This window comes from Sebastes fasciatus, chromosome 7, assembly GCF_043250625.1.
Source record: "Sebastes fasciatus isolate fSebFas1 chromosome 7, fSebFas1.pri, whole genome shotgun sequence".
NCBI classification, from domain to species: Eukaryota; Metazoa; Chordata; class Actinopteri; order Perciformes; family Sebastidae; genus Sebastes; species Sebastes fasciatus.
In genome coordinates, this window is record NC_133801.1 from 19,573,246 (window position 1) to 19,861,603 (window position 288,358).

Below are 288,358 nucleotides of genomic sequence, written 5' to 3' on the forward strand. Positions count from 1 at the left end.
CAGCCAGGAACCGAGGAGAGTGCTGCGATGTGCTATAATGCTGTTATGTGTGTAAGGATGTGAGGCTTTTGTACTAATAAAGTGTGCGTAACCTTGATGTATTTATGTTTGTTTGACATCACTGCTGCCACCTGGACCACCAGGAATCTGAATTATTTTGCAAATCAACACAAATAAATAAATAAAATAAATAAAATAAATAAAATAAATAAAATAAATAAAATAAGTAATAAAACAAATAAATAAATAAATAAATAAGCTTAGTATGCCCTCTTTCTGTAGTATCTGTAATATTAAAGATAACACCTGACATTTTTTTCCCTCTAATATTCAAGATTAAAGAGAGCTTAATATGATTTTGCATATAGGACTTATTTGATTTGTTATCCAAAATGTGAAAATATTCATGTAAAAAAAAATCAGTAAAATACTAATTACAAAAAAAAGATGAAAGAGAGCTTTATTTTGTAATTTTCTCTGAAAACAAAATCACAGTTGCACCTCCAATCAGATGACAAGTCATTTAGAGATATAAAAATAACAATATAAAGCATAAAATACAAAATAAAAAGACAACAAAAATACCAAAATATATATTATAAAATAACAAGAAGTATATAAAAGTACCAAAATATACAATACAAAATAATATAAAAGTGCTCAATGAACAATAACAAATTTGACAAGAGAAACAGCCCATTGAATTAAAAGTTAAGAGGTAAAAGGAAATACGTTCAGGTAGATATCACAATAGAAATACCCAAATGCTGTTGTGGAACCACGTGATCATGCTTCCAGTACAAAAGATACAAAAGAAGTGCTCCTACCAGGAGCATAATGTTCCTTCCAGGAGCATAATGTTCCTTCCAGGAGCATAATGTTCATACCAGGTGCATAATGCTCCACCTTAATGAGACTTTACATAATGTTTCCTCCCTCCTTTTGTTCTCTTTGACTAAGTGCACTACCTCGTGTTTGAGTTGCTGTAATGAGGCTACTGCACCCATTTCCATTTAACACACTTAGTTTGCATGTTAGTCATGTTCCCGTCTCTTTTGCAGAGCTATTGGATATCAAAAATATCCACCAATAAATCTTAGAAAATAAAACATAACAAAAAATAAATGAATAATATACAGTACAGGATGAGGCAAAAAAAACAAAACACTGGGCTTATCTGAAGCCTCCACCTATAGAGACAAGATTAATATAAAGAAATAATATGACTACATAATAGTGGTAATTAGGACAAGATATATACAATAACAATAACAATACAGTAAATATATAAAAAAAGACAAGTGTGTGTGTTGCGTGGAAGTGTATGGTTAGTGTTTGTGAGGATGATATTGATTTAAATATCTATAAAGACTTCTGGGTAACCAAACAACATTGTGAGCCAATAAAAAAACATAAAAACAGATACAAGGACAACATGGGGAAAAATAAATTACCAAACAGCAATTAAATGACCCTTTAAGCGACTTTTGAAACATTTGACAGATGAATAGTTTATTGATAGATGTGAAAAGCTACTCCATAATTTGGTTCCCCTAAATCCTATCGAAAATGTACCTCTACTAGTGAGGGATTTTGGTACTTGTGGTAACCAAAATGACCACAAGATGACGCCATAAGACCAGCGACATCACAAGAAGAAGAAGAAGAAGAAGAAGCACACCTTCACCTCCACAGGCCGAGAAGAAGAAGAAAGCTGCAGCCTGTCTCTAAACACTGTGGGGAAAGAACAAATAGGTAAAACAATGTTGATATAATAAAATGTTTACTGGCTATAAATGACACACTAGTCTGATAAATGTTAGATAACATCAGAGATAACATAAACAAACAAACTGTAGCACTGAAAATAGGCCAGTCCCTGAATATGAGATGTGCAGCAGCAGCAGGCCACCATAAAGAAGCAATACAAGTTGCATTTAACTGTTTTAGTTGCATGAATGTATTTCCACCGCTGCAGCACAGATAACAAAGAGCATTAATCATAACAGACAGAAAAACTGCGCCTGATTAATTATCCCTGAATAAATAAGTCGTTACAGGCAGAGACAGGAGCTGTCAACTGGGTGAGTCCCAAGGACCCCCTGCTTTCTCTCTCTAACTCTCTCTCCCCCTCTCTCTCTCTTCTTTTTCCACTCAGATAGCTGAATTTGTGGGGAAGAAGAGCTGTAAAAGTTAACACAGCCTACTCTCCAGCAGTTTTAAACCGGTTGGATCCCTCCAGGGCTCAGGTCATCTGCTTTCCATGAGGGCTTCTTCAGTTGAGGTAAGCATGAGAAGCCATGTATCACACAGTTCACTAGAGCTGATAGCATCAGTAGAACAACACACACAATGTTGGACAGGTGTGAGAGGGCTGAGCTGTTACTGTTCCCATCAGCATTTAGGGATGCTATCTGCTGAGACTGAGGGAAACAAACAGGTGGATGAAATGTGTTGTGCCTTGCATGGATGGAACATTTTTTGAAGGGCAAGATGTTGATAAAGTGTAACCTACATACTTCTCAAACCTCGTGGCTGCTGCTCTTCCAGTTGGTGCAGTGTGTTTAGTTTTATTGGGCCTGTCCCTTCACAAATTTTAATTATACACCTGTAGTTTGGCGTGGCAATGATCGCTGCAATTCTATTAAGTCATCTCATGTTGTGAGAGTCAAAGTGCAGATGACCAGGCCTGTGTCAAAGCTGACAAAATGCTGCTAAGTGGCCTTCAACCAAATTTGACCAATTGTTCATTATTTACATTATTTTGTACTTCTCATTTGGCTAAATCTCTGAAGGCTTACTGTAGGTTTCAGTTAATGGATGGTTGGCGATATCCTACACCTTAACTCGATTTTATATATTATCTATTTACATCTGTATTTTTTAGAAACAAATTAATCGATTGTTTGTCAACTATTAAATTAATCGCCGTCTATTTTGATAATTTAATTTGATCGGTTTGACTAATTTTTTAAAGAAAAAAAAGTCAAAATTCTCTGATTCCAGCTGCTTAAATGTGAATATATTCGGTTTTCTTTACTCCTCTATGACAGTAAACTGAATATATTTGAGTTGTGGGCAAAACAAGACATTTGAGGACGTCATCTTGGGCTTTCGGAAACACTGATCGACATTTTTCACCATACTCTGACATTTTATATTTACTTACATTTTTACCAAACAACTAATCAATTAATCGAGAATCGACAGATTAATCGGCAATGAAAATAATCGTTAGTTGCGGCCCTAATAACTTTTGTTTTTAACAAATCTCATGAAAGTCTTCAACCTCATCAAAAACCAACTGATCTTTAGTGCCTCTCTCAATGCTTTTCAACTCCCCGAAACTGTCAGTCCAAAGCAGATTGGTTCCTCCTGAAGCCGTAAATCTTCAGGTCAGGAACGTATAGTACAGTAGTTTTAACAAACACTACTCAAACAGGAGTTTATTGTGTATTTGTTGTGGACTATCTTCAGCCCAGGGCTCACCTGGATTGACTTGAGTCGTAGGAGGAATCTATTCAAACTGCAGTGTTCATGTTCATGGTAATGTAGGAACATATCGCCAAGTTCAACACCGTGGCTCACTGATGTGTTTTGAATAGTTTTGGCACAGAGGAAGCTACAGTATCAGGCTTTGCACAGGTACAGTAGTACTTGTTAGGAGGAACAGTTCGTCGTTGATTTTTGTCTTTTTAATGTGATTTGTAAAGAATAAGAAAGATATAGGATTGTCCTTCAAATGAATGTCGGTGTGGTCCCTTCTTAGCTGGCCTTGGTCACTACATGGTTTAACCAATCAGTTGTCACCAGTCAGTCAAATCACAGTTTCTAAAAGATAAACTATGATGCATGTTTTAAGTTCAGTTTGATATTCTTCTAGTCGTAGAAACTGAAGAATATAAGGCGGCTTAAATAAGCTTTTTTTCTGTAACGCAGCAACCGCAACATTTTGATGTTCATGTCCGTTCGTTTTGTTGTTGTGAGTGTGTTTTGTGTGTGTGTGTGTGTGTCTGTGTGTGTGTGTGTGTGTGTGTGAGAGCTTATGCATGTCTGTGTGGAACAGGTTAAGCAGTAAGACAGAGGTACAGGAGTGTTAAAGCGTGGGAAAGTGATAAGATCAAAGCACAGAGGGTCAAGATGGAAAGTCTGCCTTCAGCTAAGCTCTACAACGTCCTCTCACACATGCCAACTCTCTTTCTGTCTCTCTCTCTCTTACACGTCAGTTTATTGTTGACTTAATGTGATGTAACAGACCAGAACTGTAAAGATTTGAGTGTCAACAGTAGTTTATTTCTGTTTGTTCATCCCTTATTTATACATGTTGCTCTTCTAACTGCCCTGGAGCAGGTGGATGTATGACAGTTTACATGCACAATAATACTCAGTTACTTTGAATGACTATATAGACACTTTCAGTAACCCACTTTATTGTTGCCTTTCCTGTGTGTGTCGATGCTGTGGTACATATAAGGTAGTTGCATGAAGAGGTGATAACCCAATTAATGTAGTTAGGCGTATGGCATTAATCTAGCTATAACATGTTTTTTTGTGCAACGGCAGAGAACCATGGCTGGATTAACCTGTTAGAGGTGCCCAGGGCAAAACGGTTGTCGTTGGGTCCCCATTGACCCCCCGCTCCGTACCTAGAGTATGTACCCTGTTTCTTTGAAGTTTTCATTACTTACAGTGCACACAGCAGACTACACATGACTTCATTATTTGCCAAGAAACCATGTTTAGTTTGTGGTAATTTAACCACCTCACATGACTTTTTTGAGGAGCGTATGAGCATCATAAAGAAAAACACAGGATTAGGTCATAATGCTGCAGGACCCTCCTTAGTTCATATTGTACTTTAGTGGTGCAGATTCCCTTACACATATACAATTGGTCACGTTATACCAAAACCAACTGAAAAGCAGTGAGCAGCAGTGTTTTGGGGCCTTGAGGCAGTCGCCCACTTGTCTGCCTTGTCAAGAACTGATTATTTAGAAATGAATCAAGTTAAAGATTATTTATTGTTTACTGTGACAGTGAGTTAAAGTAAAGAGGGTCGCAGGTTCAAACCCGGTTTGGGGCTCCCTTCTGTGTTGAGTTTGCATGTTCTCCCCCGTGTTAGCGTGGGTTTTCTCCAGGTTCTCCGGCTTCCTCTCACAGTCCAAAGACGTGTGGGTTAGGTTAATTGTTGACTCTAAATTGCCCGTAGGTGTCAATGTGAGCGTGAATGGTTGTCTGTCTCTATGTGTCAGCCCTGTGATAGTCTGGCGACCTGTCCAGGGTGTACCCCGCCTTCGCCCAATGTCAGCTGGGATCGACTCCAGCCCCCCCGCGACCCTGAATAGGATAAGCGGTTACAGATAATGGATGGATAGATGGATTAAAGTATGCCCGATATGGGGCAGTTTTGTCAGACAAATATTTTTTTAGTTTTTTAAATTTAACAAATATTTAAGTAACACACTTCAGTGTTTCAAACTCTTTGGAGAACCACATTTCTTGAGAGAAAGAGAGAATTGATCAGCAGGCCAGACTTTTGGCGTTATTAATCTATGGACCTTGAATTGGAGTCACCAATTGGAAAATGTAAAAGATCAGCCTATGTGAGGAATTCACATAGTGCATGATCTTCTGCTGATAACATCTTTACTTGTGACCACTGGGTGTCACTAGATATCTCTGATCAATATCTCTGTAGCAGCCACAACCATCTGACTCAGTCTTATAATATATTCAAATTCAAATGATAAATGTTAATCCTTTACCGAGCCGTTCGAATCTCATCCTCCTCGTTATGCTTGAGGAACGCATGCCGAAGTCAGAAAGTGTGTTTGTGTGTCACCCACTACGGAGCGAGAGCAAACGGGTCTCTGGGTTGGTCCCACAGAGGACGCCTCCAGCGGCAGCCATCTTGGAAGTGGTGGTATCGCCCTGGCACGGTATGTTTTTTGTCTGCGGGCGTTCTGTCTGCCTCAGAATCGCGCCGTTTCCTCCATCTCTAATTTTTTTCTTTCCTCTTTTTTCAATCTCGTCGTCTCCCTTGTCTCCCTCCTTCTCAGCCATGCAAATAGTCTCATTTGCAAATGTGGAAAAAAAACAAGTGGGGAGGAAGAAAAAAGGAGAGAAACGGAGAGATGAACCTCCAGCCGAAGAAGGTGCCCCCCTACACACACACAAGCCACCTCCGCCCCTCACCCCATCCTCTCGTTATCCTCCCCAGCTCATTTGAATAAATTAACACCCCTTGATGTCTCGTGTGCACGCGCACGTACGCTCATGCAAACACACACATACGCAAACACGCACTCCCAAATACATGCATGCACGCCCCGCGACTGTAGGGTAGGAGAGCAGCCAGAAATATACGTCCTGTGCTTTGCCGCCATGCAGACGCATGCTCACACACACACACACACACACACGTCCTCTGATGTGCTGATACACTCTCGCACATCTGCCACAACAATCACGCATGCTTGGTTTAAAGGCAAACACACTCCATTGGTTGGCGCCTTCCTGTTAATGCACTGCGGCACGGTGGTGTGTGATTCATATTAGCCTAATGCAGTGGCTCGTTCATACACAGCGGCATGCGGAGCTAGCTAGGCGGCCCCACTGAGGGGGAAAAAGGAGTTCTGCAGCACGTTGACTGGCACTTCACACAAACTGCAGTTTTTTGTGTGTTTTTAAAGTCCGTTTTCACTGCCGTGATGCGGTTTTAAAGGAACATAACTCCTCCATTTGACTCATCATCGAGTGATTTGCCTCTTTCAGCTCCTCCAACCACCATCGCCCCTATTCCTGCAGCTCTCTCCCCGTTCTCGTTTCGATCCCTGTGACCTTGCACAGAGCGAAGCGGTAGTACCGTGTATCCTCTTTCTCTCCTAATTCTGACTTTGCTATGGTTGCACTAGGCTGCAGGGCTGCGCATTAATACTGGATACATTAGCGCTAATATGATCCTAGCATGTAGTCGGGGGGCCTGAGGGGGAGCTTTGATTGTCTGAGCATTAACATTAACATCCACATGAACTTATCCGCCTCATCACTCTCTGTGTTTGCCCCTCACCCCCCTTCGCTCTGCTTTCTGTTTCTCTGCTGCTGCCCCCCGCTCACCCGTCTTCCTCCTCAGTCAACAAACTCTCCCCTCATTTCCCATCTCCTTCCCTATCTCCAGGCAACGAGTGATGGGTAGAGTGATGGAGATGAGTCACATGGCGCTGTGATTTTTTTCTTTTTTTATCGCTGGTGGTGGTGGCAGCCCGTCCTGGGTCCTATCCTCAGTGACAGTCGCTCGAGCTGTCTGGAAGCTGCTCGCCTTTTCTCCGGCCCGGCTGGCCCCAGCTCAGCCTGTCAGCCTCCATGATGATCACTTGCTGACATTACAGTACAACCTGCTTGGTGCTGTCAGGCCGACTCACGTCAGCCCCTTAACCAGCTTGCCACGCTGCCTTTTGAGGTCCTGACGGGAGTCCTTCATGTGTTACCATACGGGGCTGCATGGTTGGACCTCTGTGTGCGAGTGTCAAGGCGTTGGGTGCTGTTATGTGACCAGTTTGTCATTGGGAGAGGATGCTGAGACAGATTATATTCCCTGAGGGTTTCTAGACACTAGTTTCACTCACCATACCCTACAGGCTGCACTTTTAAACCTGGTTAGTGGCTGGGGGAGGTGATTTGAAACTGAAAATGTGTTCACCTATAAAACTAATTTTAGAGCACACATCTGGATGTACAGAATAACGGAAGTGCTTCCGTGTACGCTTTATATGTGTCCCTGTCGTCGTGTGCATGTTTGCGCGTGGACGTTTGTGGGTCTGTTCGAAAGAGAGCGAGACATGGAGGGTGCGTGGGTGTGTGTGTGTGTGTGTTTCCACCTGTTACATAATAAGAGAGTGGAGGCACAGTGTGCCTGCCTTGCCTGCCACACTACAGCGGCTCTTCAGTGGGAGTGAGAGAGGCCACAGCTTGCCTCAGCTCCATTCCACAACCAGGACACTCACAAAAAACGCAACACTATTTTACTGAGAGAGACACGGAAAGAGTGGTGGTTGAGGTTATGTCAAGTAGAAAGTGTTTGTTGTCTGATAAGTAGCGTGACTGAGTGGACAACGAGTAGATTCTCTGCAGTTGGTCTGAAATGGATGAACAACAATCAGCTGTGCTTTGGTGTTTATTTGATTGTGTGTTGATTATTCAGGAGTTGAAACTGAATGACAGTAAAGAGGAGACGATTGAATGAGACAGCTTTGAACCCATGCAGTGTTGAAATCTCCGTGGCCATGCGGGTCAGTTTTTCTTTAATAATTGATTTAGAGTGAAATGTGATGGCCAAAATTTGTGTGGGAGGACAATTTATTTTATAGAAAAGTCTGTAGATCAGTCCGTGATACTGACTCTCCACTCCCACTGGGGCTGCTGATGCTAATGAGTATAGATCCAGATTAAGATGAGCTATTTTGAATATTTAAAACATTGACACTTAAACCCGACTACTGAAGTGAGATGTTTAGATTGGGTCCTGGTCAGGTGCTAAGCTGCAATGTAAACACATGTAAAACAGGCTGGTGTGACTACAGAATTTGCAGGTTGTTTGGGAAAATCCTTCCTTGTTGAAAGTAGTTTGCAGCTAGTCTGTTTAACTCACAGTGTTCTTAAAGATTTTCTTTCTATTTGTTTGGTCATGTGAATGTTTTTGGTTACACTCTTAAAGCGGGGGTAGGCAGGATATTTTTGGCACAAATTCCATTATAACCTTCCAGCATATTGTAATTCAAGTGTTCTGAGTGAAAACTAGACTTCTGCAACTTCTCATGGCTCTGTTTTCAGGCTTTAAAAAATCAATTTTTTGGCCAATCACGTTATTTCAAAGAGAGAGCGTTCCTATTGAGTGTTCCTATTGGCTGTACTCCGGCTGGTGGGCGGTGTTTGGTATTTCCTCAACTGATCTCAACATGACTGCCAGGTCACAAACGTTCTCATTTTACAGCTGAACAGTACACTACAAGATGTTTCTGAAAACATTTGAGTTAAGCAATAGGCATTAGAGTAACAGAATATTGATTCATATTTGATCAGCGCTGCCTAGTTTGACTGTTCAGTCAGAGTTCGTGAGTGACAGCTGCTCAGAGACGGCAAGACTCCAGCTTGGATTTTTTTTTCAGATTACCTGTCTCATGCACTACTGTCAGGATATATAGTGACCGTTTTATAAAAAACACTTTTTTTAAATCATATTTGCTCTATTTCTACCCACTGCAGCTTTAATACATCTAAATGGGCAGTTTTGTTCTTAAAACGATGATTCTCAAGTCAGTAACCAACAAAGGTGACTCTGGATCAGTGCGTCCATGAGCGCACACTTTCTGTACCCTTAGGTGTGTGAGAGAGATGGTGAATCAAAGGGCGAGATTCACAGATCAGATTTAATGAATGTATTGACCATATCAATCACAGTATACACACCTTTTAAACGAGGCTGATTGTAGATAATTCCTTAGTGCTATATGCTGCGTTTATAATACCAAAACTATTCAGTCTGTTGTAAAGGAAAGTGACTCGCTGGTGCTCAGAGCACATTCCCACTTTCCCCTTGAATGAAACGGAGGCTGCAGCTTTTCTGCACTCCTTCTCCTTTGCACTCCTATACTGTTCTTTTCTTCTTTTTTTCACAAATATGTTTATTGGGTTTTCTTATTTTCACAAACACAATAAGAATAAAAAAACAACAAGAACAACAAACACTGGTACAGCTCCGATAAAAAAAATGTATATAGGAGGTCATAGGAAATAGTCCATAGTGCAGGGAAGTCACAGGATGTATATGAATTCATGTTCAAGAGACTCCTTGTGAGATAATGAAAGAGAGTTAAGGTCCAATATAATTCAGATGGGGCTGCCAAAATATTGTGGAACTGATCTACTTTGGCATGTTGAATATTTGTGAGATATTCCAAAGGGACCATCTCAAATATGACTTTCGCCAGCCTTGATACTGTTCTTTTCTAACTTTACAATGGCACATTCTGTTGGTTTTACTCTCTCTCTCTCTCCCTCTGTGCGCACCACAGCTAAAGACAATGGCAACTGATTTATGGAAATCCTTGAGTTGATTTGCATGGGAAATAACGCACAGAACATTTCCCTTCCAACGGCTGCTTTATTAGCAACTTCCTCCCATATGATCCCTTACATGTTTTAAATGGGGAATATCAACTTCTGCCCTCCAAGAGGCGATTCAGAGTCCCTACATTTAACCTGCATCAGGCTTAAGAACGCTTTTGTCCATCAGTCCATCTTGTTGCTAAATAATAATTAATGTGCTGCTAAAGACATGTAATTGTGGTGTTTTTTTTTGTTTTTTTTGCCTGATGGGTCTTACTTGTCTGTCTGTCTATGGTAACAGTATGTCTATTGTATGTGTACTTTTTCTCAAACTGAGCTGCCTATGGATGCAAAATGACTTTCAGTGCAAACTGACAATAAAGTTGTATCGTATCGTATCGTATCGTATCGTATCGTACATATAAAACATTTAAATGACTTTGTATGACCCCAGAATACATATTGGATCTCTTAACACCCTATACGCCTGTACGTGGTCTGAGATCATCTGATCAGCTACTTCTTGCTGTTCCCAGGTCCAATTTTGTGACGAGAGGCGACCAGGCTTTTGCTGTCAGAGCTCCCAAACACTAGAATGCAACTTCCTATAGAGATACGATCACCTAACTCTGTATCCACTTTTAAAAAACTTTTGAAAACACGTCTTTTTAGGATAGTATTCCTTTAAGTCGAAGGGTATAAATATATGTATGTACACATCCGTTTCTGGACGCATGTGTACATTTATACACATTTATGTATATATACTGTATATTTGTTTTATGAACTTGTCCTACCATTTTACCACTTCTATTATTATTGATCTGTGATGTTCTGATATACCATACTATGACTTTCTTATGTTTTTTATGACATACTATACTATTACTTTTTTATTATTTTTGTGACATACCATACTATGACTTTTAAGTTTTTTATGACATACTATACTATGACTTTTATTATTTTTGTGACATACAACACTATGACTTTGTGAACACTGTTTTGTGAAGCACTTTGTAACATCTGTTTTGAGAAGTGCTATATAAATAAATTTATTATTATTATGACGGCTGCGTTTTGAACTTTGGTACTCCATCAAGAGCATACATCCATGGTGCGCGTAAATCCAGAGGTGCCCAGTGGTTTCCGTTCAGCTCACCTCTCCATCACGGCGCATCATTAGGATACCGGAGGAGGAGCGACGGCAGCCCGTCCCGGTAAAGGGGAGGAGAGAACAGAGGTAGCAGAAGGCGGTACTTTCTCCCGCGGCTCGTTTCTCGGCGCCGGAGAGTGTGGGACCAGGGCTGGAGACTGGAGACACCACCGCCGGGGAGCTTCAGCAGAGAACCAGTCCAGAGTCCATCAGAGCACGGAGGAGCCTCACCTCGCCTGGTGCACTCTTCTCTGGGGAGGCTGCACAACATTCCTGTGAAATATAACTGCTTTTAATGGCATGTGGCTTGTAACTTTACTTCTGCTGTATTCTTTGCAAGAAGGTAGGTTTGGATAATGTCTCTCTTGTGAAGTGTTGCTTTATATCTGCATGCATGTCTGTCTTCCTCTCCAGTGCAAGTTGTTGCTGTGCGTGTTTTATGAGCTTATCAGGTTGATGTTGGATTCATAAAGGTCGAATCAAACTCTAAAGCACCTTTTGGAAAGAGGACTGGTAACTTTTTCTTAATGTTTTTGAAATTACATTTTTCCCAGATAAGCGTTCATTTTCCCTCCTTGCTCGGGTTTTTCTCATGCATTCTCAATGTCTCATAATGATGATCAGCTGATGATGATGTGATTAAAAAAAAAAGCTGATGAGCATATAAAATCAATATGCACTTCATTTGGACGAATAAGTGAGAAAAACACACATGTATGTCCAAAAGTGCACACTGTTCGTGAAGATGGGAAAAAAAGACAACGGCATTTGCATTTTTTTTTGCATGATGAATATGTGGAGGTGTCGTGAATATGGAGGCTGTTGAATAGAGAGAGGAGGAGAGGCTGATAAGGATCTGCAGGCGCGCGCGCGCACGGGTAGACCTCGAGCGCTGCTGCTGCTGCTGCTGGCCACAGCTGGCCACATCTGGCCACATCTGGAGGCTGTTTACTCGCTATAAAGTCCAAGGGGGGCAGAGTAGTTTAATGGATCCGCTGACTTTTTTCTGCCCTGTCCCAACACAAATATGATGCTAGTGTGTATGTGTGTGCGCGCAGGGAGGCAGAGAGAGAGAGAGAGAGAGAGAGAGAGGGGGGTCCCTAGGGGTTAAAAGCCTTAAAGCATCCTTTTTATCATATTTTTGGGGGGAAGGAGCACTAAAATAGTGCGTAAACATCAATTTGTGTGTGTGCGTGGCAACAAGGGTCAATAGATTTTTCTGAGAGACGTGTGAACTGATGGGGGGTATTGAGCGCCTGGCCTTTAATTTGTAGATAATGTGCCCCAGTTGGATATTTAAAAAAGACTAAGAGGAGGCCGTATATTATACAGTTAGTTTTCTCTTCTGATAAGATGGCAGGAGGAGTGCCAGTGTGCATGCATGCTCAGACTCAGTTGTTGTTATCATCCCTCTGCTCTAATTATTCATCCACCATTTTCTGTGGCACCATGATTCCACTGATTGGCTTCGCTCTAAAATGCTGCAGATGGAAGAGAATGATTTGCCTTTTTTTTTTTTTTTTTAAATATACACGATATGTTCCTTTTTGTTATTTGTGAATTTACATCACTTTATAACAAGGCACATAATGGAGAGGGAAAAAAAAAAATTTTCACTACACTTTTATGCGTTTTTCCTTTTTTACGCACTGGTACTGTAACTGAAGATGGCTGATTACATACCTAATTAAATTAGAAATGAATCAGAAGTATTTATTTATAATTGTGTGCAGTATACGTGTGTGTTTCATGGTCCTGGTTCTCATTGGCCTTGGCAGTGCCCTCTGCCAGGCTGCAGCTGCATGCGGAGAGGACTTGTGTGTGCTGTTTTTTGTTGTATGTAATTGGATTACAGGGTCTATTTCGATTATACACACTGTACATCGCCCTGTCCCGTGACTGAACGAGATGTGCTCTGTGTGTGTGAGCCTCTGTGTGTGTGCGTGTGTGTGTGTGTGTGTGTGTGGAGCAGCCACTGGAGCGGAAAGAGTGCTTGAGATGGGAGAGATGTAGATAACGCAGTGGGAAAACAAAACTTCCATTTTCTGTTGTTTTTCAACGCCATGTTCAGCTCGTTTTGCACGAATTTTGCAGTTTATTGTCTCGTGCTGCTGCTGTGTATTTTTAGATGTGTGTAATTTTTAATAAACTTTATTCTAAGGGTGAAAAGGTAGGTCTATTATCATACATGCATATGCATTAGTACTGCGTATTTTCCTGGCTCGGCCGCGCCTCCTAGAATGGCACACAAAGTCTCTGCTTTTTTTTTTTGTACACCAGTGTGAAAATATATTATTTCAGAGCACACCACTACATCATTTTTAAGAGATTTTTTTTCTTTATATATTTTTTTTTTCTGTCATTAATTCCGGCATTCATTATGTTATTACTGACCGTTTTGTTGCTTTGGTTTGGCTGCATATCAGCACACCTGCACCCATATGAGCGCAGAGAGGAGGAGGAGGAGAGAGGGATGGATAGATGGAGAGATAGAGGAAGAGGAGGGGTGGAGGATGCACTCATTCTTCTTTGTCATGATTTGGGAGGTTGCTTGTCATTTTATGGAAATAAAATTGAGACAAACTCAGCTGAGGTGCTGTGTGGGAATCTACTTTCAGAGGCCTGATGCATGGGCCATAACAGGGCCTGAGAAATTGGGGGGGGAAATAATTATTACAATTAATATATTTCTGTATCAGTCATAAAAAGGACAGTCGCTTGGAATTTGAGGAGATTCAATCAGGAATTGTGCAAATTTCAAGGAAAAAAATGCCATGGGTAGATCGAGATGGAGTTAGAGCTCTTTGCTATAATTATTTCATCAATTAATGTGATTCCGGTTTTATCCAGTTTCGGTCGACAGGCCTCCTGCAACACACACTCCACATTAAACTGAATATGCACTACAGTGTTCCTGCAGAGATGTATAACACTTTTGGCTCCTATATTGTGGCTTTTTTTATTTGTGCATTTGATGGATTAAACATTATTTTTCCATGTATTTACTCCCCCTATGTCTATCTGATAAGATGAAATGCCACTTATGCCATTTAATGTCAGTGCATTTCTTTTCTTGATTGCAGTAAATAACACGAAATGTCACGACCATTTCAAAAGTGTGAAGAGTTTATGCATCTGATCTGCTGTCAGATCACCTGTATTTACTCACACCTTTACAAGCTGACTCCTGTGTATCCTTGAGAATGTCCTGAGCTGCTGATCTGCAGACCTCTGGGCTGCTGTGTGTTAAATTTGGAATCAAAACAGATAGCGACTATAGAGGAGAAGCCCAGTAATTGCGGTATGAGTCAGACTCTGGTGGCTCCTCGGCTACACCCGCACGATGCACTCACAGATGTTGCGTCTGGATTGGACAACTGAGGCTTCATAGTGGCTAATGGAAGTATAGTGTAACAACTTCTCTACTGTCTGTTTCTCCAAATATCAGGGTGTAAAAAAATATGTTTTTGGGAAAGGGCATCAAATAACAGTAACAGTTTTTTGTCTATTTTTCTGACCTTTAATGAAAAACTAGGTGGCAACATCTGTGGTTTGTTTCATTTTACTGTGACCTCAGAAGGTCATGAGTAAAAAAAAAAGTAAAAACAGAAACACTGCTGAAATCTGCTTTTGCAGAGCAACAAAAAGTTAATTTCAGTGGAACTGTCCTTTTAAATTCTCTCTCTCTCTCTCTCTCTCTCTCTCTCTCTCTCTCTCTCTCTCTCTCTCTCTCTCTCTCTTCTGTACTTTTAACACCAAAGGGGCACTTTTGGTTTCACATATTTAGATGAATATCCAGAACAAAAGTAAATTTAACTTACCGAAAAAGAGAAAAGCTTATGATTTCTTGGTGAGACATCAGCGTATCTCATGGCCCCTCTCTGCCTCCATATTGCCTGTATTTGGCGACTGGGTAGGCATCCTGCTGTGTGACATATAGTTCAATATTCACTATTTTTGGTCTATTAGATGGAAAGAAAACTGATCATTTGTACAGATGAATGTGCAGAACTTGTCCATCATGACGCATGTGTTCCAATAACGCATGGACGTTTCCAAACAGTGACATTAGATCAAAACATGAAAAAGGGGGCCCCATCTATGTGTGTCTCATTTCTCCGGCTCTGAGTCCCGCTGTGCCGGCACCACCTGCCACTTTTCTTGGAGAGAGACAGCTCTAGAGTATAATAGCTCCATGTCACTCTCAGGTTCACTCGCCTGCCTCGTTGTGCTACGGCGAGCAAAGCCTGTTTTCATTGTCAAGTGTTGGTGCGCTCTGCGCTTGGCAAGTTGACCCGAGCAGCGCAAACAAGACGTCACTCGCTCTCATATATTTAATCTGAGCATTCTCGTTTGTCTTGAACACCTAGGCCAGTAGATGTGAGGAGCATTAAAGGGGACATATCATGCTCATTTTCAGGTTAATGTTTGTATTTTGGGTTTCCACTAGAACATGTTTACAGGCTTTATTGTTAAAAAAAACACATTTTTCTCATACTGTCTGTCTGAATATACCTGTATTCATGCTCTGTCAGAAACGCTCCGTTTTAGCGCATATCAACGGAATGGCAACGAAATTGCTGCTAGGAAGGTCCATGTTTACATCCTGTCAGCTGATGTCATTCACATACACTGCAACAGGAAATAAACTGGGGCACATTTAGAATGTTTACGTTTAAAACTGTGTAATTGTCTAAATATTGTAGATTTGTGACATCACAAATCGACAGAAATTCTGACGACTTGTTTCAAACGCACAGTTTCTGAATGCGGGCTGTGTGTATTTATCTGTGGATTGAGTGTTTTGATACTTTCACAGTATTTATATATCACTTAAACCTGCTTTATAATATAAAAGACATGAAAATCTCACTTTTTACAATATGAGACCTTTAAGGCACTTTTTTTCAGAACAGGAAATTCTCCTAACAAATTGATTTGATGATTTCTTTTCTTTTATAAGCGGACAATAGGGCATGAAAGGACTTGGTAAGAGGGATAATCTTGCTTTTAGCCTATTTCGTTGTCACGCACCACTCATAAAAAAAAAAATATGACTGTTTAATAACGCAGCTGTAGATCTTAAAGGTCCCATATTATAAAAAAGTGAGATTTTCATGTTTTTTTTATTATAAAGCAGGCTTAAGTCCTATATAAATACTGTGTCAGTATCGAAACACTCAATCCAAAGGGAAATACACACAGCCCGTATTCAGAAACTCTGCATTTGAAACAAGCTGTCAGGATTGCTGCCCATTCGTGATGTCACGAATATACAATATTTAGACCCTTGACATCATTTTAAACGTAAACATTCAAAATGTGTCCCAGTTTATTCCTGGTTGCAGTGTATGTGAATAACATCAGCTGACAGGAAGTACACATGGACCCAAGCTGTTGCCTAGCAACGCAATTCTGTTGCAATTCCGTCAAAATGCGCTAAAACGGAGCGTTTCAGACAGAGGGTAAATACAGGCATATTCAGGCAGACAGTATGAGGAATATAAAGTTTTTTTTTAACATTACAGCATGTAAACATGTTCTAGTAGAAACACAAAATACAAGTATGAACTTGAAAATGAGCACGATATGGGACCTTTAACATCGTTATTACATTAAGCTGTCACTCACACAGTGACGTGACGTGGATTTTGCACCGCTCACTCAACAGGTTTTACGCACACCAGTAGTGTCCGGTAGCGCTGTGCCCTCTCCATTACGCATGGAGATAAGATTGATTGGTCATGTCTTAGAATGACAAAAATAATCCCAACAATCTCACTTTAACATCTCACAATCGACTCTATCTTTCACCCTCTCCTGTTCTGCTTACTATCAAACAATTCATGGCCCTGTCTCTGAGGGAGAATAGGAAGAAAAAAACACATCTCTAGAAATCTGACACACACTTCAACAACGGAAATCATCCTTTTTGAAGTGGGAGATGTGAATTTCCAAATGCTGAAATGGCTGCCTAATATTTTACTGATACTGCATAAACTGTGTATAGGGGTTGTTTACCACCCCTCATCCCCCTCCTCCATGTGTGTGTGCATGCATAGCGTATTCACATCTCCTAAAATCATGCCATGCAGTTTTTCTTTCTTGACTACAGTGAAATGACACCATGTTAGCAATGATTTCCTTTCTGACTGCACACAAAAGCAGAGAGACACATTGTCATGCAACCCTAATGCATATCTCAATCTGGAGTCATTGTATAGTAAATGAGCAGCACCCTCCTATCAAATATGATCATATCTTTTCCCCTTTTATGTTTTTCTGTAGCATCACTGCAAAGACTGTATTGCCACTGACTTCATCTGTTATTTGGCCTGAATGTGTTTTGTGTGCCGTTATCTGTAGTGCTACACGGTTCACCACATAGAACATCTACTCGCTATTATGAACGTATATATATGCAATCTGAAATGTATTTATGTGACTTTGTGTGTGTGTGTGTGTTTGAAGGAGAGGGAGTGAGAGCGGGAGGCAGGAGTGGGATTTATAGCCCTGTTTTTCTATGCACGTGATGGTATGAATCTCAGTGTGTGTATGTGTGTGTGTGTGTGTGTCTGAATGAATGTAGATGAGACAGAAAAAGCTGCATTATGCATAGCGGTTCACCATAGGCAATATCCTCGCTTCTCCAGCATACATATTCATACTCCATTTTCATATCCACTGCAAAAACAGGAGGAGAAAAAAAAGTGCAAATGTGTTTGAGTGTACAGCAAAGAAAGATTTGAGTCAAAAGGAAACAAAAAGAAAAAGTGAAGGTTAAAAAAAGGAACAAATATAGAAAAAGATTGCGAGGGGTTCATCCGACAGGAAAGATGTTTCCGGGGGTTTCACCCTAAATCACTTTGACCTTCTTTATTGTAATCAACGCATCCAGGCTTGAAGAAGGAAATCAAAATACAGTTTATGATCGGATGAGTGCTGCTCCTTTTGCTCCTTCTATCTCTGCTGGGGAAAGGGTGGAAAGGGAGCCTGGGGCTATGAGAGGACTCTGATAACCATCTGAGGTTAGATGTTGCCCAAATAAAGAAGAAAAACTGGGTTATTATGCTCCATGTTATTTGCATGAGATGTTTTCAGTTGATTTGAGTGATGCCATTGTTTCTTTAGTTTCCCTGTGGTCATCTATACAGTTTATTCCACTTTGATGGAAGATTCTTGGTTGGATAATGTGTGTATGTCCTTAATTGCACAACTTAATTGCTGTCCTATTTGCACACCTCAATTGTCAGATACCCTAGAGGTCAAGGCTCCGGGGAAGACATGAAAATAAGAGCTCCACTATTGTCCAACAACAAATTCCAGCTCTCCCATGTCTATATCATATCACACATGATCCAACAGCTGCATCCTGGGAAGCCCTTATGTCAAGTGACAAAATATGGATAGTTTTTAGGCAGATGCTTCACTTCTTTCACACTCTCATCCGTCATCTTTCCATTTTGATGTTTTGACATCAAACTCTAAACCATTACTGCGATAAGAACATTTGTTTGGCGTTGTCGTCATGATGGTCTTTTCCGCCAGAGGCCGTAATCCGTGCAGTTCAGTCCGGGGCTCACTTCGGTGTGGTTGTACACATGTGTCTTTGCGTGCATGATTGTGTGTATGTGAACTCAGTGACCTGAATTCATACCGTAGGACAAAGCGATTAGCCATCGCATCATAAGCTGCTGCTTTTGAGAGGTTTTCCCTCTGAGTTTGAGTTGTTGCATCCAAGCTGTTTTGAATTAGTTTGAGGCCATTTTTGGTAATATCACATGATGGTTTAAGGTTTATTTATTTTTGAGCAGATTATCCAGTTTTAGAGCATATTGGGAATAAGCAGTGGTTTCCAAACCAGGGATCAGGACATCTACAAGGGATGGAATAACAGATCTGAGGAGTTGGAGAAAAGGCATATTTCTGCTACACAAAATTATGTTTATTTATTCAGACTTTCCTCTAATATTTGAATTACTGGATAACTTTACCTCTTCAGGCCTTTAGAAACTATTCAGATAAAACAAAGAAAAAGCATCTCTTTTGTTAAATTGGTCACGAGCGGTTGAAGAGGGGTAGTAAGTAGACACTGCTTCATTTTAAGAGGGCAAAAGCCAAAAGTTTGGAACCTCTCGTAAAAAGCAGTGATTGCTTACCGGGTGTACTTTTATCCTAGTTGGTACTTCTGCAGTTACCAGGGAGAACCTGGAACGATTGTGGAGTAGCTCAGAGAAACACGGACAAAAACGAATAAAAGAGATTATAATTCGATGAAAGAAATAAACACAAGATATATCCACATCTGATCTGATGCTGATCTTTAACCAGTAATGATCCAGCAACATCAAGCTGACTGCATGACTCAAATTGAGCATAAAAGTCGAACTAGATGGTTGACACCAGGCGGCAACCTCCGGGTCTGAAAAATGACGCCATTGCGGAAGTGCCTTAAACTTGCATTCTTTCTAATAGCCAGCAGGGGGCGACTCCTCTGGTGGCAAAAAGAAGTCTGATTGTATAGAAGTCTATGAGAAAATGACCCAACTTCTCACTTGATTTATTACTTCAGTAACATTGTAAACATGAGTTTATGGTCTCAATCACTAGTTTCAAGTCTTCTTCAATACAGCATGATGTTCATTTAGTAAATTATGGTCCCACTTAGAGTCAAATAGACCATAAAGCAGGGGATGCTTTAGGGCGTAGCTACCACAGTGTTGTCGGGTTTGGGAGTTGTCCGTGTTTTTGTCTTACAACTTTAACCGTTTCACAGTGTTTTCAGTTCATGAAAGTTAATAGTAACATTTTGATCACCTAAAAAAGTCTTATTCAGCATTCAGTTGTGCTTAGCTCCACCCTCTCGTGTCACTTCTGGTTCCAAAATACCAAAATGCCGAACTCGAGGCTTCAAAATCGTAGTTCACAATCCAATGGGTGACGTCACGTTGACTATGTCCACTTGTTATATACAGTCTATAGTTGACTCATTCAGCTGCTGCTATTCCAAGTGGTATGAATGAATGAAAACTTGACCAAACCTACTAAAAACCAAAAGAAAAAGGAGAAAACAGCTTACAATTTCAGGATCATGTGCAGCCATTGGTCCACGACAACCATCGTTTTTTTTTCTTTGTGGTGAAATACTATCAAACAGTTCCATGAAGGCCATCCCATCTATCAAATGTGTATAAAGGGGGTACTTGAGCCCATTTGGTTGGGCTTTTGAGGGTGCATTGGACAAAAAAGGTTGGGAACCACTAGTCTAAAGGATGACAGTTTTCTGAACACAAATTCTTATACAGTGATATAGTTTCTTTCATAAGGGCTTTTACAGCTAGAGTAAATTGTTTTTTGTCATGAAAATATTCTGCTTCTAAAAATAGCATTCGTCATCAGAGAGAAGCAGGTCACTGTCACTGGTATCATCTGCTAATAGCTACCTCCCTATTTGCTCGGTATGGAAACACTTCGGTGTGTTCCTCACCCAGCAGCACGTTGTGGCGCTCTCCGTGGTGCTGAAAGTGCAGATCAGTCAGCCCAGCCGCCTGCGAGAGTGATTGACACGGATTCCAACGGTAGGATGGATTGAACTTGACCTGAATTCAGATTTTTTTGAACACCGAGGATCTGCTCCAATTTTAGCTGGTAGGCAGGAGAACAATGACGCTCTAGCTCCTCAGCATCTCTGCCGTGCCTTGAGCAGCGATCACATCTTTTTCCCTGCACACCTCAGCCTTTGCTGTTGGCTGAGTTTGACATCGAGAACTGAGGCAGTCATTTAACATTAACCTCTCTATCCCTTTGACCTTACCGCACACAGACGCACACACATGCTCGCTCGCTCACTCGGTTGCATCCAAACACCTTTGCACCTGAGCACCTTTCCCCCAGACCAGCCACCCGTGTCCTGTCTACAATATTGCGCTCCTGCCCGGCTCCCCGATCCCTCCTTCCGCTGCACACCCACACACACACATGAGAACCAGGGAAGTCGGACACCGGCCTCCCACGGCAGTGCGATTACAGAGTGCATAGACTGTATGTGTGTGAGTGTTAAATGCAAAAGGAGATTATGTGGGTTTAACTCTCTTGCGTCTGGCATACAAATTCCAATCCCATAACATTGCCTGTCTCTAGTGTGGCAGGAAAAGACGAGAGAAAGTGTCTTCGAAGGGGTAAAGGGTGAAAGACTGATGGCAGATGGGAAACACAAAGAAAAAGACAAGTAACTCAGAAATAAAGATAGAGAGAGGGATGCAGACAGATGTGTCGGACAATGGAGGAGAGAGTGAAAATCACCGTATGTCAGTTTGAGTTTTATCCCTAATCCCTGCATTTTACTTTTGAGCCTTTCCTCATGTGATTCATCCCCATTCATGTCATGTTATTAATGTCATTATGTTATTCCATGTTACTATTCATACGGGACAGAACAGATAATGAAAATGGTCTCTTTGTATCAACCAATCATCCATGTTCTTGCCACGCATAAAGAGCTTAAAAAGACGGCCAGTGGGCTCCCGTCTCTCATTTTATAGTAATGATATCCATTGATGTAGAGGATCTGTAGAAATTAGAGCCTAAATGACATCTGATAGTGTCTTTATATCTCCATTGATGTGTCTTAGCCAACACCCCATTTTCTCCCAGCGCGGAAGGAATTAAAGCGATAGGGCTAATCCAGGCATTGTTGACACAATCCAGGAAAAGGGATTAATTAAGTATCATTGTCTGAGAAGAAACTTCTCTTTCTCTGGCTCGGGGCACAGCGTCTTCCCCTGGCCTCTAGCCAAGCTGAGCTCAGCACTTCTTTACACTCCTTTACACCCCCACTCTCCCCCACCCCCCAGTCACAGCAAACACACACAGAAACACACAGATCTAAAATGATGCCTCGCTACCTCACTCTAAACTGGAAGAGGGCGTTTGAGAGAGAGGATATATGGTGGTCTATCTCCCCTAGGACAACTTATCTGGCTGCAGCTCTTCATCTGTGCCACAATACCATTGTTTTACAACAAACATCTGTGGTATCCAGCTCCTCGGGCTTGTATGGCTACAGATAGAGAGCTACCTACAGTGGATATGACAGCAGGCCTGAGAAGTGCAGCAGTTTGCTATCACGCCAACACTTTATTTTCCTGAATGACGGAGGATATCAACAGAGAGGATGAGGGTGGTGGGGGAGTCGAGTTATGTGACCCATTTTTTCCCCCTCTATTGAGAGGCAGATTTCCAAAGGGCTCATATATTAGATTAGAGATATTAGGATAATGCATATGGGATGAGATGGATGGCTGCGGTTTGGCACACAGGGAGGAAGTTGTTTGGGTTGAGGTGACCTGAATGCCTGTAGATACAGCTTGTATACTTTATGAAGGTGTTTGCGTTAGATCAGGTGGTATCTTCAGGAATATTTCAAAGTGAGTCAAAATTTGAAATTTGTTTTTTCTTTATTTTTCAAATGGTATGGTTTACAATTGTCAAGACATTTTATTTAAAAAATGATTGAATATTTTTTTTCATTTTGATCAAACTTTTAAAATTGGTTTTCTTTAAAGGGGAGTTTGGCCAGGTTCATGTTGTTTGGTGAAAGATTTGCTCTTCTAAAGTCAATATTTCCCTTATTAAAACTTTTTGGCAACTGGTTAGTTGGCATATCTGCAAGAAAAAACAGTTGATATCATGCTTTCATATCTTATAATTTATTACTTCACCAGTCAGTTAGGTCAACATCATTTTAGTCAAGAATAGAGGCAGAAACACTTGCCAAGCACTCCTTTATTTAGGGCTGCATAATTAATCGAAATTCTATCGACATCGCAATATGGCCTACTACAATTTTCAAATCACAGGATTTGAAATACTTGCAATATTTGTTAAAGGCGAAATGTGTGTGAAAATCTCATTTTAAATGAAATATTGTCATGCTGCCGAGATGTCCTGGCCTGCACATCAAATTGTACAGAGTTAAAAAAAACATCTTTGTTTGGTACAGATCCCTGCAAAAATCTCACCATACGTTTTTCAATAAAAATGAGAATAATGGCGTCAAAATATTATACTGTCGTAATCGCAATATCAGTCAAAATAATCACAATTAGATATTTTTTTTAATCGTTCAGCCCTACTTTTAGTAAATAATTACTGCATTTGTGCACACATTGTGTTAATACTTTTTACTTACATTGTGATGTTTCATCCTTGTAAATTGTATTTATAGGCAGGTTATGTGTTAATATGTTGTTACATTATTTTTATTCGGGAAAATAGCTACAGTGTTATTGTGTTTCATTATCAGTTTTAAGTGCACATGCTCCCTCTCTTCATACCTGTCTGATATGTGAATGTCGCCTGCATGTCTGACACTCACCAACTAACTAACTCTGTCTCCCTTCCTCTCATCCCAACAGTCAACAGTGAGGATGTTGTCTCTACGCGGCTGTACTTTGTGAACGCCTCCCTGCAGCGGGTGACCTTCTCCAGCTCGGTGGGGGTGTCCCTGCCCTGCCCTGCGGGCGGCGCCCCCCATGCCGTCCTGCGCTGGTACCTGGCCGCCGGAGACGACATTTACGACGTGCCCCATATCCGCCACGTGCATGCCAACGGCACCCTCCAGCTCTACCCCTTCTCCCCCTCCGCCTACAACAGCATTATCCATGACAACGAGTACTTCTGCACTGCTGAGAACCAAGCGGGCAAGATTCGTAGCCCCAGCATCCACATCAAAGCAGGTGAGGGTCGGACACACTGGATGCAAACTAGTTTTATTCCTGGGGAACTTTACTAATGTTTCTTACTGACTGTACTACATCAACACTCTGCTATGCTATTTTAGGTCTCTACATGCATTTTGAATGGTGACATTACCCTAGTTTAGCTCTATTGTTGGATGTCTCTTGAATCCTTTTGACTTGCTAACATTATTAAAGATCCAGAGTGTAGCATTTCGGGGGATCTATTTGCAGAAATGGAATATAATAATCATAACTATGTTTTCAATAGTGTATAATCACCTGAAACTAAGAATCGTGTTTTCGTTAGCTTAGGATGAGCCCTTCATATCTACATAGGGAGCGGATCCTCTTCATGGAGTCCATGTTGCTCTGCCATGTTTCTACAGTAGCCCAGAACGGACAAACCAAACACTGGCTCTAGAGAGAGCCTTTCACGTTATTACGTTACCTGAAGGCCACCGTAGTTCTCCGACACGCTTGGAAACGGAGGAGTGAGCGGAGATGTACTCAGTTGGTTGCAATCTGCACCCTCACCGCTAGATGCCGCTAAATCCCACACACTGCTCATTTAAGAGTGACATGGTGTTCACAAGTCGGGGGTTGTAAACATTTTGTGCCCACATAAGTCAGACTAATATGAAAACTTTGGTATGACATCCTCAAATGGGGCGGAGTCAGCTTGTAGCAGCAGTTAAATCTTCATTCTAATTTAACTTTCAATCCCCTAAAATGGCATCTACAGTTTTTAATCTGCATAGCTGACAACATTTTTACTATTTTTGTTGATTCTGTGGTTCACAGTTGGCACCACAACAACATTTATACTATTGATAGAATTCTTAATAATGTATAATGCTTAATGTGTTGTATTACATCAGTGTTTTTTCTGGATTCCCCACTTTTTGCTCCAGTTATATTAACTCATTCTTGGACTGGCCCAATCTTTAAAGGTGTACTGCAGCATTTTATCATTGGACCTTCATTAAGAGGGGAGACTCACAAGAGACTGAGACATCTTGACATTTATTCTCTCGTATGGGTCAGTCTTCAAACACAGCTGGATCCTACACTTCCCATAGTGCAACTCAGTATTGTCTTTCATTATTACACAGCTTTGAATACTTGATTCTGATTGGTCAATTACGGCGCTCTCTGGTCTATTATTTCTTTATGGCAGACCTCTGATATGTATAACAGACCGTTGCTATGGAAGCAGTTCTGATCTCGGACTCTGGAGAATCATTTTTGAGTCAAATTATTGATTTCTTAATTAAGTCCAGCATCACCCTGTTCTGGTTTTATTTCACAACAATGACCCGCTTGCTGTACGTTATCCCTTATTCAAAACTCTCTTTCCCAGGTAAACGCCTACTGTATCTCTTTCAAACTTCACATCTTCGGTTTATAAAACAGACTTTCTGTTAAAACGTTAAAGGGGAACACCACCTATGTTATTTTCATGGCTTAGTAAAGTTCAATCAGTATGTGTGAAGCTACTCTCTCTCAAACCGGAGAAGTAAGTCTCAAACTAGTGATGTCATAGGGTATAAATTGTGGAGCTGCTCTATAGACGATGAATGGGAGACTGATTTCGTGGAACCACAGAATGATTGTTTTCTTTTTTATACCCAAATGAGCTTTATTCTATTGTAGTGTTATCAGTTATGAAACAGAAAATGTTCCCATATACTCAGATCACTCCTCTGGGTGCACTCAGTGTCATCTAGAGCATCTCTCCCCATTCATTGTCTATGGAGCAGCTCCACACTTTATACCCTGTGACATCACAAGTTTGAGGTTTAGCACTCTAGCTTTTGGATTTGGGAGAGAGTTGTTCATGTTTACTTATATTTTTGGACTGTTTTAGACCATAGGAATAACATTGAATTTTGAAAATGGGCGTAGTTCCCCTTTAAGTTTCAAGCTCAATCCGAGGTAACCCTGATGATCTTCAGGTGTAAAATTGGAGGTTATACCTAAAAAAAATCTCTTTCTAGTCATTCCCAAATATTTTATATCACATTGCTACATCTTTATAGAAATGTGTCTCTCCCTAGCTGGGAGCAGTTAACTTTAACACACATTTTAATCGTCACAACAGCATCACCCAGCTACGGCCCAGCCTCTGTAAATATGGCCACCCAAACGGTCGTCATATTGGCATCCTAAACCAACAACTCCTCTCAGTGGGGGTGAAGTGTCTCAAAGCGCAGCGTCTTGACCCCTCATATTAAAAATCCTCCAGAAGACAGACACGCAGCCACATAGACAGTTGGTTTGGTGACCTGTCCGCACTCCTTGCCAAGGTCAAAGCTGGGGAGAGGTGCTGAACACACTGAGGGGAGGTGTTACTGCTCTTTCTCACACTCATCACACACACACACACACACACACACATACACAAGCATCATAAACACATGCATATGACCTAATGTGATACGCACTGGATACACGTGTATACAACAGACATGTATGTTCAAATGCACGCACACACTCAGACACACACACACACACACACACACACACTTACATGCACACCAGCCTGTGTGTAGCTCATGCCAGCAAGCCTCCTGTCTCCCAGTCTCTCCATCTGTCCATGGACTGGAAAGTCCCCTAACTACACACACACACACATACACACACACGCACACACAGAGCCATTTTCGTCAAGCTGGCTCTTGGTGTTTAGTTGCCAGCTCTTTGTCAGGGTGTTTGGCAGGAAAGATTTTGGAGAGTCAGCTACAGACACGGAAAGATGTGAACAGAATCGTGAAAAAAGAAGTGGATTTTCAGGTCACGGTAATAGCCAGGCAGACATTTTGACTGCGTTGATCAATCCTGCATGAAGAGACAGTCAGCAGTTCCCTACCCCACACATGCAAACGAACAAAATTATTCTCCAAAATGCTGCCAGATTGTCTCCCGAACCACCACCACCACACACACACACACTCAAAAACACACCCATATGGCCTGCGTGGTCCCTAGAGGAGGACAGTCCCTCCAGCGTGAGAGTGACCTTCTAGCCAGCCTCAGTGTTGGGATGACCTTCCCTCCCAAATAATTACAACAATTAATCAATTAAATGCTGAGGCAACCACAACTCCACAGCTCCATAACCAGGGCTCACGTGCATGCGTGTGCACCTCATTACCTCCAGAGTCCTACTCACACACACACACACATACTCGCTCGCACGCTCACACAACCCTGCAGTTGCCATGGGCGACAGAGGCGTGAGCGCTAGGGTGTGGCATGCCCCGTCTCAGGTGGCGCAGGAGAATGATGGCAGCTGACAGCTCGCAGTGTGACACCCCCCCAAAAAATCTGCCCCACCCCCTCTCCCCCCTCGCCATCCGTCTTGTCCTCCCTCCATCTCTCTCTCTCCCTTCTCTTCACATCTTCACATCTCTCTCTATCCCTCCCCCTCTTTCTCACCCTCTCCCATGCATGCTGATTGTGGGCCAATAATAGCACTAGCACCTGTCTGGATGGCTCTACATTTATGAAAATCACTATGTGGGCTGCTTGTTTTCCTCTATATGTTTTTATTTGGCTCCCTCGTTGCGGCTAATCTAGTTTTCCTGTATTTATTTTTACTCAAGCTTTTTTGAAGGTGTCTTTTTAAATACCAATCTACTGCACAAGTTCATTTTTTGGTTAAAAAATGTTATAAAATTGTTGGATAGATTTTAGAAGGAGCTTTGAGAGACAGCTATTGAATAATAAATACTTTTAGAACAAAACGTATTTACAGAAAAAATCTCCATATAGTGTGTATGCCACTCCAAACATGATCTCTATCCGGGACTAGTTCATTCTCAGACTATAGCTGTGTTTTTGGAGGCTCCTTAACTACAACTCATGTGTACTTCCTGATGATCATTTTCAGATTCATGTTGTAGAATTCCTGATTTTTTGCCTTTATTTGAGAGATGAGAGTGTAGAAATGGGTGAGATAGGTGAGAGAGAGAGATGTGACATGCAACAAAGGTCCTAAGGCCGGAATCGGACCCGGGCGTTGCGGTTAAACTGTATGCTATGCGCTGTAACCACAAGGCCAAGAGGCATCTTTTATTACTTTTCAGTCAGCCATTAGTTTCCATTCATTTCGGTATGGTCTAAAAATCAACTTGCAAACTTTTAAAACTTGCTTAAAGGGACTGTTTGTAAGAATCAGAAATTGCTTGACACCGGAATTTTGGTCGGAGACGATAACGTTTCTCAGCTGCGGAGCCCCGTCACTTCACAAGACACGGGAAACCTCTGTTGGTCTGGAGGAGCTGCAGCATTTATTTCTGCACAAACATCCACTTTACATTCTCTAGATATTCTCAGAGCTACTAACTCTTCTGCAGTGTGTAGTGTGCGTGCATGCACGTGAGAGTGGAGCGAAAGAGCGAGAACGAGCGCGGTGTGTGAGTGAAGGCAGGCAGGCAGGCAGCGGAGCAGAGACATCCGGCCCTGGAGACCAAAGCTACGGTCTCCCCCGCGTCCTCCGACCGCGGCCAACACTGTTTTGCAAGACGGGCTTCACTAAATATAACTTTGCGGTTTAGTGCATCCGTGTAGTTTGTGTTGGAGTCTTGTCTGAACAGCGTAGCCACACTCGAGCCCGCATGGGATACCGACCCGGATTGATTTATACGTGTAAGAAGTTACAAACAGTCCCTGTAAGATTCGATTTTCAAAAAACTACCCATATATTAATGACTTATTGCATATAATAATGAATTGTATGTAATGATAAACAGAATAAATTCTGATAGATGAATTCATTGTTAATTTTACCTATATGTAACTATACTTACTCGTGGAGTCTTCTACCTGTTTCTAGTTTTGAAGGATAAGAATAACAATCGGTTTAGTTTCCCAAAAGATCTGTCAGTTGTCAAACTGAGTATTATCAAAGAAAAGAGCCAGAGAAAGTCAATTACACATCGACAAAAAAAAACCAAAACTGTATTAATCCATTTTTGTGAATTGGATCCAAACCCCTAAAGCAAAGCTCTATGTGTGTGTTTGTGTGTAACATATCAGTTTGGCAGGATCTATAGCCTCAGGAATAAGACCTTACTGTATTTTAATGATCTCTCTCCTCTTCCATCTGAGCATCTCTTCGCAGTGCATTTCTTCACTTTCTCTTCTTAAGGACACACAAATCATTTTCACTTTTGGTAACAACTTAAGGGACCCAATGACAGATGTGTGAGCTTCCTCTAAAAATGAAAGCGCACCTTTCGCACATACAGTTAGTCATTACAGGCATTTGTGCTTGAAAAACATTCTTTCTGAGTCAGAGGATTTCATCATGTTGTGCACCCAAGTCTTCTCGACGCAAACTTGAAAATATGAAATGAGGACACCTGTTCAATGAGCTCACCTCAGCTCCCCTTTGTCCCGACTTAAACACACAAACCTACGTAGGCCCGGGCCAAGACAGCAGGTGTTTAGATCCCTTTCCTCCATCTGCCCTCCTCATCTTTTCTCTGGCTGACATTTCCTTACTAATACAATAAGTAGGGTCTCTGAACCTGATACACAAGGACTGCTTTCCTTATCCATTCAATAATGAAACCTGCGTCCATTCATTTCTCCTGTATGTCATTATTTTCCCCCTTTCTCCTTCTCTGTGTTTTTGCGGCTCGCTTTATGAATAAGTAAATGCAGTATTTGGTTTCCCCGTCGTTAATTATTGAAGCGACAGTGATACAAGACTTGCCTCCCAGTGCGCCCAGTGCACCAGACCCGTGTTTTAGCTCGTTCCTAGGCAACCAGGCTGCATATAGTCAGGCATCAGTAACATCCTAATGATTCTGCTGCGCATGCGATGAGGGGGAGTGCAATTTACACACAAATCAGTTGGGCTACCATTTGCATCCTGTCACAAGGCTTAAGAGAATGAATATGTAATGTTTTTTTTTTCTCCCCCCTCTGTGTCTTTCATATCTCGGAAGAGGAACGTGTGTTAAATGACAATGCTATCACAACAGTTGCCTCTTATTGGAGCCGGTTACATGGTCGTGTTCAAGGGCATGTTGCCATACAGGGCTTATTTGACTGATTTCAATGGGGTGAGGAGTGGTTGAACAATGCTTTCTTAGCTGGGGTCAAAGCACAGGAAGTACAAACCTGAGGTGACCTTGACTGGATTTGAACTCCCACTGAATTGACATGTGATGACTCTCATCATTGCACCAAACACTTACAACCTGTCAAGCTGGTTTTAAACACTCTATGAGAGGCACAGTGGGCATTGGGGATTTTCCCTGCTATTGACGAGCGGCAGCGGGGTCAATCAGAGAGTAAATAAATGATTGAAAGAATTGGCTCGGCCACAATAGGTGAGGCCACTCAGTCGATCCTGGCTATTGATCTGTATGTAGATGGCATCAATGAAAAGCAGGGGCTGTTCGAATGAAGAATTGAAATGAAGACTTGATTGGAATTATTTGTCCTTTAGCTTTGACTCGTTTACAAATGAGGCTTCGGCTCACATTAGCGTCCCGTGTGTCAGCTGGCCATAGTGAGAAGTGATACGCTCTCTGGAGGATATCTTATTGCAACCATTAATTTAGCTGAGGTACAAAGTAGCATCCACAACACCGCAATTGATTCTCTAAAGACCCCACAATCCAATGTTATAAACCTCATCTATATTCGGCTTGGTCATACTGTATACTGTGTGATGCAAGGTTAAATTTCAACAATGCTGAAAGAATAGTCCGCGCTCTACTCTAGTCTAAGCTCCGTCACAAGTCAGGAACGAAGAAAGAAAGGGTCCAAGGTTCAGCCAATTATGAAAAAGTAGAACAGTGTAAAAGCAATGGACAGAATCAGACAAAAAGACTTGGGAGATTAAACCTCGGACTTTAAGGTGAAAGACTCCCCACCATTCGGACAAGGACATCGGCTTTGGTTCCACTGGGTTCCAGTGACAGTGGCGGCTGGCATAAAGCATTATTAATGACCATGGAAACTGGCCTTCAGGCTAGGCGTTAATTATATCACTGGAGAGCTGGGGGAAAGAGCGAAAACATTGGAGGGCGGGGCCACTCCCTCTGTTATGTGTGTGTGTGTGTGTGTGTGTGTGTGTGTTTTACATTGTTAAGCTATTACTGTCCTCATTTCTAAGGGAAGCGTAGTTGAATAGAGGTGATAGATTGTGTTAGATTGTAGAAGCACTCCCCAACATCAGCCTTTCTGGGACCCCATCTCATTTCTGTAATTTTTCTGATCTTACTCATGTCAGATAGTCTCATTTTTGTACCTTATTATGTCAAAGTTACTAGAGAAAAATGTGGCAATGCCCCTTGATACAAAACCGTTCAGAAAGCACAGGGCAGTGTTCATTCAGCCAAGCTAGCATGCCCTTGAACTACCTGTCTCTCCTCCTCACCAAAATAATCCATTAATTTAATTTCACTTTACTTAATTTATTTAATGAAAATGTATGCTCTGATTCAGCATTTCACATTCCTCACTAATCTAAATGTGACGGAGTTAACTGGAGAGATAATTCGGTTAGCTACAGGCTACTGTTTTCATCATTAAGACCGTCTTAATCACCACCATTCTTCCCGTACGCTGGCACAGATTCCCAGCCTAGTGCTCTGCATGCCATGTGCAGGGGGTGTGTTTTTGATGCCCGGCGCCTGCATGTGACAGGTCCGTCGGCCGTGAGCAACCCTCCACTCCTCGCCGTCGCATAGCATCTGTGGCGTTGTTCTTTAAAAGGCCAAGGGCCACTCGCTGTGTATCCCCTTCAACGCAGCTCCGTGTCAACCCTCCTTACAGTCATAGTGTGACTTTGAATCTGGGGCTAAAGAGGGAGATGACGGCTTAATGGGGTTGAACAGGACACCAGACAAGTTTGTTTACAAGACCTGCCCCGGCTTTTTACTACGGGTTTAACGCGACAGAAGGATGTCGGCATGTGTAGCAAAGAGGGGTGAATTGTCACTTTTATACAGTGCTGAAACAATTAGTCTAGAGATTCTAGATAAGTTGTCAACTATTAAATTAGTCGCCAGCTATTTTGATAATCAATTAATTTGAGTAATTTTTTAAGAAAAAAGTCAGAATTCTCTGATTCCAGCTTCTTAATTGTGAATATTTTCTGTTTTTTTTTACTCCTCTATGACATTAAAACTGAATATCTTTGAGTTGTGGATGAAACAAGACATTTGAGGACGTCATCTTGGGCTTTGGGAATCACTGATCGACATTTCTTATAATTTTCTGACATTTTATTGACAAAACAACTAATCGATTAATCGAGAAAATAATCGACAATGAAAATAAATAGTTAGTTGCAGCCCTGAATTTGTCGATTAATTAATTAACTCATTGACGGGAAATGAATCTGCAACAATTTTGACAAATTATTTATTTGCTGGTTGGATGTTGCATGGTAACATCTCACAAACATCCGCCAATGGTTTGGTATCCTAAAGGCCTAAAATGCTACACGTTTGCTGGTTCCAGCTTTGCAAATGTAACCATTTGATGGATTTATTGTGTTTTATATTATTATATATTTAATATCTTTTGGTTTTGATCTGTTGGTCTGAATAAACAAGCAATGTGAAGACATAATCTTGGGCTTTTGGAAATTGTAATGGACTTTTTTAACTGGGATTCTCTGACAAAATGACTGGCAGCCTCGCTTTTATCACAAAACAAACTGAGTTGTTAGTAACTTTCACTTTCACCACTTTGTCATCAGTTAAAACAAAAGGTCAAGGTTCGTTCAGCCTTGTTCTCTCTTTCTGAGACATCCACCATCACCACCAACCAACATCCTTCCATTGACTAACCTCAGCTCTTTTATCCACACCTTAGTGTTCAGGGAGCCCTACACCGTCCGTGTGGCCGACCAGCGCTCCATGCGGGGTAATGTCGCCGTGTTCAAGTGCCTCATCCCCTCAGCCGTCCAGGAGTACGTCAGCGTGGTGTCCTGGGAGAAAGACACCGTCTCCATCGTCCCAGGTAGGAAATTCAGCCACACATCCACCTTGTGTTACTGTCCTCTCTCGCTGAAATATAATGTCCCTGCAAACTCCATTCGTATGTGAGTTATATTTGGCTCAGTGCGTGCTCGCTGTGTTTGATCAGGTGGTGGATAATAATGGAAAGCAAATGATCTAATGTCATCCCAATATGTCAATGGACTCGAGAACATTTGCCCTTAGAGAAATGAGAAATGTCTCCTGTTATTTTTAGAAGGAATAAATCCCTATCCAAAAATACAGAGCTCTGTCAGTATTTGAAAAAAATGGAATTTTCTATATTGTAATGAAGCTTTTTTTCCTCGTTTGCCATGTTTGTGATTGTTGACAGCCCTTAATCAATGTAATTGTGTCACTGGCATCTCCTGTTTCATCAGTGAGAGAAGATGGAGGAAGGTTTTAACAAAATAGTCCAATCATTCAAAAAGGAAGTCTGATGAAATGGCCTTTGCTTGGCACATCTCTGGCTCCTCACTCACTGACTGACACCGCTGTGGTTAATAGCTGTGTTACAGGGATAAATCAGGCATTAGTAGACATGTGCTGTGTGTGTGTGTGAGTGTGTGAGAAGGACAGAGGGGTGTGTGTGGGCTGGGGGGCGGGGGGGGGGGGGAGATCTAATTTGATGAGTGATAGATCTGTTTAGCTGCTCATCACAGTCACCCAAAAGAGAGCAGCCACACCTCCAGGGCTCTGCTGTGTCTGGAGCTCTTCTCTCTGCTTCGTCTGATCCTCTATTCAAATGTGTAAGTGAGGAATAATAATATCAGTTTGAAACTGAGCCTCCTACATGCTGCTGTATGCCGTATCTACGTGTGCTGTGTGTGTGTGTGTGTGTGTGTGTGTGTGTGTGCAGGCTTGCGCGGTGCAGCAGTGTTAACATTTGCTCCGCGGAGCAGTGGCAAATTGCAGGGTGTCAGATGAGACTGTTTAGGTCAGATGATACGTATTGCTCCCTCTGCCCCTTATCTCAGTCTGTGATACCGAGCACCCCTTTCATCTCTCTCTCAATTGTGTGTGAATAGAGGTGTGTGTTTGTGTGCCTCTTTGTATGGCTCTGTCCTTCACACGGGAGCACTCATTGATCCAGCACAGCTGTAGTGTGTGTGTGTGTGAGTGAATGTACGCGCGTGCGTGCGTGTGTGTGTGTGTTTGGTGTGTGTGTGTGGCCTGAGGGGGGTTTCCAGTCTGGATCGATAGAGCTTGCTGTTGGATTCCCCTCTCTCTTGTCACGGATCCCTCAGTGTGAGTGTGGTGAGACCGGGCCGGGCTGTTTGACGGTAAAACATGCACATATGAACAAGCTAGAGCATGTGTGTGAACATGTAACACACACACGCACACACACGCACGCACGCACGCACGCACGCACGCACGCACGCACGCACGCACACACACACACACACACACACACACACACACACACACACACACACATATTCACATGAGCAGCTTTCTGTGACTAAGCTGATTAGGACAAGTCATCCATATGCTTTAATTAAAAAAACTGTAATTTGCCCTATGAACATATGACCACAATACATTACAGTATGTTTACTGTTTATTCTTATCAATAATTCCATGTGAAACATAAGTTTATGCCTCATGACGTCGGATCATGTCCAGATGTTAAAGAGTTGGATAGAATTATTATGTATGTATGTATGATATCTATATACAGTATACAATACAATAGGGCTGCAACCAACAATTATTTTCATTATTGATTAATCTGTCGATTATTTTCTTGATTAATCGATTAGTTGTTTGGTCTATAAAATGGTGAAATCAGTGTTTCCCAAAGCCCAAGATAACATCCTCAAATGTCTTGTTTTGTCCACAACTCAAAGATATTCAGTTTACCGTCATTAGGAGTAAAGAAACCAGAAAATATTCACATTTAAGAAGCTGCAATCAGAGAATTTTGACTTTCTTTTCTTAAAAAATTACTCAAACCGATTAATCGATTATCAAAATAGTTAGCTTTTAATTTAATGGTTGACATCTAATCAATTAATCGTTGCAGCTCTACAATATACTATACTCTTGGGCTGATAAAGAATACGAAACACCATTTTAAAGCTGAATTGATTAGTCGATTAATCAATTATCAACAGAAAAATAATTGGCAACTGTTTTAATGATCAATTTCAGTTATTTTTCAAGCAAAAATGCCAAACACTTGCTTGTTCCAGCTTCTTCAGTGTGTGGATTTGCTGTTTTATATCATTGTAAACTGAATATTTTTGGGTTATGGACTGTTGACCGAGCAAAAACAAGACAAGATCGTCATTTAATAGACAAAATGATTAATCTATTAATCCAGAAAATAATCGTTATTCCGTGTTATTCCGTGTTATTCCAGGTTATTCCATAATGAAAGTAACCATCCTACAGTAAACCATCTGAATTTGCATTTGAAAAAGGTTTGAGAGCTTTTTTTTGTTTTCCATCTCTCTCTCTGTCTCTCTCTTTCTTTCTCTCTCCAGAGCTGATGAATAGGTCTTATTAGTAACACAGTGCTCCTCTTCTTCTTTCCGTCCGTCTTTGGCTCGAAGCCTCCTCTCATCTCTTTCCCTCCCTGGTACAGACTGGTGGCCTGTGTCAGCATCATGGCCACACACACACACACACACACACACACACACACACACACACACACACATATACACAGAGTGCACGTGTGCGCCCCTCCCAGCCCACCACCCCTCATCCATCCATCCATCCATCCACTCTATCAGCTCCTGGTGGCGTGCACAGCTCTCTCTCCTTCGATAGCACTCGAGATGCTCTAGTGCTTTGCCATTTATTAGGGACAGTGTATGCCAAGGTATTGGCTTGACAGGATGACACATGTCACACAGACGGCTGTGTTGGTCAATAAAGCTGAGTTTGAATGGGCTTTGATGAAGAGGCAGGAGGGTGTTTGCTGACAGCTGGCCTCACTGCGAGACGACCCTGCCTGGGTGTCGTGTCAGTATTTGACAGCCAAATCTGTTTGCGTAGAGGCCCGTTCACGGAGCAGTGTGTGGCGGTGTGGGGTGGGGTGGGGGGGGAGTAGACAGATAGATAGACAGGCAGACAGTCAAACACAGGAGGGCTTTGTGTGTTGACTGGCTATCCTGGTTTTTACTCCCCTGTCATACCTCCCCTTCCCCTGCTATCTCTATATCTAGCCATGTCTCTCCCTCTAATTGATGGTTTGCTCGTGTTGCTGTTGGTTAGAAAATTAGCATTTGTTTGCTTGTCAGTTAGGGAACTGAAAGAGGACGCTCTGTTGATGGATGTGTATGAAGGAACTTCATCTGTGTGTGTGTGTGTGTGTCACTTTGTTAGTATCCATCTCCTCCTCCAGTTGGAGCTTAAAACAGTGTGAGTTTTATCTGGTCACCATGGTAACGGGTGCGAACCGGCGGGTGGAATGAGGAAGGTGTGAGGATGCATCGCTGCCTGATTTTTATTAGTGCATCACCACGGCTCAGCCCCTGCACGCACGCACACACACACGCACACGCACACACACACACACACGCACACACGCACACACACACACGCACACACACACACACACACACACGCACGCACGCACGCACGCACACACACACACACACACACACACACACACACACACACACACAGATGACATAGCTGCATATTTATGTACACTTCTGTGACAGGTAGTGTACATGTCATCACTGTCAGGAGAATGAATCTTTTATCTCCAAATGTGGAGATTTCAACACTTTTCTTTCTGTCTGTCTGTATTTCTGGTTTGTGGGTGACACTGTTCACCTGTTTTACCAACCAGTAAATAAACTGGGCCAATGCACTGTATTGGCAAATATCCTCTTATTGCAGATATTTCGATATCTGTGTATATGTCAGCTGATGAGTAACAAGAAATCACATTTCAGACTTGCCAAATTTAAGTATAAAGAGATTTTGTCAGATTGTCACCGTTACTTAGTTTCAAAACAAACTTAATCATGACTATTAGCTGATGTATCGTTGGATTTTTTTAAACTCTCAAATATCAGTAATGGTATCGGCCTCAAGAATCTAGTAATGGTTGGGCTATTATACACATACGTAGCATAATCCTCAGTACTCTGTTGGTCTTTAAGGTATGTTATTCCTCATAGAATATTGCCGTTATCAAAATGATAAAACAGATATTTGTCTGGAAATATTCACATGTTCATGATTTTGTGCTATATGTCGTTAGTTCAGTCTCTTTGGGAGTTAAAGGAAGAGTGTGTAGCATTTCGGGGGATCTATCAGCAGAAATGGAATATAATATTCATAACTATGTTTTCATCATTGTATAATCACCTGAAACTAAGAATCATGTTTTGGTTAGCTCAGAATGAGCCCTTCATATCTACAGTACATAGGGAGTGGGTCCTCTTCAGGGAGTCCGCCCGTGTTGCACCGCCATGTTTCTACAGTAGCCAAGAACAAAGGTCATTGTAGTTCTCCGACACGCTTGTGAAACTGCGGTACCGTGAGCCACAGAGCGCAAAACTGCAGTACCACCAGCCGCCGTCTGACTTCCGTTCCTCCTAAACGGTGTTACGTTATGGATGGCCCCTGATTGAGGTGAACGGCGTTACCCCGGTTTTGCACTCGGCGACTCACGTTACCGCAGTCTTTGAAAGGGAGGAGTGAGCGGAGGGATATTCAGTTGCTTGCAATCTGCAAACTCACCACTAGATGCTGCCAAATCCTACACACTGTACCTTTAAGGAAAATGTGACTTATGACTAACAGTGATAAAAAAAACATACACAGAGTTCATCTTTTTACATGTTTTATTTTATCTTATGTTGGAATGCATGAAGAAATCGGACCAATACTGTACAATTTCACATTTCTTTCTTGAAATCGCAAACTCCATGTTTATGTGAATCACATTACATACTGTGGTTGAATATATTAAACTGAGTAGCTTCGTTAAATGTTTACAGTGTGAGTCATATTAGAGTAATAAATCAGGCTAAGGAAAATATGCCTTTACCAACCTGGTTAAGCGATAAATTACATTCAATCTGCTTCTTTTTAAAAATGCTGTTTCTATTTTAAGAAAAGATTTATATAGAGTATTACAATAATATGAATCATAACTTGTTCAAAAGTTCCTGTGGATTCACAAAGTGTGCCTGAGATTGTACAGTACTCCCACACCTCTGCTGTATTACATGGAGAAGCTTCAGAATGACAGAATGCCACTAGAGAAAGACACAAAGTGATAGATATGTAGATTTATTGATTTAACTTCTAATTGAATCATTGATTGGTTGGTATAGTGGGAGGGAGACAGAGAGAGGGAGAGAATGTGAAGGGTGTGGAAAAGTGTGACGTCTGAGTTTTTTGCATCCATTGATTGAGGTTGTTTAATCCCCCTTCTCTTTCACACACACTGCCTCTCTCTCTCTCTCTCTCTCTCTCTCTCTCTCTCTCTCTCTCTCTCTCTCTCTGTGAAGTGTAGCGTCACCACAGCTGCTGCAGCTTCTGTCCCAGTCTCCATTTTGTGGCCACTCTGCAGAGGCCCTATCCTCTCTCTATCTTACCCCTCTGTCAATCCACTCTTCTCTTAACTTTACCTCTCTCTCTCACGCTTCCTTTCCGGAGGCACTTATTAGGAGATGAAGTGACAAAGCATCGTCTTTTCCTTCCACTCCATCAAACCTTGAAAGTGAACAACAAGATAAACCACCAAAAACAAAAAATGGCAGAATAGGCAGAAAAAGAAAAGACAAAGTGGCACAAAAGCATGACATGCTAAATTATGCAGATGGCAAAGTGGGCATAGGATGGAGGGATGATGGAATGAGGCGGGTAGGTATATGAGGACGTATGAGAGGATGGACAAAGAGAGAGGTGTGCTTGTGTTTTCTTGTTGTCCCCAGCACCCCAGGGAGGAAGAGGAGGCCAGGGGCTCTAAAGCCACTGTGTCCCGCTATTAAAGATGCATCTGACAAGCGCTTAATGCCCCCCCGTACCTACCCTTTCTCCTCCATTTCTCTCTCTGACTTTTTTTTATTCATCCCTGTTCTGACCATTAACCATTACACACATCGAGCGCATCTATGTGTGTTTGTCTTTGCGATGGCAGCAGTTTGTGCCTAGTGTGAGGGGTGGGAGGAAGAGGGCAGGGGGAAATAGGCGGTGTTTACTTATTGATGTGTGTTTATGGGCTGTGTGTGTGTGTGTGTGTGTGTGTGTGTGCGTGTGTGTGTGTGTGCGTGTGAACCTGGCAGTTATTTGTGTTAGGTTGGGTTATTTATTCAGCACTCGTGTTTGGATGTTTTACAGAGAGAACAGGTGCAGAGCGACTCTGAGCGCACTCTGTTTGAGCGGACTCTGTGCGTGTGTGTGTGCGTGTGTGTGCGTGTGTGTGTGCGTGTGCGTGTGTGTGCGTGTGTGTGCGTGTGTGTGTGTGTGTGTGTGTGTGTGTGTGTGTGTGTGTGTGTGTGTGTGTGTGCATTAGTGAGACAGACAGAGAGTAAGAAGACACAGGGGCATTCACTGCTGTCCAGGCACTGATAGGGCCGCAGTGTTGTATTCCGAGTGGTTGACACGATTCGAGTGTTGAAAAGGAAACGCCGATTTGTGGCTTTTGAGACATAAATGTGCAGGTTATTTGTGGACTGACAGACAGACAGACAGACAGACAGTGTACATGCACAGGAACATGGATGTTCTGTGTCGAGATTGAAATGGCGGGAGAGATGGAGGGAGATTGAAGGAGGGAGGGAGGAAGTGAGAGAGAGGGCTGTGCACGAGGAGAATTTCAATGGCACTCCAATCATGCAGGCAGTCTCGTTAGCCCAGGGAACATTTGCATAGCGCTTCGGCGAATTCATTTGGCCTTACTCAGAGAAGATGGCTCCCTTTCCTCTCTGCTAGTTAGTTATTCATTAACCGCACTCAGCCAAAGGTGTGCGCAGGTTCATGCATGTGAATCTGTTTGTTTCTGACCTGCCGGCCGACATGCTTTTAATTTTACACTGTATATATTCTTTGTGCATGAGATGATCGCTGGCTGTGTTTGCAGCACCGCGGTGCGTCTCTGCATCTTTCTGACTGAATGGATACGTGCCTCGTCGGATCCGCCCGCATATATACTTACAATAGTAGTGTAAGTACATGCCAGCAGACAGAATCGCTGTCAGATATTTTGCCAAATGCAGTGCCGACGTCAGAGCATTACTCATCACCCACCACGATCTCCTCGCCAACACCCTCTTCCTCAAACGGTGATGCTGCGCTTCAACTTTGTGTATCGCTGCTGCATTCCCCCCTCCTCCTCCTCCTCCTCTTCCTCCTCCCCCAGCCTGAGAACCTAATTAAGGAAACATACATGATGAGGGTTCAGACAATCAGATCTATACTTGAGGCCATCACTAATGGGGATCATGACTTGCCTCAAAAAAAGCATGTGACTTTTAGGGTGGGGTAAAACTGTGTGTGTGTTAGGGGTGGGGGGCGTTGGGGTAGGAGGAGGAGGAGGAGGAGGGTTGTGGCAGTGAGGAAGCACAGCCAGTAAGTGAAGATGACACACATAATGAAGAATACAGTGGATGTGTTATTCTAATTATCCCACTGACACCGCCTTGCAATCTAATGTTGTTTGACAGTGCACAACAACCATGGTGGAGAAGTGTGTGTGTGTGTGTGTGTATTTGTATGCGTGTGCATGGGTGCGTATGTGTATAAATTTGCAAGCAAGCATTTGCTGGAGTCTGACAGTGTTTGTCACATCTGCCTGAGCTCAAATGTGAATTTGTTTTGTGTGACCTTTCCTAAAGATAAGTCGTTTTGTTGGTCAGTTTGAAAAACACCCACATGCCCAACATTATCCAGTGCTCCATGCTTATAACTATTGTTTGATAATAGGTACGTATTGTAGCTTTATCTAAAGAGTAATGGAATTAGATTATATATTAGCTTTAAAGAGAGAGTGCGGGTGTTTTTAAGTGGGGTTGTATGAGGTACTTATCCATAGTAGATGTATTCCCTACGGTAGATGATGGTCGGCATGCACCCAGCTTGGAGAAGCAGACAGGAGTTACTGTAGGGAAGTAAAGCGATGTACTGCTGTGGACAGGGCCAGCAGAAAAACATATTTTAGACACCTAAAAGAAAGGCCCACCTAAAAAAAATCAATCTCAGTTTAAGCGTACGCTAGATTTAGAATATTTTCACCGCTTTACCTTGCTGTCAGACAGCCCTTTCCGATGGGGAACTGAAGACGTTGTATCCATATATGCCATTGCCAAAGCCACCAGACTCCATTGAAAAAAACTGAGATTTTACCTTGCAGAACACCTGGGTTGTCGGTCTACAGCTGAGTCAGTCAGTTAGTTTTGTGTTATTGTGTGACTTTGGTGAATGACTGCCTCATAAAACCCTACTTCAAAACACCCAAACTATCCCTTTAAGTGGCCCATAGTTTAGTCTCTCATTCTTTGGAAAATGTGATTTATGTGAACTTTTTGCAGATAAACATCAGAGTGCTTTGGGTGAATATGTGTTGCTCATATGAAATAGTTCTGAAAATAAACCTGGCTACACCAGCTTTATTGACTTAAAGGTGCCCTGTGGAGTTTCCTTGTAAACAAAAAATAGTTATATTTACATTCAGTGTTACTCACCATATCCTGTTGTGTGTATCTTAAGGCCTCACAAATGTATTCAGTCCATCTCTTTTTAGAATTATTTACATCCATGTTTATTAGCTGGCCGTCTTCTTCTTCATTACCTTTCTTCGCGTATTACCACTAGGCCAAAAAACTTGTCTATCCTTTCACCGTTGTGTGATTGTGTGTTTTATTAAGAGAGATGAATGAGAAACAAAAAGAAAGAAAGCGACTCGAGCATTTCAGACGTGCATGTGTTTGTGTGTACTTGTGTTCAGTAGCGTGGTGGGGGCAGGGCAATATGAGAGATATCCTGTTCCAACACATCCCCTCTGGAGCTGACTTAATGACCCGTGACCTGAAGATGTACATGCTAGGGAAGGAGAAAGGGGTGGGAGGGAGGGTAGCCGTGGAGGGACCGAAGGGGAGGAGGTGGGTTGAGGAGGAACCAGGAACAAAATGGATGAAAACTGCAGCAAATAAAGCAGAATGAGAGATGCAAATGTGTGTTGTGTGACGCATCCGTCTCTCTCTCTCACGCTCTTTCTCTCTCGCTCAGATGTGTCCTGACTTGACCACGGTCGTATCCATCAGCTGGAGGAGCTCCTTCGCTTACCTCTTTCCGGCCGTCTTCGCCGCTTTCACTCACTTTTCCTTCTTCATTTTCTTTCATCGGGCTCATAGATCACCGCTAATCAAAGACGGGATGTAGACAGCCAGCAGAGCTCTGACATGCAGCCCACAATGGACACAGGCAGAGGCAGCGAGAGAAAGATAGAGAGGCTGAAAGTGAAAGGAGGACAGGGAGATAGAGGTAGAATAACTCGGTAGGGGAGTGGGCAGAAGACAGGTGAAATAGATTGGCACAGTTTACCTGCTCTACTCAATTTTTCTTCTTTCCTTTTTGACACTCTCCATTTTCCTGTTGTTTCTTCCACTATTTCCCTGCCCCTGCTCTTTCCCTCCAACCTCACCTAACCTCTGCCATATCTGTTCATTTAAACTGTGTAGCTGCCCGTGTTGTGTGTGTGTGTGTGTGTGTGTGTGTGAGCCCTCGCTGACCTCCCCTGTGAGCAATGGCATCTCTATGCTTTATTAATAGCTAATCAATGGGCTCTCTGGGGTGTATGGGATGCCCTGAGGACTCCCACAAGACATATGCCGGCGTGTTAGCGCACACGCGGACATTTCCCCACACACACGCACACGTCAATAGTTCATAGAAGTCAGTGGGGTAAAACACATGTAAAGGTTATTTAGCCAATAGTGTTTTTAAGGTTTTTATTTAGCCACTGCGACGAAATGATGCAAGTAGCTCTGATCCATTATAGACAGTTTCAGATTTGTCCTTTATGTTCCCTTATTTGGTTTGTTTGCATCATCTCTTTTTCTCACTTGCTCCGTTACCTCCGCCGCCTCCTCCTCGGGTTCTCTTACTGCTTGACTTGACATTTATTCCTCTCAAGCGCTTATCAGGCCCACCTTGACCGCCTCTGGTTTTGCATCATTATTTTCCCTTCCCTTTCTGCTATTTTCAGCGTGCCTGCCCTCTTCCTATTCTTCCCTCACCTACTTATTTTCTCCGCTCCGCTCTCACTTTCTGTACCTTAGCTCTTGGTATTTTGAAAGTGCAGTTTTTCTTTTTTTTGTGTGTGTGTGTGTGTGTCTGTTTTGTTCATGTGCATAGCCATTGTTTTACAATGCCCAGGGCAATGCAAGTTTTCTGTTCCTCTCACTCCGTCTCACTGGAGACATTGTTTGAAAACAGCGATGTGAGTTACAGACGTGTCTTGTGAGGAATCCTCCATGTTTTCTCCCTTTTACCTCCCTCCACTCCTTCTTAGTCAACCCTCACTGAGCTAATGGCTCACTTCTTACACACTTCCTGTACTAAGACATGTTGCATCAATAGCACTCCTTGCCATATAAATTATGGCTAAATTACATGTTTTGTTTGTTATAATGTGTGCATTTCAGCATCCCAAACTGAATTAAAGGATGAGGCTGCTAGCAATCATCAACAAATCCCATTAAAAGAACAAAACCAGTAAACTGTCAGCCAGTCTCTCTCTCTCTCCCAGCCTTTCAATGGCTCTCAACCCAAAGCTCATATGTTCCTACTAAAGACACTAACCTGTTCTCATCCCAACTCGTCACATACTGACGCTTTGTCAGACCCCTCGGCGTCACTTTTCCGTCGCAGTAAACACATCATAACGATATAAATTAAACAAAAACACTTGCTTAGGATTAGGCAACAAAGCCTCGTTAGTTTTAGGAAAAAACAACATGGTTAGGCTTAAAATTACTACGTTTGTAGAGTGTGTCCCTGTGTCTCTTTCGCTCTTTAAACTACGTCACCACAGCACTTTCTCTGAGCGTTTACTGATGCTGCAGATGCTATTACATTGTAGTTAATGGAAAGCCCGGTGCGTCGTGCTTTGTGCGGTTGTATCGAACGGCAACCGCCGTGACAAAGCGCCAGTAATTGATCCCCTGGGAATGAAAACGGGCTGAAGATGCACATCTTTAAAAATTGGTCACAAATGTATACTTTCATGTTTTAAAAAAGGCTAAAATAGCTTGGCACTATAGTTTTTAAGAACCGTGTATTCACTAGTGCATTTGTTTGATGCCCACTGCTTTGGTGCGGTAGCAGGACGGTGTATGTGGGAGTGACTAAAAATGCACTACAGTGTCAGTGTTCATGGTAATGAAGGAACATGTCGTCCGGTGCAATGGTGTGACTCATTGATGTGTTATTAATAGTTTTTGGACAACAATGGAGGTCTGTGGCACAGAGGAATACGCTATATCAGGCTTTGGTCTAAACAGGCAATAGATGTTTGTAAGATCCAGTTACTTCCTGGCGTCTCCGCTGGTTGCCTGGTAACGTCAAGCCTCCAGGACTCCCAAGCAAGAAATAGGCCCGAACATAACCCCATGCAAAACCACAGCATGTCATTTTACGACAGTGAGCTTTAGTGTTGCTGGTGGACGGATTTTGTTGCGATGGACAGAGCCAGGCTAGCCGGCTGCTGGCGGTATCTAAGTAACTTTAAATGGGGTTTCACCTGTTTTTTTACCTACATCCAACTGCCCTTTGGCTAAGACTGTGTGTGTGTGAGTGTGTGAGTGTGAGAGAGAGAGAGAGAGACGGAGAGAGAAGAAAATCTTTTTACATCTGAGCTTAGCTGACTAAGGCTCCCAGAAGACAAAGGAAGGGGGAGAGGGGTGCGGGAAGGGAAAGTAAAGAGGAAAAAGAGAATGTAATTTGAATCTCATATACATTTCAGTTGAAAGTCATTGTAGCCTTGATACATTCTCTCTGGAGTCGGCCTCACACACACGCACACGCACAGGCACGCATGTACACACACGCACACTCGCCCCCCCCCCACCCACTCTTGTGGACAAAGCTCTTGTGTATGAGCACAGATTGACAGTTGAGTGCTCGCACTACAGCTCATTCATCCTTGTTGACTACATCTCTGCTGCCAAGTTGAAAATACAATATATGTCAGTGTGCAGCCTCTCCGCAAAATAAAAATATATTGTAATAGCTACAGTCGCTTGCACACTTAAATACCCCGACGATGACATTAGAAGCTGTAAAATAGAACGAATGGGAGGAAAACAGTAGGCACTAAACTGATTTGTCTTGGCGCTCCTTCTCCCTCCAAACTTATTTTTCTTTTGTCCTGGGAAACCGAATGCTGCACCGCCATCTCATAAGAGGAACACTGCTGTTTTTATACCAAGTTAGGTTTCCATGTCCAATCAGTTGGTCTCAAACAGTCGTACACATGTCGCTTATCAGTTTTAATATGTTTCTTACATGGCTACAAGAAAAATATCTGGACAGTGGCCTTGACTTTGAACTTTTTATGATATGTTTTCATGTCATTTTTTAGATCAAAATAGTGGTGCTATAATTTAGGCATACAGCCATACTGTACAGAGGAAGGGCTACATATCAAGTGCTTCTCAAAGTGTCAAGAATATACACACATGTGTTTTTTGGAATTGTGTCCCTCTTTACTCACCCCCACTCGCCAACAGCACCCATCTCCAGATTTGTGTGTGTGCATCTGTGTGTGTGTCTCTCTTTTGCTCTGCATAAACAGTGTGCCCTTCTCTCGCAGGCTGACAAGTGAACGCCTTGTTTATTTCTGTTGAGGGGAAAACAGACGGGTATTTATTCCATCGCTCCCCAACCCCCAATTCTTTCTCCTACTCTCATCCCCCTTCTTCTTTCTGACATCTTCAGACAAACACAGAGCTATAGCAGAGCAGCGAACAGTAATGAGCTAATATTTCATCCAGGTGAGGTTGTTTGAGTAAGGAGAAGACGAGGATGAATGACCTTCAGAGGGCTAACTTAATGTTGTGACAGTTTATTTAGATTATACAGTATATTGGCATATGACATTATGGACTAGGAAAAACATGCATTGTTCCAATATGGTGGATTCAATGATCCCTGTGTCTCATCACTCTCTCCAAACCTTTTTGTTACTTTGTACATCTGTCTTCCTCCGCAGTGATTTACTTATTACTTATTGTCTTATTAAGTCTTTGTCTTAAGATTTCTGACTCATTTGGCATCCTAGAGGGCTGAGGGCAGAATTGAATTTCATACCGTGTATGTATGAGAGGCTGTTATTATTGAGCTTAACCATGCATTTAAATGGATTGTTGTCCAGCAAACAGAATGCCTTTAATGGTACCAGACAGTTAACTACATTCACGTTACACTTATTGTGTTATTACACTTTTGTTTTAGTATCATTTGTCTGTCTTGCTTTTCCTCTTTTGTTTGTGACTGGTGTTGTTGTGAGTTATATATATTGATATGCCATCTGTAACATTTGATATTCCAAACATAATCCAATCTGATCTGTAAACAAAAACACTGTATCACTGCTGTGCCAAAGTCTGACACTCCAGCATTGGGTTAGCATCTGTTGCTATGGAAACAGCACAAACTATCATAGAACTTTTTAGCTCCCACCGCCTCAAGCTGCTTCTTCATACTTTTAAAGCAGTTTAATTAAGCTTATTTCCAGTTAATATCATCTAAAGGTGTCTGCATCAGCATTTCCTCAGATTCAAAGGTCCCACACTGTAGAAAGAGAGAATTCCATGTCTTTTTGTGCATCAAAATGCTCAATCCACAGAGAAATACAAACAGACCGTATTCAGAAACTGCGCCTTTAAACGAGCCGTCAGGATTTCCGTAAGGTTGTGATGTCACAACTATACAGCCACCGAGGTATACACCTTGTAGTTGACCAGTGAGTCCCTGGCTACAGTGATGCTGCGAAGAAAGCAACAGCGCAGATGCGGAAGACCGAAAAATGCTGACCAATCAGAGCTTTTTCGGAAGGAGGGCTTAAAGGGACAGGCGCTAAAATGGAGCGTTTCAGACAGAGGGTGAATACAGGTATATTCAGACAGACAGTACGAGAAAAATAATGTGTTTTTTGAACATTAAAGCATGTAAACATGTTCAAGGAGAAACCCAAAAAACAGGTATGGACCTGAAAATTAGCACAATATGTCCCCTTTAAAATCTGAATTTACAATAAGGGATGTACTTACAGGCCCTGCGGTGCTTTACTGCTCAGCTTCAGACAAGCCAATGAGTGAGCTATCACAGAGGAGTGCAGCTAACCAATTTAGGGCTACAAATAACGATTATCTTCATTGTCGATTAATCTGTCGATTATTTTCTCGATTAGTTGTTAGGTCTATAAAATGTCAGAAAATGGTGAAAAAACTTTGTCCACAACTCAAAGATATTCAGTTTACTGTCATAGAGGAGTAAAGAAACCAGAAAATATTCACATTTAAGGATCTGGAATCAGAGAATTTTGACTTATTTAAAACAAATAATAATAATAATACTCAAACTATTAACAAAATAGTTGGCGATTAATTTAATAGTTGACAACTAATCGATTAATTGTTGAATCTCAAACCAAGTAACCCCACCAACCAGTAACCGGTCACTCTGGAGTGTAAACTGTCAATAGTGGCACAAAAGCAGCACACACAAGCTCAAGAGGATCGCCAGTCAAGATCGAAACAGAGGAAGTGTATTACCCATCTTTAAAGTCTATTGAGGGTTAGTGTTTGATACTAGCTCAGATAAACTGAGTATCTGCTCTGTATGTTACCCTTGGGTATGTTGCTTGTCAAAACAGCAGAGAGACAAAGTACACAAGTGGCTGATACAGGAAGTTGAGTGGATGAAACCAAAGCTGAAAGGTTTGGTAAATATTACACTTGCATTAGGTGGTCAGAAACTCCAATGGGACGTTCACGTTGCTCCGTGTCTGCTGGATGTGTAAGCAAGCAACTGTTTACACACAGTTTAACCCCGACACATTCTTCTTTACTTCTTCTTCTCCTTCTCCAGTGATGCAACTATTTCTTATGGCTCCCTATGCAGGGCTTAATGCACCTTTGGTTTCCTTTGCTTTCAAAATGCTGCTTTTCTCTTTCACATTCACGGACAGGTTTATCCAGCCAGATTGTGTTTCTAAACTATTTGAAGCAGACTGTCAGAGGATCATGTTCTACTAGTTTCAGCTTTTTGAAGCATTTGATATTTTCATGCAAGCTCCTTTGTTTTCATGCATTCTTTTAGTCTTTTCATCACTTTAAGTCTTAATGATATTGACATATTTTTCGCTTTTTTTAATCTTTTATTTCCTGTAGGTCAGGAAAGCTTGATGCATTACTCCTTCTGTCACACAATGCCTTGCCCTGTGCCCATTGTACTGCTTTTTGTCTCAGTGCATGGTGCAATACCCTGCAGTCTGTCTTCACCCTGAACATAAGAGGGTACAGAGATTTGATGCTTGGATGGTGTATAAAATCAGTTGTGCTTAAAAAAAAAGACCAGGAATAATGGTGGTATGCCATGGTAGTATAGTAGTTAAAACAAGCTGATAAAATCTGTTATAGCTACTACATAGATGAACGTATCTACCAGTAACCACGAGAATCATCCTGAGCTTTTAGTCGTGTCTATTTAAGACCTCACAAGAGTCACTGGGACCTCATTTGCATCTGGAAGCCTCAGTTTCCATTTTTGATCTCCCTCCACCGATAGGAAGTGACCTAATTTTTCAATTACATGAATTTCTTGGGTGTCATTATGATCATTTATAGTTTCATATACAGAAGTCACCTACCTATTACTCACACGGTGCACACACGCTGTGTGAAGGGCCGGGTGCCAGGTGGAGGGGTGGGTAATTGTGGCATCAGTTGATAACCAGTGGACATGACTGTATGTTTTCCTCTTCAGAAGTCAACAGCGCGTAGCAGCGTTCCACTAATAGGGAGAGTGGCTCTGCATATACGCAATGTGTTGCTGTGCAGGAGAGAACCATTCTGCCACTGTCGGTGTCTGTGTGTGTGTGTGTGTGTGTGTGGATGTGTCCTTATACTGTCTGTGTGCATGAGTTTGTACATTTATGTATGCATGGTTGTGCGTCTGCGTACATATGTGCGTTCGTTCATGCATGCTCGCACATTCGGCGTGTACGCATTTGTATGTGTGACAATAATATTGGGGTTTGCTGACAGGTAGAAGATGAGGTTGAGATTGAGAGAAAAATGGAGAGATGGGAGGAAAAGGAAGGGGTAAGATGAAGTGATGAGAGAGAGAGACGCAGCATGAAGAAAAAGAGCCGAGGAGGGAGTGATGGAGAGAGTGAAAGACACAGGAGTACTCTCCAGAGAGATGCACATGGGGACCAAAGACACATTCTGCCACCATAAGCATGTTTAAATTTTGAACAGGCACTTAAGAGGGACAGCACAGAAATGCATATTTCTCAAAGAGGTTTTCGGAGCAGGCACTTGTGGGTAAAGCAGTGATTTTTTTTGTGCGTATGAGAGAGAAAGAGGTGTTTAAAAGAGAGCAGAAAAAGAGGAGAGAAGAGTGGAGGAAGGGAGGGAGCAGAGAGATGCAGGCTTTCTTAATGGAGGTGTTTTTGCTTCACTAATTTTAGGGCCCATTTAACAGAGTGTGCTCCTCTTTCCTCTCCCACTGTCTCTGCCTCCCCCCCACACACACATCCCTCCATCTCACCCTCTCGTCTCTTTCCCTACATCTCCAGTTAATTTAATGAAGGGTTGCCCGATTGCTTTTAGCATTAATATTCCAATACCAAGTGATGTAAATAATGAATGCAACCTCCCTCTATTCTCTCTCTCCCTCTCGCTCTGGATGATGTTGAGCCCCATCTGTCGTCGCCGCGGTGGCACAGAGCACTCCCCAAGGATGAGAGGGAAAAGTAGGATAAGAGGGCAGAGAGAGAAAAGGGGGGAGAGAGAGAGAGAGAGAGAGGGAGAGGAGGGTAAGGGGTGAGGGAAGGTGCGCCTAGAGGGATAACACGAGCATGTCTTCCGTTTAGTGTCAACACTGAGATTTTCTGGTTGTGGATTTGTTTCTGTTTGAATGGGAGATTTAACTTTACACCTTTTTAGATTTAGCATCACAGTAGATTATTACAATAAACACTGTGGATTTTAAGGGTCTCAAACTACCGGGGCGAGATCCACGAGACAATTTCATAGGACCCTTCCACATCTTTTAGAATTTATCTTTTACATCTGACCCACAACTTATTTCTTTACATTTTCCCATTTTGATTCAGCCTTTTATTTTAGAATAATATTTAAGTTTTCTAGCAAGACTGCAAAATTGGACAATACAACAGGATCTTTACTTCAAATGTAACATTCAGCAAGGTGCACCTCACTGTGTAGCTTGTCAACATAAACAATGATTGGTTCTGATTTTATACGAAACGACTCCCAAAATGTCTCTCTCTAAACCTAAAAGAAAAGTTGATCTGGAGCACAGACAGCTTCAAGAGATGTGGACAACTGGTTCTTTTTTGTGGAGCTCAATGCATTTCAACCTATCTCAGTTGCCGTTTTCAAGGAATACAATTTCAAATGGCACTTCTCTTCTAATCATGCAGAGCAGTACAACACGTATATAAAGGGAATGGAGATAAGAGATGCTCAGCTTTTGAGTGTATATAGCTGAAATTCCTTTATGTAAAAAATACACAATTTGTTCTCTTGTCTTTTCGCCTAGTGTTTAAACGGCCTCCCTAATGGTGTGTGGTGCATCATTCCACGAATGTCATCTCTGGACCGTTTTAGCAGTCTGTTCCAGCTGTGCAGGTGTTAGCTGTTAGCTAGCTAGCAACCGACACACCGACCGAGTGTGTTTGTGTTCAGCTCAGCCTCTGACTGATGTCAGAACTCTCCAGGAACTACTATGTTCTGTTATCTCTCTCCTTTTTCCTTATGAAATACAGTATATTCATAATGCCACAGGATAAGCATGAATGTTTGATCAAGTTAAAAACATTTTCAACTTCAGCCCCAGCTCACGCCATCCGGGCAAATTTACATCTATTCGTGCCGACTCGCGTCTTTCCTTTGACTTTGTATGCATTATTGCATGTTCTGTTTGAACACACCTTAAGAAAGAACGACCTGGTCGGTGGCCCCAGGTAAAGTTTTTTGTTAAGGGACAGTGTGTAGGTTTGAGCGTCATCTAGTGGTGTGGTTGCAGATTGCAACCAACTGAGTACCCCTCCGTTCACTCCTCCCTTTCCAAGACTGCGGTAATGTGTGCCGCCGAGTGCAAAACTGTGGTAACGCCGTTCGCCTCGCTCAGAGGCCATCCTTACCATAATAACGCTACTTTAGGAGCAACGGAAGTCGTATCTCCACGGTTTTGCACTCTGTGGCTCACGTTACCGCAGTTTCACAAGCGTGTCGGAGAACTACGGTGGCCTTCAGGTAACGTAAAAGGCTCTCTCTAGAGCCAGTGTTTGGTTTGTCCGTTCTCTACTAGAAACATGGCGGAGCAACATGGCGGACTCCATGAAGAGGACCCGCTCCCTATGTACAGTAGATATGAAGGGCTCATTCTAAGCTAACGAAAACACAATGAGATGTGATTATACACTAATGAAAACATAGTTACGAATATTAAATTCCATTTCTGCCAATAGATCCCCCGAAATGTTTCACACTGTTCCTTTAAGATGGGAGTTTTAACTTTACACCTCTTTAATTTTGTGTCACAGTAGATTATAAGAGTAAACACTGTGGGCTTTCAGGGTCTAAATCTAAAGTTAAGAAGGTTTTTAGTCGTGAAAGAGGGTGAAAGAACAAGTGATTGTAAGAAAGAGAAGTTGGAGAGCTTGTGTCTGGTTTAGACTGCAGGCCTCTTGCAAACTAGTAATGAGTGGAGCTAATTAATTTAGACTCTGCCAACAGATGGCTAAAGCCACATGGCAGCCGCTAAGGGAGGTACTCCTCTTTCCTCTCACTCTCTCTTTCTCTTTCCCTTTAACTGTCTCTGTCCATCTCTCCAGTAGCAGCACTCGCTGTTAGTCGAGTGTGTGTGTGTGTGTGTGTGTGTCTTCGAAGTTGTCACCGGCAGCCAGAGTATTTGATCGATCTTCAGCGAGCAAAGGCCTCTGGGGTAGACATGGGAGCTCTCAGGCTATTAAACAATTACACACTCTCAAGGTGGTCACCTCAACCTTCAACACGCACACACACAGAGAGAGTGTGTGAGGCTGTGTGTGTGTGTGTGTGTGTGTGTGTGTGTGTGTGTGTGTGTGTGTGTGTGTGTGTTTTCCAGGTATGTGTTTGTTCCTGCAGGTAGAGGAGACGGGATGGAAGGATGAGAAAAGGCAGATGGAGAAATGGTGGAAAATGGTTTCGGTATTAATGGCTACATTTGTCTGCGGCTTCGCTCGCTCATGTAAACACCACTCCGACATCATATTGTGACCCCCACCCCACTCACACACATACACAGCCACTAACCACTTAAATCTCCTTCTCTTACAGTACCACCACACACACACAGAAGCCACACTACAACCACTCTGGTGTTTCTGCAACCAAAGCCATTTCTGAGGAGTTTCCTTGAGTACTTGAGCGGGAAAACGCATTAAAGTTTAACTGGAGGAGGAGAGAAAGGAAGTAGGAATGAAAGAAAGGGGACATCAGAGTACTGTCGCACACGCTATTCTACCCCCCTCCCTCCGCCAATACTCTCAATCTCAACGCTGGGCTCTTTTTCTTTCCTTCCTGGCTAAATTGAAAGGTTAAAGGCTGCGAGGGACATGCAAGGCTGATGAAGAGAAAAGGGAAGGAGAAATTGGATTAGTAGAGGAGATGATCAGGTATTGGAAAGAATATTGATATTCAGTAATAAGTCCATCACACTACTGATGAATCATTCTCATGCAGATTTCACACCACTGAGTAGGATGACCAATTGACAACAACTATCAATTTTGACACTGAAAACAGCCTATACTGTACAGCACTGAATACATGCAAGTAGTAAAAATGACATGTCTTTATTCCACCAATCTTTCCCCCTTCTGTAGTGGATTTCCCCTTTCCTGCCAAATAGTGAATGTCAAAGGGTGAAGAAACAAAAACAGATAAAAATGGAGAGAGAAAAAGGGGGAGAGAGTAGGGGGACAGATGGGGGAGCTGGCAAGCACGTGGCACACTTTGCATGGGAGTGTGCGTATGTGTGTGACACACAATAGTGGTAATTATCTTAGCCGTTGAGTGCACAGAGGGCTTGGCAGTATAGGGTATGATGGGGGGGACGGAGGGAGGAGGGGACAGGCAGTCAAACAGTAATATAATCATAGTCCTTTGTGTGAGCGAGAGCAGAGGGCAGCTCAGTGTCAGCTGTTATTGAGTGCTTATCCCCTAACGGCCTCCCCTACACACAAACACACATACACACACACACACACACACAACGTATAGCCATGTCCATAAAATTGTGCCATTCATATATTCATGCTCAGCCACTTTCACACGTCAGTTCCTCGCAAATCCATCAGTCACAGCCGAACAATGTGCAGTATTTAAACCAAACATTATGCCTAATCTGACATGCAGTGAAGGGTTCCTAGTGGTTGCGACAGGTGACAATTTGAGCCGCTAATTATACAAAGCCTAATCGCTATAGTAACTAGTGTTAATGTTAGAGTTGTCTTAACTACAAGCGAATACAAGCTTTGTTCATTCATCAGCTGTTCTTCTGTTACCTACTGTACATGCAATCTAAAATCCTTATTGTTTGTGAAGAAACCAACATCCATGAAAGCAACCTGATCTTGTGGGAAGGCGTATAAATAGCACGACATTACAAGGACATTCCGCATGTCATGAGAACGCATTTTAGCCTTTTCACGTGTCATTTTGTACGCAATGCAACAAAACTATGGTAACAGTTTAGGAAAAACATCATGGTTGGTCTGAAAATAAGTAAAATATGTACAGAAACCACATAACAGAAGTATGGAAAACACGTCACAAACGTCACTAACATAACTTAAAACAACACTTTGGGACACAAACACCGGTTTACTAGTTGAAAGTCGTGTGTTTCTTTGACCCATCCACCTCAATAAGCAGTCTCTCTCACTTTTTATTACACGGCTTTATTGAATAGTCTATTCTGATTGGTCAATCACAGCATTCTACGGTCTGTTATTTCTTTATAGCAGGCCGTTGCTATGGGCGCAGTTCTGATGTCGGACTCTGGCAGACCGTTTTTGTGTCAAATTATTGATTTCTTAAGTAAGTAGCCATGGAATAAGCGTGATAATGTACAGCTAGCAGGTCATTGTTGTGAAATAATAATGCACGGCTCACTGTACATTATCCCTTACTTATTCAATGTCATTAGCTCTGAGCGTAGCATATTTACGCAGATGCATTTACATTGCAGTCAGTACAGACTATGTGGCGTACAAATGACACCCCTAAAGCAAGAACAGCGTTCTTATTGCACGCAAAATGACTTGCGAATTACCGTGTCATTCATATGCCATTTAGTGCAACCGTGCTGCTGAAGTGCATGTGTACTGTATGTAGGTCTACTTGTATTGATTTAATTTTGGGGACATATACTGTATCACACAGTTACATTATGGGGACTCACCTCCCATTTGTGGACACAGAGCTGGTTCCTATAAAGTAGTGTTTTTTGGTTAAGGTTAGGATTGTCTTTAGACATGTAGTGGTTGTGTTGTTTAAGGTTAGTTTAAAGCCTCTGGTAATCAATTTGTCCTCCTAAATGGCAAAGATAAGTTTGTGATTATGAGTGTCTCTATATACGGTATGTGTGGTTTATAGTGTATTTTAAACAGTAAGTCGATAGATCTACTAGTCATTTGAAAGAAAGCTTATTTAGAGAAGATATTAAATGTTAATATTATGCATCAAGCAAAAAAAAATGCTAATAATTTGCAGTCTCTTTCTTCTCAAATGTAAACATGAATTCAGATTCCTCACCTAGCCAATTTTCTGTTATTTGAATTTGAGCACTGGATTGCTTTTGAATTTCTCGTTTATTAGGACTGCACAGCCAATGTACTGACTGTTCAGACATTAGCTGTAGCTAGCCAGCAGTCTCAGGGCCCAACAGCTATCGGTCTGTCGACGGATAAGCCTCTGGAGGGCAAGGGGCGACATTTGGGGGTTTTGGTGTAGCCAGCGGATATCTGGGCCACGACTTCCTCTTCTGTGCGCTGGTCATTGTTTACAGTCAGTATAGCAACTTGAGACTAGTGTTGGAGTTGAGAAACGACGTGTACGACCGGATTGTTTCACAAGTAGCCAGTTTACAAGTTCATTTTAAACCAATAAAAAGCTGAATTATCGTCAGATGATAGCCGGTGGATTGCAAAATTGCATTTTGGCCAATGAGTTCCACCTCTTTTGCCCTCCACATGGACTGTTTACCTGCATTCAAACAAAGCCTGCTCAAACGTGATTGGTCAATACTACTCGGATTACAAACGGAAACCAGAATGCTTCTGAATCTTGTCCCGTTTTCAACAGATTCTACATGTGGATGCAGAATCTGTTTATATAGATTAGTTAACTAGCAATATAATCACTCATCATGTGTGTGGAGTGTGGCTGTGAGTGTTAATGCGTTAGTTAATGTGATAGTTCACTCTTAGAACTCCCCATCAACTCCTTTCTTTCTATAATTTTCCCCCGGGTTCTCTCCATTTCCCCCTTGTCCCTATATATATTTATTTTTAAGCACAAAAATCATTTCACATTTTTACTTCAATTTACACTGCATGCGTAGAGGGAATTAAAGTCTGTTCACGCCAAGTTGTCTTTCCATTGCTTGCAATCAAGCTACTTCTAAAATCGCTCAGTTTTAACACATCTTTAGGACTTTTATCTTAATTAACATAATTGTTAATGAAATATCTTTGCTTTTTGTATTGTTGTTTTAACAAAACAAGCTATTCAAAGTTGTCACCTTGTGCTCTTTGAGATTTAATAGATTAAATGTCAAATCAAATAATAGAGAAATATAATTAACCTATAAAAAACCTTCCTGTATCCCTTTTTTATTTCCAAAATCTAGACAGAGGGCAAAGACATAGACAGACGGGAATAGTGTGTGACTAGAGTCAAGGGATGGACTTGAGCCTGCAACATCAAAGTTTGTGTAGTGAGGAGTTAAGCACACAGTGTGGTATGGAAGCCTGTTTAGGACTCATAAATAATTCTCTGGCCTGGTCTTGATCCTTCAGCCCTGAGGAAATCCCACAGCTGACCAGAGAAAATACACAGGGCACATCTTAGACTTGACCTTCTACTGTATCCCCCCATATAAAACACACTCAAGCCTCCGTAGACATCTCTCTTTCAACATGGCCTCTTTATGTCTCTTGACCCTTACTCTCTCTCTCTCTCTCTCTCTCTCTCTCAGCTCTGCAGGGATCGGCTCGACTTCTACACATCCTCGATGATAAATAAATGTTTCGCTTTGTCTCCTCATCAATAATGCAGACATACTTTAAGTGCTGCTATGAGGGCTTACATTCTTTGTCTTTTTCTCCCTGTTGTTCCCTCTCTCAATTTTTTCCTCACCTCAATCCATTCATCTGATAGAGGAGAAGAGGCAGAGAGGGGAAACATAGAAAAGCACTCAGAATCTCGTCCCGTCTTTCAGAGTCTACCTGTGGCTTTGTGAGAGAGTAGCATGGGTTTACCTGAGCAACAGGAGACAACAAAGAAGAAGTAGAAAAGACAGGAGATTAAAACAGATTTTTAAACTGGATCATAAACCTATATTAAAGATGGGAAAAAAACATAATTTAGATGGCATTACCTATAACTTTATTACTTGTATTTACACACAAAAATCTCTCTGGATCTTTTTCTCTCACAAATCATAATTTTCTGCAGCCTGCAAGTCTAGCTCTCTCGCCTTGGTCTCACCATCGCAGCAGATAATAATTTATAGACTCAAGACACCAGCAAGTACAAACTTGTCTATACATGGAGCATGCTGACATTGGCCTTAAGGATCCCCCTGACTGTCTGGACTGCAGGGCGCTTACAGTGATTCTTCTTGAGACATTGACAGACTGTCCTTTATGTCCACCAATGTCTTCAAGATCTCATGTACGTTGGCGATGCTACAGCACCCCAGTGATGAAAGAACCTCCCATTTCAGTCAAGCAGCTGAGTTGCCCTGGCAACAAAATTATTATATGAACTACCTCACATCCCCATCTCCCTTCTTTCATTTATAACTTATAACTTAATTTATGCTACATATTTATACTACATATTTCCATCACGTTTTCTCTGATTGCTCTATGATCACAGGAGTACTGTTAAAGCTGCTTTTTCCTCGTACTGAGCTAGGTATTGAAGTTTATTCAATTGTTGTACTCGGTGTAAGTCATTCTGTGTAAGAGCATTAGCTACATGTCTAAAGAGTGATTGCTCTTTGTTAAATTTCCATGCAAGATGGTAATTAGACTGTTGGACTAAAGGCAGTAGTCAAAAGAAAAGAAGGAGCAGAGGAACTGAAGGCTTTTGCAGCATAAAGGAATCACCTTGATACTGCAATGATACTGCAATGACACATCTGTATAATGTGCCTCATTGAATGCGTGTGGGTATAAACGCTTGTGTGCATGTGCAAATGTATTATGTGCTTGTGTGTTCATATGTGTGAGTCTTGTACACTTGTATCTTTTGAAATACAAAGTTTCTCACTCGGCATTACACTGTTCAGTACAAGTTTTTTTTGAAAGCCAGAGCAAGATTAAAATGATTATTATAGTTTATTGAGCAAATCAGAAGGCCAAATTTTATTTCCCAGTTTTGAATGACCAATTCCCACTGCAGCCTTTGTTGCTGCTAATTCCTACTCTAGGTTCAAGGACGGAGTAGAGACGGTACTGTGTAGATAGAACAAACTGAATGAATTGCTATTGATGAAACAAGGATTTGATCCCTCAACAGCTTCCCACCTATAAAACACTGCCAATTGTATTCAGCAAGGCCAAGCAAGAAACATTTCTGCTGGGAAGTGAACCCTGATAAGTGTTTTCTCCTGTCCCACCCAGGCCAGAAAAGGTATGGAAGTGCTCTAATTTAGGCATATTATATGCCTGTTATGGTATATCTATGAAAAAATATAATTCTATTTGAGATTAGGGTTGGGGTTTGACAGTATTTCATCAAATCTAAATCCAGTAAAATCCAATAATAAGAGGGAGGAGAGAAAAAAGTTTCAATCATTTATGCCACTGGTTCCCAACTGGGGGGTCACCAAAGGTTCATTGGGGGTCGCAAGGCCGTCTTAATTTTAAGGGGTAGAAGCCGACTTTAAAAAAAAATATACAGTTGGCCTATATCTCAGCATTTCATTAATTTATGTGAATCAGACTAAATTAAATTGTTATTTTTAAAGTTTGGATTGTTATTTAAAAATGTTAAAAGTGCGTAGTTAAAACAACCAAACGGCTAATAGAACAATGACCAGGCGTCAGAGTAATAAATAAATAATAAAAATAAAACGTAATACAAAGAATTGTATTAAAATTTCCTAAAAATAACAGAAAAACTCATGTCTAATGCAATATTCACAAGAAATAATCTGCTCAAAATTCATCCAAATCGCTTGTTTTTACACAATCTTCCTACAGTTATTGAGTTCACTATTTGGGTGTAATTGTACAATTGTTGTTATGCATTGAATATAATATGAAATATCCGTGAAATGTCACTTAGTCAGGGGTCGTCAGTTTACTCAATGGTAGAAAAGAGGTCCCTTAAGGAAAAAGGTTGGGAACCACTGATTTACGCTTAGCGAATTAGGGTATATTGTGAAATGGGAACCCGATCAAAAATGGAAGCGGTAACCAAAACCCAAACCTACTTAGGATGGGATAATATCTTTAATGATGTGTGTATGTAATTTTATATGACAACATTGTATAAATAGAGATATTAAATATTTTATAAAAAGTTAGTAATAATTTGGTATAGATATAAATAACCTGATCAAAATCCTATAAATCCAACCAACTTTTTTCATCGAAGTAGGAAAAGCACAGATGTAAACAATAAAATTAATGATGGCTAAATTCCGTTTAGCTGCTTCAATTTCAAAGTCCTGGTATTGAACATGTTGGCTCACTGTCACACTGTCGTGGCTTACTTGGACACTTGAATAAAGCAGAGTTATCATTAATGTTATTAGTAATATGGCCTAAGGCCCTCCTCACACTGCCTCACAACAGCTTCATACAACCACAGATATCATTCGTTTGGATAAACGATATACTGTACCTGCAGCAAAGCCGCGATCAGTTGACAAATCTTTATAATCCCATTATAGTATATTGTCATTTTGCCCAAAACTACTTCTACTGTATCTCTACTTTTGAGTATTGACCCTAGGTGCATCTATTTTACTGCATGTCCTCTCAGAATACTGCAGGACAATACTTCACATAGATATGTGTGTGACGGTGTATCTGTTAAATGCAACCTGACAGTATAAAATGCCTAGAAGAGTGTGTCAGCATTTGGTAAAGCAAGCGACAGTATCTGTGTGTCATTGTGGTCCACGAGTTTCTGGGTAAGGAGCTGCTGTGTATCTGATGTGATGTGCAGGGTATGCTGCGTGTCACAGCAAAACAGCTGTTCCAGCATAGAGCCGTTGGGCACCTGTGTGTGTGAGTGTGTTTGTGTTTTTGTATGTGAGTGTGTAGATGTGCAAGGGGCAGACTGCCTCGTATCACTGTCACTCACAGAGACAGAGAAAGACACTGATGTTTTTTCACACTGACACTTATCTGACTCCACTGTCCTTAACTCTTACCCTGCTCCAGGCAGATGTATGCGTTCTTGTGTGTCATACAGTCACATCACATCAAACCATGGCACCCAAACTCTGGCCTGAAGCCCATTCCTCTCCTCCACAATCATTTTTCAGCTCCCTCACTCCATTCCTCCTGTTTCTTTTCTTTCTCTCTTTTCCCGAACCCTTCAGCAGTCTGGATACCTCTTTAACGGTGCTAAATTCAATATTCTGAGCATTAATATAGCTGCAAACAACAATTTGCAATGCAAAGATATAGAGGAGTAATGTCTACCTGTGCAGAGAACGAAGTCACTCTCCCTCTATGTGTGTTGTAATCCGAGCTCCTCTGTGCTTTGTTTACGTAGACGGTCCGGCCGTGCGTGCATGTTAGTGCATGTGTGTCTCTTTGTTGTGCCTCACTGGCTAGCTAATGGTCGCTGCTCTGCACTGCTCTCATACGGCGGTTACCGCTGATAACGCCGTCCTGACCCACGCCATCAGCACGGAAAGCATAGCACCCACCATCCTGTTCCCCCTCAGGTTAACACTGTTGGCTCTGTCAGCACTGTTGCCTTCGTTTGCACTGTTCGTGCCGTTAACTGCTAGCTGTTGGCTCAGCAGTCGCCATGTTGAGTGACATGTGGAGGCGATCCCTCAATCATAGATATACTCTGAATTTCGAATTTAGCAACTTTAAAGTTGAAGGATTTATTCCTGTTTGTTGTGTGTCCGATCACATTTTGTGTGGGTCCAAAATTCAAGCTTTCCAAATAAATGACATATTTTCCATTGAGGGCGCTTTCACAAGCCAACATTTAGGCCGTTTTAATGGAACTCTGGTGCGGTTCAACCCCTGGTGCGTTTTGTTTGGGCGGTTGTGAAAGCAGGAATCGTTCTCTGGTGCGGACCAAAACCCACTAGTCCGAGACCGCTTGAGAGAGATGGTCTCGGACCGTTTCCAAGCGAACCAAAACACATACTGCTTGTGTGGACATTTGTTGAGATGGACACAGGTAAATGACAGGTTAACAAACATGAGTGAGAGAGGACAGAGCTGGACTTCTGCAAAAGTCCGATGTTTGCTTGACATCTGGGCCGAAGAGAACAGAAAACACAGAATACGCTAAATAAAGTCCTGAAAAATAGTGTTGTTTATAAAGTCGTTGGAGATAAACTGAAGTAGAACGAATTTGTGCGTACAGTTGATCAGTGCCTAGTGAAAGTGGAAACACTTTGACAGTAATATATCAAAGTCTGCTATTACCTGCGTAGAAATGGCACCTCTCGAGACGAAAAAGAAAAATTTGTTCCATCATACATGCCCCTCAGCTAATTATTTTTTTAAAATTTGGTTTACTTTCATTTGTGCACTGTGAGACCGAACCAGACTAAATAGAAAACAAACCAAAAGCATCAATTTCACTCTGATTCGGACTAGTCAAATGGGCTACGGCTCGTGAAAGCGCCCTTACAGTAGATAAACGAATACTTATATGTTTTGATCGTTGCTCTTTGCTAATTGAAAAAAACAAACGAGTAATATACCAACTTGAATTCTGATCTTAAATGGACACAGCTTTTGGAAACAAACCGTAGTCTGTCCACAGCGCATATTTGGTCCACACAGTTGCTGTGTTCAAGCACACACTTGATATTAGGCTAGATTTGATGGCTGCCATATTGCTGCCACGTTATTGCCATGTTTCTGGCCTTGTAGCAGCACAACACTGTAACCCTAAGCAGAGGTTTGTGGGTCCCAGTCTTGTGTCTAGTTTGCTTTAGCTGTGATATGAATGTGTAATTGTGTTTTTATGGTACCATTAATGCCATGAAAGTGGAGCCAAAGGAACTCTGATCTATTATGAAAGAGACGATTATAAGTAATAATGACTTTGGGCTAAAGAGAGGGGTTAATCGTCTGCCCTCCGAGTCAACCTCCCGGTTGTTATTATGAACTGAGTCACACGGAGAGTTTGATGTTTACCTGGAGTGAGCCGGGCTCTACGGAAATATTCTTTATTTTCTGCTCTAGTTCTGTTGCTAAAATACTGTCTCTGATGTTGTTATGCTCTGAATTCATGGGGTTAGGCCATGGCTCGCACACACACACAAACACACACACAGTCAGCCAGTCATGTTCTGCCAGTACTCCTTGTAATCCCTCAGACAAATTACAACGTCTTCTCCTCCTCCTCTTTTCTCCTCCTCCACCTCCCTCACTCTACTCTCTCCTTCCAGCTGCAATTGGATTTGGATAAAGATGGCTTTTCCTTTTCTTCTCTATTCTTCCCTGCTTTGGCTAAAGAGGGATTTGCCCGGGGAGATTACACACACAGACACACGTACGTGCACGCTCGCAGACTGCGGCGCGGAGACATTGCATTTGAGGAAAAACATCTTTACTAACAAACAGCCCCCCTCACCCACCACCACTCCTCTCTCCCCCCTGCCTGCACTATAGCGACAAGCTCCATATAGCCAGAGGTCAACAACTTCCCTTGCCTTCACTGTCTTTCACTGCTTTGCTTCTTCTTCTTCTTCTTCTTCTTCTTCTTCTCTCCTACAAACTTGGCCTCCTCTTTGCACTTCCTTCTCATCACCTCCCCTCCCACCCCCCATCTCATTATTGTCCTCTGTGCTCTTGTTCAGGTCAGAGGATTCGGCCTTAACACAGTGCGATGTTAACTCCGAGCCCCCCGCAGATTACTGCTTTCTCAGAGAGCAGGGGTTGACCTCCTGCCACTCCACAGCGAGCAGCTAAACTCGTAATGGACAGTGTGTATTTGTGCTCCATCTGTGTGTGTGTGTGTGTGTGTGTGTGTGTGTGTGTGTGTGTTGTCATGAAGGAACATGAGGAAGGAGACTCCATCAGAGTGACGGATAACTCAGCCATTTTGCATTGTACAGTGTAGTATGCATAGTATTAGGCTATTACGACACACTGAATAAGGAAATATGCCCCCAGGGGCTAATTTGTGTGTGTATGTGTGTGTGTGTGTGTGTGTGTGTGTGTGTGTGTGTGTGTTGGGGTTGAGAGGGTGTGGTGGTGGTGTGACTGAATAATTGAAGGGTGGAGGCAGCAGATGGTCTTTAACCCTGAACCCCAGACAACAATCAATATTTAAGCAGAGAGGGAATGATACACTACACGTGCATACAAACAAACAGAAAGAGAGAGAGAGAGAGAGACACATGCGTACAGTATATAAACTCAGTTACACCTTCTTATGAGAGACAGTACATGGCTGTCATTGTGGATGATGTATGGGGTGTGTTTTTCTGCACACCGAGGGAATTCGTACTGTGTGTGCAGCAGGAGTTTGGAGCAAATGTATGTTTGTGTGGTATACAGTATGTGTGTTTTTGCAAGTTTTAGATTGTCATACATTTTTTTGTGGCCAGCATGCAAAAATGTATGAAAATTGTTTTGTGCAGGCACCGTTTCTATGCAAATATGTCATAATATATGTGCACAGAAGGGGGGTACGCACATCATGTGTTTTGAATTGTACAGACAGTTTGGTAAGAACCACAGTGTCTTCCATTTCTCCCCCCCTTATTCTCTCTCTCTCTTCTTCGCTGGGCCACCAGTAGTGGTAATGGGGAGGGACCTGTCAGCTCACTTAATGCAGCTAATGTTTGCCTGCGCCTGGGGACACGAGCACAGAGACACACACAGTCCTGACACACACAGCGCTCCGCTCTCTCCCTCTGTCACCACTCTGTCACATTCCCTCTCCTCTGCCTCCCCTCCTCCTCCTCCTCCTTCCCTCCTTCCCTTGCTCTCCCACTCTCCTTCCCTCTCCCTGCATCCCTCATCCTCTCCCAGCTTCTTCTCCCACACTGCACTGCACCCAGTCTCTTAATATTCTTCAGCTTTGTTTCTCCTCACAGCTTGAAGCTTTTTAGACCATGGCTATTATAACCACCTTCACCTTCCATATTACTCATGTGCTCTTATTTCAAATGACCACTTCACTTCAACGGCAGTGAAGTGGCTTTTTTTCTTTTTCAAATGAAATAGTGTAATTTTACATTAAAGAATAAGACTGGCATTATTCTCCATCTCTGAATACTTTCTGATTTCTCTGCCCCATACATTACTAGCACACGTTACTCACACAGGAGTAAATGTGCATTTATTGGGAACAATTGGATTGGATTCAGTCTTTTCATGGGATTTGCTGACATCAAGAAAATATATAATTTAAAGGTGCTATTGACAACATTGATAACATTCAGTAGGGCTGTATGATTATGGCCAAAATGATAATCACGATTATTTTGATCAATATGGAGATCACAATTATTTATCATGATTATTTATAGATTAGGGATAATAAATTATTAGTAAATAAATGATTGTATTTGTATTTAAATATTTGCTTTGATCAAAATACATCTTGGCATCAGTAGTTTTGATGATATATTATAAGCTGCTTAGAGCTAGCGTTAGGAAGTTAAACATGTCATAATTCTCTCTCTAATATGTGAAAAAATCTCCTTCAAACAACTGGATTTATTCAAGTTTCCCGCCAAAAACTACATTACACAAGATTACATTTGAACGCATCAAGATAGCGTTATAATTTACCATCACCCAAAACTCATTTGTACTGAGCAGAGCTTGAACGCATCATAATGTATCTCAATGGAACCTCGGATAATGGAGGTCTTTAGCTCTCTACTGAAAACCGGCCGGTGTCGATCGGCTGCTGATTGACGGTGCATCTCTAGATGTTAGTTTAGGAAGTGTTTGATTTATGCAGGAGAATTTTCAATGAGTGGAGCACGCATTTTAAATGTCAATATCTCACTGTCATCATGTTCATTTAATTGTGCGAAGCCAAAATCGTGATCGTGATTAATATTCTATTAATTATGGAGCCCTAACATTCAGCCACTAGATGCTGCATTCTCCCTCCCCCGCTCCATTGCAATCACTTCACAATAAGTCGTTGCCAGTCGCTTACTGTCAATCTCAGCCATTTCACTGTTTTTTCCACACTAACTGACGACCCAGAGATACCATGCGATACCAACATAACGTCAGATATCTTCCACAGAGATAAACAAAACATTCATTTTGGACCTGCCAACGTTTTGTAAATGATTAATTCAAAATATTCTTTTTTATAAGAAATATACTTTATTCCATACTTTCTAAAGTCTGGATAGGTGTATTATTTAAACAAATATTAATCAACATAAAAATGTTATCAATAAGACCTTTAAGGCCAATTCAAACTAAATTTAAATAAAAGTGTAGAATTCAGGTAGGGTAAATTCTGCATCCTCTCCCTTTTCTTCGCTGTAGTCAAACCATAAGACATAAAAATAAAATCTAGACATTTTGAATGCAACGCTTTGCTTTATGCTTGTAAATACCGCTATAGGCATGCCCCTGTAACCGAACATAAACAAATACAAGCCAGTGGAGAGCACGGGGAAACAGCTACAAGGACAGGCAGGGAAGCTTAATAAAAACAAATGGCTTATAGAAACAAAAAAATACTTCTGCTTTTTCTTCCTCTCTTTTCCCTCCTCCTCTCTTGCTGCTGCCTCCCTCCGTCTATTCCTCCCCTACGCTCTGTCGCTCTGATGAATATCACCCAAGCAAATCAGAGATGCAGAGGAATCTCTCTCATTTCTCACCCCTCTTTCCCCTCTCCTTATCGCTCCCTTTCTCTCCACCCCCCTCTGTTTCTTTGACTCCCCCGTCTTCTCTCTCTCTCTCTCTCTCTCTCTCTCTCTCTCTCTCTCTCTCTCTCTCTCTCTATACCCGATTTCCTTATCTACCTTCCCTTCCTCCCCCTTGCGTATGTGGATCTCATTCTCTCTCATTATGATGATTTGAGGTTCAGCTTCAGTTGCTGGCCCATTAAAACCAAGCAGCAGCAGCAGCAACAGCAGCACGCCTTGCCTTTTCTTCCACTGCAGGCAGACAGCTAGGCAGCCTCATAAGATGGCCTCTACTCTGCATACTGCATTATAAACTGAAACACAGAAATGGTCTGCGCTGATCTTGTATCCAAATATAATATGTTGGAATTGTATCATGAAGCAGAGATGGTGGCACCCACACTATAGACATGCTGAAAGACCTTGGCTTGTGCCACCTTTAGCCAAACTGCCATATCTCAGTGCCAGCCCTTGATGAGACCTCCTACTCTTGATGTTGAGGACCGTACAGGGATTGGACAGTGGATGGAGAGGGAGGGCTGTTGTAAAACCTAGATGTGTGTAAGAGTCGTGGGGGCACGGGGCCAGGAGATTGCCAAGGTTCTTTCACGCTACCCTGCCCCGTTCTACATGGTTGGATCCATATGTATCTGCACCCAGAGAGTTCATCCACTGGTGCGTTTGGACCATCATTAACCGGAGACATCCCCAGACAAACCAACAATCCCTCAACATGCAAAATACAATTATAATGTGATTAAGATAATAATGCAAGAAAGGAAATGTTCACACCACATTGTGAGTGTATTTTGCGTCATGATGCTCTCTCTTCTCGCATTGAGAAGAAGTTCAGAAACAAGAGAACTTCAGCTATGATGAATGTTGTGCTGATGTGGGTGAATTTCAAGACATGAGAGCTCCTCCTAAAGTATCTCCAGTGACATTAGTGGGTCTGTCGATAGGTGCGAGGTGAAGCGGGGTAAAGAAAAATGACAAGGTTGAACTGCAGTTGTTCTGAGCTGGAAGAGATTGATGTATGTGAGCATGGGACAGGATGGAGTGGCCAGATTTAAGGAGCTGAGGATGACAGGAAGATGGGAGAGACAGATGCAGTAAAGACACGGGGATGGGGGGATGAAGTATGCAGAGAAGAATATAACTCTTTCGCACAATTTACAAATGCAATTATAGCATCAGTTAGATGTTGATTGTTCTGGCATCAAGTAATATATTTTGCTGCTGTGCTGTAGTCCCCTGCTCTTGCACTTAATGTAAGTCAGGGAAGACACACACAAGTGTAGTTTTATTTTCACCTTTTGGTGTTGACCCTATATATTAAATCAGTTTATAGGGTGTAACCCTATAAACTGATTTCATTTAGGTGAAAAGCCTTTTCAGTTCAGAGCTCTTGCCTGGAAAATCTTCATAAGGGGGCATTCTCTTCAATTACAGATAGAGGATAAGGTGGTTTAAATGTCCTTCAGCCAGGGTCAGAGTTCATCTCGTAATAACTGAGAGGAGGAGACTTGGTGGGATGAGGAAGTTAGAATGATGTCAGTCTTCCTGCTTGAACTTTTGAAAGCATAATTGTGGCTTTAAAAAAAGACATTTTGGGGTGTCTGAAAGTTTCATTAGTATGGCGAGTTTGCAGTTGTCAGAGTGGCCTTTTGAAGTTTGGATGGATGGACATTAGATACACATTACTCAGACGTTGAATGGATCCATGTGTTTAGGATGGACTTTTGTGAAGTGTAGATTATTAGATCGGTATCCCCGTTTCATGATGTGAGCACAACCTCTTTTGGTAGCCGTGTTGGGTTTTTGTTTGACCACGCTGTACTCAATGAGTCTGTATTCAGTCAGCAATTCAAGCTACACTTCAAGCTGTACTCTCTCCTAGTGCACGATGCAATGATTTTATTGTCCTATTAGGTCATGGTTAAAGGAATACTTCATCCTTACAATGACCATTTATTAATTACTCACCGTGTGTTACCTTGAATTCTTGAAGTAGTGAGCATTTTGACTGGATAAACAAGACTGGAATTATACTGCACGAGTTGTGTGGCCTCCATTTACCTTAATTCGTCAAGAATTTACTCCATTTTCATCCGTTTTCGGATTCTCAGTTCACCGTGGAGGCTGTTTTTCAAATCTTACCAGAATGTAATCACACGTTCCTACATTCAATGGCCATGTACAGAATCACTTCAAAACTCATCAAGGTGTCAGGATGTTTGTCCTTCTTGCTAAATTCTCTTATTTAAATATGTGCCAAACACTCAATTGCCATGAAGAGCAATTCATTTAATTTCTGATTAAATCATTCAGAGGTAAATTATTTTCAGAGGTCAATTCATTTAATATGTCTTGCATGTTCTTTCTTTCGGTTCATTTGCTCCTCTTTTCCTGATTTGTTATTTTTTTGGGACTTAAATAGATCACATTTTTGCAGAGTACATCCAGAACTTCATCCAGGGTCACGAATGTCTCTGTGCTTTAAGACCAATGTTGTTCTCACATGTTCTCAAGGTTGCTCATAACATGAATTTATCACAGCTGTATTTGATCAAATTTTGTCTTGCTCACTGGCAAGTAGCAGCAAATACGTCCTCGGCTTACAGTACACCGTACGCCATCTGATTCACACGACCTTTGAGTAAATCCAAAGCTAAGATACTTGTTTGTAAGCAGGTAGGTTTAACTTCTGTCATACATAGATAGATAGATGGATGGATGGATGGATGGATGGATGGATGGATGGATGGATGGATGGATGGATGGATGGATGGATGGATGGATGGAATGGATGGATGGATGGATGGATGGATGGATGGATGGATGGATGGACGGACGGACTTTATTGATCCCCGAAGGGAAATTGAGGGCAAAAATGAGAGAGCTACAGTACATTGATTGTGACAAATCCATTACACTCCGTAACCCCCAAACACAATGAAAAAAATCTGTCTCTATCTCTGACAAAACTGTCAGTAGTTGAATTGCATTGTGGGTAATGTAGGCGGCAGTTTTTGACAAGGAAGAAGAATGCATGGCATAAAAAAAAACAATATCTCTCTTTTTTTTTTAAAGTGTCCATCATGAGTTTGACAATGTTATAGGAGTGTAATGCTAAATTAAACAATTTTTATCATGACTACTTGCTATAGCGTACAGGCCAGTACTAAATTGTGTGTGCCCAGTGCAAGTCCCCAGGAAGAGCGCCGGTCGTTGATCCCAATTTTCGTAGTGGCCAAACGGCGGTACTACAACTTCCGTGTCCGTCACGTGATGCCATTGGGCCCAACAAGACTTTTTCCCATAAACTTATATTGGGAAAGAGATGTCTGTTACTCAGCGAATAATTTTTTAATAGCCCTTATTTACTAATAGCACTAATAGCCGAATCCAGAGTTATTTCCCTTCCTCCGTTCATGTGAATGAGACCCAGACCAAGGCTGGAGTGAGGACTGGGAGGCGGAGTTAGCATCCATGACGACGGCATGACCGCTGTGACCCTGTGACCGAGCCATGTGACCGAGCAGACGCTACTGCGCTTGCTCCATGGGCCCAATGGATGCGGAAGATCGACGGAAGTTCCGGGTACTTTTCCAGTCGGAAGTAGAGCCATTTTGGCATCATGCGCCACTGAGCAACTTTCATAGGAATGAACGGGGCTGCGCGTCCAAAGCTGTACACACTTCTCTTTATACATCCATGGTCCAGTGGGCTACAGCTATCTGTAACGGTAAATGGCTTGTATAGGACAGTTAATGAATTCAACAGTATCCAAGCCCAGCAAAGTAGAAAGAAACATGGTGTTTATTGAACCGTTTGGGTTGTTGTACTGTTAAGCATGTTATCTCCAAGAATCACACATCACCATGCCATGGGACGCTGGATCAGCTGACAAGACCACAAAGCACGGCTGACTGGCCACTCCGTGTGTGTACACAGGCGTGCCTGCACATACAGTACATGTATTTGCAATGGGGACTTTGTGCTTGACTGCTTGTGTAACTCTACATATGCTGAGTGCGGTATGTTTGTGTGACAAGGAGACAAAAGAATTCCCAGACACGGGATTGTGAGAGAGGAAGAGAGAGAGAGATAAAATCTGGATACATGAAAGCATGAAATGGCACCTTAGCTGGACTCCCTATGCTCCCCTCCAGCATCAGTGTCCTCATCATCATCATCAGCCTCTCTGGGATCTTTCTTTTTCTTCAAGTCCTCAATCTGTCTTTCCTCCTTTAGTTCCTCTTTGCTTTCCTTCTTTTTCTCTCCTCTTTCTGTCTTTTTTTTTATGTCCCCTCCCCCTTGCTCTGGCAGTGACATTGGGCTAAAGTGGGACAGAGTGTAGGGGGGCAGTGAGGCAGAAGAGACAGAGAGACAGCCAGGCAGGGAGGTAGGGAGAGCTGCTGCTGCTTTGGTTCCCCCTTCCCTCCCCCCTCCTCCAAGCACGTACCTCGGGCACTCCTGGCCCCTCAGGCCTCCCCGCAACGTCTGGGGGACCCGCTTTTAGCGTGTCACCACTACTCCACTCCAATCTGAAACATCTGTCTCTGCAGCTCTTTTGCTTCCCATCATCCCTCATTGCTTTTAACTCCTCCTCCTTCTCCTCCTCTTCATCCTCTTTTGGGTCTCTGTCGCCAAGATGCCCAGCAACAGCGGCAAGGGTGCATCATCACGACGGTGGCGCAGGCGAACGAGCGAGAGGGGAGCCGGGGAAGGAATGCGTAGGAGAATCGCAGGCCTTCACCCTCCACCTTCCCACCCCCCCCCTCTTCTTCCTTCCTTCCCTCGCTCCTCACATCCGCCTGCCATGCAAGGTGCACTCAGCCGCACACGGGCCTCGCTCGCCGGTGACCCCCCTGCTCCCTGAGATTCAGTATGTGTCACCGTGGTGCTGCTTACATGCTGTGGCACTGTAGTACTCCCACTGAGGACAACATGGCTTTACAAAGGGCAAGGCTTTATTGATTTGTGTGAGAGTTTATCACACGTGTGCCGTCTCTCTCTCTCTCTCTCTCTCTCTCTCTCTCTCTCTCTCTCTCTCTCTCTCTGTCATGCACACCAACAGCAGCATTGTGTGTGTGTGCAGCTACCTGCGTTTACACAGTATCATTAACTCGCCACAGTAAGACGGTGGAATCAGGTTCAACAGCTAAACAGAAAGCCAACACGCTGCTTTCAGAAGATGGGTCTTTTTTCCCCGTTCGCCGTGTCTTCCTCTACATAATGGATGACAATAACACAAAACCGACCTGTGTGTGAAATTAGACTGCTCACACACCGTTGTTTTTGTGTTTTCCACAGCAGAAATAAGGTCACGCTTTGGTAGACTTAACTCTGTGTATGTGCGGTGTGTGTGTTTGTGTATAATGTATTAAATATGTCCCGTTAGCCTTCTCATGACTCGCGAGCATGTCTCTATCTATTATCTATGAGTCTAAATAATTAAAGACAAAAGCGACACAATGCACCGCATGTTGACAAGTCTGGGGTACGTGTTGTTTGTATATGTGTGTCATTGTCAGTGACCAAATGGAATTGCATTTTGGTAGTGTGTTTGTGTGCGCACTCTGAAATACAGAACATAATTTTAATAGAGAAACGGTACTTCTACTTAAGTTGGAAGCACTCTTTTTCTACCCCTGAAAATGAACTTAATGTGTTAAAAAAAACACAGTGAAAACCTTAAATCTTACTGTAATGAAGACCTTACTCTATTAATATTTTCTCCTCAGTTTTAAAATGTCAGAGTATAATTTTGTCCGCGTTTTTCAGTTGAACAGAAAAGAAAAACATGAAAACAATGTGGGGACAACGGGGTGCTTTTGTGTCACTTCGCTGCTCTTATTTTAGTATCTTTCCACTTTTCTATCCATTTTCTCTCCATCCACCCCTGCCTCCATCTTGCTGCTTGAATATTTATGGCCATTCCAATTAAGGCTGCTTAAGTATGGCAGAGGCCTTTAACCATTACAGAGGGAGCGACCGAGATGAAGAAGAAGACATGGGGAGTGGGCTGATGATGAAAACAGACAGATTATCAGATTTCTCCTTCTTTTCTATTTCTTTTGGTTTGGATGAGTGCATTTTTCCATTTCCTTTATTTGTTTTTCTTCTTCCTCTCTCTCTCTAGTCTCAAGCATGAGTTGCTCGGAGAGGGTGAGGGGTGTGTGGGTGTACGGGGTGTCACCTTCTAACAACAGATATAGAAAGAGAAACAGAGAGACAGCAGCAGGAAGAGAGACGGAGGTAGAGAACAGAGAAACCAAGGAAACAGATATTGAGATAGGGAAAGACAAAGAAAACAGGAGACGTGATGGTGGTGGTGGTGGTGGTGGTGGTGGTGGTGGTGGTGGTGGTGTTGGGGAGGGCGGCAGCTGGCATTTGACGGTGAAGCATGCCTTTTTAATGAGTGCATTAGTCCTCTGCATACCTATCCTCAGATCACTGCATCATATTGAACCTGGTAAACAGACGGAACAAGGCAGGAGAGGAGGATGAGAAGGTCAAGGGTTGGGGCTGAAAAACTGAAACACTTGTAGAGAGATAAGAATAGGCCGAGTGTGTATCTGCGTTTCCTCTTCAATTATTCTGCCTCTGGTAACTGTGTGTGTCCTGCCCTCATAGAGAGACACTGAAACGCTCCTTTATTAACCTTCTCCTGTTGTTTTGACATAACCTCTTCCTAGTCCTTAAGCAAGCTTTTGTTTCTGGTTGAGTCAAAGAAAGTGGCAGTAATATAACGTTCCTGTGGCTCTTTCTATGTCTGGCTTGTTCTCAGTAGCACTTAACTATTATAGACTACTTTGAATGTGAATAGAGAGGAGCAAGCGTCATTCATTTCATACTAGAGAGAGAGAGAGAGAGAGAGAGAGAGCGGGGCTCAGATTGGGAGAGAGCCTATTGTCGCTAGGTGTAGATTTCCCTTTGTCAAACACATGTCAATTCTTCAGACCCAACAGAGGAGAGGAGAATAGGAAAATTATAGCAGCAGAGAAAAGGATGAGGGGAGAGAGGGCGGGTTGGGAGGCGGGAGAGGAACCGAGGAGGAGGGGAGCGGTATTGATTTGACACTCGGGGAATCACACCACAGCTCTGTTCATTTTCATTCATCTGCCCTTGTAATGGGGGTGTTAATATGGCAGGTAGGGGGGAGAGGGCAGGAGCGGAATTTAGGAGGATGAGAGCATTTTATTAGAATCCAATCTTTATTATCCTTCACCCCTGCCCACCTTCCAGCCCCCTACACACACAGACATGCATGTATGCACTGGTGAACATGCATGTGCGCACATGCTTTAGACACACACACAACCATGTCATGCCTCTAGATGTGAGTGAAGGTGGGGTGAGGGTGTTAATTACATGTTGGAAGCTGAATGGACTCACAGTTGAACAAGTCATGTTTTATATAGTGTGTGTGCGTGCGTGTGTGTGTGTGTGTGTGTGTGTGTGTGTATGACGCAAGGAGGGCGCTTAGATACAGTACGAGCAGCTCAAATGAAATAGCTTTTAGTAGGCCTTCCCAGTGCCTCCTTGAATCAGCCATAATGGGCCCTTGGTAATTATCAAATGAATTAGCCAGGGGAGGAGTGGAGGAGCAGGAGGAATCAGGAGGAATCAGGAGTGACTCCTTTCATTCTTTCTCACTCGTTACCTGTTCACTATTGAAGGAACCCATGTGATTTTTTTTGAATATCATTTTTGCATACAGGCGTTTTGGCGTGACCACATGCCGTTGTTATGCAAATCAGCATTGATTTTACTGCATGTTTTATGATGTACCTCGCTGTAAAATGGTGCTCATCAGCTGAGGCAGAGTTGATGAATTTGGGACTGGCAAAGCCTGAATGAAGGTTACGGTTAAAACAAACCACTGGTTTCCAGTCCTCGTGTCCTCAGGCTCATACAAGCTATTATCGTTGGGGAGAATACAAAGATCATAATAGTTTCAAACTGCATAGGCTTAATTATTAGAATTATTAGTATTTCAGTGGATGGTTGTAGTAAGGAACTGGTAACTCTCGTAAGACAGTTTAGTCCAGTGAACGCATAACATAAAAACATAAAAATCTAAGAAGTGATAGGTGGTAAAAATGTCTCTTTTATCCATGACATGCAATGTTTGTCCTTGAAGGCGATGAGGTGGGAAAAAAATGAGCAAAACATTTCTAAAACATTCTGTTAAAAATTGTACTGTACATACTAGGGTTGGGCGATATGATGAGATTATCGTTCAACATGATATTGGTTGGCTGCAATAACAGAACAATATTCGAATATGCAACACTGTGCTATATTCAGTCTCTTTTTCTCTTGCTTTCTCCATGCTGCGCCGCATTGTTGTATTGTATCAAAAAAATTATAACATGCAAGCATACATCGACGCTGTACGTAATTACCCATGTAGCCCTAACTCCAGCAGAAAAGAATGCAAATAAGCCTATTTAGCGATTCTGTGGTTTTAAACCAAACGAAAAAGGAGAGCCAGAGAATGTGAGTGAAGTGACTTATAAGCTGTGCGATAAACAACTCGGGACTAAAGATGGAAACACCACAAATCTCACCGCTCACATCTTAAAACTTACCATCCAACCGAATACCCAAATCTGCCACAAACTCCATCCACAAAGAGCAAGCGGACCAAAACCTCTACCACAGTGAGCAATCAACCCTCAATCATCAGGGCTTTTGCAAAGGCAACAAAATATAAACGTTATCGTCAATGCTGGCGAGACTGTACGAGGGAAGGTTTTTGGATGATAATATCGTATATCGTTTTAGTATTTCTTAAAGCGATATTGTTAGTACAGGATTTTCAATATCGCCCAACTCTAGCACATACCACATGTACGTATACATCTTTCTCTTTGTTATTTTTGACTGGATGTCTGACATGTAGAGGAATGCCAACATACAATAGATGCAGTTTATTTGTACTGGAACTTCATATGCATGCATCTTGAAGCATCAAAATATGCGGGAACAACTGTCCGCCACAGAATCAATGTTGTGATCATAGTTTACCAACGATAGTTAGTTTGTTTTACACACTTGATATGTCGGGACTACCTAAGAAACTTGTCCCCAACCTGGCCCAACGTCGTGTTACATTATACTAGCTACACTGCCGGATGACTGTTTTGGATTAAAACAAAAAGAAGTCACTGTTTGTGCTCTCTTGCTGTAGCTTTGTGCACTTCACTGATCTTTTGTATGTTTGGCTGCTTGCAAGGTTTCTCCAGCCTGTGATTGTTTGCTGCTTAACCATTTGATTGACATTTATGCCCTTTTGTTATATGGTGTATCTGTCACACCGTATTTTCCCATCACATATACATCCACCTTGTTTACCACTGTTAGGTGCTCTGTTACTGAATGTCTCTTTCAGGGAGTTGAGTGACTGCTGGTAGGCTGTGCTGTAGCACTGGGCCATATGCCACATTACTATTTTATTACTCTGCCACAGTATCCACTATACTTAATTGTGCCGACCTTTGTACCATTGAGACCCGTATGACGAGAAGAAGGTTTTCCTATTCTGGGCTGAAGCAGCAGAGCTGTCCGTGGTGCTATTCCTCCTTCAGTATTCCTGAACATTTGAAGCTGTAGCTGTCTGCGGTGCTGATCTGCTGTAGACCTTGAACATTCCTCCTATCTGCACCACTTCTCATGAGCATGGGTTATATGTACTGTATTTCTGTAGGTTTTCATAATGGCTTGTTTTCTAGCTTGTTACAAGATCCTTAGCTGTACACGCAGCTCTGTTTGCTGACTAGGCGGTGCATAAATAATTGATGAATAAAGTTAAGGTAGATGCATCTTGCTTAACTCTATTGATGTACAATAACTCTAATGGTATCAGCCCCTAATCCATCATTTAAACATCCTTCGACATCCTTCAACTCTATTCCATTGTAGCACTAATATTGTTTGTGGTGATTCATAGCTTGCTGGGAACTGGTAGATCACCAGGCAGCGGCGAAGCATGGCTCGCCGCAATTATTACATTGGTCTGCAGACGGGAGGCTTATTCTTGTGTTTCAGTTCTGGAAGAAATTATTTGTAATCTAGATCAACATGTAACAGGAGTCATAGGATGTGTTTACTGATTGGCTGCAGGTACTCTCTGGCCGCGCTTTGCCGCTAAAAGTTCAACTTTTCCCAACTTTTGTTTGGCCGCACTTCGCTGCAGAATCAAACGGCCGCAGCTGGCTGAGCTTGGGAGCTGCCGCCGAGGCTTTTCACAGTCATGGCATGGCAGCTCGCTGCAGGCTGCACTTCGCCGCTGCTCTGGTGTGAATTCAACGTTACACTGCCATTTAAAGACATTTAGTTCAGTATGTTTGCTTGAAGATGATAAAATTATGAGTTTGTGGTGTGTGTGTGTGTATATATCCAACTTGTTCTTCAGTAGATTTCAGCAACCTTTGTGAATAAACGGCAGCAAAAAAAAAAAATTCACCCTTAATGGGTCTTTCACATCTAAGCACAGGGGCCTAGCGGTGATTTCACTGAGGTCTCGCCCTTTTTTTGTGATATTTCTCTCAGCACAGTGATGCTGAGTTGTTGTCTGTTACAAAATTGTCGGAAACGACAGAGGAATTTGTTGCACTTTGTCCCTACAGCTTATATACTGTAGAGTTTTAAAACACTGAAAAACAGAAATCCCTAATTCATTATCTATTTGATTCTAAATCATCCTGAAACACACACTCAAACGCCCTAAATGCCTCACACATGCTCAGATGTGGACTCACATCTTTCATTTCCACTGCAGAATGTGGGACACGTTATGTGTGTGTGAGAGAGAGAGAGAGAGAGACAGAGCTAGTAAAATTAGCCATGTAACGATAAGGGGATAGATAGAGACACAGTGGCAGGAAAGGAGAAGAAAAGCAGAAATGAAAAGTTGAATCAAGAGGAGGAGAATAAATAAGGAATGTGTAGGTGTACTCCACTGTCTGCTCATCGCTGTGGCATCCTGTAGAGAGGATGCTCTGCACAAACACATACTCACAATTTGTTGAGTGCACTCTGCGAACGTGGATTGTGAGACAGTGGGAGGAAGAATGTGTAGATGGTGAGACAGATTGTGAGTGTGATATGTGTGTGCATGCATTTGTGAGAGAAGTCTGTATTGTACCGAGCCCGTGGTCCGTTTAACCTTAAAATCTGAAAGGCAAACCTTGACAATAATGGTCGTGACAGTCTTCAGCGTGTGTTTTTTTGTGAAAAATAAAGTGACATGATGCTCGGAGAGATGTGCGGAGCTCCTCTGTGGCCTATAGTCCGGGCCTGTGAACCAGTTACAGATCCATTCAGCAGTTTCCTCTCCTCTCCTCTGATCTCCATTGCCATCATTTAAATGGCTGATTCCGTTTTTTTTACCTCTAATGAAGGGTACTCTGTCGCACACACGCACGCAAAGCACACATGAAACGCACACTTGCACATGTCGCTGTGTGCCACCGCAGCGCCCCCTACCCAGCTGTTGTCACGTGAGTGCACGGGCCCTAGCAACAGCGAGCGAGAGAGCGAACGAAAAACGAGAGATCCTGGCTAGAGCAGGGGAGAGAGGAATGGGTAAAGAGAGGGAGAGAGAAAGAGATGGGAGGGAGGTGGTGGGGGGGGGGGGGGAGAGCCGTAGAGCATTAATAAGTGATGAGTCCAACAGTGTGAATTGCTGTTAGTTAGCATTGCTGCAGCGCCGCCTTCATTTGCATGGCAGCACCAAGAACAAACCCCCTTTACTTACGCCATTTCCTCTCTCGCTCTGTTTCTCTTTCCGATATCACTCTTTCTCGCTTTCCCTCACTGTTTTATCTATTTCTGTCTCTTTCTCTTCTCTAGCCAGCATCTCAAAATATGTATATCTTTTCTTAGTTTTTTTTTTTTTATCTTTCTTTCCTGTCTGATCTGATCCTCCTCTCCTCCCAGCCTCCCTGGTGCCTACAGCATTCCCACATTAACATTATCATCTTCTCATTGTTTTGCTCTTTATGTTGCTATTCTTTTTCCTCCCCTCCCTGTTTGATGATGATTTGTTGAAGATGGCAGCCATATACTATAATGGGATATATTTAGCTGCGCCTTTCCTGCATCCCTTCATCTTCTGCCTCCATCTTTTTTTTTTTTACCTCCTCCTCCATCTCACCTGCCCTTCCCCTCTTCTGACTCCCCCGCCTATCTCTAAGAAGAGGGGTGTCCTCTCTCTGGGGGAACTTTGGGGGAAGACAAGCGATGCTCCAGGGCTCCCTAATCCTTTTTTTTTTTTTTCATTGTGTCCGTCTCTCTCCCCCTTCCTGTCTCGTTATTTGCATGTCTGTCTGTGGAATTTCTGGCATACGTGCACACACACATACAGAGAGATCCAGCAGCAGCAGCTTCACTCTGCACTTGGCTTGACTTCCTGCCTCAGGCTGATCAGCTGAACTGATTCCATTACTTACAGACCCCCCTGAAAGAGGAGGAAGAGGAGACTAGAAGGGAAAAAGACAGAGACAGAAAGAGGTAGAGGGCAGAGGGGAGGCTGGAGGACGGGGAATGGTGAATAGATGTCACGCAGATTGAAAAAAAGAGCAAAAGAAGGGGAAGGGGAGGAAAGGGCTGGGAGTTAAGGAGGAAGTGAGGGTATTTTGCGCCTCCCCTGGGTGTGGGATAGACCTCAAAAAAACTCATCCTGCCTCCCACAGCAAAAAAAAAAAAAAAAGCAGACACAGAAGCGCATACATACATACATACACACACTCAACAACAACAAACTCCTGGAGGCGTAGGCAGACTAGACGAGAATTGATCTTCTCTCCCACAAGGAGAGGCTTGCGAGGGGAGAAAGAGAGAGGGAGAGAAAGGGAGATGGAGAGAGACGTAGAGGAATTGTTTTTACCCATGTGTGGCTCTCAGGCCTGCAGGCCCCTCATCCCTCTCACTCTCACCCCCTCCTCTGTCACTCCCAACGGCATGTTTCTCTTTATCTCCCTATCTCTCCCTCCATCAATCTCCATCTGCCGTCCTCCTCCCTGTAGGGTCAGCCCCTTCCTCTGCCTCCCTCCATCGCCGCCTGCACCCTCTCCGCTGTTTTAGGTGTGTCACATCTCCACAGACAGCAGGAGAGCAGGCGGTGACTAGAAATTAGATATCAGGTAGAAAGAGCAGCAGTGAGTAGAGGAGGGAGGAAGTGACGAGTAGTAGGCCGATCTCAGAGCAGTCAAGGGAAGATGGAGACGTGAATCACTTCATTTGCCACTCTTGATAAGCACTCTAGTGCTGAAATGATTAATTGATCCAAAAATAAATCAACTTCTCTGATAATTGATCTTTTGACCATTGTCTGCTTTTGCTCGGTCGTAACTCCGTTTATTTACTTTCTGTCACTACATGCTGTAGCTGGACATATACCTTTATATTTTTATCAGATATGCATCTTTTGGCATGTTTTTTATTGCAATTTATGATATTTTTTGTTGATTTTAAACACACAGCGAATATATATTAATGGATAAATGGAAACCATGTTGATGGAACATTTTATGCTTGAATATTGCCAAAAATGTATTGATGGTGTAAGAAAAGCTTAGTCTACATTGAATCCTGCATCTTTCTTTTTCTTATCTTCATTTGGGATATTTTGAGTAAGGGTTGGCCAAAATCTTCTATCACGATATACTGTAGGTAATTTCATATTTCGATAACGATATATATCACGATATAGCATGTTTTGTGGTAAGTCAATAGATAAATAGTCTCTATGAAATAACCACATGGTAAAGCCTATTTTTGTGTGAATTAAATACCTGACAAACAAAAAGTATTGAGTATTTCCTCATTTTAAGAACTCGAGAGCAAAATAAACATAATAGTTTTTAAGTGAAATTATAGAGAAACAAAGAAATAAATATAGGCCTAGCCTATACTGCGATGGAAATAGAAAAATATATACAATAGACATTTTTATATAGTTTTGACGATATATATCGTCATATTTCCCAGCCCTTTTGAGTTGCAGTAGCCTACTACACTTACCATCATGCTTTGTATAATGCTAAACATTGGAAGATGTCATCTTAGACTCTGGGAAACTGTGATGCACACTACACACACTTTTCTGACATTTTATGGACTTAACAATGAATTGATTATTCAGAAGAAATAAGAATATAAAATAGGGTTTCCTTTAAAACCAGCATTGATAAGCTTAATGTCCCCAGCACCACTCTCTTTTCTCTCCATTCTTAACCATCTCTGAATTTCTCTCTCTGCCCCCCACTCTCTCCCCTCTCCACCCCCTTCTGGTCCGTCTTCCTCTCTCCAGGCATGTTGTGACAGGGTGTAGCAGTGTGTTATACAGGGTTCTACTCGCCAAGTGCATATTATCCTGTAAGGCTTAATACGCAGGTTGGAACAAAAGGGCAGGCTCGGAAATTACAGCTTACGTCGCTTAGCGCTCAGCACAACAGTCTGACTCACATGAAAACACATGTGTGTGAACTTTCACATACAGTACGCATGCAGTTGCATAGGCCGACAGTTATAAGTGTGTATATATATATATTCAGAAATCTGACAGCCCACTTACACACACGCGCACACACACACACACACACACACACACACACACACACACACACACACACACACACACACACACACACACACACACACGCACACAGATATTCTAGTCTTTTATTTGAGTCTTTTATAGACTTCTTTTTTTTACGATTTTGAAATTGATTTTGAAATGCCAGAATCTATATATTTGCTTCTTTTGAGTCTATATGGAGGTAGAAGGAAGTTACCGCTATCCGTTCCATATCCGTCACCAAAACAAAACTCAGCCGGCCGCAGTGAGCCGAATCAACAAAGCAGAAAACGGCGGAGGGTCTGCGTGGATACGACCTGCACCCTCATATGTTAAATCTAACGTGGTAAACACTACACTTACAGTAAAGTATGGAAACACTTTGGCTTTTCATTGCCAGGAAAAGCAGAGCTAGACATAACGGCTAAAGCTGCACACTAACTCTGTCATGGACAGGACACGTTATTGTATCGTAATGTGCAGTCAAGCCAGCCGTCACTCTCATCTCTGTGGTCAAATCAGCCGACGCTACAACTGTAGAGCACCCATATACTGACATTTATGTTAAATGCATTCAAACGGCTCCGATGGAGCTGACCATGGATGTATAAAGAGAACGGAGATGATGGGGAAAGCTAGCAATGGCCTTGGCGAAGTTAGCGTATGAGCATACACATGTGACTATGTCCGGTTTTCAAAATAAGGTGTTAACAAAAGGAACAGTATATACAAAATACATTGATGATTATATTCACAAGTACTTGAAAATATTACATGTCATGTAAAATAAAAATACCACTGATTTGTGAGGGAAATGTATTAATGAATAATGCCTGACAATGACTGATAAATTTGACTTCAAGACATCTCTGACTACATACATGCTGAAAATCAAACATTTTTACTGTATTCATTTAGATATTTTACAAAATAAAAGTCCCTAGAAGTGTATTATTTTTCCCAGGGTCTAGTGTTTAAAAAAGTTAACAAAAATCGCAATAAATCGTAATATCGAATCGCAATATTGTACAATCACAATACATATCGAGTCGGCACCCAAGTATCGTGAAAGTATCAAATCGGGAGATGGGTGTATCGTCTCATCCTTATAGAATAGTATGAAAAATATGCAACAGATTAATGGATGATAAATGAATGAAAAGCCCTCCTGTAATTTGGAATAATGCACATTTTGTTTAGTCAGTCAAATACTTGTCAGCTTTGACACAAGAAGTAACGCCTTCGGTCTTCTTCACATTTCAGTCTTGTTAGAGTGATAGAGCCTGTGTGCGTGTGCTTGTGTGTGTGTGTGTGTGTGTGTGTGTGTGTGTGTGTGTGTGTGTGGCAGGGAGCCAGGCCAGTCCTCTCTGTTTTAATAAATCTCTTTTGGATGGAGTTGTGCAGCTATAAAATGCATCGATTGTTGTTGCTCACATTGTGGCAGGACACACACACACACACACACACACACACACACACACACACACACACACACACACACACACACACACACACACACACACACACACAATCACACACACACACACACACACAATCACACACACACACACATACACATACACAAGCTTGGTTACTGACACTTACACATTCAGATCTACACATGTTCATTGATACTCAGACACGCTGCATTGACATTTTTACATGCATACATGCAGAAACGCGTACATATCCAACAATAAACATGCATTTTGTCAATCAAAACACAGGACCAAGAACTGGGAAAATCTGATTATTAACTACCGGTATTGACTGAAAAATGTTAATTTAAGAACAAAATGAAAACCAACCAAAACTGTAGCTCAAATACTGAAGTTTTCACACTACAGCAGCCTCTTTTCATCAACAATTAAACACATCTAACAGCTAGCACCCTAAGTGTTTCAGAATAAATTTGCTGTGACTCGGTGCTGACCTATTACTCGGAGGTGTGTGTGAGTGTTTGTGTGTGCGGTGCATATTTCCCGTATTCAACTATTCAATGCACCTGTGTTTTACTCAAGTCCTCTCTTGTCAACATTGCAAAGAGACACTGAAACATCATGTACAGCAAACAACAGCCAGAATGTTCACACATACACACAAACTGCAATAGCATTCGCATAACCAAACAATCTGCAATCTACTACAAACTCTGAAGTGCACGCTGTCTAAAATAACCCTTTGGGGGAACAGAATACAAAAAGAGTCAGAGAAGCGGAAAGAATCAAACAGCGAAATACACTCTCCTCGTCTCTTCTCCCTCCATCTCTTCTTCTTCTCTCTCACATACACACATGCTGTCTCTATTGACATGCAGATAAATCAGAGGCAGACCAAGCAGTCACTGATGTGAAATGAAAATGACACTAATCTGCTGTTACCATAACACACAGAGACGCATCAATTATTAACACCTACAATAACTCCCCTCTCTCTTCTCTCTTTCTCTTCCCCCTCATCGGTCTTTTTTCCATTGTGTATATCTCACTAGATGGATGGGACAGAGTAAGTTAAAAGCTCCCATGTGTTCACCAAAGTGCTGTGGTTGTGCCTTTTGAAGACATGTATATAGTCCTGCTTTTTCTTTCTTCTGAAATGAAGCGATTTCTCTAAAAAAAAAAAAATGTGCTCAAGGTTTGTCAAGAGGGCCTCATGATGGAGAGGTTGGCATCTCATCTACTTCAAAAGCAGCACACATCTAACACGACCTTTCCCTCACCCAACAGCAGTTTTTCTTTGCTTTGCTTGCTCTTATTCGGCAATTGCAAACATATAGAAATGAAAAATGATGAATAAATTGAATTCAGAAGATCTTGAGGATCAAGAGCGGTCTAAATGTGTCAAAAATAGTGAATAAAACTCAAAAAGACATGCGAGCATCTACTATTTGTGTAGACTTGTGTATTTGTGTTAGGGGTGTAAGAAAAATATTACGCATAATGCGGCCAAAATGCAAAACACAATGCTTCAAAGCGACAGTCCACTCCCAATGGGTGACCTCAAGGTGACTATGTTCACTTCTTAAATGCAGTTTATGGTAAGAAGCCTTAACTTTTTAGACATAGGCCGATATTATAGAAAACATAGAGAAGACCAGAAAGTGAACAAAGCCCCATAGTGGACAACAAAAAATTAGATAATCCATCATTACAAAATCACAATCCTCCAAATGACTTTACAATCTGTACAGCATACGACACCCTCTATCCTTAAACCCTCGCAATGCTTTACATGCAAATCATTTTGTGTGCCTTCGTTATAATTTGCTATTCAAATGTGCTGACTAACGTATCTTTCTCCCCTCTCCTACCTGTTCCCTCTCTGCTGTCCTTTCCACAGGTAACCGTTTCTTCCTGACCTCAACTGGCGCTCTGTATATCTCAGAAGTGCAGAAGGAAGATGCTCTGTCCACCTACCGCTGCATCACAAAGCACAAGTACAGCGGAGAAACTCGCCAGAGCAATGGAGCCAGGCTCTCTGTTATGGGTACGCAACATAAAGTTACCATTTCCACTCATAGTAGAGATTTAGGTTTAAGTTTTTCAGGAATAGCTCAAGATTTTTTCGGAAAAACGCTCATTTGATTTCTTGCCAAGAGTTAGATGAGAAGATCGATACCACTCTGTACGGTAAATATCAAGCTGGAGCCAGGAGATTGTTAGCTTAGCTTAGCATAAAGACTGTCCTACCAGCACATCTAAAGCTCACAACATAGCGGCTGGCTTCCATACAGCCATGTACCATACAGACATGAGAATGCTATCAATCTTCTCATCTAACTCTCAGCAAGAAAGCAAATAAGTGTATTTCCCAAAATGTCAAAATATTCCTTTAAGGATCTAAAAATTGGTACTGATGATTCCAATGAATATAAATCCCTGTGATGTGCTTCACCTACAGACCCTACGGAGTCCACCCCGTCAGTGCTGGACAGTTTTCAGTCCGGTGAGGTGCAGGTGGGGCAGAGCGTGGAACTGCCCTGCGTCGCATCCGGATACCCAAACCCTACCATCCGATGGCTGAAGGATGGTCGGCCATTGCCTGCAGACTCCCGCTGGACGCGGCGCATCACTGGCCTCACCGTCTCCGACTTGAGGCTCGAGGACAGTGGCAACTACATCTGCGAGGTCACCAACAGCTTTGGCTCCAAAGAGGTGACGGGTCACCTCAACGTCATAGGTGGGTAAAGGACCGAAGGGAGTATAGTAGAATATTCAGCACACAAGACAGTGTCACTGATCACTTCATGTACCTCTCCTGACCTCCATTGTTCTACACTGACAAGTACAGTTGGAGCAAAAGAGTGAGATGGACAGAAGTAATGAATGTGATGTCAGGTGCGATGGAGACATCATTTAAGCTCCGTTGGCTTTGCCCTGGCCCCGTGCGTCCTACACGCCGCCACCCCCCTTACAACCCTCCCTCGTCTGGGCCGAGCGTGAGCTTGATCTCCAAGGACGGCTCATTCCCCCGCTGTGCTCTCAAACCCCGGCGAGGCGTCGCTACGGCGACAGAGCAGAACAGTGGTCGTGCCGGCCTGTCGCTCTGTTTACCGAGGAAGTGAGAGAGGGAGGGAAAGACGGAGAGAATTTCATAATGTTGTGTGTATGAATGAAAGGAGGTGACGCTGGTAGAGGAGACGGCACACTTGTGGCGAGAGTATAAGGTGGAGGCGGTGGAGAGAGGAGATGTGGTTGGGAAAAGGGTGAAGTTAGTGGACACTGGGCAGACTGGCCACAGGGCACATCACTGCACAACCCACAAACCTCCTATGACAGGGCATAGAAGGTGGTGCACACACACACACATTTGGACACACACTTACAGTACATGCACTTATTGCCCGTGAAGAAAGTCTTGCACATGCACTGTCGCTCCCTCACACACACGCTCACACACATTCAGCAGCCTCCAGCACTTAACACCAGCTGCTTTATTGCTCACTGACATTTTCTCCCCTTTCTGTCTCTCTCTCGGTTTTCCTCGCTGCTTAGCACACACACTCACTCACACACAAAGGCAATGGCAGAAATCTTGACACACAATCACACCAAAATATGATTTGTGTCGCCTGGCCTGTCTCAATTCAAATAGCTTTCGTTCAGCAATGCAAGTGAAACCACCAAGTGTCTTCAATGTTTAGGTAGTGACTTGTGAATGAGAAGGTATGACTGACATTTCTCTCTATCATCTCCAGAGCCGCTGCGGGTCACCTTGTCTCCTAAGAACCTGAAGACCGGGATCAGCAGCACCGTCATCCTATCCTGTGCCGTCCAGGGTTCCCCGCACTTTATGGTGTCCTGGTACCGCAACACAGAATCCGTCCTGCCTGATCAGCACTTTTCCATCCAGGGGGCTCACAATGAGACATTGTTCATTTCCGCTGCACAAAAGAGACACTCGGGAGCTTACCAGTGCTTCGCCACGCGCAAGGGCCAGACCGCCCAGGACTTCTCCATCATACTGCTGGAAGGTGAGCACAGAAAGGGATTCACCATGTCGGTGTACAATCATGAATGTATGTGTAACGAGAGCTGTCCAGGTTTATTATACTGCTGTCAGAGTAAGAATGATTGTTTCTTTTTATGCTTAAAGCTGGGGAAGGCAGTTTATTTTTGGTGTTATTGGGCAAAAATTCCATAATAACTTTTCAGCATATTGTAATTCAGGTGGTAAATTACAGCCCTCCTCTCTCCCCTCTCTGTCCTAAGCCCCTGCCACCAGACGAGTGGGGGCATGTGCACGCGTTTCATACAGTAACCTGTACGAGTACTAGGCATTCATTTCAAACATCATCCAGATCGTGATTGTGATTGTGATGCCTTTAAATAGCGCCAATTCTATGAGAACAACCGTTCTGTTTTCTTTGCAAAGTTGTTGGTCTGTAAAGCCTTCTGCTAACCGTAGCCATCATGGCCGCGTTGCAGCTCTGAGCTCCGTTCTCTTTATACATCCATGGTGAGCTCACGCAGAAGTCGGAGAGAAAATGATTCTTTCCCTTTCCCAACATTTTCTCTCCATCTCTGAAACGCTTTGCCAATATTGTCAGACTCTCTTTTTGATAAGTTCGTCTTCCTTTTTTTAGTTGCTTTGCTGCAGTGTAGGCAGTTATGGAATAGTAACTTTTTCCTGCAGGATATTCCGCACATCTGTATTTCTAGAACAGCCAATAGGAAGGTCCTCTCTCTGAAATGACCTCTGATTGGCCAAAGTCTCCTGTCACAGGCTAGATTTTCTTAAGCCTGAAAACAGAGCCATGATGAGGTGCAGAAGTCCAGTTTTTTCTCACAACACTTGAATTACTATATGCTGAAAGGTTATTATGGAATTTTTGCCCCAATGATGAAAGATGCCTACCCCAGCTTTAATGAGACAATAATTACACATCCCTACATATTTCCATCCACCAAGAATTCTGGAGAGCAAGTCATGTTATGCCTCTACTCTATGTGTGCAGCTGTGTGTCTGTTACAGGGATATATGTTTGCAGTTTTGTCTGTATTTCCACAAAATATCGTGGAGAGGATGTTAACGGGGCAAGGCAGAACTGATTGGTTTCCATTCATTTACTGAGTACATGAGTTTAATTGACATAAAACTGACACATTGAGAATTGCACCGCATTTCTGTTATGTTTCATCTAGTGTAACCTCCCCAATGATTTACAGTTCATTTTCATTTTAACATACACATATGCACACATATGTATCTGCATATGGTTATGGTAATTTTAGCACACAGACAGATTGGCTTTATTATGTTACACTTCATGCAGCTCCATTCTTGTTACTGATATGAAGTGTTACTTTTTCATTCGATGCCTTGCAGTAAAAAAAAACAAAGAAGTTCATATGCTTTCCACTTTGCAGAGTATACTGATTTAGTCTCTTTTCATTTTTTCCACCATAATGCTGATTTAAATCTGGTATAAACGCACTGTTACCATTCGTTTCTAAAGTCACACCTCTTGTCTTGTGATCGTTTCTCAGATGGTACACCCCGTATTGTCGCCTCCTTCAGCGAGAGGGTGGTGGTCCCGGGTGAACCGTTCTCCCTGATGTGTGCCGCCAAAGGAGCGCCCCCTCCCACCATCACCTGGACGCTGGACGACGAGCCCGTGGCCCGGGACCTGTCGCGCGTCAGAGCCAGCCAGTACACGCTCTCGGACGGCAGCACCGTGAGCCACGTCAACGTCAGCAGCCCGCAGATTCGCGACGGAGGAGTGTATCGGTGCGCCGCACGAAACTCGGCCGGTAGTGCCGAGTACCAAGCGCGCATAAACGTAAGAGGTGCCTGTCTACTTTTCAATATCAGTCATACAGAGGCTTCTCATAGCCTGACCCCTACCCCTACCCTGACCCATATCCTATCCTGTACCCTTCTATATCTCTACCTCTATCTCTATATGTGTGCTTTGCTCTATTGTGTATTTCTTATTTTTTTCTCTTTCTTTCTTTTTTGTTCTGTCTGTCAATCTTTACGCTTATATGTTAATTATCTGCAGCAGTCAGTGTTTTGTCTGTCTCATTCTGTCTTTCTTTCTTGCAGTCTGCTACTGTCCTGTTGTCTCGCTTGCTGTAGCTCCACACATGTGCCTGTGTGAAGGCACACATACATATGAACGCATGAAGAAAACAAATACTCATCCAGCTACCTGTATGCACACGCACATAGACATGTTTGCAGGCAGACAAAATGTTAAAATGGAGAGAATCGTAGCTTAACCTATGGAGAGAAAGAGTGGCGAAATGAGAGGAAGCGAGGTTTAGGGAATGTGAGACAAATGGTTGAAGAAACTTTAGAAGAGAAAGAAACAGATGGTCAGAGACTGAGGGAAGAGAGGGAATAGATGAAATGAGAGACGAGGATTGAAGTGGGGAGTGCCAGTGTCTGCTGGGTGGAGTGATGGTGAACTCTGGTGACAGGACTGGTGATGTCACTGTCGTCGGAGATGACAAGGATGAGGAGTGACACCGATGGACAGGGCTGTATCGTGGTCTCTCTCTCTCTGTCTCACTCTTTTCTGTGTGCTTTGGTGAGATGTGTAGTTGTGACATGTGGGTCTGCTCAAAGGAGAGATGCCAGAATGATCATTGGAGTGAGAACGAACTTCAGCCCTACGTGCAACACACATACAACCAATACACACACGCATAACCACACACGAAAAAGCTGCAACACACCAGCATGCTTACCCACTCACTGAAATGTGATACACTCAACTTATCCCATTCAGCGAGAGGCCAAAGGCAAAGATACTGAGCCACGCAGACATAGCTGAACACACATGCACGTGTATACTGTATATGTGTGTGTCGGCGTGTGTGTCTGTGCGACGGTGCTACTGAATAATACATCTTTCACTCGTCAGAGCTGTGACTTCAAAGCTCAGCGCACGCTGAGAAAGGGATGAGATAGAAAGAGAGAGAGAGAAGTGGGGGTAGGAGGGCTCGAAGGAGAGACAAAAAACAAAGATACAAGACGAACAATGGTGAGAAGGTCACAGAAGAAGTGACAGATGATTGAGTGATAGCTCCCAGTGTCTTCCAGTAATGCTAAACACATTTAGTGTCCGTCTGACTGTCTGTCTGCCTGCCGGCCCACAGCCTTCAGTCTCTGTCTTTTGGCAATGATGACCGACATATTGAGGCAGTCGAGCTCCATTTTCGTCATGTATTTTTTAGGACATCAGTCACATGAATTGTGTTCCTGTTAGTCTACTGTATCAATTACCTGTTGTGGTATATTGCCACTCAGAATACTACAGTATAGCTGATGTAGCATGACCTTCATAGAGTTCACAGAGCACAAATGTTGACAGAGCACACGTTCATTAGTTATAACACATAGAAAACAATTCATGTTACACTATGCAACCATGGGAAATGCACAGCACTTTGTCCACGCCCCACAGGGAATAAAAAGTGCATTGCACACATACAGTATGCATGCAAACAAACTATGATAAGGTTGTTAAAGCCGATGAGCTGTGTGTTGGAGGGCTGCAACAGAACTAGGATCCTGCAGGTCCTGCAGCACCCAACACAAATGTGGCTGGTGCAGGATACGGTAAAACAGTCAGGAGCGGTTGACCCACATGAATGAAAATTCATATATGAAAATATGACAAAATAAAGTTAAGTGTCAGTTTAGTTTTTCTCATCTGTGTCACACACTCATCTTCCTTCTCTCTGTTACTCTCTTTTTAGACTAGTCATGTAGTCAGTTACATTAAATGTTGGTTCGTTTAAATGTCAGTAATATTAAATTAAATTGTCATCGCTAATCCAATCTGACCTGTAAACAATAACACAATCGCTGCTGCTCTCAAGTCTGGCATTCCTGTATTTGGTTTGTGTCGGATACTCGTGGAAACAACGTTAACTATCGGAGAAACAGGGCTTGATCCATAACATTTTCACTCACTTTTTGTCCCCCCCCTAGCCTAAAGCTGAAACGTTCTCACTTTTAAAGGTCCCATATTGTAGAAAGTGAGATTGCCATGTCTTTTTTTGATTATAAAGCAGGGCTAGGTGCTATATAAATACTGTGAAAGTATCCAAACGCTCAATACACAGAGAAATGCACAAAGCCCGTATTCAGAAACTGTGCCTTTCAAACAAGCCGTCAGGACTTCCGTAAGGTTGTGATGTCACAACTATACACTCACCGACCGAAGTGGCGCTAAACTCTGTGGAGTTGATGCACACAGTGAGTTCCCAGCTGCAATGACGCTGTGAACAGCAACAGCGCAGATGCGGAAGACCGGAAAACGCTGACCAATCAGAGCAGCCTGGGCTTTTTCGGGAGGGGGGCTAAAAGAGACAAGCGCTAAAATGGAGCGTTTCAGACAGAGGGTGAATACAGGCATATTCAGACAGACAGTACGAGAAAAATAATGTGTTTTTTGAACGTTAAAGCATGTAAACACTAGTAGAAACCCCAAATACAATACTGAAAATGAGCATATGTCCCCTTTAAAGGCATTTAATCAGGCTAAATGTAGTTCACAGCTTAATAAACATAACTTTCTCTAGACTTAAACATCCTACATGTGTCTTGGAAGGACTAAACGCATCTTCAACAAAAAACAGTTGATCAGAAATTGTGCTGGAGTGTGAGGGTGCTCCACCAGAAAAACTCAAGAATTGAATTGATGCTTTTTACCATTAAGGCAAGACACTCTAACTTCTCTCTCTTCCTACACCCCTACATGCTTTTTTCCTCTTCTCTCTTCCCTACTCCCCAACTCCCTTCCCTACCACCCCTCCCCTTTATTCCTAAAATTCCACAACCTGCTTCTGACACCATCAACTAATAATCTTCTTTTTCCCCTCTCTCTTCTTCCTCTGGTCAACCATCTCTTTTTCTTTCCCTTCATCTCTATCCTTCCCTCTCTCTCTGTCTCTCTGTCTCTCTCTCTTTCTCTCTCTCTCTCTCTCCCCATCAGGTCCACCGAGGATCCGGCCTATGAAGAACATCACTGCAGTGGCAGGAAGAAACTCTTTCATAAACTGCCGTGTGATTGGGTACCCTTATTACTCAATCAACTGGTACAAGGAGGGGCTTCTGCTGCCTGACAATCATCGCCAGGTGGATTTCACTTTTTCTGCTCAATGACGATAGAATATATATGAGAACTTATTTTCCATACAGCACTGTAGTTACATAAATCTTATCCTGTATATAGAGTGTTGTTTAAAGGTCATTAAGTTCCTCTTTGACCATATAAATTTCTATTTTGCAACTGATCATCTGGGCCTTTTTTTATATACAGTGTTATGTACAAATATTGTCTAAATATGTATTAAAATAATATAAGAATAATTGTTAGCCTGTGTCCTAAAAGACCTGCGCTTTTCTTCTGAATTGAACCTGAAAACTGACAAACAGAAACAAATGAAAGCAACAAAGCAAATCAGGGGGACTTATTATTGCATCAGCGTCGGCCTTGTTTCCATCTTAGCATCTGTTTACATGTATGAATAAGAAGACCACGCATGCATCATTTGAGTGTTACACTGCTGACGTCTGTTCAGGTGGTGTATGAGAACGGGACTCTGAAGCTCAGCGATGTTCAGAAAGGGATGGACGAGGGGGCCTACGTCTGCAGCGTGCTCATTCAACCACAGCTGTTCATCACGCAGACCGTCTACATCACCGTCAAAGGTCAGTCAGGGTTGATAGTTTTGAAAGTGATAACTTTGTCAAAGAGTTTCACAGTTTGTTTGTTTTTTACTTCTGGCTAAGATGGACAGTCACACAGATATCTCTAAAAACATACATAGCACAGTAGCACACATATTCTTGTTTGTCGTGTGGTGTAAATGATACATATACATCTTGGGGGTTTGCCCAGTGAAGTGAATATGTAAGTAAGATGATTTATAGAACTGTAATTTATATGTCTCTAGCTGTGTTTTACCGGCCCATAACATTGAAAAAGCAGTGGGGAAAAAATGTGAATGTAAAAGAGGGCGAATGTAAGAGGGATGCAGCAGCGTGAGTAAGACTGGTTTGGAACAGGAGGAAACAGAGGGAGAGGAAAGAAGAAAGCTGTATGCATTGCCTCTAATAACCCCTGATTAAGGGGCGGAGTGGCCTAGTGCGCTCTCTCAACCACTCAGCAATTACATAGAGCAGGAGTGCCATTGTATAAGATTTGTGTGTGTGTGTGTGTGTGTGTGTGTATGCATGCCATACGCATGCATATATGTGTGTGAATGACGTATGTGTGTGTGCTGTATTTATTCTGCATGTCACCTTGTATGTTATTTCACACTACTCTCCGCGGCTATAGCATGATATGTTTGTTTTAGGAAGTTGCGAGTGTGAGTTGTGTGTGTTTCGACTTGACGTTAGCAGAAATTTGTGGTGCTCAGGTGTCTTCGTAGTGTTTTTCATGCACATGCATGTACACGAGTGGGCTTGCATGGACATGCGCGCGTGTGTGTGTGTGTGTGTGTGTGTGTGTGTGTGCACACTGGCTGCGTGTGGGTGTAGGTACGTGCTCGTATGAATGTGTGCTCGTCATGTCTCTGATTTAATTAGATGAATTTTAACGAGGCCCAGATTAAATCCCCCAGATGTCTCAGCTGTAACCCCCCCCCACCACCACCACCACCACCACCACCACCACCGCCACCCTCCCCTCCTCCCCCACTCCAAACCACCGCCATCACCTCCGCCGCTCTCCATAGCAACACCGTTCTTCCCCCTGCGGATGTTGCTCTAATTAGAGCAGCTATTATGAGCTGGCTTTAGCAGGGCAGGGTGGTGGTGGAGTGCAGGGATTGGTAGGGGGCACAGGCGGCTGCAGAGTGGGTGTAGTGGGCTAGTAGGCCAGGCTGCGGTGTTTTGGAGGCTTTGGGGGTCCAGGCTTAGATGAGAGACTCAAGAAATCAGACTGAGACAGACCACTAGTCTACCAATTAGCCTGTCAGGTGAAAATGAAAGATCCTGAACCATGTCCTCTAAAAGAAACCTCACTCTGTCTTTATGTCTCTTCTGTATCTTTCTCCCTTTACATCACTCACTCTCCCACCCCATGTCCTCTCGATGCCCCCAAATCTTCGAATCTGTGTGTCTATCCATATTCTCCTTGAGTCTTTACATCTGACTCTCTCTCTTTTCTCTATCCTTAACTTATTCATATCTGCCTCAAATCTGTGTCTTCACCTTTTACTCACCCCGCTCATTTAAACAACCCTCTAACTGTTTTCATTCATCTTTTTTTCTTTATTTCCATTCCCTCTTTGCCTTACTCTGTCTTCTCTCTATCTACCCTTTATTTCACCCCATTGCCTGTCCTTGCCTTTTTCTCTCACCCACTCTCCTTTTCATCCTACATTTCCTTGACTCTTCTATCTTTTGACTTATCTTCTTTTATCTCATTTCCCCTCATTTACTTTGTCTCTTCTACATTTCTATTTACTCTCCGTCCCTCTCTACACATCTCACACCCCATCACTCTCCTTCCTTCACCTCTCTTGCTCCCTCTTTCATCCTCCCCTCCTCTACCTCTCCCTCAGTTCCTCCACTGATCCAGCCATTTGACTTTCCGCCGACTTCCATCGGTAAATTGATGTACATCGCCTGCGTGGTGTCGTCTGGAGACATGCCCATACGCATCACGTGGCGCAAGGACGGGCAGGAGATCGTGCCCTCCTCGGGCATCACCATCGACACAAAGGAGTTCATGAGCTCCCTCCAGATATCCAAGGTGTCGCTCAAACACAACGGCAACTACACCTGCATCGCCAGCAACGACGCTGCCACGGTCAGCACGGAGAGGCAGCTCACAGTAACAGGTAAGAGAGGAAAGAGTGAGAGAAGATAGAGAATGTGAAAGGGATATTTAGAAAGGGTTGAAGGGGAAAGGGAGGATGCTATTTTAAAATAGCACTGCAGTATTGCTCTTCAATAAAGTTGGGTGACTTAGAAGATTTCAAAAAAGTATGGTCAAAATTGAAGCAGCAAAGGCTGGTATATCCTGGCTTTTGGTCCTTGTTATGGGTTACACCAGATCCTTGACTTCCCATAATGCAACTCAGTAGCAGCTTTCATTACATCTTTGCCTAGGAAAAACCACATCTTTCAAATTTCATGACCTCTAGTTCAAAAACTTTCTGTGAAGCTGAGTGAGTAATTTTCTCAGACCTGTCAGAGCTTTCCACAGAAGTGACTATACAACTGGCTGTGGAGTACTTTGACATGTAAAATCAGCAGTGGTGGAAAGTAACTAAGTACATTTACTCAAGTACTGTACCTAGGAACACTTTTCAGGTGTGTTTCAATTATATGGTACTTTATACGTACTTGTACTCCACCAACTTTTACTCCACTACATTTATTTGACAGCTATAGTTACATTGCAGATTGAGATTTTACATAAAAAATGTAGTACGTTCATGTAATACAATGCATTGTTTAAGATTAAAGCAGTGGTTCCCAACCGTTTTGGCTTGTCACCCCTTCTAAAAAAAATACAGTGTCTCTTTGGGACCCCTTGTCACGTATGAAATGATTTCGTAGAAGTTACACTAAAGAAACATTTCCCCTCGGAACTTCTCAGATAGTTTAATTTAAATAATTGTTTGAGGCCCAAAGAGTTATAATTATCCAATATTTTACAAAAAAGACAAAGATTATTCTAAGTTAATATAAAGTAGTTAAAACTAGCGACACAGCCACATTATTATATATACATATTTTTAAGATAATACCATAACCGTGATAATCACGATAACAATATTATCGCAATATCTATAGAAAATTAAAAGAAAAAATCGTATCAGTCAAATTTTTCTTTAACTCTGTGTGTTTTGTTTTTTTGGCAAATAAATTACACTCAAAATACGAGTGTAGGGTGGTGGAGAGAGAGTCTGTAACCATAATTGTATATATCAAATTATTTAATAGGGGCTGGATTATTTACATGATATTATCGTATGTATTTTATTAACATGATATCAATATTTGATTTTTAAATATCACAGTTATCGTCAACACCGGTATATCGTGACACTCCTAGTCACACAGGCCATTTTTCTGCTGGACCAGCTTTTTCATTTTTGATACTTTGATGTATGATGATGTTGATTTTTACATTGTTGTACTGATACTTTTACTAAAGTAAATGATCTGAATACTTCTTCCACCATTGGAAATCAGTGGAATGCCCCTTTAACTGGATCCTACATTTATTCCATTTCATCATAATGAACACAGCAGATGAAAAGTTTGATTGAATGTTACGGCAGTATTGTTGTTGATGTTCTGACTGAAATACTGTTTATTGGCCCGGCAGGAAACATTAAAGAAAGAACCCAAACTTAAGTTTTAGTCTTTTTATTCACTTCTCCTCTCCTTCTTCCTCCAGTGCCTCCTCGGTTTGTGGTTCAGCCCAACAATCAGGATGGGATCTATGGGAAGGCTGGGATCCTGAACTGTTCAGTAGATGGATACCCTCCTCCTAAGGTCATGTGGAAGCATGCCAAAGGTGCACTAGGTACAGGTTTATCTATGTACTTTTCTCGGCCCATTCTCATACTGATAGGTTCCTACTGCTCATAGTAAATTGGATTAAAATGTAGGGATCCTCCGTTACTTTCATAATCTTCTCTTTCTCTTTCTGTCCAGCGGGTATTGGGAATCCGCAGCAGTACCACCCTGTGCCTCTGACGGGCCGTATCCAGATCATGAATAACGGCTCTCTACTCATCAGACACGTCCTGGAAGAAGATCGCGGCTTCTACCTCTGTCAGGCCTCCAACGGCGTGGGCTCAGACATCAGCAAGAGCATGGTCCTCACCGTTAAGAGTGAGTATACGAACTCGCACGGGCTAATGTAGCAGAGTACGAGTTTTTCACGGCATAAGATGACTGCGGTGAGGCCATCTGGGACGCTCCAGTGGTCCGGCTTTATCAGTCTACACGCACACACGCTCGCTCACTGTGTCAAACCAATGAGCCAGCTCGCACTACTGTCCCTGTGCTCTGTGGGCATGAACATACACACATGCATGCACGCTGATATATTGGTGATGCAAAGGTGACCATGGACGTAAGAGCAAAACAATAAAGAACAGTGAGAGAGAGAGAGAGGAGGGTGTGTGTGCGTGATAAGCAGTGAGGAGGCGAGCAACTGAGCGATTGATCTTTTGACTCCTGGGATCTGTCTGCAGACAATCAAAAACACTTTGAGCTTAATCATTATCCGCAATCAATCTCTCTCATCCTGCCCTTGCTGTCAGTAACAACCTATGTAATGCAATGTGAACATGCATGCACATACACACACGCAGACTGTCCACATCAAGCAGAGCATTATAAGACGGCAACACACTTTGTAGTATGCACTACCATGACCTTACAGAACAGCCATATCCACAAAAGAGATGTTAATATCTGGCTGCTTTTGACATTTGCACACACAGACACGTATAACCAGGTACACATAAATACAACCACTAGTTTGTGCTATCACCGGATCGCCCCCCCCTCCCCTCTCTCTCTCTCTTCCTCTCCTGCTGGTGTTAGTGTTATTGATTGAACCGTTCCTCTCCTCTGCCTTCCTCAATTCTGTCTGTTTCGCTCAGCGGAGAGGGAGGAAAAGAGGGAGGGCGGGATGAATAAGTGATGAAAACAAAACAGCAGAACCCTCCTCAGATCGGTATTGTGTGTGTGTGTGTGTGTGTGCCAGAGAAGATTGTGAGTGATTTTGTGTATAGAGTGCACACGAAAGGTGGAGTGTATCGTCTTTGCCTCTTCATTCACCTAGACCCCAGTGTTAACTATTGGAGAGTGAGAGAGGAGGTTTATTGACTTTACCTCATTGACCATAGCTCTTCATTACTCTACTGCAATGGAACTTGGCTACTGTGAACTCCACCTTTTTAACTCTCCAACCCTCCTCCTCTTTCTCCCTTACTTGCTTATTATCCACTTACACCTTCTTTTACTTCCCCCCTCCCTCTTTTATCGGCCTCCGTCATATAACATCCCCCCTCATCAATCTGTTTACTGTCACCATTTCCTCTCATTTGTCCTCACCTTCTCGTCGTCTCACACTCCATTTCCCTTCTCCTCCTAGTTCCGGCGATGATCACCAGTCACCCCAACACTACCATGGCCAAGAAGGGTCACTTGAAGGAGCTGAACTGCACAGCCAGAGGAGAATGGCCCATCATCATCCGCTGGGAGAGAGGCGACACGGTCATTGACCCCGACCGCAACCCCCGATACTCCATTACCACCAGTCCCAATGAGAAGACAGACGAGGTGTTGTCTACACTCAAGGTGAGAAGCTGTTATATATGGCAGAGCATCTAATTGATGAAAGCAGACAGCAATGTTTTTATGACTCTTACTCAGTTGACAAATAGAGAGCTTTCCCTTTTCTCTTTTGTCTGTTAGAGCTCTGTTTTTATGAGGACGTGCAAAGCATATTCTTATGTGCTGTGTGCTGCAGGGCTGTAGTCAAGACCAACTTATCGAGTCCAAGTCCAAGAACAAGACCAGGTCCAGTCTAGTCCGTGTAAAGACAAAGTCCAAAGGCAGTCGAGACCAAGTCAAGTCCGAGTCCAGAGCAAATCGAGTCCTGTTCAAGACCATAATAGGCATTATTACACGGCTTTGTTGAATACTGAATTCTGATCGGCCAATCACAGCGCTCTACGGTCTGTTATTTCTTTATAGCAGAGCGTTGCTATGTATAACAGACTGTTGCTATGGACACAGTTCTGATTTCGGACTCTGGCGGACCATTTTTGTGTCACTTTATTGATTTCTTAAGTAAGTAGCCGTGTAATAAACGGGATAATGAACAGCTAGCTGGTCATTGTTGTGAAATAAACCCCGACAGGGCGATGCGGCACGGAGCAGAGGGGTGGACCCCGACTGCGACCGGCTCACTGTACATTATCCCTTACATAGTGTCTTTCCAATGCTAATATAGTGATTAATGAGTTAGTTAGATCTATCTATAAACAATATTGAGCTATCTTCTAACATCAAACTAATCAATGCATAGAATTTAGGTTTTAAGACCATTGCAGGTTTCTGCAGATAACAATCTGTACAACTGATCCTGAATCTGCAGCCAGGAACAATTATACCAGTTTTCAATAGCCGAGCAAAGACTATTCCGAGTCCAACAAGGCCCGAGACCAAGAGAAATGCAAGACTTCAAATAAGTGGCATCGAGACCAGACTGAAGACCGAGACCGGACTTGAGTACTACAGCCCATATGTGCTGTAAGCTCACTGTTATTGTGTGTGAAATAACGGTGAAACTAGACAGCGTCCATTATCATATCTGTCAGCGTGTTAAAGGTTGTTAACAGTCATGGCCTAACTTATTGTTTAACATCAGTGCGACGTATCATAGTTTGGTATTGGAGTCCAGACCAGCATCTCCTGAATGTTTATCTGTGGGACATCCAGAGTTGCAGCAGACTAACATATGACACCAACAGAGAATGATGTCTCTTTTTAAATTGAACTCACTTGTCAAGATTGTGCTCTACCACACCATGTTGGTCATGGCAGCCACACGTCTACCTTTACTCTCATTTAAAAATGAGATGCTTCCGGTGATACTTATCATAGGAAAGACGGAGCTGATGCACGCAGCTGCTGCAGCCTGGTGATGCAGTGTTTTAGGATGATGATGATACTAAGAGAGGGTCACCCTGTAACAAGTGGTACTGAAGGAGCTCGGTGATTTAAAGAGGAGCTGAATCATCTGTGTGTCCAGCGAGTTCTGAGGAAGTCACCGTCTCCCCAGCTGGTTTGATGTGTACGAGAGCGTAGAAGCTTGTGTGTGTGTTTTGATCAAGATTTAATCAAGGTTAGTCCAGTGGATTTTGTGTCCGTAAAACAGTGGTTTGACAATATGATGGAACACATACTTATCGCCTTCAAATGACTGTGTAGGTAGTTAATCATCTGAAAGGGAAGCAGCTAAATTGACAAAAATAGCACAGAGGGTGGGTCATTTGACGTTTTTCAAGCAGGTGGTTGGTAAAAAAAAAATGTGAATCTTGACACCAAACATACAGTGTACCACTAGATTGGTGACACGTCCCCTATTGCAATATACGGTGAGTCACCTAAATACCAGACATACACGGTAGAGGAAAAACTCTCACCAGGCCGCTTCTCCATCACAAAGCTGCGCTTTACACACAAAGATAGAGTTGTTTGTCTCTCTGACATTTCTCTTTCTAACTTTCTCCCTACAGCTAAAGCCAGCAGAGCGCGAGGATTCAGTCTTCTTCTCCTGTCACGCCATCAACTCTTATGGAGAAGGACGAGGCCTTATCCAGCTCACCGTGCAAGGTAACCATTCCTGCACAAATGCACATACCATATCCTCTTTATATTGATAAAAGCTACACAAACCTGCTCTTCCCTGTTTCCAACCCAAATTGTCTCTCTTTTGGTGCTACCCTCTCCTCCTTTATCTTGCCCTCCTCCCTTTGTTCACTGCCTCTCGTTTAAATCCTCAGAGCCCCCCGACCCTCCTGAGTTGGAGGTGCGAGAAGTGAAAGATCGCAGCATGAATCTCCGGTGGACACAGAGATTTGATGGAAACAGCGTCATTACCTCCTACGATATTGAGTATAAGAACAAGACAGGTAATTGAAAAGAGTGTATTCATCATTTTACAGAAAATGAAGATAGAAAAGTGAATCTAACAGTGGAATAATATGCCGAATTGTTGATGCTTCTTTTCTTTATTTAAAACAGTACAGAACTTGTCTGTCAAGAATTTTACATGACTTTTCTGCAGGAAGATTATAGGGAAAAATGAGACTTGTGTTCAAAATTGCATACTAACTTTGCGTACTACATACTGCATACTGACTACTAAATTAATGATTAAGTATGCCATTACCAGCATACTGTACACACTGAAGTAAACTCAAGCAATATGTCTTCTCTGCATCACATGACTGCATCGATCATGACGTCACCGGTCTGAGCTACCGTTGAATGACATTTTTTTTATCACAAATATAAATCAACATTAGCTCCTCCTCTCAATTTAATATTTATCAGTATTATTTTAAGGCGAATTCAAATTATTAAACATGTTTTCTACAGTACATTATATATGTGAGCTCCTGCGTTTTTCCTCTTAACTCTACCTTAGTGTCACTCGCTATTATTCGTAATTATCCAACCGTTAATTATTTAAACCGTCCTGCCTCGCAGTCCGCCATTGGACAGTCTGAAGAGACACAATGCATTTTTTTACTTCATACTGTGTATGAGTAGTATGTTAGTATGCGATTTCGAACACAGCCTTAAAAAGAATCAAGTTTTTTTCGATGATGTAAATTGTGTAACTCTAAATTCTCTTCTTTTTGTTTGTCAGATACCTGGGAGCTAAAGCACGCCACTCGAAACATCTCCCCCACCAACAATCAGGCCAACATAGTGGACCTTCACCCTGCCTCTGTTTACAGCATCCGCATGTACTCCTACAACGCGATAGGCAAGAGCGAGGCCAGCAAGGAACTCACCATCAGCACAGAGGAAGCACGTAAGTATCTTGACAGCACTGCAGTAATGGGAATGTGAGCAAATATTTCACTTATGCTTGTTGTATTAGCTCTTAGTCACTGCATCAATGTTGACACTAGCATCTGTCCTTGAATGTTTGTATTGAAATTCCATCTCAATGAAACTGAGAAAAACACCTTTGAAAGCTGTAGATCAGAATATTTTAAGGCAACATGAAAGCCACAGAATGTTTGTTCGACAGTAGTGAAATGCCTCCGCCTCAACCCCTCTGACTCTCTCTCTCTCTCTCTCTCTCTCTCTCTCTCTCTGCAGAGCCTGATGGTCCTCCCATGGAGGTGATCCTGCAGCCGGTGACCTCTCAGAGTATCAGGGTCACCTGGAAGGTAAAGTATTTGAATCATCTGCCTTCTAACAGCTATGTACTTCCTCAGAGATTACACTTAAAGGGGCTCTATGTAAGAATCAGAAATTGCTTGCTAACAGTGACACCTGTGGCTGTTAAGTCAAAGACAGTCAGTGTCCTGTTGCTCGCGCTTGTGCTCGCTCTACGTAGACGCGAGCGAGCATCGGTCAAAACAGTGTGGCGACACACACGAGACTGAACGTGATTAACAGCTAAAACCACAATATCACTATATACACCGATCAGCCATAACATTAGGTCAGCATGGGCACCCTGACCGGTCTGCAGCTACGCAGCCCCATACGCAACAAACTGCGATGCACTGTGTGTTCTGACGCATTTCTATCGGAACCAGCATTAACTTTTTCAGCAAATTGAGCTGCAGTAGCTCTTCTATTGGATCGGACAACACGGGCCAGCCTTCGCTCCCAACGTGCATCAATGAGCCTTGGGTCTGACCCTGTCGCCGTTTCACTGGTTTTCCTTCCTTGGACCACTTTTGGTAGGTCCTGACCACTGCAGACCAGTAATACCCCACAAGAGCTGCAGTTTCTCAGTGGTCTTAATGTTATGGCTGATCGGTGTATGTCACATGCTTGGCAGTAATGTTAGCTTACCTGTCCAATAGGAATTTTGCCAGCTCGGGGTCCGTTTTGACACACAAAACGAAACTCAGGAGGTCGCGAAAGTTCTCATTTTTTTGTTTTGGTTAAAACCTGTTTACACATAAAAACGATTTTTAAAAGTCTATACATGTAAAAACTTACATACAGTCCCTTAAATCACGTTTTTGCTCCTTCCAAAGTAACCTAATGTTTGTTGTCCTGATTCGTTTTCAGTGTATTTAGCTTGTGGAGCATGGCTAAATAATCATGCACAATATGAATATTTCTGTTTTCCATCCTCCAGGCTCCCAGGAAGGAGCTGCAGAACGGGGTGATCCGGGGTTACCAGATCGGTTACAGAGAAAACGGCCCGGGCAGTAACGGCCAGTACAGCATTGTGGAAATGAAGGCCACGGGAGACAGTGAGGTCTACACCCTGGACAACCTGAAGAAGTTTGCCCAGTATGGTGTGGTCGTCCAGGCCTTCAACAGAGCCGGCACGGGGCCCTCGAGTTCAGAGATCAATGCTACAACACTGGAAGATGGTTAGGATCACAATAAACAGCACACATACAACATATCTCAGCACGTATGAATGAAAAGGGATTTATTACCTCTTGGTTGGTTTATGAGTGTAAATGTGGGCTAGTGACCAGCAGCAATACGGGAACAAAGTTAAACAGCATGGTGCATTAAATACAGTGGAGGAACAAACTGTCAGACCTATGAAGTATCACCCTCTGTCTGCTTTGGCTTTGATTCACAGTTAGTGCACTTTTTCTGTTGCCATTGTTCTTTTGGCTGTCTCAATGTCTGATTTATGTCAAATCATGCCATGCTTTGTAACCTAAAATTACTACATCCTCTCTCTTCTCTCAACAAGAGTGAATTTTGGCTGCTGGCATCCGAATGCTTTTTACAAATACCAAGGACACACATAGTCTCAGTCACACAGTGCACTATCAGCAGCGCCGCAGAGAGGATTGAGTGATCCCTGTACAGTGAGACATGCAGAGATACTGCATTGAGTGAATGGATGAATGAATGAATGAATGAATGAATGAATGAATGAATGAATGAATGAATGAATGAATGAATGAACTACAAAAGCACTCAGGGAGCAGAAAACTCTTCCTAAGCTGCACAATCCTGAACAATGTTTAGACATTTTGTAAACTGCTACTGACTGTGAGTATGCAAGAAAATACACATAATGATTCAGGTAAGTGTAGTAGTAGCAAAATAGAAAAAAAAATTCAACAATTCCCAGTCTTGCAATCTTAAGAAATCTTTTGAAAGAAATAATTTTTATCGGATTACACATCTCTATCCAGATCTGAACCAAAAACAAATCTCTTGCTTTTTCCAAACTACCTTCTTCCAAATTCAAAGGAAATCTGCAAACACATTATGAGATATCTTCTTAAATAAATTATAAAGAAATGGGGCTTGGTGGAAGTATTGAAAGGAGTCACTTTCCAGATCCATATTTTGTATCGCTAGAAAGAAATGTTGACTTTTTTTTTTAAACATAAGTGATCACCAGTGTTCTCGAGACCGGTCTCAAGACAATGTTTTTGAAAGTCTCGGTCTCATCTCGGAATAGACTGCCTTTTTACTTGGTCTTGTCTCGGTCTCGGACAAAGAGTACTCAGAATTTTATTTCAAGACCACAACTGCGGGGATATCATTAAATTGTCTGTGCATTGTCTGATTTATTTGGTAATCATTACTGTGATTGGATATAAAACTTCCTGCTTCAAATGCAAGCAATACCTTGACTCTAATTTAAAATTTTCGTAACCGTTAATGGCTGTCACCTCTCCCCGTCCCCCTTCACACGCAGAGCAGCGGATGAGCGGCTCTCGTTCTTTGGAGGCAGACCATTAAATAGCAAAATATAATGACAAACATTGCCCGAAAAAGCCGATATATTCTACCAATGACCCAACCCTATTCTCAAGTCAAGTCAATTTTATTTTTACAGCCCAATACCAGTGGGCTTTATAATCTGTACAGGATACGACACCCTCTCTCCTTTACAGTTCGACCCTCTCATCGGATGAGGAAAAACTCCCCAAAAAAAAACTTTTAACAGGGAAAAAAAAGGAAGAAACCTCAGAAAAGGCAACAGAGGATGGATCCGTCTCCCAGGACGGACAGATGTGCAATAGATGTCATGTGTACAGAGTAAAAACATTATGAAAATACAACATATGACAAAATAAAAATGATACATATAATGTGAAACATATATGAAGAGATGGATCCAAGAGATGTCGAGCAGCTTCCAGGTGTCGCCAAACAGATAGAGCATGAGCAACATGACCTCCTCACCACCATGGAACTGGAGGACGGCGGTTCTCAATCCCTTAAAGTCTTGGTCTTGTCTCAGTCTTGATACATTCTAGTCTTGGTCATGACTTGGTCTTGGTTTAAGTTGTCTTGACTACAACAATGGTGATCACAAATCTAGTAGTTCCTCAAAAATATGAAAAGGGAAACATGTATGTGAGGTTTTAAGGAAGGGGCTGGTGTAAAGCATAAAAGCATGGGAGGTTCACTTGGACTTCATTTAGTTTGTGGATCGGAATTCCAAAGGCTATAATTTACCCGCCAATGCCCCCTTTTCCTTTTATGCATTTCTTGTAAAGCCATATTTTCTCCAGCGTTAATTGACTTTTGGCCACTAAGGAGCTGAATAAATCCAAAACATGCTGACATATGTTAACAAGATGCTGATTAATGCATCTTTAAAAGAAAAAAAAGCCCTCAACTCTTAAGTCATGATCATCATATTCTCTCAAGAAGACTTTGAAATATTCTCTTTATTCTTTAGTGTTGAGCTGCGCTTAATTCAATTAATTTGTACATGAAACAGACATTTTTTTTTTCAACTAATGCCGCCTCTCTAAATCTCTCATACGTCATCCACATTTGTTTTTTCTCCCCATACAAACACACACACACACACACACACACGTCACATACATACTTGTCCACCCAGTGAACAGTTGGCTGAGCGCCATTGGTCCAGAGCAGACAGAGCCCTCCAGTTCTTCCCTATGGCTGTCACCGTGGCGACAGTGATATTGATGGCCATTATGATAATAGTGATAACAACAAGCATACTAAAAATAATTATAATTAGCTTGTCTCTCTGTCTGTCTCTCTCTCTCTCGTTCCCTCCGCTGCTTCCTGCTGTAATTATCCACAGCTGAGCGCATTGTCTCTCTGCTCCCTCTTTTCATCTTTTTCTGCCCTTCACTTGCTCCCCTTGCTTTTAACTCTCTTCCTCCCTTCCTCCCTTCTTCCTCTGCCCCTCATCCCCCTCACCCTCATCTCCTCCTCCCTGTAGCCCCAGTCCAAAACTGCCTTTCATTGTGTTCCTGTATTCTCCCTCCTTTTTTAGTCTAAACTTAAGCACTTACAAGGTTATTTTATGCATCAGCAACCTTAGCACTGATTTGTTATACTCTTTTCTTTACCTCTCATTTATCTGTTTAACCCTACGTACGCCGTAATGCTGGCAATTTGGAGGCACATGGAGCCAGCTCACCTTTTTGTTCACATCCTCTTTCTATCCTTATATCTCTTCTCGTAAAGGTTTGACGGTGAAGAATCTGTTTTTTGCCTTCTAATTTATTAGCCTAAAGGTTTATTCATGCAAAACCCTGTTTTCAGTGTTCTAATCCTCCTTTCTCCTCTCCCTCCCTTCCTCCGTCCTCCTCCACCACCTCCTCTCTCTTCACCAGCTGCAGAGAAATTCCCTGGTGGACTTGGCCCAATCTCTCTCTTTCATTGCTCTCTGTCTTTCACCCGGCTCTCTTCCTCTCTTCCTGCCCCTCCTTCCCTCACAAGTTGACTTCTGTTCATCTTCAACAGTGTGCGTTATTCAAAGCCTGAAAGACTAATGGTCAGCGGTAGCCAATAGAAGAGACACCTGGACCGGTGGGGACAGAAGGAGGCTTGTACAGAGAGAGAGAGATGGTGGTTGTAGAGATGGTCCTATACATCAGGCTGGACGCATGTTGTGAGCTTTTTATCTATCGCTGGCCTGTTTACTCGCTTCAGGTTTGATATGGAAATTTGGGGTCTCAGAGAGGGTGTATTTATTTATTTATCAGCTAGCCAATGCAGTCCTAATTTTGAGGAGACAATGGCAGCCTTTGCTTTAAAAGTAATCTACATCTTCCCAATTATTAATCTCTTAAACCCCACTGACCATGTGAGCGACCAGTCATTACCAGCGGCGACAGAGATGCTGGTATTGTTTTCACCTCTGTGTGTGTGTCATCATGGCAAAATGTGGTCCTGGAGACACCTACTGTAGCAGAAACTACCGCAGAAGCGCTTTTGATTACTTTGCCAGTTGTTTATATGTCTGTGTGGACAGATTTTGTCACCGTAAGTGACAAAATCAGTGTGTCAGTGTCGTAACCGTGCAAGATGCAGTCACAAAACTTTACTGGTGTATAGTTGAGATTGAAATGAAGGTTGAGTTTGAAGATGGGTGTGGTCCAAGTAAGGTTAACAGAAGTAGAGGGGTAGGAAGTGGAGAAGGGGCCATTAGCCCCCCCACTTCACGCCCCTGGCCTGATTTGGCGTCGCGGCTGGAAATCCCACAGAGCTTTGTTTTAAACGGTAGTGGAAATCCAAAAATATTCATAGATCCCAAATATGCCAGGCAACATCTTGGATGCAGAAGACATTGAAATGATGATTTTTTTTTCCAACCTTAAAGCTACTTAAAGGGGAAAGTAAGTTTAAGTTTATGAAAAATAAATATAAACTCTTGAGAAATGTGTAAGAAAATTGTGCACAAGACATCTAGGATATTGTGTTTTTAATATTTCACTCAGCTTAAACATCATAGAGCTTCAATGAAGAGCTTGAACAAGCTGATAGAGAATATATGTGGAGTATAATCACAGTGTGGAATAAGATCATTTTCAAACCTTGACAGGATTAAAGAATTCCTTTATTTTCTCTGTTTTATCCACGTTTAGCTCAGTCATCAAACAGTGTGATTGTTTTTCACCCTTCAATGAACAGACCGTTCTTATTGAATTAAACTGTGAATTACATAAGGTTAGACATAAACTGAAGATAGATTGTTTAGTTAACTTGTATTAACTTTTCTCTTTTCTCTCCCTCTTTGCCATCAGTGCCCAGCCAGCCTCCTCAGAATGTGCGAGCCATTTCTGTAACCTCAGATGAGGCAGTGATCACGTGGGCTGAACCTCCCAGGATGACGCTGCATGGCGTGTTGAAGGGATACCGTGTCATCTTCTGGGCCGTCTTCCCTGATGGAGGTGTGTTGAGCGTGTCTGTCATCTCACTTTTAGACACCGTGACAAGTAACGGCTTCAGCCCTCGGTCTGAACATCTCTGTGACCTCTTTCAGAATGGGGTGAAATGCAAAACATCACAACCACCAAGGAGCAGGTGGAGCTCAGAGGTCTGGAGAAGTTCACCAACTACAGCATCCAGGTTCTGGCCTACACCCAGGCTGGAGACGGGGTCCGTAGCAACGTCCTGTATATCCAAACCCGCGAAGACTGTGAGTGCACATTTTAGTAGATCTTTCCTCACAGATAAACCAAATAATGAACTGACCTATGTGTCATTTGCTTCGACCACACCTTAGGTGCAGGTCTAAGGGTTTTTGTTCTTGGTTTAGGCTGCGGTGTGGGAGGCAGAGAGCCAGAGGGGGCAGAGGGGCTCTTTGTAAGGCTGAGGTTGCTGATTAAAACCTCTTTGTGCTCTGATGTGCCATTACCAGTGCTAATGAGAATTAAGAAGCCAAAAAGTGTGTGTGGTTAAGGAGCCTAAGGGTGTGGGTCTGTGCATGTGAATATGCGGAAGTGTTGGGGGGGGGGTGTTAAGTGTGTGTGTTTGCATGTGTACAGTGTCTTAGCGTCGGTGTGGGTGTGTGTACACGCGCTATTGTTTGTGTGCAAGTCTAGCTCAGCACCCAGCACAAGGAGAGGGATTAATTCTTTGTGGCTTAGAGAGAATTAATTTTGTGCTTACACTGGCGGGCTGTGGATTACATCCGTATCCGCCTCTCCTCTCCCTCCCTGGGGCCAGGCAGAGGAGGAGGCAGGCGTCTGGAGATGGAGAAAATGAGGGGAAAGAGGGAGCGCATGACGGAGAGAGAGAGAGATAGAGGAGGGGGGGCAGAGACTCTAAGAAGTGTCATTTCAGAAAAGGCCTTTATTCTCTCTTCCTCACTATATCTCCATTTTATGAGCCAGCCTCGCTGCAATAGCTCTTCAAATATGTGTGCCGTGTTAGTCTTTGAGTGTGTGTGCTTATCAGGGGCAAGCTGAGTGTCTCTTTTGCCCTGATGCGGGTTGACACTGTGTCCAGGGGCAACCTCTTCACATACGTTCACCGCTCTCTGCCTCTCTCGGTCTCTCTGCCTTCCCTTTGGCCTCCGTTGTGTCTGCAGCATATGGAAAAGTGTTTGAAGTGAAATTGTGCAAACAGACAATTCTCAGCCTGCCTTTCTCTGCGTCTGTCTCTGAGACACAAAGACAGCAGACATAAAGCATAGGAGCAAAGAAGACAGAGATTCATCATTAGTTTATTTTCCATGCTCTCCAAGGCCCCCCCCCCCACACACACACACACCCTGGGGGCCACATTTGGTTAGCAATTTGTTAATTTAATGTTTATCACCGTATGTTTAGGCTACTTTAAATTACTGCATGTTATCTAATTCTCTCAGAATGTTCTAACCTTTAGTTCATTGGTTCCCAACATGGGGGTCCAGACCCCCACTAGGGGTCGCCCAAAGCCTCACAGGGGGTCACAAGGCCTTCTTCATTTTAAGGGGTGTAAAATATACAGTATATCTCAGCATTTCATTCATTTATGTGAAGAAAACTAAATTAAATTGTTATTTTTTTTAAAGATTGGATTATTAGTTAAGATATAAACGAGATAAGAGCACAGTGTAAGACCTGAACACAAGCTATATTCACAGAGCCTTCCCTCTCTGCTAAACAGCCTCGTCCTGCATTAGAAAAGTACGCAGTTAAAACAACCAAAGAGCTAATAGAACAATGGCCAAGCTTCAGGGAGGAGAAAACACTGATATTGTCAGAAAAGAAGCCTATTAGGTATGAATGATTGTTAAACCACAGTACAGAGAATTGTATTAAAAGTCTCTAAAAATAACGGGAAAACTCATCTTTGATGTAATATTCACAGGAAATAATCTGCTCAAAATTCATCCAAAATCACTCGTTTTGAACAAACTTCCTGCAGTTATTGCGTTCACTATTTGGGTTAATTATACAGTTTATCAGTTGTTCTGTAATGTTATTGTTGTGCGTTGAATATAATATGAAATATCCATAAAATGTGTCACTTCGTCAGGGATCGTTTGTTAACTAAATGATAGAAAAGGGGTCCTTTAAGGAAAAAGGTTGGGAACCACTGCCCTAGTTCATAATCATCACTGCTACACCAAGAAACAAACACTACATGTTTGACTCTTTTTGTTGATCTTTAAGTAGTGATCATCTTACCCCCCGATGAGAACAAATACATCAAAGTCCCTCATAGATCACCTACTGTAATATGCCACGATAACACTTAAGCATATACTAGAGTTTCCTTATTTTCATTAGCCTGATATTAAGATAAAAAGTAAATGTTTTTTATACAAACAAGTTGCTGGTCAAGTAAGCAATAATGCACATTGAGTTGTCCATATGGCAACATAATACATTAGAGGAGAAGGTTGCTAGGTTGGGTACAGGTGCAGGACAAAAGCAGCAAACTAAGGAAAAATGAGGCAGTGCGCATTAATTAATCTGCCAATCATCTTCTCAATTAATTGTTTTGGTGTGAAATATGCCCTTTACAATCGCCCAAACCCAAAATCGACCTTATCAAATTGCTTGTTTTGTCAAACCAACAGTCCAAAACCCAAATATAGTCAGTTTACTGTCACAGAAATTAGGAATACCAGCCCAAAGAAACAAAATTTGAGGAGCTGGAACCAGTCAATGTTTGGCATTTTTGTTTAACAATTAGGATTGATAATTAGAAGAAATTGAAGATTAATTTTCTCCTTTTAATAATTCCAGGCTAGTCCGCATGCACAATAAATATTGCAAGATAAAGTGGCATTATCACTGTTATACCATCATCATGGAAACAAGATGATATAAGAAAGCTTTATTGTAGCTATATTGTAGACTGAAGTATGGATTACCAACAACTTAGTGAACTGAAGTGGGGACACATGGATGTTTTAGGTGCTTGCATTTTAATAATTAATTAATAATTTAACAGGCAACAACAACAAATCTCCCCAAAAGTCAGGGTACACCTTTAAAGCTATTAATTCTGTTTTCTGTACATGCAGAGAAATATAACTGGTTCAGGCTTTACTCCCATTTATGATTCAGACCCCGGACCCCCAGCTGGCATCAAAACTGTGCCCTCCTCCGCCAGCAGCGTCGTGGTGTCCTGGTTACCCCCTCACAAGCCGAATGGAATCATCCGCAAGTACACCATCTACTGCTCCAGCCCCGGGTCTGGCCAACCGGTGAGTTACAAGAGGGGTGCAGAGAGTTTCAGGATTGGAGAAGTGAATGAAAGAGGTGAAAAGGGGTGGGGGGGGAAGAGGAGCATCCAAACATGGCTGGTGATGAAGGGGAAATGAGCCTTTATTAATGCAGAATACAGCTTCTGTTATACATTTCATATGATGCTAAGATAAAGGAAAATTGATTTAATTATAACGTTCTGCATGTGTGTTTGTGGATGTGTGTATGTGTGTGTCTCTCAGTGTATGTGTGTGTGTGTGTGTGTGTGTGGTCTAGTGCTGCAGTCTCAGCGAGATGTGTGTGTGAAATGAGCTCTCCTCATACCGCAGTGTGTGTGCGTGCAAGCTCACCCTCCAGCCTCATTTGCATATCTGCGTCTCATCACGTTGCCAGGACAACCTCATCTGTTCATCAACGAGGGCAGAAAACAAGCCGACAGCAAACACACACTTGGACTTACGCACAGACACACACACACACACACACAAACACACACTCATAAAAGTATCACACCATGCGTATAGAGGTCCATATATATATGCAACTCGTGTTTTATGAGTGTGAATTCAAAAGCAAGAAATACATCCTGCTTGCACACACACTCTAATGCACCATATAAATGTACCTATCTAGAATATACATGCACTTTCTTCTTAGTCTCCCTCATTCACAAATCACTCTATCACTCTATCTATCTATCCATCTATCTATCTATCTATCTATCTATCTATCTATCTATCTATCTATCTATCTATCTATCTATCTATCTATCTATCCATCCATCCATCCATCCATCCATCCTCTTTCTCTCTCTGAAGCCCCCATGCAGAGTTCGGGATGATTACTATGTAAATGAGTGCGACTGGAGAGAAGGAAGGAGGGATGGGGGGGTCAGACACACCGCGCGGGGAGTACTTTTGTTCCTCTTTTCATTATCTCTCTCTATCGTTCCCCGGATCACCGCTATCTCCACGCCGGAGGAATATTTTAATATCCGTTACAGCAACACACACTCTGTCACTCCTCCCTCCCTCCCTTCCTCCCAACATCTACCCACCCATTCATCCATCCATCCCTCCATCCATCCATACCACTGCCTGCAGTGGAGACTATAGAGACAAATGTACAGAGAGGAGAAGAAGAAGACATTGATATACGTTGAGAGAAATGCAGAGAGGATGTAAAACAGAGGAGGGGGGGGAGGTACTGGTGGATAGATGGAGGGAAAAGCAAGGCCCACACATGACAGGGAAATGTGGAGAGGGGCAGGGAAACGGAGAGAGGGATGAAGAGTGATGGCAGGAGGCGAAGGGAAGGATGGCGCAGTGGGGTAAAGGATAGGCAGAGAGGAAAACACAGAAAAGGACGGAGACAAGAGGAGTGGATGATGAACAGGGAACACAGGGAAGCAATAAAAAGCCCAGTGGATTCCTCCATGACGGCCTGCTCATAAATGTGAAAAACAACATGAATACCGGAATCTATTTGCCCAGAATAAACCGTTCTGCAGACAACAACCCAGCAGGCTAGGACAGAGCTCAGCAACACTGCAGTGTCTGTGCAGGTTTCACGGGTCTTCTGCATTTTACTGACTCTTGAAAACCATTTGACACTCGTATCGCAGTCTTCATTTCACCTGTGCACGAGCGCCTGTCAGTCAGAACTGTAAGTCGGCGTCAAACTGTAGTAAAACATGTGATTTAGAGGGCGGCAGTGAGTGTTAGGTGCCACCTTGCAGTGTGAGTGTGTTTTATTTTTTTTCCCGTATTCTTCTATTCATAGCTGAGACCAGCAGAAAAGTAACAGACAGAGCTGTGTGTGTGTGTGTGTGTGTGTGTGTGTGTGTGTGTGTGTGTGTGTGTGTGTGTGTGTGTGTGTGTACCTGGGTGTTGGGATACCTGAGGAGTAGATGAAGAGTAGGAGTTGAGGGAATAAGGGTATAATTGGTGGGTAGGTGAATAGTGACTGGCAGGCAGTAAAAAAAAGACACTTTGTGTGTGTGTGTGTTGAAGGGACAGTGATGCATATATGTCTAGACAGCAGACACATGGCTGGGTTAAACACACTGCAATTACACATCCACCTCCAGGTCATGTATGCCACTGTATGTGTGTGTCAGTTATGTATTTGTGCTTGCTTGTGTGTCTCCTTTCCTCTTCTCTCCTCTCCTCTCCTCTCCTCTCCTCTCCTCTCCTCTCCTCTCCTCTCCTCTCCTCTCCTCTCCTCTCCTCTCCTCTCCGTCATTACTGATGCCTGCAGTAGATAGGCCTCATTAGTGTATGACTGTTCGTGATATCTCTGACTGACTCATTTGTCTGTCCCCCATTGTCTTCCTCTGTCTCGTATCTCTGTTTGCCCTCCCTGAGGAGAACTGAGGAGGAGAGGGAGTGGGCTTCACTCCCCCCAATCCAACCCTCTCGCCTCTCTCCTCCAGCTCTTTTGGCCTTATCGTAATATAACATGCCCCCAGACCCCTCTGTACCTTCATGCCCATCCTCCTCTCTCTTCCCGTAGTACTGACTCGAGGAGAAAACACGGGGCTTGGTTCACATTAGAGTGATGTTCACTAGGTCCTTCACATTACGTCCGCCTCTCCAGTAAAGTGACAAAATGATCTCGTCTTTGGCACCCCCCAGATTTTACTTTGTGCTCCTCAGCACATATGATACAATGCCTATTTTGGGATATGACGGAGAGATAAATGTTACCATAACTCAAAAAGTATATTGTATTTTAGCTTACTAGCAGATGTGTTGATTGATTTGAAATAAAATGTTCCTATAACATTTAAGGCTTTATATAATATCGTGTGACATGTTAAGATGTTTGGAGTGTGCTCAGCTCTGTAGTATAAAACCGAGATTAAACCTTTCCTTTACGCTCTCCCCAGATGCCCAGCGAGTATGAAGCCAATCCAGAGCTGCTGTTCTACAGAATCACCCACCTCAACCACCGGCAGCAGTACCTGATCTGGGCTGCAGCCGTCACCACTGCGGGCCGGGGGAACTTCAGCGACAAGGTCACTGTGGAGCCAGCGTCCAAGGGTGAGTCCCTCAATATAAGTTGAGAAGTTGGATGCCCAGGAAACATGGTTTTGGTCATTTGCAGGTCAAAAGACGTCTAGGAGTGTGCAAAATTTGCCATCTAGGTAACATTTAACCATTGCTTCAACAGTATCTAAAGGGGAAGTGTGCATATTGAACACATCAAAGTCTGTTCACAGGTCTTTGGGAGTGCTATTGTGAAAAAGTTGTATAAAACCCTTTGTGTCTCTAGAGGGAGTTGTGTGAAATTACCTCATGTGATGTCACTTGAGTCAGCATCAATTGGGTCTGAAGACAACAAGTTTGAAACTGGAAAAAAAAATCTGGGTGTGTGGAATTAGAAAGAAGTGAGCTTACCAGACCTCTAAAGTCTGCTCATCATCTCTGCTTGAGGACACATTAGCCTCTATTAGCATAACACATTTGGATCTCTGACCGAACAGTCGGCAGCCAAATTGCAATGTGGGTAATGTAGGCGGCAGGTTTTGACAGCGAGGAGGAATGCGTGGAATAAAAAAGGACGATATTTCTTGTTCTGTTGCATCAATTTAGAATTTTCTTTTAACTGTCCATCATGAGTCGACAATGTTATAGAAGTGCAATGATAAATCGATACTGTACTCCTTTAATTGCCTGTATTGAACCCGATATCACGGCAAAACGTGTAATTGACCCGCCTGTCCACCAAAGGATAGCCCGTCAGTTTCACGGTCTGCCTCGCCGAGGCGTGAATATTACACGCCTGTATGAAAGGTGCAGTAGCCTACCAGCAGGGGGCTACAAAACCACTTAGTTAGGTTTAGGAAATAACGTCATTGTTGGCCTTAAATTAAATACGTAAACTATGTACAATACGTACGGAAACAATGTAACATAAGTACGGAAAACACATCACAAACGTCACTAATAACGTCTCGAACACCGGTGTCCTGGTTGGAAGTCCTGTGTTTGATGGACCCATCCACCTCCTCTCCCACATGCCATAAGCAGTCTTTTTCTAAATTTGTATTCTATGTCACTAATTCTGAGCTAGAACGGCGTTTTTATTACATGCTTTTGCCTTACACATTTTCATGTCATTCAGACATCTTTGACGCCTTGAAACAAGATTTTCCAAACAAATTTAGCCAAATATTAACCTGGAAAGCTGAAAGGCTTTTTACCTGCAAATCTCCACATCAGTGGTTGTTGGGTGGATGACACCCACACACGGTGTCCTTGTTTTTCCTGACTTTTCTGGTGCTTGTTCTGTCTCTCTCGCTCTCTCACTCTCTCGCTCTCTCTCTCTCTTAGGAACTGTTACAACACTGATACTGTTAGAGGAGTATTCCTCTTCAAGCCTCTTACTGACAATGCCATGAACTAAAAATACAGTTTTTTAAAAGGATGTTTTGCTCTACATCCCTCATGGTTCTGTGAATCATGTGAATAATCTCCCTCTTACTCTGTCACTTGCTCTGTATAACTCCTCTGCATATTTTTCAACCTCTCCTCCCGTTTATGTGTTTATGAGCGTGTGCTATTGATTTCAGAGTTCAGAGGGCACCAGATAAACTGGCCTGAATCAGGGAAATGATAAGAGGGGGAGGCAGGTCGAGAGGAAAAAAAAGAGGAGAGAAAATGACACGACAGGAGCAGAGCTAACTAATACACAAGACAATAGAGAGGCAGAGTGTTTAAGAAAATGAAGAGGGCAGTTAAATCAATAGGCTTTGGATTAAAAGACAGGAAGAATAAGGGAGTACGAATGAATAGAGTGCACTTCCCACCATGTTATCCTTTCCTCTGTCTATTCGTTCCTTTGACTCCTGGGTGCAAAGGTTTGCGAGTGTATGTGTGTGTGTTCCTATGGGTGGGTGCGTCAGCTGATCGGCAGCTGTAAAAGACAGTGTCCTCCAGGCTTGCCCACTCAATACTTCATTCAACCTTAACATAAGTGCACTAGAGCACTTGCATTAAGACGCCAAGCTTGAGAAAGAAAAGGAGACAGAGAGAGCGGGTGGGGGGAATGAGAGAATAAGAGGGTTATGTGCCTGAATGGATGGATTTTCTTTATATATATATATATCCTCTCTGCTCAATCTTTGTCCTGTCTTATTCATTCTCTGCTGGACAATGTCACATTTAACACAGATTTTCTTTCCCACCAAGTGTGAATCACAGTAAATGCATTGCACCCTCTCTACTAGTAAATCCTGTTTATTGAAAGAATCCCAAATGGAAAACAAATCAATTGCATATCAGCCATCACATTCCTGTATTGATTCAACACATTCTGAAAGCCCTCCAGCATTTGTTTATCGGGTTTGAAAATGGTTTATTTGACAATGGCAAGATTAACCGCTATTGCCTTTCTTGTGTGTTAATGCCAATAACTCTAATAGTCTCCATATACCTTTAGTTTTTACATTCCTCTCTTCATCCTCCACCAGCCCCGGCTAAGATCCTGTCATTTGGGGGCACAGTGACCACTCCCTGGATGAAGGAGGTGCGACTGCCCTGTAGCTCAGTAGGAGAACCTACACCTACTATAAAATGGACCAAAGACAGGTGAGAATATTCCCTAGAAATGTTATGTAAAGCTGAGTTTATGGTGCTGCTGTGATACCTGAAGAGTGAATTAGTATTTAAGTATCTTAGCAAAAAATGCTGTACAGCTCTCTAACACAAATGCAGATCCTGCTGACCTCGTGCTTTTAGACAATTTTGCAGCCTCCTGTTAAGTAACGCTAGAAACAAATTATTTCTTTCTCTCTCTTCTAGTGAGGACACAGCCATCCCAGTGTCTCTAGATGGACAGCGTCTCATTCTGGCCAATGGGACGCTGGTGCTGCGCTCTGTCAAAGCTGAAGATTCTGGTTACTACACCTGCACGGCCACCAACACGCTGGGCTTTGACACCATCATTGTCAACCTTTTAGTACAAGGTAGGAAAATGGCATTAATATCTGTTTACCATTCAGGCTATTTTATTTAGTCCACTCAAGTGGCCTCCCTCCACTGGCTTCCTGTGCATTTCAGGATTGGGTTTAAGATTTTATTGCTGTTTTTTAAGGTTTTAAATGGGCTGGCAACTCCTTATCTAGCAGAACTATTGCATCTTCATACTCCAGTTAGCACACTGAGGATGACCAATCAATGCTCCCGGATGTCCCCAGAACTAGACACAAAAACAGTGGCGATCGAGCCTTTGCGCCCCTAAACTGCTCAGACTACAGAAACATTGAAGTCGGTGCTGAAGACCCACCTCCTCTCGTTGACGTTTGATTAAGTTGAGCTTGACACCTTGACTTAATCTTCTTTTATTGCTATTATGTGCACATTATGTCTATTGTTCTCCTTTGTTCTTATTGTTGAATGCTTTGTATTCATTTGTATTTTGTGCCTGTTCAGCACTTTGGTCAACCGTGGTTGTTTTTAAATGTGCTATACAAATAAAGTTTGACATGACTTGACTTTTGACTTGAACTGTGGTTGCACCTTACCTAATATCTAATATTTTAGTACTATTGAGCTGTTAACTCTTTGTGTCTCTTCTTCCTCAGTCCCCCCAGACCAGCCTCGTCTGACCGTCTCCACCACCTCCACATCCTCCATCACTCTGGCCTGGATACCAGGAGACAACGGAGGCAGCTCAATCAGAGGTACGCGGCCAAAGCTGTGTTTCTGTATACTCGCATCTCGTTCTTCTTGTCTATTGCCAATGTGTCTAAAGGTTAGCAGAGTTTCGCTTGAGGTCATCAAGTTTATACATAAAGTGTGAATGTAGAAAAAGATTTCCCTTTGACCTCTGATCTTAGTTTACCCTCTGTCTGTCTTTTCTTTCTCTTTCATCTGGCACATTGTTAGTGTGCATACTACTGATCTATTAGTTTATTGATTGGCTTTCTGGTTTTATGTTTCCCTGTTATCTATGTGTCTGTTTGATTATCTGATTGTTGGTGATTCCTGTGTGAAGATGGGCATGGTGTGTGTGATGCAAATGTGGTTTCAAGCCTTTTTTTCTTTGTCCATGCTGTTTGTCAGTATGAGGGTGTTCCAGGGTCATCTGTCTGACTCCTTGTTGTTCTTTATACCTATATGAAACTGTAAAGCAAGTGGCTTAAGAAAGACTTGGTGTCCGACATGTCGTTACTGAAGAAATGGCTGTAAAAACTGTTTTTGAACCATTAGGTCAAGTATATTTTAAAGCCGCCAAAAGCCGTAACAATATAATATTTTTGTGTTATTCATATGGATTAGCATACTGCCACGAGGACCCAGAAAAAGCATGCATTACAAGCATGCAAGTAGGAAGTAATGTAATGTGTTGGGTGTGCAGTTTTGTAGTCAAATAATGATGGTCCACCAAGCAGTATTGGCATACATCAACCAGTGTCTCATACATCAGTGACGCCTATCTGTATATCTTGTAAGTATACCAGAAAATGCCTCGTCTGTCTGTGAAGCCATCTGCACAGTGTCAGCAATCCCCATCATGCATCTATTTTGCATCACTGCTGCAGTGTCTTCTGCAGATTATTCCTTTATAGAACAAAACATGTATGCATGTTTTCATAAAAAAAAATTCCAGCTGGTTATGAGGCCTTTTTGCAGCTTGTGTAAAAAAGAAAAGAAGTGCAGTGAGAACTGAAGTTATGTTCTAATCTGTTCTACAATAGCTTGTTATTGTGCTGTTCTTGATTGTTCTCTCTGCTATGTTCAGTGACAGACAGAGGGTGACTATAAAACTTCAGAACAAACACTGCAGGATCTGCACATGTTAACCCTTCTAATGTTTTGGACTTTATCGCACCATCTGTTAGAGAGAGACGGAGCAAAAAAACAATGGTACAAAGAGTACAAAGAACCACAGAGAGGGAGACATTTACAGTACATATACATAATTATATACGGACAGAAGGAAAGACGGACGGAGATGGAGGATTAGATGTAAAGTGTCTCAGAGCAGCAGGGAGTTGGCTCTCCAAGGCAGCTGATTATAAAAACAGTCACCACATTGCATACCCTCATTTGCATAGATGCTCAGTCAGCGCCATCCCAGTGTTGGGGTTTGTAGGTAACTAATGGCGGCGTAGACAGAGAACAGCTAAACCTTCCTCCAATCAGGGCCGATCTGGGCAAGAGAAGTGCAGTGTGACACTGCCATCTAGTGAACAGTAGAGGTACCAAATGTCAAAAGTTTAGTAGGGTTGGTGCAAAATTAGTTCTTCATCTTAACTGTTAAAAAATAAAAAGAGAGTTATGTAATAAAGAAAGAAAATAATAATGATTTTGTGTGTGTGCAGGTTTTGTGCTGCAGTACTCTGTAGACAACACAGAGGAATGGAAAGATGTTTTCATCAGCTCCAGTGAGCGCTCCTTTAAACTGGACAACCTGCGCTGTGGCACCTGGTATAAAGTGAAGCTGGCTGCAAAGAACAGCGTTGGAGCCGGACGCATCAGTGAGATCATCGAGGCAAAGACCCACGGGCGAGGTGAGGAGCCTGGAATGGAGGATGAAGGAAATTAGTGTGGGTAGATAAAGGTGAAAAGTATATACTGTGTAAAATAACACATTTTCACAAAGGAGAAGCAGATATCACCATTGTATGGCGGAACAGGTGTTGAGCAATAACGTACAGTAAGAATGGCAAGTTGAACTAAAAATAGGCCACATGTGAGATGTCTCTGTGCTGCAGTCAACGATGAAGCTTAAAATAGCATTCTTCCAACAATATTAAGAACATTATAACCCATAAAAACTTATACTGTAAAATCCTTCATCCTTGACCCTTCATATCAACACAGAACAGACTTTTGAAATTGTAGATACAAAATCTTTCTTGTCTTTACCTAAAAGATCAAACTCTTTTTTTTTTTGTGCATCATGCTTTATACTCAGTAGTGGATAAAGGATTTTTTTTACAGTTAGTGTTTAGCTCTGGGACTTTGCACATGTTTCACTTTGATAAAACTTACTTAAAGGATCGGTGTGTAGCATTTCGGGGGATATATTAGCAGAAATGGAATATAATATTCATAACTATGTTTTCATTAGTTCATAATCACCTGAAACTAAGAATCTTTGTGTTTTCGTTAGCTTAGAATGAGCCCTTCATATCTATATAGGGAGCGAGTCCTCTTCACGGAGTCCACCATGTTGCTCCACCATGTTTCTACAGTAGCCCAGAACGGACAAACCAAACACTGGCTCTAGAGAGAGCCTTTCACGTTTTTACTTTACCTGAAGTCCACCGTAGTTCTCCGACACGCTTGTGATACTGTGGTAACGTGATCAGATGTCTGACTTCTGATGCACCTAAAGTAGTGTTATTATGGTAAGGATGTCCTCTGAGCAAGGAAGCTCACGTTACCACAGTCTTGGAAAGGGAGAAGTGAACAGAGGTGTACACAGTGTGGTCGCAATCTGCAATCTGCAACCACACTGCTAGGTGTTGCCAAATCCTACATACTGTCCCTTTAAGTATAGTCATTCACATTTACCTTATCAACAATCTCAACATTTGAATGACCAAAAACTAATCATAAAAACAGCATGTCTCATATTACAGGTGATTATTATTTTGTTTTACTAGTGACTGGGTGAATTATTTGTATATTGATGAATATAATTAAATGATATTTAATAAACACCTACTCTAGCAGCTACACATGCACATTGATAAGTTACCAAGAAAGACATTGGTATTGTTGAATCACATAGGTCTGCTTATGATGTCTTATGTTCAACAAATTGCTTGTTACATGGCACAATATATATCATGATTTTGCTTCTTTTACAGAACCCATGTTCAACAAGGACCAGCCGGTCTTCACCCACATTAACTCCAGTCACGCCCGCCTCAACCTGCAGGGCTGGGCCAGCGGAGGCTGTCCAATCAGCGCCGTCACACTAGAGTTTAGACCAAAACGTGAGTCACTGCTTTTTCAATTTGCAGTAGCATTTCAATAGAAGGTACAACAACTCAAAAAGGAAAAGTTTACATGTGAAACAAAGAAATGTAGTGTTAGTATTGAGGTAACTTTTCCATCTTTTAATGGAAACCAATAAGGAAAGAACTCAACATTGGTACTGTATGTGTACCAGGGTTATTAGAGTAAAATAAAACTGAATCTAAAATGAAAATAAACGGTAAAAAATATTTTTAGTAAACTGAAATTGAATTTAAAAAACTATATCCTTTAAGAAAAACTAAAACTAAATTGAAACAATATTGCCAGGTTAAAAAACAAATGAAAATAAAATAAAAGTTAACGTAAATTCATTTAAGTTTTTTTGCTATAATATATCACTCCCAAAAAAAGGAGACAGCATGAATTTCCATCAACTCTCAAGACATTGAACAAACTTGACATTCCAGGAGATGGTGCTATGCTGCAATTGCTTCACGTCGGACACTAAAGTAGCATGACGATTAAACATTAAATATTATAGCTATTCCTACACAGTCCTCCAACCATGTATTTTGTATGTATATGTAGCTAAATACTTCTGAGACATTATATTTGGCCCTAACAAAAACAAACTAAAACGACTGTAAAACTAAAATTAAATATATAAAACTAAACCTTTCTAAAAAACTGAAACTAAACTAAAACTAGCAAACACACCCTGAAGACTACCTAAAACTAAACTAAAATTAAATCATAAAGTCAAAACTAAAATAAAATAAATAATAATTGAGAATTCAAAACTATTGTAACCTTTACGTGTACTTGATGCAGTTACATGGGCGTGGCAGAATGTACGTACCAACGCCACCACAGATGTGTTCCTGGCAGAGCTGCGTGAGGCCACCTGGTATGAGTTGAAGATGAAAGCTTGTAACAGCGCTGGCTGTGGCAACCAGAGCTCCGAGTTTGCAACACTGGACTATGATGGCAGTGAGTAGAAGACTCTCTTCGTTTGGCCATTTGGATAAATGATATTGTCTGCTACTTTATTAAGGAAGTCACTACACTGGATACCTTAAAATATTGTCGTGAAAGGGCAGTAACTAATCTCCGCTCTTCCTGTGTGCAGGCACAATTCCACCAATCAAATCCCCCCTGGAAAAGAACGACGATGTCAAGAAGCTGTTTTCGATTGGCTGTCCCGTGATCTTGGTCACGCTGGGTGTTGCGCTGCTCTTCATCATTCGCAAGAAACGCAAAGAAAAGAGGCTGAAGAGACTAAGAGGTGAGAGGAGTGGTAGGAAGGAATTGGCAAAAACAACAAAGCCGACTTCACAGAGAATCTTTGAATGAAGTCTCCAGAGTTGCATTTATTTTAAAAGATTGATTTGTGTGTCAGGAATAAATAATTTCTTATGTTCTCTGCTCTCTCTAGATGCCAAAAGCCTGGCAGAGATGCTGATCAGGTAACACCGCTATTTCCGAGTCCCTTCACAAAATCAGAAATATAATTTAGTGCAACTCAAAATTCATTTTACAATTTTTTTTTCCAACCCGCAAATGTTTGTGTGTGTGCTCGTCTTGTATCTCTGAATTAGTAAAAACAACCGCAGCTTTGACACCCCAGTGAAGGGACCTCCTCAGGGCCCACGGTTACACATCGACATCCCCAGAGTGCAGCTGTTAATCGAGGACAAAGAAGGCATCAAGCAAATCGGTGAGAGGAAGAGAGGGCGACAGAGGGAGTTGTGTGTGTGTTCACGTGTCTGAGCATGAACGTTGAATCAAATGATCTTTATGTCAAATGTATCATACAAATATGGAGGCGTTGGATTTACAGTTGACAGTTTTTTTTTTATCTGCAATATCCGCTTTTCTGAAATATTCATTCTGTCTCTCTTATAGGTGAAGACAAAGCCACCATCCCTGTGACAGACACGGAGTTCAACCAAACTGGAAACCCTCAGAGCTTCTGCACAGGTGTGTCCGTCCATCACCCGGCCCTCATCCAGAACACCGGCCCTTTGATTGACATGTCAGACATCAGACCAGGAACCAGTAAGTGCTTTCGTTCCTCACTGTCCATTTTATCAGTTAAAGCTTAAAGTAGAGCTGCAACTTATGATTATTTTCATTGATGATTAAAGCTGCAGTGGGTAGAAAGCAAATATGGAGCAAATATTATTAAAAAAAGTTATTTTACAAAACGGTCACCATATCCTGACAGCAGTGAGACAGGTAATCTGAATATAATCATGTGCATCTGTGTCCTCCGGTGTCCTCCGGTGTCCTCCGGTGTTCCTAATGGCATCTGCAGGATTTCACAGACCGGAGGAAAACAACCAATCAGAGCTGAGCTGGAGCCTTACCGTCCAGCTTCCCTCTATGAGAGCCACGAGTCAATCACTCATGAACTCCGATCAAACGGTCAAACTAGGCAGCGCTAATCAAATATGAATCAATATTCTGTTACTGTAATTCCTATTTCTCCCTAAAAATGTTTTCAGAATCATCTTGTAGTGTACTGTTTAGCTGTAAAATAAGGAAATACAAAGCACCGCCCACCAGCCGGAGCACAGCCAATAGGAACGCTCACTCTCTGAAATTACCTGTGATTGGTCAAAGTCTCCTGTCACACACTAGATTTTTCAAAGCCTGAAAGCAGAGCCATGAGGAGGTGCAGAAGTGTAGTTATCTCCCAGAACACTTGAATTACAATATGCTGAAAGGTTATGATAGAATTTTTGCCCAATGATGCCAAAAAAATTTGCCTACTGGAGCTTTAATCCGTCGATTATTTTCTCGATTAATCGATTAGTTGTTTGGTTTATGAAATGTCAGAAAATGGTGAAAAATATCGATAAGTGTTTCCCAAAGCCCAATATGACGTCCTCAAATGTCTTGTTTTGTCCACAACTCAAAGATATTCAGTTTACTGTCACAGAGGAGTAAATAAACCAGAAAATATTCACATTTAAGAAGCTTGAATCAGAGAATTTTGACTTTTTTTTTCTTAAAAAAAATACTCAAACCGATTAATTGATTATCAAAATAGTTGGCAATTAATTTAATATTTGACAACTCATCGATTAATCGTTGCAGCTCTAGCTCTGTAGCGTAGAATGTGAAGAGAAGATGTTTGTTTTGCAAATGCATATTCATTTTCCCGGCCTTAAACAGCCTCTGTGCATATACACATCCGTCTTATTGCCTCATCTATTTCCCACCAGACCCAGTGTCGAGGAAGAGTGTTAAGTCGGCCCACAGCATCAGGAACCGCTACTCCAGTCAGTGGACTCTGACCAAGTGCCAGGCCTCTACGCCAGCCCGCACTCTCACCTCAGACTGGCGCACAGTTGGCTCCCAGCATGGCATCACTGTCACAGAGAGTGACAGCTATAGTGCCAGCCTCTCACAGGACACAGGTTGGCACATTGGTGAAATGACACTTACAGCCATTAGCATGCACATATGAAGAAGGCTATTTTTCTAATGTGGAGGAGAATGTGGTTTTGCAGTGCTGCTACACCTCAAAAAGCATTTGCTAAAAACTGTGTCTAACTTTATTTCCTTTCTCTTTCCTAGATAAGGGTCGCAACAGCATGGTGTCGACGGAGAGCGCCTCCTCAACCTACGAGGAGTTGGCAAGAGCGTATGAGCATGCCAAGCTAGAGGAGCACCTGCAGCATGCCAAGTTTGAGATTACTGAGTGCTTTATCTCTGACAGCTCATCTGACCAGATGACCACAGGTACCAATGACAATGCAGACAGCATGACGTCCATGAGCACACCCTCAGAGCCCGGTATCTGCCGTTTCACTGCCTCGCCACCCAAACCCCAGGACTATGATCGTGGCAAGAATGTAGCTGTGCCCATTCCACACCGCGCCAAGAGTGAGTGGTTGTTGCAATGCATGACATTTTTTTTTTTTTAAGAATTTTCACATGACATTTAAAATTTAAATTGGCTTTAAATATAAAAAAGTAAATGTGTACTATGAATTTGATTTGGTGTCAGAACAGCAAAATGACAAAATAACACAGCAATAAAATAGAAAAACAACTAGAGAGCTGAAGAACAGAGATTACAAAAAGTGTAGTAAAACAACTGTAGATACAATTTTACATTATACAACAATATAAAAAATACCCATAATATATACAACTAGGTTTAGAGGGGAAGTAAGGTTCTGTTTGGTGGATCATGTGTTCATATAGTGCAAAAATACCTGTAATGTTGCCAAATAAGTCCAGCGCAATCAGCTTTTTAGATAAATGCATAGTTTCATAGCATGCAACACTGATTATTATCAATAGCCGTTGACTTTTGCTGGTTTTAGCACATTAAATGTAACTTTTCCCCTCCAGGTGACTACTGCAACTTACCCCTCTACATGAAGTCAGATCCCTTCTTCCGAAAGCAGTCGGAGCATCACGACCCATGTCCAGTGGTTCCACCACGTGAAGCCTCTATTCGTGGCCTGGCTCAGCGGGCGTACCACACCCAGGGCCGTCATGTGACTATGGACTCTGCAAAGCAGCAGGCCCTATCCATGGGCCACTCTGGCCTGTCCAACCTCACTTCCTCTGGAGGAGCGACAGGAGGCTGTGGCGGAGGTAGTGGTGGGGCGTCTGCTAGCTCTAGCAGCTCCACGCTTCCCCAGAGGACTCTCACCATGCCAGGCTCCTCTGCCTCAGTGGCCCAGAGTGCAGCGGCAGCCGCGGCCGCTACCGCTGCAGCCGCCGCAGCATCATCCTCCGGTGCCACAGGAGGGACTGCCGGAGGTGCCTCCTCATCCTCCTCCAAGATGGGAGGATCCAGAGACTCTCTCCTGGAGAGCAGCTCCTCGGGCTTAGGCAGACTGCAGAAGCAGAGGGATGGAGGGGCGGGGGCCTACTCCAAGTCGTACACACTGGTGTAGCCTGCCATCACCGCGGCCTGTCACTGTAACTCTTACTAGAATGCTGGTGAAGCCAGCGCTTGCCTGGAGCCTCTATGGAAAAGTGGGGTGAGGAACATACACATGCACAGCTGACCCGTCAGTGCCTGCGCTGTGCCAGGCTGCAGGGGGCTGGTTGGGTTCCCATTGACACTACTGTATGAAGGGGTCAGAGTTGGGTCTCCACAGCACAGGGGTTTGCCTTTCTTTCTGCCTGATTGCTTTCTATTATTCTTGTGTCATCTTTCTCTATCCCTAATTTCATCACCCTGGAAATCACTTGCCAAAACATTAATGATTTATCTGTTCACCTCATATTTTCATTTTTCTGGTAAGGACACAGTACTTATGCACAAAATGCTTTCCACGTGCACTGTCTTTGTTTTCTGGATCAAGACAGTCGTAGAATGAACCAGGTTGCTTGAGTTTTTGAGGTTTTTAGGTTTTTAAAATATGTTACTTTTCTGTTCTCTGATGGAAGAAGAGCTCATATCACAGCATTGTGCCATGGCAGGATGCGCTTACTGTATGCATAAACCACCAGCCTTGGTGTTACACTGGCTCTGAGAGGTTACTCCATCATGGATTCACACATTAGAGGCAGTGGAAAGGACTGTCGTCTCAATACCAGTTTTTGAGATGCGGAGAATTTTCTTATACATGCAATGGATGACGCAGCATAGCGGTCTTAATTGATGCTTTTATAAACAGACTCAAAGCAGAGGAGGTAAAAAAAATAAAAAGTCAAGCATCAAGTGAAATGAATCCAAACCTTTTTTTTTTTTCCCCCTCCATCAGTTTTCTGTTTATTTTCTGATGATGAAAATATAATCTCATGTGCACTAAGAAAAAGTCAGAATGGATCCAAGTAACAGAAACCTTCACAAGCCTGCGTGTGTGTGCGTGTGGGTGTATATGTGTAAATATATATATGTATACCTGTGGCAGGCACACACCAACAGTGGACCTTTTTAAAAATCAATCTGTATGCTGACCTCTCGGGCAGACGTCTGTGTCAAAACTGAAACCCCCCCCACCCACTGTTCATTTTGTACCTGTGAAAGGGGATCCGGGGACAGTAACGATGATGATGCTGACACTATGATCCTAATTTGGTCCAGCGTTTTGTTAAGAGTGATTGGCAGCATTGCTTAGGAAATGATACTGAAGAGGAAGTGGGTTCAAAAGAGAGCAATTACAGATTCTCTCTTTCTCTTCCTCAGAACAAAGAAGGAAGAAACCCTTTTATGATTCATCATGACATTTTACTTTAACTCATTTTACCTGTATCCACTTTCTCCCTTTTCCGTCCTTCCCCACCTTCATTCCTACCCACCCAGTCCCCCATCATATCCATACAGTGTCACTGTGACCTACTGCTAGCATACCGGCTGGTTAACAAGACAGACAGACTGAGAGAAGAGGTCTAATATGCACAGACAGGCAGCAATGCTATTTGACGTTCAATGACAACTTGAATGGAGAGACAAGTTGCAAACATACAGCAAAATTTATCGAGATGTATACAAAAAAAATCATATGTAATGAAGTGATCTTGAATTTATGAACAGACGACGACTGAGATTATAGACAGAGAGATCAAGTGTTGATAGAATTTGTGGTTGTGTTAGGGAAACGGGGAGAGGGGGGTTACATAGCAGAGAGAAATAAGTGGTCTTCAAAACTTAAAGATGTGTTTTCAAGTCCCTCCACCTCACTGAAACTTATTTTAGCTTTATGCATGGTACTGTATCTGCTAACTTTAAGTTTATTTTTTCCCATTTCTTCTCCCAAAGCTTAAATCCCATAACAAAGATCGTTCCAAAAAAAGAGTTGCTCCAAATGTTTTGCAAATGGTAAAACGTAACATCAGGGCTCTCGCAATAGAAAAAAGATATGATATATGTTTGTTTTCAAAAGTATGTACATATATATTTCTATTCAAATATATAGCAAATATATGAATATTGAAAAAAAGCAGAGAAATATAAAAAAGCCGTTCTAATTGAAAATATATATAAAAGATCACAAGACAATCGCTCAGAGTGAAAAACTGCAAGAAGGAAAGGAAGGAAGAAAAAGACGCGGGAGGCTTAAACGGGTAGCACAACCATGGACGGGAGATCTTGGAGAGAAAGGAAGTGGTGTGAAAGAAAGTTAAATGGTGAAACTGAGGTTTGAGGAATGATACAATGACCCCCTTGTGATTTTGTAAATGTTCCAGCTGCAGCGCCTAGCTGTGCAGCAGGTAGCAAGCTGAGAGGACAAGCACAGTAAAGTCAAATTATAGTGTGAGATTGTGTCGCTGGTTAACTGTGGTCTATGGCTCAGTGCAGAAAGTGTGGTGTTGAAAAAGAAAATAAGGACAGCCTATACAGTAAGTGAGCCTATTGTAATATGTTGTATTGTACCTTCCAAAGGTGTGTTCACAAACTCAAATGCCATTACCTGACTTTAATTAATGAAGACGAACAGACCGAAAAAGTATTTCTGTTTCTTATCTGTGTCATAGTGAGTCCTCCCCGAACTCCAGGACTGCAGGCCAATAAACATACCACACAGTAACATTAATAACTGCTCATATATGTATTAATGCTCCCTTTAATTTTAAAACTAGACAGGAGAGAAATTAATTTAGCTTTTATGCCTTTCATTTTGGCCTTTATGTTTCAAGTTGTGCAAATACTCGTTTCCAGTGAAACAAGAGTTTGGGAATGGGGCAGGCCTGTTTTAGCAACCAAAACCAGAAGCTTCCTTACTCCAGTTGTATGGATATTGGATGGAGTGGTGAAACAAACTCCCGTCCAACCTGTTTTCCCCCCCAATTCTTCAGTGAAGTTGCCTCCACTGTAAAACACTGATCTACTGTCAGTTTGCTCAAAGTATGTGTGTTGTATACCGTTACGGAAAAATTACACTCTCTGATACTTTTACACTGTTACTGAGAATGTCAGCAATCTCTACAGATGTTAAAAAACAATAGTACATTATGGGAAATAGGCTTATTGGCTCTGAGTTAGATAAAACAAATATTACATACTGTACAAAAACCAAAGTGTAAAAATGACAAAACCTCTGTAAAACCACAACTTCTCGGCCGTGAGAAGTCAGGTAACAAGCCCAGACTTGACATTTTTACACTTTTTTGTATGGATTAAACAAACGAGATATAAGGTGCTAATTAGTGAGCGTTTGTGGTGCTAGTAGGTGGATCTTGTTACCTTTTAACAGAGCCAGGCTAGCTGTTTCAATTTTCAATATTTCCCAAAATGTCAATCTATACCTTTAATGTGTTACAGGAGTAATATATATTTTCTTGTATTCAATTTCACACAGCCTGACTTATGTGAAGTACATAGTACTATAGCAGTATTTCGGTGAGCAATCTTGATTCTGGACTTTTTTGTCCTCCTATGAGTATGAAATAGTTTTTAGGCCCAAATAAATAATTCCAGATGTTGACCCTTTTTTGGTTTAGTGTTAAAAAAAAAAGTGCTGCTGAAATGACGGCTTGTTATTGTATTAAAAACTAAAGTTGGCAGCACCCCGTCTTATATTTGGCCAGATATCTGCAATGTTTCAATGACTAATGAGTGATTTAGGTTGGATTTTTCCTTAAAATACAACAACATACTTTTCAAACTGACTGAATCTGTGTTCATGAGGCCAACTTCAATGTGCTACTTCCCCAACCTTTTCCCACATCTGCTCAACCAATCAGATCTTCCCCTCTCACTGTACCCCTTGCCCACCTATACAACATTATTTCTACTCCATAATAGAAGACTTGTGTACATAGGAAAGTGTTTTGTATAAATGAGTACTATTTTCGACATCTTCACTAGAAACCAGGGCACAATGTAAACTTTGAACTGAAGTTATTGTAATGAAACAGAAGAGGACTTAATGAAAAACTATAGAATTATACAGACACTGCTTTATCTTGATTTATGGACCAGTTGAAACATGTCAGAGTGGACCATGCATAGTTAACAATATTTATTTCTTCTTTTACAGGACATTTGGTTGCATTGTCTCCTTTTGTTATTTTTATTTTTTTTAAATGTTTTTGTTTCTGATTTTCTTTTTACTTTGTCACAGGTCGCTTGATTTAGAGTTTGCTTTTTTTTTCAATTCCACATTTTTGGGGGAGGACAGCAGCATTGCATGTTCTGAAAATTTTGCTGGTTATTAAAAGAAAAAGGGAAACGGTGAATTGAACAATTTAAAAAGGGGGGTTAATTAAAACATTTTAAAAATGCAGAGGTTGTTCCTTAAACTTTTATGGGGAAACGTTGCTTCAATTTGCAATTGCTTGTGTTTAACTCTACATTTTCTTTTCTATGAAAACAAACAAAAACAGAAAAAGAGTACTCAACACCTTGTGCAATAAAGCTATCTTTTTATGAACTGCGTTTATATTATTCATTCTTTTACAACCGTGTAGCATTTGAGGTAAAGTGCTTTCTCTATTATCCAATTTTTACTCTAATCGAAACAGACTAGGGGGCTTGTTTGGCGTTTGACTCATTTGTCTCTTTGGCACCCAACTGATAAGATCCACAGACCTCACTGTGAACAGATTTTATTGGGACTGTTTCTTCAGGCAGAAAGCAGTTCAAATGAAAAATGTTTACAGTGATGTCTGAATTTCAGAGTAATGGGACACTGATTCTCCATCAATCCATCCATTTACTTCCGCTTATCTGCGGTCGGGTTGTGAGGGCAGTAGGCTGAGCAGGGAATTCAAGACGTTCTTCTCCCCAGCAATGTTTTCAAGCTCTTCCTGGGGGACCCAGAAGCGTTCCCAAGCCAGATGAGCTATATAATCTCTCCAGAGTGTTCTGGGTCTACCCCGGGGCCTCTAACCAGTTAGACATGCCCGGAGAACCTCTAAAGGGAGGCATCCCTGATCAGATGCTCAAACCATGTCAGCTGGCCCCTTTCGATGTGAAGGAGCAGCGGCTCTACTCGGAGCTTCCTCTGGATGTCTGAGCTCCTCACCCGCCCAGCCACCCTACGAAGAAAGCTCATTTCAGCCACTTGTATCCGTGTCTCATTGTTTTGCTCATGACAATAGGTGAGGGTTGGAACGTAGATGGACCGGTAAATCGAGAGTTTTGCCTTCCTGCTCAGCTCCCTCTTCACCACAGCGGTCCAGTACAACGCCTGCATATCTGCCGACACCGCACCGAAACACATGTCCATCTCCCGTTCCATTTTACCCTCACTCATGAATAAGACCCCGAGACCCCTGAACTCCCTCGTTTGGGGCAAAGACCCCGAGGGCGCAATCCACCGTTTTCAGGCTGAGCACCACGGCCTCAGACTTGGAGGTACTGACTCTCACCCCAACCGCTTCACACTCTTCTGCAAACCGCCCCAATGCGTGCTGAAGGTCACGGTCTGATGGAGCCAAAAGAACCACATCATCTGCGATTCGGATGTCCCCAAACCAGACTCTCTCCTCCATCAGCTGCGCCTTGAGATCCTATCCAAGAAAACCACATACTGGATTGGTGACAGGGGACAACCCTGGCGGCGGCCAACACCCATCAGAAACGTGTTTGACTTAGTGCAGAGTATACGGTCAACAACCCTGGTATCCCATATTCCCGCAGTACCCCCCACAGGACTCCTGAGAGACAAGTCCACAAAACACATGTAGACTGGATGGGCAAACTTCCATGACCCCTCCAACAGCCCTGTGAGGGTAAAGAGCGGCCGGGACGGAATGAACAGCTGAACAGCTGCAGTCCTTCTGGCCAACCAGTACCCGTCTGCTGTTTCCGGAGACCCCGGTGCCAACCAAGCCCGAAAGGCCTCCTTCTTCAGCTTGACGGTCTTAGGTTGCCGCCATGACCGGCACCGACGACCTTCTGACCACAACTCTTAGCAGCCGCTTCCACAATGGAGGCTTTGAAAATGGCCCTCTCGGATTCCATGTCCCCAGCCTCCCCCGGGAAGCGTGAAAAATTCTTCCGGAGGTAGGGAGTTGAAGACCTCGCAGACAGGGGCCTCAGCCAGACGTTCCAAGTTCACCCTAACTACACGTTTGGGTTTTCCAGGTCTTTCCGGCAGCCTCCCTCGCCATCTGATCCAACTCACTACCAGGTGGTGATCAGTTGACAGGTCTGCTCCTCTATTCGCCCGAGTGTCCAAGAAATACGGCCACAGATCTGATGATACGACCACAAAGTCGATCATCGATCTTTGGCCTAGGGTGTTCTGGTACCAAGTACACTCATGAAGCGCCCAATGCTCGAACATGGTGTTTGTTATGGCCAATCCATGACTAGCACAGAAGTTCAATAACAAAGCACCACTTGGTTTCAGATCAGGCAGGCCGTTCCTCCCAATCACCCCCCTCCAGGTTTCTCCATCGTTGCCCATGTGAGCGTTGAAGTCCCCCAGCAGAACTATAGAGTACCCAGTCGGCGCCACCCACAGACTCCAAGAAGGCTGGGTAATCCGAGCTGCTGTTTGGTGCATAAGCACAAACAACAGTCAGACTTCCTCTCAGTGACTCGCAGCCGCATGGAGGCAACCCGAGAGAACTCTAACACAGCGGTGCTCAGCCAGGAGCTCATGAGTATCCCCATACCCGCCCGGCGCCTCTCACCCTGGGCAACTCCGGATAAGGAAAGTCCAGCCCCTCTCCAGGTGTTTGGTGTATGCGTGGAGGTGAGCCCAACTATATCTAGTTGATACCGGTCCACCTCCCGGACCAGCTCCAGTTCCTACCCTGCCAGAGAGGTGACGTTCCACGACCCTAGAGCCAGTCTGCGATGCCGGGGGGTCAGCAATGCCTAGATCCCCGCCGTTACTTGCAGCCCGGCTCACATTGCACCCAACATCAAAGCCTATCTCAATTTTTCGGGCTGTGGCCAGCCGGGCCCCATGTGCCAAGGCCCGGTCACCAGACACTCGCCGGTGAGCTCTCCTCGCAGGTCTGGCTCCAGAAGAGGTATCTCAAAACCTGGGCAAATAAAACAAAAACCATCTGCATGCGATAGAGGTAAGTGAGATTTGAGTGAACCAACTCTTGTTTAATCACATGTCAAATCATTGAATCCTGCACATAAAACCGTTTAGCCCTTCATGGTGCCTGTTTGAAAAAATCCAACAAAATGCAACAATTTCAGTTAGCTACTTGTGGACAAAAAACTTTTTAATGCATGTAAAAAATCTGTCAATTGTCTTACCTTCAAGTCACTAAAATCAAACAAATACACAAGACATTAAATAAATAATGACATGAATGGATATCAGACAAATCATAACCAAAATTGTAAAATAATCCAAAACATTTTTAAAACTTACATTTTAATATTTAGATCAATTCATAATTTTATTTATTTATGTGGTTATTTTATTTAATGTCTTATCTGCATGTGGGCTTTTAAGGCTGCTGTTGCATTATGATGAGCCATAACATGATTCAAAACCTGATTGAAACACTAGAGGGCACCATGCTGCAATGAAACACAGCAGAGGTTTACAGAGGACTTTATTGAAATGGTAAAATGTTAACATGTTTGTTTTTGAGAGATCCACAATGTTGACAAATTATTTGATTATTATTTTGTCCATATTTATATACTCAAAACACTTGTTATATATATATATATTTACAGCATATTCACAGTCTCTCACACACTCACAGTCACTCTGTCATCACAGCACATCAAAACTAACATTCATTCAGACGCAGTGTATTATAATATAAATAAAATATTATTCACATAAACAACCTGTTTGAGATGTAAGCTATTACTTTTATATTATTGTTTAGACTCTGTCACTAATCCAGTTTTAATGTATGTACATTTGAATATGAGTGAACATAATTGTGCATTTCTGTCATCACAGAGTTCATCCATCGTTTGGTGAATCCACGTGCGTCCCACCTGCTTCCTGTTGTCTTCCCGGTACCACCATGCATCCCTCTTTTGTCCGTCTACTTGCCGTTCTTGTGCTTCTTCTGTTGGAACTTCCTGAAGTGGGTCTGGATGGTGGCGGCGGCCTTCTCAACTTCTTCAACAGGGCTGAGCGGGGGAACAGGGCTGAGGGGGGGAACGGGGAGCATGATGCACGTCCCATTGCTGGCGTTGGAGTCTGAGCACGACAGGACACAGGGGATAGCCAGAGAGACTGAGGCAATAGCAGCGGAGGCATAGTCTGTAGCAATGATTAAGGTCAAACACATGGTTTTCATATTACTTCATATTCCTTGGTACCAGTGGGCTACTTTTTTTTCTGGTTAAACTTTGAGTCAGTCGGATTTGACACCTGATTTGAATCAAGTAACTTTGAGATTAATTAATATGGCAGGTAAAATACCCTGCATTTACTTACTCTTTCTATAGACACCTATGCTGTTCCTCCTGAAGCCATCAAACTGTGAATGAAACAGAACAGCTGTGTGTTAGAAGACACACTCACTGATGCACAGAGAGAAAAAAGAGGACAAGATGCATGAGATACCGGTCAGGTATGACAATTATCAACATTACAATCTTATCTGGACCTTGGTTGAAACATTGTTCACATACCACTGACAGACATGCAAACAGATAGTCACACAGATGCTTTTGCTAAACTCTTCAACTCAACTGTACAAACTGCACCTGTTTGTGTGTCCTTTCTAACTACAGTTGGAGTATAATGACCTCAAACACAAATCCCCTTGATTGGGATTACAGCTCAAGCAGAGCAGCGGCAGGGAAGCTAAAGACTGGACTCGCTTTTAGCCTGCTTACCCGTCAGTTTGGCTGTGTGCCCCGTTCAGGCCCACACCGACTCTACTCTCTCCTTTTACCAGACGTTAAGGTAAATGTAAACTGGGGCCAGTCTATGACACAAAACATCTTTCTTCGCCTCTGCCTCTGTTTTTTTTTTTTATCTCCCTGCTTGCTTTATGCACCTTTTTGTGTTCTTTCACCTTCTCATGTCAAGCACATGTGCCCTCGGTTAACCACCAGAGTTCCTCTTCCTGCTGCAGTCTAGCACTTTGCCTCTGTCTTTTTATGTGCCACCTTCAGCTTTATAAAAAAAGTCTACGCCAGAAGTAACCTTCTAACCAGTTACCTCAAAATAAGAAAAAGGCACAAAAAAATCCACAAGCAGGTGAACTACAGTTTTTTAAATGCGTAGGACATCAGAGGTGAGCAGTTTGGACTGAAATGTGCGTCTTGATTCAGAATCCATAATGAAAGCCCGAGGTAAAGCCAAATAACAGAAGTTCTGGACAGTGATGATCTATGTACAAAGACTTATTGATTCACTGATATTGATTCACAGCGGGCCAAAAGGTCATTGTTTAACTGAGTCTGATGCACTCAACTTCATTTGGCTGAAGAGTGCAGAGGCACCAAAAGTCATCTCTATCTTGTACATCATATTCCTTTCCTTTGTAATCCTCTGACACACTGTAAGCAAACAGAGAACATGTGACCAAGCTCACATGCTCACATGCTGAGTCAAGCTTGACTGCTGAACTTTCCACCTGCTCTGTCTCACCATTAGATAACAGAAGATTAAAATAACTAATTTATGAGTAAAATTCCAGCTACACTGGCAGGGTAAATCCAAATTGAAAGAAAACTACCTTTTTTTTCTTGCGAAAAAGGGTAACCCTGATAAACCTCCAGTGGAGAGGATGTGGTTATAGTGGATGACTCAGTCAAGTGCAGAATGAATGTCGTATTAGCTGTAAGGAATCAATCGCCTTGGTGCGTCAGCATGCCGATGCGTGTGACAACAGCAATACTGAGATCTCATTACAACTAACCTCATCTGCTTTGCTGCTCCTCCGACTGTGTGACACTGAGTGAATCTGCCAAGGCAAAGGCTGGGACACCATGTAAGGCAAAAGCTCCTCTTGTTGTGCGAACCGCGCCCCTATCTGAAAGAGAAAAAGGCGTTTGGGGTTAGAGGCGCCACTGTGTGAGTCAAACTGTGAAACATAAGCAACCTCATCACTCAACTTATCTCACACTATCTTATCAAATGCACGTAAAAAACATGATTTTCTCGGTACAGTTTGGCCTACTGACGTTTATTGGTGGTACTTGACTTTTCACTGCTGACCTGGTAAATATTCTTTTCAGAAAAATTTGAATTTACATAATAAGCAGAGAGAAATTCTGCACATTAAACATCTGGTTCAACATCACATTAATTATATTTGCTGTCGATATAAGCCTGGTTTTTATTTGACACTGCCTGTTTTAACATCACCCTAATCACATTTTGATTCTCTCTATATAAACCTGATTTCTATTGAACACCGACGTCCTGCTGGGTGAGAAAACCAGTGTCATCTGCAGCAAAAACACACAGCACTTTACCCACTCGTGTGTTTCTTCTATTGAAATATTCTTTATATCAGTCAATACAAATATAAATAATATTTTAATATTAGAAACATTTTAATATTGAATATATACAGAATAACATAAAATATTTAAGGTAAACAGACTATTAGCTTAACACACATGATAAAATGGTTAAATCAGATTTTCCAAAATGATAATCAACTGAGTTTCTATTTTTATTCTATTCTATTCCCATCTATCACTACAGTCATCTTACCGATTCTACGACTTTGACCACCATATACATGGCTGTTAGCATGGTGATCAACATCTTGACCACTATTCCTTTGGTGTCTTTAATAATCCGTAATGTTCTTCTCCTCTGTTTTAGATAACTTTCCTCAGTCCTGCTGATGAAGGAACAGATCCGAGCAATCAGGAATGAAACGCAGGGCTGCCCAGCCAGGGGATGGACAATTGAACACACAGTGTTGAGTATTTCCACACTCACACAACTTTCTCAGGTATTCACACACACTCACACATACATAAACATGCGCACACACAGGGTAAGACCGCTAAAGAGCTTTGCAGGACAGAAATAGAGAAGCAGTAATCTTTTTTCCTTTGCACAACACTTATCCCTCAGATGTACTTTCACCTCTCTGACAGAAGAGGCAGATCAGGTTTTATCAGTATTCATTAAAACAAGACAAGAAACCTTACTGATAATTATCAGATAATTCATATAATTTGACTTTCCTTCTAGTTCAAATGTCTTGCATGCTGATTTTACAAGCCCATGTACTACACTGGTGTGAATCAGGGAGAAGTTGACACTTTGACATATAGGAACCACTTTCTAATAAGGCAAACCTTCCTGAAGTGTTTATAAATTGTAACGAATACATTTAATAATAATAATTAATAAATAATTTACTCATGCTTTATAGAGCAGTTAAAAGTCAATAGCAAGAACACATTTGTGGTGGTCTGGTTGTGAAAAATCACTTTGCCTGGTATTTATCCTTTTTATTTTGGTTATAAATGTTGCTCATCCATTAATAAATGCTTAATAAATTGTTAATAAATGGATTTTGGTCCAGATCCTGTGCAGCCCTTTTCCAAAAGATAAGTGGTCATATGATCCAATCAATCATAGGGATTTTTCACAACCTGGCAACCTAAAGGTGGCTTTCATTAATGGGTTTTTAGCTTTAGTAAGTCCTTTATTAACCATTAATAAAGCTATTAGTTGCAACTTATAAAACTGTTATGAATTGTACCTTATTGGTACCAACAAACAAATAAATGATGCCTGCTTTCTTTCGATAAGATTCAAGATCAAGTTGGCTGATTACGGTAGCTTTTAGATGCAAAAGGTATTAATGTGAATGCATTAAACTCAGAATAATTATTAAAATACCCAAATTGCTAATCTCCTCTGCCATCTTGTAATTATGATAATGCAGTCTATATTCGAAATATTTTTGGTAGTCCCTTCTAACTGATATTGGAAAGATTTGCTCCGTATAAGGAGGGAAGAAAGGTGAAGGACTGCATCACGTTTGAATCTACCTGGATTTACAAATTGAAAAACAGCATATCTGCAACGAAGGTGACTCAGTTAAATCTTAAGTCTTTCTTTTTACTCCAAATATATATAAGGATATGCATGTTGTGCATATAAAGCCAGTTTTCTGCATGTTAAATGTTAAATTCTATAAAACATTTTATTATTTTACATTGCTTGTGTCTTTGATATTGCAGTTCTTTATTGTAATCAGTATATTCCCATACTTTATCTCTGTGCGTGTGTGTTTAACGGTTGGCTGCCAACCACACTTCTTCTGGAAGTTTAAGGGGTGTCTAAGAAAATAACTCAAAGGTCAGGCTGGAGGCAGCAGGTTATAGCAAGGAGAATAAGCTTTTTTTATGAATAAAAGGGAGTGTCAGTATGCCAGCTACTTATTAGTAGTAATCAGATAGATCTGAGAGACCACACATGACTAAGGGTTTGTGTGCGTCATTGTCTGGAGCCTCGCTTCTGACCCATGCAGACCAATGATAATACTTTGGGGCAGGTGGCTCTGAAAGACAGACACCGCCTGCTGCTATCTGACTATCAAGCCTGTCATATAAAGAAGTTTTACATAAGGACTAATGTCACATGTTTACTCTTGTCTACGTGTGCCTCGATGAGTACTGTGTGCGTGTGACTGATGTTCATTTTGTTCTTATGGGATTAGAATGAAGTGCAGGAATGTGCCTTATCACTGAACAGACAGGTATAAGAGCTCTCCTCACTGACTGACACAACCACAGCGGAGGTGACTGATAAAATGTGAAGGATACTTCTTATACCAAGCAGTCGTATGAGGAGAAATAGGTAAGAGCGTAATATATTGAATTTACTGCATTAATAGCATTATCACTATATTTAGGACCCAGATAGAAGATTCAGTGAGGCAAATAGGAGAGCGTATTATCGTATTCTCAAACAGATTAAAGCTCCTGAAATTGACCTGACTGAACAGGCAATATTCTTCTTAAATAAGGAGCACAAAAAGCAAACTTGTTACACAGAAGGAGTTAATCAGAAACAAATTAAGCTTTAAGCTGTGAAGTGTTAAAACTAAGCGGTAGTCACCTCAATGTTGAGCTATCAGTGATGTGTTTTATCTTTCTGACAGTCTCCAGATCTGAGGAGAGGCCACTATGGCAGCATATCATGTTCAGTCTGTCACGGTTCAGGTTTTATTAGAATGAAAAGAAAAACGAAGCTGGGAGGACAGTCTTGCTTCAGTGAAGCATTTCAGGAGGTTAAAATTCCTGACAAACCAGCCTCCTCTGTACTTTCCACAATGTGACAGCAGGCTATAACATACTCTCATCTATTGTAAGTAGGCCAACAGAGGTTTTCACATTTACATGAGGCATTAATGGTATTAGGCCAAAGAAGCTTGCAGGTACTTTTGACTGTGTTGTGCTGCCTTTTGTATGCCAGTAACATTTGTTATGAATTTTCATCACAGGTTTCCAGTCAACACTCCACGTTGTTAGTGATGCGGCTGACCACAGAACAAAAACTAATCTAAAACGGAGCGGAGAGTCACTCAGCTGGATTTATCATGTCAGTCAAGCTTCCTAAGAGGCTGAGCAGCAAAAAGAAAAGTAAGTTTCCTTTTTTGTTTTTCAGGGGTTGTGGTATCATAGAAAGGTGTTTTATTTTGAAAGGACTTTTTTGACGTACCTAATATGCTGTGGATTAATTAATTAAGATTATTGATAAAAAAAAACTACCTAACAATGTGCAAGGGAGCCTACATGCAGAAATACATAGCAAAAATAATGACTTTCTCATCCTTTGTCTTGTGGCTTTTGTGTCGAACAAAAGAATAACTACACAGGTGACAATTGACAGCTCTGTTTTTTTGCCCTATTTTGATAATCAGGTGTGCAGTGCTCTAGATAAATCAGTGGCACCTTGTAGATATGCTGCTGCAGCAACCCACGCCTACACAGCCTGTATTTCCCCTAAACCTCAGCTAATCCACATACAGTATGTTTACATTCTACTGAAGGAAGGAAGGAAGTTCATTTGAAGCTGATCACTACAGCTTCCTCCTGTAACTGCTCTGGCTTTGGAAACAAAATGAGATAAAACCTGCAGTCCAGGAGGGATGTGCTTGGATAAAAGCACACCATAGCTGAATGCTTTAATGTGTTTACCCATTAATGATAATTGAGTTGGCGGCAGAAAGTGTAAATTTGGATGTTAATGGCACCACTGGATGGTGTGTTTAAGGGGAACACTGCTGTTTTGTTTGCAGGTGTAGCTAAAACTCTGAGCTAAAATGTAATGACTAGTTAGCTACAACGATAATGTGCCTTTTCTGTTTATAAAATGTTAAAAACAAAAACTGTTAATGCTCTCTGTTATATATATAACAGTTAACAGTTAATATGTAACATTAACAAAATGAATATGAAAAGTATTGTTAATTTGATCATTCTTTAAAAATCTAAGTCTTTTGTTACTCTTAACATTAAAATTGGTCGGAGTCAACAGCTGAAAACTAGTGCACAAATTAAGGACTGATAAGAACTCAGTAAAAGTTTATATTCAGAGACATGCATCACACAATCTACATGTAATGCAAGTCAAATTTAAAATGTTCATTTTTTTTCCCACATTTTTAACAAAAACAAAAGAAACTTTGATTTGTATATTGTTTGTACTTAAACTTTACTTTTTCCAAAGTATAACTAGAACATTACCATTTTTTATTTTTTTTCCAAATTAAAGAAATTATTTCTTTCCCCAATCATGCAATTTATTTCTACATGTAAGTGCATAAAACCATATTACCATGTAAAATCTACAAATGTAGCTTATCCACAGGCTAAATGTTTAATTCTTTTTCAAACCAGAACCTCCAAAAGACAATGCCCAGGCAGAGGTCCTAAATAAGCTGGGTCTGGAGGCCTTCTGGACTACACCACTGGACCCAGCATCTATGTTGGACATCAGCACTTGGACTCTGGAGAACCAAGCCCCTATAGAGCCCAAGGATCTACCAAATGCTTTCCTGCAACGCCTTTGGCTGCTTAGCCCAGAAGCCCGGAGTCCTTGCTGCAAACCTCTGCATGATGTTCTGAACAATGCCAACAAATCACCCGAAGAGATGGTCAATGGTTTTGGAGGAGAAAGCCAGTGTGCCGTCAACCCTCTTGATCTAGTTACAGCTGTCTTTATGTCTGCCAACACTTTCCTTCAGCAGGAGATGACTGGGCACATGTTGCAATGCCAGTTTGCTGTGCCCCTGGTCCTTCCAAACATAGATCCACAAGAACCCAGTCGCTTCCTTCTTTGGCCTTTGAGAGGCGCTGTGAGCCAATGGAGGTCTCACTTTCCGGATAATAACAGGAAGGTCCAGGAGGGGGATTTGGCAAGTACATACATGCCAGTGGTTTCTTGTGTGAAGCTTGGTGACAGTTGTGTCTCTAAGTCACAGGTGCTAAACAATATTATAAGTGGACTCAGAGCTCCGTGTGACACATTTCTCCACAGGGGGATGGATGGAGGACGGCTGCCCCGAAGACTCTCCAATGGCCTGGTCGAGATTGGATGGTATCTACCCACTGGAGACAGTGCCAGTGATATTTTCCCTGTCCCCCTGGTCATCTCTAACCTCCGTGGTGATGCCAGTACACATGAGAAATGCCTCAGCCTTCTATGTCAAGCGTCTTCAGCTGTGGTTGTTTTTTGTGGGAATCTTAGGGAGAAAGATAAACAACTTCTTGCCTCCTGCAAAAGTATGGCAAGCAAGCTCATATTGATTGACGTATCAGAGGCTGAGAAGAATGAGAACAGAGTTGTGGGGTTTGTTGGTCCAACCGTTGAAGAATACATGGCGCTTCCCAGAGGATCGGTGCTGCAAGGGAAAGACTTGAGTGAGGAGGAACTGGCTAATAGGTTGTGTGACACCCTGAAAGATCTGTTACCAGATGGATTGAAACTTGTTACACTTGAAGCAGCAACGAAATTAGCAGAGGAGCTAGGCCTTAATGTAGATGAAGGGGCGGTCTGTAAAAAGGCAATGGCCACAGTGGAGGAAGCATTGAAAGGTTTAGATGAGGGATCTGCTCAATTTAGGGAGAAACAGCTTCCCTTGCAGGGGCATTTGTGGAGCAAACTTGCTGAAATAGAAAAGGAGGAGAGTAAACAGAGAAAAGAAGGAAAAGAAATCGATCCCCAACTGCAAAAAGAAAAGAAAGACATCTTGGTAGACTTGAGCAGCTACAAAATGACTCCAGCAATGAAGATTTTCACTGATGCGCTTTTCTCAAGAGATAAAGTGGAGAGGACTTATTTCCTCAGTTGGATGAAGCTGAAGCTTCGACTGAAGCAAATCGAAAAAGGAAACCGTCCACAAAATCTATTCACAAACTTGCAGACAGAAAGGAAAGATGGCATGCCAGAACATTATGATAAGCTCCAAAATGGAGCCAATGGCTACCTAGGGGACAGTGATAGTTTCAGCACAGATTCAACATTTGAAGAGGAAAACACTGAAGAGCAGCCTGAAAAGGCTGAACTGCAGCTTTCTGAACAGTTTGAGATAGGCCAAGAGTTAGAGCATCTTGAGTCCACACACGATCCAGTCAGAGAGCAGCAGTTATATGTGACGTCAAACGAAAACGAGATTCAAGGAATTCAACAAATTTCAGATCCAGTCTTTGAGGACCAAAATCGTGATTTGGAGTTTAGAGAAAATGGAACCTTGAGCTGCCAATGGAAACAAGTAAATGAACCAGAGTTGACACAGCTAGATGAACTGGAGCTGACACAACTAGATGAACCAGAGTTGACACAGCTAGATGAACTGGAGCTGACACAGGTAGATGAACCAGAGCAGACACAGGTAGATGAACCAGAGCAGACACATCTAGATGAACCAGAGCGGACACAACTAGATGAACCAGAGCGGATACAGCTAGATGAACCAGATCTGACACAGGTAGATGAACCAGAGCAGACACATCTAGATGAACCAGAGCGGACACAACTAGATGAACCAGAGCGGACACAACTAGATGAACCAGAGCGGACACAGCTAGATGAACCAGATCTGACACACCTAGATGAACCAGATCTGACACACCTAGATGAACCAGAGCGGACACAGCTAGATGAACCAGATCTGACACACCTCGATGAACCAGAGCGGACACACCTAGATGAACCAGAGATGACACAGCTAGATGAACCAGAGATGAGACTAACTCTGAGAGATTTGACTTCTTCTGCCAATCAACAGATGTGCCTAGATGTTTCCTTTGAACATCCAGTAGCCTCATGTTTACAGTCTTTGGAAACGGAACCATCTTGGCTGGGTCTTGAGCACTTCTTGCGTGAGATGGGCCTGATTTTTGAGCTAACACATACCAGCCCTGGGAGTGGGAGCCACAATGTGTTGCGTCTCCCTAGCTTAGCTACAGACCTTCTTCTCTACGGGATTCCACTTGAACTAATGGATGGAGATGCCTCAAACATCCCCATCCACTGGCTGGGCTGTGTCTTTGCAGAGCTCAAACGCCGCCTGCCTCAAGAACAATGCAGGACCCGAGTGCTGACAAACCTTGGAGCACATCATGGTAGAAACGCAGAGGTACTTTCTGCATTATTTGGGGTGAAATTTCCTGAAGGAAGGCAAAGATCCACCAGAGGGTTGTACATGGTCGCCCTGTGTCTCCCCGATAACCTCAGAAAGGACATGGAGTGTGATTTTCTGTTGTTAATTGATGTAGAAGGTCTCTGCTCAATGTCTCTAGACAACAATAGGAATACACTGATCAAGGACAATGAGATGGCCACTGTTGCAACAGGATTGAGTGATGTTTTAATGCAGAACATCGCTTCACACGCGGGTAGTGAGTTTGAAACTGACTTCACTGTCATAGTCAATGCTCTCCTACGCATCAAAGAATGTGGATCCATGCCCATTTGCCAACTCCTGGCCCAGGATGAAGGAATAAACAGCCTATTACAAGCATTACAGTTAAGACGTGTATCGGATATGCTTCAGACTGAGACTGGGGACAGAGGAACTGATAAACATGATGCAAAGACCACAAGCTGTATCACCTATCTCAAAGGGCCTTGGTACAACATGTCCCTCTCTGAACCAATTGATACGCAGTATAGTAAGGCTGTGTTACAGCTTAAGCAAAACTTGTTTGGGGCATTGAAGAAGTGTGCAGCAGAGTCTGAAGCCACAGGTTTGCCTGAATTTATGAGCTGTTTGTGTGCTGTTTGGGAGGCAGTGAAATCAGAATCATTCTCGATTGGTCTGGAAAATACTGACATAGCTTTAGCCTTCTCTTTATTGTGCACAGAGCTTTCCCAGTGGGAGGATGGTTTTCTGGAACACATGGAAAGCTGGCTTAAGGGGGCAACAAAGAAAATCATTGCCACAAAGGCAAAGGCTTTGGACGCTGTGATCCAAAATGGCCTTCTGAGTGAGCTGAAGGATGAAGCCAAAGAGGAAGTCAAAACAGAGGTGGACAAACTCAGGTCAAAAGTAGAGGCCTATTTGATGAAAGACAAACTTCTAAAAACTAACACAATCAGGCCACTCTTCATGAACAATATGGATGACCTTCAGGACAGAGTAACTGAAGAGACAATACAGAGGTTGGGGACAGTCAACGAGAGCCATTGTTCTTCAACACAGTTGGAAAAATTTGAGACCTTGCTTGAAAAAGAGCAGGAATCCAGGCTACTTGCACTGGTAGAAAACAGCAAGTCAACCAAAGCTCTCCTTCAAGATACAGAACTAGAAGAGGAGTTTGAGGGTGCGTTGAGTAAGACGTTGTCCAACTTTGACTTCAGGCCTTCAGAAACAGATGATATTACTGCAAGAGTGACCGCTATTTTGAAAGAGAATCTAATCAGCTGCGGTCTCCAGAAACACATGAAAAAACTTGAAGTCATCGGCCAAAACCAGACATCTAGCTTCAAAGTTTATGATGAGCACTTTGGATACCGCAGCAGATTAAAGCACATGTTTGACGACAACAACAGACTGCAGAGGTTAGAAGCTCATCAGGTGGCATTCAATATCATTGAAGAATACAAGCAGTTTGTAGCAGACAAATCTAGTTTACCAGCAGATTTCTCTGACAGCTACATTACAAAAATGTTAAAAAATGTTGAAAAAGCTTTGAAAGAAAAACCTATGGAAATCAAAACAGCTTTTGAAGTGGATCTGAAAGTTTATCTCTGTAGCGCTGCGTGCCAAGACTTCCAAAAGCTACATGACCGCTATGCCAAGGATAGCGAGCTTTTGACATCTATTACTGCGACCAAGAGTACGTACTTGGCAGAGTTTATCTACCAGTTCAGGAAGAGAGACCAGTGCCAGAGGATGGCTCAAGCATTCACCTCCATGGTCGTCAAACCTACAATGTTGGACTACATCTATAGACCACTGGGGATGCGTATTGTCAAAGAGATCCAAGGTAAAGCCCAGCAGTATCATTCCCCACGTGCCTTCCATCAAAGCTTGCTGGAAGAGCTGTTAGAGGAGGACCGCTTTGAAAGTTTCCTGGAATACTTGCTTTCCTATGAAGACTTCAGAGTGAGGAAGATCCAGGAGACAGTGGTGGCTCACCTCTCTGAATCAACCAACTTGGATAACTGGAGGCAACAGAGACTTGGAGAAATTGTAGGAAAGATTGCGGCAGCAGTGAGCCAAACGGCAGAAGGTACCAATGGAGTGCTGAGTGATACAAAGCCACTGCTGGAGAGAGTGTGCCTCATTTTGGAGAAAGATGCAGATGTGGATGTCACCAGGGCCTCCCTGGATGGACCATTCTTCAGTATCACCACAGAATGGGATCGCTTTGTCACATGCCTAATGGAGTTACTGGCTGCAATGCGCTTGGTCCTAGCCCAGGAGTTCACCCAAAATGTGGAGATCACCAAACTTCTTCAGTGCCTTCCAGTTCAGCCCGGAGACTCCCTCTTCAACAGAGTGAGAGGCTGTGACCAGCAATGTCCTCTCTGCAGAGCCCCCTGTGAGCTGGAGGAGATGGAACATGAGGTTCACAGGGCTCTGCTCCACAGGCCCAAGGGCATGTTGCCCCATGATCCTTTTTCTCTTAGTTGCCCTGAAAGCATGACCGAAGGCAACCCAGGCATGAGCAAAGACACACACGACATGCCTGTGGCATGGGTGGGCCTCCACTCCCTCTACTCAGACTGGAGCATCTCCGCCGAGGACCCAGACAGCCAGATGCCCGGTGCTTACTGGAGGTACTGTGTGGTTTCTTAAGGCTTAAATATCATAATTGGTTAATTTTTCTTCTACATAATCTGTTTGTTATATACAAGTATATATATATGTTTGTATGCAAATGTACCTGAAAGTAGCTAAATATTCTTTATTTACAGGTATGTGTTGGCGAGGTTCAATGAGAGGTTTGCAAAGGAATACAAGCAGGAGCCAGCAAATATTCCTGAGGAGTGGAAGAAGATCACTAAGGAGGAGGCCTTGTACAGCGTGAAGAAGGCCTTCTTCAATGGACAATGCTGATATTAGGACTACACTGTGCTGATGCTGTGTTTATCACAATACAGGTGACCTTTTACTCATCAAATTCAGATTTTATCTGGCTTTTTTATATCTTTTTATCCTATTATATCTATCAAAGACATTGATGATAATGTTAATAATGGACAGAAAATTGATCAAATGGACTTTTCATTCAAAACACTGATATTGATAACCGATTTGTTTTTATTTGCCTTTTCTGTTTATCATTTCCTTAATAAAAATAGAGTTCTGTAAAATATGCCTTTAAAATATATTCATTCAATATATCCATTAAAATCGAACTAATGACAAAAACCTATGATGTCAAAATAAAACAAGGTTTATCTTTTTAACCTTCATCTTTTAATAAGTAGGGCTGTCAATTGATTAAATATGTAATCACTGTTAATTGCAAGATTGTCCATAGTTAATCGCGATCAATTGCAAATTAATCACATATTTTTGATTTGATCAAAATGTACCTTAAAGGAAGATTTTGTCAAGTATTTAATACTCTATCAATATGGGAGTGGGTAAATATGCTTGCTTTATGCAAATGCATGTATTATTATGTACTATTGGAAATCAATTAACAACACAAAACAATGACAAATATTGTCCAGAAACCCTCACAGGTACTGCATTTAGCATAAAAAAAATGCTCAAATCATAACATGGCAAACTGCAGCCCAACAGGCAACAACAGCTGTCAGTGTGTCAGTGTGCTGACTTGACTATGACTTGCCCCAAACTGCATGTAATTATCATAAAGTGGGCATGTCTGTAAAGGGGATACTTGTTGGTACCCATAGAACCCATTTTCATTCACATATCTTGAGGTCAGAGGTCAAGGGACCCCTTTGAAAAAAGCTTTGCCAGTTTTTTCTAGCCAAGTTTCACCTAAGTTTGGACATTAATTAGCCTCCTTCGTGACAAGATGGTATGACATGTTTGGTACCAATGGATTCCTTAGGTTTTGACCAGTATCTTCACTCTAGCTTTAAAACGGAGCCCGCTACAACCTAAAAATCGCAAGTTGCATTAATGCGTTAAAGAAAGTAGTGGCGTTATAACGAATTTGCGTTAACACGTTACCGCGTTAACTTTGACAGACCTAATCATAAGGAATATGAATATATTGGGATTTAGAGAAGGGAAGAAATGTAAAATACACCAGAATCAATACATCAAATATAAATATCTCATAATTTTCTCACTATATATCCAGCATTGATTTTAAAGTATGCCAATTCCAATGTTTTGAAATGTCCAACTCGAGTGCATCTATAATTAGCCTTTTGTTTTATTCACAGTCATACAGGTTATGACGCCACATTTTAACTACAAAGATGTTACATAATTTAAGTGAAACATAAACAAATAAAAGCTTGGCCAATCAGGACCTTATTATGGAACAAGATGTACGCTGGTAATTGAAGGAGAAAAATGAGTGAAGTAGAGGGAAAAGTCAAATGGTGAAATCCACAAGAGGGCAATGTGGGATGGAGGAATCCCTGACAGTTTAACGTTGAGATGTATGTACAGGGTTCATTGATTTTATATATCTGATTTACCAAACCTGTCCTGCAACAGCTTACTATCTACTGTACCACGCCATTCATCCATCTATTAATCTGTCTATCTATTCTACTTGCACATTCAATCATTGTTAAAGAGTACTAAACAAATTAAACAGTTAATTGATCCGTCACATGTACAACAGCAAAATAAATATACATACATGTATATTATTCCTGATAAAACTGCCCTTTTGGAAGATAGTTACATGCAGTAAAATACACTGACAGTGACAGTGACTTACTGTAACTGGACAGATCTCTTCAGACAGGTCAAAGCCTGACCACAAAGGTCACCTTTGGCCTTTAGCTTGGATTCAGTACAACCACGTGACCCCAATGATCTCAGGCTGTATATGTGAAGGCTTAAAAGCTCATAGGTGCTAGGCTCTGAGCAAGGTGATGAATTTAACCAATCTGCAGCAGTTCTTAAGTCGCCCTAGAGGATCTGCGAGTCCTTCCCTTACTTCCCCTCAGCACTTTTAACACAGGGCACTGTATTTCATGTGAAAGGTCAGAGGATTTCTACATGCCACAATGTCTTTATGCCACACTTGTTCCATATATTTTGGGCTGTACAATACATGTAAAATAATTGTCATTTTTTGAAGTTCCACCTATTTTCTTCCTCCACTTCTTTTATGTCAAAACAGCTCAATCCTTTATGAATTAAATGAATCAAAGGACAATTGTTATCTATTTTTATCATCCCCTTTCTTCCTAAGAGCAAATGACTGGGTCTAGCGAGCGACCGATTGGGTTGAGCGAGCGACCGACTGGTTACCCACAGAGCCAACTCTGAGTGATTAAATAATGTACAGATAAAATCAAGTCTAGTGAACAATGTTTAACATCGGGTTGTTGCTTTTTTCACTTTTCTTTCAGGCAAATTATTTAAAAGACACATTTGAACTTCCATCATGTTTTAAGGTTTATTTTTTACCTCCTCCAGTTGTGTCTGTTTGGATGAATAATTACAGTATGGGCTAATCCTGCCTCCAGCCAGATGGAGAAAACAAAGCTTTACACACAGCAGCATGCCATGAGCAGCAGTTTTACAGACCAACAAAAGGACAAGTATAACATTGTATGTTGCAGATCGATTAAGCCCGCTGCTCTGTATGTTTTCTAGACCAGTGGTTCTCAACCTTTTTGAGTTGCGACCCCCCACTCAGTATAATCAGGTTTGTGTTCGCAACCCCCAAGTTTTGTTTAGTTTGAACAGCTAGCACCTAGGCGTTGTCCAATGTGCTCCAGGCACTGTGGACTTTTGATGCCTTTCCAGACTTTTTCTCTCCACCTGACCCGCTGGAAATCCCTCGTCAGAAACGTATGTGCATGCACACTTTGACTCTCACAAACACACTCGACAAAATCTATTCTAAGGAAAATTATATCACTGGTACAGGCGATGTAATGTAAAAAAACATTCCCCAGTCTAAATTATTATTATCATTCCCATTAGTTATTTTATTTTTTAAATTTTTCTTCTTTTTCTTTTCCCCACAATCATCTGGCGAGCCCTGGAAATGATCTCGCAACCCCCTTGGGGGTCCCGATCCCCAGGTTGAGAACCACTGTTACAGACACACTCTGAAGAAGCCAAAAAAAAAAAAGAATGCTACTGTGATGGAATTTTCCATCAATTCCTCTCTTATTGGTAGAAAGGTCAGAGTGTTTGTCAGAGTGTCCCTCTGTTGACATTCTTGGGTTGGAGTCCTGTCTAGAGGAGCCACCGTTATCTGTACAGCTGTGCCTGTAGTGGAGACCGTAGAGCCAGTCGCTAGGGCAACCAGGGTCAGAGATGCCAGAGGAACGAAGTAAGTCATAACATGATAAGGGGTAAGACACTGAGCACCGGGGAGGAAGGACAGAGTTGTGAGGCCTTCACGCAGAGAGCATCTATTGTGGAGACCTGTCAATTCTCCTTGGCCAAGCTTCAATAAACCTTCTTTTGTAAGACATCATCAGCTCCGGACCTCTTCCTTCCAAAGATAACTTGTATATCAATTATTCCATCACAATTTGGCGTCACGAACAGGATTTCAACATAACAACAGAAGTGGTAAGTGCAAATTATCTGCTTTTGCCTTACCATGTCTGTGTTTGACGAGATCTAAAAGAATCTGAAATTTAAAAAATTTAGCTATAGAGTAACACTCCATCTCAAGGGAGTAAAGTAATAATTTGGCTGAGTAATTTCTGAAATTTGAAATAGAAAATGTAATGGATAAAAGTGGAAATTGAAGTTAACCAGTTCATGGTAAAGAGGTAATATTAAAAAGGGTAATATTACACTTCCAGAAGGGTGGGTGGTGTTCAAGATAAAGTCTGTGGGGTTTAGGTACCACAGTACCACCAACAGGGGTGGTTGGGTTTCCGGGTTAGCTTCGGGCTAGACCCGACCAGGGGGGACTCCCATGAGCTCTGGTCCAAGAGGGAAAGACGTTTCCGGGGAGTTTGAAATAGAACTGCCTCGGCCAGACCAAGATTGACGACTATCCCAACTCTGTGTCCAGTGGGAAACTAGAGGTTCTGGGGGAGACCCCAGGGGCCGAGGGATATCCGTTTTATTGTTTGTGTACACGAGGCGTCGGGCTTTCGGGGCTCCGTCTTGAAAAAATAAATTGAAGCCTCACCCTGCTGGAAGGGGAAAGGAAGAAAAAAAAAAAAAGAGGAGAAGCTGTTGATGCAGAGAGGTGTTGTTGATGTGCATGTGCCCGTTTTGTGTGCCCGTTTTGTGTGTCTATACTGTTGAACTGTGATTGCTGCTTGTTTACTGATGTGCTGGTGCTTTGCGCGCTTACGCTGCTGAATTTTGCTGAATAACTGTGTGAAATTAAGTGCTGAATAAAATAGGTGCCCAAAAGTCCAAAGCAGCAAAGAAACCAGAGAAATTTACACATATGACTGTTTCCAAAACAGCCAAGGTTAAAAAATCTTATCAGTCAAAGAACCGACAGAGTAAAAGAGAAGAGTCAACCTGTCATTGATAAACACCATGCAAACACACACTTTGAGACAATGTATATGCCCTCTGATCCCGCTGGAATAGTGGGCAGACAGGCCGGACGGAAATATGTAGTTCCGTTCACAGTATTGATGTGTGATTGGACGGATGGTGAATTGCCGCATGGAGGCTCGCTTGAGACGGAGAAACTGCGGCTAACTGAGATAAATGGGCATGGAGACAATGGAAATCCAGACTGGGATTTTGCATTTATGAGAAAGTGTGCACTTTGACGGAAGAAAGTCACCGCTCTTCAAATCTGTAGTGAGAGAGTGAGTGAGAATGGCTGTGAATGGGGTTCAGATGAATTAAGAAAAAAAATGGTGGATGAATGCGTACCATTTATTGCAACATGTCACAGGCCATTGTTAAAGAACACATTGCAGACCAAAGCGGCTGAGATAGTGAGAATCAGACAAAGGCAATGATGTATGATAGGATTAAACGCCAAGGTAAAACTCCGTCCCCTCAGTGTTTGTTTGAGTATGTTGACTGCTAAAATACCACTTTTAGAGCAATTGAATTGAATTGAACAAATTCACTGTTTCACTTTACCCCAAGATAACGATAAAGCAAAAGCTTCAGAGGCAGAGTTAGGGAAAATGCAGACACAAGAGTTGATATTTTTGATCACTGCTGCAGTTGAAAGGGAGAGACGGAGAGGAGCAGACATGGCTGCCCTGCAAGGAGGCAGCAGAGCAACTGGCTCAGAATTCATTGATGATCCACCAGAGGGGCGGGGTCAAGAAACACACAGAGACACTGACACAAACACACACACCTACAGGGTGCAGGTTTTGTGTCCAGAGTAAGGGGGAGAGGCTGAAGGAATTCAGCTAACTCATTTATTAATTTTGGTATGCCAATAGATTATTAGGCGAAGGTGAATTATAACATTATCATGAGGTGTTCAAATATAATTTTGTAAAATGTATTTTTGGAGTAGAAACTTGAATAAATCTAGTTGTTTGAAGGAGATGTGTTCACAGCAATATAAAATAGATAATAGAGAGGGCTGGTTAACAGTAGCTCTAAGCAGCTTATAATACATACTTAAAAATACGAAAGCCAAGATTCTGTAGAAAGCAACCAGTGATGGTAATTGTTGCAAGATTGACCATTGCAAGACAGTTTTGACGAATTTTAAATGTTTTCTGTCAGTTTGAAAAAGTGCGTTTATAATGATCAGTGGTTAAAATGACAGTTTCTGTCAATAGTCTGGTGGCTTTGAGGAGAGCATAGTAATTGTATGTTTTTGTATATTTATAAATTATAACAATTGTGTAACTCCCTGTCGATTTTATTTAGTTTTTACCATAACCTGATGTCAAGTCATAGGCCTATTTAATAATATATGTAGCTAAGGGTTGATTTATATAACCTTAACTTGATATAGGCTACAACAAGTTTTTACAACAATTTGCAAATTGGCTAGATTTGTCACAAGATCCCACGTTAGCAATTGAAGTAAATGGTAACAGTTGAAATTTTGAACCAACCACACATTATATCACCACTATGGGTGTTTCCGGTGTTCCTATGGTAGAACCACTATCAAAAAAAAAAATCTAAAACAACAGTTGAAGGCTCAGATGTATTGCATTCATTTTTGATATCTGAAAAGTGTCCCATTAATTTGTTGGGGAGAGATTTGCCTTGCAAACTTCGTGCTTCTATTCATTGTATTCCGGACGGGTTATATTTAACTATCCCGGAAGACAAGGCCGTGCAGGCAATGCAGTTTCTAAAATCAACAATTGATCAATTGTACTGCTGGACTTTGCTAAATTTTCAGAGGATGGACACATTTACTGTCTCCAATATCCAGATAATCGCAAAGATATAACCAAAACTGCGCTATATTGATGTCTGCTATGAGGTCTCACTTAACGTTGTGAATACACTGTGGTTTTTAACCCTTCACAGGAATTAACTCGTTTGGCTGGTACCCATGTAAAAAAAAAAAAAAAAGAGAAATTAGAATGCAAGCAAATTTTGTTTGTAGGTCCAGAGGGGAGCGCTCTTTCAATGCTGTTGACAGAGAGACAAAGTGAATTATTTGATGATAATGATTCTTGGCCTCACATTGCAGTGGCAGTCACACCTGGGCATGAGCCAAGGGAACTTGGTAAAATGGTGGCTCGGTGCCAGAAATTGAGAGCCAGTAACGAGGGCTCTAAAACTCAAAAAGTAACTACATTAGGTTGTGAGTTGTACATGATCAACATGCCAGCACGTATTGAGTTACCGGACAGCACATTTATCACGCAGCAGCCTCCCCTAGTGACAGAATATGGACCTCCGTCAGAACTAGCTGAGGTTCCATCTATTTTGTGGGCCAGACATAAAAATCATGTGGGTTTTGTAAATTCAGCGCCGCCTCACCTAGTGACACTTAAGCCTAATGTTAAGCTACCTATGATACGCCAGTATAACCTCTCCCACAAAGCAATTGCAGGAATTGAAGGAGTGAATTGCTACACAAACAGCCCCTGTAACACACCCATTTTGCCAATTCCTAAGCCTGGTAGACCAGACGAGTGGCGTTTTCTGCAAGATTAGCAAGCAATTAACAACATTGTGGTTCCAATGACTCAATTAGTCCCAGACACCAATTCCATCTTAGCCTCATTACCGTCAAACTCTACGTACTACACAGTCATTGATCTATGTTCAGCTTTCTTTTCCATTCCACTGCATCCAGACAGCCAGTATCTGTTTGCGTTTACTTTTAAAGGTCGACAGCTGACCTGGCGAAGGCTAGTCCAGGGATATTCCCAGTCCCCGAGTGTGTACGCGGCAGCGGTAAAACGTGATCTGGACGATCTCGATCTGCCAGGAGGATCAAGCCTTCTTCAATATGCAGACGACCTCTTGGTGGCGTCCCCAACATTAGACGCGTGTCGCTCTGACTCCATTTTGCTGCTCAAAAGACTGGCGGAGTGTGGCCACAGGGCATCACTCACCAAACTGCAATTCTGCCTGCCTGAGGTCACGTATCTGGGTCATGTGTTGAAGAACGGCCAGCGGCTGTTGTCGCCAGAAAGAGTGAGACTGTTGTTGGATATGCATCCCCCGAGAACTAAGAAAGAAATGCATTCGTTCCTGGGGATGGCTAATTATTGCAGGAACTGGATTTTTGAGTATGCAGCTTTGGACTCTGTGTTGAAGTTATGTTAAAAGCTTTCCAAGACCTGAAACCTGCGTTGTTACAGGCCCCAGCACTGGGCCTGCCGGATTACAACTTGCTGTTCCATCTACACGTGCACGAAAAGGAGGGTTTTGCTACAGGTATCCTGGTACAGAAACATGGTTCGCGTTACCGTCCTGTCGCGTACTATTCGGCTCGATTGGGACCCGTAGTGTTGGGCATGCCAGGTTGTCTGAGAGCTGTGGCCTCAGTTGCGATGATGATTGAAAAATCAGCCCCCATAGTACTGGCTCATGACTGTGTAGTCCACGTTCCGCATGCCGTTTTACACATTTTGAACACCGCACCGACACAACACATGACAGCAGCACGACGCTCAGGTTATGAGGCTATCATTCTGTCCAGTCCACATATTACGGTGAAAACGCTCCGCACCGCTAAATCCAGCCACTCTCCTCCCACTGATCGAGACCGTCAAGGATCATGATTGCGATTACGTGATTGCAACATGTTCCTCTCCAAGGCCAGACCTCCAGCAGACACCAATCCCAAATTCAGATGTAAATTTCTACACTGATGGCTCTGTTAGCAGACCATCTGAGGTTAAATGGTTGGTTGGCTATGCCATACTTAAATATTGATTTACTGAAATATAATGATTATATAATGAAACAACAGAATTTGTTAATATTATGTTTAGCTTGAGTTTCTATCCGTTAATTGTAAAGCCAAGTAGAATAACGAGGGATAGTTTAACATTGATTGATAATATTTTCATTAATGTAATTGTTTGGGAAGTGGAAGTGGACTGTTAGTGACTGATGTGAGTGATAGTTTGCCTGTTTTTACAGTGTTGGAGATTAACAATAAATCAGGATTAAGAACAAAGAAACAGAACAATTTGATTAGAATAAAATCACCGGAGGCAAATATAGCTTTTAAGACAGAGCTCTTGAATTATGACTGCCAAGAAGTTTATGTAGATGATATTAATGAATCATTAAGCTTGTAGAAAGAAAAATAGGCTTTACAGGGAATTTATTAAATATCGAACAAAGGATCTGTTGAAAAATAAGTGTTCGTATATATTGTATTGCTCACTTATAATGCCATATATGTCATATGGTGTTGAGGTTTGGAGAAAAGTATATAAAATAAATATAGACCCGATAATTAAAATCCAGAAAAGAGCTTGTAGAATAATACATAAAGCTTCTTAGCGTGAAACTACATATCCATTATTCATAAAGTCAGTTATCTTCAAATTTTGGGATATTGTGCGTGTAAAGACATTAGAAATACTATTTCGAGTTAGGAATAAAAGCCTTCCGGTTAGTAAAAAAAAACAAACAACAAAAAAAAAAAAAACATTTAAATTAAGAGAAAGACATTTTTATTTAAGAGGGTTGTGTGGGTTTTTTTTTTAAACAGCTTAAGTGAGAACCGTTGTAAAATACAGATGTGTCTCAGTTTTGGGAGTCAAATTATGGAACAGGCTTAGTGATGAGTTGAAATTTTGTAGCTCTCTGTTGAGCTTCAAAAAAGCCTTAAAATGTGAAATAAGTAAGGATTACGATTAGAGTAAATTTTATTTTTTCTTTCCTTTGTAATGCTGATATTCTGGGTTATTTTATGGATTGTATAGGATAGAAAAAAAAAATAAGCCTTGGGGCCATTGGTCATTGATTATATGAACGTTGTTGTGTGAAAGGGATACAGTATTGGTTTATATTCACACAGATTGTAAAGTTTTGTTCTTTTTGATGTATGACCGAAATAAAACTATTCATTCATTCATAGTGAATGACTGAGAAGTGATTAATAAAAACATATTGATATCTGTAAGAAACATAGTTTCTAAGCCACTTAAACACAAACATTACCATAAAGGCCATATCTGTCCTAGTTCTCTCCTACATGTGTTGGCACATGTAGTACATGGGCCTGCACATGTAGGAAAAGGAGGGATGAATGAGGTAATTTGTTCACAATGGTTTGCGCCAGGCATCACACAGGTCTCACAAACACTTGTAGACGGATGCATGACATGCCAACAAACTAGGAGAAAGAACAGTTTGATAAAACATGACCATCTACCGCCACCATCGGGCCCTTTTGTAAATATGCAGATTGATTTTGTACATATGCCAAATTCACAAGGTTTCAAATACTTGTTGGTGATCACCGATCAGTTCTCAAAGTGGACTGAGGCGTTTGCAACAAGGAAAGAGGACGCTAGAACAGTCGTGAAGTGTCATCTAAAAGATGTCATCCCAAGATTTGGGGTGCCAATGAGAATAAATAGTGACCGGGGTCCATGTTTTGTGTCAAAAGTAACACAGGGTCTCGCCGCAGTATTAGGGTTCACATGGCAGTTACATGTTCCCTACCATGCACAGAGCTTAGGTCAAGTTGAGAGAATGAATTCCACTATCAAGGAGAGGTTGACCAAAACAATGATGAAAACAGGTCTGAAGTGGCCTGACGAATTGGGTTGTACTCCATCTGCAGTACACAAAGTGCTACGACAGGGCTAAGCCCACACGAGGTGCTCATAGGAAGAGCAATGTCAACAGGGTCAAGTCCCCCGTTGACACCACATTAAACTTTGCTTCTTTGGACTGAGGAATCCCTGGTTGATTATGTTAAAGCACTAACCAAAGTTTTAAAAAGGTATCACTTACAGGTGGCAGAACGGCTCCCAAAACGCTCGGTGGAGCCAATTCACCCGTTTCAAAGTTGGTGATCAAAATACTAATTAATTCCTTGGACAAGGTGTGCTCTCTGTTTGTCTCCCAGGTGAAAGGCCCATAATAGGTGCTGTTGGTGACCAAAACAGCGTTGAAGGTCGAGGGCAAAGCAGAATGGGTTCATGCTACAAGGTGCAGAGCAGCACCTCGTGCTACGGGAGAGGGCACGCAGGGACGTGGCAAGTGACAGGATGGTCACTCCTTCTCCTCGCACTGCTGAGTGGGTTCGGTCAGGGGACCGAGCAACCTGATTCAAGGAAATCGGAGCATGAGGGCTCTCATGTTCCAGGTGCTGAGCTGAGCCTTGAGCTCGGTAGAACAACGAGCAACCCAGTGCTTGCAACCATGAAAAGAGCCAGAGTAACAGCTCAAGCTCCACCCAGTTTGTTACGACTGGGACGTGAGCTATCAAGATGTCAAAGGTCACGTAGAGGGCTGTGACAACACTGTCCGGATTGAAGAGATGCAACAATATAACTATCTCCTCCCACCAACAACATATTTTGAATCTATTTATACCATACGTGCAAAACTAAATGAAGGAAAAACGCCACTTAAAGACCAGAGACCACTCAAACACGGCCATTCTTCTTCTCCTTCTCCTCTTCACATGTTTAGGGGCAATAATCAGAGCTCTTGTCCAGAAAACTGCTAGCACCGTGTTACAGGCTCCCCAGGTCCGTGTAAGTGTGGGAGGCCTGGCACTCCATCAGGTAGAGACCGGGCCTTTTGGTAATGCGGAGTTTCAAGATTGGGTTCAGAGGTTGGGGTTAGAAGACCTTAGTCTGGAGGAGGAGGAGGAAGAAGAGGAGGGAGAAGAGGAGAGGGAAACATGTGATATGTAATCCCACATTTCTCCAGATGTGATCATTTTTATTTTTCATGTTTGTATTTGATTGAGGTTTGATTTTGCCCGCAAGGAAAACATCCATATCACTGTGCATCGTATGTCTTGAGACCTCTCGACAGTGATGGCTCTGTGGTGCGCAAAGCACCTGAGTTGAAGAAGAAGACTTAATCAGTTATAGATAATCATTTTGAAGATGGGTACTACTCTAATATAATCAATGTTATTCATTATTGATCCCTATGATTCTGTGGGTTAAAATCAAAGCAATATTACATGTAATCACACACACATACTTATATTTCATTACACACACATCACATTAAGCCACACACCTCAGTACACACACTCACATTTTCAATAAAGATACTGCATACACATTACACTCATCACATGGATGACAGAAAACACGGAGAATGAGTTGAATCGGTTACTCTCTCAAGGCTTAATTGTTTAAGGTTTTTCAATTTTAGTTGGTGAATTTTATAAGAATCAATGTATCCTGATATTAAAGGCTGTAGGGATTAATAGTAAAAGTGTATTCTCTGTAAAATGAACTGATATTCTGCATGATTGATTTAGGAAAAATTGAGGAAAAGACTGGAGGATTTGAGGGGGGGTGTCTGAACTGCATTGATGGTGTCCGAAAGGAGGGTGAAATTGCATCCTGCTTCTGGGTACCTCTGTGGGTAAGGATACCTCTATCTCAAAAAGAGAAACAATGATTTATGATTTATGAATTGTAAATTACTTCTTTACTTAAATTTTGTGCCATGTATTTCTAATTCTATTATCTATCCTGTTTCCTTGTATAAGAAGGAAGATTGATTTTATATTAAGTTTAAAATGCAACGTGTGATGTCATTTAATCAAGTGTGTTTGGTTATATTTGAAACATAATCAGGTAAATCACCCTAGCTCACCCTGAAGATGATCGGTTTGTACGGATGTGACAATATGGATTTTCCCTCTTTTGTGATCTGAGGTTTTACCTTTGTCCGTTCCAGATAGAGTAGATAGCGCATCTGGTCTTTTTGCTCCATCTCCTGTGAAACCGAGGCGGAGTTTTTGGCCAGTTGTCAGTAGATGCATGTGACCTGCGACCTCTGTCAAAAGAGCTCTCTAGACCCTTATGGGGTTTGGGAGGTCTGCAGGTAATTTTCCTTAGGAGGCCTTAATTGGCTTGAAGACGGAACTCGTAGGTCATTGCTAGAGGTTAAGGGTGAGTTTTTTAATAATCATGATATGTAACTGTTTTTGGATTTTGACTGTTTAAATTAGTCACTACTGCGTGGGGTGGATCAGCCCTGACTTCTCCCTGGTGCTCAATTGTTAAATTGATATGTCACACTGGGAGGGGTAATTAGTGTTGATCTGTCGATCAAAGAGGAGGGGTTGTGATGGAATTTTCCATCAATTCCTCTCTTATTGGTAGAAAGGTCAGAGTGTTTGTCAGAGTGTCCCTCTGTTGACATTCTTGGGTTGGAGTCCTGTCTAGAGGAGCCACCGTTATCTGTACAGCTGTGCCTGTAGTGGAGACCGTAGAGCCAGTCGCTAGGGCAACCAGGGTCAGAGATGCCAGAGGAACGAAGTAAGTCATAACATGATAAGGGGTAAGACACTGAGCACCGGGGAGGAAGGACAGAGTTGTGAGGCCTTCACGCAGAGAGCATCTATTGTGGAGACCTGTCAATTCTCCTTGGCCAAGCTTCAATAAACCTTCTTTTGTAAGACATCATCAGCTCCGGACCTCTTCCTTCCAAAGATAACTTGTATATCAATTATTCCATCACAGCTACCAAACAACTGCCATAGGTAAATACTGAAGTCCAACCTCCTTGAAATGCAACTATTACAGTCCTGCAACAAATCCTACCCTCATGAAGGTTATAATGTTCAGTTTTTGTTGAAACGGTTTTAGAAATGTGGTGATTCAACTGGTCCTTTTTTTGGTTTCTGGGTAGGCCATGAATAGCTATCTGCATCGCTGCAAAGCAATACAGCAGAAAAACATAGCACACAGTTCTACAGCCACAAGTAGCAACAAAAGTCAAAGCAGCAAAGCTTCGCAGGACAAAGCTGTTTTGTTTTTTTCAATTGAGAGATGGTTATCACTGGGTCGAACATCACAATGACACAGGTACACGCCAGTAAATACTGATGTTTATGCATTACTGGCAGCTCATTTGACTCATTTGATTGTTTTATTGACACAGACACACACACACACACACACACACACACGCACACAAACACACACAGATAATGGAGGTGGCACTGAGTGTACACTAAGCAACTTAACTCTCTCTAATCTGTAATTTGTTTGCAGCCTGACAGCCTGCAGTGAATGAATCACCTCAAGAGTGACGACAAAGGGGGAAAACTGATTTTCATAAATTAACCGTTTGCATGTATGATTTTTATAGGTTTAAAAACACACTAAGCTTTTTACTGAAAGGTTAAATCTCAATTTTTAGATCTTTCCTTTTTCTAATTTTACAATGAGCTATACACGATCAGCCATAACATTAGGACAGCATGGGCACCCTGACCGATCTGCGGCTACTCAGCCCCATACGCAACAAACTGCGATGCGCTGTGTGTTCTGACACCTTTCTATCGGAACCAGCATTAACTTTTTCAGAAATTTGAGCTACAGTAGCTCTTCTATTGGATCACAACACGGGCCAGCCTTCGCTCCCCATGCACATCAATAAGCCTTGGGTCTGACCCTTTCGCCGGTTCACCGGTTTTCCTTCCTTGGACCATTTTTGGTACGTCCTGACCACAGCAGACCGGGAACATCCCACAAGAGATGCAGTTCTGGAGATGCTCTGACCCAGTCGTCTAGCCATCACAATTTGTCCCTTGTCAAAGTCACATCTTCACGCTTGCCCATTTCAGGACTATCAGTGCCACCTCTAGAGCTCTGTTTGTGAAAGATACTGGATCTGTGCTGCCCTATTTGTCTGTACTTCAAACAGTTTTGTAGAACCTCTGAAGTGCATTAGTCTGTCACTCTGATGGCTCAAATTGGTTCAAAAGCGCCGTCAATATCAGGCCCATTTTCTTTTAAAGTGTTAGTAGCTCTGACAGATTTTCACCCCCTGACTCTGTCATTAATAGCGAGCCAACTGTCACCACACGCTGCCTGTGCTTTACCCTTTTTAGTCTAGTGAGTGGGAGTGAACAGGCTGATTACACAACTACTACCAATCTGAGAACAGGCCCTTTTCACAGCAGCCATTTTGACATTGTCATTGCAGGGTAATCACAGGTGTAATTAATAACATTAATTATGGCCCTGTTCCATTTAGGAGGGTTAGGGCCTCATTACAGAAAAATACCTCAACTGCTTGCCCTATCTTAACTTAAGTTTCAAACATAGGAAAAATCCTATATTCCCATTACAGAAGCAATTCCTAAACTCATGTGTCCTATCCTATCTCAGACCTCCTATCTCATCTTAACTTCAGAAATCCTATCTATAACTGTAAATTTGATTCTTCAATTGGCACTCATCCTGTCATGCCTGCATGTGTGATTAGAATGAACCACTCGAGATGGACAAGCCATAATATCAACGGCTCTCGCTTGTCACTGGCTAGCTATCATGGACAAAAAAAGATGTGTTCAATTTTAGCTTCAATCAAATTCAAAATGAATCGTCTTGGCAGTCGATATATACCTATTAATAAATGGTCTGGGGAATCTAAAACATCATCATACGGTTTGAGTAGCCTTTCAGTCATAATTTTTCGGTGTTCATGTTGTTTCCCATCTTTGTTGTCAGTGTCATAAAGACCTAACAACAGTACTGCTGCCATTGTTGGCAATCATTTTGAATTTAGGACAGGGTCTATTGGTGCCTTCAAATGGGATCGTGTTTACCATGTTCAAGAGAAGAGTCCATATGAACGCCCCCCTCTTGTGGTGTTCACAACCTCGTAAGTGGAAAGTTTCTGAAAGCTCTGAGTTCACGAGTTGTGACGTATTTGTTGACGTTGTCAGAAATGGTGGAGGCCATGGATGTTAATTTTTTGGTACATAATAAGTGAATATATTGTAGTCGTATATTGTAATTCTTCGTGTTTTTATAATATGTCTGAGGGAAATGTTGATTTTCCCAAAAGCCTCATCTTTTTCCTCTGTCATTATGCCTTTGCATTTCCAGCATTATGTTACCCGCTTGCTAGCTTGCTAAATTCTTAGCCTCTGTGGCTTCTAGACGCCGACAGTAACGTTAATATTGCCATTGCTTAGCAGCGGTGTTCTCACGACTTAACCACTTGAACGCCAAGCATATTGTGTACACGACTTCCAATGTTGTAGGCATAAGCTCACAAGTTTCATTTGAAGGCACCATACTGTCCTAATTTAGGAATCCTAATTTCTGAAATCTTTAAATTGGGGCATTTCTGTAATAGCTAAATTCCTATCCTAATAAAATATGATTTGTTCCTAAATGTAGCTTGGAAATATGTTTCTTTAATACCAAAATCCTAAATGTCATCCTACACTGAGATAAGATAGGATTTCAGACTTAGAAAGTATCTGTAGTGAGGCCCCTGGTATTGTGCATGCTGGCTCACTAGAGTGGCTGTGACACTAACTAGAACGGGACCATAATTAATGTTATTGATTACAACTGTGTTTACCCTGCTATCACATGTCAAAATGGCTGATGAGAAAAGGGTCTAGAGCACAATATAAGTACCTGGCTGCCAAAACATACAGGAAACACTTGAGTCTGTACATTTCAACATGATATAATGCAATTGTTTAAATAAGAATCTAATCAATAGTTAGTCAAGTTGTGGCAGTGTGAGTCACCCGTCTATGGGGAATACCGGTGAGTGAGTAATTCCACCAAATAGATTTTTAAAAATTACTCCATCCATCTACCTCAGCTGTGATATATACTATGATGTGAAAATGGACCACAATATCTAGCAGCAAAGCATTTTAAAGGTCAGGACATCACTAACTGCGATGTCAGATTATTTTAAATTGAAAAATGACAGAGAGAAACTTGTAGTGCCTGCAATGCCAGTGTTTCACAAGGCAGTAACAGCTCCTTTCAACATGACTGAAATGGCATTACTCTTAGCTGAGGCCATGTGTCCCGTAAATCAGAGGTCTTTCAGCCAGCTGCTGCCATACCAGATGCATTTAAAACCACAGTACCTCTCAAACACAATGCAACTATGCCCTGCTCATTATGTCTGATGGGTCGCCGCTCATTCTGTGCCCAGCTGGCTCAAGCACTGACTTGTTGGACAAAAAATGAGCAGCAGCATCAATTTATAGTCGATAAGCCATCAGTAAATAGACGAGAGATTATCTGTGAAAATCGTCTGACAATTATTCATGTTTATTTTAGTCACAGTCAGGGAAGCGTGCATCATGTAAGTTGGTAACGGAGCATGGAAAAAATGAGTATATAACTTTAAGAGAAAATGTCACAATTAGGGCTGTCAATGGATTAAAATATTTAATCACAATTAACTGTGTGATTGTTAAGCATATTTAATTAAGATTAATCGCAAATTAATCACACTTTTTATCAGTTCAAAATGTACCTTAAAGGGAGATCTGTCAAGTATTTAATACTCTTATCAACATGGGAGTGGGCAAATATGCTTGCTTTATGCAAATGTATGCAGTGTGTCAGTGTGCTGACTTGACTATGACTTGCCCCAAACTGCATGTGATGATCATAAAGTGGGCATGTCTGTAAAGGGGAGACTTGTGGGTACCCATAGAACACATTTTCATTCACATATCTTAAGGTCAGAGGTCAAGGGGACCCCTTTGAAAATGGCCATGCCAGTTTTTCCTCGCCAAAATTTAGCCTAAGTTTGGAGCGTTATTTAACCTCCTTCGCGACAAGCTAATATGACATGGTTGGTATTAATGGATTCCTTAGGTTTTTCTAGTTTCATATAATCCCAGTATCTTCACCCTAGCCTTAAAACGCTACAAGGGTAAAAGTTGCAAGAAATTAGTGGCGTTAAAAATAATTTGCGTTAATGCGTTATTATCATGTTAACTTTGACAGCCCTAGTTACAATTCTGTGAAACCGGCATTGGTGGAAATGCTTGAAATATTTACCAGGATTACACCTACAGAAGTTGCTGGTGTTTGAACCGAGCTTGAAAACTGCAAGCTATTTTACTGAAAGTTGTGTCTGCTATACAATTCATGTTGAATAGCGTTTTTTCCCTCTTTCTTTTCATCTTGATATTGGCATACGTATTATTATGTACTGCTCTGCTACAATATCTGCTGTCGTGCCGCAGGGATTTTAGAGTCACTCTGTAAATGAATCAGCCATTTGGCATCATCTTGTTTTTTTCTGAGGAGAAAATCTATGGACTTTCACATCACTTGGTTGCTATAATGAAGAGAGTGGCTATATTGTAATGCTCACTTGTAACTATAAGTTGAAACACCTTTTAGATATTCTTATCTTCTCTTTCTCTCTCTCTCCCTCATCTTTAAAAACATACACACTCTTTATTGCCTTATTATTTTCTATCAAGTCTCCTGCATACTTATCTTGTCTTATTGTCAATTAAAGTGCTGCATCTTTTTCGGTTCATGCATTTTGCTAAAATCAATAGATTTATCCTTTGTTTCTACGCCACACTAAAAGCAGCACTCATCTGCTTTCATTTCAACCACTAATCCTCATCACGTGGTCACCTCAGTTCTCTCTCCTTCGCCTCCTTCCCCGTCTTCCATCTCTACAGCGTTTCCTTCCTGGAGGGTGGCTCTACATACAGACGGATGGAGGTCAGAGCTAATCTGCTATGACCGTGTGCTACTAAATTGTGTCCTTCAGGGGCATCACATCAAAATGTAGACAGACTGTGACATTTAGCGAGGCAGACTTGCTGTGCTGCTTACACCCTCAAAACATCACAGTTCAGTGGTAATCAAACTCAAACATTCAACGTTCAGTGAAATAACTTGGATTTATAATAATTGTAAAGGTAAAAAGCAGCTTTTGTCTCACAGGTGCAACAGTGGCAATCACACTGACACGCTTCTATTTAATGCCAATTCATACTTCTCCTTTGACACATTTCTTTGTCACATTTCTCCAAAACTTTCAAACACATAAGCTTATATAATACAAGAGTGATTTTTCCTTTAATCTCTTCAGATGGTTTGATTCATAGTAGATAATTGTTCAAAGCCCAAAGAAGTACAATTATCCATTGTTTCACAAACAAACCCAAGCTTAAATAAAAGTCCATGTTTTTCTTCTTTTCAATATTCACTTTCTTTTAGCTCTGTTTTTGGTCTCTACCAACTCCTGAGGGAAATATCATCATCTCCTTAGCTGCTAAATTCTCCACTATGTTCACCAGCTAGTCGCTTACTGTGTCTGTAAATCGTTTGGTGCTGAGCAGATAGTTGCAGCTGTGGCTGAAAACGGTGCTATGAGAGCGGTGAGAGTGAACCAAAACAGTAAAGTTGTGAGCCGGACCGCTAAACAATGAGCTGAAACTCTCTATGAAGCTCTGTAAAGTAGAGAGGAGCTGCAGATTTGAGTGATTATTCTCTTTAAGTTCAATACTTCGAGCGACCCCACGTCACATTGTTTTCACCTTGTCATTTAATACATTGTATCTATAAAATATTGATTATAGGTGCTTCAAATAAAAGATTGAATACTTCCTCCACCACTGTAGGCCTGAGTGAATTTAAAAACAATGATTTTTGGGCTGTCAAACTTAACGCAATAATAACGCGTTAATACAAATTTTTTTTAACGCCACTAATTTCTTTAACGCATTAATGCAATAGATTTTTCTGAGGTTGTCGCGGGCTCAGTTTTAAAGTTATAGTGAAGCTACTGGCATCATATGAAACTAGAATTCCTAAGGAATCTATTGGTATCAACCATGTCATGAATGTCATTTCATTCTAGCGTGTTGCGAAGAATGTTAAATAACTTAAACACTATATTTTGGTGGGGAAAAACTGTCATGGCCATTTTCAAAGGGGTCCCTTGACCTCAAGATATGTGAATGAAAATGAGTTCTATGGGTACCCACGAGTCTCCCCTTTACAGAAATGCCCACTTTATGATAATCACATGCAGTTTGGGGCAAGTCATAGTCAAGTCAGCACACTGACACACTGACAGCTGTTGTTGCCTGTTGAACTGGAGTTTTCCATGTTATGATTTGAGCAAATTTGTTATGCTGAATGCAGTACCTGTGAGGGTTTCTGGACAATATTTGTCATTGTTTTGTGTTGTTAATTGATTTCCAATAATAAATATATACATACATTTGCATAAAACAATCATATTTGCCCACTCCCATGTTGATAAGAGTTTTAAATACTTGACAAATCTCCCCTTAAGGTATATTTTGAACAGATAAAAAAAAAAATTTGCGATTAAATATTTTAATTGATTGACAGCCCTAATGATTTGTGCAACAGTAATTGATAGCTGCTGTGTGTGTGTGTGTGTGTGTGTGTGTGTGTGTGTGTGTGTGTGTGTGTGTGTGTGTTCTCCTGTCTACTTTTATCACAAAACTTTTTTCTACAGAGCTTGAACGTTGCAGACATACATTTTCATAATTAGAAGCGTCAGGATATCCCGTTCCCAAAAGCATTACAAAGATTCTTTAAGGTCACTGTATACAAACGCGCACGGACACTAACCATGCACACACACGCTCAACCAATTATTACACCAAAAAGACACATTCATTTCACGGACAGTCAATCAGTCAATTACACACTGATAGCCGTGGCACACTGCTAACAAGGTTAAATAAATGTCAACTCATTCTGCAGTACTTGAATGCTCACTCATACATACATCAGCAGGAGAACAGAAGCAACCTTAATTATTATTCAGTCCAAGGGTCTGGACAGTTTCTAACATAATGCATAAACACAAGTATCAAACATCTTACATTTAAGGGTTGGCAAAGACAAAAAAGTATAATCGGTTGAAGGATAAAATGTTTGACATTTGATGCTTATTTACTTTTGATGCTATGTCATGCTATGTTTATTTTCACCATTCCAGAAAGTGTTACTTTAAGTCCTGCAGCTGAAAATCTCCTGAATACCTCTGCCTTTTCCGTCCGCCTTTTATGCGCAAGCTTTCCACAGTGGCGAGACAAATCAATTCAACATTTCCTTTCCTTTCAGGCTCCTACAAAAAGTCCTGCCGCGCAGAATCCCTCTGAAATATAGCAATCCATTTCTACTGCTTTCTCCTATCTGTGTCTTTTTACTCTGCGGTTGTTGTTTTTTGTTGCTCAGAGCTCTCGAGTGTTTGGCAGGATAGTGTGTTCTATCGAGTGGTCCATCTTGTATTGAATTAGACCCCCAATTGATGTGGTGTGAAATGTTTCTAGAAGAATGGAGCAGATTTCTGAACATTATGATGCTGCTTCTGTTGTAGCTGCTGCCGATGTGTCAGGGGTTCCTCTGAGAGGTCATTACATTACAAAGGGAAGTAGAAACTCAAATTGGTGGATGAGTGACAGCAGAAGCGCCTGGTGTGTAAATTATTTTAAAACTGTGCTTGTGGATTTTGTATTAAGGACTGCGTGACAATGAGAAGATATCCATCCATCCATCTGCAACCGCTTATCCCGTTAGGGGTCGCGGGGGGGCTGGAGCCGATCCCAGCCGACATTGGGCGAAGGCAGGGTACACCCTGGACAGGTCGCCAGTCCATCGCAGGGCTGACACATAGAGACACGCTCACATTCACACCTACGGGCAATTTTAGAGTCCACAATTAACCTAACCTGCATGTCTTTGGACTGTGGGAGGAAACCGGAGTACCCGGAGAAAACCCACGCTAACACGGGGAGAACATGCAAACTCCACACAGAAGGGTCCCAAGCCGGATTCGAACCTGCAACCCTCTAGCTGTGAGGCGCCAGTGCTAACCACTGCACCACCGTGCAGCCCACAATGAGAAGATAATTAGATCTATTTTTTATCAATTGCAGAAGCATGAACTGATGTCTTCCTCACTCATTTATGGGCAATTTGTTCTTTTTTAGTGTGATAACTGGACATTTTTCCTGCAGACAACACAGTAAATATGATTCTGTCCCTTTTTCACACGCTTGCTCATTTTCTCCCTCATTTCTCTTCAGGTGTGGAACAATCAGCTTGCAATCATACGGCAAATAAAGCAAAAAGAATAGGTTTTGCCCTCTCTCCCGCGAGGGCAAATAATTGTTTGCCGCACAGGTCTTCACAGCATGTTGCGGGGTATGCATGCAAAAGTGTGCATTTTTGTGTGCATGTATACGTGTGAAGTGTGTGGATGGAGGCAAAGTGGAGGAGAATAGGTGGGTGGGGGCACAGCTTATGAGGATTTCAACGAGAGAGGTTATGTGGGTCCCTTTTCTTTCTCCCTCCCTCTGTCACTCTCACTCAGCCGCTGAGTGAGACAACGCCAGCTCCCTGCCTGACTCCTCATATCCCTGTGGGCTTCTATATTAGCTGCAGGAAAGCATTTCTGACCAGACATGTAAGATCTGTAACTAGAAAGAAAAGGAGTGAAGAAAAATAGGCAACAAAGAAAAGAGAGGAAAATTAGCTTGATCTGAGTTGACACCACGCAGGGATATTCTCAGTATCTCCAATTTGAAAACATCTGCACAGGTAAGATATCTCTATCCGCTGATTAATTTGCATGCATTGATATTTACATATGCATCCACACAATAAGGACACACAAACATAGCATCAATATTTTTCCCCAACTGGGTTTTTCCCACAAATGTTTGCTCTATTCATTTGTTTTTATTGCTTAAAATTAAGAGGTGTCATTTAGGCATCATGTTGTGTAATTTGCATAATTTTTTGATTAAAAATGTAATTTGAAAAACAATTACTATTTCAGGTTGCTGATGAAGTATCATCTTATACAAGCAGCATTTAGGGGCTGGACATAATAATGTAACACCTGATGGAAAAGGACCTGAATGGTGAAATAACTTAATTACAAATGCGTCCATAAAAGTGGGCCAAATTAGGATGAATGCCAATTGGCAGCATTTGTAGACTTTGAAGGAGGTCTGACAATCTGCACTTTGATATGTGAGGTTTCAAAAGGAGCATAAGCGGAGCACCAAAAAGGCAGAAGCATCTTTGACCAAACAGCAGCAGCATCAGCTTATCAGTACTGACAACATCTTGCAGGCTGTGGGGTAGTTATGTCATATGTACATATATTGTATGCACATACATTAATTAGAAATATGTGGCACTACTGTATTTTGTAATAATATGGTATAAACATGTGTTCAAGTAGAAAACACGTAAGTGTACATTTTACAACATATAGGATTTTTCTATGAATAATTAATATTAGATATTTTATGGGAAATCTTGGAGTAGGATGCAAAATATAGACAAATTAAACTGACAAATGACAAACAGCAATTACAGAATGAAACTATGTTAGATTAGATTAGATTACATTTCCTTTATTGTCATTGTACAGGTACAACGAAATTGAGTTTGCAATTCCCCATCACATACACGATGCATTAAAAGACATTCTATAAATATAGGGTGCTGTATAAAGACAGCTATGAAGTTGTTGTATGTGCAAACTGTCATAAAGGGCAGTAAAAGTAAGTAGTCAATCTAAAACAATATGAAAGACAATGATTATAATAAATAATTAAATACATAATAAATAGTATAATATAATCAGTTGGCATGTGCAATATCATAAACAAATGCTATGGATGGGACATGCACATACACATGTGCAGAATCTCCCAGATATTGAATATATTCAGGAAGCACAGCCACAAGATGTTCACCCACTCCTCATTTTTTTCTAAGTCTAAGTGTCATGCAGCAATCATTCTGCAAGCTCATTCCTCTTGTGTGTTGAGGATTTTTAAAACGGTAAAAATAGCATTTTGTTGTTGCCTGTAAGTCAATATAATTTCCTCAAGAGAAAATTGTGCCCTGCCAATAGCACAAATATGAGTTATTTAGAATTTTAAAGCATGCTTTTTCATGTCTAATCCCATTTCCTACAAAGGATGTAATTTCAATAGTTAAAATTGACAATTTTTCTAGCTCTCTGTAGCACTAAGCATCTGTGTGCATCCTGCAGGATAAATGAAGAGCAGAAGGGAGGGGTGCACTGCCAGAATAGCAGAGCTGAAAGCTGAACAGCACGACATTTATAAGCTCTGTTGTTACAAAATCATAACCTGAAGACAAACAAGAACACCAACATCAGTAATAGGATAAAACTGCTGAAGCTTCTTGCATTAATAAGGCAACGAAAAATAGTTTGGCAATTAGGGAAGTATTAATTTCTTATCTGTGATGTAACGCATGAATGCACACTCCTACGCTGCAGCATCAACAGAAAAGTTCCTGACCATTTGGAAACACTTTTTTGGGAGCTGATAAATTCTGCTTGCTAGCATTCAACCAAACGCAGCTAACCATAAAACCTTCTGTGTTGACTTTTCTACTCTCTGCACTTGTCCGAATGTGTACGTATGTGTTTGTACATTTTAAATTGTGATGGGTTGTTCCTTGGCAGAGCCAATGCTATTAGAGTGGCTTTGACCTCTCTTAATGAAAGGGTCAGCAGAAGATAATAACATTTTGCCAGGAGTTGATCATTAGCCCTGCAGACTGGAAAAGACATTCTCGCTGCAGTGAGAAATTTTCAGTGTGTACTACTCACCTTAAAACACCTAAAAGCCCCCAGTAGCTGGTGGTTCAGACTTCCATATTACTTCAATTCATACAAAACATCTCAGTTGTGGAGAGTGTACTGTAGACTGACAAAAAAATTTGGTCTTTTCTGTCTGCCAAAGCATCTGCACTAAAACCATCATACAATTTAGTGTGTCAATAATGCAGAGTCAAAAGCAGCCGGTCTCCCACATTTCCAGTGCAAATAATGAGGCACACCATTAAGTCATCTCATCAGAATTGCATATGATGATCTTTGACCTCATTTGAGTTTCATATTTGTCCAGTCTCTGCCCCCACAGAATCTGCCTCAGCAGCCTCAGAGTGATGGAAATGCAAAATGTATATAAAGTGCTCGGGTCAGGAAATGTCAAGGGAGTCAGAGAGAGCAAAATAAGAGCGGATGTAAAGGCAGATGGGAAAAGAGAGCAGACAAAATAGGGTGAGAGAGAGTCGTCAAGAGTCGTCAAGAGTTGTTCCTCCTGTTTTGCATTTTGAGGGCTTTCAATTCTCATCACGCTTCACGAATTAGCTGCAAGGTCTGCATGGTTTCTACAAAGGCCATGGCAACAGCGTTACTAGGCAAGGATGGGTTTCTTCCAAGCTGTCAGATAATCTAAACGGCAGGAGACCAGCTGGGATCAGAAAACATATTCCTGCTGTTGATCATTGACAGGTGCGTGACAAAGTAGAAATCAGAGACACAATGTGGCCTGCCACGGAGAGGCGCTACCTCGAAAGTGGAAAGTGCTGCTGAGCAAGTAATGGTCACTAACAGGTTTTGAATTGGAACATGTAAAATGTCCTTCAAACTTTTACTGAATCACTGGAGTGGATCTATCTGTGAAATATTTGATCAACTATCTGAATCATTTATTCACCCGGTAATGGGGTGGGAAACCTTAGCTGCCCTGTCACCACCTTTCACAACGCCAGACTTTATTATAGGATTGTTTATCGTGATTTAACAACCTCAGCCATAGTTTCAGTTTTAAAAAACTTCTGCAGCAGCTTCTCAGCGGGCTAAAACGCAGTCTAATTGAGATCATAACCCCGCTTTTAGAAAACACAAATCATGCTTTCCTTTAAGCTATGTTAGTGACTTTTTTCTATTCTATTCTCTGATGCGCCACATCTCATACTCATTCAGAAATATGACATGGTAATGGCCTACATTAAAGTATGTCCTCCATGCAGAAGGTCAATTCAACACAACATAAATATGTTTAAGATACACCAGGAAACAATCTGTTGAAGGTTGTTCATGTGCTGGTGGAGAGGTGCAACGTCTGACTTTAATGCAAAACAGCATTGCATTCAGGAGCTTACTTCTGAATAGGAAAGCCACTTTTTAATCTATACGACTTGAGAGCCTTTTGAATCAATATGTACTTTCAAATACATTTCCACACAGACCTTCAAAAGGAAAAAAACAAATCCTTTAAGGAGAGCAAATCTATTCAGCCACCAGAATAAATTCTATATGCTTTATGTGAAACACTGATCTGTCGATAAAGGTCAGGTTTATTATTTTTTTCAAAAGCAAGAGAAGTTGACATTAACAAAAAGATTCAAAGACACCAGAAAATCTTTTGAAGCACAGGCAAGGATTTGCTCAAAGCATGGAGCAGTTGTTTTCAGTATTAACTGCCAAAGTTAAAAGGCCACAGAATGGTGGAGATCAGCTGCTCCAAGCCTCCAAGCCTCCAAGCCTCCAAGCCAACTGCATGAGGACGTGGTTTGCAGGTGGTGGATAGAAAAGACAATCCTGCTCTATAATAGATCCAACAAGCCTCCTGTTTAAGCTATACTCTGTTCCACTAACTTCCCCAACACACTGGGTTTCCTCATATAGGATTTCTGTCATCTGCAGTTCTCAAAATGTGAAACATGATCCTGCGGTGCCAATGAAGCTTTATCTTGGCTTTGTTAAAACGACAAACAGCTCTGATGAGTCTTAGCCGGAGAGCTCAGAACATTAAATGATAAAATTATTATAATGATAATTCAGAATAATTCAGGGAGATTAGTATTGTAAAACTACAACTCTGCATGATGTAGAACAAAATATTATTTTAAATTAAACAAAAACTACTTTGTTGGTATATGATGGTAAAATCTGATATGCTACTGGACTACAACGTATCCTCATACAGCGGTTCGTATGCTTTTTTATAAAAAGTTATTCCTCATTTTTCGTGTGTTTTCCTACTAATGTCGAGCAACACGTGGCGCATGTGTCAATTAACGTTTCAGTCTTTTCAAAATAAAACTACTTTGTTAGGTTTAGGAAAAGATCGACTTGGTTAACAGTAGCAGATGTGCATTTTATTTTGGAAACTAGACCTATGTCACAGCGCATATTTTGGTGAAACTAACTCCATTAAGGATGGTTCTATTCTATTAAGTGTAAGTGTTTTGTTAAGTGTAAGAAAAAAACGTTTTCCTAAACCTAACTAAGTAGTTTTATTTTGAAAAGACTGGTGCAGAAATTGACACGTTTGTTACGTGTTTGCTGGATATTCATAGGAAAACAGAAAAATGAGGAATATCTTTTCGTCAGAATCATACGAACCGTTGTATGAGGATACGCTGCAGTAGCATATCAGATTTTACCAACATATACAAACAAAGTAGTTTTTGTATCATTTAAAATCATATTTTGTTCTGCATCATACAGAATTGTAATAATAATTTTACTATACTTATCTCCCTGAGTTATCCTGAATTATAATTATTATTTTATCATTTAATTTTCTGAGAAAAAGACTGCACTAACATTTTATATTGTTGACAATTCTTCAGTTCAAGTTTAAGAGTTCACTGCAATTTCACCTCTTCATATATTTTGTATGGCTGTGGACTCCTACCTTATATCTACAGGAATAGGATTTGGCAGCTATTTGAAGGAAAATGCACCATGGTGCATGATGGTCTAATGCATGATACATCACATGGCATCGGGGCGCAAAAGTATGTCCATCATCTCTGATGACTCTCTAGACAAGTCTGTAAAAATTCACAACATTTCTCATGAGAAGTCATTTATTCTCAAAAGTATGCCTGGAGGTATAATTCACCTCTTCCCAAAACTTCTACAGAAGCGATTCATCATGAAATAAGACAAAATAAACCAGATCGCTACAGAAGCATCAACATAATGAAATTCTAATGAAGCTGTAGCCGATCAAATATTCCTCCTACACACGGATATTGTCTCATGCCTTTGTGGTATACATTATACATATTTCTTTAAACTGAGGGATTAAATACAGGAGTTCTTGTAAGATCAAAATCAATCACTGTCAGAGCAGTTTTATGAAGAGTTTTGGATCAAAACAGCATATCTTGCTACTAGCATATTCACTCGCTGCAGTGAGCCAAACAACAACTGAAGAGCCCCAGACCAAACTATCTATGCCAGTCATAACTATCTCTGATGTCCATCGCAACGAAATGTCCATAAATCTGCTTAGAAATCATCAGAACTCGAGAACTTGATTGAGAATCATCATATTTTTTCATTTTTCTTCAGTATCAAAGTAATCCAGTGATAGCAGTCTGTTCATCCATGGGTACATTGCGAACATGAACTGCTAATAGCTAATTCGGCATACTTTTAATGGTGCCTATTTACCAAACAAATATTAGCTAAAAACAAATAGGGCTTAAGTTGTAGCCCACCGCCAACTAGACTCCATGACATCATCATATTGTGAAATAGGCGTAGTATACTTCCTGTTTTCATCCCCAAAAGCCCCCGAAATATGGGAGATTTTTGTGGGCGATAGACACTATACTCTTGCCAATGAATTGTTCTTGCCCAAAGTTTGTAGCCATTGCACTTTTACTTTGCTGTCTCCAGAAAAGTCTTTAAAAGGGCCAGTTAATTACCTCTTAGTGACTGGATGGCTAGATAGCCATCCAGTCACTTTTGATGTTATATCAGTCACTGAGATTTCTTTTGTTGCACCATTACAATGGAGGTGAATGTAATTTTTTTTGTGCACAGCATTGAAAATCTGAAATAGTCCCTTTATAAACTCTACCTCTGTCCTCAAAGTGAGAAATAATAAGCCTGTTTCTTTTTTGGTGTAGACTATGGTCTGAAATATATGACGTACAGTCATAAATCAAAGTGTGACATTACTGAAAAACAGTGACACTTTGATTCAATTCAATTCCCTATAGAACATGTGCAGGTGACGCATATGGATTATCCATCCCAAAAGAATCCCAAATGTGAGGTTTATTACTTCCTAGTACTTATTGATTTATTGTTGATTATGCTCTCCATTATTTTAAAGGTTGGCCTCCAGAGACATGGATATCTTCGGGGATGGGGATTTCAGTGAGACAGGTAACACCAGCCAGACAGTAAAAGGCAGCAAAAGCCAAGGACTCAACCACAGTGATCCCCTGGACATGTTTATAGGCATAGAGCTTCTTCTACGTTTCAAACCTCTCTTCCTGCCTCTCTACTCCCTCGTCGTGGTCGTGGCTGGCGTTGGAAACTCCTTCCTGTTGGCTTGCATCTTGTCTGACAAGAAACTCCACAATGCCACCAACTTTTTCCTCAGCAACTTAGCAGCCGGGGACCTGCTGATGTGTTTGAGTTGTGTTCCACTGACTGTGTCTTACGCCTTCGACAGCCGTGGCTGGGCTTTTGGGCGCCCCCTCTGCCACCTGGTCCCCTTGCTGCAATGTGCCACAGTGTTTGCATCGGTGCTTTCACTCACTGCCATTGCTGTGGATCGCTACGTTGTTGTAGGTAAGGGACATAACAGGATTTTATACTTAACACATACACTGCACCAAATTTCACCCGATTATTTTCCTACAAATAAAAAATTATGCCATCAGAATAATTTGAAGATGATATAAAACTATAAAAACAAAAATCGAAACATGGTGGCTTTAATGTGTGGAATATTGTACTGCGTTGGTGCTGTTATTCATGCTTTTTTCCCTTTCTGTCTCAGCTCACCCAGTACGGAGGAGGATCTCTGCGTGGGGTTGTGGTGCAGTGACCCTGGGTGTCTGGCTTTTATCTCTGGCCCTGGCTGCACCCACGTCTCTCTACACCCGCTATATGGACCTGCGACCCAATGGCATCGACCTGGTAGTGTGTGAGGAATTCTGGCCACACAGTGGCAATCTGCGGCTGCTCTACTCCTGCTTCACTCTCATTACCTCCTATATGATCCCGCTGCTGTCGGTCAGCATATCCTACTGTGCCATCACTGTCAGCCTAAAACGCTATTCAGTACCTGGGGAGCCGTCCAACAGCAAGCAGCGCTGGAGCCAAAGGAGGAAGAAGACATTCTCTCTGCTGGTGGCCTCAGTGCTGGCCTTCGCCCTGTGTTGGCTGCCCCTGCAGGTGAGTCTTAGATCCAGACTGTTAGATCCTAAACTAAAACCAAACTGCGAGCCATTCATAGCTCGAATAATCTTCTCTCTTACTCCTACTTATATAACCTGTTCCAATGGAATTTGAAGATCTTGATTTGGGAGTTAAGGTTGGGAGGGAGACCAAGTTTTTCTGTAGTCTCGCAAATCATATTCTGGACAGCAGTGAAGTGATAAAAAAAGTGTTTTAACTGCCCATGAGATGATTAAATCTTACACATCATTAACCACAGAGCCTTATCATCAGGTACATCATGTCCAAAAAAAACAACATTATGTCCACAATGAGCCATGCAATAGTCTAACAGAGTAGGATTTCATCATGATATTAATGGAAGAAGGGGGCAGAGTTTATATTGCAGCAGGACTGCACAGACCCGGGGCTCCATTTCACAAAAGTGTTTTTGCGAATAGCTACTACCTTGCATGCTAATCACAAATGGTGGCGTATCGCACTTCACGGGGTCCGACAGGGCTGCAGGAGTGGCAAATATGGCATTTGTTGTGATTAGTGAAAGGGTTCAAAATGAGAAAGAGGAAGTGTATTTTTAAGAATTCCCTATTGATTCAATGCAATTAAATACAGCCAGGGCCGTGACCAAACTTTTTTCTATGCCACCATATAGGTGCTGAACCTGATGCTGGACCTGGACCCAGACTTCCACATCATAGGGAAGCGTTACATAAATGTCTTACAAGTCTGTTGTCACTTAGTTGCTATGAGCTCTGCATGTTACAACCCCTTCATCTACGCCTCACTGCATAGCAAGGTGCGCATGCACCTGAAAGGCTACCTCTGTCCTTGTCGCAATCGTCAGAGGGGGATGGTAACGAGGGCGACGTCCAGGAGCTGATTCCAGACCATGCCCGGCTATGATACAACTGCTGTAGCAGCTCCTGACACCACATCCCTGTCCTTACCCACAAGTTAACACCTGCGCCCCTAACACCAATGTTAATGTCTGAGGTGTCCAGGAGAAAATAAGGCAACTGCTTAACATCCATTTAAACCAGATTTCTCCATGCTTTTCCAGCATTTTGTGACTTCAAGACATTTGGTCCTCTCTTGTACAGTGTCACCAGAGGCAGTGCTTAATAAGGCCACTTATGACAAACAGACAAAGAAGAAGATCCAGACCAGACTGCAGTTTAGTACGATGATGAAGAAGATTAAGCCATCCACTGAGATCCCTGTTTTTTTCTTGGACGGCCGAGCTGCTTGCATAGACACTAAGCAGATCCTGCAGCTTTAAAAAGACCAGCAGGGGCATAAACACACCCTTAGGCGGAGGGCTTCTGTAGCAGACATGCTGGAGGCTGAGACCAGGGGTGGCTACACTGGTTGCAGGGCCTGGTTATACGTAAACAGCAAACGCTTGACTTCAGGGAGCTGACCGAACAATGAACTCTTCTCACCAGACATGGATTGCAGACCAAGAAGAGGACATGTGCAAAAGACACAATTGTGATTGTTTTATTTTGTCCCTGGTACTGAATGTCAGTGCTTCGAAATCAGTTATGTATCTCTTGTATTGCATGTCACCTTCATTATATTTGATTTGTTATTTCGAAATGCACATCGTTTGCTATTTTTAGTGTCATTATGTGGTAGTTATTCTCTATGGTTTGGCTCCATTGTCTAACTTTGTGTGTCACCTGTGCACATGGATAAGTAAGTTTGTATTTGTGCATGCCTGTGTAGTGTGCACAGATTGTGTGGACCTGGGTGGAAAAGAGTGTACAATGCTGGAAGATTAAAGTGGCAGTAGGCTGAATATTTTTGGCATAATTGGGCAAAAATTCCATAATAAACTTTCAGCAAAATTCAGGTGTCCTGATGGATAACTTGACTTCATGAGCACCTCCTCGTTGCTCTGTTTTCAGGCTTTAAAAAATCTAGCCTGTGACGGGAGACTTTGGCCAATCCCAGGTCATTTCAGAGAGAGAGCGTTCCTATTGGCTGTTCATTTAATGGAGACAGCTGTCAATCACTCGCGAACTCCGTTTGTTCCGGTTGGTGGGCGGTGCGTGATATATCCTAAACTGATCTAAATATGGCTGCTAGGTCACAAACTTTCTCATTTTACAGCTAAACAGTACACTAGAAGATGTTTCTGAAAACATTTGAGGTGAGAAATAGGCATTACAGTGACAGAATATTGATTCATATTTGATTAGCGCTGCCTAGTTTGACCGTTTGATCGGAGTTCGCTAGTGATTGACAGCTGCTCAGAGACGGTAAATTCCATCTTGGTTGTTTTCCTCCGGTCTGGGAAATCTTGCAGATGCCATTACGAGCAATGACACCAGAGGACACAGAGGCCTATGATTTTTTTTTTTAGATTACCTGTCTCATGCACTACTGTCAGGATATAGTGACCGTTTTATAAAAATAATTTTTTTTTAAATCATATTTGCTCCAATTCTACCCACTGCTGCTTTAAATCTGCAGCCTACATGTCACTTTCAAACCTCTGTTGTAAAATGTAATCAATACCACATTTATAAATGTGTTACCCAATGAACAAACTCTCAGCGCTTTGGCTCTGTCTGGAGAAAAAAAAAGTCTGACACAATGATCGATTTAATATTCAGAGCATGAACAATAAAGTCACCCATCAAGTATGATTAATGCTTTCTTAATGCTTTGTTTGTCAATGCACATACCTCCTGTTAAAAGACTCACCAAAGAACTGGCTAATGTGATGTAAATTACATTTAAACAGGATTATTTCTGTTCACTTAGTTATTCTGAGTTCTACAGTTTTCATTATTATTACTGCTTATGATATCAAATATGTTTCTACTGTTAACTGGAAGGGTTGTAACAATGCATTACATACAAAAAAAAGTATCATAATGCAGGGCCGGCCAGATTGTTCATCAGAAAACTCAACCAGCCCACTGATAAATGGCCAAACACCATTTGTTAGCCAACTGGCCGGAACTGAAATACTCAGTGTACATTTAGTGCAAGCTAATCAGCCCGAGCTCCTCGGCCAGTGCTGCTGATGCCAACTGGCACCTTTTAACAAATTTTACTTTGCTATTTGTTGCTCAGTTGCCGTAGCTTTCCTCTCTTAGTTAACCTTGAGTTTATTTTTCTTAAGAAGGGTAATAAAGTTGTTTTAAAGGTGAATTTCACATTCCTCAAATGCCATAATGCGACTCATAATCTCAATCCACAGTTAAAGCCCCTGTAACTTGTTTTGAAATCTTAAGTATTTCCATAAGACATTAAATATTAATGACTAAGCAGCTATTAAAGTTAGAGTTCAGGAAAAAAAAACATTCTTACAACACTCAAAACTCAGGACTTTGGGAGTGCAGATTGTTTCTCACTGGCCCCACCATAAACTTTTCATGAGGATGATGTCATGCAAATACAAATAGCTTTTCTAGGCTCTGGGAAAGTTTTACTAATCTAAAACTTCCATAGATTAAAAATTCATAATACAAACTTTAATAATTTACTATGTTTGCACTTTGAAGTGTCCTGTTAACAGTTTTACAGATATCTCTTTTGGTGTGATCTATGGGTAAGATACTTTTTGTACAGTACCAGTTCTCTAACCTGCTCCCATACAGACACTTTTTACACTACATACACAGATTTCACATCACTGGGTCCTAAATCCTCACGCTATGAAATAAAAGTGATAGGAGTTAGGTTTTTTTGACTGCGAAGCAGGAGTAGAGGTGCACCTCAGCTTCAATTTCATGCAATGAACTGTCTGGCTGAGGAGTTACCAACACCATGGCAACCTTTGATTGCAGCTGAATTAGACACAGCTGATTGAGAAAAGCTAAATACTGATGCTTTAAACAGGCTGTGTTTGGAATCGCATACTAATGTAAGCTACTGCCTACTGGATGTTCCTATTGACTAATTCTATTGACTAAAAGTGGACACGTCTAAAAGTAAATAAAACGTTCAAATTTAGCACAATTTCATGTATAAGGTTAAACATAGTTAAAAAAAAAAAAAAAATTATATTATAAGAGCCATTTGAAATCATTAAATCATTCACATTTTCAAAAACAAAATCATACTGTAAATGCCGCTGTAATCGATATGTCCCCAGTGTCCACTCCAGTTGCCCGGTTCGGGAATACACCTCAAAACCCAGTATGTGGAAAAATATTTGATGATACGCCAGCGAGAACTGTGGTCTAAGAAAGAGGCATGGTTTGGCATCACTTATACCATTAATATCTTAGTGTGAAGGTTTGAGTCATTGAACTAGCTGGCATTAGCCCGCTTCATAGCTTCAATGCTTCATAGGTCGCAAACTGTAGTTTGTAGCTTATCTGCTAGCTGGCTAGTAAGCTAGCAATGACATTTTCATGACAATTTTATGACTTAAATTTTTTCCGACATACTATACTATGACTTTTTATTGACTTTTTTTGACTTACTATACTATGACTTTGTTCAACAAACTATACTATGACTTTTTTTTATATACTTTACTATGACATTTTTATTACTTTTTTCACCATAATATACTATGCCTTTTTTAAACATACTTTCCAATGACTTTTTTGTGAATTTTTCGACATACCATAATAAGACATTTTTACTATGACTAGTTTTGACAGACTATACTATGACTTTAATGACTTTTTCGACATGTTATACTATGACATTAATATCACTTTTTCCACATACTATGGATTTATGATGACTTTTTTCGCTAAACTATACTATGACTTTTTTCAACATAATATAGAATGACTTTTTTGCAACATACAATACTATGATTTTTTTTTTTTCGACATACTATACTATGACTTTTTTTTTTACATACTATACTATGACTTTTTTATAACTTTTTACGACATACCATACAATTACTTTTTTTCCACATAGTATACAATTACTTTTTTTCGACATACCATATTAGACATGCATTTTGGCATTTGCATTTTGGCACTATGGCATTTTCTCGACATACTATAGTATGCCGTTTTTCGACATGCTACAGTATGACCTTTTTTACAACATGCTATTGTTTGACCTTTTTCGACTTTTCTTTTAAAATACTATACAATTACTTTTTTTTTTACATACAATTCTATGACTTTTTTTCGACATGCTACACTATGGCGATTTTTTAACATACTATAGTATGACATTTTTTTTCGACATTATAAACCATGACTTTTTTATGACTTTTTTTGACAAACTATATTATGACCGTTATTCGACTTTTTTTTTTTTACATACTATACCATGACTTTTTTTTCAACATACAATTCTTTGGCTTTTTTTCAACATAATATAGTATGACTTTTTTTCAACATAATATAAAAAGTTTGGAAATTTGTGTTTGGTGGATTATTTCTCTGTTACAAAAAAAAAAAAAAGTTTGCCAAAATGCTCTGCCAATGGTAAACAGTGTATTCTCCTGTTGGTACTGACTCTTGTTTTGAGTTGTTTGGTGGATTGGATGATTGAACTCTCTATCAGTAACAAGGAACAAACAAGACATATTGGCTATTTTACACTTTATTCATTTTAAACACCGTCAGGAGCCTCAGTAGCGGTGGAAGATCCATACGCAGCCACAACAGCCTGGCACCTCCTCCTCATGCTGGTCACCAACCTGGTCCCATCTTGCTGTGGGATGGCGTTCCATTCCTCAACCAGGATTCGTTGCAGGTCAGGACTTTTTCGACATACTACGCTATGATTTATTTTTTTTTTACATACTATACCATGACTTTTTTATGACATTTTTTCGATTAACTATACTATGACACCTCTTTTGACATGCTTCAGTATGACTTTTTTTACAACATACTATTCTACGACTTTTTTTTTTCCGACATACTATAAATGCTTTAGTATGACTTCTTTTTCAACATGCTATAGTATGACTTTTTTCGTCTTTTTTTGACATACTATGAGTTCTTTTTTCAACATACTATAACTTTTTTTTCATCGTACTATACTATGACTTTTTTTCCACATAGTATGGTATGACTTTTTTTTCAACATACTATAGTATGACATTTTTCAAAGTTTTTTTTTACTTACTATATTATGACTTTTTTTCAGCATACTATACTATGACTTTTTTCGACATACTATAGTTTGACTTTTTTTTGACATACTATAATATGACATTTTTTTCCGACAAACTATGGAATGATCTTTATTCAACATACTATACTATTACTTTTTTTTCGACATACTATAGCATGACTTTTTTTGACTTTTTTTGTCGACATACCATGATATGAATTTTTTTAAACATACTATACTATGAATTGTTTTTCGACATACTATAAATGCTATAGTATGACTTTTTTCAACATGCTCATAGTGGTCATAGTCATAGTATGGTATGGCAAAAAAAACATACTATAGCATGGCGAAAAAAGTCATACTTTTTAAGATGCACTTTTTTTCGACATGCTATATTATGACTTTTTTTTGATACTATACTGACTTTTTTTTCAGAAATGCTATACTTTGATTTTTTCAACATACTATACTATGACTTTTTTTCGACATCCTGTACTAAGATTTTTTCGACATGCTGACTTTTTTTTCGAAATGCTATACTCTGACTTTTTTTACAACATACTATACTATGAGTTGTTTATGACTTTCTTTCAGCATATTATAGCATGACTTTTTGCGACATACTATCGTATGACTATTTTCAAAATGCAATACCATGACTTTTTTTTACAAACTACACCATGATTTTTTTTCCGACATGCTTTTTTATGACTTTTCTTTTACATACTATAGTAAGATGTTTTTGCTTTTTTTCGACATGCTTTACTACGACTTTTTTTCTTCGATATGCTATACTATGACTTTTTGACATCCAATACTGACTTATTTTTTGACGAACTATACTATGACTTTTTTCGACATAATATACTATGACTTTTTTTCAACATAATATAGTATGATTTATTTTGACACACTATACTATGACTTTTTTTTCCATATATATGTCGAAAAAAGTCATAATACAGCATGTTGAAAAAAAGTCATAGTATAGTATATTAAAAAAAAGTCATACTATAGCATGTCAAAAAAAAACTCATAGTATTGCATGTTGATAAAAAGTCATACTGTAGTAAATCGGAAAAAAATTCAAAGTATAGCATTTCGAAAATAAAGTCACTATGGTGTGTCGGAAAAAAAAAACATACTATATCATGTCGAAAAAAAGTCATACTTCAGTATGTTGAAAAAAAGTCAGTATAGCATGTCGCAAAAGGTTATAGTATAGTATGTCAAAAACAAAGTTATAGTATGGTATGTTGAAAAAAGTCATACTATAGTATGTCGAAAAAAAGTCATAGTACAGCATGTCGGAAAAAAAGTCATATATAGTATGTCGAAAAAGTCATACTGTAATAAATTAAAAAAAAAGTCAAAGTATAGCATTTCGAAAAAAAGTCACTATGGTATGTTGAAAAAGAAATCCTAGTATTGTACATCGAAAAAAAAACAATACTATTTCATGTCGAAAAAAAGTCATACTACATTATGTTGAAAAAAAGTCAGTATAGCATGTCGCAAAAAGTTATAGTATAGCATATCGAAAACAAAGTTATAGTATGGTATGTTGAAAAAAGTCATAATACAATATATCGAAAACAAACTCATACTATAATATGTCGAAAAAAAGTCATAAAAAAGTCTTAGTATTGCATGTCGAAAATAAGTCATACTAAAGAATGTTGAAAAAAGTCATACTATAGTTTGGCCGGTGGTATCTCTCTTTCAAACACACTGCGGGTGAAGGAGCCTGTCACTGAAAGTCCTATTTAACAACACATATGGGGTAGTGGCGCCTTTTGTGGTCCGTCTTCAGAACATTGTAGTTTCACAACGGCAGACCCACGTCACTAACATCTGCCGCCATTGCGCCATAATTACAGAGCCTAGTGAAATTGCAGTCGGATTCTTCTAACACCGCGGTTGTCTTTTCCTAAATCCTTCTGAATTCTCCTTCTCATCTTTCCTTGACCTCATAACATTTTCCATCAAGGTCAAGGAAAAGTGGTTAGGAAAAGACGTCATTTTTTTTACTTTTTGACCGCAGCCCAAGACTTTAAAACTACAGAAGTGGCCAGATCGTCATCATTTTTGTTTTTAAGGAAGAAAAAATAAACAAATAACGATCATCTTGTGCAGCCAAATGATGCATTGTAGATGTACAAATCCAATTATACAGTAATATTCTTCTGCCTCTCTTAGTCATAAGTAACAAGCAAATGATTCCTTTATATCGAGGTGTCAGATATCTTGCTAATACAATGCTGTCATAAATGCAGAGTGCAAAAGAAAGAAGTACGCCCTATACACCCACAGGATATAGAGATGTTATTTTTGCCCTATTTGGAGCTCTAAATATGAGAGCTCTGCCGATTTTTCTCTGCGACTTCTTGTTTGGATAAGGCTGAGACCTGCACCAGATCATTCGCTAAATATTTAGACAAACAAAGCTCCTTACAGTGAGGATGTAGACTTGCTGATCCGCTGGCACTTTTCCAAGTGAAGTTAAATGGAGTGAAAAGGTATTACATGAAAAAGAAGGATATTCAAAGTATACTGCAATTATTTTGAGTAATCTGAAGACTGGACTGATTTTGCTGTAACTGTAAATCCATAGTGCAGAAGACCACATGTTAATCCTTTCAAACACTGAATCACAAATATGCTTTCTTCTAATTCAAATATAAAAAAAGAAATATTGTTTAGATGGTAAATGGTAAATGGACTTGCATTTATATAGCGCTTTCTATAGCGCTTCCGACCACTCAAAGCTGATAAATGTGAGTGGTTTATGGTAATTGGCTACATAAGTGACTGATATACTGTTTGGTTTTTGTTCACCTGTTTCTTTATGTGTATTTGAGCTCATCTATACCACCATACCACCATCTATAACAGTGTGGTTGCATGCGAATGTGCAACCACACTGGTGCATCAGAGAATGCAAAACCACAAAGGAAGGCAGACTTTATATTTAGGCAGATGTGAAATTGATGTTCTTGTTGGTTTCTGTCTGTGAATTAAAACTGTGGGAAAATGTTTTTGTGTGTTTATTTTGTTATATACATGTGTTGTACTGGACTGCATTATATAGAAATGTGTTTCTAACATTTTACCACCCTCATGTTTGTAAATGGGGCAAAACATAAGAAACACCTCAAATTAAAGTAGTTCAGTTCAACACCAATGAAAAACTACAACCTCAATAAACCTCTCTGACAGTGTCAATCAAAACTGAAGATCATCATCTTTGTAAAGGTAGAATTTAGCATTTTACAAGTGTACCTAATCAAGAGTTTAGTGCTGGTGGTGTGCAGCGTTTATCAGAGGTTTTTTTGCTTTTTTTTTTTTTAGCAGCCTGCTGCTGCGGAAACGAGGTTGAGAGCTTGAGGGACGGAAAACCAAAATGAGTTGTTATTACACTTAGCAATTTGATCCTTTGTTGATATGAAAGTATTGATTTGGATGGATGGATGGATAGATAGATGGATAGAATGAACACAAATGTACACTGTGTAACATTTATGACTAATATTTGAATAAGAGGATTCAATTTGGCCGTCTACATAACTGTAGTTACAGTACATAGTGAAAAATACATTTGTTTTGCTAATGAAATATCAAACCTAATGATAAACCACTTTGGGGTTTTGTTTCAGAAATGCATTAGCACTTGGACAAATTGAGTTTGATCATTAAGACTTGCTGTTTCATTAACACACTTAATTATACAGCGGGCAGCAGGAGTGCAGCCGTTAAATACAAATATTAACCTAATTAGCAGTGACTGCTCAACATGGAACGGCAAATGAAAAATAATTTTAGATTGAGTGCAGTTTTGGATGCGTCACAATACTCAACGCTAAAATAACTTCAGTCTAAGAATAGCTTGTCTGCGTAATGCATTTAGACCAGCCATGCATTATGAGTCAGAACAGCTAATCAAAACCATATTGAACTCACAGGGAGTCTGGCTACAGCCTGTGTTAGCTCATTAAAAGTTGAGTGCACATAAAATCGATCTGTAGGCCACAGGATGATGGATTGCAGTATTTATATTGCTCTTTACAGCTCTCAACATGGCGACAGCTGAGCAGGCGGCTTGTAGCCAACGGTGTCATGTCTAGAAGGTAACCCACGAGTTGGGAAACTCTCACAAGATGGTTAAGGTTATATTAGGCATTGATCTCGAATAGTTAAGGTTAGGCATTGACCTTGAATGGTTAAGGTTAAGCATTGCAAAGTTTGCTCTGGCCGGCGGGCCGGTGTTTGGTATTTCCTCAACTGACTAAACTTCCTCAACCTGGCTGCCGGGTCTCAAACTTTCTAATTTTACAGCTAAACAGTACAATACAAGATGTTTTTGAAAACATTTGAGGCGAGAAATAGGCATTACAGTAACAAAATATTGATTCATATTTGATCAGCGCTGCCTAGTTTGACCGTTTGATCGAAGTTTGCGAGTGATTGACAGTTGCAAGACTCCAGCTCGGCTCTGATTGGTTGATTTCCTCCAGTCTGTGAAATCCTGCAGATGCCATTAGGAGCACCGGAGGACACCGAGGCACATGATTTTGTTTTCAGATTATCTGCTCATGCACTACTGTCAGGATATAGTGACCATTTTAGAAAAAAACATTTTTTTTTAAAAATCATATTTGCTCCATTTCTACCTACTGCAGCTGTTCTGAAACGCATTATGTTAACCAAAATAGCCCATTGCAAATATACTTGCCTGAATGCACCACAATTTAATCATGCATGCCTTATACAACATCAGAGGTAATGTTACAGGCACCTGACATGTATACCTGCATACTGAACATATCTACATTGCATATATATAAAGCAACCTGTTACATTAAATATATGTATACCAGCATATTTGCACTCTGCACCATTGCACAACTGTATTATTGTTTACAAATTACAGAAACAACCAGACACATTGCATGTTGTTCCTTCCTTTTTATATATCTTCTTTCTTTATTCTCGTTGACTTTGTTGACCTTGTTTTAAGCTACATTTCCATTTCCGTGTGTACAATGAGAACAAAATAACCAGAGTCAAATGTGTAGGCACCCTCATACCTGGCCAATCAAGCTGACTCTGATCCAACAAGACAAACATTAACAACATAGCATAGCCTTTGCACTGCAGCCACATATTCACAAACACACACACACAGCTGGAAGAATAAAATCCAATTGTACACAAAACAAAAATGATACCCAATAAAAAATAATATTGATATAGGCCACTAGTCCAAAATGTAAATTAACTTACTTTTGATGATGACAGCAGGAGAGACGAGGCTTGGTGTTGAACACTGAAATGACTTCATTGTAGTCTCTTTCGGAGGAGAGCAGGGACAAACAGTTCAGTCTGATAGGGTCGGACTTTTATGTAACTAGTTGACGTATATAACAAAAACAGAGGAGTACTTTTTTTAAATTATTAAGTAAAATTCAAGGCTTTCTGTTCAATAACTCAATAACTGCCGTCACTACGAGCAATCGGAGGAGAGACACCAGCTGTGCTCTGATTGAAAGAGGAGGGGCTAATCAAAAAAAAATGCCACTCAAAAAATCTGACCTCTCATGTAGCCTAAACAATTAGCAAAAAAAACAAGAATTGTTTTATGGTCGTAGTCAGATAATGTGCCTTTTTCACGGAAGACATTTTGACATGTCACAGGTGTAAATGAAATTAGTAATAACTGGATTCCATTAGCTGCTTTGATTTCTCACTGGAACACTTGAATAGAACAGAGCAATCGTTAGTGTTATTATTAACACCTGTGCTATTTCCTGCTATGACAAGACCAAATGTCTGCTGTGAGAAAAGCCGATGAAACAGATTCTCTAGATGAGCCAGCAAAGAAGGAAGCCCTCTGATTGGGTGGGTCTGGGTGCTAAGTGGTTGGACCCAGGCCCACTTATAGGCCCACAGCTGTAGGCCTATATAAAGGCTGCATACCATCTATCCATCTATCATCTATAACCGCTTTTCCTATTCAGGGTCAGGGGGGAGTTGGAGCCGATCCCAGCTGACGGCGGGGTACACCCTGGACAGGTTGCCAGACTATCACAGGGCTGACACATAGAGACAGACAACCATTCACACTCACATGCACCACGGGCAATTTAGAGTCAACAGTTAACCTAACCTGCATGTCTTTGGACATGCATTCTCCAGAGAACCCAGAGAAAACCCACGCTAACACGGGGAGAACATGCTGACTCCACACAGAAGGGCCCCAAGCCGGGTTTGAACCTGAGACCCTCTTGCTATGAGGCGACAGTCCTATGCTGTGTACCCCGTCACCATATACAGACCGATGACTAAAGGCTTTTGAAGAAAGAGAACATGTTGTACAAACCTTAACAACCTCAGGGATTATTTGCTACTGGTTGTATGCCAAGTGCTCAGTTGGTGATGTATTGATTATGCACTATAGCTCTATTGATGGATGAGAGCCACTGTTAGAATAATAGACAAAATATAGCGAAAGCAATAACAGCCTTTATGTTGTTGATTCACTGTCTCCCTCCTCCTTTCTTTCTTTCTTTCTTTCTTTCTTTCTTTCTTTCTCCACCTGTGGTCTTTACCTTTTCAGACATTGTGGTGAATATAAGACTCTCACACACGCACACACATACACACACAGGTCTCCTGATTGCAGCCTTCGCCCTCTTGACCCCTGTCCAGCACACAGCTGTGCTGTATTTATTACGTGTGAAGCCCACTTGAATGGACTTATCATTTCCTACAGCCTTCCCTCCCTGTGGAAATATATAAAATGCCAACTGCAAATTGATCATCACACGTTTTCTACATAAAGAACCTAAAGGCCGAGCACCTGTTCAAACCACTGGTTTATTTGGATTTTACATTCAACATGTTCCACTGAGGGTTAGACGATAAAGCAGGCACACGGTCATGCTAATACATGTTTGATTTTTTGGCATGCTTTAGACTTAATGCACTTCTAGCTATACCAGGGGTCACATAATCACAATCACAACATCCTTGTATAAGGTTGGAAGGAAAACATAAGTGCTCTTCAACTCCAGCAGCATCCAGCCACAAACCAGAAGTGGCTGCCGCTGAAGAACTCTTGGGAGAGCAGAACCTGGGAATACAATCTAATTACAGAGCTCTGAGATGCATATTAGTCAACATGTGCAGGAGGAAAAAAACAGAAAAAGCACCAATGTGGTTCTCTCAAAGGATGTCTGATTGTCTGTGCACCAAGGGTTGATTATGGGATGTAAATATTCCTGCTACTTACAACTCTGAAAATGAAGATATGGGTTTAAACAGCCATAGTATTATGCATAATCACCTATATCTATGGTCATGCACACACACATTATGCATACAAATGCACAGGTGCATTTATCCACCCTGATATATTTTACTTTTCATATTAAGTTAGTATTAGTCTTTCCTCTTTCGTATGCAGTTAGAGCACACTCCCCTGTCTGTGTCCTTCTACGCCTTCTCCAGCACAGTTTCACCTCCTCCTGGACTCCGTTACTGACCAACACATACAGCACAGGGTCCACCACGCAGTTCAGACTGGACAGTGCCAGCATGCATGAGAATGGAAAGTGCATTTTTTGTTCAAACTGGCAGTAACTTCCTTGAGCTAGTACGTTATCACTGTTGTAGAAGACTAGCGAGCGTATGAGCAGGAGGATGTGATATGGAGCGAAGCAAAATGAGAAGATGCCAATCACCCCAAAGGACAGCAGGCGGACCTTCCTCTTAGCCTGGACAGTCAGGCCGGGACTCTGGCCCACAGTGGCCAGCACCTTCCAGTAGCTCACCGCCAAAACCAGCAGAGGCAGCAGGAAGCTGATGCCCACTCGGACCAGGTTGAACAAGGCCACAGGCGGCTGCATGGGGTAAGTCTCATAACAACGGTCATTGTTGTTCACCTCATCGTGGGCGTCAGCCAGATTGTCATTGACCAGCACCATGATGTGCAGCGCTACCACCACCACATAAACAGTGGCACACTGTGCCCAGGCGTAGCGTGATGTACGGTGGGTCTTGGAGCGGAGCGGGTAGGTGACCACCATGCAGCGGTCCACGGAGATACAGCAGAGCAGGTAGATGCTGATGTACATGTTGGAGTAGTAGAAGAAGCCAGCTACATTGCAGGAAAAAACACCCAGCTTCCAGTGGGTGATCCTCCCGGTAATAATTGATCCACAGGGGCATAGTGAAGAGGAAAAGCAGGTCGGAGATGGACAGGTTGAGTAGGAAGATGCCCAGAACGTTTTGCCGCCGCACTTGTTGCCAAATGGGGCCAAGGGTCAGCACATTGAAGATCAAACCAAAGATAAAAGCCAGGATGTAAATAGACATCAGGACGTCACTGATGGCGCTCTTCCCAATATCAACACATAGAGTTGAGTTTGCGGTCGTCGTTTGCGGTGGTATTTCTGTGAAGTTCATTGTTCCTGTTGTTTTCTTTCACTTTCCTGGTTAGAAATTCACCTGTAAAAAAAAAAAAAAGAGTTTGTCTGAGTAAAAGTAGCACAGGCAACATGGATCCCTACGATACCATAAAATTCAGAGTACAGCTTGGACATTTTGTATCCTCCATCCTATTTCGTGGTTCAAGGAGCTAAAGAGATGAAATCATTTGGTTGTCCTCTGATGTTTCTGAATATGAGGTAGTTTGGATATGGTGCTTGGGCAGAGAGTTGAAGTTCCCCCTCTAGGGGAGATACAAGCTTAGTCATGCTCCCTGACGATAACAGTTTGCACCCACGGTACAAATAGAAACTGAGATTGCCAAATCCCCTCCTTATTGCTTCAACTGCTGCATAGAGAAAACATGTCATGCATTTCTTGTAATATTTTTTTAACGGAAACTGAGAACTAACTGGGAACTAATCCTTTCTATCAGATGAATTGAAACCTCTGCTCCCAATCCCACCTTAGCGATCACATCCTTTTGTATTAAAGCAGCAGTAGGTAGAAATGGAGCAAATACGATTAAAAAAAGTTATTTTATAAAACAGTCACTATATCCTGACAGTAGTGCTTGAGACAGGTAATCTGAAAAAAATGATGTGCTCTGCGTTCTCTGGTGCTCCAAATGATATCTGCAAGATTTCACAGACCGTAGGAAAACAACCAATCGGAGCCGAACTGGAGCCTGCCGTCTCTGAGCAGCTGCCAATCACTCGTGAACTCTGATCAAACGGTCAAACTTGGCAGCGCTGATCAAATATGAACCAATATTCTGTTACTGTAATGCCTATTTCACATTCACAAAGTTTGTCACCCGGCAGCCGTGTTGAGATAAGTTGAAGAAATACCGAGCACCGCCCACCAGCCGGAGCAAACTTTCTCATTTTACAGCTAAACAGTACACTACAAGATGTTTCTGAAAACATTTGAAGGGAGAAATAGGCATTACAGTAACAGAATATTGATTCATTTTTGATCAGCGCTGCCTAGTTTGAACATTTGATCGGAGTTCGCGAGTGATTGACAGCTGCCTCCGTTGAATGAACAGCCAATAGGAACGCTCTCTCTCTGAAATGACCTGTGATTGGCCCAAGTCTCCTGCCTATATTTTTTAAAACCTAAGAACAGAGTCATGAGGAGGTGCAGAAGTCTAGTTTTCTCTCAGAACACTTGAATCATAATATGCTGAAAGGTTATTAAAGGAATTTTTGCCCAATGATGCCAAAAACTTTCTGACTACAGCAGGTTTAATGCTTGCTTTTATGTTAAACTGTCTATAATTGTTGCACTTATTTCCCTGCATGGTCTAAATCTGAGTGGCAGGCAGGGGCAGCACAGACTGAACTCGCAAAGTGAGCATTTGCATTTTACTTCAATTGGTGCTTAATAAAATTTCAGAGGACAAAATAACCCACAGTCTCAACCAGTTATTGCTAATTTATCTTGTCTAACTGACGGTCCAGTTTAATGTCTGATGTAACATCCGCAGAGCTGGGTTTCTCCCAGACAAGAGGCAGTTAAATGTTTACTCTGGCTTGAATAAGTAATGTGAACTTAAAGACCTATACGAATTATCAATGAATTCCTTCCTTGATTTACACTGTGGATGCACGACGGTCAGACCCAGTTCATCCCAGAGCTGTGGGTGTGATTCCCGTCTGTTAGGCAGACACATCCTAGATATCAGTCTGTGTTGCTTCCTGTTGAAAATGATGTGGTGCTGAAAGGCCAAAAAAACGACTGGCCGCACAGCTAAATGTCATCAGAAAATGAGTAATAAGAAACTCACCAGTCTCTCCTTAATGTGGATACCTTGAATCATTTCCTACAAAGACAACATGTGGTTGCTATTTTTTATGTAAAACAGCCCTCGATATTTTTTTTCGAAGATTTTAAGTGTAGATTTTATCTGTCAATTTCCGGTCTCTCATTGAGATTTCAGCATTCGGAAATGAAACCTGTGCTCTGTATCTCTGTGCCTATTGTTCAGTATCACAGTGGCATTCTTTGATATTTATTTCCTGTCTATACCTTCTGTTGTATCACTCAGGCCTGGCCCTGGTGTGTTCAGGAAGCATCTAATGCCATTAACGTCTGGGCAGAGATAGGCTGTCCCATCCAAACTCAATAATGGAGAAGCCATTTGGAGTCAGACCATCTTTCGTGAACGGTAATGTGTGGCTGTGCGTGTGTGTGTGTGGGGGGGGGGGGTTTGTTTGTGTGCATGTGGAAATGGTTTTGATGTAATGGATTATTCATGCATATTTTAAATAATGTGGGTTGTGAAACTAGACTGACTGAAGTGGAGGGAAATTTTTCTCATAAAACTGATACCTTTTTTAAAGACATTTTGTGGGCTTCTGTTTCATCATTAGTCTGGCTGCTAACCACAAATATTCCCCTCTCACTAACAATGGGCCTGAAACTGCAAAGTTTGTTCCTTTTTTACAATCAATATGGGTTCTTTTCTTTTTCCTCTAACCTACAGGTTTTCATATAAAGCGTTTTATCTGTTTTATTCTATGACATGTCCTAGTACATGCCTCCTTTACACAGCTGGTCCAAGCTTCAGTTTCTCCTTTCATCCATCTGAGCCAACTATGTGTTTGTTAATATTAGAAAGTGACCTACGCCTGGTTGTTATTACACAGCCTTGTCACCAGTGAGGCTTTAAAGGAGCAAAACTTCAGCCTCTTCTCTCACGAGGGGGAATGTGCCGCGTGCCAAATCTACTTCTCCAAGCAAAATGGAAAAATATGATTTATGTTTTATAGCCTTGACTCCCTAATACCAAAGCTGTTTTTCGAAGGAATCACGGTCCACCTGTGCAGTATATTGCTGTTAATTCCCACTATTTCTCCTTGTCAAGCAGTTCTCTATACTGCACTCTCCAGCCTGGCGAGGTGACCACCGCTGGGAGAGCCGCAGAAAACATTCAACCCTGCAGAGAACCAACATTTCCAGCCTAATTATTTTTGCCACGCTGACTCACACAGCCTCGAGTACGCCGTCTCTCCCATGACAACAGTCCACGGGGGACAAAAATAAAAACTAGAAAAAAGAAAGTGAGGCTTCAAACTAAATTAATACCTTAAACACCCTGCTTGCAAAACATACAATACCTCACATTTTTAACCTTTTCGCTGTGTTTTGTAAGTCCAGCATAAATCTAGAACTGTAATCAATGATGATCTCACCTGCTGTTTTTGCTGTTGTGATGTGTTTCTTGATTTGCAAGTCAAACCTGTCCAGTGGGTGAAGAGTTTTAGACACATTCCAGAGCTGCTTCTACTTTGGCGGAGTTCAGTCCAGGACGAGCTTCAGAAGAGACTCTTCAGAGCTGCTGACATGCAGCCAAGCCACTACAGTCCCACATGGTGCTATCAAATGACTACTACAGTAGATAATGACCAGCCTTGACACTACAGAGTGGTTTCTCTCTGTGTTTACTGTCTGATGACTTGCTGTGCTTGCCTCAGCTGAAATGACAGCAAGGAGTGTGGGGAAGGGATGAGACGAAGTACAAATAGGGGAAGACACGTATGAAGAGGGAGGTTTAGTTCTGCACACGTGTGCAGAGGAAGTACGCTTCAGGGGTGGGGAAAAAACACCAGACTGTGATGGACCAGACATACTCCTGAGAGAGAAAGAAAATAGTTTTCTATTACAGTATACTGTAAGTGCTGTATTTAAGGGAAATTGAAACTCCGTGGGCAGACAGTGACATGTCACATACCTAAACCTCGATTTCCCCATTTTACTTTCAAATCGTTTCGTAGTTTAACCAGTGTAAATATAAATCATAATGGGGATATTTTCAGTACTTTTGAACAGCTTTTCCCTCAGTGTAAACTCCCTTTGACGTAGTGTTAGGCTGATCACCTTCATTTTGACTCAGTGAGGTACTTCTACCGTTTCACTGCTAAATATTAAAAAAACTTGAAGTTAGGAAGTGAGCCGAGTCTGATTTGCACGTCGTGAACTCTGTACCACACTGTGGTATGAGCAGTGTGGTTATGAGATGCAGTCATTTACCCAGAACACCCCTGTGTGAGTGTGATATCCAAGCCTCTATTTTTTTTTATGTTTATGAGAAGGATCTGTGACGGAAGCCTGCGGCCGATCTGTTAACGTGTTGAATAAACATTTACACCAGCTGTGAATGCAGAGTATTTTCCTATGAGCACGAATGCATATCTGAGATAGGGAAAGAGGAAGGTTGGAAAGAGGAAATGCTTGATAATATTTGCCGATGAGTCTAACGGTAAAATATTCTAAAAGGGGCTTTCTAACCTTACCTCCCCTCATCCATCACTTTTTTTTCTGCGTCCACTCCAGAGAGGCCAAGTGTGTTTCACCAATACTGGCTCTGTAATGAAAATGCAGAAGAAGGAGGTTAGTAAATGTGTTTGTGGCATGATATCTGTGTGACAGTTCAGTTTAGCTAATATTATAAGGTGAAAGTAGGGCTTTGGTCACAGCATATCTATCATTTTCAAAGCATTTCTCAAGTCTTCAGTAGCCAGACTCAAAACTACAAAACGTTGTCAAATGGAATGTATTAAATCTACTCCTACTTTCTGGAAACAGAATGAATCATACTGTGGATTTCCCCAGGAACACACTAACAGGTGTTAGGGTGACTAGGTGTCCCACTTTACAAGGAGCTGCGCAGCATTTTTATCCCTTGTCTCACGTCCCACATGTTGAGACGATGTCCCACATTTTCATCGGCTCTGGTTTTCAAAAGTCAAACCACTGCAGGACAGACGCTTTTCTAGAATCTGGCTTTTATCCAATAGCTGTGAAGAAAGCAGGGAGGGCTGTAATCACGGGGCTGTGTTTGCTGTCAAACTGCGCACACGTGGGTCGAGTGCAGGTTAACATTTCACCGTCTTTGCTACGCCATGCCCAACGGAGAAAATTGGGAGTCACCGCAAAATCACAAACTATGCAGATATAGGCGAAATATGATGGAAACTACCACAAAGAAAAGGAAAAGCAGCTACAACAAATACTTTACTTTACCTACTTATAAGTATTTATATTATGGTGGAAGGCGATTCTTAGAGTTTTTTGTGAAATTTGCCAGTTATGATTTACACAGGGGGGAATACAACATGAAGCGACACAGTTCATGTGAGTCTCACAAGAAACGTGTGGCTCAAAAAGAGATGTACTGAACTATGGATGCATTCGGGCAAAGCATAGACATATTACAAGATCAGGGGCAGAATAGAAATGTTTATTATTTAAGTTAAATAGACATTATATAAAAAATGTAGACTACCTCTCAGCCTTGGTGACGTGTCCCACATTGTTCCACACAAACATACTCTTTATCCCACATTTGATTTGTTGGGATCTGGTCACCATAACAGGTGTGCACTAATGCAAACGAGTGTTTCTCTTAACTTTCACTTTGTCCTGTGATTTGTCATCATTTTTTCCAAAGGCAATTCAATACATTAGCTTTAAAGGACATGGCCACATTATTTAGTATATTTCAAAACATTATTCACATGCTATATGTACACTGAAAGAGTTATCAGTTGCTGCAATCCTGCAGCCTACATACTGCCAATGAAGAGGCCCCTTCCTTACGCGTCTCTAGTGCAAGAAATGGAAGACAAAGCCCATTGTCCTCTTTTCATGCAAAAATGCTGAATTTCAGCTGAAGTATGAGGCCTCAGCAGTCTGTATTGGTCAAATAATGTGGGCAGTGGCAGGGGAGGCAACAGCCCCCCCTTGGTGCACCCATGTTCGAACAAACTGCAGCAAAAGTGTCCTCTAGGGTGGCGTTAAAATTGAGAAAACATGATGTAGGGCCATATACAGTAGGCTGCCGTACTAGAAAACTCTCTGCCCGCCAGTGCTCCATCCTGTGCAGTTGGTGCCCTTTTTATTTTTTTCGTCCCTACCCCTCAGACAGCCTGAGTTTGCCACTGCATGTGAGCATTTTACAGAGCCTTTTTTGTACGAAAAACAGTGTTTCCCCTGCTGAGCTGTGGCAGGGGATTATAAAAGAAGGAAACATTTTGTACTAAAAAAGACTATAACTTTTGAAGATAACCACTTCTTTTGTCTGATTCAGACTGCTGAAGCAATTTAGCTTGAGCTGAACCTTGGAACATTTTCTGGCACAGAAGGAGGACTCTGGATTTTGTCCTCCATCACTTACACTGAAATTGCACGAGGAAGGGAGCAGGCAATAGCGAGAGGAAGAAATATTACAGCAACTAATAACTCTTAAAGTGTATGTATGGTGAGTATCGTTGTAGGACTTGAACAAATGTGAATCTATTCTTTAAATGTAGGTAGCTTACTGTCATGTTTTACCTTCATTATTGCAAATAAACTGTAATGTTATATTGTGTAGCTTTGATGCTCAAATTTGCTGTACTGCACATGACTCTCTAATAAACAAACAACAATATAACTTCAGGAAGCAGGAGCCTGTTAGGATGATGGATATACAGTGCAGACACTATACTGTTTGTAATAAAGTGCTGCATATCTGTTATTCTAAAGTGCTCCTGCTTCCTTTGCAACTCATTATGCTTGTTATGTCGTGCACAATAATACATTACAAACCTTTGTATTACCATTTCCAGCAACAACAACAGCATATTGACATAAAACACCACCTAGTAATTTTGTATGTTTGCTGATTTGATATTACATTTGTCTAAATTTCTGACTACATCGCTTTTGAAGGTAACACAGTGATTTTATAGCAAGACAGCAGTCACGTCCCGGCAGGTCAGTCACCTCACTGTGCCGCGTCTTCCTCTTCAAAGGAAAGCTTTCACATGAAAGGGGTTGACATTTACAAAGGACAACTTGAGGATAGAAATTTTGTGATATGTCTAAGTTCAAGAGTTGTGAAGTGTGCTGGCATTTTAAAGATGGCAGGGCCTGTGACAGTTACCTTTGTTATTGTCTCTTTTTTCATTCCTAAGTATGAAGTTGACATGTAGAACATGAAGTGTCTTCACCAGTAAAACAACACAACAAACGCACCGGTTGTTGTTCAAACACTTACGTTTTTCTGACAAGTGACCTTTTGCAGTCTTGACATTGACTGAGGCCGAGTGAGAGGGAGAGGCGAGTAAAATAATAATGAACAGAACAGAGCTGAATTTTAAAATAGCAAAATTTCAATGCTAATGTAGTTTTACAAATGCATTTATAAATTAAGAAAAGTCTTCATTGCTCAAAGGACAAATGGAACTGTTAATTAACACATTTAATTAAATTGATTTTTAAGTACCTGCTTGGTCTATTTCTTTATTTTTGTAAATTTATAGGGGAAAGGACATTGCATAATGGACCACAAAAGTGTCTTTTTATCCTATAATAAACCATATTCTGAGAATAAGATATTATAAACTTAAAATTTTGTGTGTAAGTATGTGGATAAGTATTCAATAGAGTTTAATTTTTGCAAAGACAGACTGATTTTGCATCTGTCTGACAACCGGAAATGCTCTGCAATTGTTTGTAATTTTGCAAATTGTTTTACACTGTTGAGTTATTCCTTTTCAAAATGCATTATGCCTGAGTGCCAGCAGCTGGCCTTTTACCATACTTAATGGCCAAACTGCAGGTCAATTGTTCTGCAGGCCGATGATCGGAAAGTGCAATCAGAATTTGAGATCATGTTACACAATAACAGAAAAGCATTTCCAGAGCTAACAAGGTTTTTGTTTTGTGCGTTTGCTGACAGTGTTTGATAGTTCTCTCAGGGAGCAGGACTACTGAGCTGAGCAGACTTGATAATGGCAACAAGTAAAAACCCTGAAACATTTTTACTTCAGTCAAAATTCTAAATTTGGGAGGATTTTCAACACTAAATTGATCTGTATTTCCTGCATTTTCCCCTGAAACAGAGCAAAATGTTACACAAAACAGAGGAATTTAGTGAGTAGTATAGATCACCTGTTGAATTATTTAATTTCAAGATTTCAGTTTATTAATGATGACACATTTTCCTCAGAGGTTTAGATGACAAAACACTGTCAAACAAGTATAATAGCTCTTTCTGTTTGGAAGCCAAGCAAATTAAATAACACTTAAGAGTTAATGCTTCAATTTGTGTATTTGTTTTTTGTCTCAAAAGATAATTGTGGTGAAATTCTATATATTTTTCTTATAGTCAACCAAAACCAGTAGTTATCTGCGAGGCCAAAGCCTGAAATAGCTTATTCCTCTATGCCTTAGAGCTCCATTGTTGTCCAATTAAACAATTAAAAACACATCAATGAGTGCTAAGTGACATGTTCCTTCATTATGATGAACATGACCACCTTTTGAGTTAGTCCTACATACACCTTTCTGCTCACTAAAGTACAGTGTGTATTAATCCGCTGCTGAAAATAGTCCCCAACAAATGTGCTCCTTATTCCTGTCTGAGTAACATTTGCTAAAAACTACAGTGCCCAGCTGTTTTAGGAAACTACTCACCCCGGGGTGGCTGTGGGTCGTCCTATAACCACAAGGTTGGCGGCTTGATGCTCCTCCTGTTTGCATGTTGAAGTGTCCTTGAGCCCACTGCTCCTAATGCTTAGAATGGGTTAAATGCAGAGGCCAAAGTTCATGTATGTACCTGTATGTATATGACGACTGAAATAGAGTTTTACGTTTAAAATTAAACTGTATATTTTGTAAACCGTTTTAAAGAAGCCTTCAGTGTCGCAACCGATGTGCTGAGAGCAATTAGGATAGGGAAGTATCCTATTGTATTGTTGATTATGTTCTTTTCATGGGATTTATTGACAATAACAGACATATAATTTTACCAACTGTACTCTGCGTCTCTGTATATTTCAGTTGAACCAACCTGGTTTTAGACGTAATCGACACCCACACCTCAGACGGGTTCAGCAATTCAAATACAAAGAAAGGTTGAAAGGAAATGGCAATTCAGTCTGATTATCAAACTCAGGTTGAACAAAACGGCTCTAATTTGAGTGTACACTTTCTTGTCTGAATAAACATTCTTAATGTTTACTTATATCAAAATATATACCTGTATATATATACTGTATGTATATAAAAAGTCATCCACGAAACCTGTTGCCATGGCAGCTGAAAGCATAGGTACTCCAGAAGCAACTGAAGTTCATCGCTTGGACCAGACTTTCAGAGGGAAACTCCAATTTCTTAACTTATCCTCTTTTTTTGACAAATTAGATGAAATTGCTTTTTTGTAGAATTAGATGAAGCTAAATCGAGACTTAACTGCTGGTGCCAGGTACTGTCTCTCTGAGGTTTGGATCTTTTTTGCTTACTAAGTGGAGGGTCTCCACTGACTCTTTCCAGTGCAAAGACAGTAGCCTGGATACGTGTAGCCGATGGGATAGACAAACCTACCATCACACTTGAAAGAAATTAAAGGAGACAGACGAGAGAGAAAGAGTGTATCATTTGGCATCGTTTGGCAATGATGATGGATGTAGTGTAGGAGGAAACAAGGGTGTACTTTCACCAGAGTAGCTGGCTGAAGTGCGCTCATCACAGAATGGAAAACAATTCACTCCCTTCGCCTCTATAGCTGCAGGGTCCTCTTGAATGCCACTCAGTCTGTGAGGTGTAATATGTGTAACAAAGGTCAGGTCTTTCTCCTCTGAGTGATGTTTTGTGTGTGTTCTCAAATTCATACATAAATTTGAAGTCCATGTAGCAAGCATCCCTGTAAATCTGCATGGCGCTAATGCCAGTATATTTAAATGTAAATTACAGTTGGCACATCCGTTATAATCTGCTCTTCTTCAGAGAGGGACGAAATAACAGTCTGCCAGACTGTGAGTAGAAAAGTATTTTATTTCTGCATAGTAAGTGGTCCTTATTCGTTTGTCTCGTATTATCCAAAGCACATCTTCCGCCATAGAAAACCCAGAGTGACAGTAATGGTCCTTGCATCTTAGTAGTGAATGATAATCACATATCCATAACTGCTCAGTTTTGTCTATTTTTTTTTATCGCAAAAGCTGAAAATTACGATTTCTAGATGACAGTTATGTACGGATGAATAAATAAAACATCCCAGACAAAAAAAGAATATTGTTCAATGTTTGTATTATCTGTTACCAAGGCTAGGATTATCTTTCAAACATGATATACACAGTCTACGCATATTTGACAACTACATAAACTTCAGGTTACACATGTGTATAATCATAACTACAGTATGTTTTATATTGTATCTAGATAATTCTACTACTTCACAGAAACATGCAACATATTGACATGACAAGTAGTCAATAATCAAACTACATACACTCTCTAGTTTATTAACCCAAGCTGTCTTGTCTACATCATAGGGAGAGGTCTGCTCTTCTTAACAGTAAACCAGGAGCTGTGTCGTTTAAAAGAGGTGTCCATTTACCTGGTCAGGTGTAAAAATTCTGCCTTCATTGGCAATATTTGAATCTTATGTACACGCAACTGCGAGGGTATATCATTCACCATTTAAATACACAACTTCAGAGATGGGTGAGAGAGGGCAGGTAATGATCAGCCCAGTGCTCGAGTTCATTTAAACCCGCAATGACATCTTTAATCACATGTATATCCTGAGAGTCTATTGTGGCTCACATCACATCTCTAGTGGTAATTACTGGAGGATTTGCTGTCACCAGATCGATACCTCCAGTTTTCACTACAGGACACGCAATTATGGGAATGCATTTGTGAATGTAGATGGGTTTGACTCCATGCCTGCGCATTAGTAATTACCAGCACAGAGGAAGTCCTTTGTCACTGTAAAGCACTGAAAAGAGATTGAACCGGTCTTTACCGGAGACATAAAAGGGACTGTAATTCCAGTCAGTCCAATTAAAAGGAACAGTGTGTAGCATTTCGGGGGAGCTTTTAGCAGAAATGGAATATAATATTCATAACTATGTTTTCATGGGTGTATAATCACCTGACACAAATTGTGTTTTCTTTAGCTTAGAATGAGCCCTTCATATCTACATAGGGTCCTCTTCACGGAGTCCGACATGTTGCTCCGCTGTTTCAACAGTAGCCCGAAATGGACAAACAAAACACTGAACACTACATTACCTGAAGGTAGGGATGTCACGGTGAGGAAAGTTTCCCACCGGTTAATAAACTTGTGACAACACCGGTGTTACCTGATTACACTGGATATTCTACTAGAAAAGACGGCACTCAATATATGTAGAGTGCTTACTTTGATCTTTGCCGTTGGATGGCTGCGTGTGTCTGGCCTCTCTGGTCCAGCTTTCGCTGCAGGTTTCCACCTGGAGCCGCTGTGCCGTGCACACCAGCTGTGACCGCTCCGTCCTCCGCACGACGATTGAATCATTAACGTTGTGGTTCGTCCAGTGTGTGTGAAATCTCACTCCTGCTACTGTGCTGACACTCTGTACGGAGCAGACACATTCACTGTCAAATTGTAGTGTCCGACTATGTATTGATAACACGCCGCTGAGACGCTAAAATGAACTAAATGGGTTTTATTTCTATAAAAAAAAAAAAAACGATGGTGGGGCGAGTAATGTAATCGGTGTGTGCTCAACCACCGTGTAACACCGGTAACACAGACTACCGCGGCAAGCCTACCCGAAGGCCACCGTAGTTTCCGACACGCCTTAGCGAAACTGCGGTAACGTGAGCCACAGAGTGCAAAACCGTGATACCGCCAACTGCTGACTGACTTCCGTTGCTCTTAAAGTAGTGTCATTATGGTAAGGATGGCCTCTGAGCGAGGTGAATGTCGTTACCACGGTTTTATACTCGGTGGCTAACGTTACCGCAGTCTTGAAAAGGGAGGAATGAGCGGAGGGGTACTCACTTGGTTGCAATCTGCAACCACACCGCTAGATGCCGGCAAATCCTACAAACTGTACCTTTAAATGACACCAAAAACAAATGTTACTTCTCTTTTAATGGGAGGCAGTTTCATTTTTTTAATATTCACTCCTATTTGTTTAGGAAAAACTGTTCAATAAAAACACACCTACACCAAATTCTTTGTTTTATCGTTTGTTGTGAAGTGGCATTTCCTGCTTCACGTAGTTTGAAGCATTTTGCAGTGGGAGGAAAAGAACATGCTGCTCTAATTTTATCCGTAAAGACTGCCCAGGTCAGCCGCACAGAGGATATGAAATAGAGCCGAGCAGCCTTCATCATGAAAAGAGAGATGAAAAAGATGAAAGAGGACCAATAACAGCAGAGGTGAATGATCTGGAGGAAGTTTCTGATGACCTCAGGCTGGAGGACATTGGATTTATTGCTGTAAAATTGAGTGCTGGTAAAGAGATGTTGTGCTTTGAAAGTCTAAACAGCTGGACGCTTTCTTAGTTGAAGCATACAACTTGTCTCTTTCAGGCTCCAGGTCGACCGTCCCAATCCTCCCTGCCTCTCCCTACTTCTTTCCTCCTTCCTAAAATGAGCTTGAGTCTCTCTCTGGTCAGAGGATGCTCACTCTCTCGGTGAGGCCTTGCACATCTGCATCCTCCCCGCCCTCGTCGTCAGAGGCCAACGCAGGAGGCACAAGGTGAGCGGGGTAAGGCAGAGTATGTTCACGGGCAAACATTTGCCAGCGGCCGTCGTCACTCTCGTGGGTGAGATAACGCCCGCCAAGTTTAGTCTCCAGCTCCCGCAGGTCCAACCACGTCTGATAGTCCTGAGATATGAGACGGGAAAAAGCAGAGGGATGAAGTTTCAGTTTCAGGAACCTTGAAATTAGATTAAAGTTAAATGGATTTTTATGTGTTTATAGCACATCATCCAGTAATCACTTTAGACCGCGTATGCATCTTTATGTGTGCGAGTAAGAACTGGAATGACTCCAGACAGGTCTGACTGCTTCTGAGAAAATTATAAAAGACACTTTCATCCGAGTTATAGCCGCCGTGACACTGAGGTTTAAGCAATGCATGCACGTCTTGCAACAAAAACAACAACACCAACAACAACAGTGGACTGGTTTAAACCGACTGGCCTGTTTTTCCAGTGCTAAACATTTCGTTTTGAAGGAGACATTTAAGAACTGAGCAGTCGAAGAAAACATCACTTTTGAAGCTAATCTGTCCTCAATAAAGTTAAAAAATATCAGCCTTGAGTTTCCGTCTCACCGCTTGATTGTGAGTGCAGACTCCTGTTTTTTTATATTTGCTATTTTCTGTAATAGCGACAGATTATATTGAGGGGTTTACAGAAGTCAAAAAAAGGTGAAGTTCTTGTGAGGTACCGCTCTGCAAGTTATTGGCAGGCAACATATCTGGAAAAAGTGCAGCTTTCTGTACTTTGGGGATTATGTTTGTACTGGAAGTGTGATAAATAAGTGTCAGACAGACTTTAAATGATGTATTAAACAGTGTGTGTGTGTGTTTCTGTGTGTGTGTGCATACGAGGGGTTTCTATATGCTACCTGTAAGTATGCGTGGCTGAGACTCTTGTCCACGCTGTAGCGTTTCCTCATCTTAACTTGCAGCAGGTTGTTGATCAAGTCGGTTGCTGGAAAACACAAAAGTATACAGATCGGTCTATATGATTAAACTAGTTACAGTAAAAAGAAGAAGAAGTCACTACAGATACAGTATCATGTCTTGGTATGCCAGCTGCATCTGAACGATTCTATCTCTGCATGTTGTTGTTGTAGAAATACAATGCAATAAACAGGAACCATGTATCATCTTGATGTAGCAGGAAACCCAGTTTCTGTAGAAAGTGGCTTATCCCTGGTATCGGCAATATTGCTAAATTTATTGTGAAATATAAACATTTTAATTTCGTTATGGCTTATCCTGCTTTGACAGTTCCTGTTCCTCATATTCACTCAGAGAGAGGTGTTCGTTCAACTTTATGATCATTTTGGAGGATGTAGTTTGTGGTACTGTTGAACCGTATTGAACTATAAAGAGAGGGGTTTCTATTATTTAGCCTTCCCTTATTGATAGAAATGGGGTGGACAAAATAATAGAAATTCAAACAGCACCACAAACTTACAACATACATCCTCTAATATGACCACACAATTGAATCAACATCTCTCGAAAACAGCATCAACAAAAACTGGACATTATAACTAGGGCTGTCAAAGTTATGCGCGATAATAACGCTTTAATTCAAATTCATTTTAACGCGACTAATTTCTTTAACGCATTAACGCAATCGATCTTTGGGAGGTTGTAGTGGGCTCAGTTTTAAAGCTAGAGTAAAGATACTGGTATCATATGATACCATGTCATGCCAGCTTGACGGGAAATAAGCTAAATAATGCTATGGAGGATGTTCAATTTTGGCGAGGAAAAACTGTCATGGGCCTTTTTCAAAGGGGTCCCTTGACCTCTGACCTCAAGATATGTGAATGAAAATGGGTTCATGGGTACCCACGAGTCTCCCCTTTACAGACATGCCCACTTTGTGATAATCACATGCAGTTTGGGGCAAGTCATAGTCAAGTCAGCACACTGACACACTGACAGCTGTTGTTGCCTGTTGGGCTGCAGTTTGCCATGTTATGATCTGAGCATATTTTTTATGCTAAATAAACCTGTGAGGTTTCTGGACAATGTTTGTCATTGTTTTGTGTTATTAATGATTTCCAATAATATATATATATATATATATACACACACACACATTTCTATAAAGCAATCACATTTTCCCACTCCCATGTTGATTAGAGTATTAAATACTTGACAAATCTCCCTTTTAAGGTACATTTTGAGCAGATAAAAATGCGCAATTAATTTGCGATTAATCGGGATTAATCATGGACAATCATGCGATTAATCACAATTAAATATTCTATTTGATTGACAGCCCTAATTATAACCTTCATGAAGGATTTATTGCTGGACTGCTGTACTGCACTGCATTAGTTTTAGCTGGGTGTACCTAAAAAATTGGCAAATGAGTGCATCTCCAGATGTGTCTAACAATTAAACTCTCCCTGTGTTTACCATCACTGGAGATCTGTTTCCAGGGGTTGGGTGGGTACATGAAGGCTGCATTGTGGATCTGGTCGTTGATTTCTTCGTCCTCGTTAAAGGGGAATGTCCCACTCAGGCTGACATACATGATGACGCCGACCGACCACATGTCCAGTGAGCGGTTGTAGCCCTGGTTCAGCAGAACCTCCGGGGCCAGGTAGGCCGGGGTGCCGACCACCGAGCGACGGAAAGACTTCTCACCGATGATACGGGCGAAACCAAAGTCACACAGCTTCACCTGAGAGAAGGAAACGTTGAGGAAGAGTAGGCAAGGAGTCAGGTTGTCATTCGGTTGGTAGTATGAACAAATAGAGAGGTGAAAGTGGTGAAATGACAGAGAGGCATTTGAGAGTAGTAATTAGATGAGAGGGAAACACATGTGACTGACCGCACAACAAGTGCTTTGACGTAGTCATTGCAGAGTGTGAAAACCATAATGAGAATGTTTTTTAGTGGGTGTATTTGTGTGTGTGTGTTTGTGTGTGTGTTTACCTGTGGGAAAGGATCAGCAGACGCAAGCAGCACATTCTCAGGTTTCAGATCACAGTGAACGATGTTCTTAAAGTGCAGATGCCTCAGAGCTGCAAGAATCTGCACATGCATACCCAAAACCACAAAAACAGGATATGTATTAGTTTGACGTAACAACAGAGCACAATATAAAAAACACACTTTCAAAGTTATGATGCATTAAATATGCATAAGGAGGCCAGATCCCTGCAGCAGACCACAACAAAGCATGCAGCAAGATACTATCATGTGAAGAAGTTGTTGACAATAAGTGGCACACGTGATCTTGCTGCATGCACAACAACCGCACCACTTTCCATCTCATAGTATATATCTACCGACACACACAACAAATCCCTTCTTTGCCGGGGCGCATACACACCTGTGTGATGAGGAACTTGGTGAGCCTCTCAGGCAATCTGCCTTTCTCACTGGAGAGGATCATCTCCAGCATGTCGCCGTGCAGCTTCTCCATCACCACAAACACTTTCTCTGGAGTCTCAAACATACACTCCAGGTTCACAATGCCCAGGTGACGTAAACTCTGAGAGAGGGACCAGAAGAAAGGAGGATATAGGATGATGTGGAAATTTGGGATTTGTTTGAAGAAGAGGGGGGAGGATGAAATAGTAAGCAAAAGAGTAGATAGTGTGAGAGACAGGAAGAGCATGTTTGAGGTGAACAGGAGAAGGAAAAGAGACAGAGACAAACAGAGTCAGCAAAAGACGGTAAACCACACGATGTGAAACACAGCAGGGTGAACATTAAATTGATACATAGTTATGCTCCTAGAAGGCCATAAAATGTTCTCCAGAAGGCATATTTATATGATTCAGAGGGGCATCATTTTGAAGCCGTATTTCACTTGAAAGCTGGTGAATGTCATTTTAGTCTGAGTGAGTAACGGCCAAGTGAGTAACTGCCTTTTAGTGACAGCAAATAGACGGACTAATGCACCTCCTGTCTGTCTCCTGTCTCCATCTGCTGGTGAACATTGAGCTGCACATTTAGGTATGAGCCTAAATCAGAGAAACCAGGCAGTTCAAGGAAGTGGAAATGATTTGTTTTCTAAATTATTACTTCCAGCTGCTAGTCACTGACTCAGCCATCACCATGTTGAGAGCCGTGTGGAGGTAATAGATGTGCTCTGGATTTCGCTTTTAGCACCTTTAAACAACTTTTTCTCTTATGGCAATTTATTTTTAACTTTATACATCATTTGTAATTCTCTAAATTTCAGATCCTAACTTAATAAACAGTACGTTTGCTGGTTCTTGACAAGTATTTTGTTTACAATTCTCCAGGCTTTTGAAGTATGTAAGTTCAATTTGGATTCTCTCATTTCTCTACAATACAAAAAAGATAGATTATTCAAAGTACTGCAACTGATTGAGAAATTGTGTTCCCAAAAGGCAACTGAATTATCACTCTGTTTTAAGTTTATTGCAAATATTATACACAAAATAAGTATAACAAATGACTGTGGACAATATAAAATAACTTCTTAGAATAATTTTACATAATGATGATTCATCACTGGGATGAACTTTAACTGTAGAAGGCAGCTATCAGATAACTCTGACCTTTACAATTTGACCTTTATAATCTTTATAGATAATGTTAAACCACACAGCCCAGGATGATGTTTCCCAACCTGATTATCTCAGCGCTTTGATACTATTGTCCTGTCAGAACACACAAGAACTAACGAGTGTGGGGTTTTACTTCCCTTTCAAAAAAAGTCCACAAACCATCGATTGGTTTGGTCAGACACTGACTCATCTGTTCCTAAGAACTAAACACAGAAAAATACTTTTATGCACTTCCTTTTAGAAATAGTTTGTAATATGATTCATGTGGGGATATTTGGCATATTGAGTCATTACAAACCTCATCAATGTCTCGATGAATGAACACGAGTATTGGAATGACTGTCAGAACTTTTCATGCATGTGCCAATAAAACTAACAACACCAATATCCAATATCCAGCAAAGCACCTGTTACTGTGTCAGCATTAGTGTGTATGTAGGATACCCGTGTACAGCTGCAGCGTGTTTACCTGCAGTATGGCCACCTCGTTCCTCAGCTGGCTCTCCTGCTTGGTGGGGAAGCGAAGCTTGTCGATGACTTTGACAGCTACGTCTCTCCCCGTCTTCCTGTGCTTTCCTGATGGAGAAATGGAGTGTTAGTAACAGATGTGGACATATTGAGACACAGAGTTTGTGAAGTACTTAAAATAACACTCCATTGATTTAACATTGTCCGACTTGGACTGTGTGAAATTGCTGGATTTCCCCTTTGAAGACACACAAATCTACACAAATGCATCAGTATAGTCCGTGTTTTGAGGGGTTTGTAATGTATTGTCTTGTAGGATAAGAGAAGATAAAACTGTATTCATCCAGAGGGAAATTGCAGCATTGTGCAGCAGTTGCAATACTAAGTGGGAACTGTGCAACTAAGTCTAAGATAACAATAACAATAAGGTGCAAATCCAAAATATATACAATATATACCATGCCAAAATCAGGTTAACAGTATGGATCATAAAAACATAAACAGGTCAACGGTAAGGATCAGTCTAGGTATATATTAGGGCTGCACAATTTTGAGAAAATATCTAATTGTGATTATTTTGACTGATATTGCAATTGTGATATGATTTGCGATATTAGAGGGAACGATCATTTTTACATCATTATTCTCATTTTCACTGAAAAACATATTCAATTTTTTTTTTTTATTATTTTTGCAGGGATCTGTACCAAACAACAGATGTTTTCTTAAGTCTGTAGAATATGATGTGTAGGCCTGGACATCACTGCAGCACGACAATAATTAGTTTACAATGGTATTTTGACACACACTTCATCTTTAAAAAATATTGCGCCTCTTTGAAAATTGCAGTTGGCCATATTGATCAAATATGGATTAATTGTGCAGCCCTAGTATATACTGTATTAGGGGTGTAAGAAAATATTGAATGTCGCGATATTACGTTGTGTGATACTGTATAGCTTCTCGAAGACACTGTATCGATTTTAATTAATAGTTTACATGCAAAGATGAACTCAGTCAATACTTTATTTTAAAGACACACCTTCTCAGTGTGCCCTGTCAAAGTAGTGCTATGATACTGTATGTTACAGGGAGTGTGATAAATGCAGATCCCACTGTTCTGATTACATAAAAAAAGTACGAAGTTACTCAGATTTGATGCATTTGGTGGGGTGTTCTTTACACGACTGTTTTCCTAAAATTAGATAAAGAAATTGCAATATATCGCCTTGCTTACAGTATTGCAATATATTGCTATATATTGAATCGTAACCCCTGTATCATGATACGTATTGTATCGCCAGATTCCGATACACAGCCCTAGTATATATTGTGTCTTGTTAGCTGACTTTAGACACCATTGTTTCCTATACAGCACTTTAACATATTCATTTTGACCTTTAAAAAATCCAGAGCTCAATCAGCATCACTGGACATAGATCTACATACCTCCATACACGACTCCAAATTGCCCCGATCCCAGCACTTCATCGGCAAAAATCTGGTACACCATACCAATATCCTGTAGGAAAGCAATATTTTACACATTAATCATCATCCTCAATGTATAATTCATTTAAAGATTGAAGGAAATTGCTAAAACAATTGACAAAAGAACATACCACGTTCTCTTGGATTTGACTGTTGGACACAGATATGCTGATAGAAGCTTGTCCTGAAAACACAAAACAATGTAAAGGTTATACAGTATTGTGAGTATCAACTACTAATATCTCACGTGTATTGTATAATATTTTCTCAAGAACTAAAAAAGGAGAACTTTGCTCAACTTCAGCTCGACATACTAAACTTGTGAAAGAGCAATTTACTGGAAGAGTCAGCTCTTTATTTGAACATTTGACCTTTATTTGGCACATGGCCTTCATCACCGAGGTGTTTTTGATAGAGTTAAATAAAAAACAGACTCTTCCAGTGAGTCAGCTAGAGTTGGCAAGTTGTTTTTCCACATTAGCTCCACTGTTTCTTGAGCACCCCGTTGGCTCGTGACGTAGCAACAGCACACACATTTTTGGGCATATTAAAACTGACATGCCCATCCATAAATCTCAAGCTGCAATGTGCCAATTAGTAAATATAATAAACCAAAAACACCTGCTCTCAACTTACTGTGAGTTGTGTTTCCCTCAGCTGGTGGTGCGTCCTGAAAGATGACCGGCATGAGGGCCTGGCGAATGGCGCTCTCCCACGCCTTGGCCACCTCGCGCCCGATGCCGCTGTTGGGAGCTACTTGGCTGGGGGAGGGAGGGGTTGGGGGGAGAGCCTGGGGGTTGCTGGGGGACAAAGGGGGAAGGGTGTTGGGGTCTTCCCCTACAAAGTAGCACATGGCGCCTGTGATGAGCTCAAAGCAGTGAGGATGTGTGCCTGGGGGGACGAGGGTGAAGTTGCCGGCGGGACGCACCTCCAGGATCTCGGACAGAGGGATCTCCTGCGAGAGGACGGACCAGTGAGGATGCACACTTCAAATAAACGACTTGAGATCACAGCTTTTCATGGAGTGAATTATATTTACCTTGTAGTATTTGTTGGTGGTGTTGTTCTGGAAAAGGATGATGCACTTACAGTCCAGACGCCAGTAGTGCCTCTTTCTCTGTTGGGGGTCGGAGTAGGGTGGGATGGGGTGGGGGCAAGGAAGGTAAGGGATGGAGAGAGGGTGAGGGATGGGGTATGGAATCGGGGCAAAGTTCAGGGATCAATACATGAATGCATTTCAAGTTCGGCGGTGACGTCCAGAGGAAGAGAAGAGCGGCCAGATGAGAAGAAGCAGGAGCACAAGCTGCGAGACGAGGAGGTGGAAACAAAGAGAAAGGAGACAAAAGTGAAGGAAAGAAAAGGAAGATGTTAATGAAGCTGGAGAGGAAAAACAAGCAAGAACAAGACTTAAGAGAGGCAGCGAAGGTTTGTTTGAGGTCAAATATAGAGAATATGTTAGGAGAAAGAAAGGGCAGAAAATGGGCTTTTAGCTTGAATTTACCACACATCTGCTGAGTGCTGTTATGTTTTCAGGGAGACTCATCAAGCTATTTTTTCTTCCATATACACACACATGCTCGCTCAGATGCACGCACACATATAAAAGAAAAGGGAAGTAATATAGTGCATAAAGACAAATGATCAAGGCCGAAACTGTTGAGAGTGGAGCTGGTGGACAGAGAAAATGTCTCTGATTGAGTGGAAAGTAAACAAAGCAAACTTGCTGCAGTAAATCATAGAAAAGAAAGTGCATCTAGACTAAATTGACTACAATCTGTGTGTTCAGCCTCGACAACAACGACAAAGATACTTTTCAGGAGAACTGGTTTTAGATATCAAGAGAGAGGATGGCATGGGAATTATGGTTAATGTTTTTACCAGTGTGTCCTTATTGCTGTAGTGAACCACCCATCCTTCCTTGATAGCCGTACTGGACCGACGGGTTGTCTGTCTCACCGACTGCACCACCCTCATTAACGGGATGTAAACACTAGAAGAAGAAGGACAGGACTCAGTAGGTAAAATGTGTGTCTCAGTTTCTTATTTTGGTATTCCTAAAACATTCCTTTAGTTTTTTCTCCTCATACCTCTGGTCTCCGCTGGCTCCATCCTGGTTGTTGTCTGGAGAAAAGGACCCGGGGATGCTGCAGGCCTCGTCCGAGTCGTCTATTGAAGACTTGTCTGAGGCGTCGTACTCGCTGCTGTAGTCCATGGGCACCTCGGGGTCGGTGCTGGGACTCAACAAGTCTGGGGCAAAGGAAGAACCAGAGAAGGGGGTTGAGTGCAACTTGATTTAAAGTGACTTTAGAGTTTAGGGTTTAAAATGCTGTGGATAAATACTACTACTTGCTATGACTTCAAGAGAAGAAGACTACAGCTGTACATGCATCAATGCAGAGTACCGGTAACACTTACCGCAGTTACTTCTGTTATCTGAGAAGATAAAAACATCAGTGCGAGTGAGTTTCAGTCTTGTTAGATAATGTATCATGTATGGTTATTAAAGTAAACCTAGTTCTGACAATGGAAACATGCAGATGAGAAATCAATACTTTCATCAAATCCATGCAGGGTTATCGGAGTCATAAAAACATTAGAAAGGTGATAGATTTATACACTCCCTCACCTCCAATGGTTTCCCCGAGGCAGTCATTAGGAACCTTGTACACACAGCGTTTATGGCAGTTAAACTTGCAGTCTGGGAGGAATAAAACACATTCTTATCAGATTACATGTAATTTGATTAGATTAAGCTAATACTCTGCATCACCCTGGACTAACATTAATGAGTCTCTCTCTTTGTCTGTACTCACCTTTGCACTGTAGGCCCTGCCTGAACAGCCCTCGGAGAAGCCTCTTGCAGTACTGGCACACCGTCGGCCGCGTGTACGAGTGGACGGCGAACGTGTGCGGCACCTTCACCTTGCTCATCAGGATCTTGTCCAAATGAACCGGTCGGCCCGTGTAGAAGCGCCGGGCTTCACTAGGGGTCCGTGGCTGGAAGAATAGAGAGGAAACAAAGATCATCAGTTACATTTCGTGTAGGTAAATAAAATAGTAAGACCGTGATTATCTACTTTTGGCAACAAGGTAAATAACTACTTAACTAAATTACTGAAGCATTAATTTATAAAAGAAAAGTCCTATCCATAAAGGGGAACTACGCCCATTTTCAAAATTCATACATTTTATTCTTATAGTCTAAGACAGTCCTAAAGATATTAGTAAACATGAGCTACTGTCTCCCAAATCCAAAAACTAGAGACTAAAATGCTAACACTCAAATTTGTGATGTCATAGGGTATAAAGTCTGGATATTTTTAGGATTGTCTTATACCATAGGAATACCATGTATGAATTTTGAACATGGGCATAGTTCCCCTTTAAACCTGCAATTACTGTTTTCTGGCCACTTGGGGGCAGCGGAAACAAGTTATGAACACACCATTGACATATCATCACCTATGGCAAACTACTATTATTCATTTAGAGTCATGTTTCTGTCCGCCTGACGATTGTAAGTCTTATATTTCTCTCTCTTTTTGTTCTGATTTTGGTCTCTACCAACACAACAATTTCTGATGGTAATATCTGACTCTTTATAGCTGCTAAATGCTCCACTATGTTCACCAGTTAGAGGCTAACTGTTTGTCTGCTGTTTGGTGCTGAGCAGGGAGTGTACAGTGGGTTTTTAGAGCTTGCTCACTAAAAACAGCTGCCTGCTGCAGCTTAAGACGACACTATGAAAGCCTTGAGAGTGAACCAGGAGCTGAAACTCTCTATAAAGCTTCCTAAAGCCGAGGAGAGCTGCAGATTAGGGTGATTCTCTCTGTAGGTTCATCACTACGAGCGAGCCCTTTCACATTGTAATTTCAAGCTTATGTTTCCTCTCCAACTAAACGGTTTCCGTTCTCTTCTAGGGGAAATAAATCAGCAATAATGTTTTTTGCCTTGATTGAGCTGATCAGTTTACTTTAAAGAGATACTTTGCAGATTTTCAACCAGCTTTGTATCACAACAATGTGGGTAGTAGATGCAAATGAACAATTTTGAACTTCCCTCCATGCAGCCAGCACCCAAAAGCCCCGCTAATTTACCAGCAAACATCTGCAACCCGGTTGCAACGAGCACAGTGTATTCTGGGTATTGTAGGTTTTCTACCTTTAAAGCAGAAGGGAATACCACAGCCCTTTTTTCTCTTTTTTTCTCTGGTCATGTAGCACCAATTTCAAAAATATTTGTGCCTTTCTACTGCATAGACAGCCTAGTTTCATGAAAAGATCATCTTTTCAGGGGTGAAATACATCTTTAAGTGTTAAAATGGCTACAGGCAGGCAGTTTTGGTTTTGATTTTGCAGAGATATCCATCTCAACACCTCATATGCCTTTGGTGGAAAGAAGTTACAAGGAAAATTGTGCGGGAAGGAAAGTAACCAGGACGTTGTTTCTGTGAAGTTGGTAGAGGTTTCACTGCCATCACAAATGTTTCCATCACATATTTGGTTTCAGTCTCAACCTAAAAACCTTCTAAATCACTGACTAAACTGAGTTAAAGTGGGTTTAACGAAATTGTGACACCAACTTAAAACAAAGCTGTTTGATGTGGTCAAATAAATGTTAAAAACTTTAAACCTGACCAGAGCATTGTGTGAGCATGAACGCACCAGTACCATTTGTGTGTGTGAGCGGATGAGGCTGGCTTCCTCTGTGCAGGTGGAGGCCGTCCCTACACTGTACACCGACTCAGTGGTGGAGAGACGCAGGGACTGGCTGCTGCTCAGAGAGGTGGTGGACAGACGCCGCTTGCGGGCTCCACTGCAGTTGTTCGGGATGCTGAATGCACAGCGCTTGTGGTAGTTTAGTCCACATCCTGCAGGGGGCGGCATGGATCAACAAACCAGGGAGCAGGAGATCAACAGAGCAAGAGAGTGGAGGAGACGGAGCAGAATTTGGTGAGTGTTACAATTAATTTCTCAGAGAAGTTTGTGGATTGCATCATCTTTTCTTGTTCACACTTCATCTCCCTATTTTCCTCACCGTCACACTTGAGCCCCTGTCTGACCAGTCCGAACAGCATCTCTCCACAGTGATCACAGAAGGCCGGGGCCCGGTACGAGTGCACGTTGAGCGCGTGGGGCCGAATCTGGAAATCTTCAAACGTGGCCGCCGCTAAAAGAGATAACAGCCGTAGATCGTGGTCACAGTGGGTGTCAAGATACAATCATACTACTAACTAGGCAGAATAAAGAATGATTAGATGGATGAGATGGAAACAGGATGGAAAAATAGATGGGTGTTCTTCCTGACAGGGGAGCATTAGAGTTTGAAACAATGAAAGAGCAGATTAGGCCAGTGTAAAATAAGCAGATAAGGACTGATTTAAGGAGTTGTGATGCAGAGTAACAACAGTAATGAAAGGGAGATAGCAGAGGAAAGGAGAAGGAAGTAATTTAGATTTTAATATGGCCCTGTTGCACACTACTGGCACAAGATAGTCACATGAAAAGAGGAGAGATGTGGTTACTTACCAGAGAGCACCACCTCCACCAGATCTCCCTCCTGAATGTCACTGGTGCCTTTAACCAGTTGCAGGATGTTGTTGGTGGTCGTGTCGTGCTTGAACAGCAAAATCTTGTCATATATGCCGTAGAAGCCGCACTCTGGGAACTGGAGAAGAGAAAGCAGAATGGAGATGTAGGTTAGGAGGATCAACTGTAGAGAAGGACAGACTTTTGATTAATGTTGTGATTTCAATCCCAGATAGGCTATTTGTTGAAAGGCTGGTAGTTGCATTTCATTGAATTCAATAAAGGGCTTTATATCAGATATCAAACTGCAAGTGTGTTGCAGATGTTCAAGTCAAATCAACAGATCACTAAGCGAGTGAATACACAGTCAGAACCAACGTGTAACGTGCATGTACATGACTAGAGATTTATTTTTTTCAATTTAAACATAATTCAAAAGGTCACAATTCCAAGAGACCTTGTCTTTGGTAACTGTGCCACACATAGAGCACCTACTATATAAACTCAACAGTCCTTTATATTCAAGCCAGGAGAAAGTACCTATTACAGGTCTTTTACAAGTTCAATAAGGCATGCATATTTACTCCATGCTATACTCAAAACTACACCAAACATCCGAGACACGTCACGGCTCTGCTGTTTTCATTAACAATAACCACATCTGCCATAACATCTGGAAACATCACATTCAGTACTGTGAACATAGTGCATGTGCACAACACAGGAAAAAGCATACGTTACTGTATGTCCTCAACTAATTATATCATATCCTCCTATGTAAAGCGTCTGGAATAAGCTATATAGCAGCAAACACACACTCACACCTACACACTCACACTTACACAAGTGTAACCACTGATATACAAGAACCACTGGCTGAACTCCACAAATTAAGCAACTTGGTCAACGTGAAAAGCAAGACAAAAGGAGAAACTCCATCCTATCTTCCTATTAGTCATATTCAATTACACACACACAAAAACACACACACACACGCACACACACACACACACTGAGGCGTTTCCATGAAGCTCCTCCAAAGATATGAGAGATGAGAGTGTCAGTCAGAAGTCAGCAGAGCAAAGGAGGCTGTCATAGGGAAACCCTGCTCTCCTGAATAGTTAATATTGTCTGGTTCACTTCACTGGCCACACCACACAGGACACCACAGCTACACGCACACACAAAGGAAACAGAGAGAGAGAGAGAGAGAGAGGGAAAGACATTCATTGAGCTTTAAAATATGTCTTTTAGTAAGAAAACACTGGACACACTGAATGACCAGGAGGAGAAAGAAAATGCTTTACACACACAACCATCCCCGTCTCTGGCTTGTTGTTGTTCTTCCCATAGTGGAGTAAAGATTCACCATCTAGCCACTAACAGCTTACAGGAAGGGGAACCCTGGTCTCCACCTTGGAACGACACAATGACACACATACACCTCCTCCTTACTTACCAACAGACACACCCTCCTTACAAACAGAAACTCACACCCGCTCTCTTCCCCCCGCCCCATTTCCCTTCTTTTCTCCTAAATACACACACACACACAGCCTCCCTCTCAGTTTCCCCACCAGGCACTCCACATCACCACATCTGAAATCCAGGCCTGGCTTGTGCCGCTGCCAAGCTACACAGTGAGTCCACCACGCCCCAGCGGCCAGCGGGCTACTGCTACTGACCTCGCAGTCAACTACAAGTCACGAAAAGCACAACATCTGCGGAAGATCCTTGACCTATTAAACAAATATTATATAATATTATATATGTATAACATCCATAAAATAAATCGCAGACACGAGGTCAAAATGGCAAAAAAGAAAAAAACACTAGGACTGTCAATCGATTAAAATATTGAGCTGTGATTAATCGCAAATCTGTTCAAAATGTACCTTAAAGAGAGATTTGTCAAGTATTTAATACTCTTATCAACATGGGAGTGGGCAAATATGCTTGCTTTATACAAATGTATGTATATATTTAGTATTGGAAATCAATTAACAACACACATAACATATGCTCAAATCATAACATGGCAAACTGCAGCCCAACAGGCAACAACAGCTGTCAGTGTGTCAGTGTGCTGACTTGACTGTGACTTGCCCCAAACTGCATGTGATGATCATAAAGTGGGCATGTCTGTAAAGGGGAGACTCGTGGGTACCCATAGAACCCATTTTCATTCACATATCTTGAGGTCAGAGGTCAAGTGACCCCTTTGAAAATGGCCATGACAGTTTTTCCTCGCCAAAATTTAGCGTAAGTTTGGAGCGCTATTTAACCTCCTTCTTGACAAGCTAGTGTGACATGGTCTTCGCTAGCTTTAAAACTGAGCCCGCTACAACCTCCGAAAGATCGATTGCATTTACGCGTCAAAGACATTAGTGGCATAAAAACAAATTTGCGCCATAAAACACACACTAACAAGGAAGTGGAATACAAACCATGGCCGTGGTAAAGAGGAGTGAAAGCAAATCAATGTAGTGCAACCATTTAAATAATACTGCTGTTTGTTTAGCACATATATTACGCAAAGTTGATTTACAAACATGGCAAAGGAAAACCAAGAAGCATGATTACACACAGTAGAGGTAAATAAAAAAAAAAAAAAGCTAAATCATTTTAAGTGTAGTCCTACACTACAATTTGGTCCAACACATATTTTTGATCCAACCCACAACTGTGGACACACACTAGACGTTGTGTTTACACTTGGTTTGGTCTCTCCATTTGAGATCTCACTGCCTCTGACGCAACTGTGGGGACAAGAGCCTTGACTGAGAGTAACCACATGGGTCGTCGGGGTGACGAGGCGCCCGATCCTTCAGAGGGAGCAGAGCCCCATGGTCGCCCTGACCTAGAGCGTAGAGTCTGACCATGGCTTGGTTGAAAGGAATTTCATTTCAGCCGGCCAACTCGCGTGGAATAGATTGCATGTGACGGTGGATATGTGAAGCATTTAATGTCTGACGTCTAGGCTCTGACCTCGTCTCTCTCCCTACGAGGAAGCACCAAGTTCGGCTCAGCAGGCAGCGGGCGAGTGATAACAACTTCTCACCTCGTGGAACATAGACTTAGGGCCTTCAGTCGGATGCTGGCGGTGGATTTGGGACTTTTGTAACACTATAAGAACAGCAGAAGCGGTGGTGGCAGTTGCAAGCTACGCAGACACGGAGCACTGATGGCTTTAACCTCCTTGATTAAAAGGGCATGTTGGATATACTGTATGTTCGAGTGAGAAGAGTGACATGTGAGTGAAGTGGCGACTCAAGTTGGGCTGCCTGACTACACACTATAATAATAACCTATAAAACACACAATTTTTATAGGGACTATTTCCTTGTTGGTAGTAGTTCCAATGAAAACAATTCAGTGAGGCCTGCAGATTATCCGGAGTAACAGGGACACTGTTTCTATTTCAGCGCTGTGAGCAACACAAATTTCAATCATGTCTATTGTACCGGGGGGTATAGGCAGAGATGGCCAGATCATAAAACCAAAACTATCTGCATGTCTAGATACCACTAGCGGTAAAATAGAAAATATGTAATTTTTTTTGGTGAACAGACCCTTTAAAAAAAGGTTCAGTGTGTAACACCTGGAGGCATCTAGCAGTGAGGTTGCAACCCCTCCCTTGTGCCAAGCGTGTAGGACGACTACGGTAGCCTTCGCGAAAATGCAAATGGCCCTATCTAGAGCTGTTGTAAGAGTAGCGTAGATCATTTGGAGAATAGAAGAGATGAGTGGTGAAGCGAGTGAGAGAGAGAGCGGCGGTGAATGTCGAATTAAGTTGTAGTTTGTGCAGAAATAAAATGCTGCAGCTCCTCAAGATCAACAGAGGTTTCCCGTGTCTTGTTTCCCGGCGGAGTGGAGTGACGGTGCACTCCGGCCCAAGCAGGAAAAGTTAACACAGTGGTTTGTCCGTTCTGGGCTACTGTAGAAACATGGCTCCATGAAAAGGACCCGCTCCCTATATAGATATAAACGGCTCCTTCTAACGTAACAAAAACACAAAGATTCTTATTTTCGTGTGATTATACACTAAAGAAAACACACTTATTAATATTATATTCCATTTCTGCCAATAGATCCCCCTAATTGTTACACACTGGGCCTTTAACCCCAACAGACGTCTACATAAATGTTTCTGGTCAATTAGGCGATTCAGATACTAATAAGAAGAGGCTCCAAACTTCACCAAGACCAGACTTTAAAAACCCACAAACTCTCTAACGGGAGTGAATCATGTAATAACGGCATGCATCAGTACCTGGGATGGCCACAAATAAGACCGACTGCTGCCACTTGTAATTACAAAACAGCCACAGAGCCCAGATCAGAGGAGACTCCCAGCTCTGCTCAAATCCACAGACAACCCTCAGCCTAAGTCTTTTGTAAGCCCCGCGCCGCTGTTTGATGCCAGACTCTCTGCCATTAACCCCACGCTGTTACTGTTACTGCTCACTTCTGTCCCGAGCAAACTCAAGAAACAAGGCAAGTCATATTATACTGCGCCTCCTGTCCAAAACATACACAGTGTACCGACCGCGAGTGCAGTTGCCACGTCTGTGCCGACCACAAGTCTTTACAGCTCCACTGAAAAGCACAATATCCCAACTCCCCAAAACCACAGTTACCTCAGAGAAAATGACCATTTTTCTTCTTTTCTTCTCTCCCTGTCCCAGTTCTCAGCGAGAGTACAGGGTGGGAAGAGCACAAAAGCCGCACATTACTTCTGTCTGTATGTCAGCATGGTGAAAAATCACATTATTTGTCTTGTAATTACATAATCACCTCTATATGATTGTGTGTGTACACTGTATATCTGGCACAGATGAGATTTTGTATATGTGTGTGTGTGTAAAGTCTGCAGACAAAGAGCCGGCTGTATTATCATACATACTGTAGTATAGTGTGGTTTGCCTGGAGACAGGGCTGTGTCTCTAGCCGGTTTCTTTGGGTTACCAGGGATCAGGTTGCCCTGCGTTGCCGGCACTATTCCTGCAGCTCTTCGGGCCAATGAAGCCATTATGAGTGAAATGAATTATGGACTAGGTTTTCTTTACCCCAACCCCTCCTTCTTTTTTTCTCCCATCACTCTTAATTTCCTCCTCATGCAGTGCCTCCTTGTTTATCAACCTCTCCTTACTTTCCTTCTGGGTTGTCCAGCTTTACTTATCACATATCAGTCTGTTATTTTTTACCAATACATGTTTTATGAGCCCCTCTGAAAAGGAAGAACATACAAAAAGGAGAAAAGCATTCAGACATTTTTTTCTGAGCTTTACTAACGTTGCCCTCAAAGTGGTCCACTCCCTCTCTCTCTCGCAAGCTGATGTAATAATGTTAAGGTCGGCCAGCGTTGCTTGTTTTCGCCAATGACTCAACTGATCTTTCTTCAAAGGTTCGATGCCGTGTTCTGTTCGGGACACGATGAAATGATTTTTTCCGTAGCAGTAGACTGAGCGTGGAGCAAAGGAAGCTAGAAATCTACGCAGTAAAACGAGAGACAGATGATTAAAAAAATGTTGCCCTACTGAACTATTTCAGTCCCAAGCCGTAAACTGTGTTTTTGTTCTACTTCCATTTACTGCATGTACCTTTTAAAATCTGTTATCTAACTGCAAAGCAAGGAAATCACTGTTTGTCTGTCCTTCTGTGTGTTATCAACGTATCTCGAGAACCGCTCATCCGATCTACTTCACACTGGGTGGGTGTATTGATGGGGATCCCGTGGAGTGCAGTGTCGAATGTGGTGCAATTTGGCCAGATGGTGGCGCTATAACAATGAACTTTACATTTTGGCCTGTAACTTTTCAACCGTTAGTGTCACATTTTTTGTTACTCCTCCTACAAAGTTTTAGCAATCATCACCAAATTTGGTACAGAACATCTCTGGACCAAGCTGGAAAAAGTTACTTTGTTGGATTGTTGATGTTTCTGTACAGTTTTGACATAGCTAGCCTTCAAAGTTAGCTCAAATGCTGTAGGCAGGGCTTTACTGTGTATTACAAAAAAATGTATATCTCCTGAATATTTTGTGCTATTGTGACCACATTTGGTGGACATGTGTAGATATGATGCCTGAGGAATCCATGCCATTTTCAAAGAGGTGACCTCTGACCTCAAGATATGGGAATGAAAATGGGCTCTATGGTCTATAATGGGTTGTTTTGCGTTGTTAATTGATTTCCAATAATAAATATATACAAACATTTTGCATAAAGCAGCATATTTGCCCACTCCCATGTTGATAAGAGTATTAAATACTTGACAAATCTCTCTTTAAGGTACATTTTGAACAGATAAAAAATGTGCAGCCCTACTTATTACAGAACAATAATCTAACCAATCATTGAAATATGGTTTTTGGTGCACTTTGGTTTTACAACATTCGTAACCAATAAATAACATGTGTAACGATTTACATACTCTTCCCCCATTAAGGAGAATGGCACACAAACAAACTTTGATGCTCACATGTTGCTTGTATCGTGATACTAACATGCAATGAGCCATCACAAGACGTAACAGATTATTTTGATTGAAAGAACCAGAGCTAATGATATCTTGACTGATTGTTAGACAATCGGTTTGTGTGCAAACCTCATTTAAGCAGTAGGCGATACACTGGGACTGATGGAGTTAACAGGAACTTGTCGAAACTGGAATGCAAAAATTAACAACCAACTAGAAAATCACAGCTGATGCGTCTCTCATCACCATCACTCTATATAATGACAACTGTCACCTGCTGTTGCTGTGGGTCTCTGTGTGCTGTTGCCACCGTCAATAACGTCAATAAGGACAAACATTTATCCAGATTACTCAATCGGTCATTATTAAAAACACACATTCACACAAAAGGATCCAAACACTCGAAAAACAGGCAAAACAAGTGACATCACCCAGTGTGTACACTACACACACAAAAACATCTTCCGCATCATCATATCCGCATGATGTCATGGAACGGGGCTTTTGTGACAGAAATTTGAGCTCCAAAAACATTGTATTCAAAACACGCAGACACACACATGATGCCACAGCGATGTCTCCTCTGTGCTGGTGTTTACTACCTCGTCGCCCACCTCTTGTCATATGATGCAGGTCACAAGTAGCGATTGAGAACTTTTTGCCTGGAGTGCATCAAGTGCAGACAAACTGGAACCACGAAACGATGACCTAATGCCTCCTTCCTCTTCCACTTAACTTTACGATTGCGCCGCTACACGAACATTAGATTAACTTCTTGCGATGATGAAGTGCTCTGAGAAGTGGATGACGGTTTTATTTATTCAAAATTAATCAAAACAAAATATAAGAAATTTAACAAGGTAATGCAAGAAAAGGAACAGCAGCAAGGGCGTGCAGAGTTTTTCTCAACACTTCAGCAACAGGTTAGCGTCACCTCACGCAAGCACTGACAACACAAGCACCGTGTAGCACCCATGTCCAGTTGAGTCGGTTTCACTTCGACCCTGAGGGCTTGCAGAGCTCCTAAATATAGACCCTCTTTATATAAAGACGCTGCATGTGTGAAGAACACAAAGACTTTTATGTCCTGCTGAGAAAGCTGCTTGCTTCTGCTTTTCATCCTCCCCATCGCTTCCCCTGCAGCAGCTCAGCAATGAGCCACCTTCGACCACCAAGCCGCATGAAAACACGCAAGCATGCACGCTCACACTCAGGCCCACATAATCAGATTGATGCCATCTAACCAAAGCTCTGCAATCTATAGACATGCAGCAAATGTACTAGAGTTGTTGATGAGTAACTATAGTTACTCATTCATGGCTCAAATGAAAGCAACGTTGTGAATTCACACAGGGAGCACGATACTTGGGATGTAACTTATACCCTACTAACTGCTCTGTCAGCTATTGGGGGGTTTCTTCAACATCAACACATAAAGGGAAACTCCACAAGGTCCACGAACTAACAAAGAAAGGACGTTTCTGGCTGCCTTGGGTCTCTACACTGCTATATTGTTCGAGTTCTGTATCATCTAAACACCATAATAAACCATTATTACTTAGTGTAGTAGTGTGAAGTAGTGGCAGGAACATTAGTAGCAGCTATTTTTGTAGTGTTGTGATTCGTACTAGCAACCTTACAAGTATTAATGTTATCTGTTGCCTCCACAACACAGGAAACGGCAACCTTGAGAATGTGGTTTATAGCTCTTCAAAAGGTGTAAAGTAACATACCTATAAACTCACAATGTGGGTCTGAAGAGGAAGAGTAACGGCATGTTAAATATACGGCAGTTACCACAGTCACAGAAAACACACACTGTGATGAGAATATAAAGAAGAAGAAAAAAAAAACTGCAACATCAGCTATTTATCAAGTGAATGTGGGTTATTTCAACGTTTAAGAGCCATCCAACCAGTTCATCAAGACTTCCCATGACATGGTCAGCATTGAATTTTCAGATCAGTGTATAATATAAATTACTGAAGTTATCACATCTTGATGCAATAACATAATGATATAATTTCAAAATGGCATTCAAAGTGTTGCTGAACTGCCACATTTTTTTCAGGTTTCAGGTTTTATTTTCCTGGGGAAAGTAATTAAAGAGCACCTATTATGCTTTTGTGCTTTTTCCCTTTCCTTTGTGTTATATAGTTTTTTATGTGCATGTAAAAGGTCTGCAAAGTTACAAAGCACAAAGTCCAAACGCTAAAGGGAGTTACTCTCCCCCACAGAAACACTGCTCCTGAACTGCCTGAAACGCCTTGATTGAAGTCCCGCTTTTTCTTCCGTAACGTGGTGATGTCACAAAGTAAAACATTTGCATAATACCTGCCTAGCGGCTCGCTTGGCATGCCTTCAAACAAAACTAGTTAGAGCGGAGCTGGAGCGGAGTCTGAAGGGTTTGGTTCGGTTGACCGATCAGAGCAGACTGGGCTTTTCGAGAGGTGGGAGCTCAAAGAGAGCGTTTCAGACAGGGGGTGAAAAGGGCTGTGTCTAGAAGGTAACCCGCAAATTGTGAAATCTGTACTGAAATCTGCAAAAACTCTTGCTGCACGACGAGCTATCCTAACCTTAACTATTCAAGGTCAATGCCTAACCGTAACTATTCAAGGTCAATGCCTAACCTTAACTATTCAAGGTCAATGCCTAATCTTAACCATCTTGCGAGAGTTTCCTAACCCGCGGGTTACCTTCTAGACACGACCGCCGAAAAGAGGTGCTGCAGCACAGCCGGTATGAGAAAGATAAAGCGTTTTTGAACACTAAAGCATGTAAACATGGTTCTAGTAGAAAACCAAAATACAAGTATGAACCTGAAAATGAGCATAATAGGTCCTCTTTAAAACTGAAATGGAATAAATTTGATCCACTTTAAACTGTTCTTTGCAGTTGTTGCTTTGTTTTTTTAATAGTGCAGTGAAGAATGACTGGTGGCCTGAGATGATACAGAAGGGCAGGAGCTGGATTTGTGTTTACGCAGTGCACTACGTTACAGAAACACGGCACCTCTGCAGAATCAAACAGGCCAAAGTCAACGATGACAACACAATGATGAACAACCGAGAATCTGCATGGATAAAATGCAAAACGTGCTGTGTGTGTGACACACTGCACGCTCAGCTCTGTAAACAGTGTGACCTCTATAGCCCTATATGGTCGTCCACGCTGATGTGTCTCTGCACAGAGAAGCTGGTTATCACAACAGGAACCTGATCCAGCCATTTTATAGTCAAGAGGAAACACGCTGCATCCCTTCAAACAACAGACATTGTTTAAACATCCACGTCTTACTGTGTAACAAATAATACAGCCTCCTGCACACGTGTGTGCGCCTACACACTCACATTCTCCAGGATCATACCGGAGGGTGGTGATGCACTTTACTGTGTAAGTGTGTGTAAGTGTGTGTGTGTGTGTGTGTGTGTGTGTTTGTGTGTGTGTATTTATGCATCTCTATTTGCATCCTTCTCCTTAAGACACAAACCCTAATTGTTGGAGCATAACTCCTTCCTCTATCCTTGTTTAACATGTCAGGCACGGGACTCAGAAAGAACCGCCGCACCTTTCTGAAGGCGATGAAGTGTTTAATGAGGGGTTGCCGTGGTAACGGGCATGTAAAGACGTCAACGATCTGCCCTCATTAGCTCCTGACAACAAGTTGGCGCAACGCAGGAATTTTTACTTTTGTGTTAGCGATGGAACAAACGTGTTGCTGTTTTCTATTTTTAACCCCAGTGAGGTCACACGCTGACGGAGAGACGGAGCAGGACGACAAAAAATGACAGCAATCCCTGTCCTCCCTGTGCCCTCAGCCACCTGCAGAGTCATCGCTGGGTTTAAGAAAACTGTTTTCTTTATAACGACGCATTAAATCACAGCACTGAGTGACAGCTCTGTGCCAGGAGGACAAGGAGTTGGGTAATGCCCGTGACGTCAGCTGAGCGCTGGGCTTGGCAGACACAAAGAAGGAAAGCACAATGAGGATGAATCAACACAAAGTGTGTACACAAGAAGGGAGAACTGAAAAGCTGTATGACGCGGTGCAGTTCAACATGCTGCTGATGTCACAAACCATAACTTGATAGTCTTGATTATCTTACTTTTTCTAATTAACTCCGCGCTGCAACACAAAGACGCCTGTCATCACCAGAGATGTGGATGTTCAGAGTTTTCTCTTTTCTTTTCTGTCTGTTTATCAACTCTCCTCACATAGACACAAACACACTCATGCACAGAAATAACCACACAGGAGAGAAAGTGCCTGTGTGACTGCATACATACGTGGCTAGAGGTTCAAAGCTATGCAGCAGGATATAGTAGAGATAAGATAAGTAGAAATAATGAGAATCCATTCATTGTGATCGTGATCTTTGCAACATGCAAACACTTCTTTCTTCCTGGATTTAATGCGTTTCCTGTTTAAACCTGATACTGGGGGAGAAAATGAGACACGAAAGGGACGGTTTAAAAGCGTAAACCAACGGGACATCCTTTGGGGAGATAAAGGCAGTTTTATTTATTGGATGAGGCTAAAAATTGGGCGTTCTCAAAAAGAGTCTGCATGGTCAAAGCCCAACGACTTTCCTCATATACAAGCATTGCAAAGATATAACGTAAAGTGTTTTTGCATTGGTTGGTGTGTAAAGGTATAGTTCCTCATGTTCTTAATAACGAGCACGACTGCTGTGCTGCACTGTACTGTATACTTTGCCTTTACATTTTCCCCTGACTCATGTTTTCTGTGTGCGTGTGTGTGTGCGCAGATACATAATCAGGTTTACATACCTGACCTGCCAGTTTCCACATACCTGAGATGACTGTATAAACCTGTGGGACTGGAGGAGGGAGTGTAAATCCTGGCCTGACACACAAACATACACACAAAATCCAATAGAGCACATGACCCACAAACACACAAACAACCATGGCTGATTACTCACAACGCAACACGCAACAGTGACAATGTAAATGTAAATGCGCATGCGGAAATGGAATCCTACACACAACACACAAACATGCATACCTAATAGGGATGGGAGAAAAGAAATCAATTCACCTATGTATCCAGATTTATTTTACAATTTTGTAATAGATTTTTTAAAATGGCAGAGGTTCCACGTGGATACGACCGGCACTCTCACACGTTAAATCCAACGTGGTAAACACTACACATACAGTAACGTTTGGAAACACTTTGGGTTTCACACATCGCCAGAAAAAGCAGAGCTAGACATCATGGCTAAAGCTACATGCTAACTCTGTCATGGACAGGAAACGTTATCGTATTGTGGTAACGTGCGGTCAAGATAGGCGTCACTCGCATCTCTGTGGTCAAATCAGCCGACGCTACAACTGTAGAGCACCCATATACTGACATTTATGTTAAATGCATTCAAACGGCCCCGATGGAGCTGATCATGGATGTTTAAAGAAAACGGAGCTGACGGGAGAGCTAGAGACGGACTTGGCGAAGTTAACGGAAGTATACACGTGTGACTACGTCCAGTTTTCAGGTGTTAAAGGGAACTGTATATACAAAATACAAATATGGAAATAAGATTGTTTGGACTATGTTCACCAGAAGTGTAAAACATTACATGTCCCTTATAAATTAAATAGAAAACACCATAAATTTGTGAGGGAAATGCCTTTATACTTTGATTTTGGGTTTGCTGGAACAAATTTAATAAAAAACGCGTAACAATGACTGATATATTTGACTTCAGGACATCTCTGACTACATATAGACACAAAATCAAACATTTTACTGTATTAATTTAGATATTTTCCAAAGTGAAAGTCCCTAGAAGTGTATGATTTAACTTTTTCCCATGGTTTAGTGTTAAAAAAATTAACAAAATTCGCAATAAATCGTAATATCGAATTGCAATACTTGTAGAACGGCAATACTTAAAAATCGCAATACATATCGAATCGGCACCCAAGTATCGTGATAGTATCGAATCAGGAGATAGACGTATCGTCCCAGCACTAATACCTAATAATTTCACAGTGGAAAAAACCATCAAGCGCATGACCCAAAGAAATACAAACAGTCTGGGTTTATACACACAGAAATGCACACACTGTATTAAAACAAACAGGTGCCAAATTTGACACGTTGCCTGCATAACACAAAGAACCTTTGAGTCCAGCATGCATAAAAAAAAAAAAAACGGGTCAAAGGTTCAAGCAAAAAAGAAAAACAAATGGTGGGATGGTGAAAATCCTACACAAACAAAACTGATGTTTAAGAGTAGAAAGCATGTAGATCAAGTTCTGAGTACATGACAGTGAAAAGACGGAGAGAAGTCCAGCATACAGTTGATCGAAATGGACAAAGTTCATAGAAAAGACATACGTAAAGAGCCTCGTACAGTGCGTGCATGTGCAGCCAGTAAGTGGAAGAGGCTTAGTCTCAAGCAGGAGCGCAGGGACAAAGCGTTTCATTCTGCTCCAAGCATCAAGGAGGACGGGGAGGTAACATGAGAGCCGTGACCAGGCATGAGAGAGGGGTCTGAGGATAAAGGAGACACGCACTGCTATTCTGAACCAGCCTTTGTTGGTAGCAGCTCCTGTCTCCATCAGCCCACCCCCCCCCATCCATCCTCCTCCACCCCTCTGTCTTTCCTTGGCTCGCCTCTGAGCAGGTAAGCCGATAGGAACCTTGGATTCGATCCACTCCGTGCAATGAACAAGTCACTGATTCATGACAAGAGGGAGAGACAGAAAACAGGCCTTCATAAGAGGAGAGACGGCAAGTCTGAGTGACGAGAAGAAAATAAGGATGGATGGAAACAAAACGAGCAAAAAAAAAATGAGAACGCTCATGCTGAAACCATTTCATCAGACAGAAGTGTTTTACAGAAACTACACATTATATTCATTTTGTGTCATGACGTTGCTCACTTTTTTGCTGAAATTATGGTTAGATCAAGTGTTACTTTCTAAGGCTTTGTTGCAGTAGCACCATTTCATAATTATTGGTGGGTTTGAGAGGCAGTTTTTGTGTTTTAAGCCAAAAAAGTAAGAGTTGATAGGAAATGACAGGGGGACAGAAATGGGGTGTACCATGCAATGAAGACTCCAAGCCAGACTCGGACATTGCGGTTACATGAACAGTCAGCGCCATAAACCCCTTGGCCACAAGAACACCCCGATTCTAGAAATGACTTGCAAACTAATGCAACGATGCATTAGTGATGCATTAACAATGCTGAATTTCTTCGGTGTTTTAGAGGTGTAGAAGGTTATGTTCTCTCATACAGAGGTGTGCATACTGCGTATATCTGCGCTACAGTCGAGAGACAGATTGAGTGGACATTGTATGCTATTGTTTGGAAGACCAAAGCATGGTTGCTGAAAAACAAAAAGTGGTAAATGCATATTTTCTGAAGAGATATTAGGTATGTTTTGTACAAATATTCAGTCAGTTTCCAAAAAGAAAGGGAAAATCAGTGTTTCCTACTACTACTACTACTACTACTACTACTACTACTACTACTACTACTACTACTACTACTACTACTACTACTACTACTACTACTACTACTACTACTACTACTACTACTACTACTACTACTACTACTACTACTACTACTACTACTACTACGAAGAAGAAGAAGAAGAAGAAGAAGAAGAAGAAGAAGAAGAAGAAGAAGAAGAAGAAGAAGAAGAAGAAGAAGAAGAAGAAGAAGAAGAAGAAGAAGAAGAAGAAGAAGAAGAAGAAGAAGAAGAAGAAGAAGAAGAAGAAGAAGAAGAAGAAGAAGAAGAAGAAGAAGAAGAAGAAGAAGAAGAAGAAGAAGAAGAAGAAGAAGAAGAAGAAGAAGAAGCTTACTGAAGCAAAGAACCTGTCAGAGGAAATTGAAGGTCAGATAAAGTCAGAAGTCCTTGTAACAGGACGATGAACTGGTTAGATCGAATATCCCAGACTAACATGACCAGTTGTTACATGTCATGTACCTTATTTAATATATTGTCTCTGCAGAAAATGACAGAAATGATTGTTTTCATCTGAAGTGATAATCATGTTGAGATACTGTATGAGGAAAGAGGGGCGGCTTGACTTCTCTGCATGACTGCTCCAGTCACAGTTGAAGCATCAGAAAAAGTCCCTATATTGATGGTGTTGCATTCAGATCTAATGGAACAGCAACAACAATAATCAAATGAGTGATAATGATAGAAACCGAGAATGTCAACACAGGTGCTTCAGAGGCCAGCGGTAACATCTTCCCACAGTTACATATTACGACTGTATTCAGATATATTAGAGATACACCAGTTGACACCTCACTGATCCGCTCTTTGCTCTGCACTTCATCCCTTTACTGCAAGGTTAATTATCATCTACCATTTCTTTAATAGATTGGCAAATCTACCTTAAAGAGTTCTCCTGATAAAGAAAAACCACACACATGCTGTGCCATGACGAGCACATTCTCCATGTGCCAAGAGAGTGCCATTGACACACAAACGCTTCAAGCTGCATGTTGAGGGCCACAATAGGCACATTACTACACCCTGAGTCATCCCCTTTTCCTTTATGCCTGACCCCCTCTCCTCTCCACAGGCTCTCCCTCTCCTCTCTTCTATGTGTGGCATGGCTTTAGATCCTAATTGAAAGAAAGGGGGTGGGAAACGCTGCCACCTATACACTGAACTCACATGACAAACATTTGGTTGCATTTGTGGAGCCGAGCTGCTGTCGCTTCAACTCTTACCAAACCCTGCAGGGTTCTCTTGAAAGTTGTAATTGTAAACCCACTAAACCATGGTGTATCTGGTGTTTTGCTCTGCATAAATACTGTACACACACACACACACACACACACAGACACATGCAGAGGAGCCACTATCTTTTTAGTATTCTGCACAACTGCAACCACATCTACATGATTGTGCATTAAAGCAATGACATAGATTTCTACATAATGACGCTGCTACATGTACAGCATATACTGTAAACATCCTTATAGTCAGTGTATTATCGTTACATACAGTAACTTAGATGGTGGTCGGCGCGCTCCCAGTTTGGAGAAGCAGACAGGAGTACCGGCACGGAAGGTAAGCAATGTACTGCTGTGGAGGCCACGTTAGTTCAGATCCGAAAGTCACATATTAACACAAACAAACTAACCGATCGATGCAGCAGTAGACCAGCAACGCCCGTGTTCTGCGAGGTAAAATGACGGCTAGGGTTCCCCGTTGGATAGGGGTGTCTGATGGAAAAGCAGAAATTTAACCTCGCAGAACACGTGAGAATACAAACAACCACACTTCAAAAAATCCGAACTAACCCTTTCAGTTACTTTCCAAACTGCTTTTTGCAACAGCAAGAAAGCAAGAAAGCAAAAAAAACTGTTGCTTTAAGGTATGAAATGGGTGAGATTATAAAAGTTGTGTTTGAATAATCATTCTTATATTATATATAAAGGAATTGTGATGATTGCATAACACAGAATTAACGTAATTATGGTGAATATCCAACCCCATGTTGAGAATTAGAGACGAGGCACATTATTTTCCAGTTGCTTCTTCCACTGACCAGTCTTCAGTGTTGATGTCATGTGTTTATCTACTGAGGTAAGACTGTGATTTTGCCCATTTCCCCTCAATAACTGCGCGTCCCCTGCATGCAGACATACACAGGCACCTCACCATGTGTCTGGGCCACACCAATACACACCGAACCAGTGCCCCGGACTAACCCAATCCACCCTGTTAACCCTCACACTGAGCCCATTGTCTGTGAGCTTCTCAAGAACACGCTCTCACATACACATTTCACACACCTGACATATAGTTTCATGCCCTGTAGCGATGCAGCTCTTCCAGTTTTTCTGAGAGATTGTGCAAGATATCTTACTGTGCTTTAATATCTGCCACACTTCAAATTATTGTCCTCCTCTGCTATCCTCTACACTAAGATCAGGGTACTTTTAACTTCACTAAACAACAAGGAAACACAATGTGTGTTTTCAGCTATTTCAGTCGCAGTCACTAACAAGACGTTTGTGAGTGTTTATCTATCCTTGATCTCCAGTGTTCCCCTCCTCTCAAAGAGCCCTGTGTTGTGCTGTTTCTCTGACATAAAAAGAAATTCTCTCTAACTGGTACAAACTCTCCACAAGCCACCAAATGCCGCTCAGCTCAGCTCCGCGGCTCCCAATTGGATTACGGCACAAAACCGTTTTTACCGATGCTAATCGCCAGATTAGTATCATAAGGTCTCCTTTGCTCGGAACAAGAGAAGGAATGCAGCGGTCAGAGAGGCTGAATGGACCTGATAAACACATGAATGACCAAAACAAAAACAGATGATTGGCCTTAAAAGGACAATTTTGCTTTGTTAGAACTTGGGTCTCATTTTACTAGTTTTGGCCATTATTTCTGTTCTGGCTATGAAAACATTGCACTCTCAAGAATAGTTGTTGGGATCTGGGAGCATGGCGACATCACTACAATGGAATCTGATGGGGGCGAGACACACAAGCTTTCAGGCGATTAGACAGGTTGACTCAAGTGTTGGCTTAGTAACATTTCATTTGTAAATCCGAATAACGTAACCATCCCTCATTGCAGGTCGAAGGTAAAGTAAGTCAAATACATTTTATTTATCTAGCCCAAAGACAGTTTGGGGCCGTCGGTGAGCGTCCATCGACTTGTGTGTCCCACACCATCGGCTCTAGTCTGCCCGTGTTGGAGTTTTTTTTGCCGATTCAGCATGTTGAATCGGCGCCGAAGCTTGTAGGTGAGAGTAATCACTCTGATTGGCTGTTCAGCTTAAACGAATCAGTGCACGAGAAGAGAAACAGACGTGAGGAAAACAAGCAAACAAGTAAAGTCAAGAGGAAAAACACAGAAGGCTCTTCTCAATTTTCATCTTCATCTCATCTGATCATTCCAATACACGGATATTTTCACAACGACATGGCCATCTGGAATGAAGCTAAGTGGTGAGTGAGAGTGGTGTGAAAATGGTCAGCAAACGCGCTTTGTTTCATGTACGTATCATAACAACGGCTTGTATATCCGCCATCCTCGGTCTTCCGGTTTCCGAATACAGACTACCGCGACCTGCTGGTAGGGACTTATTTCATCTCACGCAGACACAGAACGTCCGTGCTAACTGGCCATCGGCTGTAGTGTGGTGTGTTTGAGTTTAACTTGTGGGTGACTCTTACAGTATCTGCTGTCCACAGCTGCTTTATACTGTATGAAAACCTTCTCCTGCACTTCATTAAATCCTTGCAGTCACCTGAAGGCAGCAGGACAGATATGTTGATAAATCTGCAACCTCTGATTGGAGATGTGCCACGCCAGAGCGGCCATCCACTGTGTTTACCTGGATTAAATCACGTGTAAATGACCCCAGGCTGCTACAGAAAAAACCCATACAACAAAATTGAAACACAGATTGATGCGGTCATATAAATGGCTTCATCAACATCATTTATTTATTTCTACCATCAGTGAACAAATAAAAAAACACACCATCTGCCTCTGGCCTCATTTCGTGCCGCTCTGAAACATCCAGACAACAACATGATTTTCCATTTGTTGAGCTGTTGTTGTGACGCGTCACTGTGATTGGCACGGCTGTTTCAGAGCGATGTGACTGGCTGCGAGAGTATTTATTAATCACTACACCCTCTGATCTATATTCCTCTTCAACCAGCCCTTTCACACTTTGCGCTGCTGCACACACATGAACCGAAAAGGCAAGTGCACTTTGCAACGTTTAATGGTGAACAGGAAGTCAGTCTCTAAACTGTGATGTTGACTGTGTACAACGGACAGTTTTAGTAACAATCTTTTTCTCCTCCAAATAAGTTTGACCAAACGAGAGGTTTGTTTAAAACCTATTTTAAAACCTGTATGATAATCGTTTCTTTCTCGACCGTACTTCTTTTTAGAGACGCTGTCGTGGTCCCAGTTTTTAGATTAGTTTGCAGAATGTTACCAGAAGAGATGATGGCCAAGTTGTAAAAAAAACAAAATGATCCTTGGCACATACACGTCCTTGGCACTGGGCTCCAGCCAGCAGTGTGTGTGCTTTGAATAATCAAATGTCCGTGTGCGGACTAAGCTTCCCCTGCAGCTCACCGCTAACAGCCAGGGGACACCAGGCACGGTCAGTCATGCAAAGCTGTTCCGCTACCATGTAAAATAGTAGCAAAGAGAGACACAAACACACACACACTATGAGAGAGAGAGATAAGCAGAACTGATACATGTTGCTGTTGGTCTACCCTTTTTTAAAACAGACACCATTTCCTTTACAGCACTATGGTTTTAGTAGATATAGCCTCTGTGAGATTTGGAGCGTTTGGCTAAAGCTGCTGCATTTGATCAGCGGCTGTGTTATCTTCACTTAATCATTAAATGGCGTGCGGTTCTGATAAAGGCTGGGTTTGTTCTTTCACTTGTATGTCCACCTGCCGGTGTCTTGCTAATTGACTGCCATTTATTCATTGACCTACAAAGGTTTGGGTTGATAAGCAGAGTGTATTTGCGCAGTAGCTCTGACACATGGAGGCTTTTTAATAATCCAAGCAGCAGGACAACCCCCCACCCCATGACTCTAGATCAGCACAGTGGACCAAAGCGTATAGGAGACCAAATTAAAGGAAAACTTACACCTACAAAATGACCATTTGTTTATTAATTACTCACCCTGTGTTACCTTGAATTCCTGAAAGACTGCAAAAATAGTATGCCAACTATTAAACAACTGAAGAACAAACGCTTCCACATAAACAGTCTCTGGCTTACGCAGGTACACTACTCATCTGTGTTGTAAATAATCAACCCTGTCTCCCACAAAATGACGTTCCCATACAACTAAAACGCATTCTCAATTACGTAAACGTATATCCTCCAGGATTACGGCTGCAGTTTGAAACAGTTTTTAAACATGTGGTTGTAAATTGAAACAAAACTAAAAAACGCAACAACACTACTTAGTTAGGTTTAGGTGACAAAACTACAGGGTTAGGTTTAGTAAACACACATCATGGTCTGGCTTAAAATGACTACTCTTCACACGGGACACAAACAGCAGGTCTCATTGGGGAAAGTCTGTTGTGTTTGGTTGACCCATAGCTACACCACCCCTCCTCTCCACCTGTACTGGACTTTCTTGATTGTTATACTCGTTATTACACCACGTAACTTTCAATAACATCATTATTCCACATAACTTTTAACGGTCACTCGATAAACAACGTCACTTGCTCTGTGCGTCGCTCGTTGTACTACGTCACTTGTTGCGGACTTTTCATCTGCAACCAAATACGTTTCCTTCCAAACATTATTGAGATTGCAGTTTAGTTGTAAGGGAGCGTAATGTTTAGAAGACAGGACTGAAATAGTAATGTTTCAGCGAAAATGCATGTGTTTGGGAAGTAGTGAGCATACGACTGGATAAATGACACTTGGATTATACTGCACGAGTTGTGTGAGAGTTTGTTAAGGGATGTTTTGCTGTTGTTAATCGCAGCCCCCCCATTTACTTTTCTCCATTTTTGGATTCTCCGTTCGCCACGGAGGCATGTGAGAATTCAAGGTAACACAGGGCGAGTAATTGATACACAAATGGTCATGCTGTGGGTGAAATATTCCTTTTGAAGTCAGCATCCTCACCTACAGCGGCGCTGAACACGGAACTGTGTTGTTTTCATGCAAGCAATACGACCTTGTCTGTCACACTGTGCCTTTATCTGGAAAATCAGGGCCAACTGTTACGTTACTGTACAATGTGTGTGTGTGTGTGTGTGTGTGTGTAAGTGTGTGTGTGTAGAATACATGTGCAACACAGTGAGGTAAACAGGAGGTGGTGTGTATGATCCCATTCCCAGAGCCAAACTGCTTCTCCAGGGAGAGAGATAAAGGAACAGACCCTTCCAAAACGGAGGTGGAAACAATGGCCAAGGCAGGGGCTCTCCGCCACAGCTGTGCGAGTGTGTGTTTGTGTGCAGTTGCTGATATTTGTTTTGCGTTTTTAACCATCTAACTAGAGAACAAAAGAAACTTCTATCCGCATTTATTTACCACAGTTAAAAGAATCAGAGAGTTTCTTGATACGAGATAAGAAATAAATTAAATTATCGGTGCAAGTTGAAGACTATTCTACAATATAAATGAATTTCTCATCAGTGTGAGCATCCACTGCTGGATTTGACACAGCGCGCTGCCAGTTAAATGCGTCGTAACTCATCGCAGATTAGTCTACAGACATGTTCAACAATCCAGTAATGTGAACACAGCGAACACTGGTTCTCACACGCTGACACACATACGCTGTAACACACCCACTGACGTCAGCACAAGTCGACGCGCATCTCATTGATGATGAAATACAACGAGTGTTGAAAGAACAGAAACTATTAAGCTGACACAACTTTTGGCAAACTAGGCACAGGGGGGATTACAAAGCCAGACCTGACCGTACAGTATGCCGACTGTACTGTTCTGTAGCTCCTTGTGTTGCCTGGCTTAACCTGTCACCAATGTCTGATATTCACCGAAGAACACGAGTCATTGTAGCTTACTACTTGACGAATTGGAGTATTTGACTCATCGCTTCCTAGAAAGTATACGTCATCGAAACCTGTATCGTCCTGCCTCGTACAACCAGGCAAGACTGACTTGATGAAATTCAGGGAAGAAAAAAAAAACTAAAGAAAAAGGTGAGACTGACCAGGATGGCGGTGGCAGTAGGTGGATGAGTGCAAAGAGAGGAAAGTGAATGAAAAGGAGGTGGGATGCGAGGAGGAAGAGAGTGAGAGGAAGTCGACAATAAGGCAGGCAGAGGGGACCGGAGATGAGCGGATAAGGAGAGGAAGTATAGAATCTAAAGGGGAGGTAGAGAGGGAAAGGCACAAGAGGAGGAAGAGGAGGAGGTAGTGCTCCCAAACACGGTAAAAGGAAAAAGATGTCAGTCACTTTTTATCCCAGGAGAAAAAGAGGAGAGGAGGTTCTGTTAGTGGGGAGGGGGGGGGCAAAAAACAATACAGCATAGTATCGCGATATTTTCCGTGCCAATATTATTATTATTATCGGTACACAGACGTCAAGTTTTGGTGAGGAAAAACTGGCATGGCTAAGTGGTTCCTTGACCTCTGTCCTCATGATATGTGAGTGAAAACAAATGTTGATAAAATGCATAATTTTCCGTTGAAAAAAGGTAATAAATTGCAATATACTTTATCTTATCGCAAAATGTTTTAAGTAAGGGATAATGTACAGCGAGCCGGTTATTGTTGTGAAATAAACGCAAAGCGGAGGGGTCTTGCATCGACCTGAAGGGGTTTATTTCACAACAATGACCTACTAGCTGTACATTATCCTTTATTTATTACCTTTTTTCAACTGCAAATTATGCAGTTTCCCGCTTATTACACAGCTACTTACTTAATAAATCAATAATTTGACACAAAAACGGTCCGCCAGTGTCCAACATAGTCTGTTATACATAGCAACGGTCTGCTATAAAGAAATAACAGATCGTAGAACGCCGTGATTGACCAATCAGAATAGAGTATTCAACAAAGCCGTGTAAATTATCACAATAAGATCGTATCTTGAATTAAGTATTGTGATAATATCGTATCGTGGGGACTCTGGTGATTCCCACCCCTGTGTTAGCTACCTGAATTTCTCTTAATTTAGTATTTTTCCAACGTTATTACTTAAAATAATGGAAAATAATCTCTACAGACTATAAGACATTTTCAGGAAACACCTCACAGAATATGAACAATCATTAAGAGAGACTTATTTTTGAGCTATAGAATAACAACACTGTATTTCAGGGGAACAAAAAGGTAAAATGAGGAGAGGAAAAGGGGAAAAGAAGGGGGTCAGTGAGGCCTGTCCAACAAAAGAGCAAATACATCAGAGCTGCACCATGGTTGATTGGAGACAGACCTCTGGTTTCCAGGCCACACTATTACTTCTTGTTCCATCAGGAGGAGGAGGAGGAGGAGGAGGGGGTTGGGGCAGCTGGAGGTGGGCCAGCTAAATGGGATTTTGGCAAGCACTATTGCCAGGTATACAGCCAGCAAGGCTTTAGAAAGGTGTGGGAAGTGTGGGGTCTACATAATGTTTGTGACTTAAGTTGGATTTTGATTTCTGGGCCTGAGAGACTGGGCTCAATGCTCAGATCAGCAGACTATAGACACGAGCTGCAGGATGGCCATTAACTCTGGGTTGGTGTTGGAAGTTGAAGCCGGGGGAGAGCGTGTGCTCCTCCGCAGAGAAGTGGATGGAAAAACGTGTCAATGGAACACAAGGAGGGAGCCTGTGAATAAACAGAACCGGTGACTCACCCTTTCTGGGATGGGAGAGATGACCGTGGGCGGGGGTGTGGGGTACCAAACTGCCTTCAATACCCCTCTCAACACACCAATGTAGGCATTCATGCGTGCACGCACAGTCCAACTCATGTGTCGCACTCAGTTAGCCAGACCAGGACAAGCTGTCTATTGTCCAAATGTCCCACCTAAAGCTGGAGCTCCTAGCAGGGCAGGGATCCTGGATTCAGGGGATTTTGGGGATTGCTGAGTGTGTGTGTGTGGCTGCTCTAGCAAGGCTTGAGAAAGATCAGGCTCTGAGTGTCTTTTTGTTTGTGGGAACGACGGTACTTTTCTAATTTCTCATTTTCAGAAAAAGTGAAAACCCAGGGATGGACAAGGAATAAAAATGTCTCTGGAGACGACCACGTACTCCCTCTGGACCACACTCAACAAAAACACCTCGGACTTGTATACTGCAAAGGATTGCATCAGTTTTAATACAAAAGCGAGACAGAAACACCAGCCGTTACTGTACATCCCTTATGCTTACGTTTTGAACAATATACATTACAGAAACTAGGCATTTACTCACTGAAAATACATGTTATACTTTAATTAATCCCTAGACCCATCATTACCATTTAGGAGCAGTGGACAGCTATCGTTGACAGAGGTCAGAGCCTTGGTCAAAATCGATGGCACCAGTATCCGTTAATAGATAATACCAGGGAGATGCAAATAAGGCAAATAAAAACTTCACCTGTGGGTTCATTTTGATTAAATCAACCTACGGTACGCACATAAAAAAAATCCATTTAAAGGAACAATGTGTAGGATCTGGCGGTATCTAGCGGTGAGGTTGCAGATTACAACTTGTCCCGTGTGCCAAGCGTGTATGGTTGCTACGGTGACGTGAATATGCGCGTCTTTAACTTTTGGTTTCTTTTCATTTTCCCTTTAAGTGTCTTTCAAATTGGGAAAATCTTATTCCACACTGTCGGATAGCATCACATTTATATTCTTCATCATCTTGTTCCAGCTCCTGATTAAAGCTATAACGTTATTATTTTTAAGGCTGCATGTCCGTCAAATTACATATTTTAGATGTCTAGTACATAGCATCCTTGAAACTTCTGCATCTTCTCTTGAATTTAAAATAAAGTTCTGTGAGTTTGGTCAGTATTGAACAGTGTATTGACTGTGCTTTCTCTGGGACAGTGGGACTCAAGATGCTGAAAAGAACCAAACCATAAAAGAAAGCCAATTTCTCTTCTTTTGCTGACAAGCGAGTCTTTTTCTAAATTAGACGTCGTGGAGCCGGAACCACAAACTGGTACCCAATATATATATATATATATATATAAATCTGCAGAGGAATCAACATTCCTTTCTATTTCTAAAAACACAGAAAAAGTTAAGTCCAGATGGGTGTTACCATGTTAGAGGTGCTGTGGGACTGTAGCCATTATACTTCTACTGTTGCCTTGGTTGTTTATTAATTACCCTTAGTGCAACCTTACTGCATGTCAGACTGACTTCTCTACTTCCTGACTTGCATCTGACTCTTTTCCTGACAGCATCATGTCACCGCTGCTAGTGTGGTGTCACCAACAAATCCATGCACGCACGCACACACACACACACACACTCCTGAGCTTCATTATGCATTCATAATCATCCAGCTGACCAATGCCATAATGTGCTATACTTGCAAGCAGGTTAAAAGCAATGAGAGCCTCATCCAAATTGTGCTATCACAGTCCAGTTCAGTTCAGAGGTATGATGAAGTTAACTGATCCACCAACAGAAACGTATTAACAGAAGTCTGAACCTAAATGTTGATGCACCTTAAACCATGCCGGTTAATCATGGTGACCTACAAAAAGCCTTCCAGCAGCAGCAGTGTTTCCTTGTCACATGTCTTTTATTAGCTTTCCAACTGGGTTTTGGTCCCATGTGATTCTAATGTACAACAAAATGTGAATCTATATATGCACTTTACACAGCAAAGAGGGTTTTTAACAAAACTAATTTTACTGTGAAGCAGCTGCAGGTGTTACTGAGTCATAGGGGTAGCGAGTAGGGATGCACCGCTAACGATAACGAATCACATATCGGGCCGATACGGATTCAAATAGCTGGATTGGGTATCCGTGACAATGGGCCAATCTATTCAATTCAATTCTATGTTTTTATACAATATACGTTATATACTGTAATTTTTCATTTTTGATCAATTTGTTGCTGCATTAAAAAGGTTAACAGTTGAATTGTAATTCCGGTTAATTTAGAAAATTGTTACGAAGTTTCAGGTGTACGATTTTATAATTTTAATACAATTTAGTAAATTTATATCTATGTATTTATTTGTTACATTTTGTTTGACAAAGTTAGGAAAGCAATGATTAAGTCCGGCCTGATCCAGCCACTTCCACACAGTGAGGCATGCAGTTTATTGATTAAACACTGGTAACGGATCGGTACTCGGTATCGGACAATACCCAAAGTCCAGGTATCGGCACTGAAAAAGTCGGATCGGTGCATCCCTACTAACGGGCTAATTGATAAAGGTTTGTAAATCTTCATCTGGACATTTTGTGGTGCTTTTTTTAAATGGTAAAATCGGCAAGGAAGGAACTCTGAATTTTACAACAGCTCTGGAAAAGCAAGGCAAAGTAAAATAGAGTCTTACTGAATATGAAAAAGACAAACATAAGTGTCAAAACTCCCAACAACAACCTCTCTTACAGTACACAGAAGAGCTTTGGTTTGTCAGAGAAAACCCCAAAAAGAGGAAGAGAAGAAGATGAAGCCAGAGATATGCAGCTGTTGTTTACGCTTCAATGACGGTAAGCAACTCTTCATCAATGTTCCAACCATATCTGCTCCAATCAAATGGAAACACAGTTGGAAGCCCGCCACACTACTGATCCAGCATCAGATAGTACAGCTGAACTCTCTCACTATATTAAAGTGTAACTACATGACAGAGAACCACTATAAGAGAGGGGGAAACAAAGACTATTGTTCACAAGAAAGGATTAGCAGAGTGTGAAAAATGGCTGGAGACAGCTACCAGTATTTCCTGGAAGATTTGCCATTGTGGGGAGTTTTATAAAGCTGCTCTGAGCAGGTTCAGGTTGTGAAAATCTGCTAATCTAAACTAATCTAAACACCTACCACCCTAACTGGCAGATAAAAACACATGGATTGCTCAGACTATCACACCAATGTAGGATGTTTTCTCCTCTATATGGGGGCAATTTGTTGGCCTATATAGTTGACTTAGTGTTGGTGGTTTTCAAATACTGTAAGACCATAGTTCCCATAACACTCAATGCTTCCTGTTTGCAAAGAGGATGTCACTACTTCTCCCCCCCTCCCCAACCCTGCACATGTTTGTTATGAAGTTTTCGTTTTCAGTTTAATAGAGAAGATACATTTTGAAGTTATTATTCCCAATAGGTCTTTTACTTGTTTTACCTGCAACCTCCTGAGAAACTCACACTAAGGCTCAGCAGTTTGTGCTGGAAAACAAGCGCCCTCCTTGTGTTTTACTGTGAACCTGAAGCTTTTGAGTGTTTCAAACTTAATTGTGATCATTATTTTTAATAAAGTTAAAATGATGAATGCCACATTTTAAATACAGCAAGTGAAAACATTGTGAATGTAGAAGAAAGAAAACTCTTACGTTTTAGAAGACTTAAAATTAGGGCCACGAAACTTGCAATTTATAGGTTGTAGCGGGCTCAGCTTTAAAGCTAGAGTGAAGATACTGGTATCATATGAAACTAGAAAACCATTGGTATCAACCAGGTCATACTAGCTTGTTGTGAAAGAGGCTATATAACGACCCAAACTTATGCTAAATTTTGGCGAGGAAAACCTGGCATGGCTATTTTCAAAGGGGTCCCTTGACCTCTGACCTCAAGATATGTGAATGAAAATGGGTTCTATGGGTACCCACGAGTCTCCCCTTTACAGACTTTATGATAATCACATGCAGTTTGGGGCAAGTCATAGTCAAGTCAGCACACTGACACACTGACAGCTGTTGTTGCCTGTTGGGCTGCAGTTTGCCATGTTATGATTTGAGCATATTTTTTATGCTGAATGCAGTACCTGTGAGGGTTTCTGGACAATATGTGTCATTGTTTTGTGTTGTTAATTGATTTCCAATAATGAATATATACATACATTTGCATAAAGCAAGCATATTTGCCCACTCGCATGTTGATAAGAGTATTAAATACTTGACAAATCTCCCTTTAAGGTACATTTTGAAAAGATTAAAAATGTGCGATTAATTTGCAATTAACCATGGACAATAATGCGATTAATCGTGATTAAATATTTTAATCAATTGACAGCCTTACTTTAAATACTATGCACACTTATGGACAAAAGCAAAAGACAGGCAGTAAAAGTGTGTTCTCGAGAAGGGCTGAAAAACAGTCAATTATTCAAATTGTTTGGACATAATAAGTCCTTATTTATGGCCCTGTCCTTCAGCAAATCCTTTGACATCCTGGGCTATAGAAAGCTATAACTTAAAAGTGATCAGTGAATAGTAAAAAAAAAGAAAGTTCAACTGAAGTGCTCAGCAAAGAGACTAAAGTTAGCCTGCATGAAATGCAAAACATCTGATGTTGCACTTTGAAGAAGTGAAAGAGACTTTGGACCATCACAAAGAGAAAGTCACAAGCATGAAGCACATTGGGATTGTACAGTATAGATCCCACTGGATCTGCTCAGGACTAAACTGTAACTGGCTTCACACTTACAGCCAACTAATGGGAAGTTAAGGAGCTCCTCAACATTTGACTTCCTTTTGTTTAACTGCATGTTGAGACATGCAATAAGAAACATTCATTGTGAGTGGTGCAATTATTTACCTACATTTCCTGTTTTCATGTACGGCACACATGTGTTGGCACATGCATGAACAGCCAGATGAAACTGTCTGAAACAAATCTGGACTTGTGGAACAGTTCACACGGCCACGTACTTCAGAAAGTGAGGTTGGATGACCCACATGTTCTCCAGAAGACTGAGTTGACTCACAAGTACTGTAACGTTTGGTATACACTGTGATAATGTCTTTTCCACATAAAAAAAAAAAAGAAACTGTCTGAAACACTACACATCCCTCTGCCAGCTTGAATGTGGCACAACAAAGCCTAATTGACCACAGTGTTAGTGGGGAGCAAAACTGTGACATTTTGTACATTTTCTCAATAGTCACATCTGTCTTGTTTGTTGGAGACACACAAATGAACTCTGACAAACAAAGTGTGGCATGAGGGCGTCACACATAAACAGCTTTCCACCTGGAGAAAGCAGATTTAACCTCACATGCCACCCTCCCAAGTTTATGAACCCCCAACATGTCCTACCTTGGTGTCAACAATGGAGCAGGCTATCTGCTTCACATAGGCCAGGTCAGCACTCTGGGGCATCAGGACGGACTCTCTGGTAAGGCCAATCTGGATGATGAAGGACACCCCTGCTGGAGTGGGAGGCAGGGAGGGGATCACAACCCCACCAGGACCTGGGGTCAAATCCATCATAGGAAACCCACTCTGGACAGGCATGGAGGGCATGGATATGGGGGTCCCCTGCTGCTGCATCACAGCTGAGCCTGGTGGTGAGGAGCCACCTGGAGGGAAGAAGACCTGGGACATGGCCCCTGAGGACATAATTGGGCTAGCATTCGCCATTCAGAGTCCTGTTTGATAGCTTCTAAACATACACAAACACACAGGTGCTGTCCACAGCTAACTCAGTAACTCATTCAGACTGTCTCAGTGGAGGACAGAGGGGTAACATGGACACACACACTGAGCAGAGAGAGAGTCCCTCTGTGTCCTGTGTCCACCCCCTCCCAGTGGATCAAGGAAGCAATCCAGGAAGTGTTTTTTCTTTCCTTTTTCTGCCACTTCTTTTCTTCACTCTTCTTTAGTTATAGTCCTGGCATGACAAGCAAATGTGTGACAGAGAGAGAGATCCACTTTCCTTTTTCTTCCCCTCCTCCGCCTCCTTCAACAAGTTGCTCTGCAAAGGAGGAGAAAGTCCAAAGTTGATTATGAAACTCCACAGCCCGTGGGGGGGAGAGAGAAACAAACAAAAACAATGCCAAACTTTGTTGTGCCTCCTCTCCTCCAAGGCTGTAACAAAATGGCCTCCTTAAACAGGAAACTGTGAGAATGAAGGAGAGCAAAGAAAGAGACTCTGCAACTCCTTTTTACGAGTCTTGCCCTGTTTCAGTTTCAGCCCCAGTTCAGTCTCTTTTGGTGAAAAAGCACACTGAGGCACAGAGAGAGAGAGAGAGAGAGTGTGTGTGTGTGTGAGGGTACCTCCCTCTCATCGCTGATCTTGCACACAGCCAGGGAGGAAGTGAAATGATTGACACAGCCTGGAGCCAATAGCCTTGCAGAAAGAAAGTCCCTCCCTTTGACTCCACTGCTCCCTGGCTTCCTCCTCCTCCTCTTCCTCCTCCTCCTCTTCCTCCTCCTCCCTTTTCCTCCTTCTCTTGCTTTGGGGTTTTGTTTGCTTCCCTCCTTGTTGAGTCCAGTCCAGTAAAAATCCTCAGCAAACACTCAAAAGCCCTCCCATCTCTTCCTCATCTCCTCCTCTTACTGCATTAACCTCTTTCTGTCCACTATTTCCCGCCTTATTTTTGCCTTTTCTCTTTTTACATGTTTAGTAGACACACTATACTGCCAGACTGTAGAAAAATACCACACCTATTGCAGAGTTCTTTTCATGCAAAGCTTCAGTAAAATAGGGAACTTTCATTGCAAAGTGGTGATGGTACTTTGCACACACCAGGATATACAATATGCTAAGAAATTAGGCTGGCTTTGCCACTGTTACACTGCACCACTAATCCTATTTTACATTAAAAGCATGCAGATGAAAATAAGCCTGAGGGAGGCAGCCCCACACACAAAAGCCCTCCCATCTCTTCCTCATCTCCTCCTCTTACTGCATTAACCTCTTTCTGTCCACTATTTCCTGCCTTATGTTTTCCTATGTAACACCTTTTCCTTTTTTACATTTTTTTAGTAGACACACTAAACTGCCAGACTGTAGAAAAATACCACACCTATTGCAAAGTTTCAGTAAAAATAGGGAACTTTCATTGCAAAGTGGTGATGGTACTTTGCACACACCAGGAGATTATACAATATGCTTAGAAATTAGACTGTTACGCTGCACCACTAATCTTATTTTACATTAAAAGCATGCAGATTCTTGTTTGCTTCCCTCCTTGTTGAGTCCAGTTCAGTAAAAATCCTCTTAAAAAGCCCTCCCATCTCCTCCTCTTACTGCATTAACCTCTTTCTGTCCACTATTTCCTGCCTTATTTTTCCCTATGTAACACCTTTTCTCTTTTTTGTTTTTACATTTTTAGTAGACACAATAAACTGCCAGACTGTAGACAAAATAGAGTAGAGTTGTTTTCATGCAAAGTTGCAGTAAAATAGGGACATTTCATTGCAAAGTGGTGATGGTACTTTCAAGATTCAAGATTCAAGAGTTTTATTTGCCATTTGCACCTAATATAAGTACATTGGAATTCAGAGCAGTTTACACCGAGTCAGCTTTAAGAAAAGAAAAAAAGGTAGAACAGGCACAAGGTAATTACAGTACAAAATAAATAGCACATTCAACTCAACACAATAAATAAATATATTAAAATATAGAACGCCCCCAGTGTAGTCAATAAATAAACTAAACTACCCTCTGCATAGGAACGATACCCCCAGAATACTAATATACAGTAAATATGCTCCATCACCATGTTAAAAGAACTTGTAACTCTCATAAATATTTTAAAAAAGAAATAATTAATATATTTGACACAGTGGCAGGCAGCATATTGCACAGCATTACAGTCCATTCAGTTCAGGTGTATTGTGTGTCAATAATGGTATGGAGGTGAGGTGTGGGGTATTTGTGTCCCACACACCAGGATATACAATATGCTAAGAAGTTAGGCTGGCTTTGCCACTGTGACGTTGCAACGCTAATCTTATTTTATATTAAAAAGCATGAAAAATAATGACTTAAAACCTCCCTAGATAGTAATGGCAAGACTCACTAACACACATTAAGTTCATAATCTTACCTTCCTCCCAGGGAACATCCATCCCATCATGCTTCTCTCTGTTCAGCCATCTCACTATTTCTAATTCATTAAAACTAATTAACTGCTGATGTGACAAGAGACCTCAATAACTCAGCAGCTGTAAATAATTGTTTGCCGTGATTCTACTTTCCACCACAAGAGGGCAATGTTTGGTATAGATGGATATATATGAATAAATTGAAATAAGGCCTTTTGACCTGGAGATTTGGCCTCATATTACAGATGGACATATAACCATGGGTAAAATACACACTCTCCATAAAGGGGTGAAATAAAATATCAACACTCGCCAAATATGTATCAAATATTTCTCTATGTGGCTGAAAGATAAATCAGTATTTAAAATAATAATAATAAAACTTACCAAACTTATCAAAGAAGCTGAAATTATACTCTTTTGAGTGCAGAGTCATCCACAGGGCAGCGTGTTTGAAGCTGGTCGGTTGCTGACGCAGCGCCTGTGCCGAGATGAGGCAAACCAAAGATGGGCTCTCTAAAAACCGAGCCAGAATCTTAAAGAAATTCTTCTTTACCAGTTTCAGTTTTAAAGGTGTTAAATGTGAGATTTGGAGCATTTCTATTGCCTCCGCACGGCTCTCAACATGGCAACGGCTGAGCTGGCGTCTCGTAGATAACGGTGAAAAGTGTTAACCTGGGGGAGAACTGGAGGGTGGGTGCCACGCAGGGAGAGTGACTTCATTCTCTGCTCAGGTAGACATTACTCCCCTATATCTTTACATAGCAAATAGTTGTTTTGTTGCTATATTAATGCTCTGGATATAGAACACCTTTAAATGTGATTGTGGACAGCTGCATTTAAAGGGTTACTCCATCAATTTTACAAGTCAAGATTAGTCTACTCATCATGGGGAGTCCGACTCAGCCTGTGAAAACGGCTGTAGGATGTCGAGTTATCATTCTTGACTTTGGAAACGGTAGATTGAGGGGAAAAAAGTGTTAAAAAGAACAATATTTGCATATTCATATATTTTAAATCTATCAATATGCAAATATTGTTCTTATAATATTGGTTGTATATAAATCTGAAAAACATATCCAACAGAAATTACCACTGAGCGAACTCCTTAAACTAACCAAGACTGTAAGATGCAGTTGAAAGCCACGGGAAAATAACAAGTAAGTGGAACTTGAGTTTGATTTTTTTGCTAACAGATGCATCATGTCTTCTGTTGCCATGGGAAGGACCTTCCATAAGTTTGAGAAAACAATCCTGATGATGCCATCAAGGTTATTTTGGCTTGGGCTTGAGACTGGTTTTGACAGATGTTGACATTTACCAGATATGGAGCGTCTAATGAAAGACGCAATCAAGATGTATTATGGGAAAGCAGCATCCAGCATTTTTAGTGCTTGTTAAATATGAGGACTGAAAGGAAATCCTGTCTCTGATGCACCCATTTTAACTACTCTTTTTTAAACCTGTCTCTTAAATGTCCCTCAACTAAATTGCCGGAGTATCCCTTTCTCAGTAGTATTCCATCAGGGGACTTCTATAGTGTATTTTCAGACATGTAATTGACGATACTTCCGTGTGTCCAGTTGTTTTTGCAAGCTTAGTATCCCTTATTTGAAGGCAAGAAAGACAACACAAACACAACTCTGAATTCACTGTACAAAATCTTCATTTTTTGTTTTTTTCTTCCTTAATGACATACAACAGGGGACCCGTAAACAAAAAGAGAAAGTCATTTGATACAAGCTAGAATGCAGTTCAAAAATATATAATAAAACAAAATTAATAAAAAGCAGGTCTCTTATCCCTTGTAGTTAGAGGAAATAGTTTGAATACAGCTTAATATGATGTACAAAATATCACACAGTGATAAATTGCTAATAAAAAAATAAAAACACAAAGAAATGAGAGTCCTTTACCTTGGCCTCTGACTGGTAACAGATTTCTTTTTTTCTTTTTTTTTTAAACTTGTTTTCTTCATTTTTCATGTTTTTTAATCATTTTGCTTTTTTACAAGTTATACATTGCCATTATCAATCACAAGCAAGTTTCTATGCCTAGCGAGGAAGAATGATTCACTTATGATACTACAGTATTCTTACATTTTAATAATCATAGTCAAAGAAAAGAAATGCAAGAAAGAAAACAAGGAAATGATGGACATTTACAGCACGTGATGGCATCTCTAGTCATCATTTACAACCTCTGTTTCGATTCCTTTTTTTTTCTTTTTTGATGTGTCCTACTGATTTGTCTTTATTCTCAGAGAGGGTGGGCCACCAGTAACTCTCACTATCAGATAACTGGGAGCCACAGCAGCTCCCACCCTTGTAGTATTTACTCCAGATTGTATAAGAAACATTATTTCTGCACCCTGTCTGTAACCACTCCTCACCAGGAGCATCCACGATTAGATGTAGTGCAAAGTGGAGCCAGATAGTAGTTGAATGTGATAACAGGACGTCATGTCCAGCAGCAGTACAATAATGGATTTGCAACCGGAAACTTGTCTAAATTTAGACCCTGTTTCAGGAAGAAAAACTATGAATGCTAGTATCCCCAGTGATTAGGAGAGAAGCGTTCACCTCTAGGCTACTTTGAACCCTTAGATCTTACCTCTGACCCCTAGTGTGACCCTGTAATCTTGAAGAAGTGGAGGATGCCCCTTAAACAACTGATTTAACACCAGATTTTATCAGTCTTCTCGACGTAATAAGGTCAAATTACCAAGTAAGTTGAAGTCAGGTCAGCTGTTAAGGGGCAAACAAACAAACATGTGTCCTGCAGTTATTATCAGTATAAATGCAGGACACAGACAGAGATAGATGTGAGGTGTCTCAAAGGAACAATATTAGGTTCAGAGTCATGATACTAATATCAACCCGCCCATCTTAAATCAATTCTTTCTTCTTTTTTTTCTCTTTTCTGAAATGACAAAAGTGGCTGAATTTAAAATGGACTTTATTCCTTTTTCTTTCTCCGTCCTGGAGCCATTTCTCCCCTTCCTCTTCAGAAAGAGGAGACCAGCTTCACATCATCATCAGCTCTCTGGGTAATGTGCTACTGTGCAACTGATGCACGTCAAAAACAAGACGAGGAAACCTCAACCTCCACACACACACAAGTTTTCTTTTTTGAAAGCCTGAATAAATAACAACGACCCAGAACCGAGCACCGCCGCCTACAAACTGGCACCGACTTCCAAGATGAAATGAAATCTGAACGGCTCTCATCTGAAGAAACCTTTTCAGTCCTCGCCGTAATATAATTACCACCAGCTCTGTACACTCCTCAAGCCTGAAACGATCAATGCCGACATTATTCATGCCCCTCTAATGAGAGACGTCGACGGCGACCGTCGATTCTGAAATGTGACCACGGTTAATGAAATGATTCGACGATGAAATGTCATTTAAAAAGCAGATTCCGCTCTATAGCTCCGATGAGTGAGAAACACAGTCTCTCTTTCTCACGTACACACAAAAACAGGTCCCTGATTCTGACTCAAGAAGGACGAGGTCTTTTCGTAGCACCGTGATTTAAACTAGTGCATATACAAACATGCGCACACTCTTCTGTACAGTAAAAAGCACCAAATGATACGATCCGTGTCATTTGTTGAGAGCATACAGACTGGCCTCACTACCCCTGTAAGTCTAACTGCACTCTCGTGATATCTATCTTTAGCTGGTATGTGGTGTGAGAGAGCATCAGTCTGTGGAAATGGACCATGATTGTGGAAATATGTTCATTTATCTTGTACAGCAGAGTGACATTTTATCTCACACACACAGAATCGTTGGGACGCTACAATACTCAGACATACAATGAGACTTGGCCGTAAAGTTGAAATTAAAGCTATTTGTTCAACACTGGTTAGCAACTGTCTAATGGTTCACACACACACACAACTAAGTTTAACATTCTCCAACCCCCGAATACGACAGCACACACACACACAATCTACCTGGAGTCTTTGGAATGTAATACATTGATTCCCAATGAGGTTAGTCAGGTGTTTTCTACCGCCGACACTGGGAGAGATAACCGTTATTAGTCATGCCTACATACGTGTGTTAGCCACAAGCAAGTTGTTAAAAAAAGAAACATCTCAAATGAAATGCGGTGTTGCATTATCGGTGCATCGTGTGCGCTGTGCAGTGCGAGCGTTTCCTTGGTGGTTTTGTGAGTAGTGTGTCAGCAGTTTACAGTCACACACACATATACACACACACACACGGTGGTTTGCAATAAGTGTTGGTAGAATGAAAAAAAAAGCAGAACAGAGTATTGTAGTGTAGAAAAGTGTTACTCCAAACATGATTATTTGAAAAACGGAGCAGCCGGGATTTGTATAAAAAAGCAGTGTGATTAGTATTACAAGAAGTCACTGAGGCATCAGAGAACAGAGAGGGATTGAGGGGGGAGGTGACGTCCTGTGGCGATGACCCAGCCAGTGGGGTGCAGGACAAGTGTGTGTGTGTGTTACGTGTATGTGTGTGTGTGTAAGCAGGTGAAATTTGTCCACTGTAGTCTTCAGTCTCTTTTGGCCCAGTAGGTTTTGTAGGACTCTAAAAGGCAGAAACAAACAGAGTTAGACCCACAGCAGTAACTGCTCATGACACTGACATGAAAGACAAAAGATATTAGGTCCCATTGCAATTTAAAAACATACCCGATTTTGTAATTTAAAGTTGAAAAAAAATCCAACAAGATATAAGAAGTCACACAACAAAACGAAACAAAAACATCACATTATATTTTGAGGGTAAAAAGTAGGAATTTAAGATTCCTAAATTTGAATTGGAAAGAGAGATAACTTGTTGCTCTGTGTACTGAATCGTAAGGCAAATATGTGTCAGGTGCTCTTGGAGAATGGGGAAAAAATGTGAATAAACAGTAAGGCAATTCAGGCAATCCAAAATATTATTATTAAAATATATTCAACAAATGTTGAATGCCTAGATGAAGACCTACAGTGGTCGAAACATGTTGGCTTTTTTAATGATTTAGCCACTATAATTAAGGATTTGTAATGTTTCCTTCCTCGTTTGCCACTTGTTTTAATATTTTTGGAGCGCCTGGATTGCCTTCCTGTTTATCCTGGACATTTTAATAATCTAAAATTCTGTTAAAGGGGAAATGTCTGCAATCCAACTGAATAGTCTTTCAATAACCCCCCACTGTCTGTTAAACATCCTCCTAACAAACTCCACACCCCCAGTTTGTAAATACAGGCTTTCTGTCTAAAATTTGAAAGAAAATACCCCCCCAATCTCACCAGAATGACGTCAGTGCTGTCAGACAAAGATCTTGGCAAGTGCATCTGCGCCGGCGCTGGCGATGAAGGGCTGCGAGGAGTGGAAGGCCACGTCATGGATGGCCTCGTCGTGCTTCTTCCTGTGAGCCGTGATCTCCTGCACGCACGTCCTGTTGTCCAGCATCCACAGGCGCACCGAGCAGTCGTGGCCTGCAGGGGGCAGAGAGCGGGCGGAAACAAAGACAACAATGTTGTGACTGAGGGGCAAAGATCACTGTGGAGTGGAATGTAAAGAAATCCTTCAAAGGGTTTTACAAGCTACACTTAATGCACAGCTTCTTCTGCAATGCATTACAGTTTAATTTTAGCCAAAACTACAGACTGTACAGAGGCTTTCTGATTGTTTCTGAGTTTGATGGTGTAGAACTGACCTTGTACTTACTTTAAATTACAAAAAACTTTTTTTTTACCATTGACAATCACTTCTTTTTTAAATTGCCATTACCTATAAAATTAATTCCTGAAAAAACCCCCACTTGTGTACAGAATAGACGCATTATTAAAAGAAACTGTCGGCATTAAAAATCTCTCTCCAGGTACGATGATGTTATGACAACAGAGTGAGTAAAGACACAGTAAAGCTGAGCGGTACTCACTGCCAGAGATGAGGTAAGTGCCTTTAGGGTCTGTAGTGAGACAGGTGACCGCATCCAGGTGAGCCACCATCGAGTGGACGACTTTACCTGTACAAACACACAAAGCAAGTTTATTTAGACGCATTCACATTCCAGAAAAAAAGCAAGTCAACAGAGGAAATGACCAGATGACCAGTACAAATAAAAGACCTCCTGCAGATACCTGTCTTATTGTCTAGGAAGCGGATGGTGCGGTTCTCGTGTGCAGTGATGGAGACGGGCTCATTCGGGTGACTGACCACACGGTTGATCAGCTCACTGCCTGCAAACGAAGACAAACAATTTGAATCGCATGTTTCTTTTCTACTCACGTAACTATTTATTTTGATCTTATCTTAAAGCAGGCAATATTACTTGTGGGTGGAAAATCAACCGTTACAAACGGGGTGCAGAACATACCATCCTTAGTCTGCGTCTCTAACGCAATGACGCTCTGCTCTGTGTTGAGGTCGTAGAGCAGCGTCTCGCCGGCGTCGAACGACACCACCACCTGGTTAGGGTCAGCGGCCACAAAGGCTACTGAAGTGGGTGTGCCGTGCTCTGGGAAGGAGACAGGAGATGATGAAGTTGTGAGGTTTGGACGTAATACAAAGCTCGAAAGCACATTTACATGCTCAACGCAGACATCTACCTCTCTCCTTGTTGAAGACGGACAGGCAGGGAGCCGAGTTCTGAGGGTCCCAGATGCGAATGGTGCCGTCGGCCGAGCACGAGGCGAGACGATGGTGAACTGCTGAGTACGTTAGACCCCACACACTGTCCTCGTGGCCGGCTAGTACGCTGCTCTCGATGCCTGGATCTGGATGGACAAATGCACATATTAAACTAGAATTACAGCCTTGTCGTTATTTGCCTCCGCCAAACAGTGAAGTTGCAGTTTACATCCATGTCTGTCCAAAATGTCATCACTTCATTTCATCCTGTTAGACAGTTGTGTGAAATTGTGAAATTTGTGAGGTCACAGTGACCTTGACCTTAGACCATCAAATTCTAATGCTACATTCCATTCACCTGGAAAACTTCTAAATTATTATGACTCTGCAGTGAATGACTGACCGTAGTTATCATAAGGATCCACATTGAGGTCTGGCATCTTCCAACATCTGACGGCTCCATCTAGACCCCCGCTATAGCAGGATTCCCCGTCCTCGCCCATGGACAGCGACAGAGCAGCTCCACTAGACAGAAGAGAGAGGCATCAGTGAGTGCGCTGTGTCAGTGTATGTCAGGTGTGAATTTGTATTTGTACTCAACTCACCTGTGTGCTCTAAATGTGTAGATGGGCTCCACATCCAACGCTGCGTTCCTGTGGAGCGACACAGTCTTTTAAATTTTGCTTCTTAGTTTTTCATTCCTTTGCCGTGTTTGATTTTTACGTTTGTGCGTTACTGCTGCTCGGAAAGCCTTTGGAGTGAGTTATAAGTATGAAAAGGCGCTATATAAATTAATTTCTTGTTCTAAGGTTTCTTACTTTTTCGAGTGCATGGCCTTGTTGAGGTTCCACAGTTTTAGTGTTCCATCCTCGGAGGCCGTGAGCAGCACCGCTTGGCTGGGGTGAAAGGTCAAAGCGCGGATGGCATCAAAGTGGCTGCGTAGTGTGAAACGAGGGTTCCACGTCTTCTTAAACTCATCTCTGTTATCCTGCATCTGACGGGACACACATTTAAAAAAAAGAGTCAACATTCACATGTGCACATGTACGTTGGATCCCTGCGTATCGACCAGAACAAATGTGTAATTACATCCATGGAAAGATCGTTGTCGTTGGCGACAGTGAGATCAGCCAGTTCACCCAGGTTCATGTCCCCTCCTCCAACTGCATCCATAATGAAGACGTCGGATGAGAAGCCCAGGGCGCCACCTGCAGGTTTGAGGAGGGAGAGCACAAAAGTTAGTACAAAACATCATTGCCTATCATCATAGCAATGAAATATCAGATCTCCCTGGCAAGAGTCCATTCATCTTGTTTCCTTACTCCCACACTGTGTACTAGAGGAAATATTTATAGGTGTAGGAGCAGTTTTGTAAATTCACTCCTGCGCAGGCTTTAAAATTGGACAGCATCTAAATGTGTGGTTAAGCTACAATCACGCGTGTGGGATAGTGGAGGATAGTCTATGGTTTTCGATGATTTGGGGGGCGGGGGGGTTCTTACCTTCACCGGAGCGAGCCTGTCCCGACACAGACGGGGGCGGGGTGGGTTTAGGGGGGAAATCCGACATCATGCCTTGCAACTTGTTCCTGCGGTTCTCTGAACCCGGCATGAGGAGAGAGACACAAACACATCCAGTCATGCAGAGAGGCGGAGATGGGACGGACAGGCCAGCAGACGGACAGATGAGAGACAGACGGATGTAGACAGAGGCAAAAAAGATAGACTTCACTATTTAAATACACATACAATTTGAAAGATTCTTTTCGTGAAGATGAAATCAATCAGAGCACAATGTTACAGTGCAAAATGTGACTCAAAGAATGAAATGTGGACATATAAGAAAGAGAAGGCAGCATGCGTGAGAACCTTTGAAATGACCCCCGCACCACAGAAGTTACGTCTACAGACAGAGATGACAGCTTACACAACTCTAAAAGAGTCACAGACTGACAGCTCGTGAAACAGGACAGAGAGACAGGTGGTTGGGAAAAGAGGTTGGTTTTATTGACAAGAAGAAGAGATGCCAAGACACAATGAGAAGTAAAAGATAAAAAGGTGAGCGGGGAGAGGGGAGGAGGAGGAGGAGAGGGGAGGTGGGGGGGCAAAAAGGACAGATAACACTGGTGGCAGTGATTCTGGCAGTGCTGGTGCTGATGATGTGTTGCTATGGCAACAGCGTACCTAACTCCCGTCCGTCCCCCGAAATCCGGGCCTCTCCCGCCCCCTCCCCATCCTCCCCCGAGCCCAGGAAGTCAAATTCACTGAGGGCGTCTTCCGAGTCGTCTTCGTCCTCCTCGTCCTCCGGGTCCAGGTCTGTGGTCATGGGCTCCGAACCCATCTGGACATGGGAATAAAGTTTGCGGTTTATAGTTTGTGTTTAGTCATTAAATTTTCCTCGTCTTCCTAATTTTATTTCCGATCACTGATCATACCTTTACACGAGACTTCTTGCTCTTGCGCGGCCCGTCGATGCAGTCAGTGGCCATGCCTTGGAAGTCGTCCTCCTCGTCGCTGTCGTCTTCGTCGTCGTCCTCGCAGCCGTGCAGGAAGGGGATCTTATCGAGCACCGAGCTGCCCACACGTTCCTTAGAGCTTTCCTTGCCCGCGTTCCTACAAATGCAAACGCAATTATTCTCTCTATTCTGAGTTAAGAAGGACAAAAACATTATTTAGGACAGGGATGCAGGATGACCTCAATTATACTTATGTAATGCAACATCATAAAAAGTTTGCCACGGCAGTCTACATTACAGTATAACTATGTTTTTTATAATCTTAAAAAGGTTTTATGAGTGCAACAACTATGAGTTTTATGTGTGCACATGTGCTTTTTTTTTACTTTCCTACTCAATCAAATTTTGATAATTCTATCCTAAAATATTTCCACTCACATATTTCATCTGTCTGACAGGTACATATATTTTCTGTGCAATGACAGGTACAAGACCTTAATAGATTTCTGCTATTTTTTTTATAATCTTACCATGTTGTCATGATGGAGGATGCCCTCCGTTTTAGACAGCTTTTCTCCATCTTGTTCTGTTGGCTTTTGACATTAGGATGTGCTATCGTTTCACTGTCTTCACAATACTGCTACAGACAAATGCTACTCACAAAGCAGCTTTATGATACAATGATGAATTGTCTCATGCTAACACTGCAGTAAGTAAGTCCTTTAGTAAGCACTTTAGTCACTTGGACATTTCCTGTCGGGTAGATCTATTTCTAGTTTCTAGCATAGCACTGTTTATAACAGTATTGCACTCACTAAAACATAGATCATCATGGTAAAGGTTCTGCTTTGTGTAAGACGTCTTTGTCAGATGATCTTAAAGAGGACCTATTATGCTTATTTTCAGGTGCATACTTGTGTTTTGGGTTTCTACTAGAGCATGTTTACATGCTTTAATGTTCAAAAAACATTTTATTTTTCGCATACAGGCTGTGCTGAAGCACTTCTTTTCACCGTCTGTCTGAAACGCTCTGTTTGAGCTCCTGCCCCGCCCTCCCAAAAAGCCCAGTCTCCTGATTGGTTAGCTGGCACACACTGTTGTGATTGGTCAACCAAATCAAACTCTTCAGAACTCCGCTCCAGCTCCGCTATAACCAGGTTTGTTTGAGGGCGTGCCAAACTAGCCGCTAGGCAGGTATTATGCAAATGTGTTACTTGGTGACATCATCACGTTACGGAAGAAATGGCGGGACTTCAAGCAAGGCGTTTCAGGCAGTTCAAGAGAAGTGTTTCTGTGGAGGAGAATAACTCCATTTGGTGTGGACTTTGGGTTTTATAACTTTGCAGACTTTTTACATGCACAAAAAACTATATAACACACTAAAGGAAAGGGAAAAAGCACAAAAGCATAATAGGTCCTCTTTAAGAGGAGAACCCACTCTGTAGAGTGCAGTGTGTTTACTACCTTTTGCACTGAAATGCCCCAAATCAGCATAACATTATATTTCAAGGTCATGTCTGTGAATAGATAGATTATGGCATGGCATGTAAATTAGGCCATGTCTATATAAAGGGTGGTGCAAGACTGAAAGCCTTTGATGTCAACATTTGCAGACAGAAGTTTGATAACAACTGCATGACCATTATAATTTGATTAAGTGGAAAAATTCATGCAGTTTTATAGCACTAGCAGGTATGAAATATATTTCTAAAATGAGTTTTATTTAAGAGGAGAACAACAAACTAAAACAAAGAAAATGTGTCATGATTTGGGCCTTGTGTTGCAAACAGTGGGTGTCTTCACTATTCTGATCAGTGGAGCAACAGCAGAGAGAGAGAGAGAGAGAGAGCCTGTCTTCTTCCACAGCCTCACCTCTTTATTTGTTCCTCTATCTGTCGGACCAATAACGACTCTCCGCCCGCCCGGGGCTCCGGCTCAGGACAGGTTTCGATGGGCGGAGGCCCGTTAGCCTCGGGGCTGCTCCGCCCGAGCAGCGAGCGCACGCGCTTGGACCGCATGTCCAGGATAGTGTCTGAATAACCCACTTCCTCGAGATATCTACATAAGCACAGAGAAATATATAGCCACATATAAATCAATCCTTCTAGTCAAGATCACAAGTTTAACACCAGTGATAAAGCACTGATGGAACACATTAGTATGGCACAGAGATAAAAAAGGAGCTGATGACGGAGAGGCCTTACTTGCGTAGTAGCTGACGTCCCTCCTTCCAGGACATCTGATTGGCTGGCTCAGCATCTGACTCAGCCGGCCCATTGGGAACTACAGAAAATAGATTGGTCAATAGTGATGCAAAAGCAAAAGCAGAAACTTTGCTCTGAAAGGAAAGCAGCAGTAGCAGAGTATGTAAGGGCTTTGGTTAAACATACGTTGGTCTGCTTCTGTCTCTGGTTTCTTGTCTCCGGGACTCTGGTCGTTTCCTGTCTTCAGCTTCTGGTGCTTAGCCCTGCAACCCAACAGAACACCACATGAGGGCAGCATTACAGGCAAATATAGGACGTTCAAATCACTATGTCTAAAGCATGCAAAACATTATGACAGCAGGCTGACTGGATAACAGACATGAGGACACAGTAGGGACAGAAAGAAGTCGCTTCCTGGCATTTGTCTTACCTCTCTTGTTTGAGGGCGTACTCCAGCATCTTGATCCGCCTCACTAGGTCCTGTTTCATATTCTCCTGCCCTTTCCTCTCACCCTGTAGGAACGCCACCTGAGCCTGAAACACACACACACACATACACATACAGGATGGTAAGGAACACAAAGTACCTTCATAAAAAGGCACCACTCACAAGCGTATATGATTGCTAAATCAATTTATATTGACACCATAACTGCAGCATGTAGTCTCAATTAAAGCTAGAAAAGCATTCGATATCAACGGAGATCACAGGCAGAGAGCGTGAAGGAAAAAGTTCGATGTGACAAGCATAGCAAACATGACTTCTGAGAAGCCAGAGGAATAAGTAGAGGGTTGTGGAACAGGGCTCTTATTTTTAAACTTCTCCTAACCGAGGCCTCGGCGCGCATCTGCAGAAGAGGAAAAACAAGACACGCACCGGCCAAATTCAAACACCCTCTTTTGAGACACATCCTTCCTTTGTGCGCTTCCCCTCTCATTTTCCATCCGTTTCCTTCCTCGCTGAGCTGATCAAATTCTTACCTTGAGGAAAGAGATGCCCATTCTTGCCGTATGGTAAACAATTAAAGGGTTTCGTGAGAAGAGAAGAAAAAAAAGGTGATAATGAGAGAAAGCGGTGTGACGGCACTGTCAAGATTTGACGAGGGCTATCTTTAGACAGGGTCTTCCCTTGGGTTAGGCAAGACTTGACAAAGATGTGAAACGACTGCCGGGGTGGATGAGAAAGATTTATAACACAAGCGTCAAACGTGCTGTGTTTTGAGCCAGGTGATGCTTTACAGTGGGCACTTTTTGAGCAAAACTGTGGTTCACATCAGGCAACAAACACCTGCCCTCTATTGGTTGGAGGAGAAAAATGTGCCAGTGAGGGAAAAAAAACAACAACAAACAGTGACCCGTGTTTCTAATCTCAGGATTTGCATGCAGGTGACTGTAGGCACAATAGTTTTGCATTTTCACCCTCTCTTTCTCTCCCTGTGCCAAGCGGTGCTGCTGAAGCATTAATACCAATTGTGTTACAGTCCATTTCTCCTGTGCACGTCCCTGTCTGTGTCCACGAGTCTGCTCCCACACGCGTATGCAGTTCTGTAAAACTAGAACAGTCTAAAAACACTATCTCATGGGGCAGGCACTCGGTCTACTTGAGAGGGTAGTCAATCACCCGGGAAAGTGCACACACACACAGACACACACACACACACACACACAGTCATGTAACCAACTAGGAGGGCGAGTGGAACACAAGATAATCTGCCAAGCAAACCTTACTACTGCTGCTGCTGCTGCTGCTGCTGAGTAATCCTGATTAATGCGACGTGATTTTATATGCTTATCTGGGAATTTGGGAGATAATTGTCAAAGCTAGCATGTCAACACTGCAGGCACGATCAAAGAGGTTGCGAAATACAGATCGCTTCATGTAGTTTATACTTGGCCGAGCCCAGGAGGAGCTGTTTAGTCCTTAAAATAAGTTAAAGAACGAATGAATTAACTGTGTTTATGTGTACGGAGCACTGAAAGGATGCGTGCATTCAGTTAACAAGCCAGGAAGACTAGTGAAACACACACAAAATCTGCTTGGGCTTGTATAAACAGCTACAGTATGTAATAACATGTCATTTGCTGTGGTTGTGTGGTTGGTAGAAGCAGCTAGCATAGGGTTAGCTACAACAGCTAGTTAGCTGAGCATATCCAACGGCACACAAGTAGTACTTGTGTAGTTGTGGTGTTGTTGTAACGGTACGCAATACTGTGTTTGTACAATTTACACAAGCAGAAACTCTTGTTCCAGTGCGACATAATCAGATGCAAATGATGCTAACTTGACCAACCTACACCAAGTCATGACCAAGACCAGAGTGTATCAAGACCGAGACAACACCAAGACTTTGAAGGGTTGAGACCAAGTCAAGACCAAGACCAGACCAGTGCGAGTCCCACACTTACGATAAAATGCGCAACATGCAAACCATAGGCACTCCTAAAATTGATCTGAAAGATCCATATTCCCATAAAACACAAATGAAGATTCCTCTTCATTCACCTCTTTTATTTCCGTATTTACTCCATGTGTGCATGTATAAGTGCACCATGAGAAATCTCTTAATAAACAATCAAATTGCATTTGCAGAGGTGAATTTTATGTGTGGGGAATTATTGCTTTGTTTTCCATGAGAATTGCATTAATAATGTTAACAAATAAACCAGGCAATGCACGGGGCAATTTAAGGATATCCACGCAGTTGTGGCCTTGACCAGTCTTGAAATACAATCCTGAGGCTTCTTTGTCTGAGACCGAGACCTTCAAAAAGTGACCGATCTTGAGTACTACAACACTACCGGGTATTATAAAATGGTTGAAAACAGATGGAACACATTAGCTCACATTAAAATGACCTCTTCAAAGTGAAATGGCAAAATGTTTGCTTCTATCAATAAGGGAAAAACATCAAGCTTGACCACAATAATGACAAAGAGCTTATCTGATACTGCGTGTGGCCTGCTGTGGGTCAAGTAGAGCCAACTTGGGCACAATCAGTCAAACTCAAGAGGGGGCAGAGAGGAACATGAGGTCCTCTGTACACAAATAAACAAATCTTTAACACAGAGTCCTCAGTGTACCGACTTGGCCGCTATTTGGTGGGTGAAAACACCATTGTTAGCTCAGCGTTGCACAGTCCTGGTTAAAAAAAACGTACAGAAAGAAAGGCCAGGACCAAAAAGCATGGTGTGACAACCACTAGCAGCAGATAGATGGATGGATGAACAGTTCTTATGTAGGCCTAATGTGTGCTGAACTGAACAAACAGCTAGAAGCATACTGAAAACAGCCACAGTAATATCACCCTAGTATGAACAGTGATCTGATCATTCACTGATCTACATTTGAACAGTGATGCAACCGCTTAGCTCAAACAAACAATAGCCGGTGACTAGAACTCTTTAAACTAAATGCTTAGAATCCGCAAAGTGCTTCGTAATTTCCGCCTCTTAAAGGAATGCGTCTACCTCTTCCTTCAGGGGCAGGGCACGCATTTATACTCCTACTCCTACTCCTACTCGCGGGCGAGCTACAACCTGCTCACATGCAGCGATAACCATCACACACCCCTGTGCGTCAGACAGTGTCACACTACTGTGTTCCTGGAAGGACGGGTTCCCAGTAGTGCCCAAAACCTTAAATCCCTGACACTGCTTTGTTGGCCCAAGATAAAGCCAAGGCTGCATGTGTACGTACACACACACACACACACACACACACACACACACACACACTCACAAAAATACTGACATGACAATAAATGCACATTGCACACTGTAAGAGCTTCCCTTTTCTTGATACATAAAGGTAGCCCAAAACAGAGGGATTAGTGTGTCAAAGGGTTTATTGCTGTGTGTCATTCTTCATCTATTACTTAACTGCTCATTATTTGGCTCTGACCTGGTTTTACTGGCTCTACAGTATTTCTCTTTGAAGGCGGTAGGGTAGGGTAATGGGGTTCAGTGGGTAAAATATGATGTTAAAGTAGGTTAATTTACCACAGCACACCTCTGCTGTTGTAGGGAAAAGAACAAATGCAGCTTTCAATGGATTAGCTTGAGGTCCCAAAACTAAAAGCTCATATCAAGGTGTGTGAATACATTCAAAAAATAAATATCTACGATTTGTAATACACATTTGTATTGTTTTTAGCTTTCACTGGTCTTTGTTATTCTGCCCTTTGTCGGATTCATATTGGGACATGCTTGTTTTTACTCATTTGTTGGTCCCCGGCCAACAGAAGTGAAACAAGGCATTTCATTCATCAGCTATTAAAGGTGTTCTTATCAAGAGACTGATACTTTAAAAAGGTATAGTGGGTAGGATTTGGCGACATCTAGTGGTGTGGTTGCAGATTGCAACCAACTGAGTACCCCTCCGCTCACTCCTCCCTTTCCATGATAACGCCACTCGCCTTGCTCAGAGGCCATCCTTACCACTACTACTTTAGGAGCAACGGAAATCAGACGGGGGCTGGCGGTACCACGGTTTTGCACTCTACGACTCACGTTACCGCATGTCGGTAAATTACGGTGGCCTTCAGGTAACGGAAAAACTGGCGGACTGTGTGAAGAGGACCCGCTCCCTATGTAGATATGGGCTCATTCTAGGTTAATTAAAAAACACCGATTCTTAGTTTCAGGTGATTAGACATTCATGAAAACATAGTTATGAATATTATTCCATTTCTGGTAATAGTTCCCCTGAAATGCTACACACTGACCCTTTAAATAAGAGCCAAAATGGAGCAGCAGGTCAAAAGACATCATGGTATTTATAAAGAAAGTTAGACTCAAGTAAAATAACATTCCATGTTTAAAACCAACCCATGTTGAGGAGTAATAAAACCATTAGTTAGTGTTTTGGGCGTCATTTGATGCAGCCCTGCTAACACTGACACTGCGGTTATTTTCTTGTATTATGTTGGTAAACTAACAAAACTAACAAAGCACAAAGGAACCTTGAGGCGAGCGAACCTGTCGTGCCATCTGATCTCTCTTTCCTGTGTGTGGCTTTTCCTCGGTGTGGCCTGCCGCTGCTGACCTTTCCAGAGTTTGTCGTAGCGTGGAGAGCTGACACATTTAGCCTTTTCTGTCAGTCCCCGTCTACTCTACTAGCTGCAGAACAGGGTCAAGGGCAGCTTTCCTCCTCCGCTGGCCACCCTCCATCTTCTCATCCCTTCATCCCCATGAGAGACTCCATGAGCCAACAAGTAGAGCAATGAACTTTTCTGGGACAGCGTGCTTTGATGGAGCGTGTCGGAGAGCGTGCGCTCGTTGTATTAAGCTAGAGAATGACATCTTAAAAAGTTGAGCTTGCTGCCTGAGTTTGATTAGAAGATGCTTGATAAGCAAAAATACTGCATGTCATGAATGTGTTTGAATAAATCAAATCATCAGGTGAAGAGCTGGGAAAGAAACTAAGAAATACAACAATAAGGAGAGAATTACGTACAGAAAAAAGAAAGGTAATATCTTAAAAAAAAAGGTATAGAACAGGAGCGGTGCAAGTGTGCGTGGGTGGGAGGCACACACTGTAATAATGCAGTACATATGGATGTCATATGTGTGTCATGGCTGAGAGCGCAAAGCTATTAATTAGAGATGTGTACCCAGGGGCCCCCTGGGCCATACTCAACAGGAAGTGATGTCATCTGGGTCACCAGTAATCCATTCTACACAACTACTGACATGGTTGATAAAATGAAATAGCTGATATGAGAATAATACAAAGAGGAACAGGTAAAGGTCTGCCCTTCTCCCTTTAGAGTAGTGACTTTTGTTCGATGTCTGCTGCACAGTCTGTTTGCCTATTAAATCATAATGAGGATCAGGCAAAAAACAAGTTTGTTCGGAGTCGGATACAGTGCAGCAGTGGTGTTATTCGATAGAATACACTGGGAAAAGCTTGCTGTGTGTCTGAAGGACAGATAGAGAGACAAGGCCACTGCCAACTGTCCCCTGTGCTGCTGTCCCGTGGTCGCAGTGGGACGTCCCACCTGGCCCCAGAGCGGGGGGGGGGCCTTCATTCCTGGCATGTCACTGGAGACACGACACCACAGGTGGCCTTTCACACCGAAAAACGCACTCACAGGGACAGCACGTGTTACAGTCTCACAAAGAGAGACACGCTGTGCTACAAAACACAGACATCCACGCGGTCGCACAAAGAGATGATGTGTTATTCTCAAATATTGGTGATGGGTTTTGAAAATTTGGCGTGCAGCTTCATTACTAGCCATATGAATGGCACAAAAGCACAAAAAGTCATGTGTAGTCGACATGTGAGCAGCCCGTGGACGCATGTATGTACAGTATGGTGCTAACTGCATGGGACATGGCCAGGGGGGGCGTGCTAACAGGCATGTCGAGATCCCTGCCAGCATGCTGGCAACAAAAGCTAGAGGCCTGTGGCCTGTGGGTGTGAAAATGTAAGCTAGGTCAATTTTTCAGCCTGGCACTCCAGCGATCCTCTCTTTCTCTCAGCACAGGACGTGGTGCTAATTGTACCCGTGAAACCAGACCAAGTGCAGCAAATACCCAGCACACGCAAACAAAGTTCCATAACAAGCACTAATGGCGTGTTGGACATAGCGATGGATGGCCCGCTTCTGCCTTCCATTCCCACACACGACTATAAAAGCAGCGAGCTTCACCAGTTTGTTATTGTTCATCCATATTTTATCAAGGCTTCCTATTTTTAACTACATAGGTTTGAGTCGGGGGCAAAGTGAGAAGCAGAGTGACACAAGAGAGGCATGATATGTGTGTTTTTATCTGTGGTTTTTGCCAAGCTCATGAAGATCGTTCATCCTGATTACAAGCAAACTGCTGTGACAGGAGGAAGACCACATATGGGCTTAGGAATGAAAAGATGAACTGTTCATTCCAAAACGCAGAGCGAAAACATCTTTCGAGTGTGTGTAGGTTTTCCTAACCTGCCTTAATCCTGCAACAATTCGATGAGTAAGCACAATCTTGCCCAGCATTGCTCTGCCTCACACAGTTACACACATGCATGTAGGGATGTTGCATAGTACAACCTCTGTCTTCTGCTGCCACTCTCTGAATAACTGGGACCAGTAGGGGACTCATGTCTTGCTTAAGGGCATTTCTATGGCACTGACTCACACGTTCATATAGATTTTTCTTGCCATAGACTCAAATTGATGACCTTTAAGGACACAAGCTCACTTCTCACCCCTAAGGTAAGTGGCAGGTCATGTTTTTTTACATTCAGTCAGGATTTACAAGTGTAGTTGTAGATAGGATGGTACTTAACTGACAATAAGGAAAGATAAATACAAATACAACCGCATTATCAACCATGTCCATCTACCACACCACTGACTCATCTATCTGTGAGTGTTGACAGGCCCGAATTCACAATGTGGATTTCCTTTCAATGCCACCACATACAGAGATATAAACTTTTACTACAAACCACTGTATGCCTCAAGGAACGTCATCTGCAGTAAAATGTGATTCAATACAAAAACTGCAAGCAGTCAGTGCATGACGAAAGGGGAAGCCCATGTCAAAAAAGGTCACCCTCATCACTTTCCCTCACTGGGGCCAATTGTTTTGTGAATAAAATACAATTTATCATCAACATCCTCATTTTGAATGGGGAATTTTCTATCACCACTTTACAAAGATTCAAAGAAACTCCCAGCTGTGTGACACTGTCATCATCTTTTAACCTCAACAGAACAGCCACAGATCACTTCATTTGTCCCTGTAGGATATGCAAACCTGATAATTGTCAATTCACAAACTACTGTATGTTTCCACATGCAAGCCGAAAACTTCTTAAAGGGGAGTCTGGTACAGAGATGTTTTTTGATATGCACCAAGGAGACACAGCGAGGTAGCCACACCTAGACTTCTGTTTACCTACCTTTATTATTTGCAGGATAACTTGCTTGCTTTTGTAAGTTGACCTATATCATCTAACTTATATATCTTTGTGAGTGGAATGAACTGCAACTGAATATATGGTCATTTTGAAGGCCAAATGCAATAATGATTTCTGGAAATAGAATATTTTAAAGCCTGTTTGGCTGTAGGTGATCATCAGCTGGAGGTCATATACTCCCTTCATTGTCATGTACTGACTGGTAATAACACACCCTGGTCAATATACAATATGATAGGGTGTAATGTTAGCCCGTTAGCATTTTAGCATCCTGAAAGTGATTGATTGTAGGGCATGTGTACTGTCACAACAAACCACTGTTATGATTATGCCTCAAGGAATGTCATCTGCAGTAAAATGTGATTCAATACAAAAACTGCAAGCAGTCAGTGCATGAGGAAAGGGGAAGCCCATGTCAAAAAAGGTCACTCTCATCCCTTTCTCTCACTGGGCCAATTTGTTTTGTGAATAAAATACAATCAAAATACAATTTATAATCAACATCCTCATCTTTAAGTATGGACACCTTCTTTCAAAGAAACTCCCAGCTGGGTGACACTGTCATCATCTTTTAACCTCAACAGAACAGCCACAGATCACTTCATTTGTCCCTGTAGGATATGAAAACCTGATAATTGTCAATTCACAAACTACTGTATGTTTCCACATGCAAGCCAAAAACGTCTTAAAGGGGAGTCTGGTACAGAGATGTTTTTGATGTGCACCAAGGAGACACTGCGAGGTAGCCACACCTAAACTTCTGTTTACCTATCTTTATTATTTGCAGGATAACTTGCTTGCTTTTGTAAGTTGACCTATATCATCTAACTTAGTGGTGTATATCTTTGTGAGAATGTACCGCAACTGAATATATGGTCAATGGAAGGCCAAAGGCAATAATGATATCTGGAAATAGAGTATTTTAAGGCTGTTTGGCTTTAGGTGATCATCAGCTGGAGGTCATATACTCCCTTCATTGTCATGCACTGACTGGTAATAACACATCCTGGTCCATATACAATATGATAGGTCTTTTAACCTCAAAAGGATATGCAAACTTGATAATTGTTAATTCACAAACTACTGTATGTTTCCACATGCAAGCAAATATACAGTCCATCTGTACCAGACTCCCTGTCTGGTACAGAGATGTTTTTGATGTGCACCTGCATTAATATCAAGGAGACACTGCAAGGTAGCCACACCTAAACTTCTGTATACCTACCTTTTATTATTTGCAGGATAGTTTGCTTGCTTTTGCAAGTTGACCTCTATCATCTAACTTAGTGGTGCATATCTTTGAATATATGGTCACTTCTGGAAATAAGAGTATTTTAAAGCCTGTGTCTGTAGGTGATCATCAGCTGGAGGTCACATACTCCCTTCATTGTCATGCACTGACTGGTAATAACACATCCTGGTCCAATACACAATATGATAGTGCAATGTTAGCCCAGTTAGCATGTTTGGCACTGATTGATTGTAGGTTTATGTGTATACTGTCACAAAGAGCTCCTGCAACATCTAATCTGTGTATTTATCTCACCCTGAGTTCGTCTCTCTCCGCCTCCCAGCGGTATTTCTCGGCCTGGAAGCGTCCCCACTCGTACTGGATGAAGTGAAGGATCCCAGGAAGCGTCATCCCCGCGTCCCCGTCCTGCTGGAGCTCCCGAGCCTGCTGCTGCAACTGCTGCGACGATCCGGGCATGGAAACCCCTCCACCGGCTGCTGCTGCTGCTGCCGCCGCCGCTGCTGCCATGGCTCCGGTCGCCGCAGCAACCGATGTCTGCTGCTGCTGGCCCGGTGCTGCTCCTGCTGCGGCTGCTGCTGCTGCTTTGGGCCCGTTTGGGTTGCGCCCCGCTCCGCTGCTGCTGCTGCTGCTGCCGCCGCCTCCGGAGCTCGGGTTTGGTCCTCCGCCGGATCTATCCGCCTCCATTTTTAACCGTCCAACCTTTCGCCAGGATAAAGGAGGTGGAACCGGGCACGAGTAGTACGAACAATAATAATAAAAAACCTCGTAACCCTTCTTCCCAAACACCAGCAGCAGCTCTCTATACTACCTCTCTTTTTCTTCCTTTTCTCACACGCACAGAGCGAAAAATTACTATTCAGTTAGCAAAATACTACACTTCCGCTTTTAAAACCTTCAACATAAAACACCATGATCAAGCTACATATTTGTGACAACCCTGGGGCTATTTAAATACCAATGCGCCATATTCAGTATAAATTCATACTTTTAAATAGTTTCTAAAGTAACATGGAAATATTGCTTTTAAATGTCAATCACTTAAAAAAAGTGTTAAAATGATGTTCGCGACTCTTATTTTGTTACATCCCAGGATTTGTTTCCTGTTTGCGATGGAAATGCCCCACTGTGGGTGACAAATAAAGGGCCATGTTAGTAGTAATACACAATGAACGTGTCGCTAGGGAAGTTCGTTTCCTGCCATTTTGTGAGAAGGGATGTTTGAGGACAGTAAAGTTAATCAACTTTATCCACAACTTTGTTTCCGGTTTGAAGGACACAGGTCCACTGTGATTTTGACTGCCACAAAAAACACTCTCTCCATACTTTATTTCTAAAAATCAATACAGTAGTTACATAAACATGTTCAGATTTTTCATTACAAAAAAATTCAGCAAATATATTTCACAGTATAAAAATAAAATAAAGATAAAATAAATTATACAAAAAATAAAATGTAAGGAAAGGAAAATATTGATTTATTTTATTTATTAGTTTATTTGACAGGGACAATACATAGGCATTGTTACACTTAATTAAAGTGCAAGCGATGCAAAGTATATAGGACTTCTAGCCACAGACAGTAAAATTAGCCAACATTTATCCACAACTTTGTTTCCGGTTTGAAAGACACAGGTCCACTGTGATTTCCATACTTCATACTTTATTTCTAAAGTTCAATACAGTAGTTAGACATAAACATGTTCAGATTTTTCATTAAAAAAAAAATTCAGCAAATCTGTTTCACAATATAAAAATAAAATAAAGATAAAATAAATTATACAACAAATAAAATGTAAGATAAAGATAAGATATTCCTTTATTAGTCCCGCAGTGGGGAAATTTGTACAGCAGCAAAGGGGATAGTGCAACAAGATGTATCAGCTAACACAGTAAAAAAAAAAGAGCTAAACAAAGTGTAACAAAATATGAACCATTTAAATAGAAGGAAGTATAAAAATAGGAGCAGTATATACAGTATTGACATTAAACAGACTATTAACAAAATTGCACAAGTGGAAAATGATATTGCACAGTGAGAATGAAATGAAATTTCACCTGAAAATATCAGGTTATTTTCAGTTTTTTGGTGTGTAAGTGTATGTGGTCTACTGGGAGCAGTGCTGGTTGTGGGGTCTGACAGCTGCAGGGAGGAAGGACCTGCGATAGAGCTCCTTCACAAACTTTGAGTGGAGCAGCCTGTCGCTCAAGGAGCTCTCTGCTGCTGAGATTGTGTCCTGCATGGGGTGGGAGTCATTCTCCATCCTGGATGACAGCTTAGGAAAGGAAAAGATGAATAAAAACAAAAAACAACCGGGATCTGTTAAACAATTGGAATCAATTTGAAATATCTAAATGTCCAATTTATAATTTTTGAGTTTCTAAGTTTTCAATTGTAGTCAAACATGTTTTAAAATAAGTATCTTTAAAAGTATAAATAGAGGGAATTCTTTTAAGCCATATCATTTTATGGATATAATATTTTGCTAGATATTAATCAAATGCCACATAGCACATAGGTATCACAAGTATGGGTGTGATAAATCACAATGTTGTTGCAGATGCATTTTGTGGACATATTAACACATGTTAATCTTTATTTCAACCAGATGGAAATATATACATGCATATATGTACATAATAAGTATACAATTATTACGTACATATGCATGTATAGCATCTTTGCAATATTTAATTTATAATGTATTAATAAATTAAATATGGCAAAGGTGCAAGGTAGAAAACCAGCTGTATAGATGCTGTTTGAAGATTTCAGCATCTGGTCCTTGGCATCCCTGCCCTTTAAAGTAAAAACAGAACTGGAGACATGTATAGGTAGTTTCTCCAAGACATCAAATAAAATTGGCTACATAGATCCACTTTATTTTATTTCCTGTACGTACAAGATTGAAGATGTTATGACATATAGTATTTCTAATATATTGTTTTTTTTACAAATGTTTTGCTAATGGAGGACGGTCTGCAGGACAGATAATAATGCATACAGTGCACTTTCATAGACTACGCTACTGGAGTTACCCTGCACTGTACTCATTTTTAACAGTCTCTTCTGCACTATATTCACTTTTTTTTAATGGTCGTGTATCACAGCTGTTACCCTGCACTATATTCACTTTTAACAGTTTTCTTCATCTCCTTGTATTTTTATATCTGGTATATTGTTTTGTACTTTGTACTTTGTACTTTGCACTACTAACTTTTTCACTGCCTTTTTACTAACATGTTTTGCACTATGGAACTGTGATGCTGGAAACTTGAATTACCCTCGGGATCAATAAAGTTACTATCTATCTATCTATCTATCTATCTATCTATCTATCTATCTATCTATCTATCTAATATAATTTGTGCAATAACAGTTGCAAATATGTTCAGTGGATATGTCTTAAAATTACAGTAGGTTACAGTGTATGTAGTTTTGATTTTGATATTTAACTGATGCAGTTTTTGTGCAAAAATGTGGTGTTTTTATTTTTTATTTTTTTAAGATGGCACTTTTATTCTGAAGGATTCGAGCCGGAAGTCTTTCAGTTGTTGCTGCTAGGCAACAACAGACGGCAAGCGTGCTAGCTTTAATGGTAAATCCGTGCAGTTGGGTTTCACGGTGTAAAAGCTTGAGTTAAACCTACATAGTGATGAAATATCCTGATGTTATTTGTGTGCACTCAGTTGCGGATTTCTTCTTAAAATGTCGGAGACTCGATTTCAACCACAACCGCACAAATATGAGCCAAAAGATGCAGAATAATGTCTGTGTTTGCGGCTACCGATGCAGCCTCCTGTGCTGCTGTACCAGAGCTGGCTGAGATGGACCACCATGTAAACCACATATAGTTCAACAGGGTTAATGGGCTTAACGCTGCTAATGCTGCTGATAACATGGCTAATGCGTGGTGTGATGGGCTGCAGAGGATTCCCTTGTAAAAAATATAATAGATCCAATTTAAGGTGAGTTGCTATCATGAATGTTACTGTTTTTATTGATTGGTAATGCAGCTAGAAACATTTATTTATTTTATGCATGGAGCTATGGCTGTCCTAGTTTTATGGGATATATATATACATATATATATTTATTTATTTATAATATAATATATATATTTATTTATAATATAATATATATATATTTATTTATAATATAATATATAATAATCCTATAATATATATTTATTATATATTATATTATTATATTATATTATGGTGGGCATTATAGAACATATATATGTTCTATAATGCCCACCATAATATAATAATATAATATATAATTATCCTATAATATATATATTATAGGATTATTATATATTATATTATATATATATATAATATATATAATATAATATATATATTATATATATTATAGGATAATTCAGTGCACTGCCAGCTATTTCACATCAAAGTAGTCCTCTGTGTCGTTTTAAAGTAGCATGAGATTGTATTATATAGTCATGGTATCTTTTATACAGTTGTTACATATAAGCAGGGAATGAAATTAGCACCTGCCACCTGCCAAATACAGGGTAAATGTTGGCTGTGGCAGGTAAAGATTTCAGGTCACCTGCCACCATGGCAGAATATTAATATTAATATTATAATAATAATATTATATATAATATTATAATATTATATCAATATTAATATAATAATATATAATATTATTTTAAAAAGCAATTTCTAAATTCAAAATAGTCAGTGATTAAGGTTACATGATCCATATTTCTACTGTCTATTACCCTGACTCAGTGTTTACTAGGGGTGTAAGAAAATATAAAAAATGAAGAGTATTGCAATATTATGTTTTGTGATACTGTATCGATTCTCAAAAACCCTGTATTGAATTCTAACTAATAGTTTACAAGCAAAGATTAACTCAGTCAATACTTTATTTGTATTTGCAAAGAGAAATGCAAGTGCAGATCCTACCTTTCTGATTGCTTAAAAAATAAAAAAAATAAAAATTTTAATCAGATTTTATGCATGTGGCGGTGTGTTTTTTATACTATGACCGTTTTCCTAAATTAGATTTTTTAAAAATCAATATATTGCCCTGCTTACAGTACCGCAATATGTTGCGATGTATTGAATCGTAACCCCTGTATCATGATACGTATCGTGTCGCCAGATTATTGCTAAAACACAGTCCTAGTGTTTACAATTCTAAAGCGTTCTACATAGATTTTAGAAGTGGCAGACAAAAAAATTGTGTGGCTAGTAGAAATGTTTAGTGACCTGCCACAGTGGCACGTGAGAAAAAAAACTTAATTTCAGACCAGAGGCATATAAACCTGTGAGATTAAAAACAAAACACAATCATAGCATATTTTTGTTTTCTGTCTCTCCCACAGGATGTCTTCAAATCTCATCTGCCACTAATGGGGACCTAAGAGACCCACCACTGGATTTCTTAATTGAAACTTCTTCTCCTTAGAGAAACTGGAAAGTAAACATCAGCTGCCATGCGTATCAGTCTCTGCCAGGGCCTGTTAACCGGCGCCATCGTCCTCAACCTCCTCATTCTCTACTATGTGTCCCGGGCCCAGCAGCAAATGATGGACAAGAGGAAGGAGCTTGGCAGGGGCACGAGGAGGGCTGCCCTACCTGCCTCCGGTCTGGGGGGAGGACTGGGGATACTGGTAGGAGCTGGAGGTGAGCCGGGAGTGGTTGGAGGTGAGGGACACAGACGTGGCCCACGTGTGACTGTTCTTCTCAGGGAGTTTGAAAACTTTGAGAATTATGTTGGGGATGTAGCTAATTCCTTCCTCCGCCAGAGACCTGAGCTTCCCTTCCTGGCTGTGGCTGACACGTCTCCGTACCCTCCCCTGGTGCTTCCGGAGGGGGCGCGCCTTCTAGTCCTCACCCCTAGTCCCGACCAGCCACCGCAAGCTCACAGGCCGGAGTTCCACGTCCAGACGGAGTTTGTGCTGCTGGTGCCGGACGGGGTGGAGTTGGAACAACCTCGTGCTATCGAGAGGCTGATCAGGGAGTTGGAAGGTGAGGGCGGGGGGCCTGTGAGGCTGGTAGCTGCGCCCGTGCTGGCTCGATCTGCCGTGCAGTGTCTCCACCTGCGGGTGAACCTCAGAGAGTGGACAGCCACCTACTCGCCGGCCGCGTCTGGGAGCAGCGGGAGTGTGTGTACAGCTTTACAAGGAGATGCAGTCGTCCTCATTCGCACCGAGGATCTCTTTAACCTCTCCGTCCCTCTGGGGCGGCCCCTCTTCTCCTCGCTCTTCGTCCAGACTGCCTTGAGAGGCTGGAAGGTCAAGCTGCTGGAGGGCCCCTGTTTCTCCGCAGCTCACCGGCCCCTCTTCGGCTCCGCTCACAGCCAGTGGAAGGCCGACACTCGACTGAAGGAGGCCACCGGGAAGCTCATGAGGAGCTTTGGTATGAAGCGTCTCCTGCTGCCCGATGGGAAGGATCAGTGGTACGGCTGCAGCAAAGAGACACCTCGCTGCTTTGGCACCGTGCAGGATGACACTCCAGACTACCTTTATCTGGATCGCTGGACACCTCCCTGCTGTCTGCGTGCTCTCAGGGAAACCACCAAGTATGTCATCAATATCCTGGAGACCTCAGGTGTGCGCTACTGGCTGGAGGGTGGGACTCTGCTGGGCGCCGTCCGCCATCAGGACATCATCCCGTGGGATTATGATGTGGACCTGGGCATCTACCTGGAGGACGTACCCAACTGCGATCACCTGAAGAATCTGGACTCAGGCTCTCTTGTGGATGCTAACGGCTACGTCTGGGAGCGGGCAGTGGAAGGAGACTTCTACAGGGTCCAGTACAGCGAGGCCAATCACCTGCATGTCGACCTGTGGCCATTCTATCCACGCAATGGCGTCATGACCAAAGACACATGGACGGAGCACAAACAAGACGTGGAGTTCCCGGAGCACTTCCTGCAGCCGCTGGTACCCATGTCCTTTGCCGGCATCAGCGCCTACAGCCCCAACAACCACCGAGGCTTCTTGGAGCTCAAGTTTGGAGAGGGAGTCATTGAGAACCCCCAGTATCCCAACCCCGCAAAAAAGAGGCTGGACAGAAGCAAATTATGAGAGATGATAAAACACCTCAACTTATTTTTATTTATTTATTTATTTTTTAAAACAGTCTGTGCCTGAACACTAATATGGTGCCAAAATGACTGCATTTGCTGTCAATTTTACCACAGCTATATCACCAGTATAATCTCATGCCTGGTCAAATTTTTCTCTATTATCAGTATTTGGATTTAAAGGGGACCTATTATGCTTTTGTGTTTTTTTCCCCTTTAGTCTATTATATGTTTTTTATGTGAAAGTAAAAGTTCTGCAAAGTTACAAAGCCCAAAGTCCACGCCAAAGGGAGTTACTCTCCCCCACAGAAACACTGCTCCTGAACTGCCTGAAACGCCTCGATTGAAGTCGCGCCTTTTCTTCCGTAACATGGTGATGTCACCAAGTAACACATTTGCATAATACCTGCCTAGTGGCTAGTTTGGTACGCCCTCAAACAAAGCTAGTTAGAGTGGAGCTGTAGCGGAGTCTGAAGAGTTTTGTTTGGTTGACCAATCACAACAGAGTGGGCCAGGAGCTCAAACAGAGCGTTTCAGACAGAGGGTGAAAAGAGGTGCTGCAGCACAGCCGGTACAAGAAAAGTAAAGCGTTTTTTGAACATTAAAGCACGTAAACATGTTTTAGTAGAAACCCAAAATACAAGGTTGTACCTGAAAATAAGCATAATAGGTCCTCTTTAAAGTCGAACTAACTTTGGACTGCCTTTTTATTCTTTGTCAGAGTGGTGAGATTTTGTTTGCAAAGGGCATGACCACTTGAAAGATTTAAACTAGTGTTTACATCAGGCATATCTTAAAGAGTTAAGTTTTACTACATGGTGTACTAAATCTGTATGTGTTGCACAGTAAAGTATAAATAAGACTGCTGTAAAGATCATGAATCCTTTTAAATTACATTCATATTGGTTTCTTGTTAAAAGCTACATGTGTACATTATCGTAAGCAGGATTTAAGGTTTTGTACAGAATTATTTGTGTTAAATAAGCCCAAACCGGTGTGTATTGCATTGATCTGCACTGGTTCTTTCAGTTTATGCACAGTATATGAATGAATGTTTTATGTATATCAGATGCCATTTGGTACCTGACAGCTGTAGCATGGTGAGTACATTTTGGTGTAATGAGAAACACATTCATTCACCCTGTCATTGTTGGCATACGGAGAGGATGAAATGTTGCTCCATCAGGCCTCAGTATTCAGTAAAAAAACGTAAAGCTTTGACTGAATTTGTTAATGAATATTAACCCTTAGCCCAATTATGTGTGTTACTACTGAGCGCCCGTTATGTTTTCAACTGAAATGGAATTTCAATTCAGTAGATTAAATCGAAACAAGAGAAGTTGCACATAAAAACACACCAGCTTCTCCGGGAACAACATGTTTCCTGTAGTATTGTCACTTGTGTGTGGTGTATCAAGGTGTCACTCCAACTCATGAACTGTTCGAATAAAAGGAGTTGTAACAGATTGATGCTATTTTATTCATTTCTTTCGAGGATTGTTGGCAAATCCATTGTGAATAGTAAATATGAAATGTTGGTTGCAATCCTTTTTGAACACTAGGTGGCACAACACACCAATTTGTAACTCCTCTAAGCTCCTGCACTAAGTTGTGTTAACCGCACCTTCGACAGCAGCATTATGGGAGTTCTTTAGCCATTATGGCAGGAGCCCAAGGGGTGGAGGATTTTATGACGGGACAAACAGGAATGCGGCTCGCTTGTTCGTCAGACTGGTCCAGTGATGTAAACTAGCTTCCTAGTATTACTCGAGAAGAAGTTCCTGTGTTTAACAAAAGCTGTGTCACCTGTTGACGCTGCACATGTTGAATTCCCTTGAAGTGTGTTTGCATTCCTCCTACTTACCATTAGATAACCAACATTGTTCATATATGGCCTTGTAATTACATAAGCATCTGTACCGCAGGGAGATTTTGTGTGGTTATTTCTGGATGCAAAGACAAAAGGATCTTAAATATGTTCCCCTCTTGCATGCTCCTACAGTATGGTATCTGTAGGGGGACTGACTGTAACATGATGGAGTGCTTTCGACTAGTCACGTAGGGTCATTAACAAACAAATCAAAAAGTTCTAACAAACAGCCAAGAGACAGCCGAATATAAAAAAAAAAGGCCTTTATTGTTTAAACCCTAAAGACAGTAAATCCAGACTGTAACCGGGAGAGTGTTTGGAAAACATAGCCCCACTGTAATAAAATGACTACCATGTGCATACACACATACACAACACAAATCCTACGCTCGAACCAGACAAACATCCAATATGGTGAAAGATTTTCAAAAAAGCACGGAGTAGAAACTGAAGCACAATAGTTGTTTTGAGGCAATGGTTGACATTTTTAGCATTCTCTGATGACATAAGACTGTAGTTATGATGAGGCCTCAGGCCTGCAATGATTTCATAGAGGACCATTATGGTAATATAGCAATGCAGACTTCAGGAAGTGTGTATATAACATTGGTAGCATATACCCTGGTCATTTGGTAGTGCTTTAAGTAAGGGATGATGTACAGTGAGCCGGTCATTGTTGTGACAGAAACCCCCGACAGGAAGGGACAGAGATATGGATGGAGGAGATAAACATTCAGTAGTGCAACTGTAGTTAATATGTTGCCCACATATATATTGCATATATGCATGTTGCATTTGAAAAATAGAGTACAGTATCTAATACAACTCACACCGTTTACTGCTACACCACACAGTCTCCAAAGTCTCAAGTTTCCTTTATGCCCTCTTTCAAACTGCACAAGAAAAACCCAAAAGAATCACCAAACGGAAGCACCTCGTACCCACACAGTCTAGACTCTCACCCACAAGTTTATAATATAAACATTAAAAAAACGCCAACACCAACCAGTTATGAAAAAAAGACTTAAAGCTGGCAAAAAAAAAAAAACACTAAAATTTGGAGTTACCAACATGTCATAGGCTAAAATATCTTTGGATTTTGATCAGGAAAATAAATATGAATTGAACAAATAATAATCTGAGGCATTATTAATAATATACAAGGAGGCCTTAAGACCATAACTAGTATTTCTTGTTTATAGCCGTCACAGCCAAAACATTATGTAAGTGGAGGCGTGCTATCTTTCACTTAAAAACCTCCATGTTTTCAGGCCTCGAAGCAGCATGCTCTGCTGCTGTTTGATCAACGTAGAGACATCCATGTAGTGGAAGGACTTTTGTTAGTTACTTACACATCACATGAAGTCACACCACACTTTATACAACATCAAACAAATGTCCAGACTGTGCTTTAAATCCCATTTGTGCCTTGCTAAGACGCTAGTACTTACACAGGACAGCAGCATGAGTAAAAGGTAGGCGATAATAAAAACAAACAATCTCCTTGGAAATGTCATTCAATGTTATCAGGAGTTCAAACGGTCTTGTTTGCTGAGTCGGTGCGATTTTTGGTCTCAGAATATTAAGGACCGTCTTCAAGCCATAGTTACACCTGAGGTTGTGTTGCTCGCCATCGCACTGATGTCAAATCAGAGGAGGGAGAAAATGCTCTGAGGTCGATCTGTGTCCACGCATGTTGACGGATTTTGAGTCCTTGAGAGTCCTTTTAGTTGTGAGACGTTGATGTCGATGATATCATTTCTTTCTGTGTGCTACTGAGGATATTATTTCATTTTGTGTGCTACATTGCTGCTTCTCACCATGAGAAAGGCATCGAACCATTGGCATGGATTAACCACGGACATGATAACATACTAATAAAGGTCTTCAACCCCCACCCCCAAAAAAACTATAAAAAGAACAAATGTTGTGTGCCTTTTGTTATACAGATATTATCAGCCATTTCCATGCAGAGTATGGAATAAAGTTAAATTAGAATACAAGATATGTATTTTAAATATGTTAAAATAAAAATCTGCACGAAAGTGGCCATAATCATGTATAAGAAAATACACAAACAAGCATTAGTTTATACATTTCACAACAAATATGATCATTTTACTGTACGGGAAGATTGAAATTTGACAAAGTTGAACACAAAAAAAACAAAAAAAAGGTGACAGTAACATTTAAAAAAAAAAAAAAAAAGGTATTGGATTCCAAACGGAGAATATGAAAACTTTGTCTTGCAAACAGCAAGCTGTGTGGTGGTCCTCGTCAACTTTGAAAGTCGGATATTTTCAAAGAGAAATTTGACCAAGTGATAAATACCAGTTGTGTAAAAATTGGTAACGGGCCAATAAGTAAATACATCCACGTTACATTAAATTATGATGGAGAAATTGAAGTAACATGTCTTCTTCTTGTAACATTACATCTGACACAATCTCAACCCATCGTCTATCAGTCTGATTCCTGGGGTTCCGGTGTAGCCAGCGGATATCCGGACAAAAGCCTATTGAAAGAGGCTGGGACACGGCTCTTGGAGTATGGGGTATAACACATGCGCGGTGTAACTGGAGCTGCGGTCATGCATTGCGATTGGCGAGAATTTCGGCGAGTGCATACCAGAGTTTATTGCTCATGTGATACGACGCCTTGATGACATCTCCTCTTTTCACCCTCCTTGTCCAAGACTTCCTTTTCGTGCGTTGCTCATTGTTTACAGTCCGATTAGCAACTTGAGACACGAGACTGGAGTTGAGAGACAACATGTACGACTGGATTGTTTCACAAGTAGCCAATTTACAACCTAATTTTGAAACATTAAAAAGGGGAACTCATTGGCAGACGATAGCCGGTGGGTTCCCAGATTGCATTTCGGCCAATGCGTTCCGCCTCTTTTGCTCTCCACGCGGACTGTTTACCTGCCTTTAACCAAAGCCTGCTCGAACGTGATTGGTCAATACTACTCGGACTTCAAACCAAAAAGCTTTCGACGCCAAAATCTTGTCCCGTTGCCTACAGATTCTACATGTAAATGCAGAATAGATTCATAGAGATTACATCTGCCATTGCCAACATCTGGCAGAGGGTCACTTACTGGTCCAGCCTCTTGACATCCCAGTGGATGTATACAGTATATTGGTGAAAATCTGGTTTATACAACTTGGTCACATGATACAATTCTGACTTAAAAATTGACGAGGAGCGACAAAATGAAACATTAGTAGCCAGACTAATGTACAATACTGTCCCTCAACGAGGAAACAAAAGTCACTTTGCATAATATGGATTTTTAGTTTCCCCCCTTGACCTTTTTTTGCTTTCTGCCCAGAATAGTGTTGAGAACAGAGAGTTTTGTCATGGCATCGTAGTGTGCGTGTCCATCCTCTCTTTTTTCTTCAGGGCAGAAAAAAAGGAAAAGGGGGATTTGAACTTCAGGTCTCGGTTTTTGCAGGAGTGTCAAATAAGTGAGCGTGTCATGGATGGTGTCAGCAGCTGGATTTACATGACGGACTCTTTTTCACTAGCCTTCTTAGCAGCTTCTGCAGCACCAATAAGCGGCGAGTACTCGGGGGGAGCGGGTTGGTCACTTTCCATCCTGACCTCGCTCAGCTCTGCTCCCTCCTCTCGTTTGGCCGTGCGGTCCACAAAGTGCTGCAAGAGCCCGGCTCCGAAGGCGTCGCCCTCGACATTCAGCACCGTGCAGGTACGGTCGCTAAGGAAAGACAGAAATGGATGGCAAGCGATTTTAATACGATATGTAAATAACTGAAATTTTGTCAGGGAGCATACTTAGATTAGATTATGTGGAGTATGTCATAACTGTTGCTTTGCTATCATGCTCTATGTCTACGTAAAATACAATAAGGTTTTTGTACTCACACAAGCCAGTCAACAGCCAGGATGAGAGAGATGTCGTTGGTGGGCAGTCCTACTGCCTCCAGGATGATGGCTAGGGTCAACACACCACCAGCAGGTATACCTGCTGCTCCAACACTCGATGCTGTAGCTGTCACACTAACACATTAGGAGGGAAGATGACACAAGTTAGACACCAATAGAGCAGATTCAATTTTACACAGCGACTACATTTGCTCTGAAATACCTGATAAAGTAATTGTACAATCGGACACGATATCTAATATGGCTGGGATGATACACCTATCTCCCGATGTGATACTATCACGATACTTGGGTGCCGATACAACATGTATTGAGATTTTTAAGTGTTGTGATTCTACAAGTATTGCGATTCGATATTACGATTTATTCTGATATTTGTTAACTTTTTTTTAACACTAGACCATGGGGAAAAGTTGAATCATACACTTCTAGGGACTTTTACTTTGGAAAATATCTAAATTAATACAGTGAAAATGTTTGTTTTTTTCAGCATGTATGTAGTCAGAGATGTCCTGAAGTCAAATATATCAGTCATTGTGACATACTCCTGGTGAAGATAACCCAATCAATCTTATTTTGGAACGGATGTGACGTCACGTTACTCAGACTACAACAATAAAAGCGGCAACTTCCTTCTACCTCCACATAGAAAATATATCGATTCTGGGATTAAACATTTTTTTTTTCACATACATTTGTACAATCTCACATGGTATTGTGTAACTGCAATGTTTCAGTGACTTACAGGATGGTAATGACTTGGATGAAGTTAAGGGAATAGTTGTTCAGCTGAGCGATGAAAACAGCAGCCACACACTGGAAGAGAGCGGCTCCGTCCATGTTCACCGTCGCTCCGATGGGCAGGATGAAACGGCTGATGCCCTTGGAGACGCCGTTATTTTCCTCCACGCACTTCATCATCAGGGGCAGAGTGGCGGAGCTAATAAGAAAAGGAATGTGTGAGTGTATGAAGGCGAAAGGTATGTGCTTATGTTTGTACAGAGTGTGTGTTTTAGAACAGGACATCCTCAGTACAACCGGACAGAACAAACAAGTGTGTGTGTGTGTGTGTGTGTGTGGGACGGTCAAGAGCCGTGAGCAGCAGTTAGTTTATTACCTGGAGCTTGTTCCGAAGGCGGTTGCCAGAGCTGTAAATATCCCCCAGAGGAAGGTGTATGGGTTCTTCCTTGTAATGATGAAGTAAATGGCGGGCAGCACGAGGAGGCCGTGAATGGCATGTCCGACCATGCAGCAGGCTATATATTTTCCCAGACTGGCGAATAGGGCGCCAACATTCTCCATCTCAACGATCTTGCCAGCTACGAGGAACATGATACCGATAGGGGCATACCTGTGGAGACAGGGTGAAGGCAGGAAATTGGGGACATATCATTTAATAATTATGGTTCTGGAACAGAGCACAAAGAAAGACCTTTCGTATTCAATGATCAAACAGAGAGAGCATTATACTGATTTCATTCTAATCCCTCCTAACCCAGAAACATGCAGGTCTTTCTTACCACATGATCCAGGAGACCAGCACCATGGTGGCCTCGTTGAAGGAGTTGAAGAACTTGATGAGGATCTCTCCTTCCTCTCCCAGCTTCCTCAAAGCAATGCCAAACACAATGGCAAACACGACCAGACCGAGAATATTCATGCCATCCTGGTCTGTTCCAATGGGCACCTAGAGACATCGATGAAAAACAGTCAGATCCACACAGAGTCATCATTCTAGAGACACAACAAGACAGTGTCCTTAGTGTATTTGCGGTCCAATTTCATGCGGACAACTAGGTCATTCACTTTGCTCACCTTTTCCACTGTGATATTTGGGTTTCCATCCGTGCCGTTCCTGGTAACCAGCTTGTAGCTGGTTGCATACTGGATGGGGGAAGAAAAGTGTTTGCCCAGTTAGTTTAGTACACTCATATTTCTTTCATACAATTTATAATTATAACTATGTCAAATGATAAGACTCCAGGTGCGATACTTACTGATTGAAAGGCAGCGGACACCAGGTTGGAGGGAAAGATGTTTCTGTGGAGAGAAATACAACAATAGTTTCAATTCCTGTCCTCAGTGTGTACCAGGTGCCTTGGGGAAAATCCAATGAAAAACACGTGGCTGTAATTTGGAGAGAGATGTTTTGCAACTGAAAAGCAGAATGCAATGCAAGAGCTTGGGCCTTGTTTTGTTTTTTTCTCTATCTGCACACATAACAGCATAAAACAACCGTGAACACTAATATGAATGGACACATAGAACAAGGAACTACAATGCAAACACATTGAAAAGCCATAAACTGGCCTCTGTTGAGTTCATAACTGTTTCTGATGAAGTCTGAAATGTTTGTGCACCGCATAAAAAAGTTTAAATCGACTACAAAGCATCGTCCTACTTTATAGCAAAGACACTAGCTATTTATTTCTGTTGCAGAGACAGCGTCTAGACCCTTCGGGTATCAGTGATAGTTCAAACAGAAGGAATCACAAGATTGATCATGTGGAAATAGCTGAGAGAATTTAACTATTAATCCTCGCTTTTCACTCTGCCCCCACTTCTAATTGCTGTTGTGTTATTCATTGTTAGTTAACAAGTACACACACACACACACACACACAGACGGTGGTACATAGGTCCAACTGCCGATTAAATCTCCAAAGAACTCATGAAACCCGTGTGTTCCCGACACCTCTATATGTAATGGATTTAGAGTAATAAGGCATTAACTTCACAGGCTGGTTCCAGCCATTCATTCCCTTTCATTGGAGCCATAATGCATTAGCATTAAACATCATGTGACTGCGTGACAGGGCAGCATGAAACTGGATCACAGGCTGAATTCTGGTTGTACTGCAAAGAGCCTGCTAGGCTTTCAAGCCTAAAGAATGTGTGTAATACAAATCCATTTTAATATCCAAATAAAGTTTAATAACTTTATTTGGATATTAAAATGGATTTGCATTACACACATTCTTTAAACTTACCATATGACAATTTAGTATAATTAGGCCTAGCCTAATGGATGTTAGAACAGCTTCACTATACTGTTTTAGCTAAAACAGCTAGACTGGAGCCCAATTTACATACTACCACTCCATGTGTTTACATGACAAAAGGCCTCCAATCCATGTTGTGTCCTGAGTCATATTATCAGACCATTTCAGTGTTTATAGAACCTGAATGTTTGGAAATGGCAGCACAGTGTTGTTTTGTATTGTGCATTCCCATTCACTCAACTTTGCACAGAGTTGATAACGCAGAACTAAAAACTGAATGGCTCCGCTTCCTTGTTCTTTGTTGTGGCTGCGTCTTTCCTGGTACAGGTACAAAACCCAATTCCAATGAAAATATATGTGCACTCTTGTGGGCGTTCACAACAAAGGTTTCACCGACACATCCCTTTCTAAAACACACTTCAAATGTATTCAACACTGAACAGGTCGACATTCTTGAACGTGTTCCTTCTGAATATGCATGTTGTGCTAAATATATGATATGTTCACTTATCTATTAAAAGGCTATGTTTATTGTAGGGCTGTCAAAGTTAACGCGATAACGCGTAAACGCAAATTTGTTTTAACGCCACTGATTTTATCGCATTAACGCACCTTGCGATTTTTAGGTTGCAGCGGGCTCAGTTTTAAAGCCAGAGTAAAGATACTGGTATCATGAAGCTAGAAAAACCTAATGAATTCATTGGTAACAAAGACGTCATACTAGTTTGTCGCAAAGGAGGCTAAATAATGCTCAAAACATGCACTACATTTTGGCGAGGAAAAACTCGCCTGGCCATTTTCAAAGGGGTCCCTTGACCTCTGACCTCAAGATATGTAAATGAAAATGGGTTCTATGGGTACCCACGAGTCTCCCCTTTACAGACATGCCCACTTTATGATAATCACACGCAGTTTGGGGCAAGTCATAGTCAAGTCAGCACACTGACACACTGACAGCTGTTGTTGCCTGTTGGGTTTGAGTTTGCCATGTTGTGATTTGAGCATATGTTTTATGCTAAATGCAGTACCTGTGAGGGTTTCTGGACAATATTTGTCATTGTTTTGTGTTGTTCATTGATTTCCAATAATAAATATATACACACATTTGCACAAAGCAAGCATATTTGTCCAGTACTATGTTGAATAAATACTTGACAAATCTCCATTTAAGATACATTTTGAACAGATAAAAAAATTGTGATTAACTTTGGACAATCATGTGATTAAATATTTGAATCGACTGACAGCCCTAATTAGTTTTAGTTTTTGTTGAGAGAGTGTTTATAGAGGATCTCATACGCAGCTTGAAAAACCCTCGGTGTGAACTGAAATTTATTTTGCATCCTCAGGCAGTTCCTTTAAAGAAATTGACCTACAGGTTAAACATACGGTTACACACATGACACTTTTGTAGACCTACAAATAGACCTACAAAACACATTCAAACAGTCCTGATAATAACATATCACATGATATCCTCTGGATTCTTTGGCAGCACACTGATTTGGGCTTGGCAACAGGATAGGCTGATGAATAAAATGTTGGCTATGTCAATAAACTTGACTGTTGCACAACCAAAGATAATGAGTTGAGTGGTATGACAACAATCCACAAGGTCAAACGCCAAGGTGGGTGCGTTTCTTTTATGGCGGGCCGCCGACTGTTTGAGGCAAATTGCTTTCCCAGCATCTTGTTAGACCAAGATACTGGTAACTTGACACTACATTATCTAGCATATGTTGAGCTTGGATCCACAGGATAAAAATATACTCAAAAAATGAAGGATAAAAAAAGATAAAACACAGTCTACCAAACTATCCAATACCACAAGTACTTGGGATAAAAGCAGGCACTATGTGAACCTCTTTTGGGTAATACATTGTGCCACACAATAGTAGTTACTGTCACTACTTTCTTTCATCTCAAGGCAAATACTGTGTCAATAAATCTAGCACTGGCGGCTAGCGGTCACCTTAAAGTGGGAAACCAAACAACAGAGAGTAGATAGGAAATGTCAACAAGGATGTGTACTGTGTAGGAGTGGCTCTAGTCAGAGTTTAACCCATATCCCTAGGCTGACAGCTGTTCTTTTATCTGTGTGTGGACAATGACAAGATGAGCATTTAATAAAGTGTGTGTCTGTGAACAATGACCAGGCCATTTTTACGCTTTGACGAGCAGCTCTTCAGTCAAAGCCTTTGTTGTCAAAACTAACTAGGACACCAACTGAGAGGGGTCGCTCTAATGAGAGGCACGGGTTTAGTCTGCTGTCTTGGATAATGTGTAAGTGTGTGTGTGTGTGTGTGTGTGTGTGTGTACATGTGCTGTGATGTCTTGTGTGCTGCACGAGATAAAACATTACATTTTTTTCTCATCAGAACAGCAGCCTGTAAAAGAAATAAATCTGGACAAATTGAATTTGAGATGTTGCATTCAGGAACATCGGTTAATAAACTTGATCGCCATACTGATTCTAGAAGTGAAGCAGTAAATCCTTTTTCATTTTAGCCTAGAGTCAGACAAAATGCTAAACCAGATCATTGTGTTGCAACTTGGACACTGTTGTGTAAGGGCCTCGGATATAAATCAGGGTAACAATGTTAATCTGTGAGTGGTCACGATTTGCCCAGTTACCCTTGTATGTCTAATCTGGTCGTGGGCAGCATTAAATGTTTTTAGGAGGTGTTGCCAGCAAGGCAAGGTCACCCCGCAAGAGAGGGTGGAAAACTCTGGCTTCATTTAGTACACAATTCCATAATTCATGGGAAGCAGCGCTGAACGCTCCAAAGAAAGCTCAAACTAACCACACAAAATTATGCAATAGAGTCCCAAGTGTACACAGATTGCTTGGGAACAGTGACTTTCTGCATCAAAACAAGTCCATATCTCTCAATAAAAACAGATGCAAAGTGCACGTGTTCTGTTTCTTAGGCATCAAAATAAGTTGATAATGGATTGCCGGAGAGTAGGGCTGTCCCGAATACCATTTTCTGGGCTTCGCAGAGAAATATTCTAAGGGATTGGAAGCTTCGTGGAGCCGCTGACGCACTACTGTACACACACGCACCTCTACACACAACAAACAGCGATATCCGTCTGAGAATAACTAATAAGAGTTAATGTTAAATATGAATAATGAATAATGTTGTGGGATTATTCCTTATTTCATGGGCTATTTGGGGATTTGTACATTATTATTACATACTTATATATAAAAGAAGATTTAAAAAATGAAGCATTCAAACAGTGATTTGGAGGTCGAATACAGTGGCCACGATTAAAGCTTCGAGGCATTCGGGTCAGCCGTACCGGAGAGTGTACATCCCATATTCCCAGTAAACTCAAAGGAGTATGTTTAAACTATACACAGTCCAGTTTCTTAAAAACATCACAAGCCTCTTCAGCTGAGCTCACACTACTATGCCATTGCGTCGTAGTGTGTAGCAATGTGTTTACAAAAGGTTGACGTTCGATACACTTTAACCTTATAGTGCACCAATATGCTGAATTGGCTCAGATAAGCAAGGCCATCTCTATCCGGATTTTGGGTAACACAGGATGTGTTAAAGAGAAAACCGCCTACCTCATGCAACATGTTGTGTAAGATGCGTTACTTCGAATTCAATACATGATAATGTGTCAGAAGATGTATCTATTTCAGTCTCTGAGTCAATTGTTTGCCCTTTCCGAGCACTGTTGCCTTCCTTTATTCCTCAGTGGATGAGGTGGCTCATGTCTCATACATTTCCCATGAATGAGACACATGATAAAAAAAGACAGTGCGAGCTACTGCTTCCCCAATAGAGGCCGATAGAATAGAGTTTAGAGAAGTGAGGTGACGAATACGGATGCACCAATCAAACTTTTTCAGTCGCGATACCTATAGCGATACCTCTGCTTTGGGTATCGGCCGATACCGAGTACCGGACCAATACCAGTGTTACATTAATAAGCTATATGCCTCACTGTGTGGTAGTATTATTCTTTTATGTGTAAGGCAACATCATCAGGCCTGACTTAAACATTACTTTCCCAACTTTGTAAAACGAAATGTAACAAATAAATACATAGATGTAAATTGTGAATGTGAATTGTTATTAAAATAATAAATCGTACACCAGCAACTTGGTAAAAACAAAAGTCTACAAATTCAAGAGGAATTACAGTTCAAATGTAAACTTTTTAATGCAGCAACCCTTTCAAATTGTAAACACCGAGTGTGGTGCACAGTGGTACCAGACCGTAGAATTTTGGAATATATCATGTAACCTTAATCCATGACTATATGTAATTTAAGCTTTAGAGTTGCTTTTTAAAAAATAATATTTCTTAATATAAGGAAAAACCTGTCTGCCATGGTGGCAGGTGACCCGAAATGTTTACATGCCACAGCCAACATTTACCCTGTATTTGGCAGGTGGCAGGTGCTAAGACTTCACAACCAGCACTGCTCCCAGTAGACCACTTACACACCAAAAAACTGACATTTTCAGGTGGAATTTCATTCATTCATTCTGACTTTGCAATATCATTTTCCACTTGTGCAATTTTGTTAATAGTCTGTTTATTGTCAATACTGTATATACTGCTCCTATTTTTATACTTCCTTCTATTTAAATGGTTCATATTTTGTTACACTTTGTTTAGCTCTTTATTACTGTGTTAGCTGATGCATCTTGTTTTTTGCACTATCCCCTTTGCTGCTGTACACTGCACATTTCCCCACTGTGGGACTAATAAAAGACATATCTTATCTTATCTTATCTTAACATTTACCCTGTATTTGGCAGGTGGCAGGTGCTAATTTCATTCCCTGGGTGCATCCCTAGTGAAGAACAGATACACTCTGACCTCAAAGTGCAAAAAAGGTCAACAACTTTAAGACGACAGGTGAAACGGTAGTGAGCAAACCTTCCTTCTAACATCAGTGAAGTGTTGGGACCATATTTCTCTTTACCATGTGTCTGTCTGTACATTTTGTCTTTGAAATGTAACAACAACAAAAAAAGAAAAGAAAAAAAAACTACAGATTGCATCATACATCCTGTCGTCAATTCACTTGAAAGGAACATCCTCTGAAATCACCTAGAGTAAAAATAAGAAGAGCATAACTGATCTGACGTTATTTTTACAGAGGGGGGCTGTCCCTGACAGGAAGAGCCTCACCACACAGCTTGATGTGGTTTACAAGGTGTCAGCGAGTCTGTATTACGCACATGAAGAGAGGCGCTGGGGAGTTAACCGTGTGTCTGCATGAAGACACTGCTGAGCTGATGCAACCCTTGTTGTCATTACAGCACACCTAGACAGTGATAAATTAAGCCACATGTCCTATGTACCCACTGGTTAGTAGACTTATCAGAATCAGAATCAGAAAGGTGTTTATTGCCAGGTGTAAGGGGTATACACGAGGAATTTTCTTTGGCTTTTTGGTGCGAGACAAACAGTATAATAACAAAGAATAGATAAAACGTTAGAATTATGTTCCCCTTTGGGGTGTCTTAAAACTAAGATAAAGTGGGTGTATAACATAGCAATAAGTTTGATATCCCCTATATGTCCCCTATGAATAATCACATTCATACACACCATTATTGTGCTTGTTGTCATTACAGCACACCTAGGTAGGGGTAAATTCAAACTGTATTTCAGACACACAGGAGGGTCCATAGCAATAAAAGAAAAGAAAGAAAGAAAGAAAGAAAGAAAAAAGAAAATTAAGCTACACGTCTTATGTACCCCACTATCCAGTGGTTGGTAGACTTATGTTCCCCTTTGGGTGTCTTAAAACTAAGATAAAGTGGGTGTATAACATAGCATTAAGTTTGATATCCACCTTGTCAGCCAGCTTAGAACATTTTAAAAGGAAATTATCATCACATTTAATTAATGATGTCTAATTATCTTTTGATATGTTTAGATATATTTTCTTCTGTACTGTTCTTTGTATGTATTACGTTGTTTTTATTGGATTGTTTGGTTTTTCTGCCATTTTGTGTACTTCTTGTTGTTGTTTAACTTTTGTTGTATTTTTAAAATTATATTAGTTTAGATCTTTCTTCCTTTTTTGTTATTGTTTTTTTTCCTCCTGGGGTTTGGTTGGAGGTCCTTTGTATAAGCATGTGGCTTCTTGACCTCTCCTGACACATTTCTTGTTTTTTTTTCATTGACTGGATTTTGTGCAGTTTAATATATATGCAAATAAATAAATCAAAATAAAATAAAATAAATGAACACAAGAGTGTCTGTTAAAGTTTGGACAATGGGTACAGGTACACTACCATTACAGGAAGGCTATATGATTTAGGTTAGACTGGAGTTTAAGTCCTTATTATGATTGCTCAGTAAATGAAGATTTAGTTATTATTAGTGAAAAAGCCTTCATCTGTGATGACTTCTGATTAAATGATTATAAACATTTCAGTTGTGTTTTATCTAGGGCTGTCAATCAATTCATATATTTAATCTTTTATCTGTACCTTAAAGGAGATTTATCAAGTATTTAATACTCTTGTCAATATGGGAGTGGGCAATGTCCTTTCATTCATACACACTTACACACCATTCTTAAACTACTTTTAACACCTGTGTGTGTGTGTGTGTGGTGTGTGTGTGTGTGTGTGTGTGTGTGGTGTGTGTGTGTGTGTGTGTGTGTGTGTGTGTGTGGATTCACTCACCTGATCAGATCCAAGAAGGAGTCTATAATTTCTTTAGCAGCAGGCACTCCGTCGTCCAATCCTTGCACCATTGGTTTGGCCATAGACCCGGACCCAGGGGTGATGATGAAAGCCATCACGACCCCGATGGAGGACGCGATCAAGGTGGTGACCAGGAAGAAGAGCATAGCCCAGCCGCCCAGTTTACCCAGAGCTTTCGGGTCCAGACTGGCCGAGCCGGACACCAGACTGCACACCACCAGCGGGATGATGATCATCTTCAGCAGCCGGATGAGCAGCTCTCCCGGGAAGCCGATGTAGATGATCTGGGTCCGGCTCAGCGCCACGTTGCGCACACCGAGACCGATGAAGACGCCGACGAGGACCCCGGCCACGGTGAGGATCACCAGCAGGTTGGCCATCACTATCCGCTTCACCCGCTGGGCCAACGGCTCCGGGCTGCTCTTGTTGCTAGGACTACTGGTTCCGTTGCCCAGCTGCTCGTCGAGGCCGTTGGACGCCTTTCCTTCCTCCATGTCCATCTTCTCAGCCATTAGTTACCCTGGGAATGATCCTCAAAGCACAGATATGTGTCTCTTGAACTATTGTGATTGTGGTGGAAGTAACTTTTAATATTACTACCACTAATCTGGCAGCTTCCCTCTTCCTAATGCTCGGTGTCACTGTGTGTGAGTTTGTGTCGGTGTGTGTGAGCTACTTATCAGGAAAGCTGCTGCAGCCACCCTCCATGACGCAAGAGAGGGGCGTGGCTAACAGAGGAAACGGCAGTTACTCACATGTGCCATTACATTCATTAAAACATAATACAAAAATACTATTAGGCGTGTTCTTT

General features: G+C 41.6%; 9 protein-coding genes and 1 long non-coding RNA gene across 18 annotated transcripts; 5 read left to right on the forward strand and 5 right to left on the reverse strand.

Annotated features, from left to right (window-relative positions):
• The first annotated feature begins 1,660 nt into the window (after positions 1 to 1,660).
• LOC141770755 (uncharacterized) lies at positions 1,661 to 10,966 on the forward strand. Its single transcript, XR_012594623.1, has 3 exons — positions 1,661 to 1,755; positions 2,163 to 2,284; positions 10,641 to 10,966. It is a non-coding gene; the product is annotated as an uncharacterized LOC141770755 (long non-coding RNA).
• A 156-nt stretch (positions 10,967 to 11,122) lies between these two features.
• dscaml1 (Down syndrome cell adhesion molecule like 1) lies at positions 11,123 to 128,872 on the forward strand. Of its 4 annotated transcripts, none has more exons than XM_074642085.1 (35): positions 11,134 to 11,603; positions 23,677 to 23,997; positions 32,845 to 32,991; positions 83,503 to 83,649; positions 84,064 to 84,342; positions 85,361 to 85,636; positions 87,153 to 87,452; positions 90,614 to 90,756; positions 91,203 to 91,332; positions 93,195 to 93,473; positions 95,045 to 95,164; positions 95,305 to 95,484; positions 96,758 to 96,963; positions 98,910 to 99,006; positions 99,177 to 99,305; positions 100,049 to 100,216; positions 100,510 to 100,580; positions 101,510 to 101,750; positions 106,374 to 106,520; positions 106,613 to 106,768; positions 109,635 to 109,774; positions 112,666 to 112,819; positions 115,252 to 115,369; positions 115,583 to 115,746; positions 116,365 to 116,463; positions 118,108 to 118,296; positions 119,605 to 119,733; positions 120,548 to 120,706; positions 120,846 to 121,001; positions 121,152 to 121,182; positions 121,315 to 121,433; positions 121,622 to 121,774; positions 122,947 to 123,141; positions 123,302 to 123,610; positions 124,085 to 128,872. In XM_074642085.1, exons 1-35 carry the CDS (start codon positions 11,561 to 11,563, stop codon positions 124,636 to 124,638), a joined length of 6,249 nt encoding a protein of 2,082 aa, XP_074498186.1. In that variant the 5' UTR covers positions 11,134 to 11,560; the 3' UTR covers positions 124,639 to 128,872. The 4 variants fall into 4 exon arrangements, 3 of the variants coding, with proteins under 3 accessions (XP_074498187.1, XP_074498186.1, XP_074498185.1); XM_074642084.1 differs by having other exon boundaries at positions 11,135 to 11,603; positions 95,045 to 95,173; XR_012594737.1 differs by lacking the exons at positions 93,195 to 93,473; positions 95,045 to 95,164; positions 95,305 to 95,484; ... (21 more) ...; positions 123,302 to 123,610; positions 124,085 to 128,872 and having other exon boundaries at positions 11,124 to 11,603; positions 87,153 to 87,445.
• Positions 128,873 to 131,745: 2,873 nt separating this feature from the next.
• Positions 131,746 to 135,526, reverse strand: LOC141770756 (uncharacterized). Of its 2 annotated transcripts, none has more exons than XM_074640602.1 (4): positions 135,253 to 135,526; positions 134,450 to 134,563; positions 133,015 to 133,057; positions 131,746 to 132,837 (listed from the first exon to the last, which is right to left on the reverse strand). In XM_074640602.1, the coding sequence occupies exons 1-4, from the start codon at positions 135,304 to 135,306 to the stop codon at positions 132,617 to 132,619; spliced, it is 432 nt and encodes a 143-aa protein (XP_074496703.1). In that variant the 5' UTR covers positions 135,307 to 135,526; the 3' UTR covers positions 131,746 to 132,616. The 2 variants fall into 2 exon arrangements, with proteins under 2 accessions (XP_074496703.1, XP_074496704.1); XM_074640603.1 differs by having other exon boundaries at positions 131,751 to 132,774; positions 135,253 to 135,521.
• Positions 135,527 to 137,225: 1,699 nt separating this feature from the next.
• gvin1l2 (GTPase, very large interferon inducible 1-like 2) lies at positions 137,226 to 145,219 on the forward strand. 2 transcript variants are annotated; one of them, XM_074642075.1, is made up of 4 exons: positions 137,226 to 137,364; positions 138,011 to 138,149; positions 139,410 to 144,798; positions 144,937 to 145,219. In XM_074642075.1, exons 2-4 carry the CDS (start codon positions 138,107 to 138,109, stop codon positions 145,076 to 145,078), a joined length of 5,574 nt encoding a protein of 1,857 aa, XP_074498176.1. In that variant the 5' UTR covers positions 137,226 to 137,364; positions 138,011 to 138,106; the 3' UTR covers positions 145,079 to 145,219. The 2 variants fall into 2 exon arrangements, with proteins under 2 accessions (XP_074498176.1, XP_074498177.1); XM_074642076.1 differs by lacking the exon at positions 137,226 to 137,364 and having other exon boundaries at positions 137,966 to 138,149.
• A 21,571-nt stretch (positions 145,220 to 166,790) lies between these two features.
• LOC141770757 (prolactin-releasing peptide receptor) lies at positions 166,791 to 177,175 on the forward strand. The gene is made up of 4 exons (XM_074640604.1): positions 166,791 to 167,079; positions 173,460 to 173,923; positions 174,135 to 174,532; positions 175,188 to 177,175. The coding sequence occupies exons 2-4, from the start codon at positions 173,476 to 173,478 to the stop codon at positions 175,413 to 175,415; spliced, it is 1,074 nt and encodes a 357-aa protein (XP_074496705.1). The 5' UTR covers positions 166,791 to 167,079; positions 173,460 to 173,475; the 3' UTR covers positions 175,416 to 177,175.
• Positions 177,176 to 187,455: 10,280 nt separating this feature from the next.
• On the reverse strand, positions 187,456 to 193,093 carry gpr184 (G protein-coupled receptor 184). The gene is given in 3 exon segments (XM_074642104.1): positions 187,456 to 188,787; positions 188,789 to 189,103; positions 192,283 to 193,093. Coding segments are annotated over 2 exon segments (1,041 nt in total). The 5' UTR covers positions 189,062 to 189,103; positions 192,283 to 193,093; the 3' UTR covers positions 187,456 to 188,019.
• A 5,797-nt stretch (positions 193,094 to 198,890) lies between these two features.
• On the reverse strand, positions 198,891 to 242,790 carry prkd2 (protein kinase D2). 2 transcript variants are annotated; one of them, XM_074642090.1, is made up of 19 exons: positions 241,830 to 242,790; positions 213,647 to 213,785; positions 213,156 to 213,287; positions 212,783 to 212,988; positions 210,932 to 211,115; positions 210,745 to 210,816; positions 210,534 to 210,551; positions 210,206 to 210,365; positions 209,997 to 210,108; positions 209,158 to 209,235; positions 208,755 to 209,073; positions 208,250 to 208,302; positions 208,077 to 208,149; positions 206,629 to 206,735; positions 204,950 to 205,111; positions 204,550 to 204,648; positions 204,028 to 204,295; positions 202,491 to 202,576; positions 198,891 to 201,743 (listed from the first exon to the last, which is right to left on the reverse strand). In XM_074642090.1, the coding sequence occupies exons 1-19, from the start codon at positions 242,151 to 242,153 to the stop codon at positions 201,528 to 201,530; spliced, it is 2,808 nt and encodes a 935-aa protein (XP_074498191.1). In that variant the 5' UTR covers positions 242,154 to 242,790; the 3' UTR covers positions 198,891 to 201,527. The 2 variants fall into 2 exon arrangements, with proteins under 2 accessions (XP_074498191.1, XP_074498192.1); XM_074642091.1 differs by having other exon boundaries at positions 212,789 to 212,988; positions 241,830 to 242,788.
• A 3,423-nt stretch (positions 242,791 to 246,213) lies between these two features.
• strn4 (striatin, calmodulin binding protein 4) lies at positions 246,214 to 265,873 on the reverse strand. 2 transcript variants are annotated; one of them, XM_074642077.1, is made up of 19 exons: positions 265,294 to 265,873; positions 256,260 to 256,363; positions 256,016 to 256,092; positions 255,830 to 255,908; positions 255,498 to 255,683; positions 254,156 to 254,218; positions 253,605 to 253,782; positions 253,354 to 253,510; positions 252,673 to 252,768; positions 252,260 to 252,378; positions 251,989 to 252,164; positions 251,776 to 251,823; positions 251,574 to 251,695; positions 251,149 to 251,316; positions 250,917 to 251,057; positions 250,681 to 250,779; positions 250,479 to 250,565; positions 249,844 to 250,032; positions 246,214 to 249,133 (listed from the first exon to the last, which is right to left on the reverse strand). In XM_074642077.1, exons 1-18 carry the CDS (start codon positions 265,681 to 265,683, stop codon positions 249,863 to 249,865), a joined length of 2,460 nt encoding a protein of 819 aa, XP_074498178.1. In that variant the 5' UTR covers positions 265,684 to 265,873; the 3' UTR covers positions 246,214 to 249,133; positions 249,844 to 249,862. The 2 variants fall into 2 exon arrangements, with proteins under 2 accessions (XP_074498178.1, XP_074498179.1); XM_074642078.1 differs by lacking the exon at positions 254,156 to 254,218 and having other exon boundaries at positions 265,294 to 265,872.
• Positions 265,874 to 268,533: 2,660 nt separating this feature from the next.
• fkrp (fukutin related protein) lies at positions 268,534 to 273,534 on the forward strand. The gene is made up of 2 exons (XM_074642094.1): positions 268,534 to 268,965; positions 270,360 to 273,534. The coding sequence occupies exon 2, from the start codon at positions 270,471 to 270,473 to the stop codon at positions 272,067 to 272,069; it is 1,599 nt and encodes a 532-aa protein (XP_074498195.1). The 5' UTR covers positions 268,534 to 268,965; positions 270,360 to 270,470; the 3' UTR covers positions 272,070 to 273,534.
• Positions 273,535 to 274,188: 654 nt separating this feature from the next.
• Positions 274,189 to 288,241, reverse strand: slc1a5 (solute carrier family 1 member 5). 2 transcript variants are annotated; one of them, XR_012594738.1, is made up of 9 exons: positions 287,527 to 288,241; positions 279,845 to 279,887; positions 279,663 to 279,731; positions 279,368 to 279,534; positions 278,965 to 279,198; positions 278,593 to 278,787; positions 277,827 to 277,961; positions 276,545 to 277,659; positions 274,189 to 276,406 (listed from the first exon to the last, which is right to left on the reverse strand). XR_012594738.1 is itself a non-coding variant. In XM_074642095.1 (8 exons), exons 1-8 carry the CDS (start codon positions 288,057 to 288,059, stop codon positions 277,446 to 277,448), a joined length of 1,590 nt encoding a protein of 529 aa, XP_074498196.1. In that variant the 5' UTR covers positions 288,060 to 288,241; the 3' UTR covers positions 274,189 to 277,445. The 2 variants fall into 2 exon arrangements, 1 of the variants encoding a protein (XP_074498196.1); XM_074642095.1 differs by having other exon boundaries at positions 274,189 to 277,659.
• Between the last annotated feature and the right edge of the window lie 117 nt (positions 288,242 to 288,358).

What these genes read in the sequence shown, in the direction of transcription:
- dscaml1 (XM_074642084.1), top strand. Translation starts at nt 11,561, where the DNA reads ATGTGGCTTGTAACTTTACTTCTGCTGTATTCTTTGCAAGAAG. An exon ending in AACACTGGACTATGATGGCA is followed by an intron (nt 120,707 to 120,845) that starts GTGAGTAGAAGA and finishes TCCTGTGTGCAG; the next exon opens with GCACAATTCCACCAATCAAA. An exon ending in CATTCCACACCGCGCCAAGA is followed by an intron (nt 123,611 to 124,084) that starts GTGAGTGGTTGT and finishes TTTCCCCTCCAG; the next exon opens with GTGACTACTGCAACTTACCC.
- LOC141770756 (XM_074640602.1), bottom strand. Translation starts at nt 135,306, where the DNA reads ATGTTGATCACCATGCTAACAGCCATGTATATGGTGGTCAAAGTCGTA. An exon ending in TGGTCAAAGTCGTAGAATCG is followed by an intron (nt 134,564 to 135,252) that starts GTAAGATGACTG and finishes TTTCTCTTTCAG; the next exon opens with ATAGGGGCGCGGTTCGCACA. An exon ending in GGAGCAGCAAAGCAGATGAG is followed by an intron (nt 133,058 to 134,449) that starts GTTAGTTGTAAT and finishes TTTCATTCACAG; the next exon opens with TTTGATGGCTTCAGGAGGAA.
- gvin1l2 (XM_074642075.1), top strand. Translation starts at nt 138,107, where the DNA reads ATGTCAGTCAAGCTTCCTAAGAGGCTGAGCAGCAAAAAGAAAA. An exon ending in GCTGAGCAGCAAAAAGAAAA is followed by an intron (nt 138,150 to 139,409) that starts GTAAGTTTCCTT and finishes TTTTCAAACCAG; the next exon opens with AACCTCCAAAAGACAATGCC. An exon ending in ATGCCCGGTGCTTACTGGAG is followed by an intron (nt 144,799 to 144,936) that starts GTACTGTGTGGT and finishes CTTTATTTACAG; the next exon opens with GTATGTGTTGGCGAGGTTCA.
- LOC141770757 (XM_074640604.1), top strand. Translation starts at nt 173,476, where the DNA reads ATGGATATCTTCGGGGATGGGGATTTCAGTGAGACAGGTAACACCAGC. An exon ending in GGATCGCTACGTTGTTGTAG is followed by an intron (nt 173,924 to 174,134) that starts GTAAGGGACATA and finishes TTTCTGTCTCAG; the next exon opens with CTCACCCAGTACGGAGGAGG. An exon ending in TGTGTTGGCTGCCCCTGCAG is followed by an intron (nt 174,533 to 175,187) that starts GTGAGTCTTAGA and finishes GCCACCATATAG; the next exon opens with GTGCTGAACCTGATGCTGGA.
- prkd2 (XM_074642090.1), bottom strand. Translation starts at nt 242,153, where the DNA reads ATGGCGAATGCTAGCCCAATTATGTCCTCAGGGGCCATGTCCCAGGTC. An exon ending in GTCAAATCCAAGAGAACGTG is followed by an intron (nt 208,150 to 208,249) that starts GTATGTTCTTTT and finishes GCTTTCCTACAG; the next exon opens with GATATTGGTATGGTGTACCA. An exon ending in GAAACAGATCTCCAGTGATG is followed by an intron (nt 202,577 to 204,027) that starts GTAAACACAGGG and finishes TGTGTTTTCCAG; the next exon opens with CAACCGACTTGATCAACAAC.
- strn4 (XM_074642077.1), bottom strand. Translation starts at nt 265,683, where the DNA reads ATGGAGGCGGATAGATCCGGCGGAGGACCAAACCCGAGCTCCGGAGGC. An exon ending in AGAGACAGAAGCAGACCAAC is followed by an intron (nt 255,909 to 256,015) that starts GTATGTTTAACC and finishes TATTTTCTGTAG; the next exon opens with TTCCCAATGGGCCGGCTGAG. An exon ending in ACAGGCTCGCTCCGGTGAAG is followed by an intron (nt 252,379 to 252,672) that starts GTAAGAACCCCC and finishes TCAAACCTGCAG; the next exon opens with GTGGCGCCCTGGGCTTCTCA.
- fkrp (XM_074642094.1), top strand. Translation starts at nt 270,471, where the DNA reads ATGCGTATCAGTCTCTGCCAGGGCCTGTTAACCGGCGCCATCGTCCTC.
- slc1a5 (XM_074642095.1), bottom strand. Translation starts at nt 288,059, where the DNA reads ATGGCTGAGAAGATGGACATGGAGGAAGGAAAGGCGTCCAACGGCCTC. An exon ending in TCCTTCTTGGATCTGATCAG is followed by an intron (nt 279,888 to 287,526) that starts GTGAGTGAATCC and finishes TTCTCTCCACAG; the next exon opens with AAACATCTTTCCCTCCAACC. An exon ending in CAAATATCACAGTGGAAAAG is followed by an intron (nt 279,535 to 279,662) that starts GTGAGCAAAGTG and finishes CGATGTCTCTAG; the next exon opens with GTGCCCATTGGAACAGACCA.